Source organism: Geotrypetes seraphini, chromosome 18, assembly GCF_902459505.1.
Source record: "Geotrypetes seraphini chromosome 18, aGeoSer1.1, whole genome shotgun sequence".
In the NCBI taxonomy this organism is placed as follows: Eukaryota; Metazoa; Chordata; class Amphibia; order Gymnophiona; family Dermophiidae; genus Geotrypetes; species Geotrypetes seraphini.
This window is the reverse complement of record NC_047101.1, coordinates 21,005,051-21,230,994: the sequence shown is the minus strand read 5'-3', so window position 1 is coordinate 21,230,994 and position 225,944 is coordinate 21,005,051. Positions and strand designations below refer to the sequence as shown.

At 43.0% G+C, this 225,944-nt stretch overlaps 1 protein-coding gene across 1 annotated transcript; it reads right to left on the bottom strand.

Moving 5' to 3' along the window:
• Positions 1-13,745: 13,745 nt before the first annotated feature.
• Positions 13,746-200,599, bottom strand: GLRA1 (glycine receptor alpha 1). Its single transcript, XM_033927678.1, is given in 9 exon segments — positions 13,746-14,075; positions 49,578-49,724; positions 51,631-51,845; positions 56,635-56,772; positions 64,557-64,639; positions 65,886-66,109; positions 89,460-89,527; positions 116,905-117,097; positions 200,465-200,599. Coding segments are annotated over 9 exon segments (1,491 nt in total). The 3' UTR covers positions 13,746-13,787.
• Positions 200,600-225,944: the final 25,345 nt, after the last annotated feature.

The following is a 225,944-nucleotide window of genomic DNA, read 5'->3' as shown; positions in this document are numbered from 1 at the left end:
TATTCCTGTCATGTGTGACTGCGGTATTCTGTTAGCATGATATTTCTGTGTAGCATTGGCTTATTCAGTTTTCTTGATAGTAGAGGGAATATATGTGAAGGGGAGGACAGACAGGGATTTTGTTGATCCTTGCTCTGTATTATTTGTATTTATAAAATGACAATTGTACAGAATATTGTTTCTTTTTATACTTTAAGAAAATAAATTCAATATAAAATCATAACTGAGGCTTGTGCGGATGGGATCAAATGGTTTGCGGGGACCAAGCTCACTGAGATGGGGCAGAAACGGGTTTTTAAAAAAAAATTTCAGTCCTGGTTTATCGGTCCACAAAATAATGCTTTTATTTCCGCCGGTCCATAGGTGTAAAAAGGTTGAAGAACACTGAGCTAGAGAGTCCCATGTGAGAATATGCTGCCTGCTTGTCCTAGGATAAAGCACGGTTGCTTACCATAACAGGTGTTATCCAGGGACAGCATGCAGATATTCTCACATCCCACCCACCTCCCTGGGTTGGCTTTTTAGCTTGCTTACAGAACTTTGGTACCATAACCCACCTGCACCCCATGTACTGACAAAACGTATCTTTATTGTAACCCATGTACTGACTAAATGTATCTTTATGGTAACCCACCTGTATCCCTTACACTGACAAAATGCACCTTTGATAGTAAACCACTTGTATTGTAACCCACTTGCATCCCATGTACTGACAAAATGAATCTTTAATGTAAACCACTTGCACCCCATGTACTGACTAAATGTATCTTTATTGTAAACCGTTTCTATCCCATGTACTGTCAAATGTATCTTTATTGTAAACCGCTTCGAACTTCACGGTATAGCGGTATATAAGAAATAAATTATTATTATTATAATAATAATTTATTTTTATATATTGCCTAATCAGCAGTTCATAGCGGTTTACACCATAGGTACTCTGCATATTATATAATAATAACATCATACATAATAAAATTCTAAGTAACTAATACAAGCATTAAAACTAATGAGCGAACGTCGGGCAGGAAGGCACTTGCGAATGCATGGTGCAGGCAGTCGTGACGTTTCTCAAAGCTTAAAGTGACAGTACACTTTTAAACTGTCCATACCAAGCTCCGTGGATGACATCACCCACATGTCCCTGCTGTCCCTGGATAACACGTGTTATGGTAAGTGTGCTTTTATTTGCAGTCATTTTTTTTTTAAAAACAAAAACATTTGATTAACTAACTTACCCCCCCACCCCCACCCCTTTTACAAAACCACAAAAGTGGTTTTTAGCATAGGCTGGCGCTACTCCCGATGCTCATATGCTAGTCTGTGCTAAAAACCGCTTTATGGTTTTGCAAAAATAGGGGGGGGGAGTATTTTGGTTGCATGGCCTTGTTGCCTGTTCTTGATGAAAAGTGAACATAAGAGTGAACAGGGGTCCATCATGCCCAGCAGTCCGCTCCTGCGGCGGCCCACCAGGTCCATGACCTGTAAGGGCTCCTTACCTAGGATGTTTATATCCCATTTACTTAATGTCCCGGGTGTGCATGTCAAAGGGCCTTTCACCAAGGAAAAAGGTTTCAAAGAATGTGTAAAACAACTTGCAATGCTTTCTCAGTCCAGAAAATTTCAGAAAACCCTTTTTTTTTTATTTGAATTGACATGAATGAATGGATCAATAAATATCTTATATACAGTTACAACAGAAATGTTACATTCCATGTTTAAATAGCTTTTTTACAAGCCAAAAATATCTGCCATTTTGTTCTTTTTTTCATGCAAAAGAGGTTATTACAATAAGTTAAAGATTTTTACGCTGCAAGTTAATGTTGCTTTGCATTCCGTGCTAACCTTGATTTGCAAAACAAATTTTTAGGTGGAAGTGAGGCCATACCAATTTTATACATATATACAAAATCGATATATAAAAGGCTAAGGGCTTGGGCTGAAGACTTTAACCTTGTTCCTCTAGCATGGGGGTTAGTTTGTCACAAGATCTTCACTTCAGTTGTCCTTAACAGTGAAAATCAAGTGATAAAACAAGAGGTTCCACCAACCTGTCCCGGTACCTCGGATCCAATTGGTTTTTTCAAGATATCAGTACATTGGAAACTAGTATAGGCAAGTGTCCGATGCATATTAATTGTGGAAATTTGGGAGAGTAGGCATGTGTGGGGTAAACAGGACAGGTCTGGGAAAGCCTGAGCTATGATACACCCTTATAGCATATTTTGTCTCTTCATGGCAGATTACACTCTCTCTTAATTTTTTTTTCCAAAAATATAATACTTATTCCTTTATAGGATTCTGTATGACCTAGTTTGACTAGGCCCCGTATTTGTTACATACCAGTGTCAAATTGCTGTATTATAAGTATTAAGTCTTATATCACATGTAAGCTTTGAATTTCTTGTCTAAAATTCACCTTGGAAATACAGTGATACCTCGGAATCCGAACGCCCCAGAATTTGAACAACTTGGAATCCAAACTTTTTTTTTAAATAAATTAAATTTTGCTCCAGAATTCAAACGCTGCTTTGGAATACTAACGTGCGGGAACTGCAAGCATTGCCCAGCCCAAAGCTTCCCCTCTTGACGCAGCTTTCTGTTTCCGCCTGGGAGGAAAGCTTTGGGCTGAGCAATGCTTGCAGTTCCCGTACGTTTAGATCTTCTTGTCTCTGCCAGGGGGACCCGATCTTGCTGAGTTTGTGGGACCAAGGAACAGATTAATCTAGTTTCTATTATTTTCAATGGGAAAAATTGTCTTTGAACTCGAACGTTTTGAAACTGGAACAGTGTTCTGGAATGGATTAAGTTCAGTTTCCAAGGTACCACTGTACCATAAAGTCAATTGGTTTTCAGATTGAACTGTGAACAGTCTGCATTAATTGTGCTGTCAGTTTTTGCCTGTTAGACCAGAAAATACCTCTTAATCTGACACTAGTGCCTTAGAAGGAAGACCAGGTTAACAAGTAAACAGGATAGTGGTTGTGTTTGGGTTGTGCATTCCCTGAAAGGCCAGCAGTCTCAAAAGGGCAACATTTCATAACCCAATCCTATATTTTTCTCTCAAGCTTCTAATCTCTTCCCCTTTACATTTTGCCACCTTAAAGTGCCTGATTTATAATACAATTTCCTTTATAAATCTCTTTTCTACAACTAATATACTTTGCTTTGAAAAATAATTTTGGAAATAGAGCATGGAAGGGGAGGAGCTGGGGCTTGTTCTTTTTATCGGGATGTTAAATTGAAGTTACTGCCTTAAGCTATGGCAAAGAAAGTGAATTGAATTGAAAAGTTGTTTTTTTTCTGAACCAGACAGCTCTAGCGCATACAACCTACCTCAAACCCCAGCCAGCTGTGCCCGCAGTTTGTCTTTATAGACAGTGGCTTCTCAAAACCTATCATGCTGTGGGCTTTCATGTCAGTTCCACTTACTCAGATACAGCAAGACCCGAACAACTGCAACAATTATGATGCCAGCCGTGGAAGCCTAAGCTTTTTTTTTGAGCAGGCTCATATCCTAGTGTTTTGTAAGGCTACACACCATTTTAAAGAAAAGTTTCAAGGCTTTTAAGTGTGTTTATCCTCAACAATCAATGAAAGCACCCATTCTAGAAAGAGTGTTGCTCATAGAAGGAAAAATAGATGTTCTGTCTCAATATATCAGACTTGTAATATTGCACAGTATTTATTCAATACATTCTTGTATTACTGCTACTCAAGACTTGACGTTTTCAACCTGGAAAGCAAAACCTACAGCTGGGTTACTTGCAAAAACAGGGTTCACTGAAATCCATATTAGCTTGTGGCAGTAACGATTGAATTTAGACTTACTGAGATGTAATAATCTATACCTAAGGCCTACTATCTGTCTGTGACAAGTTGGGTTTAAGCTTATAAACCTAAATAAAAAAAAATAGGCAGAAAGACTTTGAAACTATTGAACATGTGTCACATACTTAGGAAGGCCTTACAAGAAAATGTGTGGCAGGCGAGGCCACTAAGTGTGATAGTTTCCAAAAAAACATGGTCGGTAGAGGGCTTATAGACACCATGGTACCAGAGCAGGGTTAAAATACTGTCATTTCATTTTCTTATTTGGTCTGGTAGCTTTTCATCTATTCCCTTGCTCTCTTGGCATAATCAGAATCAACCGTAAATTTGCCAATGTGGCTTGAACCTTCATTTCAGTACTAAGGTTCCTCCATAAAAGCCACATTATAGTTCATGGTGTATGTGTAGTCAGAGCCCAAATATTAGATAGTGGTATTGAATGATAAATAAGGCTGACTACTGCTCCTTGGACCCTGGGCACGTCACTTAATCCCCCTATTGCTCCAGGTACATTAGAGAAATTGTGAGCCCATCAGGACGGACGGGGAAAAATACTTGAGGATCTGAATAGATTCATGTAAACCATTATGAGTTTCCCCTGGGAGAACAGTATAGAAAATTGAATAAATAAATATGATGTGGAGTCATGAAACTTTTCTTAACATTTTTCCTTTCAATAAGACATATGCATCTAGCAAATGGGCACACGTATAGGGAAGCCAAGCCATTGGGACATCACCGATGAGGTTGGCTCTTAGGCATCGGTGGAATGAGGCATTATGACATCACAATACGAGGAGCCACTGAAAATTTCTCAGCCCAACCATGAAGAGAATAGGATGAGTGTGGTGGAGGGGTTAAAGCTATAGCCTCGGCACCCTGAGGCTGTGGGTCCAAACCCATGTTGCTCCTTGTGACCCTGGGCAAGTCACCTAATCTCCCCCTTGCCCCAGATTCATTAGATAGATTGTGAGCCCACCAGGACAGATGGAGAAAAATGCTTGAGTACCCAAATAAATCCATGTAAACTGTTCTGAGCTCCCTTGAGAGAACAGTATAGAAAATTGAATAAATACCCAATCCCAGGAATACAGCCTTTCTCACATTGATTCTCAAAAACATAACATTGGTTTAATAATGCAGACTTCTCTCCTTTAACTCTCCTAATCCTTTCATTGTCTCAATGACTATTGTAAATCTGCTAGGAATAAAACAAATATTAGTTAAATGTCATGCAAAATGGACCATTCATTGGCTAATATGAATGTCAAAACTGAATTCTAACTGGCTGAGGCAGTAGCCGAGTCCGCCCTCCCTCACTATAGTCATGATGGAAGGGGGTTGAGAAGTAGCCTAATAGTGAATGGAACAGTGGCATGAGAGCCAACAAAGCCGGGGTTTAAATCCTACTGTTGATCCTTGTGATCGTAGCCAAACCCAGAGCTGATACACCAATTAGGTGATAGAGGATTCAACGTTTGAAGAGTACTAAGAAGTGCCCCTCCCTCCAAAGCCCCACCAGTGGCAGCCTTGATCTGCCTCTAAACCCTGCTCTTTTTCCAATTGCCCCCCCCCCCCCCACTCCCCATCCTGTTATCATACCTTCCTTGGACTAGCAGCAATAAAACCATTAGAGCATTTGGCGCACAACATCATGTGTGTTAATCCCCTTTTAACACCGATTTTAGCTTTGAGCATTGGCCATTAACCCTTTAATTGGCAGATGGTGAAACGGCTGCTTTATGAAACTTGATGTTGAAAGAGGGAAACAGTGCCAAGGTAACAGGCATTTGGAGATGCAGGTCTCCCATAAGAGCCATAGAAGACTCATATTGCTTCTGAGCAACAATGCCATCTAAAGCAGTGGTTCCCAACCCTGTCCTGGAGGACCCCCAGGCCAGTCGGGTTTTCAGGCTAGCCCTAATGAATATGTATGAGAGAGATCTGCATATAATGCAGGTGCCAGGCATGCAAATCTGCTCCCATGCATATTCATTAGAAAAATTCAAGCGTCCCTTAAAATGTTTTTTTTGTTCAAGGACGCTTTTGAAAAATAGACAACACAATTTTACAAAACACCAAACTTCTTAGATCTAAATTAGATTTCTGTATAGATTATAGATTCATCTTTTTTTTTTCCTTTCTGTGTTACCTACCAAATGTGTTCCCCGCTAAATGTTTTCTTTCTCTCTTTAAAGATTGTAGTTCATCCCTTTCACTTTCCGTACCAGTTATGTATTAGAATGGATAGAATTTGATTGTAATTATGTTAAAGAGTTTTGTTCTACCCCCCACCCCCCCATTTTTAAAAAGTTATACGCTTTGAAGTTTTTGATATTGCGTACATAAGAAAAATTTAATAAACTTGATCCTGAAAACCCGACTGGCCTGGACAGGGTTGGGAACCACTGATCTAAAGGGTTAAAATCTGGAGGAAAAAGTGCAGCACAGGCATCTAAAAACCTTGAGCGGTGTACTCTGAAGGTCTGTCTACATTCTGCCCCCAAGCAAACAAGATGTCTGGGTCAGAAAGGGTGAGATACAGTTGGGCATTCAGAGCGAGCACTGGGTTCATTGTAACATAGTAGGTGATGGCAGGTAAAGACCGGTATGGTGCATGCATTCTACCCAATTGCTCTGGCTTCCTTTCTTATAGTCATTGTTGCTGCCACTGGTGCTGGGCAGATGTTGACGCAGCGTTGGGAGGAGGTTGAAAGGTACATGCTGGATATGGGGGTCGGGGTTAAGAATAATGGTTGACCTGTGGTGCCTAATTTTCTTGAACTGGCACTGGGCAAGTCACTTAACTTTCCATTGTCACAGGTAAAATTCATATTGTAAGAATCCTAGGGACAGAGAAGAACATTGGTCGCCGTACCTTAAGAAAGATATGGCGATACTCGAGAGGGTACAGAAAAGAGCGACGAGATTGATAAAAGGTATGGAAAACCTTTCATATGCTGAAAGACTAGAGAAACTGGGGCTCTTTTCCCTAGAGAAGCGGAGGCTTAGAGGAGACATGATAGAGACTTACAAGATCATGAAGGGCATAGAGAAAGTGGAGAGGGACAGATTCTTCAAACTTTCGAAAAATAAAAGAACGAGAGGGCATTCGGAAAAGTTGAAAGGGGACAGATTCAGAACCAATGCTAGGAAGTTCTTCTTCACCCAAAAGGTGGTGGACACCTGGAACGCGCTTCCAGAGGGTGTGATAGGTCAGAGTACGGTATTGGGGTTCAAGAAGGGATTAGATGATTTCCTGAAGGAAAAGGGGATAGAGGGGTATAGATAGAGGATCACTATACAGGTCCTAGACCTGATGGTCCGCCGCATGAGCGGACTGCTGGGCTTGATGGACCTCTGGTCTGACCCAGCAGAGGCACTGGTTATGTTCTTGTACAGTAGGGACTTTACCTGGAGCTCCCAATAAAAGGGCATATCATAAATCCCAAAAGTTAGTTGCCAATATTCCGAAAGATATCAGAATGTTACGCTGACCTAGCACTTCATAAATTATATATTTGCAATGTTCTGTCCTGTCACTTTCTACCTGATCGATGGTCCTGAAGTAGATGTCATTGGCAACGTGAGCACGTCTTCCTGTTTTGCTTTGCTGTTAATGGATATTGCATGATTTAGATATTATTGCCTTATGTCTTAAACTACTATTGCTTAGTATACATTATTGCAACTCGAACGGTTATCAGTCTCATTCCTTTGTCCCATTGTATAAAATCCTCCCCAGTTTGTATGAGAAAAATATTTTCTCTTGCATGCTGATCTTACAAATTTTGACAAACTAAAATATCAAATAGGCGATTTTTCTCTTTCCTCTTAATTTCCTCATCTTTTTTTTTTTTAAGAGGGGAGGGGAAAGTGGAACAATTTTCAAAGCTACACATTTTGGTGTAAGGTCCTTTTTTTTTTTTTTGTACCCGTAATCTGTATCCTAATTTTGAAAGGAAAAGCATGGGCATATTGTATTTTAAATGTCAAAACAGCAATGACACAAAAGTATCTATGGTCATTTGGCATCTGTTTTTTTTTTTGAAGTTCAGATTTTATCTAAATAGTAAATGTGAAGATTTCCAAATGTAATCCACATCTATGAGCATCAGAGCTTTTGCCGCAGCGGACGGCAATATAAAAAAATCCTAACGCAGCGCAAAACTTATCTTTTCGCATTTAAACTAATTTATCATTGAAAATTTATTCTGCATTTTGTACTTTTCACATTAACCCCCTCTTCTACGAAACTGCGCTAGTGGTTTTTAGCGCAGAGAGCCGCGCTGAATGGCCTGCGCTGCTCCCAACGCTCATAGGAACTCAATGAGTGTTGGGAGAAGCGCGGGCCATTCAGCGCGGCTCTCTGTGCTCTCTCTGCGCTAAAAACCGCTAGCGCGGTTTCATAGAAGAGGAGGTAAGTCTCACATGGGGTCTTGACCAGTGATTGAGACATGAGACATGCTAATTTACTAAGCCTTTTATTAAATGCTAACGTGTACTAATGCATCCATAGGATATAATGGACGCGTTCGCACATGTTAGCGTTTAGTGAGCGCTAAAACAGCTAGCACACCTTAGTAAAAGGACCCCTTAAAGTAGCGTTGTGGCTTTTTAAAGGTCTCTGAGGTCTTTTCATCCTCTGATAGATTGAAGTGGTTTGAATCATCTTATGGGTGTGTTTGCAAGTGCAGAGTGGCACAGGTTTCCTCTAAGACGGGCATTCCCCAGCTATGGCTCAGGGACCACATCCAGACCATAAGGATATGCATTCATTAACTTATAGTTTGGTTTGTTAGAGTGCATTAAAAATGTATGCTGGCTTTTACTAAACCATGGTAGAGATTCTTATCGTGGTGCCGGCGAGGTAAATGCTCCGATGCTCATAGGAATTGACTATGCGTTGGAGCGTTTACTTCACCAGCCCGTGGTAAAAAGCTCAACCGCATTAACTTATGGATTTGCAAACATTTAAAAAGCTCAACACTTGTTAAAACTAATATGTGAAACAAATGAAAATCGGGAAAAAGCCTGAAAAATCTACAAACAAGCCGAAAGTATTTTTTGCTTTTGTTCATCTCTAGCCACCTATGGTGGCAGTAGAAAATGGGGTTTACATGACCAGAGATTTTGGGAGGAATAGCCAGTTAAATCCGGCTCTTGGTGGCAGGAGGAGGAGTTCTGGGGACATGTTCACCTCTTGCTACTCGCTTTGGTACAGCTTGCCACATGCCCGGACTTCAGACATACAGTATTCAGTGTAGCCAAATATTATCTAATACTGTCTATTCAGATTGTATCCCACAAATAAAGACAGTCGATATTCTTCAACACAACTCATTAGTGATTTTGCAGACTCTTCAGAAATGCCTCCTGCCAGCCCATCCTATATTTTCCACTGCTAAGTAATACTTTTTGGCACACATGTCATCATCAGACCTGCTTATTACAAAAGTGCTTAGTGCTCATAGTGATGTTTTGTTATATTTAAATAAACCTTTATAAATGAAAACGTCTAAATCAATTCAATGACTTAATTCTTTTTCCTATAAGCTTTTTGTCTGCGTCAGGAAGGGACCTGTCGATTCGACATGTTTCGCCATTCGGCTTCTTCAAGAATAGTTCCCTCCCCCCCCCCCCTCTTTAATCTTGTTGCACACCATCCCGACTTGAATTCTTTAGTCTGGCATGAGCACGGGTCGCAGATCCGGTTCATTCACTCATTGAAGAGTAGAGGCAAGAGAAATGCGACCTGAGCTGGTGTGGGTATTTATCGGAGAGGATGGAAGGAAATCCCTCTAATGAGCCATGATAGGTATGTGGGAAGTTGGAGATTGATAGATATTTTTTCTTTTCTTTTTAGTTTAACCCCTGACGAAGCCGGACATAGCGAAACCGGGATCCCAGTTGGGTTTGGTAGCACGGACCGTTGAGGGATTATACTGAAGATAGAGTTGGCGCCCTAATGCAACTGTTTCTTACAGTGGAGCAGATGGACATGGACTATTACATAAGTGCATTTTCAGTGGTTTGGTATATAATAATCGGAAAATTGGCATCAAGTATGAGTCCTCAGGAGATTTGAAATGGGAGAATTGCGATATACTGCACTTAACAGATTTAACTTACCCAATATTGAAACTAATTATAAGAATGGATAAATGAATATAAATCACTGTGATGATTGAAAATGGGTGCTGTTTCACTATTGCTAGAAGAATGAGCACGGAGAGCTACATTGTAGCTATTTTCTGAGCATTACTATGTGAGTATTTTAATGTGATAAAGTTACAGCATTGATTTTTGAAAAAATAGTACGGTAAATAGTTTTGGGAATGAAGCATTGTAGGTATTTAGTGTCAGACTGACTGGTTGTTGCTGGACATACCTCTGCTGCTCATGGGTGGCACTGGCTGCACGAGCAAGAGATGAAAGCAGCCACTTGGGCTAGGCAGAGAGAAGACGGGCCCTGTATTAACCTGCGTAGTTGGCAGAATTAGGAGGTGTTTTTATTTATATATTTATTTATTTTTGTATGGGCCAGGATGACAAAGAGAGAACTTATTACTAGCCTTTGTAAGCTGATAGGCGAGAGGCTGGTTACAAGATTGGAGATCTGATCTGGGGAAAGCATTGGCCTAGGAAAGGGAAGAAAGTGGAAAAAGGAGGACACTAGGAAAATAAGAAGCATGGGTTGGGGAAGAGACGTGAAAGGGCCCTGGGATAGATGGAGCACTGAGGTTATGGAAAGAAAGGGTAGACTTTAAAAAAAAATTTCTCCTATAGATTCAGCATTTTTCACTCCTTAAGACGCACTTTTTCCACTCCCAAAAAGAGGATGGAAAATTGGGTGCGACTTATGGAGCGAATACACCTCCCCCCACCCCGGTACCTTTTTAAACTGGTGGTGATCCAGCACGGTCGCCTGCTGGATGGCTGCCTTGCGTTGCAGAGCAGTGTACAATGCAGGAGTGCAACCTTTGCACTTCCTGCCTGGTCCTGCGCCGCTCCGTGATTGCCTGACATCACTTCTCAATGAGAACTGATCTCAGCCAATCACAGAGTGGCGCGGGACCAGGCCGGAAGTGCAAAGGTCGTGCTCCTGCGTTGTGCACTGCCCTGCAGTGAAATACAGCCATCCATCAGGAGACCAAGCTGGACCACCGCCACTTTAAAAAGGTACGGGGGGAGGGGGGCTTCAGGCTGTGGGCTGCTTCGGGCTTCCCAGCACCAGACGCACCCCCTTGTAGAGGAGGAAAAATCAAGAAAAAAAAAATTCTGAACCAAATTTTTTCCCTTGATTTTTCCTCCTCTACAGGGGGGGGGGGGGTGTCTTATGGTTGGGTGCATCTTATAGAATGAAAAATCTGTTCTACAGACCTCCAAAATCAGTTTTCACTATACTTCTACCCTTCCTCCCATGGGTTTCTAATGTCGGTGCACTACCTCTCATCACAGAATTCCTATTTCTGATTCAGTTCCATGTCAACCCTTGAACAAACAATGGGACAAATGATGGAGAAGGAAGAGACAGAGGAGAGGACTCCTAGTGGTCTAGAAGATAAACTATCAGTAACAAAGTTTGAGATTTCTACATAAGAATAGCCTTACTGGGTCAAAACAATGGCCCAGAAGCCTATCCTCATGGTGGCCAATCAGGTCACTAATACCTAGCAAAAACCCAAAGAGTAGCAACATTCCATGCTACCAATCCAGGGCAAGCCCCATGTTTTTCTCAATAATAGACTATGGACTTTTTCTCCAAGAAATTGTCCAAATCTTTCTTTAAAAAAAGCTATGCTATCTGCTCTTACCTCAACCTCTGGCAAATGCGTTCCAGAGCTTAACTATTCTTTGAGTGAAAAAAATATTTCTTCCAATTGGTTTTTAAAAGTATTTTTCTGTAACTTTATCAAGTGTCCCCTAATCTTTGTAATTTTTGACGGAGCAAACAAAAAAAAAAATCGATCGACCTTGTACCCGTTCTACTCCACTCAGGATTTTGTAGACTTCAATCATATCTCCCCTCAGCCATCTCATTTTCAAGCTGAAGAGTTCTAACCTTTTTAGTCTTTCCTCATACGAGAGGAATTCCATGCTCTTTATCATCTTGGTCACTCTTCTTTAAACCTTTTCTAGTGCCACTATATCTTTCTTGAGATAAGGAGACCAGAATTGAATGCAGTACTCCAGGTGAGGTCACACTATGGAGCGATAGAGGCCTTATAACATTCTTAGTCTTGCCCTGGATCGGTAGCATGGAATGTTGCTATTCTCTGGGTTTTTGCCAGGTACTAGTGACCTAGATTGGCCACTGCGAGAACGGGCTTGATGGACCTAGTAAGGCTATTCTTATGTTCTTAGAACTTAATGACAGCAAGGGTCTGTCTGCCACACCACCAAAATCCCTTCCATCTTTTCCCAATATGAATCAATCAATGAATCAATCAATTAATAAGACATTTCAAATCACTGAAAGGGCCCTCCCCTACTCATCAAAGGGAATATGTCTGTGCTAGTGGAAGTTGGTCAGGACCCCAGTTGGGACTGCCTTTGAGCTGCTGAGAAAATCATACCTAGAGCTCTTTTCAGTAAGCCTTTTTCCCATTGAGACAATTTAATAATTGAACTGATGATCCTTCTTAAATGTACGTATGTGGCCTGTAAAGAATGAGATCACAACAAATATTAGTACAGACAAAAAGAGCTAGGAACCCTGAAAATTGTGGGCTTAAGACATTGCTTCCTTTACCTTGTCTTCACTGTACCCTTGGCTGGAATTAGTGCTTTAAAGAAAACAAACAAACCTCGACAAGACAAAACAGACAACCCTCCAACCCCTTGCTCCCTCTACAGCATCACAATCATAAAAATATTCAATACAATGTGGTACTATTGGACTATTCTACCTCACCTTTGGTGAGCATAATTCACTTTTTTTTTTTTTTTTGCGTTTGGCAATATTGGACTATTCTACCTCACCTTTGGTAAGCATAATTCACTTTTTTTTTTTTTTTTTTGCTTATAGCAATGCTTTCCTTTCAGAACTGAACTGAGCAGCACGTTGCATTATCGTACATCCCAAGCCCTCTACCCTCTAACAGACTTTTCCAAAGTGACATTCTAGATATATTTCTGACAGAGTTCAATAAATTAAATACAAATATACATTTTTCTTTTTTAAAAAAATTATTCTCAACAGCATTCTAATCTAAATGCATGAGTTTTTCTGTTTAAAAATGATTGTGTATAAGCCAACGTTTGCAAAATAAGCAGGGAAAGGAATTTCCTCGAAGGGCATGTTGGTTTGACATTCATCTGGGGGGATGACTTTGCTTCCTCTTTACATTCGCCATACTCTACAAACCATTTTTGTCAGAAGTGAAAAAATTCTTACAAATTAAAAAAAAAAGATCTTTAATTGCAAATCTCTCCCCATCATCCTAGTAACCCCCACTTTTCTTACTGGCTTTTTTTAGTTATTTATTTTTTGCATGTTTCTTTTGAAACTGGTATGGCCTTTTTTTTAAGAATGTAAATCAAACAGAAGCACAGTTGGATCCATCCCCATGAGGTTAAAATGTAAGCTGACGAAAGGTTAACAAAAGGAATTTTTTTTTTTTTTTGCATTATAATTATGCATGAATATATATTGAATATATTACACTGCTTTCACCCTTTAATGGTAAAGTTATCTTGCTGCAGTAGTAACACTTCCACTGTTAGGTCAGCCCAATTATATGCTTTCCTCCTATTTCATGTTTCCTAAAGTCTTCCCACCCTACACAACCCTTCAGTTCAATAGGTTGAAAAGTTCCCCTTCCCCCTTTGTAATTAGATATTGCCACATTCTTAAATGCATGCATTGCTGCATTGCTATTGCACTAGATTACGTCATCATCTTCCTATCTCACTTTGTCCTCCCCTTAGCTGCCTCCTTCTTTCCTCGCTGATCACTGCTTGTGGACATCCTCGCTACGAACAATCTTGTAGATGATCCAGTAGAAGGTGTTAAAGATGAGGAAGACCAGTGGGAAGCCAATGCGGGATACTTTGTCGATCTTTTTGGCTCGTTGGATAAAGAGCTTGCGCATCTCCTCCGGTGACTTGGACGGTGGGGGAGCCGAGTTGGCGGTGTTATTGGCAGATCCTTTCACTGATATTCCATCCTTGGCCTGGAGACAAGCGGGGCCCATTCCGTAGGCAGCAAAGCTGAACCTGCCTTCGCCAGCGTCATCCTCCTGCAACAGATTTAACATTGGAGTCTACTTAAAATAAGACACAGACACCGCACCCTCTCTATAAGGCATTCTCCTCTCCTGGCTCCTATCACAATAGCATATCTGTAATGCACACGTCTAAAGTGTGATGAGCCTTATAGAAGGGTGTAAGCCATAAAATAGGCGCAGATGCAAATCAGGGGATCCTCGTAATCATGTGCAATTTTTGTTGTTGAAGGTGGACCGGACATCCACGTATATGTTTTTAATTACCCACAAGATTGGAGCAGGGATGCAATAAAGTTGGTAGTAGGAAGAAAAAGCAAAAAAATAATGCTTTTCTTGGAAATCAAATCTCTTGAGCATGTGACTTTCGGTATCATAAGAACATAAGAAGTTGCCTCCACTGGGTCAGACCGAGGTCCATCTCGCCCAGCGGTCCGCTCCCGCGGCGGCCCATCAGGTCTGCGACCTGTGAAGTGGTTTCTGACCACTTTTATAACCTACCTCAAGTTCTATCTGTACCCCTCTATCCCTTTATCCTCCAGGAACCTATCCAAACCCTTCTTGAACCCCTGTACAGAGTTCTGGCCTATCACTTCCTCCGGAAGCGCGTTCCATGTGTCCACCACCCTCTGCGTAAAAAAGAACTTTCTAGCATTTGTTCTAAACCTGTATCCTACTGGGAGATTGCTGCATTGTTTTGTGGAGACCATTTCATTTAGTGGAGAGTTATTGCTACATTCTCAGAGAAATAGACTGTATTTAAGGACTTTTTTTTTTTTCATACTTCAAGCCTGGTTCCCTAAGCGTTTTTCTCCTTTAGACCCAGAACTGTTGAATATCATCCCAAAGAGAGGAGGTTATCAACATGGGCTACTGAGAAGATGTGCTATTTTACTGTGAGGAGTGGCCTGAGGTTGTGGGTTCAATTCCAGCACTGCTCCTTGTGACCCTGAGCAAGTCACATAATCCTCCATTGCTCCAGGTACAAAATAAGTACCTATGTAAACCACTTTGAATGTGTAACCACACAAAGGTGGTATACAAGTAGGGTTATTTTGAAAAACCACAAATGCGGTTTTTCACCTGTCAAAAGGCAGGGGAGGGAAGAGAGGGTAGCAGGAGCGCCAGCAGGTGAAGAAAATCACTCGCGGTCTGCTTCAACCGCCTCTTCCTGTAGTAAAGTCGGGCTACACCAATCGGGAGACGTCAGAGAGGCCTAACCTTCAGGTGTGAATAAGAAAACACCCCTACAGGTGCCTGCCTGAAAATGAATTTTAATGAGTTTTTAATGGTGCTGTTCAAATAACAGTGCTATTTGAACCAATTAAAAAATGAACTCTTCCCCCCTCCCCTTTTACTAAGCTGCGGCAGAGGTTTCTACCACGGTCCGGATCGCTAAATGCTCTGATGTTCATAGCCTATGAGCATCGGAGCAGGGTCGATGCATATAGCGCTCCAGGCTACCGTAGAAACCTCCACCACAGCTTAGACAAAGAGGGTCTAAGTTAGGCTTCTACATAAGTTTGGCGAAGCAATCTAGGTGCCTAAATGTAGGTATCTTTTATAGAATCAGGCCTTAAATGTTTCCACGTTAACTCTGCGTTATCCAGTTAACATTTGCTAATCATAAAACAGAAGCCTTCAGATTCTGTATATGACGCTTAATCCAGTCCATAGCCAATTAGCACCAATAATTGCGTGCTAACATTCAATTACTGGCATTAATTGGCAACAGTTTAGAGTCGTGGGCGCATCTTAAGTGCTATTCTATAAAGACGTGTGTATAAATTCTTTAGTGCATGGGAGGAGCATGGATGGGTCAGGAGCAGTGGCGCAGAGGGGGTGAGAGTCGTCTGGGGTGGTGGTGTCTCTCCCCCATCCTCGTCTCCGCCACTCCGCTCCTGCATGCTGCGTGCGGCCCCCCTTCCCCCGTACCTCTAATTGAAGTTGTTGCTCACAGTAGTCAACAACTAGAGGAACGGGGGAAGGGAAGAGAGGCGTGTGCGTGGAGGGGGAGGAATGGGAAGAGGAGGGGGGCAGAGAGGATGAAGGGTGTCTGCGTTCTCACCATCATGGCGTCCCGGGGCAGAATGCTCCCCTCACCCACCCCCCCCTCCCCTTAACTATGCCACTGGTCAGGAGCGTTCACTGAGGGCACATGCAGTGTTAAAAGGATTCGGGTGGTCTGTGCCTAATTGAGGCATGAGGATTTGCATTAGGTTTCAGCTGATTTGGGCACAGATTCCGGTGCTCTGAGCTACTGCTGTTCTATAAATGGTGCCCAGCTCGGATCGTCATTTATATAATAACACTGTGGGGCTATTTCTATAAACAGTGCACGGCCGCATGCCAATCGCACTTGGGCACCGTTTACAGAATCGCGGCTAGTAGCGCCTCTGTAGCCCTATCATAGCTCTAACACTGAAATGCCTTAGCTGATACCGGAGGGAAGGGGGCGGCACTGATTGCGTCTTCCCTTCCCCAGGGCCTACGATTATCACGTAGGCCAACGGTTCCCAAACCTGTCCAGGGGCACCATCAGCTCACTGGGTCTTAAGGATATTCTTCATGGATAGGCCTGTAGGGTCTCAATCTCGTGCATATTTAGATGGGATAGTCTGAAAATGTGAGAGACATAGAAACATAGAAAGATGACGGCAGAAAAGGGCTATAGCCCATCAAGTCTGCCCACTCTACTGACCCACCCCATTAAGTCTGAGTACTAATGACCTAGTTCCTTAACTCGACCCTCGTAAGGATCCTACTAGGGCATCCCATTTATTCTTAAAGTCAATAACGCTGGTGGCCTTGATCACCTGCTCTGGAAGCTTGTTCCAGTGATCTACAACCCTTTCTGTGAAGAAATACTTCCTTATGTCACTATTGAATTTCCCTCCTCTGAGTTTGAATGGATGTCCCCTTGTGACTGAGGGTCCCCTGAGAAAGAAGATGTCTTCTTCCACCTCGACACGTCCCGTGATGTATTTAAATGTCTCAATCATGTCCCCCCTCTCCCTGCGCTCCTCTAGAGTGTAGAGCTGCAATTTGTTTAGTCTTTCTGAGGATCCTCTCGGGATAGGATTAGGAGCCACCAATCTAGAGTTCCAACACTATCTCATAAAGAGAAAAACACATGCTCCATCTCAAGTTCACTGCCCAATTGATATTGGGAAGTATATTATTGGGCTGGTTTTCTGATATCTCCTGTTTTGCCTCTGGCCAGAGTTCACCACTCAGCATATACACACAATCACATAGACAGACATATTTTCACCGCCCTGGACTCTCTTCAAAAGGGGGGAGGGTGTGGTGCATTGGTTAAAGCCACAGCCTCCGTACCTTGAGGTTGTGGGATCAAACCCATGCTGCTCCTTGTGACCCTGGGCAAGTCACTTAATCCCCCCCATTAGGTACATTAGATAGATTGTGAGCCCGCCAAGACAGACGGGGAAAAACACTTGATTCCCCTGAATAAATTCATGTAAATCATTCTGAGCTCCCCTGGGAAAAAAGTATAAAGAATTGAATAAATAAATTGTGTAATTTGTCCATTCTTACATGGGCTTACAGATGCATGTACACATCTAATAAATAGTGCAGTTTCATCTATGTTCTCTGGGCCAGATATTCATCTAGAGGCGGGCAGTGCTTTGATTGCCCACTGCCAGCGTTCAATCCAGATATTCAATGCTGGACCGTTTCCAGTGACTGGGATTGAATATCTGGGTTTTTCAATGCCGGCTAGCACATGACTGATTAAGTCAATATTCAGACTTAGCTTGGTGTGCAAGCTAGGCTTGGTTTTATGCGGCCTTATTTGTCCGCTAAGCCTGGCTGCTTAAGGTGATGCCAGTGGCAAAGTCAAGTTATCAGTTTAACAGCTTGCTCAGCTATATCATTAACCACCCCGCCTTCACGGTGATAACATTGGCTTTGCCACTGGCATCTCCACAGACCCAGTGCAAGCGCGAGGCCTTGTTGCGAGGAGGTGACCGGCACTGCAGGCTTTATCCTGACTATCTCAAGAAGGCAATGAATGCCTGAGTGTTTGGAACGCCATTGGTCGATGACTACACCAAAGTCTACGTCTTTAGCTGTTAGCGAAGTATGTAAAATTTCTGTTATTTTCCACATTAAAAGTGCAGGTATTGATTCATTTAATAAAATATGGCTTGTTCTTCTCGTCGCCGGAGCAGAGACTTTGTTCAAACTTGGACTCCATATTTGAACATTTTGACCCCTGAAAGTCGTAGCCGCGTATTGAATAGGCTCCATCTGTGAGTCCGTTCCTCTCTTCACCATTGCTATACCCTAATTGAGAGTTGTATGTTCATTGGGGGGGTGGGGTGGGATGGGGGGAGCTGGGGGGGGGGGGGTTCTTTCTGTGGGGTGGGGGTGGTGTTCACTCGTGGGGGACATCAGAGTCCAGTCCTCCGCGGCTGTTGTTAGGTGACATTGTATACCATGTTTTTCTATCGCAGTTGTGCTTTCTGTTGTTCTTGCATAATAAAACAGATTTGAACAAAAAAAAAAAAAAAGTCTTTTTATCAGTGTCAAAATTAAAGCTATACACAATTTGAACTCGGGTGCCCTTCTGGAATTAAGGCTTAGCAGACTGTATCTGGGGGGGGGGGGGTCTAGAATTTCCCTCTATGGTTCACGTGGGATAGGGAACTTTTCTCTTTCACCTTCTCGCCACACTTGGGGCTCCTTTTACTAAGGTGCGCTAGCGTTTTTAGCGCGCACAGCATTTTAGTGCGCGCTAAACCCGCGCTACGCTTCTAGATCTAATGGCAGCTCAATGCTGGCGTGAAGGTCTAGCACGCGCTATTAGAAACAGAGAAACGTAGAAGATGACTTTCCTTAAGAAACTGCAGGGAAGCTTCCGATTGAAAACAGAAGGAAGTCAGAAAGTGCTTGTATCAAAAAGTAAACTGGCCTCACTTAAAACCTGCCTATGGAGATTGATCAAAAATTTGGAAGTTGCTCAGAGACGTGAAACTCTTCAGGGAAGGTATATACACACACACGAACACCACCATCATAACTATACCTAAACATTGTACAACTCACTTCAACAACCTACTATTTATCTACTATATGCTCTAAATGCTTCCTGGAAACGTCCAGACTAATCAATTGTAACTTGATACTTTCCTGATTCTATGTACTGTAATATTCCTGAAATTATACAGTCTCTTAATTTGTAATCCGCTTAGAACCGCAAGGCACAAGCGGAATAGAAATCTGTAATGTAATGTAATGTAATATACCTCCCCAGTATGGGTACAGAGTTTACCTTCCAGTCATTGCAGCTTTTTCAATAACGATCACGCTCCAAGCGTCCTTCTGGCAGTCGAAACCTCCCATATTGGTAGCCGTTTCCAGCAGTGGTACGTACTTCACAGCGTTCCTCTCTCATAGTACAACCTTATAAGTTTATTTGAGCATTTTGTCGTAGAGTGAGCAGTGAAATCTTTACTCACACTCGACTTTGTCACATTTATTTTGTTTTTTTAGGTGTGTTTACATCACCAATTCAAAATAGTTATTTAAAGCTTTAAAGGGACTTTCAGTACTTTTACAATTGGGTCTCCTGAAGAAGAAAAACTAAACGGGGAAAAAAGTGATATAATCTTTAAATTTCCCTGGCTTGGAGCGTGATCGTTATTGAAAAAGCTGCAATGACTGGAAGGTAAACTCTCTACCCATACTGGGGAGGTATATACCTTCCCTGAAGAGTTTCACGTCTCTGAGCAACTTCCAAATTTTTGATCAATCTCCATAGACAGGTTTTAAGTGAGGTCAGTTTACTTTTTGATACATAGAAGATGACGGCAGATAAGGGCCATAGCCCATCAGGTCTGCCCACTCTACTGACCCACCCCCAAGTCTACTATCCTAGGGATCCCACTCCTGGTGACAGGTTCCCTTGGCTTAACCCTCTAAGGGATCCCACATGGGCATCCCATTTACTCTTAAATTCTTGCACGCTGGTTGCTTCGATCACCTGCACCGGGAGCCCTTAGGTTTGGTGAACGTAATCATTGCACAGATTCAAAACAAAACAAAAAATATTTTTTGAATAGCGCCATCTTTTTAAAAACATTTGTTAATGCATCTTTTCATCAGCGACATTCGTCATGCAAGTCTGAACACAAATTTCCTTCTTTCTAGAACAAGTTTCCCTTCTGCAGTGAAATAATAATGAGCTGATGTTTTGTGTCAACACATTGCTAGGGAAACAAACTGCATCTAAGAAATGTATGGGTTCTTTTACTAAAGCTTAGTGAGCACCAAGTGGACATTAGCATGCACTAAGGTTCGAATTCTATATATGGCACCTTAACGTGCGTATACATCGATATGCACAGTCGCTGTACGCGCACAAATTGAAGGGCTTAATCGGCACAGACAACTGGCAATTGACGCTAATTGAAGTTAATCGAAACTTGCATATACAACTTGGTAGATGCATGTATCTAAAAGTGGGTGTGGTTAGGATCGTTTTTTTAAGTTATGCGCTGGCATATTGATGGGCAGGTGGGAGGTGGGAGTCCACTTTTGGGAAGCCCATTAAATGGACTTCTGGCTATGTTCCTGGTCTCTATTTGGGACTGAAATGGCAACTCTGCTTAGCTCTCTGGTGTCCAACACCATCTCAAAAATGATAGAATTGCCTTTTTATTTTTTAGGCTGGCACCTGATTTAGGGGTTCAGTAGTGCATTTAGGTCATAGTAATAATAATAATAACTTTATACCGCCACAGTCGAATGACTTCTAGGCAGTTCACATTGAAGAAGGCTGGACAATCAGCGAATTACAGAATGCAAGAAGTGAGGGTACAACTTATTACATAAGAAAAAGATAAAAGGAAAATATGAATCTTAAGTATGTAGTATAGATCTCTTGTATGCAACCCAAGGAATAAAGCTAGACAATAAGGTGAATTGCAGAATGAATAGAGTTACAGAATAAAGCGAAATACTGGATGAAGCGAATTACAGAATAAAACTGTAGCACTTATGCATGTGATTAGTAATAATAATTGGCAATTACTCACAGTGGCGTAGCAAGGGTCGGAGGCACCCGGGGGGGGGGGGTGCTATCCCTCCCCTTGTCTCTGCCCCCTCCCCTTGCTACTTCCCCAATCCCGCCTACCGTGCGCGCCTTCCCTTGTACCTCTAGTTGAAGTTGTGTGCTCCTCGTGACCCCGGCAGCTTTCCCTCTGACATCACTTCCTATGCGCGGCACCAGGAAGTGATGTCGGTGGGAGATCCAACAGGATCACAAAGAGCACATTGTTGACCGCCGCGAACAACTTCAACTAGAGATGTGGGGAAGGGGAGTGCATGTGTGGAGGGGAAGAATGGGAAGAAAGGAGGAGGGGTGCCCGCGCCCCTCCCCCCACATGACAATGTTGTTGTTTTTTTCTAAAACAACTGTTCAATAATCGTAATGACTCGATTCTTATCTATATTATGTTATGTTATCTGAATCTTATATTCTGTTATTTTTCATTCCAAATTCAAAGCAGATGCCATTCCAAGAGACCAGTCACGCCTGGGATCATATCTTATAAAGGCCCTCTTTTAAAAAGCCGCGGCTTGGGGTATAAAATGCCCTGACACACTCGTAGGAATTCTAGAAGTGTCGGAGCAGTGTCAGAACATTTGGTGCTCCAGACAAGGTTAAAAGGAAGGGATAGTTAAAGAGTTATAAATCTTCAAACTGGTTGTAAAAAGATAGGTTTTTAACTCCTATTGGGACCCTCTTCCCCCTCCCCATTATTTGATAAAGATGTTAGTATGGTTAGTAAACAATTCCATTCATTCCCAACTACATAACTGAATGATCTATCAAAAATTCTTTTAAATCAAATTTCCTTATATGAAGGGACATAAATAGCTTACCCTGAGAATGTAATGATCTAATCTAAGATGCAAATTTTAACATTTTACAGTGATGCCATTCAAGTGTTTGGAAGCAACTGGCATGATTAATAAGGTGATATCATGGTGTCATGCTGGCAATAAAGGGGATGTGAGATGCACAGGCCCTGTTTTCTCCTGGAATGTTCGGGCCTATTGGGAGCCATTTACTTAAACCCTACCACTCTCTGGTTCTGTGTTTTTCAGATGTAATCTTTCTTTGCTTCCTCTTTGCCTTCCACTACATCGTCATAAGACAGAGAGCATGGTAATCTGTTATGATGAGAGCAGCTTACTGTCCCCTCAGGGGCTCCCGATTAACATTTCTCTAGTACTGCTACGGGAAGGGGCACCTTGCGGATCTAAACCAGCACGTCCTTAAAAAGCTGAGGTCCGTGCCGCTTTTAGTCTCAGCCTAGGTTATGGCTCTGACCGACCTCTATGACAATTTAGCTCTGACAGATCCTAATGCTTTTCCCTCCCTGTGCTGAGACTAAAAGTGGCACGGACCTCGGGGCAAAAGTTTTGCCCCTTTTAGTCTCGGAGCTAAAGTGTCATGGAGGTCAGTCAGAGCCATAACCTATGCTGAGCCTAACAGTGGCGGGGTGCTGGGTTAGTCTATTTTGTATTCTGGTTCTACTTTGTTGTTAGTCCACAGTTGCCTGTACTTTGTAGGTTGCTTTTTTGTTTGAAAAGAAAAATTGATTACACATAAAAATTGGCATGGACCTCAACTTTTTAAGGGCGTGCGGGTTTAGAACCGCGATGTCCGTAAGGTCTGCGTTTTACCCCTTCCTCGCTATTACAAGTATGCAGCACTGGTCAAGTTGAGACACCCAAATATCTAGTAATCACATAAAACACCTTGCCAGATTATTTGGCTAAGTGTTCTACAACCGGTGGTCCATGGACCGGTGCCGGTGCACAGAAATTTCCTGCCGGTCCGTGAAGAATTTGAAACATGGAGTTTTGCAACTTTTGCTTTTTTTTCTTTTACGTTTTGTATTTTTAAGTGTATCATTCTTTCTTTAATCCATTTTATTTTTTGAAGGTTGGAGACTATCGTCATCACGTTCTGATGACGTTATATTTTGGCACGAGGAGAGCTTTAAATCGTTTTCATTTTCACATGCAGTTTCATTTAGCAGTGATATCTTTCAGCTCAGGCTGAAGCCCGCAGTGTTCTACAAATTTGGTAAGTCCTTTTGGATTTGTTTTCTAATTTTGATCACCTCTTTAAGCATGCGGAACTTCTTAAAAAACGTTTTTTACAAGCGTTTTTCACAAGCTTTGCTTAAATATATCCCGTACTTTTGATTTTGGCCTGGATTCACTAACCTGCCCGATAGGGCAGGTCCAATGAATTCAGGAACGAAAAATATGCAGATGGGGGCAATCGGAGGAATGCCCCCATCTGCCTGCAAGGATCGCTCTATAGCGATCCCCGCGCATGCGCAGACCTGTAGATGGTCTGTGCATGCCCGTCTGAGACGCAACTTTTTTTTTTAACTTAAAACTTTAGTTTTTAGCCCTGCAAACCTGTGACTTTAACCCATGGGTTAAAACCACGGGCTCGCTGGGCGGGTAAGGGCAGGAGAACAGTGATGCGGCAGAAGAGATTTGGGGAAGGGCAGGAGAATGGCTATGTGGCAGGAAAGATTTGGGGAAGATCGAGGCAGAGCAGGGTGGCATGAGGGCGAGCAGCAGAGATAAGAAGCAGGGCAGAGCAGGTCAGCATTCGGGGTGAGCAGGCAGGAGAGATTGCAGGGCAGAGAGCAGGGCTTTGAGTCGGAAAGACATTTTCATCTTGTCCCCAGCAGTCGCTTCTTCAGGTGATCGGCCAGCCCAGTTGGATCAGAAATTTAGTGAAATGTAGTGAATCGGGTCGCTGTCCAATTTGCATGTGTTTCACCTCATTTGAATGCACGAATTCGAAGCAGATCACAGGAGAGGTAAGTGAATCAGGCCGGATGGAAATTTGATAGTAAGGGGACAATAAAGTCTAGCCCTTAGCGTTTTAAGGTATCACGTCAGGCAGAAGGCCCCTAACAGGATATCAAGAAGAAATTCTCACCTTTTTTTGACTTTCAAGTCAGTTTCTTCTGCCTGGGCTTATATATTTTTTCCATATATTTCTTTTTTCTTTCTTTCTCATTGTTTCTTTGTATGCTATATTCTTTTTTTTTTTTTTATAATATCTTTATTCATTTTTAAATCAAACAACAAGTGCACAAAAATGTATCATAAATTAATTCTAATATAGCACTGCAATATCTAACACATAAAATCTAATAGTATAAAAAACCCCACCCACCCACCCTTCCTCAAATTATCAACCAGAAAACATTATATTATATTATGCAATATATTATAAATATAGCATTTTAAATTTCACCCCAAATCCACCCTCCCCCTTGAGTGTGCTCTGACGTCAGAGAAAGTGCGGGACCGCCAGAAGAGGAAGCAGCGTAGACGCAGGGCTCACAGAAGGGCTGGGACCGCCGGCAGAGGAAGCAGCAGGACAACGGTAGGAGCTTCTACATGATGGGGGGGGGTTGGGTGGCTGTGGGGGTGCGAGCGGTCCTTCGGGGTGGGGGTGCGGGTGCGAGTGCATGCGAGCGGTGCTTCGGGGTGGGGGTGCAAGCGGTCCTGTGGGGTGAACCGGACGTCGGGGGGGGGGGGGAACTATGTAAAAAAAAAAAAAGTTGTAAAACGCACTCACGCGTATAATGCGCATGGTTATGCACGGTTTGTAAAATCGTATATAACGCGCGCGTTATATGTGTGAAAATACGGTAATCATTTTTTCCAACCTATAACAGACATAATGAGTGCCACCAGAAACTAAAATTCAAGCGATCAAAGTTTTTCCAATTTTTTGTGACCATTTGGATGGCTATCCCAGTCATAATCCCTAACAGTCTGTTTTTATGTCTATCTGTTGGTGGCTTAGGGAATAATAATGTCCCACAGATAACTGTGTCATAAGATAATGGAATCACGGTTTCTAAAATCAAATTAATATGTCCCCTGTGTACTGTATGTACTTGTATTGCAAGCCCTTGTTTATATATCAAGTTAAAATTTAATAAAATGTTTTGCTTGTCTTGCAAGAGTGTAGTGACTGTTCTAAATGAGTGAGATCTTGCAATACAAGTCTAGTATAGTATTTTGTATTAAAGTTTTTGGGTTGTGGAACAAATCATCTGAGTTTCCATTATTTCTTATGGGAAAATTCGCTTTGAAATACGAGTGTTTTGGATTACAAGCATGTTTTCGGAACGAATTATGCAAAAAGTTTTTGATGCCCACGGGAGATTTTTTTTTATGCCTATGAGGTTCCCTGAACACCTTAAGTCACATGCGTGGTGGTGGGAGGGCCCTTGTCTGAGGCTTTTTCCTCCCGTAAAGGATTTGTCCTTGCTCTTACTGCAATATCCTAGTGAATGTGTTATCAGAATCTTAAGTCAACAAAAAAGGAAGGAGGGATCCAACCTTGTCTGCAGAAAAAACCAACCAGGAACAAAAAAAACCCAATTGCAGATGTGTACAAGATGCAGGCAGAATTTATTGTGACAAATATAAATTTATAAAAACCTTTTTACCAAACAAGAGACCCGACACGGTCCGTGTTTCAGACAAACCTTCGTCAGGGGTCCAATATGCAAAAAGGTTTGAAAAATATGCCACAAAAAATATAGAATAAAAAATCATAAACCAAAAGGTCCAATGCGCCGAGAATCGCCAACTCCTGTAAAGCGTCTCACATGCATGGTGGTGGGAGGGCCCTTGTCTGAGGCTTTTTCCTCCCGTAAAGGGTTTGTCCTTGCTCTTACTGCAATATCCTAGTGAATGTGTTACCAGAATCTTAGGTGCCATATCAGATTATAGAATCTTCCGGAAAGAAATAAAAAATGATGTTATTTTGGAAATATGTCCTGCAATGCTAATCCAATGTTTGTCTAAATGTTTGCTGAATCGACACAGACAATTTAAACGCCATAGCCAGCATTTGAAACAAATGCTCCCTGAAGCTCCCGCATATTACCCCGTGCAAACTTCTCTAGCAAGGAATTTATATCTGCAGCACAGAAGAGACAAGCAGAGGAGAAAAGGAAGGAAAATCAGGACAGCTCAGAGAGACTTGACAGAGAACATTAGAAAATGTAATTATAGTTTTGAGTCTCAGTTTTAGCAGCTCGACGCCACAATTTGAACACACATTCTGGGAGACAATTAAAAAGCAGGAAAAAGAAAATGTTGGCTTTAGAGACAGAAGTGCTCATCAGCAGGACCCAGTAACTTATCTCTGTAATAGTCTGATTTCACTCTGCACAAATTATTTCTTTCAGGGGATTCAATGAAACACAGAAACGCTGGCCTTAATTAATGCGCAGACAAATGGAATTGTTACGACATTCTGCTCGGCAAGACATTCAAGTGCACAAAAAGATGTCGATAAGCTACATTTCATAGTTTAATTAGTTATTTGATTTATTTTGCCACATTTAATGATATGTTGAGGAATGTGAGGCTAAGGACAGGAATGAAGGAAGCTTTGCAGAGATTTCTACCCTGTCCCAAAAATACTTTCTATTCTCTTTCTTACTGAGATTTAGGGCCTCTCTTACAAAGGCGCGCTAAGCGTTTCAGCGCGGATTTAGTATGTGCTGAATCGACGCGTGCGCTAACCGCTAATGGGTCCATAGGATAACATGCATGCATCGGCGTTTAGCACGCGATAATATTTACCGCGTGCTAAAAAGCATAGCGCACCTTTGTAAAATAGGGGGGTTAATATTTAAAGCCTAAGAAGGGGTACTAGATACATGGAATTGCCTCCTGCTGACAGTGGTGGGATCCATGGAAGAAAGCCTGGGATAGGTACAGAAGGTCCTTAACAGTGGTGGGGGTAGGGTAGGGTTACCAGTTGTCCAGATTTCCACGGACACGTCCTCCTTTTGTCATGTCCAGGGGTCCAGACGGCTTTTCAAAACCCGGCACTTTGGGTTTTGAACATCTTCCCGACAAAATTGTGTTGGGAAGGGGTACTCAGACTACAGAACTCTTGAATGACATTCTGGAAAATGGTCAAGACCCTCCTCTTCAACTAAAGGTCACCCTCAATCTACACCCCTCCCCCTTAAGCCTCACCTCTACTCTTCCTTCTCCTTTCTAATCTTCCCCCTGATTCCTATATAGTCCTCTCTCAGCCTGTACTCAAATAACTTGTATTCAAACTAAACTACTTATATTTAAACTACTGCTCTTAATTTGCTGTATAGTCCCTGTATTTAAACTGCTGCACAGTCGTGTGGGTCTGCCTCTGTCACGCCCTGTTCCGGCTTCCGCACATGCATGGATACGATGCAATGATATATGCGTGCACGCGTTGTCACTGCATTGCGTCCGTGCGTGCGCAGTATTTATTTATTTTAGATTTTTATCCCGTCCTCCCAGTAGCTCAGTAGACCATTCTGAGCTACTGGGAGGACGGGATAAAAATCTAAAATAAATAAATACTGCGCACGCACGGACGCAATGCAGTGACATCGCGTGCACGCATATATCATTGCATCGTATCCATGCATGTGCGGAAGCCGGAACAGGGCGTGACAGAGGCAGACCTGGGCGTTCCTGGAGGGCATGGCCATGAGTCCGGATTTTCCCTGAAGGAAAATCTGGTAACCCTAGGGGTAGGGTGCAGAGAAAGAGAGTACTGGCTCAGTTGCATGGCTGTGGGCGCCATGCTCTGCTTTGGCTCCAATCGGGACATGATGGTGCAGCTCAGCTAACCTGAGCCCCAAGAGGATCTCGTCAGACGTGCCAAATCTAACACAATCGGAGGGTGTTGTACTCGCGTACAGAGGGCTCCTCTTCTCACACATCAGAGCAGCGATTCCCAGACCGGTCCTGGGGGAACCCCAGCCAGTCAGATTTTCAGCATGTCAAGTTTCAAGTTTATTTAAAATATTTGATTTAATCGCAAAATCCAAATCCAATGCGATTTACATTTAGTTAAAAATTAGGTTAAGATAAAAATCAAAAAACAAGGCAATTAGTACTAATTGTAATAAAATAATACATTTGAAAAAGGGAGGAGAAAAAAAAAGTGGCTTAAGTACAACTCAAAAACAAATAAAAAAGGATAGGTAATGAAACAAGAGGTTGGGGAATGTTACCCGCTTAAATTTTACATGGCAGTGTTCCTTGTCCAATGTAAAATCATAAAATTTAAATGAATCAGTTAAAAGTGTCCCTAAAAAGCCAACTTTTCAGGAGACTTTTAAACTTGCTAAGTAATTTTTCTTCTCTTATGATGTCAGAGAAAGGGCGGGACCGCCGGAAGAGGAAGCAGCGCAGACGCAGGGCTCAGAGAAGGGGCGGGACCGCCGGCAGAGGAAGCAGCAGGACAACGGTAGGCAGCTTCTCCATGATGGGGGGGGGTGGGAGGCTGTGGGGGTGCGAGTGGTCCTTCGGGGTGGGGGTGCGGGTGTGAGCGGTCCTTCGGGGTGGGGGTGCGAGTGCGAGCAGTCCTTCGGGGTGGGGGTGCGAGCGGTCCTGCAGGGGGGGTGAATCAGACGTCGGGGGGGGCATCAGGCTTTCAGGGTGGGGACAGGACTTCAAGGTGGGACAGGACTTCAAGGGGGAGAGGAGAGTCGGGGCGGCCAAAGGAGAGTCGGGGCGGGCAAAAGGAGAGTCGGGCGGCGACGGGAGAGTCGGGGCGGCATGCGCGGTATACGGGTGTGCGCGCTATATAAAAATTTCTTTACATAAATTAGTTTCCCGCGCGCTATAACCGTGTGCGCGTTTTACACGGGTGCGCGGTATATGAGTGAAAATACGGTAATGCTATTTTATATGTGATTCTGTGGTTTACAGGTAACCAATGCTTTTCCTTTAAAAGGGGAGTTACATCTTCATAGACAAATCTATCTCAAGCATATTCTTTGTGTATATCCTGAAAACCTGATTGGCTGGGGTTTACCCTGGACAGGTTTGGAAAACCCCTGAATTAAAGCCTCAATGACTACACACTGATCTGGTTAGTGCAGGGGTGGGCAACCTTGTTCTTTGAGGGCTGCAAACCAGTCAGGTTTTCAGGATTTCCCCAGTGAATATGCATGAGATCTATTTGCGTTGTATGCATGTATGTATGTTTCTGCATTGGCCCTCAGTTCCCAAGAGCCAATCAGCCCTGAGAGGTAGAACATAACTAGCCATGGCACAGAAAGGCAGCAGGGCGAGTTGAGCAGGAGAAGAGAAGAGATGGAGAGGTGAGAAATCAGATAAGAAAAGAGGATAGGGATAGATAGGGTTACCAGATGTCCGTATTTCCCCGGACAACTTTTCAAAACTCGGTACTGGTGTCAGGTCAAAAGCGCGCCGGGACAAAGGCGCACCCAGACAATTGAGCGCAGCGCGGAGGCACACGCCGCTCAAAATTAATGTTTTTAGGGCTCCGACGGAGGGGTGTGTGGGGGGGAACCCCCACTTTACTTAATAGACATCGTGCCGCGTTGTGGGGGCGGTGGGGGGGGGTTGTAACCCCCCACATTTTACTGAAAACTTCACTTTTTCCCTGTTTTTAGGGAAAAAGTTAAGTTTACAGTAAAATGTGGAGGGTTACAACCCCCCAAACCCCCCATAATGCCGGCGCGATGTCTATTAAGTAAAGTGGGGGGGGGGGGTTCCCCAACAAAACCCCCTATCGGAGCCCCTAAAAACAGTAATTTTGAGCGGCGCACACCTCTGCACTGCGCTCAATTGTCTGGGCGCACCTTTGTCTTTCGCGCCGTTGTCTATGAACCGTTTTGAAAAGCTTCTGGCAATGAGCAACGCCGGGATGACATCCATGCATGCGCAGATGCTATCCGACATTGGGGTGGGCCTGGGAGCAGAACAGGGCATGGCCGGCTGGAATGGGGGTGGGCCTGAGGATGAGGCCATGGATCTGGATTTTCCATTTGGAAAATCTGGTAATCCTAGGGATGGAGAGCAAGTGATTGTTTGGCATTCCTTCAGATGTGAGCAGCAGCTCGTAATGTCTTAACTCTGTCCCGCCTCTTTTCTGGAGTATATATATATGGGACGATTTTAATTTGCCTAAGGAGTTTGCAACTAACTTTCCAAAGGAATCTCCTCCCTTTGATGATATGTTCAAACCAAACCTATAGATCTGAAAATATCTGTGTGCTTTGCATCTGCTTTGTTGCAAGTACAAAGTATGTGCAGCAAAGCATAGGCAGAGATTTCAGAAAGGACCAGAGTCAGGATTTTATGTTTAGTCTTGAAATGTTTGAATTCTCTGGCTCCTGCATCATTACCAGCCTTCATAGAATCTTAGGTCATCTCAACAGGCCTTATTGGTTACACCATCCTTCTTGATGGTTAAGCTAATAGGTTTCACAGCAGGGGCACTTCTAGCTGCAGAGAAAATGAATAGGGCAGAGGAAAGCTGAGAGAGAAAAAGTATACCTTGGGGTTTATTTATTTTGTTTTATTTGATATTCCACTTTAAAGTAGACTGCCGAATAAAAAAAAATAGCATGAATATACCTTATATATTTAAACTAAAGCAGCAGATTACATTACATTACATTAGTGACTTCTATTCCGCCTTTACCTTGCAGATCAAAACAAAACTTAACAATTACTGAATAGAAGCTTCCTAATTAACAAATATTTGCTTACATAATCACAAGTGGAGACGTAGGGCTGTTTACCCTTTCAAACAGTACTAAGATGAGAGAACACTCCATAAAACTAACAGACTGCACATTCAAAACAAAATTTGAGATTAGTCTATTTTTCATTCAATGCACAATTAAGCTATGAACCTTGTTTTTGGAAGATCTAATCAAAAATTTTGGGTTCTTTTTCTATCAACACTCTGATACGCTCTCTGGTTATTTCATGCCTTGATTTGTGTAATTCCCTTTACAAGGGCATCACCCAAAAAGAACCGAGAAGGTTACAAATCATTCAGAACACTGCTGTCAAAATCATAACCGACTCCAAAAAAATATGATCACGTTACCCCACTGTTAATAAAAGCTCATTGGTTACCTATCAGCTGTAGGATCACTTACAAAATTCTCCTGTTAACCTTAAAGGCCAGAATTCATAAATAAGATGATTAAGATCCACCTCGCAGCATCTAATATCTATAACACCCTTAAATTGTATTAATGTGGGGCGTGTGTGATGCAATGGTTAGGGCACCCTACATTGGGGCAACCAGGATCACCTATCATCTACCCAGGTTCCCAACTGAAGAAACAAGAACCCATCATGCATCCAACCTGGATCCAGCTACCTAAATGCACCGTTTGGGAGCCTTAGAATCCCTAAGTCTCTCAGTATCTTTAACAACTAGACCGTGTTTTTCAACCTTTTTACACCTATGGACCGGCAGAAATAAAAGAATTATTCTATGGACCAGCATCAGTCCTTGGACTAGCGGTTGAAGAACACGGGGCTAAGTCGTGGGCCAGACCCCGCCCATCTCTACCCAATCTCCACTCCAGACCCCGCCCCCATAATAGTACTAATTGCACCTTGCACGTCCCGTGCCTCATCTGGAAGCCTTCCCTTTGATGTTGCAACGTCAGAGAGAAGGCTTCCGGTTCAGGCGCAGGATGCCCGTAGGAGCCACTGCCCATGGCTTTGTGCACCGAATCAGTTAGGAAGAGGGAGCTGGCTTGAAGATAACGCCGCATCAATCATACTGTGGACCGGCGGTTAAAGAACACTGTTTTGGGCCTGATGCACGTGCTGGCCCTGTGAACCGGCAGGAAATTTCTGTGGACTGGCACTGGTCCATAGACCAGCGGTTGAAGAACACTGGGCTAAGTCGTGGTCCAGACCCCGCCCATCTCTACCAAATCTCCACCCCAGCCCCCGCCCCCATACTAGTACTAATTGCACCTTGCACGTCCCGTGCCTCATTCTGGAAGCCTTCCCTCTGACGTTGCAACATCAAAGAGAAGGCTTCCGGTTCAGGCGCAGGACGCGCGTAGGAGCCACTGCCGAATCAGTTAGGAAGAGGGAGCTGGCTTGAAGATAACGCCGCATCAATCACACTGTGGACCGGCGGTTGAAAAACACTGTTTTGGGCCTGATGCATGTGCTGGCTCTGTGGACTGGCAGGAAATTTCTGTGGACTGGCACTGGTCCATGGACCGGCGATTGAAGAACTCTGATTTGGGCCTGATGCATGTGCTGGCCCTTTGGACTGGCAGGAAATGGTCCGTGGACCGGTGGTTGAAGAACACTGAACTAGACTATAAAGGCCACCTATGAAGCATAATTATAATATCGGCTGCACTGTTATTAAAGTGAGATAAGAATAGGATATTCACATATTGTCACAAGGGGACAGGTTACAAAGGACATAAGACACTTCCCTCCCCCTCCTTTTAATAAACCGTGATAGCGGTTATTAGCGCAGTGAGCTGCGCTGACTGCTCCGCGCAGCTCTCAGTGCTCACAGGACCTCTATGAGCGTTGGGAGCAGCGCAAAGCATTCAGTCTAGCTCCCTGCGCTAATAACCACTATCACGGTTTAGTAAAAAGTGTGTGTGGGGGTGGGGGGCGGGGGGGTTGTATGTAAATATTATTAACTACTGCCTCTGTTGTTTGTTATTGTTCCAGTTATTTGCCTAAAAGACTGTTAATTATTTTTTGCTATTTTGGAACAACGGTACAGGAGTGGCCTAATATATGGACTGTGAGTAGACTTCATTATCCCAGGACAAGCAGGCAGCATATTCTTAACACATGGGTGACGTCACCGACGGAGCCCTCGGTACGGACCTTTTTAACTAGAAGTTTCTAGTTGGCCGCACCGCGCGTGCGCGAGTGCCTTCCCGCCCGACGGAGGAGTGCGTGGTCCCCAGTTTCTTCGTTTCCGCGGAGCGAAGAAGACGCGTGTGTTTTTTCAACGGCCGTTGAAACCACTTTTTTGTCTTCCCGCTCGCGCTTTTTTCCTTAATTTTTCTCTCTTTACCTTCGGGTTTATTTTTCTTTGATTTGCAAAAAAAAAAAAAAAAAACTTTGCTTTTTCGCCTTTTTTCTTTCGTTTTTGCCCCGGCGGGGCCTGTTGCCAGTATACAGGCCTCGGGCTTCGATTTTGCGGAGGCTATCTTCCCCTTCATGCCCCCGCAGGTCGGTTTTAAGAAGTGCCAGCGGTGTGCACGCCCGATCTCCATAACTGACCCACACAATTGGTGTTTGCAGTGTCTGGGTCCGGAGCATCGGGCGGACTCCTGCACCCGCTGTGCCACTCTTCAAAAGAGAACTCTTAAAAACCGAAGGATTCAACAAACTCTTCTCTTCGGCACCGAGTCGGCGATGGACTCCTCACCTTCAACGGCGGTACCTCAAAAATCGGCACCGTCGACCTCGACACCGACCGACCCCACATCGGCGTCGCTGGCGCCAGGTAAGCCGGCTAAGAAGCCTTCCTCTTCCCTCGAGCGCCCTCCAGCTACGGTGGCGACACCATCCCTACCGGCATCGCACCGGTCCCGCAAACGCTCCGCCCCGATCTCGGTGAGTGCCTCGTCATCGGCCTCCTCATCGCCGGGGCGTGGAGCGGCATCCAAGGAACCGAAGAAAAAGAAAGCGGTTCCGATGCCACCCCTAGATGACCGTATCTCGGCCATCTTAAAGGCTCAACTCCAGGAGCAGTTGAAGAAACAACTTGAACAACTGTTGCCCACTATCCTGGCACCGCTCCTTCCGGTACCAGACCGGCCCGAGCCCCGTACCGAGCCCCCGGTGTCCACCCCTTCGGTACCGGTGAACACCTCCATGCCGATCCTTTCGGCCCAACAACTTCATGGCGATCCGGTGGTTCATTCTCAGGCCACATTGGATCCTCCTCGGCACCAGGCGGTACGGCATTCTTCTCGGGACCGAGATCGACGCCGGTCGTCCTCCCCTGGTACCGTTTCGGTGCGCTCTGGAAAGTCTTTGTCCAAGACTCGCCATACCGCGCCCTCCACCCCGGTGTCTCGACATGCACCAGAGGTCAGGGACCCTGACTTATGGGAGGAAACTCCTCTCGGTACCGAGGAGGACCCCTCCTCATCTGATGAGGAACCATCGGCACCCGATGCCACCTCTAAACCAGAGCAGTCCTCATTTTCTAAATTTCTGAGAGAAATGTCTGCTGCCCTGTCCCTTCCCCTAGAATCTGACTCAAAAAAGTCTCAAGCCTTTCTAGAGGCTTTAGACTTTGAGCAACCTCCTAAGGAGTTCCTCAAGCTTCCCGTACATGACATCCTACGGGAAACGTTCTACAAAAACTTGGAAAATCCCCTCACGGTACCGGGAGCCCCCCGTAAACTGGACAACCTTTACCGTGTCATCCCTATTCCTGGATTCGACAAATCTCAATTGCCCCATGAGTCCCTTCTGGTGGAATCCACCTTAAAAAAGACTCAGGGCTCCAGTGTCTATGCCTCTACCCCTCCTGGCAGAGAAGGTAAGACCATGGACAAGTTTGGCAAGAGGCTTTACCAGAATGCCATGCTTGCCAACAGGGCAAACAACTATTCCTTCCATTTTTCTTTCTATCTGAAACACTTGGTCCAACAACTGTCTGCCCTCCAGAAGTACCTTCCTGAGCGCAAGGTCCCACTATTCCAACAACACATCTCTGGCCTTCTCCAAATGCGCAAATATATGGTCCGCTCAATATACGACTCCTTCGAGCTCACCTCTCGGGCCTCTGCCATGGCCGTAGCCATGCGTCGCTTAGCCTGGCTCAGAGTCTCCGACCTGGACATCAACCACCAGGATCGTTTGGCCAACGCCCCCTGTCTCGGGGATGAACTCTTTGGAGAGTCACTGGATTCCACCACCCAGAAACTCTCGGCCCATGAGACCAGGTGGGACACCCTGATCAAGCCGAAAAAGAAGGCTCCGCCTGCCCGACCCTATCGGCCTCAATCATCTTACCAGTGGAGGTTCTCAGCCAGGCCACTCAATCCGCCTCCCCAACAATCTCGGCGACCCCGTCAACAGCAGCACCATGCCCAGGCTCGATCTCAGGCCACTCAACCCTCTAAGCCTCCTCAGCCTGCTAAACAATCTCAGCCCTTTTGACTCTTCTCTCCAGGGCATAGCCAGTCATCCACCCTCGCTGCCTCTTCCACAGCCTATCGGGGGTCGTCTCACCATTTTCTCCAGCCGTTGGGAAGTCATCACGTCGGACCAGTGGGTCCTCAACATCATCCGCCACGGCTACTCTCTCAACTTCCAGACTCTTCCACCGGACAACCTTCCCGTAGAGTCTGCTTCACACTCATCTCAAACCCCCCTCCTCCTGAGGGAGGTTCAATCCCTCCTCCTTCTCAATGCCATCGAAGAAGTACCTCCAGATCAAAGGGGTCAGGGATTCTACTCCCGCTACTTCCTGGTTCCCAAAAAGACGGGAGACCTCCGTCCCATTCTCGATCTCAGGGACCTCAACAAGTGTCTGGTCAAGGAAAAGTTCAGAATGCTCTTCCTTGCCACACTTTACCCTCTTCTTTCTCAACACGACTGGCTATGTTCCCTGGACCTCAAAGAGGCCTACACTCACATCTCCATCAATCAGAACTCTCGCCGCTACCTGCGGTTCCAGGTACTACACCACCACTATCAGTACAAAGTGCTACCGTTTGGCCTCGCTTCCTCCCCCAGAGTCTTCACCAAGTGCCTTATAGTGGTGGCGGCCTTCCTCAGGTCTCACAACCTCCAGGTGTTCCCCTACTTGGACGATTGGTTGGTGAAAGCACCTTCATCTCAACTCGTGCTACAAGCTACTCATCACACCATCTCTCTCCTCCACCTCCTGGGGTTCGAGATCAACTACCCCAAGTCGCATCTGCTTCCCACCCAGCGACTTCAATTCATTGGAGCAGTTCTGGACACCACGCTGATGAGGGCCTTTCTCCCCTCCGATCGCCAGCGGACCCTGCTCCATCTCTGCCGTCAGGTACTCATGCATCCCTCCATTCCTGCCCGACAGATGATGGTCCTCCTGGGTCACATGGCCTCGACGGTGCATGTCCTTCCTCTGGCACGTCTCCACCTTCGTACACCTCAGTGGACTCTCGCCAACCAATGGTCACAGACGACAGATCTTCTTTCTCATCCCATCTCTGTGACATCATCTCTTCAGCAATCTCTCCAATGGTGGTTGAACTCCTCAAATCTTTCCAGGGGTCTACTTTTTCATCTGCCCCCCCACTCTATGATCATCACCACCGATGCGTCCCCCTACGCGTGGGGAGCTCACCTAGGAGATCTACGCACCCAGGGTCTTTGGACCCCACAGGAGCGTCGTCATCACATAAATTTCCTGGAACTCAGAGCCATGTTCTACGCCCTCAAGGCTTTCCAACATCTTCTCTGCCCTCAAGTCCTCCTCCTGTGCACAGACAATCAAGTCGCCATGTACTACATAAACAAGCAAGGCGGCACCGGATCTCGCCCCCTTTGTTTGGAGGCTCTGCGCATCTGGACCTGGGCCACGGACCGCAATCTCTTTCTCAGGGCGGTCTATATCCAGGGCGAACAGAACTCTCTGGCCGACAATCTCAGCCGCATCCTTCAACCTCACGAGTGGACGTTGGACCCTCCGACTCTGCTCTCCATCTTTGCTCGATGGGGCACTCCGCAGGTGGACCTCTTTGCAGCACCTCACAACCATCAGCTGCCCCAATTCTGTTCCAGACTCTTCTCTCCTCACCGTCTGGCTCCGGATGCATTCCTGCTCGACTGGAGGGATCGGTTCCTGTATGCCTTCCCTCCACTTCCTCTGATGTTGCGGACCTTGTCCAAACTCCGCAAGGACAACGCCACCATGATTCTTATCGCACCTCGGTGGCCTCGCCAACACTGGTTCTCCCTCCTGCTCCAACTCAGCTCCAGGGAACCCATTCTCCTTCCTGTGTTTCCTACTCTACTTACGCAGCAACATCAGTCTCTACTGCATCCCAATCTGTCTTCGCTCCACCTGACAGCTTGGTTTCTCTCGGGCTGACCTCTCCAGAGAACCTATCTCAGCCGGTCCGCCTCATCTTGGATGCCTCCAGGAAGCCGGCCACCCTTCAATGTTACCATCAGAAATGGACCAGATTCTCCTCGTGGTGTCTCCGGCATCGTCAGGAACCCACCTCCTTAGCGGTGGAAACTGTATTGGAATATTTGCTCTCGCTGTCCAATGCTGGCCTCAAAACTACCTCCATCAGAGTCCACCTCAGTGCCATCACTGCGTTTCATGAGCCTATTCTCGGAAAACCCCTCACGGCTCATCCTCTGGTTTCCAGATTTATGAGAGGCCTCTTCAATATCAAACCGCCTCTCAAGCCTCCTCCTGTCGTCTGGGACCTCAATGTGGTTCTCTCAGCACTCATGAAACCTCCGTTTGAGCCTCTTGCCACTACTTCGCTCAGGCTTCTTACCTGGAAGGTGCTTTTCCTAATTGCCATCACCTCTGCCAGGAGGGTTAGCGAACTGCATGCACTGGTTGCTGACCCACCATTCACTGTTTTTCACCATGACAAGGTTGTTCTGCGTACCCACCCTAAATTCCTTCCCAAGGTGGTCTCGGCTTTTCACCTCAACCAGTCCATTGTGTTGCCCGTCTTCTTCCCTAAGCCTCACTCGCATCCTGGGGAACAGGCGTTGCACACGCTGGATTGTAAGCGTGCCCTTGCTTACTACCTTGATCGTACCAGAGCTCACCGAACATCCCCTCAGCTATTTTTATCTTTCGATCCCAACCGTTTGGGTCGTCCTGTCTCCAAACGGACACTTTCAAATTGGCTTGCTGCCTGTATTGCATTCTGCTATGCTCGGGCCGGTCTCTCACTGGAAGGAACTGTCACGGCCCACAGAGTCCGAGCTATGGCTGCTTCTGTAGCTTTCCTCCGTTCCACGCCCATCGAGGAAATCTGCAAGGCGGCCACTTGGTCCTCAGTTCACACGTTCACTACTCACTACTGTCTGGATGCGTTCTCCAGACGGGATGGACACTTCGGCCAATCTGTGTTACAAAATTTATTTTCCTAATGGCCAACCATCCCACCTCCCTCTTTGTTAGCTTGGAGGTCACCCATGTGTTAAGAATATGCTGCCTGCTTGTCCTGGGATAAAGCACAGTTACTTACCGTAACAGGTGTTATCCAGGGACAGCAGGCAGATATTCTTACGTCCCACCCACCTCCCCGGGTTGGCTTCTTAGCTGGCTTATCCTAACTGGGGACCACGCACTCCTCCGTCGGGCGGGAAGGCACTCGCGCACGCGCGGTGCGGCCAACTAGAAACTTCTAGTTAAAAAGGTCCGTACCGAGGGCTCCGTCGGTGACGTCACCCATGTGTTAAGAATATCTGCCTGCTGTCCCTGGATAACACCTGTTACGGTAAGTAACTGTGCTTTATGTGTAGATGAACTGCTTAGAGCCTCCTGTTGTTTGTCAGTCCCAGTCCTAGTCTCAAACCAAATAAATTATTTGAGGGGAGGGTCCCACCTGTGGCGTAGTAAGGAGGGAAGGGGAGGTGTCGGTCCACCCCAGGTGTCGTCTTGGTGAGAGTGCCGGCACTCCTCCTCCCCTTCCCCCACCATACCTCTATCTCTTTGCTGGCGTGAGCAGCCACTCCAACCTGTTGCTTGTGCCAGTGTCGGCTCTCGCTATGACATCATTTCCCTTTCCCATGCCTAGGAAGTGACGTCGGAGGGAGAGCCGATGCCAATGCAGGCAGCGAGTTGGTAATGCTACTCATGCCGGGGAAGTTAAAAGAAGTATAGGGTAAGGAAGGGGTGGGGGTGGGGGGGTGCTATGGAGGGGAGGGGCCCGGGATGGAGTGGGGGTGGAGAAGAGGGTGGGGGAGGGGCACCTCTCACTCTCACTATGCCACTGTGTCCCACTGTATAGTCCCTGAACATACACAAGGAATGTTTATTGTTCACTTGATATCCCACTAGTGCAGGGTAGGCAATTCAGTCCTCGAGAGCCGGAGCCAGGTCAGGTTTTCAGGATATCCACAATGAATATGTATGAGATAGATCTGCAAGTACTGCCTCCTTGAGATGCAAATCTATCTCATGCATATTTATTGTGGATATCCTGAAAACCTGACCTGGCTCCGGCTTTCGAGGACCGGAATTGCCTACCTCTGCACTAGTGCAATAGGTCATAGCGGCGTACAATTTATACATACATTGAAAAGAACACCAAAGTCAAAAGTAAAGCTAACCAATCAAACAAGTAAGCAATCGTATAAAATAAAATTTTAAAAAAAGATGTCTGCCATTCTATTCAGTCGACCCCCAAAGGAACAGTAAAAGCCGCGCTAGTGTTTTTAGCACTGGTCGTGGTGATAACAGCTCCAATGCTCACAGAATTCCTATGAACGTTGGAGCTGTTACTGCTCTGGCTGGTGCTAAAAACCACAGCATGGTTTTGTACAAGGGGGGGAGGGGGTGTTGTTAAATTTTTTAAGTGATTGTTCTGCTCAAATAAAACAAGGGAGATTATTCCAAAAAGAAAGGGGAGGAAATTTTAAAAAATACATTGACGATCGAGTAGATTCATGATGAGCGAATTTTGGAGATGGAAGAACAAGTCTATTGTAGTCAAGTGACCTCAATAAATGAGGAGTACAGTGTTCCTCTGCGAATTTGCGGTTCGCGAATCGCGGACTCGCTCATTTGCGGACTGCTCCGACCGCCTCTTCCTGTAGTAAAGTCGGGCTACACCAATCGGGAGCCGTGTGTCAAAGCAGCTCCTGATTGGTGTAGCCCGACTTTACTACAGGAAGAGGCGGTCGGAGCAGACCGCGAGTGATTTTCTACCCTTGCTGGCGTTCCAGCTGCCCTTTCCTGCCTCTCTAGCTGCCCTCTGACAGGCAAACCCCCCCCCCCGCATTTGCGGTTTTTAAAAAAATTCATGGGGGTTCCTTAAACGGAACCCCCATGAATTTCAGGGGAGTACTGTATATGGTAATCTACAGATGATAAATGAACATGCTGAGAAAAGTGAAGTTTTAAAGACAGAATTTTAAATTGACATCTAAACTGCCAATGCATATGAATCAGTGTAAGGATTTTTACCATGATCATATAATTTTACTTTACAGAAAAAAACTTGCAGCTGAATTCTGGAGCGTTTGCAAATGAGATAAGTTGGATGCGACTAGGACAGATCTCATCATGGGTAAGAAACTATTAAAATGTAACTGTTGCAACCTTTGATGATATACAGGCCAATAGGCTGCTGTTCAATAAGACTGCCAGCAGGTGGTAGCAAAATATACATAAAATAATGTACATAGGTTAAATTAAAACAGTTTAGATAAGGTGAATAACTAGTTCCCTTCAGTAATGGTGCAATTGCATAGGTACAATAACTAAGAGGCCTCTTTACTAAGAAGTGATAAGTAGCTCGCATGTTGTTAGTGCTGAACCTAGACTCATTCTAATTATTCCGAAAGCATATAAAAACCTGGCTTTTCTCCAAAACATAAAGCTATCTATTTAAAATGTAAAGCTAGCTATCCTCTTCTTAACCTCTAATTTCTTATGTCCTTCCCTCATTTATTGAATTATCTATAATTCTGAGCTCTGTCTTTATGGCGATGATGCGGTATACAAACTTAAGCTTTAGTTTAGCTTAGTGTGAGCCCAAGCTAATAGCTACTGCATTCTAAAACCAGCCACCATGATAAAAACCCTGTAGGATGGAGTGGCATGAGGGCAGGTTATGAGAGTAGATAGGTTTGTGGACAGTGCTTGTACATAGCACTTGTGGTAAGCAGTGGTGTAGCCATATAGCTGATTTTTTTTGAGGGGGTGGAGGGGGGCTGAGCCCAAATTGGGTAAGCACCAAATTTTCTCCTTGTCCTCCGCTCTCCCCTAGCACCCCTATGCTATCTTTCTCTGAATGCAAAATATAAATAGCTGAACTGATGGGGATTCCCAAATCCCTAAGCCCCCTCCAATTGAAGATCTCCTTCTCCTCGTCCAGTCCAGTAGCCACTAATAATAATAATTTATTTCTTGCATATCGCCAAACCAGTAAAAGGTTCTAGGCGGTTCACAGCAAGATAAGGCTGAACATCCAGCTGATTTACAATACAAGAAAAGCTATTTCTAGAAGATACATAATGCCTATAGATTAAAAGATTATCATTAGAACACTTAAGTTACAAATTTATCAAATAGTTGTGTTTTTAGTAATTTTCTAAAATTATAGTAAGATGGAACTTTTAGCATAATTTTGCCAAACCAGGAATTCAATTTAGCTGCCTGAAAAGCAAGAGTTCTCTCTAAAAATATCTTAAAACGACATAATTTGACAGGAGGGTGTGTAAATAACTGGACTTTACGTGTTGGTTTGTTTGAGTAATTTAAGGAGAAATGGGAAACAAGGTAACCTGGAGAGATACCGAAAATTGATTTGAAGCAGATGCATGAAAATTTGAATGAAACTCTGGCGTCTATCGGTAACCAATGTAATTTTTGGTAATAGGGAGTAACATGTTCCCATTTTTTCAAACCAAAAATCAATCGAACAGCCATGTTTTGAACCATTGTTAGTTTTTTGGAAATTTTCTTATAGGCACCCAAGTAAATTACAGTGGTACCTTGGATTACGTGCATAATCCGTTCCAGGAGCATGCTCGTAATCCAAAATGCTCATTTATCAAAGTGAGTTTCCCCATAGGAAATAATGGAAACTCGCTTTGATAGGTTCCTCTACCCCCCCCCCCGAGGCCAGCAGCGCTGATCCCCCCCCACGAGAACCAGCATTGCTCCCCCCAAAGGCCCCCCTCGTGAACCGGCACCCTCCCCCCCGCGATCTGGCACCCCCCGCCGCCATCGGGCACCCCCCAGCCGCAACCTGAGGTCCCCCAACCCACCCGAACCCTCTTCTTATTTCAGTGTAGCCTCCACACCGGCACTAGCATGTCCTGCCGGTGCCCGAAGATCTGCTTCCTGTGCTGGGCCTTGAGCATGTGCGCATGCTCAAGGCCCAGCATAGGAGGCAGATCTTCGGGCACCGGCAGGACATGCTGGTGCCGGTGCCGGTGCGGAGGCTACACTTAAGTAAGAAGAGGGTTCGGGTGGGTTGGGGGACCTCAGGTCATGGCGGGGGGGGTGTGTGCTGGATCACGGGGGGGAGTGTGCTGGTTAGCGGGGGGGGGGGGGGGTGCTCGCAAATCGAGGCGCGCTCAGTTTCCAAGGCGCCAATTTTGCGAATGTTTTGCTCGTCTTGCAAAACACTCGCAAACCGGTGCACTCGTAAACCGAGGTACCACTGTATATTGCAATAGTCAAGGATACTCAATATCGATGACTGAACCAACAGACGAAAGGAAATTGTATCAAAATATTTCTTAATTGTTCGCAGTTTCCAGAGAGCCGAGAAACTAATCTGCAAGGTCTGTAGTCAGCAGCCATGTCATTTATGTTAAGTTGCTCTAATCTCAGTTTAGAGTCTTCAGCCCTACTGGGCTAGTTTGACCCTTGGTCTGACCTAGTAAGACATTTTTTATATATTCCTATTTTCTTGTTCTTATATGTATAAAGCCCAAATGAAGCCACTTTCTTTTTTTAACCATTTCTATCTGTATATACGTAACTCTACATACATGTATGTTTCCTATGGTGTTATACAGAATGTATTATACAAAAGGCTCCACTTATTGAGCCTTTTGTAAAATATCCTGCAAATTGTGAATGTCTCAGCTTGGATGCCTCTTCTCTGACCTAGACGACCTAGACAAAATTGGCTTCAGTCAATCACACTGACATAGGTTTTTCTATGCCTTCAAAAAATGCCTTTCCTTTAGTAAATCCATGCTGGCTCTGCCACATTAAATCACATCTAGTCACAATACTGTGTTATATTATGCCATGCTGTTTGACAGAACAAAATCAGCAGGTCTAGATGAACACTCACTGGGGAGGTATCTAATCTTTCATAAATGTGTGTTTGAAGCAGTAATATCAGACTAGGACGCACACTTTCCTTGTGAAAATAACCTTGATAAAAATTACAAGTTTGGAAAAGCAGCACGCCTCGGAAAAAATCGCTGCCTTTTTTTTTTCCGGATACAGAAGATCATTTTTAAAAGGGTTAGGTGCTGTTTGCATGTGCAGAATTCCAGTTTACACATATAAATGGCCATATGTGTGTATGTTCTGATTTTTAAAAGGGGGTGTGGTTTGTGTGTACCGTAGGTGTTTACCTGTATTATCTATTTTGCAAAGGAAATATGTAATCTACTTGAACAAAATGTGAACATCAGTATATACACCTGGTCCTAGGCAGGTTTAAGTGGTTGCTAGCTATTCAGAGTAGTGAAGACACGGGAGGATTGCGAAGATCTGCAACGTGACATAATCAGGCTCGAGGAATGGGCATTAACATGGCAGATGAGGTTCAACGTGGATAAGTGTAAAGTGATGCATGTCAGTAACAAAAATCTCATGCACGAATACAGGATGTCCGGGGCGGTACTTGGAGAGACCTCCCAGGAAAGAGACTTGGGAGTTCTGATCGACAAGTCGACGATGTCATCCGTGCAATGTGCGGTGGCGGCGAAAAGGCCGAACAAAATGCTAGGAATGATAAAGAAGAGGATCGCGAACAGATCGGAGAAGGTTATCATGCCGCTGTACTGGGCCATGGTGCGCCCTCACCTGGAGTACTGCGTCCAGCACTGGTCGCCGTTCATGAAGAAGGACATGGTACTACTTGAAAGGGTCCAGAGAAGAGCGACTAAGATGGTTAAGGGGTTGGAGGAGCTGCCGTACAGCGAAAGATTAGTGAAACTGGGCCTCTTCTCCCTCGAACAGAGGAGATTGAGAGGGGACATGATCGAAACATTCAAGGTACTGAAGGGGATAGACTTAGTAGATAAGGACAGGTTGTTCACCCTCTCCAAGGTAGGGAGAACGAGAGGGCACTCTCTAAAGTTGAAAGAGGATAGACTCCATACAAACGTAAGGAAGTTCTTCTTCACCCAGAGAGTGGTGGATAACTGGAACGCTCTTCCGGAGTCTGTCATAGGGGAAACACCCTCCAGGGATTCAAGACAAGGAGCTCCTTTTATGAAGCCGCGTTAGCGACTTTAGCGCGCATGACTTTTAATCACGTGCCAACCCCCGCGCTAGCCAAAAAACTACTGCCTGCTCAAGAGGAGGCGGTTGCGGCTAGCACGGCCGGCAGTTTAGCGTGCACTATTACGCACGTTAAACCACTAACGCGACTTCATAAAAGGAGCCCAAAGTTAGACAAGTTCCTGCTGAATCGGAACGTACGCAGGTAGGGCTGGTCTCAGTTAGGGCACTGGTCTTTGACTTAAGGGCCTATGTGTGAGCAGACTGCCGGGCATGATGGACCACTGGTCTGACCCAGCAGCGGCAATTCTTATGTTCTTAGCCATCTGAAGAGTGTTTGAGAAAGCAATTGCGCTTACTTCTCTGGCATTCAGTGGCATAGAGAGAGCGTAAGTGGCGCCTCCTCCCCTGCCCTCTTCTCTGTCTCCCCCACTCCTTCCTGACCCCTTCCCCTCCCCCTTCCCGTACCTTTCTAATTTTCCAGGCAAGAGCAACAGCACGAACTTGCTGCCCGCGTCGTGTCTGCTATCCCTCTGATGTCACTTCCTAGGCGCGGGGCCCAGAAGTGACGTTGGAGAGAGGCGACGCCAACACGGGCAGCAAGTTCACAATGCTGCTCGCGCAGGAAAAATGAAAGAGGTTCGAGGGAAGGGAAGGGGTGTGCGGTGGGGGAGGGGGAATCAGGCAGGAGGGGGTGAACCTTCCCCCCCCCGCCATGCACCACCCTTACTATGCCAGTGCTAGCATTTAAAACCTCCTCAAAAACCTGAGTCTTGGAGCTTGGTTGCTCGTCTCCCATTGGATGTGCAGCTGGGTAAAATCTGCCACTTAAGGTATTTAAAGGGTGGCATTTTGCACGAAAACCCTAAGTGATGCTGCTCTTTTTAATGTTCAAATCTGTTTTATTGTGAATGGGAAAAGAACAGAGAACAAGGAATACAACAAGATCAAAGGAATCAACATCCAACAGTACACAATTTTCAAAAACAGTCCAAGGATCAAACACCCCCCCCCCCCCCCCACAGTGCAACTTCCCCTCCGGGGTCCCCCCTCCAGAAATATACAAAAACAACCAAAAGGTCTCCCAAATGCCAAAGGCCCATACTCTTGGGCCGTTGGACTATGTCAAGAGGAACCACCCTCCCAAACGAAACACACACAAAAAAAGAGAAAGGGCCAGGCAGTGACTGACCATGAAAAAGTGTCTCTATAAAATAGCCAAAAAAGAAAAAAAGGGGGTACAAAGGATAACTAATACTGAAGTTATTTTGATAAGTTTTATTTTGTGTATTTATTTTATACCTCAAATCTTATTTATAAATCAATCTATTGTTACTAGTAAACCGCACCTACCATCTTTATCTTTTTTTTTTAAAAAAAACATATGTTTATTAACAGTGAAAAATATACCACCCAACGGGGTGCAAGGCCAAACAATAATGACAGAAAAGTGGTCCAATACAAATGGTAAAAAACAAAGACATATAACTAGCCCCCCAGGCAATCCCCACCGATAAGTTAAAAAGAACAAGAAAAAGAAGTAAACGGGGGCAACCTAGAGAGGGTCAGAAGAGGACACAAGAAGAACAGGAAAGCCATAGATCATGGACAGTGACCTTTCACCTTTTTGTATAGAAAGGACCCAAAAGGACCATGCAAAGCACGCACCACCACACACATACAGCTCCATCCACACCACTCAGCAGAACACACATCCCCCCATACACGCCAGAGCCCCTCTCCCCACCCTCCCCCATCCCCAAACAAAGAACAAAGAAACAAAGCAAAGGCACAGTATAGTTGACGCATAAGAGCACTACCTAAGCCACCAGTCCCCTCTCCAGCTCTCAGGATGGCACCAAGTCCCGCAGTCTCTCTCACAAACTGACGTAGTGCTGCTTAATCACACTCGGGGACCCTACATAACCATCTTTATCTTAAGCATGCACTTTTACCCTAATGTATAAAGGAATCAATTCATCAATTTAGATTAATGTAGTTTAATTTAAGAGGTTGAAATATCATAATAAATGCATTGTTTTCAGTAAAGAGACCTCCTATAACTTAGATGTTATTCCAAGTCTTCATCCTGAATGGATGTGGTATAATCACTTACTTCACACCTCCTCCCTACCTTTTAAATCAATTTTTTTCTTTTTTCTTTTTTAGTTAATTGATCAAACTATCAGCTAATTAGGTAATTAATTAAGAGTGCATAATTTAATTACTTAACTTTATTAGGCATATCAAAAATCTTTTTTATATCAATTTAAAACTGCTCTAAAATACAATTCAGTTCATCCATTTTATCAACAATAAATTAGTGTATGAAAAGAAAGGACAGCAACACCTATCTTTGTGGCTTCCCAGCCAGAACCAACGTTGGCGGCAGGTTTATATTGTAACTAGTCTTTAAGCCCGTTACATTAACGGGTGCTAGAATAGAGTGTCTATCTGTGTTTCTTTATCTCTCTCTCCTTGGCTGCTGTCTGTGTCCTTCTGTCTCCCCCCTCCCCCCCCCAAGCAAAGCTGTCTGCCCCAAGCACACACATCCCACCCAAAGCAGCCCCCTTTCCCTCTCCCTATCTCTCCATGGCCCCTTCTGTCTCCCCCCAGCACACCCCTCCCCCAAAGCAGCCCCCTTTCCCTCTCCCTGTCTCTCCATGGCCCCTTCTGTCTGCCCCCAGAGTAAAACTGTCTGTCCCCAGCACACCTCCTCCCCAAAGAAGCCCCCTTTCCCTCTCCCTATTTCTCAATGGCCCCTTTCCCTCTCCCTCTGGCCCCCTAAATTAATCCCCCTGCTTACCTGGCCTGCTCCTCTTCAAAGCAGGCCACAATCGCGGTCCGGCCCCAGCGAACTTCGCAGGCCGCTTCCCAACCCGGAAGCACGCTCCCCCCGACGCGATCCCGTGCGTCAGAGGGAACGTGCCACCGAGGCCAGAAAGCAGCCCGCGAGGCCCACCAAAGCCGGCCACGATCGCAGGCTGGCCAGAAGAGGAGGATCAGCGGCAGCGGCAGCAACAGCAGCAGTGAGCAAGGGTGGGAGGTATGGTTCCAGCTTGGTGAGGTGAGGGCGGGAGGTCTGCTGAGCTTCCTTCGGGTTGGTGAGGGCGGGAGGAGGGGCGTGGCTAGAGTGATCATTGGCCGGGTTCTAAAATGGAACACGGCCACGGATCACACACCACGGCCGCAGTAATCACGCTTTTTTAAAATCGCATGCGCCACTAACCTTTTATTATATAGGATTGTTAGTGAGCATGCATGAGAATTGTATGGAGCAATTTGGGTTGTTTTTTTGTCGGTCACAAATAAATTCATAGAATTTATTTCCACGTGGTAGCATGGTCAGAGAAGCAAAGGTTACAAATGAATTACTCTGCTGGTTGCTTAGGAAGAATTGAGTGCTATCGAATAACAGCATATGAGCCTTCTCAATGCATCACTTTGGGACTCATCGTTTTCGAAAAAGAAAAACATCCAGAAAGTGGCATATGGTCATTTTTTTTTTTCTCGCCAAACTCTTCCAATTTGCTGGTTTCGAAACTTATTTTCCAGATGGATTTCTGAGGTGGTTGTCTGCAGGGTATCTAAATGTGTGTTGGAGGCATGGTTTGGATGGGATCAGGGCAGGCTTGTGATTTGCCCGTTTTTCTGCAATAATCCAACATTTTAGAAAACGTTTAGGGCACAGTTTGGATGCTTGGGGCTAGACCTTCTTTTAACAATGAATACGAGCGTTGTGAGACCCCTGTTAGGCTACAAAAATTAGATAGTTCTTTGTCTAATAGATGTTGGCATTGTCATCTGGAAGTAGGAACTTTAGATCATTTATTGTTTCATTGCCCATGTATTATGAATTTTTGGAAATCAATTTGGGACCAAATTAATAATTTATTAAATAACCCAGTGGCATTATCCTATGATACTGTGATATTTGGTATGGAAATGAGAGCAAAGAGTCAGATTTCTGCGAATAAAAATAAATTACTACTTATAATGACTGGTGTTGCCATTCAGCAAATTACATATAATTGGAAGGATTGGAGGAGATTAAATTACAACTTCTGGTGGAATTCTTTATGCCATATCTATAAAATGGAAAGGTTTATTGCATTACAACGGGGATATTTTAAGAAGTTTCAGGATGTGTGGAAACCATTGACAAAGTATTGTAAAGATTAATTTGAATTTGTTTCCCTTATATTTATCAACTTAAGTTATAGGGAGGGGGAGGAAGTTTATTATTATATGTTTTATATGATAATGGAATATATGGGAGGGAGGGATGGGAAAGGGGAAGGGATAAGAATTTATGAAATATATCAATGATTGTTTGTAAGTGATGTATTTATTGTTAATATGAATGAATATATTTAACGCTTAATGTATTTTTGAAAATGAATAAAGAATTAATAAAAAAAACAAAAACAAAAAAAAATGAATACGTGCCAAAAGGTGCCATGCTGACCAAATAACCACCGGAGAGATGTAAGCATGACCCCCTCACACTCTTCCAGTGGTCACTGACCCCCTCCCCCCCCCTTAGATGTAAAAGAAACATTACATACCTGCGTGAATGATAGTTTCAGATATTATGGCCAGTCTTATTAGAGAAGCAAGCAGGTTCCTGGAATAGCCACGTGAGCAGTGTAGTCGACCATAAAGATGGGTATTCAAATCTACACTTATGATGGACTATATGATCCTTCCAAAACCCACCCTAATCCTACATATATGTGACACCGACAGGCATAAGAGCTATTGATGTAGTGTACATTGGGTCTAGTAGATTTTGGGTGGGTTTTAGAGGGCTCACCATATACTATAAGGGGATTATGGCGAGATGTGTACCTGGGACTTCTTACGTTAAGTTTACTGCAATGCCCTCTAGGGTGCCCCACTGCTCTGCAGGGATGTCTGTGTGATCAGTCTATTAAAAAAATGCTGGCCCCTTCTGCATCCCAATAGCTTGTTTTGTGCGTTTTTCCTTTGGACCTGTGTTGGGGGGTTTTTTGGGGGGTTTTTTTTTGGTTTTTTTTTTCCAAAAATGGTCCAAAGAGATAGACATATTGAAGACAAGCACATCTGAGAAGAAAGTATTTTCAAAACAAAGACAGAGACTTTTTCTGTATCAAAAATGGTCATGTTTGCTACTGGATTTTAATGCGTGTTCCATAAAAAGTCCAAGCTCAGATTTGGATGTCATATCGAAAAAGTCCCTCCATCTGTTTTTGTTTTGTTTTTAAACTTATCTCATAAATTTGTAACATTTTCTCAAGGATTTATTTTTATATATATATATTTTTTGTTGTTGTTGTTGTTGTTATTTTACCTTATTGCATTTTTCATTTCTTGGCTTGCAATACTTCTGGTATTTTTTGTATATGTACTCAGAATAAATAACTTGCATGAACCCTGAAGTGTGTAACAGGGGCTTTGCTCTGTGCAGTAGGTATTACCTTGTGATGTCGCCTCTTTCTTCTGAACCGGAGCAGCTCTTTGTGTTGTCGGGAAACAAAGTTGACAGCGGCATATTCCAGCAGGGCTGAGAATACAAACAGCAAGCACACAGCCATCCAGATGTCAATGGCTTTGACGTAGGATACCTTTAAAGAAGGAAGAAAGACAACAACAAAGCAGTCTGAGGAGAACAAAGGCCTGGTAGACATAAGATGAAAAAAAAATCTTATGTAACTGGCTAGGATAGATTCGTGTTATTAAAATATGGTAGCTAATGTATTAATGTGTGATAACATGTTTATTGCATGATAAAAATTTACCTCATAACAAACTCTTTACTCTATCCAAGAGAAACGATGACAGGATTAGATGACAAGGAATGCAGGATATAGGGGTCAGTCCAGTTAGAAACATCGAAACATGATGGCAGATAAAGGCCAAATGGCCCATCCAGTCTGCCCATCTGCAGTAACCATTATCTCTTCCTCTCTCTAAGAAATCCCACGTGCCTATCCCACACTTTCTTGAATTCAGACACAGTCTCTGTCTCCACCATCTCTTCTGGGAGATTATTCCACACATTTACCACCCTTTCTGAAAAAAGTATTTCCTTAGATTACTCCGGAGCCTATCACCTCTTAACTCCATCCTATGCCCTCTCATTACAGAGCTTCCTTTCAAATGAAAGAGACTCAATTCATGCACATTTAGATCACATAGGTATTTAAACGTCTCTATCATATTTCTCCTCTTCCGCCTTTCCACCAAAGTATACAGATTGAGATCTTTAAGTCTGTCCCCTTACGCCTTATGACGAAGACTACACACCATTTTAGTAGCCTTTCTCTGGATCGACTCCATCCTTTTTATATCTTTTTGACGGTGCGGTCTCCAGAATTGTACACAATATTCTAAATGAGGTCTCACCAGAGTCTTATACAGAGGCATGAATACCTCCTTTTTCCTACTGGCATACCTCTCCCTATGCACCCTAGCATCCTTCTAGCTTTCGCTGTCATCTTTCAACCACATTAAAGATCATCACATACAATCACACCCAAGTGGTCTTTAAAAATATGATCATGTGACTCCCTTCTACCGTGAGTTGCATTGGCTTCTAGTGGAGGCGCGTGTTTTGATTAAGCTGGGTTGTCTTTGTTACAAAGTTGCATATGGTATTGCTCCAAACTATATGACCGATAGATTTCTCATAGCATTCCATAAACATAGGAGAGAATCACATGCATCGCTTAATTTTCCGTCTGCTCAAGGTTTTAAGAGCAAGAAATCCTTGGAACATACACTAGCATTTCAGGCCGCTTTCTATGACAGGGAATTTCGGCCACTGTTGCGTAGTGCTTGCTCTTACAAGCACTTTAGAACTCAATTGAAAACTCATATTTTTTCAAAATATTTAGTGAACTAATTTAAATCATCCTTAGGTTATGTTATTTTTAATCTTTTGTTCACCGCATTGAACTTATGGTTATGCGGTTTATAAGTACGATGTAATGTTATGTCCTGCTCTTCTGTCAGTTGGGTAGTTCCTAAATCAGTTTAGTTTACTGTAGAGATGTGCAATCAAAAATTTATTTTGTTTAGATATAGGGCACAACTGGACAAAAAAATAACAACACTGAAGCAGAAATATAAGATATAGCTAGACATGGGCTGGCTATACCAGAACCTCAAGAGGTGGAATAGCTCTTCCTGAAGGCTCTCCTAATTCATTGATCAAATGTTTAAAACTTGCTAGTGCCTTGATATCTATTAACACTGGAAAAAAAGCCCAAAATGTAATGACACTTGAAAAAAAAACTGATTTTTTTTTGGGGGGGGCAAGGGGGGGTTTCCCCCTTATCCTTTTGGGATAGACTCAAATTTAGTTGAGTTATCTATCAATTATTTTCATTTAGATGACTGAATCAGTCTTTCGGTAGCTTTACTTTGTCTGGTTCATTCTATCACGTTCCATTAGAGAACTCCTCTTTTCAGTAATTAACACGGAGGATAATCTTACTCTTGTTTCCTTTACTACAGTGTGCTCCATACCTTGGGCAGAGATGCTCGGGAACCAGAGCTTTGGGTGGTCATGGTGAGCACAGTGGTGATCCCTAAGCCAACACGGGCTGGTGCAGCATCCATGTTAATCCAGAAGGAGACCCAGGAGAGGATAACAATTAAAAGGCTGGGAATGTACATCTGGATCAGGTAGTAACCCATCTGACGTTCTAGGTGGAAACGAGCCTCAATACAGGTGAATTTTCCTGAGAAAATAGAAGTTTTGTTTGCATTTTTATTACACGCAGAGATAAATTTTAGATAATTCAACTATCCCAAAAAATACATGTTTAGATTTTTGCTGTCAATTTACTGTAGAAAGTCAGGTGTATAGATCACCCATGATCCAATTGCTTCCCCCCACCCCATAATAGAACCATCCTGAAAATAATCCCCCTGGAAAGGAGCTCCTGGATTCAATTCCATCCCTCGGAACAGAACCCCAATAATTCAATCCTCCAGGAATGGAATCCCTATCCTCTCTTGAAGCATCCCCACCACCAAGTAGCCCCAGACACTCTACTTTTCCCTAGGACCTTCTCAGAAGGAATCTAATCTAATCTAATCTAATCCTTAGGTTTGTATACCGCATCATCTCCACGTTCGTAGAGCTCGACGCGGTTTACAGTAGGAGAAATAGGAAGGAACTACAACAGAGGGTTAGAGTAGAAGTGGGAAGAAAATTTACAGGACTTGGGATACCAAGATATAAGAGTTTCCTTGATTCCTAAATTGAAGGGAGACTTACATTTTTTGAGAAAAGCCAGGTTTTCAGACGTTTGCGGAAAACTTGGAGAGACTCAAGTTCCGAAGAGGGGAGGTAGGATTGTTCCAGAGCTCAGTGATTTTGAAGTGGAGTGAGGTCCCTAGCTTTCCTGTGTGGGAAATGCCTTTTAGCGAGGGGAAGGATAGTTTTAATTTGTGGGAGGATCTGGTGGTATTAGGGTTTGAGGAATTCCAAGAAAGAGGGATAAAGGGAGGGAGGATACCATATAGGATTTTGAAAGTTAAACAGGCGCATTTATAGTGGACCCTGGCGATTATCGGAAGCCAGTGGAGCTTGGCCAGGAGCGGAATCCTGGAGATCTAGAGGCAGAGGTTGGGAGCAGTATCCCTCCATTCCTGTCTTGTACAGTTCCAGGAAAAAAATGGCACCCATGACCTCTAGAAGTAGCTTTGCAGTTCTATTGTACTACAAGATTACCTCTAGGGTTCCTCTGGGTAGGTTCTGGGGGTGGGTTGGGGGAAGGGTATTACATTACATTACATTAGTGATTTCTATTCCGCCATTATCTTGCGGTTCAAGGTGGACTACATATGAGTTGTTGGAACATTTAGGAGTACATTAGGAGTTGTTTGGACATTTTTGGAGGTGCTAAAGGGTGAAGTGGATTTCAAATGGGGCCTGAGATGGATCTCACTGTGTTAGTTTGGCTTTATGGAGTTTTTGAATAGCAAAGTTTATATTTATTTTCTGAAGGTTTTGTAGTCTGAGTGCAGTGCTGCTCTGTGGGCTGGGAAAGATTTGGGGCTCTGAGAGGGGCTTACCAATATGATGGGGTTCTGTACCAGGGGAGGCTCTGTTGCAAAGGAAGGACTCAGATTGGGAAGGGATCAAATCAGGGGGGGAGGGATCAAATCAGGGGTGTCTCTTCTGGGAAGAGATATGAAATTGATTAGCGGTCTTTTGATTGGGGAAGAATCTGATGCCAGGGATAGGGGTCAATTCAGCTCACCTACATATTATAACAAGGTGCTCATTTGGACAGGAGGTAAGACACATGTTCATGGAAATGAACAGGGGCCATTCCAGCACTGAGAAGTCAAGGCATACACATGTATTCTCTTTCTGCAATGGAGAATATATATGTACATTTCAGTCCTGTCCTCACCCCACCCATAGACTGTCAAATTCAACCCCCTTTCAACATAAATGTAGATGGGACATTCATGTGTAAATGCTGGGCTTTTCAATACTGGGTTTTAAATATGTACAGTATGCTTTATTCACATGTAAGCACCAGTATTCACATGTGTATGAGCTTCTGAAATACAGGGCATAACTTCTATGTGCATCAGTCACTCAACTGATGGATCTGATCTGCTTGGGTCTATTTATTAAACAATTATCTGGAGAAACCAGGGGTATGAAAAGTGTGTGTTTCTTCTAGCTACTATCAGTACCATTTCTAAGAGGTGTTATTTTCATTTCTCTACCTAGAACATAGAAACATAGAAACATGATGGCAGATAAAGGCCAAACGACCCATTCAGTCTGCTCTTCTGCAGCATCCACTATCTCCTCCCCTCCCTATTGGCTAAGGCTCTTCACACCTGCATTGTGATGTCATAGAACTGTATGGTTATAGAAACATTATAACATGAAGGCACATAAAGGCCAAATGATCCATCCAGTCTGCCTATCCACAGTAACCATTATCTCGTCCTCTCCCTATTGGCTAAGGTTCTAAACATTTGCATCTCCTCTTCCTATAGGCTAAGGCTCTGTGCACCTGCATTGTGAGGTCATAGAGCTGCCCATCCACAGTAACCATTATCTCTTTCTCTCTCCGAGAGATCTCACGTGCCTATCTCAGGCCCTCTTGAATTCAGATATAGTCTCTGTCTCCACCACCTCTTCTGGGAGACTGTTCCACGATTTTTTTTGTGCCACTTTGTTTTTTTTCCAATGTCTCTTTGGCTATCTGCTCAAAGACACACACGCCTTCCTCAGGGGTCCGGTTGATATAGGGATCACATATACAAATGTAGACTAAAAACAAAGTAGCTATGTTACTATGTTTTTAGTCTACATTTGTATATGTGATCCCTATTAGAGAATGACACGGTGACGGTTTACCCGCGGCCACCGCATTTAAGCCGCGGGTCACCGCCGAAAACGGGGAAGAAAACTAGCAGTCGCTGCGGTGACGGGGACAAGGCCATTCACCGACCGCGGAAACGGTGAACAGGTTTGTCCCCGCGGGCCAATGTACCCCCTTCTAGGAACCGCTATTTACCTGTGTTTCACCGTGCTCCTCATTTGTCAGATCAACCCTTCCTGCCAATCGCAGCAGAAGGGTACCCAACCCCTCCTGCCGGTCCTCCCAATGGCCTCCCCTAAGATCGCCGGCAGGAGGGTACCCAACCCCTCCTGCTGGACCCCCCCCCAACGAACCCTCCCACCCCGGAACCCCCTTAGTCTTACTTTCCAAGTTGGACCGGACAGCTCCTCGCTCATCTGGCCAGCAGGCCTGCCTCCGTCCAAATGAGGCGGGCCCGCCCCTCCCCTCCCCTGCCTCCCAATGGCCTCCCCTAAGATCGCCGGCAGGAGGGTACCCAACCCCTCCTGCTGGACCCCCCCCCAACGAACCCTCCCACCCCGGAACCCCCTTAGTCTTACTTTCCAAGTTGGACCGGACAGCTCCTCGCTCGTCTGGCCAGCAGGCCTGCATCCGTCCAAATGAGGCGGGCCTGCCCCTCCCCTCCCCTGCCTAACCCACAGGATCCTAGGGCCTGATTGACCCAAGCACCTAAGGCCCCTCCTATAGCGGGAGTGGCTTTAGGTGCCTAGACCAATCAGGCCCTAGGATCCTGTGGGTTGGGCAGGGTAGGGGCGGGCCCGCCTCATTTGGACGGAGGCAAGCCTGCTGGCCATACGTGTGAGGAGCCGTCCGGTCCAACTTGGAAAGTAAGACTAAGGGGGTTCCGGGGTGGGAGGGTTCGTTGGGGGGGGGTCCAGCAGGAGGGGTTGGGTACCCTCCTGCCGGCGATCTTAGGGGAGGCCATTGGGAGGACCGGCAGGAGGGGTTGGGTACCCTTCTGCTGCGATTGTCGGGAGGGCCGTTGGGGGGGTCTACAGGAGGGGTTGGGTGCCCTCCTGCCGTGATCGCTGGGGGGAGGGGAGACTTGCAGCCGTAGCCGCGGTCACTATGCTAATCACGGCAGGGAGATCTTTGCCGCGATTAGGTACAGCGGCCGCGTCTAATTACCATATAGGCTAACATTGTAAGCATTTAAAGTACATGTCGTGTTTGTTTTTGCATTGCTAGCCCCAGGGGTGGTGGAAGATTAGTGATTGAAAAACTGTATGAAAAATAACTATTTTAAATTTAGTGATCAAAATGTGTCAGTTTTGAGAATTTTTATTAATTAATTTTTTCTCTGCGTGTTTTGTTTTTGTATAGTTATTAACTAATATTTAACTAAGTTTTAAAGTTTTAAAGTTTTAAAGAATGTTTCCTTTATACGTAAATAAAGAAAAGTGAATGGGATTGCAGTGGCGGTGACGGGGCGGTGAATGGGGTGGCAGTGGCGGTGACGGGGCGGTGAAGAGGATGGTGAGACGGGGACGGGGCGGTGACAGGGATGGTGAGACGGGGACGGGGCGGTGACGGGGATGGTGAGACGGGGACGGGGCGGTGACGGGGACCAATTTTTTCACCGTGTCATTCTCTAATCCCTATATCAACCGGACCCCTGAGGAAGGCGTGTTCGCCGAAACACAGACCGTTTAGGGTCCAGTAGAACAATTCCGTGTGGACTATTAACTTGGTTTTATTTTGGGGGTATTTTCATGATTTTATTGTGAAGAGTGAATAATAAATCATCTTTCAGAATATCCACAGTTTCTTGTTCTCATCGTTTGGATTGCTTTCACTGTGGAATATTGGGTCATCTTTTTGGGTTTTTTTCGCATTTATAAAAGACCACCATTTGCTTGTGCCAGCCACCATCCTTTTTGTCTTTGGATATTTTGCCCTCTCCTTCTGTCTGTATCTAGCCTGAGACCAACTGGAAAGGAAGGTGAAGAAATAAGGGGTCCTTTTACCAAGGCGCGTTAGCTGATTTAGTGCGCACTAAACGCTAACGCGTCCATTATGACCTATGAATGCATTGGCACACGTTAGCATTTAGGGCGCTAAATCGGTTACTGCACCTTATCAAAGAGAACTAGTAAATGGAAGGTCAGATATTACATATCTTACCACTGACCTGTGTTATAATGCTTGGTGCAATATCGCAAATCCTTTTCTTCTTTCAGGATAAACTGAGGCAACGTCAACCCATCTGCTACCTGCACGGCACCAACTTCTTGCCACTCAAATATCACGTCATTCATGGTGTAGCCAACTAACAGAAGAATAACATAAATCAGGTTTGTGGAAAGCGAATTCCGGAAAATTGGCCTTTCTTAGCGTGATCTAAGACAGGGGTAGGAAACTCCGGTCCTCGAGAGCCGTATTCCAGTCGGGTTTTCAGGATTTCCCCAATGAATATGCATTGAAAGCAGTGCACGCAAATAGATCTCATGCGTATTCATTGGGGAAATCCTGAAAACCCGACTGGAATACGGCTCTCGCGGACCGGAGTAGAGAATGACACGGTGACAAAATTCATCACCGTTATCGTCCCTGCGGATAACCGCGGTAAACAATCTTCATGTCATCCTTTAAGGAGAGAGGGAAGAATCAGAGTATGAATGGCCACAACCACTGACCCGCAAGCTTTGCTTTGAAGAATGCTGGTATAGAAGGACTGAGGTTGAGATAGACACTAAAGAATGACAGTCTCTGGTATCCAGAGCAGATATTGTGATGTCATAATGCCTCATTCCACCAGTGCCTAAGAGCCAATCACATCAGTGATGTCACAATGGCTTCATTATCCTTGGCTCACATAAGAATCAGAGCATGAATGGCCACAACCACTGACCCACAAGCTTTGCTTTGAAGAATGCTGGTGCAGAAGGACTGAGGTTGAAACAGACACTAGAAAATGACATGGGATTATTTCCCGCGGTTATCCGCGGGGACGGGAACGGTGATGAATTTTGTCACCGTGTCATTCTCTAGACCGGAGTTCCCTTACCCTGATCTAAGAAATTAAAAGAAGCTTTCTTCCTGAAATGTAGGCATGTTCACGCATAGCTGGATCAAAAACAACGATCCCGGGGCTGTTGAAAAGGTCTCAGCCCAGCCAAGAAGAGAATGATGTGGAGAAGTGAAGCTTACACTTTTCTTGACACACTTCATTTCAGTGATATGAAATGAAAGGAAAAGTGTCAAGAAAAGCGTGGAATAACTTGTAAGTTTCACGGCTCCACATCATTCTCTTCTTGGCTGGGCTGAGACCTTTTCAGCGGCTCCCTCGTATAGCAAGAATCTCATAAACATAAATAAACACACATGCACAAGCGCGCACACAGAGAAAATATGAGAAATTCGTTATTTCGCACGACACAAAACTCATCAGATCAACAACTCTAACTTTGTTTATGATGTGCGGTGGGGAAGTGAAGCTTTAAACTTTCTGTTTTTTATTTCTACCCCCTCCCTAATGTTGTTTTGCCCTTATATGTTTCCTTTACTGTTTTTTAAAATTGTATTTCTTTACCTACTCCCTTCCTTCTGTATCATTAATTTGTCTTGTCAGTCATATTTACATTGTCTGTTTCCCTTCAACTATTGTAATTTAATATTTTATACTTTAGAATATTAATAAGCGATTAATCAAATATTTAATAAACTTGGAAAACTTGGAAGCTGATGCCGGATAGACTTCTATGGTCTTTGACCCGATCGGGATGGGCTGGGAGTTAGCTTTGACGTCAGCTTCAGCACCGGGTCGATGCTGGACGGTCTTCTACAGTCTATGTCCCATATATGGCAAGACAGGTCAGAAGCAAGTATGCATATTTTATATCACATTCATATCAGCTGAATACAGGTCTTGCCAGAGGGGGAGGGGAGGATATCTTATAGATGAACCTAGCAAATGAATAATTACTAGATTACTGGCTCAACATTGCCTTGATGATGAGTGGGACTGTTGGGCAGACTGAACGGACATCTGCCGTTGCCAACTATGTTACTATTTAAAGAGAAAACGGGAGCAAAGAGGAGGGGCTTCGTTCTCTAGCTTTATAAATCCATCATCCATTCGAACAAAATGGGATCATGCAGTAAGAGACAAACTGCCAAAATATGAAACCATTTATGGTAAAATTCCATCGGGACTCTGAAACTGCGTGTATTACTGTGACCAAAATGAGAAGCAAAATCAAAACTGAGTCAAAGTCAGCTACTCCATCCTTAAAAACAAAACACTTTACATAAAGAAAATCCTGAGCAAAATGCACAGCCCAGCACGGATACCAATAAATCTGACTATGTATGCAGTAATATGGAGGTCAAGCTGGGTTTGCTGTAGATACTCTTCGGGGAATGAAAAATCAAGAGGGAGAAAATGAAATCAATCTATAAACACCAATAAAATCTGCACAGAATATTGTGTTTATGGGAAGCGTCTTTTGGAAAGTACAGCCTTCTGAGGAGTCGAACCTCCTATAATTGCCACTGATTGCCTGAGATCTCCTGTGATACTGGAGTGCCTTACTTACCAGCAGGCACACGAGCGGATACCTCCCTAACATCGGGCCCTGAGTCCAGGAGACAAGAACGCGCTCCTCCTGTGGCATGCGGCTGCAAGGCGTGGCCAGAGGGGCAGGTCAAGCCCCTTAGGTGCCCCTTAGGAGCCCCGAGGAGTTCAAAGAACAACAATATATGAAGACTAGTCTTATAGCCCGTTACATTAACGGGTTCTAGAATATATGTGTGTGTGTCTCTCTTTATTTCTTTCTCTCTCTCTCCTTAGCCGCTTTCTTTCTTTCTTTCTGTCTTTCTTTTTCCTTGGCTGTCCATCACCACCCCCTTGCCTGCTCGCCCTGTCCATTCTCCCTTCCTTTTACCTCCCCTGTGTCCACCACCACCCCTTCACTGCTCCTTATGCAGCAGCAGCCCTTCTCCCTTTGTTTTACCTCCCCCCTGTCCATCAGCACCTCTTTCCTTCTCCCCCTGTCCAGCAGTAGGCGTCCCTTCCTTTTTCTCCCACCCTCCTCCTTCTTATCCCTATGATACACTTACCTTGCTCTGCCCCTGATCAGAGGTTCCCGACAGTCGCCCAGTTGCACCCATTGGAAAAGTTCCTTCTGCCGCATCCCGCACCCCTCCTGCCACGACTCCCGCTGTCTTTCTTTCTGTCTGTCTCTGTCCCTGGCCCCCTTTGTCTGTTTGTCTTTCTGTATATCTCCCTGCCCCTGTGTCTTTCTTCTTTTCTTTCTCCCTTCCTCCCTCTGTCTGTCTGTTCGAAGCAGCATTCCCTCCCCCTCCATTTCCCTCCCCCCACACCAGTTCCCTGTGCACCTGCCCCTGTGTCTTTCTTCTTTTCTTTCTGTCTCCCTTCCTCCCTCTGTCTGTCTGTCCATAGCAGCATTCCCTCCCCCTTCCATTTCCCTCCCCCCCCACCAGTTCCCTGTGCCTGCATTAGCGTTTCCTCTACCCCCTTTCCCTTCCCACAGTCGCGACTACAAACGCGGGCCCGAGTCCTTTGCCGCCCCCACATGGCGATTCAAGCAGCATGCTGCTTCGGAAGCTTCTACTGCCCTGATTTACTCTGGCACATCCGGAGCAAATCAGGGCAGTAGAAGGGTCCGGAGCAGCGTGTGAAGACTGCTGGACACGCTGCTTAAATCGCCAGTCGGGCCCGCGGTAAGGGAAGAGGGGGGGCGGCAAATGAGTCAGGTCCCGGGCAGCGGAAAGTTGCTGGGCTCTTCGGTGGGGGCGCTGAGTGGCCGCGATCCCTCTCCTCCCAGACACCCCCCCACTCCGCTGGAGGAACGGATATCGGCGGTTACAGCCGCTGGCTTCGGCGTCTTCTATCCACTGCGGCTAGCGAAAAGAGGAAGTAGTCAGAGAGGGCGGCCCGCAGTGGACAGAAGACAGCAAAGCCAGCGTTCTCTTCATTTAAAAGCGGGTGAGCCGGCGAGAAGGAGGAGGTGGTGGTTTTGGCAGTGAGTGAGGGCGGGAGGGGGGAGTCGCCGGCTGTGCTGTGCTTTCCCGATCGCAGTGGCGCTGCTGTTGGTGTCAGAGCTTGCCGCCTTTGTGAGGTAATACCGCGCATGCGCACTCGTGCGGCCACATCCCGACAGAAAAGGGATCAGGGAACACGCTTGTCGCGAGTGCACATGCGCGGGCTAGCATTTTATTATATAGATAAGTTCTATGATAAATTATATAGTGATATTATATGGGGAAATGTAAAGATAAAACCAGGATTTCTACCCCAGTGAAATCTGGTCCTATGGATAAACATTTGACTTCACTTGATATATTGAAACCCATAGACAGATTTGAGTCAATATCAGGTGCTTCATTAAGCTCACCAGATCGTACCCCTCCCCTCCCTCCAGATCTTCCGGGGTGCTTAGTGCCAGAGAATGGCTTACAAGCAGCTCCTTCGGAAGCCTCTGCACCTCAAAGGCCTTCAGATATTGTATATTTAAAAATTCTACATATATTTGTTGAATCTGCAGGTTGGTTTGAGATGAAAATCCCACGGAAGTTACCCTAAAAGATTTGTGGACTTTAAATTCAAGGAGGAAGGTTATGCTAGAAAGTGCAATGAATCAGATGCAGACTTTTTCTAAGGAAGTAGTTGAAAAGTTAGTGAATGTTGATTCTAACGTTGGGAACCTAGATAAACGTTTCATAAAGTGGGAAAACAGGCAGCGAATTTGCAAATGTTTTCAGTCGCATCTAGCAAAGATTCACTGAATGGAGATGATGGAAAATCAAGCAAGGGGTAGGAATTTGCGTTTTGTTAATTTTCCCTCCATGCATCTTTTACTTCTTAGAAAGAACCTCAGGGAGATATTGGGGATGACAAATGTGGAAACAACTTAGTTTTTCAAATTATTATTACATTCCCCAAAAGAAAAAGTTACATTTAGAGGGAATGGATCAACTAATTACCACAGATTTAGATTTAACTAAAAATTGTGGGAGGATTCGCAAGATTCAATTCAGACACGAGCTACTCTCTTAGCTACCTGTCTGAATGAATCAGATAAGGTTTTGATCATGAAACTCTATTTTAGAAATAAAGAGAGAGAATTTTGTGGAGCTAAAGGGCTCCTTTTACGAAGCTGCGTTAGCGGCTTTATTGCACGCACATTTTTAGCACGCACTAACCCCCGAGCTAGCCGAGAAACTACCGCCTGCTCAAGAGGAGGCGGTAGCAGCTAGTGCGGCCGGCAAATTAGCGTGTGATATTATGTGCGTTAAACTGTTAACGCGGCTTCGTAAAAGGAGCCCAAAGTTTTGATTTTTCCTGATGATGCTAAACCTACTCAGCTTAGGAGGAAAGATTTTTTTTTTATCTTTAAGACCTAAAGCTGTTGAGGTGGGAGCAACTTTTTTTTTTTTTTCTAATATTCCGTGGTTCGGGGCCCCAGAGCTCGATGTGCTCGCTCAAGACCCGGCTCCAGATTGTCGTTCTGTAGAAGCCAGCGAATCAGATTGATAGTAGTAGTGCGAACATCCTTATATTCTGGCAGATCAGGTAAGCCCCGCACCCGCAGGTTATTACGCCGGGTGCGGTTCTCCAGTTCCTCAACCTTATCCAAAAGGAGTTGGTAGTCAGCAGAAGCACTCTCCAACGATCTTTGCACTCCAGTCATATTCTCCTCACAACTGTCCAAATGCATCTCCGCCACTTCTACCCTCGTGCCCACCTCCACCAAGTCAGTGCGAAGCTCCTGCACCGCCTCCCTGACCTGAACCGGACTTTACCTCCGATATCCAGTGCTGCATGTCTGCCTTTGTGAGCAGATCAGGCGAGGAGCACTCCTGTACTGGCTCAACAATCATATCGGCCACCGCCGCGATAGCGCCGCTCAAACTCGCTGCCTCACTGCCGCTGGTCTCCGGGCCCACGCTGCCACGTGCAGTCCAGCCCAGCGCCTGCTCCATCGTGCGCTGGCCGGTTTTATCACTGGGAAGTTTTTTGTGCATTGCCATGGGGTCCCCACTCCCTGCACACACCACACCACTGCAGGGGAAGAAAAATCAGCGCGTTTTTCACACCCGAAAGATAGTTAGTTCGCTGGGCCCGAACGGAGCTCTCTGCTCAAGCTCCCATCCGCGGCGATGACGTCACTTCCTCCAGTTAGAATCATTTCTTCAGGGGAGAAAAGTCTGATCTGTTTCTACTCACTTCTCAGTTAGTACTAAAATGATATAAAATTGCACTTAATTGTAAGGGGGAGGGTTTCTCATTTCCCCTAATTGTCTCCTTTATCTTTCGTTTAGAATGCATACATATACTTCCTTCCAATGTTTTGTGGGCTAGATGGATTTTCTTGTTTGATTGTTTGAAGAATTTTCTTTATCTTATTTTGTATTCATATCCTTACTTTGTGATGTAACGATGTAAAAAATTTTCATAATAAAAAAAAATAATAATATTGTGTTTATGTTCTTCTAAAAGAGCTCTTGGTTATCAGAATACACCCGATATTAGTTTAGGGAAGGTACAGAGCAGGGGTAGGGAACTCCGGTCCTCGAGAGCCGTATTCCAGTCAGGTTTTCAGGATTTCCCCAATGAATATACATGAGATCTATTTGCATGCACTGCTTTCAATGCATATTCATTGGGGAAATCCTGAAAACCTAACTGGAATACGGCTCTCGAGGACCGGAGTTCCCTACCCCTGGTACAGAGGGTCCGATTCTATATATGACATCTAAAAATTAGGCACCGATCAATGCGGTGCGAAGTGCAATTCTATAAAAGTTAGACATTATCCAAAATGTACTATACTGTTGGAAAGACCTTTCCAAGATTGAATTCCATGCATGGTGGAACAATCTAGGTCTGGTTAGTAAACATGAAAAGGCATTAGCTGAAAGAAATGCAGCCCTTAGCAAATATAATTGTATTTGGTCTCCCCTTATCAACCCTTGCACTGATTCCTAATTATATTCATTCGTATTGATTGATATAAAACTGATTCATTTGTTTACACACCTACTGTTTGCTTATACCCATGTATAAGATTGTACTGTTACACTCTCATATCACACCTTGAAGATGATATCTCTTTTTCTGTTGTTCTCATTCTTAAAATTCAATAAAAACTTTTGACCATTAAAAGTTGGGCACGGTTTATAGAATCACACTTAACGCCTTCTAAGCAGTCTTAGGCATCGCTAGACATCCTAACTAGAAAATGACACGGTGACAAAATTCATCACCGTTCCCGTCCCCGCGGATAACCGCGGGAAATAATCCCATGTCATTTTCTAGTGTCTATTTCAACCTCAGTCCTTCTACACCAGCATTCTTCAAAGCAAAGCCTGCGGGTCAGTGGTTGTGGCCATTCATACTCTGATTCTTATGTGAGCCAAGGATAATGAAGCCATTGTGACATCACTGATGTGATTGGCTCTTAGGCACTGGTGGAATGAGGCATTATGACATCACAGTATCTGCTCTGGATACCAGAGACTGTCATTCTGAAGTGTCTGTTTCAACCTCAGTCCTTCTACACCAGCATTCTTCAAAGCAAAGCTTGCGGGTCAGTGGTTGTGGCCATTCATACTCTGATTCTTCCCTCTCTCTTTAAAGAATGACATGAAGATGGTTTCCCGCGGTTATCCGCGGGGACGGGAACGGTGATGAATTTTGTCACCGTGTCATTCTCTAATCCTAACTTTAGGTGTGCCCTATTGATGCCAGGGTTTTCTTGGCCTAAATGTCTGTTTTGGACGTAGGCACACACATCTACATGCAAAACTCGCCCACGACTCATCATCTAACCATGCCTACTTTGTAATAGGCGCCTATCTCGGAATGGTAGGTGCCCAACATCCAATTAAGTGCAATTTATATCAATTACATGGTGCTAATTGTCAATTATCAGCGCCAATTAAGTGTATGAAACAATGAAGTTAGGCGCCTACATTGGGTAGGTTCTCCGATGCAGGCGCTTAACTTTAGGCAGACTATACTGAATTTGCCTGAGACTGCAGGTGTTTTGGTTTTTTGTGTTTTCCAGAAGGATCACTGAAACTCACAGCTCTCCAACTGCATAATGCATGTCTGGACATCCATAGGGAAATTCTTCAAATCCATAGGACATGCCAGCGTAAGGGTGATCCTAGGATGAAAAATTGAAGAATGCATAAGATCTGAGATATTGAAAGGAGAGCAAGTTAGACAGAAATACTTGTGTTTTTGGAGGCAGTCCAGAGATGGAGTTTGCCCTTGGCCGGTTAAATGCCAATATTCAACACTTAACTGGCCAAGGTAACCACATAAATAGGTCCCATAAAAGTCAGTTATATCTTTATGTGGTGTTTCATAGGCAGTTAAGTTCTGAATATTGCACTTAACTGGCTGTGTTTTTAGTGGCTCCATACACCCATAAATTCAATGCTGGGACCTGACCTGCCCATCAACCCAAACATTTACCATGGGGAGAGATGTTTGAATCTACCTTCAAATTTCAGGGCCCCAAAGTGTGGAATAGCCTACCCTTACTTCTACATCAGCTGCCCAATTACGTCAGCTTCAGAAAAATGCTAAAGACCTCTCTCTTCTCTGTGTGATTCACAAGTTGCCTATCCACGTACGTCTTCTGCAATCCTAATGTAACCCAAAGATTACTCATTATCTTGATTGTAAACCTCATTGAATCCTAGTAGAAAATTGTGGGGTATAAAAAATTGGTATGGTATCAGCATTGAATTTACAGGGCTAATGCTGGTGGCAATCTACCATGTGCTAAATGCTGCCGGATGAATTTTGACCCCAGTAGCATAGCAAGGGTAGGAGGTGCTTGGGGCGGTGATGCCTCCTTTTCACCCCCTGCTTCTTTCCTGCCCCCCCCCCCCACACACATACATACTTGCACCCTCCCTTCCCCCTGTAACTCTTTTTATATCTTTGCCAGCATGAGCAGCTTTTCCTGCATGCTGCTCACGCTGCCGTTGGCATTCTGTCTGACATCATTTCCTGGCCCCGTGACCAGGAAGTGATGTCAGAGGGTTGCAGCAGGCTGGAGAAGTTGCTCGCATGGACACAAATTTAAAGAGTACAAGGAGGAAGGGAGGGCACAAGTGTGGCGTGGGGGGGGGGAGAAGAGAGGTGATGGCATTCCTCACCAAGACGTTCCTAAGCCTGGCGATCAACATTGCTTCCCGAAATCATCCTCCTTTGCATGATTTTAACCTCATTTTAGCCACTCCTGTCATTTAACAATGTGCATCCTTGTTTAAATGACTAGATATCATTATTTCTTCCTGAAGATAGCAGATCACTTTATCCTTGTTATATAACCCTTTAACCAACAAATGCAAGTTATAATCCACTCTCCCCAGGTCTGCTGCTTCTTCCTAACTTACCTAATACTGTAGAGGACATTGCCATTCTTGAAAATACGCAAGAGTTTATTATCTGTGGTAATTTCATGAAAATGGGCCCCCTTTTCATTAGCAAAGAACAAGTCGGGTTTCCAGATGGAGTCCAACATAGAAGGGTCCAGGTCCAGTGAGTCATCGGGGTATTCACTGTATGCCAAACGGGGATCATTCCACTGCTGCCTCAAGAAGATATTCACCCTATAATCCTATAAGAAAAAGGAGTATTTTGTTAACATGGGAATGCAAGCTATGATGTGAGACGCTGGTTCAGAACATAAGAATTGCCACTGCTGGGTCAGACCAGTGGTCCACTGTGCCCAGCAGTGCTCACGCGGCGGCCCTCTGGTCAAAGACCAGTGCCCTAACATACTAGCCCTACCTGCATATGTTCTGGTTCAGCAGGAACTTGTCTAACTTTGTCTTGAATCCCTGGAGGGTGTTTTCCCCTATGACAGACTCCGGAAGAGCGTTCCAGTTTTCTACCACTCTCTGGGTGAAGGAGAACTTCCTTATGTTTGTACGGAATCTATCCGTAAGGAAGTTCTTCTTCACCCAGAGAGTGGTAGAAAACTGGAATGCTTTTCTGGAGTCTATCATAGGGGAAAACACCCTCCAGCAAAGGTCTAGTGCTATAGGAAAGAGGGGGCAGACCGCCCCGGGCGCTGTCTTGGTGGGGGGTGCCGGCATCTCTTTGCCGCCCCATGCCACGCTCGTGTCCTTTCTTTCCTGCTCTTTGTACCTCTTTAAAATCTTCACCAGTGTGAGCAACTACTCTAGCCTGCTGTTCACACTGGCCTGGCTCCCTCTGAAATCACTTTCAGGTCACGGGGCCAGGAAGTGACGTCATAGGGAAAGCAAGCTCGAGAAGCTGCTTGTGCTGGTGACTATTTTAAGAGGTCTGGGGTTGGGGAGGGAGGGCGCAAATGTGGAGCGGGGGAGGTTTGGCATGGAAAGCACAGGGGGGTGCAGAGAGGAGGGTGCAGGGTCGCCACCGTCTATGGCATCTCCTACCCTCGCTAAGCCACTACAACGGTCCATTAAGTTTAGTATTCTATGTCTGACAATGGAGAGCCTGAGTTACTTGGAAATACCTGGCGGATCCATATGGGGAGATCAAGGCCCTGTTGCTCATTCCTATCAGTCATGTTTATATCACACCACTAACTATAGAAAAGTAGACCTTCTTGGTACTGTTGGCAAGGCACTATATAAAAGTTCCTCTCGCTCTCCAGCTTTTTAGGGGTTAAAAAAACATATTTAAAGATAAAAAAACTAATGAGCCCAATATTCAAAGGATTCATATACCTAGGCCCAAATTTTGTAACCGGCACCTATTTTGGAGGCGCCCAACTAGATAGGTGCTTATCTAAATTGATTAACAAGCTCAATTAAGCTTTTTAAGAAAAATATCCAACAGAAAACAAACAAGGGTTTTTGAAAACAAAAAGCGGGAATTCTGCGGCATCAAGAAGCAAGTCAAAACCAAAGGTATGGCTGGACATGAAAATAGCACTGAGGCATCAGGAAACGAGCACAGAGGCAGTACAGAAATGTTCAAGCCTGCCCTGAGCTAGTCCTTGCTGGGCTAATCAGGAAACAGGAATTAAGAGTATCAGAAATACAAGACACAACTAAAAATGGACTGACCACAGGCATACTCCAAAGAGGCACAATAGTTCCTCCCAGAAATCAGCTACAGTTTAACTCTCAGTTCATAGGTTCAAGGCTAGCTTGTGCCTGATAGCTATTAACATTGGAAAAAAGCCTGGAATTCAACAATATTGGAAAGAAATATGGACATCTGGTCAGAGGCACAGCGAGGATGAGAGGCACCCCTCGTCTGCCCTTGTCTCTGCCCCCACGCTCCTTCCCTGATCACCCCTTCCCTTCCCCCATACTTCTAGTGGTTCACCACTGTGAACAACAAGAACATCAACATGCTCCTCGTGACCCATTAGCTCTCCCTCTGACATCAGTTCCTATGCGTGGCACCTGGCAGTGACGTCAGTAGGAGAGATGATGCAGTTGAGAGGAGCACGTTGACATTGCTCATGGCGATGTACAACTAGAGGTACGGGGAGGGGGAAGGGGGGCACGCGCGTGACGAGGGAAGGAGTGGGAAATGGCGGGGTACCAGCGCCCCCACCAACAGGGGCAGACCACCACCCCATCCCTCCCTTACTATGCCACTACATTTGGTTTTTTCTCTTCGCCCCGCTTCCATCATTCTAGATAAATGTCATTTATATTTCAAACTAGTCTTTAAGCCCATTATATTAATGGGTGCTAGAATATATGTCTATCTTTCTTTCTGTCTCTCTCCCTACCCCTGTCTCCTACTTCCCTGTGCAGCAGCTGCAGCATTGTCTCTCCCTCCATTTCCCTGTGCAATAGCATTTTTTTCCCTTCCCCCCACTTCCCTGTGCAGAAGCTGAAGCAGCATTCCTTCCCCCTCCATTTCCCTGTGTAGCAGCATTTTTCTCTCCCCCCTACTTCCCTGTGCAAAAGCCGAAGCAGCATTCCTTCCCCCTCCATTTCCCTGTGCAACAGCATTTTTTTTCCATCCCCACTTCCCTGTGCAGCAGCCGTAGCATTCTCTCCCCCTCCATTTCCCTGTTCAGCAGCATTATTCCCCTCCCCCCCACTTCCCTGTGCAGTAGCCACAGCATTCCCTCCCCCTCCATTTCCCTTTCAGCAGCATTTTTTCCCTCCCCCCACTTCCCTGTGCAGCAGCCACAGCATTCCCTCCCCCTCCATTTCCCTGTTCAGCAGCATTTTCCCCTCCCCCCACTTCCCTGTGCAGCAGCCACAGCATTCTCCCCCCCTCCATTTCCCTGTTCAGCAGCATTTTTCCCCCTCCCCCCACTTCCCTGTGCAGTAGCCACACCATTCCCTCCCCCTCCATTTCCCTTTCAGCAGCATTTTTTCCCCTTCCCCCACTTCCCTGTGCAGCAGCCACAGCATTCCCTCCCCCTCCATTTCCCTGTGCAGCAGCAGGATTTCTCCATCCTCCATCTTCCCGCAGTCTGGCCGACTCCCTTGCCGGAGTTATTTTTCAGTTTAAAGGTGCCCCCGCGGCTCCTCTAACGATCCCCGCCTGCATCTGAAGTCTTCTCTGAAGCAGGTGCAGCTCGTGACAGGAGCCGCGGCGGCACCTGTAAACTGAAAAATAACTCCGGCAAGGGAGCCGGCCAACTGGCAGTTCAATTTGGAGCTTCGGTCTGCCCTGTTCCCTGCGTGCCTTGCCGTATTGTATTTTTTAGTTGACAGACACGGCGGCGGCACCTCTCATGATCTCCACCTACGTTGGAAGTCCGATCGTGAGAGGAGCCACCGCCGCATCTTTCAACTTAAAAATACAATACGGCAAGGCGAGCAGGGAGCAGGCCAGACCGAACAACAGGACGAAAAACAACCCTAAACAGAACCCATTCCATGCAATACCTTGAGATTCAGCATCACTCTAGCCCCTACCAGCAGCCAATATGTAATATAATAAAACTGTAGCCGCGCATGCGCACTCTTACCTGCGGGGCCCTACAGCGCACGGAAAAAGGAACACGCAGGAGGGAGTGTGCATGCGCGGCTAGCGTTTTATTATATTAGATGAATGCAAATCCCTGACAAAAAGTTCACACCTCTGTGTCGCACGCTTTTTTTGTATGTGGCACAAGAGGATGTTATGATAAGCGTTCAATCAAATTTTTAATAAATTATGAAACTATGAAAAGGTTGGAGGCCTGGGATGAAGGCAGGGAAAAAAGACTCAGACCTTGGTTGGGATGGGAAATCGTCTGTCTCCACTATAAGGCCCTTGTTCTTAGCCATTTACAGATATGAAGTTCTAGCTTGAGAACATTTACTTTGAAACCACTTTACCTTTCACCCTCGCACTTTTGTTGGAATGTATTTTGGTCCGGATTTAGTAAACACAGTAGAACCTCTGGTCGCAAACGCTTCCATACATGAACAAATTGGTTCCTAACCCAAAAAATTTGCCAAAATTTTGCACCTGGTCACGACCACACAATCGTAGCCCCGGCCATTTGCCCCTTCCGCCTCGTGCGCGCCAATGTCTTCCCATTTGCTGTTGTTTGTGTATATGCACTTCCTTCATGCCAGAAGTCGACTTATGCAAGGTTAGTTTTCTTGGTTGTTTATGGTAAGTTTTTGTACAATTAAGGATTTAAAACTTTTTTTTCTCTTCTGTGCTTAAAATTCATAAAAAAAATGTTTACAGCGAACGGTTCGTAACGGTCTAGTTCAGACTCGTGCAATGTTAGTTTTCTCTGTTGTTCAAGGTTTTCTCAGTGTTATTCAAGGTTTTTACATTTACCTCCTCTTCTATTAAACTATGCTAGCAGTTTTTAGCGCAGAGAGCCACGCTGAATGGCCTGCGCTGCTCCCGACGCTCATAGGAACTCTATGAGCATCGCACAGTTTAATAGAAAAGGCCATTAGTTTACTATTACACTGTGCTTTCTATGGTATAATTAACTATTTTTGTGCTTAAAAATCTTTTTAAAAACCAATATTTAAATACAGTTCGGAGGGTCTGGAGAGGATTAATCATATTTACATACATACAATCCAATGGGGAAATTAGGTTCGGGTCATGACCAAATCAGGTCGCGGCCAGAGTTTTGGAACAAATTATGGTCGTGACCAGAGCTACCCCTGTAGTGGCGAAAAACAGGCACCAGGAAAAATCAGCACTGAGGATGAGAATCCTTTATAGCACAGCACCTAATGGAGATTTGCAGCTTTGGACAAAAGAACTTACACTAACTGAAAACTGGTGCAAATCCTGGAATGCAAAAGGGCGTGGATCCCCTGAAATTCGGTAACACTGCACGCATCTTTTTTGAATGCCCCTGAACCACCCATGCCCCTCTCATGCCCCGCCCTCTTTTGGATGGCACGTGAGAGGACTTTTGGTGTGAATCTTTATAGAATTGCATGCACAGATCCAAATGAATGCCAATTAACGTGATAATTGCTTGTTAACCGTCAATTATTGATTATTAACGGCTCACTGTCTAATTTGCACACGGATCTCATGATCATTGTGCAAATTTGGGCGCCATTTATAGAATCCAAGAGTTTATGATTTATTTATATTTTGGGGGGCAAATCATCTTTTTGCTCATTTCATGTTTCAGACCCGAGAGAATGCCAACTCCCAAAAGGCTAGCAAATGTATTCAATTACGGTAGTCTAATACAAAGGTATCAGCTTATATTATTATTGTTTTAGGCTTGTCAACCTTGAAAGAAGAGAATGACTATTTTTATTGATTTCCCTTCAATTTCTGTAATAGCTCTTGTACCTTGGGATTTCTTGATATATTACAAGAGAGACTGTTAATTTTTATTCCCAACACAATATCAACAAATAGTGAGCAATGCAGACAGAAATCCCACAGATCAGAACTGAAGGTGGTGGGGAATCTGTGGATAGACAAAAATCAAACCACGTCATAACCAAACACCAGTTTTAAATTCACAAAGAAGGTCACAGAATATTCTTCGAAGGAACAATGGAAATGTTGAAGTTCAGCACAGTAAGTACTTAAAGGTAGGAAAAGCTGTAGAATCATAACATGCTAGTTGCTAAAGCAACCGGTCACCCCTGGAGCTACCTGCCATGGAAGAATGAACAGTAACTCTAATTGCATCTCTCCGGAGAATTTAGAAGCTCTGTCTGTGTTTTGGACATCTGGATACAGGCATTTAGACGTTCATATTGCAAGGAGGTCAATACCTAATTTTATAATGCCAGGATCTGGATGTCGACAGTTACAGTAAGTCCTTAATGGCTAGGCGGTGTGGTCTAGGCTTGTATTGGTCAGGTCTAGGGCACTGGCGTAGTGAGGGTAGGGGGTGCCCGGGGCAGTGGTGCGTGCGTGGCGGGGGAGGAGTGGGAAGGAGCAGAGGGTGGAGCGGAGGGGAGGTGCCGACACCCCCACCAAGATGGCGCTTGGGGTGGTCCGCCCCCCCTCCTCCCATCTTCCATTACTAAGGAGGGACCATAATAAGGACGTTCAGCTTTGTCTTTAATAGGCGAAGGGACGTCTATGTCCCAAAAAGATGGACATTGTTATTTAGACCTGCTACTGACACGTCCAGGTTAGGGTTATAGAAAGGTGTACAGGTTGAGCAGCTGTCCAATGAAGGGATTGAAGCAAGTCACCTTCTTAACCCTCTTCTGAATGTGAAACCGGTAAGGCAGTGGTTCCCAAACCTGTCCTGGGGGACCCCCAGCCAGTCAGGTTTTCAAGATATCCCTAATGAATATGTATGAGAGAGATTTGCATACCTGTCACTTCCATTATATGCAAATCTCTCTCATGCATATTCATTAGGGATATCTTGAAAACCTAACTGGCTGGGGGTCCCCCAGGACAGGTTTGGGAACCACTGCGGTAAGGGATACTGCGCACTAGAACTATGGATGTTTATGGTACTATTTTTTTTCCAATTAACTTTCAGACCTCTGTGCTGAGGGGAGGGATAGTCTAATGGTTAAAACAATAGACTAAGGGCTCCTCTTACTAAGCCACGCTAACGGGGTTAATGCGCGTGACTTTTCATCACGCGCTAACCCCGGCGCTGGCCAAAAACTTCCATCTGCTCAAGAGGAGGTGGTAGTGGCTAGCACAACCGGCAGTTTAACACGTGCTATTACACGCGTTAAAACCGCTAGTGCGGCTTGATAAAAAGAGCCCTAAGAATCAGAGGATCTTGATTCAAATCTCACCGCAGCGCTTTGTAAATTTTTTTTTTTTTTTTTTTAATTGTGAGCCCTCCAGGAACAGGAAAATACCTACTGTCTCTGAATATAAGAACATAAGAATAGCCTTACTGGGTCAGACCAAGGGTCCATCAAGCCCAGTAGCCCATTCTCACGGTGGCCAATCCAGGTCACTAGTACCTGGCCAAAACCCAAGGTGTAGCAATATTCCATGCTACCAATACAGGGCAAGCAGTGGCTTCCCCCATGTCTTTCTCAATAACAGACTATGAACTTTTCCTCCAGGAACTTGTCCAAGTCTTTCTTAAAACCAGCTATGCTATCCGCTCTTACCGTATCCTCTGGCAACGCGTTCCAGTGCTTAACTATTCTCTGAGTGAAAAAAAATTTCCTACTATTGGTGTTGTCACGATCCTAGACCTAAAGGTGGACTCGTGCCTAACGATCCTAGTACTAAAGCTAGCCCTAGGATACACAGGAGAGAAGAAATTGCCGACTTCCCCTTTAAAACTGAAACAAACCATGTGAAGGGAGTAGAGGAGGAACAGGGGAACAGCCTAGAACAGCTTCTGAGGCATACTTCTCCCTCTGCTAGTCCCCAGCTGAAAAGGATAATTAAAAACCCAGGAAAAGCTAAGCAGGCAAGGCAGGTAGCTCCTCCCTCTCTCAGAACAGGGCAGGCTCGTTTGAGCAATTTAGAGGCTGCTCTCAGGAGAAGAAAGGCAGTCTTGCCTGGGTCAGCTAGAGGAGAGTACTCACCTGATGGGGCTCTTGAATTGCTGGATATTGAGATGAGTGAATGTGACACTGATTGTGAAGCCAGCCACCAGAGCCCATGGAATGGATGCAAACTAAGGGACTGCATGAAGATTCCTGTATGGATCTAAGCTAAGTGGCAGGGCTGATTAGTTTGAAAGCAACAGGAGGAATTTCTCTGTATTATGTTCCCAGCAAGCTGCTTAGTGAACTGAATGAGCTCAGGGCTGCTGTGTGCTGTGTGTGTGTGTAAAAAAAAACAACAACACGTTTTTGTTATAAGCTGCAGATAACTGTCTTCCTAAAGTTTATTAGGTTGTGCAGCTGTCCTAACTTTTCTGAGGGCAGGAAGTAAGTTGGGGAGAATCCACGTACCAATATAGGTGGGTTAGTGGGGCCATTCGTGGCGTTCTGTTTTACAGAATATTCAATAGTGGATTCACTTACTACTGTTCCCCTCCCCCAATCAGATAAGCTAAACTGATTGAGGAACAAGCCTGGAACACTGCAGGGCTTGGGTAGAACACTGCTAGGACGGCTAGGCAGACTGCTGTGTGACCAGACAAGTTGAAGACAGCAGTATATTGGACTTATATTTTATGGACTATTTACCAACAGTGTTTTTGGACTGTGGTTTATTTTTCTGTTCTGCTTACCTGTAGTAAGGTGGCAGCTGCGCTCTACTGTTCAGGCTCAGCTATAATTTTGAGTTATGGACTAAGAATTGCATTCGGGAGTCAGGACTGCCTGGAGGCAGACTCCCCTTTCCAGGACACAATAAAGTGTTTTGTGTTTGAACCCTGAACTGACTATTGTGCCAAGTTTGTTCCATATATGTTCCAGTGAGATCCAGCAGGACTTCCTACTTGGAGGAAGCACGTCGCAGAGAGAGAGGCGTTGTAGTGAGCATAGTACTGATGTCCTGAAGACCAGGTATCGGCTGTGCTACAGTGTTAAAAGTATTTTCCTGTAACTTCATCGAGTGTCCCCCTAGTCTTTGTAATTGAAGGCTATTCAAGTACTGTACATTCAGATACAGTAGTTACTTTTTAGCAGATGCTGCATGATAATGGAAACATTCGCATTTGAAATAAGAACCTCTTCCCTCCCCCCAAAAAGTTCAGCTTTAATGCTATAGTAAATCTGGGCCTAGTACACTGGAAAGTCCCACCTTAGAATATCAGATTTTACTGCACCTTAGTAAGAAGGCCCCTAAGTGACAAATGGATTTTTGATAATCAAATTTAAATTTTCAAATCTATTTTCCACAGAACTTTTTATATTTGTGAAATGTGAATAAAAAATCATAGTAGTCTCTTTAGATTTCAAACTGAAATCAACCTACCAATTTCAGCTTGGCGTTTACTGGTCTCAATCAAGAACATTAAGACCAAACATATTTATCTAATGTTGCACTCCATCTGTTGGGAAAATTCATATTTTCAGAGTACAATAAAATTTTTATTTTATTCTTAACACACAAAATATTCTTTATATCTGATGTTACTCAAGCATTGCAAAGTTGGTCAATTTAATTTTAAATGGGATCTTATGGAATTTAGAAATTCACTGTCAATAATTCTCACCATTGATCTGAGCATTATTAAAATATAATTTTTTTATTTTTTTTTTTGCAATAAAGTCCAAATGTAATGCCACAACAGTCAGAGATGATTCTCAGTGCTACTATCCCAATAATGCCAGTGAAAATCTGAGTATGGTCCCGGTAAGCTGCTCTTAGATAATTACTGTTCAATATCTGATCCCTCCTGGATTAGCTTATAAGTCAGTTTTGTTCATGCTAGTATTGAGTAAAGGAAAGTAGTCACTTACTTTGCTTTATAGCAGAGGTTCTTAACCCAATCCTTAGAACACAACAAGCCACTTGGGTTTTTAGTATATCCACAATGAACTTTCATGAGTTAGATTTGCCTACAATGGAGGCAGTGCATGCACATCTATCTCATGCAAATTAATTGTGGATATTCTGAAAACCTGACTGGCTTGGTGTGTCCCGAGGACTGTGTTGAAAACCACTGCTTTATAGGAGAGGCAGCATCCCGGTGCTTAAATAACGGAACACATTGCCAGAGGTTTTGGTAACAGCGGAGAGCGTAGCTGGTTTTAAGAAAGGTTTGGACAAGTTCCTGGAGGGAAAGTCCATAGTCTGTTATTGAGAAAGACATGGGGGAAGCCACTGCTTGTCCTAGATCGGTAGCATGGAATGTTGCTACTGTTTGGGTTCCGGAATCTTTGGTTATTCTTTGAGATTCCAGAATCTTGCTATTCTTTAGGATTCTGAATGCTACTCTTTGGGTTTGGCCAGGTACTACTGACCTGGATTTGCCATCGTGAGAACAGGCTACTGGGCTTGATGGACCATTGGTCTCACCCAGTAAGACTATTCTTATGTATTGGGTTTGGTAAGTTTTCTACAACTCTTCAGTCAACGTATTGGTATTTTTTTTCATTAGCACTTTTTTCATTTTGGGTTGATGTAGTAGTATTCACCATTGATTCTGAGCATGTTGATATCCATCTTTTATATATGAATCTTTATTACTATGTTAAATGTACAAGCTATTAACTTTTCATAAGGTTGTTTGCAGGTTTAACATTGATGTTTGGCTTTGCTGTGGCATGATTTTTGTATAAGTGGGGATGGACCTGTACACATCAACCAGAGATAAATAAAAATGAACAAACATTTATTAAAAAGTAGAACAGTCTCTAATATATATTAAATCCAATTTGTGTTCTAGACCCGACACGGTACATGTTTCGGCGTTGGAGCCTGCCTCAGGGGTACAAGATACATCTAAAGGCCATGAAAATGAGAATGGTGCACAAGTCTAAAAAAATGAAAAAGATATATGAGTGAAACAATATGAAGTGAAATGGTAAAATTATGTGTAATTTGATGAATTATGAAGTGACTGGTGAATGAAGATTAAGGGCTCCTTTTACGAAGCCGCGTTAGCGGTTTAACGCGTGTAATAGCGCACGCTAATTTGCCGGCGCGCTAGCCACTACCGCCTCCTCTTGAGCAGGCGGTAGTTTTTCGACTAAAAAGATGCGTGCGATAAAGCCACTAACGCGGCTTCGTAAAAGGAGTTTCAAGTTTATTAATATGTTTGATGAATCGCTTATTAAAATTACTAAGCGATGTACAAAAATCAACATAGAGTATAATACAAAGAAAATAACATTTTAACAATATACTTTCATAAAATACAAACATGAGTCAGGAGGGAAAAAGCAAATGTTACAATTTTCAATTTTTGGTAAAAAAATGGAAAAAACAAGAGGGTGAGGGGTGGTTAAACCATAGCACAATTTGAAACCTCACTTAAGAAATTTAAATATTAAAAGCATCTTTAAACGGATAAGATTTTAAAGATTTTTTGAATATTGTGACATCTTTTTCGTTTCTAATATATTGTGGCAGAGCGTTTCACCATTGAGGGCCCATCACAGAGAACATATCCGATCTTCTTATTCCTATAATTTTCAAAGAAGGAACTGAGAGGAGATTTTGGCCAGATGAACGAAGTGGGCGTTGAGTACTGTGTGGTATTAATAATCTAGATATAAATTGGGGTTCGTTGAATGCTAGAGTTTTAAAAATAAGCAACTATGTATTAAAAATAACTGAGAGAAATGATGAAGTTTAAAACATACCCAATAGGTGGTCTTCTCATTTTCATTCACATTCACTTACATTTCACATTTTATGCTCTTATATATACTTATCATATATTTTTTTTAATTTCTTTTCATTGATTTCTCCTGGTTATTTAATCCCTATATTGCTGAAATTTCACATTATCAATGTTTGCCTTTATATGTGTCTTGTACCCCCGAGGCAGGCTCCAACGCCGAAACACGGACCGTGTCAGGTCTACAACACAAATATTTGTTCATTTCAATTTGTCTCTGGTTGATGTGTAGAGTTGCATCCCCACTCGCACTATTTCGGTTGTTTCCTTGTGGGGTTTATTTTCTTGTTTTTGCTCTACATGATTTTTGTATACTCACAAATTTCTTATCTTTGTTCCTGCTGAAAGGAACACTTTATATTTGTAAGTTTCCCCTAACGTTTCCAATCAGCCTTTGTTTTACAAGCTTGCTCAGTCATTGAATCCTGTCTTTGGAGTGCTGCATTGAAAGACATTTGTCTTCTAATCTCGTATTTTAGCAGTCTGCTGGGACACAGAGAAAACTCTGTAATGGATGGCTCTAACCTCTTCCGTTACATAATATATGCATCCTTTGCTCTCATTCTCTGTCTCTTTTATGTTGTTGTGCTCTACTGAAGGTTTCGTTTTATTTATTTATTTATTTAGCCCGTCTTCCCAAAAGAGGCCAGAATGAGTTACAGGAGTACATACACAGCATAGTAAGAACAAATATGAACAAGATGTATTTGGATATCGAGTGAGTTATGGTAAATAGAGAACATCAGAGATACAGTAGGTGATTATACATGCTATAGTACAATTAAACAGGGAGATGCATTGCTTAACTACACATGTTATAGTTGATATAAACATCGGAGAACACTAATCGACTATAGTAGGTATAAACATCCGAGATACTCTAACTATACATGCTTTGGTCAGGAACTTAGCGTTATGGCTTAGTTGATGAGTTTGTCTGAGATCAATTTGGCTTGGACTTTTCATGGGGCTAGATTTGTGAAGAGGAAGGTTTTCGTGGCCTACCTAAAGTTCCATAGGTTGCCCAGTTCGTTAATAGATGGGGGATGGGGTTCCAGAGTTTGGGCATGAAGTGCGAGTAGGCATGTTTGCGGGCTGATTCTGCTTTTAGGGCGCGTTAACACTCATGTACAATTTTCTTTGATGTGCAGATCAACTCAAGAAATAACAATGTTTTGACTCAGTGGCATCAATTGAAAATAAAATATGTTTAACAATTTTTATCATTATCGTTATTATTTAAATATATCTTTAAATATTTGCAGATAACACAATTAGCAACAGAGTGGATAGTTCAGAGGGAGTAGAAAGCATAAGAAGAGCTCTACAGCAATTAGAAGAATGGTCTAAGGATTGATAGTTAAAATTTAATGTGAAGAACTGCAGAGTGATACACTTGGGTTGCAGAAATCCAAAGGAGATGTATTTGTATGCGATTGGAGGAGAGAGACTGATAATCATAGCTCAGGAGAGAGACCTTGAGGCAATTGTGTCCAAGGATCTCAAGGCAGTGAAACAATTTGACAAGGTGAAGGCTGTAGATAGATGTGATTGGGCTGCAGAAGACTTCAATGGCAACTCCAGTAGCTGAAAATTAAGCCAATGCTGGGCAGATTTCTATGGCTGATTGCTGAAAATATTAAGGGCAGCTCAAAGACTAAATATGCATATGTTGTGCAGACTGGATGGACCATACAAGTCTTTATTTGCTGTCATCTACTATGTGATTTCAATGATTCAGGAGGTACGTCTTGAATGTGCTCATAGACAAAGCTATTCAGTGACGTGGAACAAGTCACCAACAAAACTTCGATATCAACCAAATCTGAGTTAATTTAAATAGCTGTTGAAGAGACATTTGTTTATTAAAGACAGATGAACTCTCTATTTTCTTTATTTAACACATAAATAAAATCAAATGTTACCTTAGCAAGGGAGGGTTTCGCCCAGAGCAGTGGCATCCGGCATTGTTGCAACGTGTACCCCCACAGTCCTCCCTGCCATGCCACGTGCCCCCACGCTTCTTCACCACACCTTGCACCCTCCCCTGCCCCCGTTTACCTCTTGAAATGCATGCTAGCACGAACAGCACACTCCACCTGCTGCTCGCGCTAGTCTCGGCACCCTTCTCATGTCACATCCTGGTCCTGCAACCAGGAAGGGTATGTCAGAAGGGAGCCGAGGCCGGCGCGAGCAGCAAGTGAAAGATGCTGCTCACACCGGATAACTTTTAAAGAGGTGGGGGAGGGGGGAGGGGGCAGAGAGGAGGAGAGGTGCCGATACTCCCCTCCCCTGCAAAGATGGCACCCAGGGTGGTCTACACTCCCTTCCCTGCTCCTCCACTGCCTTGTTACTATGTAGAATAGGACTGGGGCATGAGTGGGGCTCCAACTTCTGCATATGAATCACATAATACTTTAAGTTATGCGTATTCTTCCTTATTGCATTTGTGTGACTCTATGCCAATTATAGAGACCACCCCCGGCAAAAGAAAAGATGTGATAGTAGTAAAGGCTGCAACATAAGCAATATCAGCAACTCATTTCTTAATATTGCAACGGAAAGTGAAACGACACAAAAATCCATACGAAAAAGGAGATTATTGATGAAAAATAGCTGGAAAGCGATGACCACAAATGTTCGCAGTCTAAGCAACAAAGTTCATGATCTGCAAGCCCTGATATTAGAGGCAGATCTAGATATTGTTGCTATCACAGAGACATGGTTCAGTGAATCACATGGATGGGATGCAAACATACCGGGATATAATCTTTTTAGGAAGGACAGAGATGGTCATAAAGGAGGAGGAGTAGCTCTCTATGTAAAGATCAATATCCAAGCGACCGAAATGCAAGGGACCTGGGGAGAGGAAGAAGCGATATGGATTGCTCTGAAAAGAGAAGATGGAACTTCTATCTACGTGGGTGTAGTCTACAGACCTCCGACTCAATCGCAGCAAATTGATAAGGATCTGATTGTGGATATCCAAAAGTTTGGAAGGAAAGAGGAGGTTTTGCTGTTGGGAGATTTCAACCTGCCGGATGCGGACTGGAATGTTCCGTCTGCGGAATCGGAAAGAAGTAGGGAGATTGTGGATGCCTTTCAAGAGGCTCTGCTCAGACAAATGGTGACGGAACCCACAAGGGAAAAAGCGATATTGGATCTGGTCCTCACAAATGGAGAGAGTATCTCTAATGTTCGAGTGGGTGCTCACCTGGGTAGTAGCGATCATCAAACGGTTTGGTTTGATATAACGGCTAAAGTGGAGAGCGGCCGCACGATACTTAAAGTCCTAGATTTCAAACGTACGGACTTTAATGCAATGGGAAAGTATCTGAAGAAAGAGCTGTTAGGATGGGAGGACATAAGAGAAGTGGAAAGACAGTGGTCTAAGCTGAAAGGAGCGATAAAAATGGCTACGGACCTTTATGTGAAGAAAATCAATAAAAACAAGAGAAAAAGGAAGCCGATATGGTTCTCCAACCTAGTGGCTGAGAAAATAAAGGCGAAAGAGTTGGCGTTCATGAAATATAAAAAAACCCAAGAAGAGGAGAGCAGAAAGGACTACAGGGTGAAACTGAAAGAAGCCAAGAGAGAGATACGTTTGGCGAAGGCACAGGCGGAAGAACAAATGGCTAAAAATGTAAAAAAGGGAGATAAAAAATTTTTCAGATATATTAGTGAAAGGAGGAAGATAAAAAATGGAATTGCTAGGCTGAAAGATGCTGGGAACAAATATGTGGAGAGTGATGAGGAGAAAGCAAATGTGCTAAACAAATACTTCTGTTCTGTGTTCACAGAAGAAAATCCTGGAGAAGGACCGAGATTGTCTGGCAAAGTTACACGAGAAAATGGAGTAGATTCTGCGCCGTTCATGGAGGAGGGTGTTTATGAGCAACTTGAAAAACTGAAGGTGGACAAAGCGATGGGACCAGACGGGATCCATCCCAGGATACTAAGGGAGCTCAGAGAGGTTCTGGCGAGTCCTATTAAAGACTTGTTCAACAAATCTCTGGAGATGGGAGTGATTCCTGGGGATTGGAGGAGAGCGGATGTGGTCCCTATTCATAAAAGTGGTCACAGGGATGAAGCAGGAAACTACAGGCTGGTGAGCCTCACTTCAGTTGTTGGAAAAATAATGGAAGTGTTGCTGAAAGAAAGGATAGTGTATTTCCTTGAATCTAATGGGTTACAGGATCCGAGGCAACATGGCTTTACAAAAGGTAAATCGTGCCAAACGAACCTGATTGAATTTTTTGATTGGGTGACCAGAGAGCTGGATCGAGGACATATGCTAGATGTAATTTACTTGGATTTCAGCAAAGCCTTTGATACAGTTCCTCATAAGAGGCTGTTGAACAAACTTGAAGGGCTGAAGTTAGGACCCAAAGTGGTGAACTGGGTCAGAAACTGGCTGTCGGACAGACGCCAGAGGGTGGTGGTTAATGGAAGTCGCTCGAAGGAAGGAAAGGTGACTAGTGGAGTCCCTCAGGGTTCGGTGCTGGGGCCAATCCTGTTCAATATGTATGTAAGTGACATTGCTGAAGGGTTAGAAGGAAAAGTGTGCCTTTTTGCAGATGATACCAAGATTTGTAACAGAGTAGACACTGAAGAGGGAGTGGAAAATATGAAAAAGGATCTGCAAAAGTTAGAGGAATGGTCTAATGCCTGGCAACTAAAATTCAATGCAAAGAAAAGCAGAGTAATGCATTTGGGGATTAATAATAGGAAGGAACCGTATATGCTGGGAGGAGAGAAGCTGATATGCACGGATGGGGAGAGGGACCTTGGGATGATAGTGTCCGAAGATCTAAAGGCGAAAAAACAGTGTGACAAGGCAGTGGCTGCTGCCAGAAGGATTCTGGGCTGTATAAAGAGAGGCGTAGTCAGTAGAAGGAAGAAGGTGTTGATGCCCCTGTACAGGTCATTGGTGAGGCCCCACTTGGAGTATTGTGTTCAGTTTTGGAGACCGTATCTGGCGAAAGACGTAAGAAGACTTGAGGCGGTCCAGAGGAGGGCGATGAAAATGATAGGAGGCTTGCGCCAGAAGACGTATGAGGAGAGACTGGAAGCCCTGAATATGTATACCCTAGAGGAAAGGAGAGACAGGGGAGATATGATTCAGACGTTCAAATACTTAAAGGGTATTAACGTAGAACAAAATCTTTTCCAGAGAAAGGAAAATGGTAAAACCAGAGGACATAATTTGAGGTTGAGGGGTGGTAGATTCAGGGGCAATGTTAGGAAATTCTACTTTACGGAGAGGGTGGTGGATGCCTCGAATGCGCTCCCGAGAGAGGTGGTGGAGAGTAAAACTGTGAATGAGTTCAAAGAAGCGTGGGATGAACACAGAAGATTTAGAATCAGAAAATAATATTAAAGATTGAACTAGGCCAGTTACTGGGCAGACTTGTACGGTCTGTGTATGGCCGTTTGGAGGAGGATGGGCAGGGGAGGGCTTCAATGGCTGGGAGGGTGTAGATGGGCTGGAGTAAGTCTTAACAGAGATTTCGGCAGTTGGAACCCAAGCACAGTACCGGGTAAAGCTTTGGATTCTCGCCCAGAAATAGCTAAGAAGAAAAAAAAAATAATAATAATAATAATTTAAATTGAATCAGATTGGGCAGACTGGATGGACCATTCGGGTCTTTATCTGCCGTCATCTACTATGTTACTATGTTACTATGTTACAAGTCTATGACTGGTGAAACTGCAGACCTGGCTGTATGCAGAATTTCAAAACAGGCAGATTTCAGATAGCCACTGGGCAAGCCGACTTAAAATCTCAGAATGCTTTGGGACTATAAACAAGGAAGGCAGGCCCAACCCAGCTTCTTCCTTATAGTCAAGAAATCTTACGGTCACTCCAGTCCTGAAGCTGGATCATCCTAAGCTGTACATTCAAGTCTACAAAGTCTGTAAAGATAAAAGCCCTGCATGGGATGAAGGAAGAAAAAAAAAAAAAAATCCCTGAAACATATAAACAGCAGCGAGCACTGCAGTAACAGTACCTGAACAAGCTGCTACCATTGATTTTTGCTCTCTCGCTCTCTTTTTATAAAGATCGGGAATGGTTGCAGTCAGGGGAAATCAATGTAATTGGTCTAATAAACAGAAAGTACACACTTGCACACACAACAAACCAAAACAAGAGATTATTATTATTAATTTTGCTTATTCAACCAACAGTGATGTGAAGCATCTGGGTCCGATCTTATCTGGAATCAGTTTCATGCACAAAGCCTAAGATCTTTGCCTAAAGAAAACATCTCGTGGCTGGCTGCACTTTGTTCGGCTGTCTCAAGCCGGGAACATTTGACAAACGTGTCTCAAGGACTCTATCAGTGAAATTCAACTGAATGAGTGTGGATAGCATCTATCAATGTTCAAAGATTGTACAGCATTTACATAAACAGAATAGACAATATCTACACAAAATAATACAGCTATAGATCAATAAAATAAACTATAAACCTATGAAAACACACACTGACTAGAGCTACCATTTTAAACCCAACATGGCTATTTAAGAACATAAGACTAGCCTTACTGGGTCATACCAATGGTCCATCAAGCCCTGTAGCCAATCCAGGCCAAAACCCAAGGAGTAGCAACATTCCATACAGAATCTCAAAGAATAGGAAGATCCCGGAATTCCAGAGAGTAACAAGATTCTAGAATCCCAAATAGTAGCAACATTCTATGCTACCGATTCAGGGCAAGCAGTGGCTTCCCCCATGTCTTAATAATAGGCTATGGACTTTTCCTCCAGGAATTTGTCCAAACCTTTCTTAAAACCTGCATCACACCTGCATCAAGGGTATAAGTAAAATATTAATTAATTTTTGTTTATATATTTGATTCATTGTCCACTCTATCTTAAAATTCTTGATGGATTACAACTGAAACATACACAATATAAATTAATAATGGGAATATAATATAAAGTAAAAGGTATCAATCCGATAAACATAAGATAATAGTCAACACATGAAAACCAATCAGTCCTACAAAAATTCTACCAGAAGCTCAAAAAATATTTTAGAGGTCCACTCACCCACACTGTAAAGAAGTGCCCATATATACCTAGTCTGACTCCTTGAGCACAAACTCCAATATCTATGAGATCCTAAGATTTTTCTATTCTTACGATATCCTTTATTTTAGCATCTAACTCATATTTCAATGTCATCTACTATGAGATTCCAGTGATTCAGAAGGTATGTCTTGAATGTGCTCATAGACAAAGCTATTCAGTGGCAGTCTTTGTTAATGTTTGCATGTTATCGATTGCTTTGTAACATTTTGCATATTGTTTATTTTGTATTTTATTATGTATGTAATGTTGTGATCCACCTTGTATAAAGGCAGAATAGAAATAATAAACTATAAACTATACCTTGACTTATTCTTTATATACCGGTAGTTATTTTAGACTTGAGGCATATGGCCTCAACATTGTAGTCAAGGAGAGCAGACTTGGTCATGTGGGTTTTTAAATTGTGGTTATGGTCAATTTGTATGTGGCTTGTTCTTGTTACAGAGATACTCTTTTTTGTTCTTTGCTTTGCCGTTCATACATAGGGTTGAGGATACGGCCTTTGATCTCACAGATTAGGTCCTCAGCTTTGTGGAGGATTACTTGAATGAATTATTTAAGGCTCCGTATCTCTTTTCCAATGACACAGTTGAGAGTGTGACAAATGGCTTAAATTGGTACAGTAAGTGAGAGCCAAATTAGGATGGATCTTCACTATGCTACATTCATTGAGTACAGCAGAGCCCAGAGAATACCCTGAGCATTAGAAATCCTCAAGGAACCGTAAATGTTAACCAATAATAAGGAATTCATTAGAGACTGGAAACTATCCTTAATAACTGTTCTTTACATCAGGAGAAGCCTTCTTATCTTGCCTTTCTCAAAGCCACTAAGATTATATTGTGTCTTCAATATTATTAATAGAGTGTGCAGGAGGAATTTATTGTTGTATTATTTTATGCACATGTTTGGAAGTGTGGATTATAAAGGAGTAGTAGACCCTGATCAATTTTCAGAGGGTTGTATTCGTGAGGAGCTAGCTAAAATAAAGGTAAACAAAGCAATGAGGCCAGATGGTGTACATCCTAGGTTGCTGAAGGAACTTAGGGAAGTTCTGGTAGCTCCGCTGACTGACCTTCTCATTGAGTCTCTAGAGTCAGGAGTGGTACAGGAGGACTGGCGAAGAGCAGATATGGTCTCTCTTCACAAAAGTGGAAGTAAGGAAGAAGTAAGGAATTACAGACCGTTAAGTATGACTTCTATGGTAAGCAAATTAATGGAAACACTTTTAAAACAGAAAATGGTCAAGTTTCTGGAATCCTGTGGATTACAGGACCGGAGGCAACATGGGTTCACTAGAGGTAGGTCTTGTCAGACAAATCTGATCAATTTCTTTGACTGGGTGAACAGAGAATTGGATAGAGGGAGGGAGGGATTTTAGCAAAGCTTTTGACAGTGTTCCACACAGACATCTAATAAATTGAGTGCCCTCAGGATAGGTCCCAAAGTGACGGGCTGGATCAAGAACTGGTTGAGTGGAAGGCGACAGAGGATAGTGATCAATGGAGATCGATCTGAGGAAAGGGATGTTACCAGTGGTGTGCCTCAAGGTTCTGTTCTTGGGCCTGTTCTTTTTAACATTTTTATAAATGATATTGGTGAAGGGTTGTAGGGTAAGATTTGCCTCTTTGCAGATGATATGAAAATCTGCAATAGAGTAGACATGCCGGATGGTGTGAATAACATGAAGAAAGACCTGGCGAAGCTTGAAGAATGGTCTGAAATTTGGCAGCTAAAATTTAATGCTAAGAAATGCAAGGTCATGCATTTGGGCTGCAAAAACCTGAGGGAACGGTACAGTTTAGGGGTGAAGAATTTACGTTATGTACACGACAGAAGAGCAGGATTTGGGTGTGATTGTATGTGATAATCTTAAGGTGACCAAACAGGTTGAAAAGGTGACGGTGAAAGCTAGAAGGATGCTAGGTTGCATAGGGAGAGGTATGGCTAGTAGGAAAAAAGAGGTATTGATGCTTCTGTATAAGACTCTGGTGAGACCTCATTTAGAAGATTGTGTACAATTCTGGAGGCCGCACCTTCAAAAAGATATAAATAGGATGGAGTCAGTCCAGAGGAAGGCTACTAAAATGGTATGTGGTCTCCATCATAAGGCGTATGGGGACAGACTTAAAGATCTCATTCTGTATACTTTGGAGGAAATGTGGGAGAGGGGAGATATGATAGAGATGTTTAAATACCTACGTAATGTAAATACACATAAGTCGAGTCTCTTTAATTTGAAAGGAAACTCTGCAATGAGAGGGCATAGGATGAAGGAAATACTTTTTTACAGAAAAAGTGGTAGATGCATGGAATAGTCTCCCAGAAGAGGTGGTGGAGACAGAGACTGTGTCTGAATTCAAAAGGGCCTGGGATAGGCACGTGTGATCTCTCAGAGAGAGAGATAATGGTTACTGCGGATGGGCAGACTAGATGGGCCATTTGGCCTTCATCTGCCATCATGTTTCTATAAACTATTGTGAAACTCTTGTAATCTGCAGTATATCAAGTTAATAAATCCAATCCAAACCAATCTAACAATTTTGTTAATTGATTAGCTAAAAAAAAAGACAGTTAATACGAGGGATTTTCAAAAAGTTTCCGCACTTTTATTTTTTTAAACACTATCTCAAAAGCAAATTACATCACTTTTCGACATAATCATTTTTCCCAGCATCCTACTAACTTCTTAATGCCATCAGGAAAATCTTCTGCCCCAACTATTTCCCGCAAAAATATGAAAGTGAGGAAACGTTTTGAAGAACCCTTGTATAAAGGAAGATATTGGCAAGCTAACTTTGGGGGTCCGTTTATTAAAGTGCGCTAACTGATTTAGTGCCCACTAAATGCTAAGATGCCCATAAAATATATTGGATGTCTTAGCATTTAGCGAGCGCTAAATTGGTTAGCACACCTTAATAAACGGACCCCTTTATCCTTCGAAAACAGATAAAATTATATGGTTTTACTTAAAGACTTTGATAAGAAAATGAAAATGTTTAAGAAAGAGAGGATAAAAGTTAACTTCAAAAAACGTAAAAGAGATGAGGACTATGAGAAGGGTTTTGCATACTTTTAGACGAAACCTAGAAAAAATAATTCCCTTCAAGATATCATCCAAGAAAGGAATTTGAAAGCACTCCTTTTAAATCTAAGGGCTTCTAAGGGCAGTTTTAGTGCTCACTAGACCTTAACACCAGAGTAGCTTGGGTTTAGCGCACGCTAAAATCCTGCGTGCGCTCAAAACGCTATCGCAGCTTAGTAAAAGGAGCCCTAAGTGATGGCAGTGAGGACATCCAGGGTGGAGAAAGTAGTTGGAAGAGATCTAGACATACTTCTGACGCACGATCTTTCTGTTTTCCTCTCTTTTACCTTCACCTGGCTTTTGCTCCCTCTAAGCAGAGCAGGAGTCCTCCTGCTACAATTCTGCCAGTGGGGGGGTGCTGTTTTACTATCACATTTTCAATAGTGAGGGACAGGCAAGCTCTGCAGGATTCCAGGGAACCTGCCTAGCAAATGAAAACACAATATTGAAGCAGCACCCTCTATTGGCAACAATGCAGTTGGAGGACTTGCACTCAGCGTAGAAGGAACAGTGCCAGGTAAAGCATACCGTATATATCAGGGGTCTCAAAGTCCCTCCTTGAAGGCCGCAATCCAGTCGGGTTTTCAGGATTTCCCCAATGACTATGCATGAGATCTATGTGCATGCACTGCTTTCAATGCATAGTCATTGGGGAAATCCTGAAAACCCAACTGGATTGCGGCCCTCAAGGAGGGACTTTGAGACCCCTGCTCTAAGCTGAGTGGGAGTCCTCTACTTATAGTCCTGCTGGTGTGTTGGGGGGGGGGGGTATTTCCCTATCACATTTTCAATAGTGAGGAGCAGATAGTCCTAGTGACTGAAAGTACCATACTGAAACACTGCCCTCTAGTGGCTGCAATGCAGTTGGAGGACTCCTGCTTAGCTTAAAGGGAACATTTACGCAGCAGTACCCAGCTAGATACCTCAGTAACAAAGGACAGCTTCTTGCTAAATTAATCAGCTAGTTATCCAAGAATCCACCACTGAGCATTGGCAGTGCCCAGATAAATCTTGGCTCTGCCCCAAATGTACCCTTGGACCTCCCTAGCATTAACCAGATAGGACCATGCTAGTCTGCTTGAATATTTAGCAGCACTCTCTCGGTATATGTGCTGTAGTGGATTTCACATCAAAATCAAACACACTCCATAGATAGTATTAGTGCATCAAAGCAAAAATTACCTAGCGAAAGAAAAAGTCTCAGAGCGATGGCGGTGTGAACCCACCCTTATATCATCAGCAAAAAAGAACCCTTTCGCATAAAAGTTAAACTAGCCTTGAGGTAAACAGAAAAGTTTAACAATTAGACACATGCTGTTTTAAATATAGATAGCAGTGATAAGGGCCGACGATCGTTTCGTGGCAGAATCACCACTGCTTCAGGGCCACACACTGGAATTAGCTAGCCTGAAAAAAGCAAATGAATGCAGAGTGACTAAAATGAAACCTCTAATAAGCTTACCTCATAGCAGGCTAGGAAATAGTACTCGCTAGGAAATAGTCTCTGTCTCAGCTGTTTGCCGCGAACAAGGAGAGCTTGAGCACATGACTAAAAAAAAGGGCAAGAACCAATCGGGAGCTACGCACCATCAAAACTTTTATGCAAAAGTTGTTGTTTTTTTTTACCAATGATATAAAAGTGGATGAGTGTGGGTTCACACCGCCATCGGTCTGAGGCTTTTTCTTTCGCTAGATAATTTTTGCTTTGATCCACTAATACTATCTATGGATGTGGATTATTTCCCCTCCATTCCCTGCTACTGTATTTGATTACTTGTACTTTAGTGGATTTCAATACTTCCCCATACCATAATGCTGTGAACGCTGGATAGAGGTTGGCACTAAATATCTTGGCCTAATTTAAAGGAATGCTGACTGCTTTGCCTCTGTAAATTTAAGCCCTTTCCTTTTCCAGTCCCGAGTCGTTCCAGTGATACGAGTGAGGGCACATCTTTCTTCTTACTTGTAAGCACGCATTTAGGCTACTTTGAATAAAGCGAGCATGCAGCTTCGCTCCAGCCCTTTTCACGAGACGTGAAATCCCCTCTGTGAACGAGAAGACTGCAATCTGCTGCTCACAGATTGACGGAGGACATCGCAAGGTCATTGGGCGCAAGGAGGGAATAGCCGTCTCTTTTCCTTACCATGGTTGTTTCAGCAATCGAGCCGAAGCTGTTAATAAAGATGTTGCAGCTGACGTTCACCGGCGGACCTGCGCGACACATGAAAAATAAACCAATCAGCAGTAATAAGCAATTGATATGATTAATGGAACATGACTGCCTTGGATAATAATAGAGGCATAATAATTTAATTTATCTTGTACTAATAACTTCATACTGTATGGTGAGACTTTAAAATAAAAAGAGAGATAGGGAACAGTGAAGGAAAGTAACAGTGTAGCTGGGTTTTTTTCAAATTGATCTCCATTTAACCTTGAATTTGTGTTCAGTTACCTTTAATGTGTGTGTACTACTCATTGTTACAAAAAAACCCCACTTCTTTCTTGCTTTTTTATAGCTTACTTTTCTCTACTGCAGTGGGTGTTGCTCGTTGTCTAAAAAAAAAAAATCCTACATTTCCTGACATTCTTGCTATTGTCTTCTCTACTGTTGTGGGTGAGATACTTCTGCCTTTGAATAAACAAAAGACTAGCGATTATCTTTAGTCCAAACTCTGTACTCAGGTCCTGTACACTTATAACTCTGGGGCAGCATTTATACAGGGTAAAAATAATAGGATTTTTTGATTGAGAAAAAAAATAGCTTAAGATTTACGAATATTTCTGGTTCTTAGAAATGGGTTGGGATGTCTCTTTTTGGGTCTGCTTTACCTATCAAAAAAGGAGTTTAGGGATTAAAGTGGTACATATAGGGGCCCTTTCATTTAGCGGCAGAAAGTACTAACACATGCTTGCCCGGGCTTAAAAATAGTGCTAGTGGCACATGCTCAGGAGCCGTGCCCTAACAGCGAGCTTGGTGTGCACTTCCCATGCGCTTAAACAAACATTTTATATTTTTGTATGGGGTGTGTGTTTTGGGGTGGAGGGTAGGTGTGACCTCTACTCATCGGTGAGCACGTGGGCATTGGCACACACTGAGTAGCGTAGGAGCCAGTGTCGTAGTAAGGGGGATGTAGGGGGTGGTGTCTGTCCTGGGTTTGGTCTTCCTCAGGGCGCTGGCACCTGTCCTGCTCTCTGCCCCCTTCCCACTCCTCCCCCCTGCCACTCCCTTTCCCAACTTCAGCGTGAGCAGCCACGAACTTGCCGCGCGCGTCCACTTCGGTGCTTTCTCTGATGTCACTTTCGGGACCCACGCCTAGGAAGTGATGTCAGAGAGATCGCGCCGAAGATAAAAAGATACGGGGAAGGGTTGTGCATGCGCATGGCAGGGGGGGGGCATGGAAGAGGGCGGGCGAGGGGCACCATCGCCCCAGGCGTTGCTCACCCCGGCTACGCCACTGGCAGGAGCCCTTAACATTGACTAAATAGGTGGTGTTGAGGGCTCATGCGCTAATGGCCATCCACAAAGGGTTCCTTTTACAAAGCGGTAGCCATTCTTGCTTGGCCCATAGGAATCAAATGGGCTGGGTTGCATTTGCCGCGGGGGAAACTGCTACCACAGCTTTGTAAAAGAGGCCCTAAATTTGTTATTTCCATGTGGCCATTAATAAGAAAAAGACAATATTGTCCATTTTAGATCCATGCTATAAAGTGCCCTCAGCGTGTGGGAAACCCACGTGTTCAAAACAGCGCAGGCCACTTTGTAGTTCAGCTTAGTAAAATGACCGCATAGTCTGTAGGCCTTGAGCACATTTTTACTCCTAGAATCGCTCCCACCCTACTCTTCAGACATTCACCCCAGGCTTATTATTCTCTATAAGCAACCCAATAAAGATGAATGATAATCCTCAATAAATGTACACTCTGGTAATCCTGCTCATTGGTGTTCCTTATCGTAGTGCACCTGTTTATACTCATAACAACCAATCAGCATGATTTTCATTTATGCAATATTTGTTGTGCCTTGATCCTACGGCTGACCATCTGGAGGCTTAGAGCTTGTCCCATCTGCCTCTAACTCTCAACTATAAAATTCAAATATGAATTGACTGCAGTTTCAAAGAGCTTGCAGGACATGCCTCCGGGTGACTTTGCCCTTTTCTAAACCTGAGCTGTTCTGTGAGGGAGTTTTTTTTTGCCAGTAAAAGTATCAAAAGCAGTTTTGATTTGAACCTTTTGGTTCTATACTGCTACATTAGTCTGAGGCTTTTTCTCTCTCTTTTTGGGTGCATGCTGGGTTTGAAGAGGGGGTACCTCAGTGCCACGATCACATAACATTTTGAATCATTATAAGGGCTATATAATTCCCAATCAATTTACCACTACCCCTGCCACAGAGGATTAAGAAACCCAATAATAAACCGGTCACATCAGGCACAGGTCATAATCTACCTTAGTGACATAGAGGGATTCTCCGTCCCAGTTGTTGCTCCTAAGAGCCAACTTTTCAAAATGATTGGGGGTATTAAAAACAAATTGCCCCTCATCGAACTTGGTTAAAGAGTTTGCTCAATATTGCTCACATACCCACAGCACCGGCTCCTATGGGAGCACTGGACCATTATGATGCCCAGAAAATAAGAACTGAAGTAGAACCAGAGCTCTAGAAAGTAACTCAAACCAAAAGACATTTCCAAAGCACTGAAAAACCAGTTCAAAGCAGGCCCCTAGGTATTTTTCTGTCCCTTGGCAGCTCACAATTTAAACAAAAAATAATAAAAGCTGAAATGGGATTTGAACCTGGGTCCCCTGGTGCTGTCACAAAGACATCCATGTCCCTTGTCCCCCCTCCCCCACCATTCATAATTTAGTCCTTTCAGTTTGTAAAATAGATGTTCATGGTGATCATCTCTAGCCCTTGGATGTCCATATGTCAGCAGATACTGTCCTAAAATACCTGAGAAATGGTTGTCTCTATGTGACATACAGACTTGTACATCCATATTTTGAGTTAGGCATTTTTTCTACGAGGGGGTGCTGAAAGGTTCTCAGGCCAACCAAGAAGAGAATGATGTGGATATGATTCAATCAATGATCTGAAACAATGTCAAATCATAGAATTTTGTTTCTGCATATTGGCACTTAACAAAATAAGATAACACTCTTTTCAGCTCCAGTGGCAAAATAACGCTCAGAATTTAGGAAGTTGGTTGGTTGGGCTGAGAACTTTTCAGCACCTCCTCATATGTAATAAAAGTGAGCCAAGTATAGGGCAATCAATCCACTGTGACATCACTGAAGAGGTTGGCTCTTATTGGTGGAATGAGGCATTATGACATCACAATCTCAGCTTTATTTACCAGAGACTGAAAGTCATCACACTACAAGGGGGTGCTGAAAGGTTCTCAGCCCAACAAAGAAGAGACCGACGTGGTTATGGTTCAATCAATGGTCTGAAACAGTGTCAAAAAACAGAATTTTGTTTCTACAAATTGGAACTTAACGAAATAAGATAACGCTCAGAATTTAAGAAGTTGGATGGTTGGGCTAAGAACTTTTCAACTCCTGCTCATATATAAGTCATTGCTAAGTGGATTATGAGCCCACTGTTTAACTTTCAAAATCCTACACGTTATCCTCCCTCCCTTTATCCCTCTTTCTTGGAATTCCTCAAACCCTAATACCACCAGATCCTCCCACAAATTAAAACTATCCTTCCCCTCGCTAAAAGGCATTTCCCACACAGGAAAGCTAGGGACCTCCCTCCACTTCAAAATCACTGAGCTCTGGAACAACCTTACCTCCCCTCTTCGGAACTTGAGCTCTCTCCAAGTTTTCCGCAAACATCTGAAAACCTGGCTTTTCTCAAAAAATGTAAGTCTCCCTCCAATTTAGAAATCAAGGAAACTCTTTATCTTGACATCCCAAGTCCTCTAAATTTTCTTCACACTTCTACCTCTAACCCTCTGTTGTAGTTCCTTCCTATTTCTCCTACTGTAAACCGCGTCGAGCTCTACGAACATGGAGATGATGCGGTATACAAACCTAAGGATTAGATTAGATTAGATTAGAGAAAGGACTTGCTTATAATAAATGTAAACCACGTTGATTGTATCCCTTTAGGAACAGTACTAGGAAGGTCCCTGTCTTGAGTTTCCTTATTGTAACAGTGCTAGCATGTGTTTCTGAAGGACATTGTAGGAATAATGAATTACTGCTGTTTCTTTTCAGTTTAGTTTGGGTAAGTATCTAGAAAGAATGGGGGGGGTGAATAGGACCTCCTTTATAATAGGCTGTGGGACCACAGCAGGAGACAGGAGGGTCAAAAGAGAAAAGCAAAGCAAGCAGCATTACTGCTTTAAAGCACTGATCTTAAGCTTATATACGGAGTATACAGTATATGAGGGAGTTGCCTGGGGGCAATCTTCTCATCTATACCGTGTGATTAAACAAAAACAATATACAGGAGATAAGGAATGAGCTGAACAGCAGAATAACTGCCGTGGCAGACAAGATTTTAATGTAATAAAATGTGACGAGTCCTGAGTAATAATTTAAGCAGTGAAACCCAGAGCTTTACTGGGCTTTAGTCTTAAAATCTGTCATTACTTGTTATCTGGAAGATCAAGAGGATCAGGGAAATCTGAAATTTGTTTTCACACGAAGATGATTTTGCAGGTTGCTTATCTATAAATCTTGTTAAACAAATCAGGTGGCATCTCCACGATCAGGCGCAGTCAAGATGGTTTGAAAAATGTCGCATCCTTTTAATTTTGCTGGGGTTTCTACTTCTCAAGACCCCTGCCTCCCTCTTCAGATCCTCTCTTGAGATTCACTGCTTCCCTTTTACTCTTCTGAAATACAGTGATATTTTGGATTTTCCGGATCTTCTATGGAAATCACATAAGATATCTCTTGTACATCAGAATTTATGGTATCACTTCTCCAGTGGCGAGCAGTGAGGGCTTTCAGGGGATTCAGTGAATCCCCAGCTCTACAGCCCTGCTTTAAAATTTTTTTTTTGTTTAACTTTATGCTTGAAGCTGTCTGATTTATTGAGTAGGCAGCCTGCTCAACCAGTCAAACTGTATCAAGCAACAAGTAAACAAACAAAAAAGTAGGGCTTTTGGGCTGGGGAGTTGCCGTACAATGAGAGGTTAGAGAAACTGGGCCTCTTCTCCCTTGAAAAGAGGAGACTGAGAGGGGACATAATCGAAACATTCAAGGTACTGAAGGGGATAGACTTAGTAGATAAGGACAGGTTGTTCACCCTCTCCAAGGTAGGAAGAACGAGAGGGCACTCTCTAAAGTTTAAAGGGGATAGATTCCGTACAAACGTAAGGAAGTTCTCTTCACCCAGAGAGTGGTAGAAAACTGGAATGCTCTTCCGAAGTCTGTCATAGGGGGAAACACCCTCCAGGGATTCAAGACAAAGTAGATAAAGACAGGTTGTTCATCCTCTCCAAGGTAAGGAGAACGAGAGGGCACTCTCTAAAGTTAAAAGGGGATCGATTCCGTACAAACGAAAGGAAGTTTTTCTTCACCCAGAGAGTGGTGGAAAACTGGAACGCTCTTCCGGAGTTTGTTATAGAGGAAAACACCCTCCAAGGATTCAAGACAAAGTTAGACAAGTTACTGCTGAACAGGGCTGGTCTCAGATAGGGCGCTGGTCTTTGACCTAAGGGCCGCCGCGGGAGCGGACTGTTGGGCACGATGGACCACTGGTCTGACCCAGCAGTAGCAATTCTTATGTTCTTAAACCGCCCCCCACTCCAAAAGCTCTGACAGTAATGATCTGATTTTGATTGGTTGAGCAGCATATGTCTGTTGCTTGTTCAACCAATAAAATTCAAAGCAGTGCCCTTTAAGCGGTGCCTTTAAGGGGTGGGATGAATCCCCCGAGGGCCCTGACTGCAAAACACTGTGCTTCTCATATTATGTAAGTTTATGGTGTTGTTCCAGAAATCAATATCTGCATGCAGCATCTTGTTCTTAGGACAAACCAAAGTGTAGATGTGACATAGGTCCAAAATGGCAAAGACTTTACTGACTGACCCGATACGACTGTATTTTGGCACAATGCCTGCATCGGGGGTCATAAGTCGGATGGTAAAAGTCATAAGTCTGAAAAGGTCTTTGCAAAATAGTCAACAAAGGTGACTTTGTTTATTTTTAAACACTCAGGGGTCCTTTTACTAAGGCGCTAGTGCATCTTAGCGCGAGCTAATTTTTAGGATATAATGGATGCGTTAGCATTTAGCGCACGCTAAGATGCAATAGCGCGCCTTAGTAATAGGACGCCTAAATCGCTCACTTTTACATGAGTGTTATACACAGACCTTTTCGGACTGATGCCCCCTGTTGCAGGCATAGTGCCGAAACACAGTCACGTCGGGTCAGACAATAAAGCCTTTGCCATTTGGACCTGTGATCACATCTGCTTCCTTTGTCATCTCAAGTTTCAAGTTTATTATGGTATTTGATATAATCGCAGTATCCAAATCCAATGCGATTTACAAAATTAAAAGTAGGTAAAATAAAAAATAAAATTTTTTTTCAACAAACGGGGGATAAAAGACAATTATGACATAAAAACACTAAAGAAAATGAGGGAAGAAAGAAAAAAAATGGATTAAATACAATATAAAAATAAATGAAAGGGTGGGTAAGGAAACAGAAGGTTAGGGGAGGGTACCATCTCCGCTTTGGTTTGCCCGTGGAGGCATTAGTGGAGGTTCTTTTGTTTTTCATTTGTTGTTGTACCTTGTTCTCGATCAGATTCATACTTTTCCTATTCAATTAATCAATTTGGGAAAAAAGTGTAAAGCAGAGAGCTGTGACTACTGAAAGAGGAAGCAATACATCCAAGAAAAAGGCAAGATGATATTGTTGGGCTTCTTGATATCACACAGTAAGTAATGATAGAACCAGCTTGTCCACACTGCAAGGGCATCTCCTGGCTGCCAGTCATCTTGCATAACTGCTTGAAGGCAATTTCCAAAGCCCTAAACAACAGTGGCATAAAAGTTATGAGGCTTCCAAGAAGGCTAGGGACACCATGCTGACATTCAATTTTATTTTGTTCACACTCAAAATTCAATGATCATGGGGAGGCTGATGTTTTTAGTCTCGGACAAAGCCTCACTAACCGTGGCGGCTCTTCGGATCGTTGCAATAGGCTGTATTAAGACAAAGAAAGGATACTGGCTAACCTTCATCTTCCGAGAATCAAAGCTGAAGATGATAAAGCCTAAAATAGCATATCAGTGGAGACATTGATGTAAGTGATTTGGGGAATGCTTGGGACAGCTAAGGAAAAGCATTAAGAGATCGGGTAAAAGAAAGGGGGAAGGAAGAGTTGGTATTGAGTTGCATATGGGAATTCGTACACGCATCTACCCCATAAAAGAATCATTCTCAACTGGTTAGACTAGATGATCCATATTTGTTGTATCTGATGTCATATATGGTGCGACCTCACCTGGAGTATTGCGTTCAATCCTGGTCTCCTTATCTCAAGAAAGATATAGCGGCACTAGAAAAGGTTCAAAAAAAGAGTGACCAAGATGATAAAGGAGATGAAACTCCTCTTGTATGAGGAAAAACTAAAAAGGTTAGGGCTCTTCAGCATGGAAAAGAGACAGCCGAGGGGAGATATGATTGAAGTCTACAAAATCCTGAGTGGAGTAGAACGGGTACAAGTGGATCGATTTTTCACTCTGTCAAAAATTACAAAGACTAGGGGACACTCGATGAAGGTACAGGGAAATACTTTTAAAACCAATAGGAGGACATATTTTTTCACTCAGAGGATAATTAAGCTCTGCAACGCATTGCCAGAGGTTGTGGTAAAAGTGGGTTGCGTACCTGGTTTTAAGAAAGGTTTGGACAAATTCCTGGAGGAAAAGTCCATAGCCTGTTATTAAGACATGGGAGAAGCCTCTGCTTGCCCTGGATCGGTAGCATGGAATGTTGCTACTCCATGGGTTTTGGCCAGGTACTAGTGACCTGGATTCGCCACTGTGAGAACGGGCTACTGGGCTTGATGGACCATTAGTCTGACCCAGTAAAGCTATTCTTATGTTCTCTTAGATTTCTCAGCAATTTAATGTGTCCCTTTTTCTCTGAATTAAGAGACTAATTTAGGTGCATAGTGCTGAAAACCAGTATGAGGTTCTTTTAATTCTTCACCCTAAATCTGCCCTTATTGCCACCAATGGTTTTGGCTCCAAAGTTTAGGAGTTTAGTGAAATTTTGAGAATAAATTTAGAAAGTTAACCCTGGTACATTTTCAAAGAGGTCAATTTAGGGGCATAATTCAAAGTTAGAAGCCTAAGGGTGCTACTACATTAGCGCATGCTAACAATTAGCACATTCTAAATGCTAAAGATGCCCATTATATTCTTAAGGGCATCTTTAGCGTTTAGCGTGCACTAATGCAATTAGCACACACTAACACAGCAGGGCTATTTGATGAATTCCCCCTTAAATCCTTTGAAAATTGACCCTCTAAGATCAAACTGTTAAGGTCCTTAGTTTGACTTAAAATGGAAGACAAATTTTGGTACTAATCTTAGGAACCTAAATTTTGGAGATCAGCTGTTTTTTTTGAGATTTGGGCCTTAAAAAAGATTGGATTGGTTTTATTTTCCTTGACATACTGCCATGACAAATGTATTTAGCAGTTTACAATGCTGCACAAGGAAAAATTACCATTGCATTAAAAAATGAGAGTTTCTTTTTTTTTTTTTAATCTCTATTGATTTTCAAACTTCAATAGTGCAATACAAATGGTAAATCAGAAAAACTGCACAAAACACACTATTCACTATACAATTATTACATTAAACAATCAATCTGGAAGATTTGAGCAACAGGGAACAAAGAACATAAGCAATGCCTTCACCGGATCAGACCTTAGGTCCATCTAGTCCGGCGACCCGCACACGCGGAGGCTAAGCTAGGTGTTCCCTGATGAAGGCCTTGTTTACCCGTATCCCTCAATGTGATTTGCAAGAAGGTGTGCATCCAATTTGCCCTTGAATCCTAGAATGGTAGTCTCCGTCACAACCTCCTCCGTGAGAGCATTCCAAGCGTTCACCACTCTCTGCGTGAAACAGACGTTCCTGACATTTGTTCTGGGCCTGTTGCCCCTCAGTTTCAGTCCATGACCTCTTGTCTGAGTCACATTTGACAGTGTGAATAAAGATGTTTTTTGTTCTATTTTGTTGAATTCTTTTAGTATTTTAAAAGTCTCTATCATATCCCCTCGCAGTCTTCTCTTCTCGAGGGTGAACAATCCCAGGTTTCCGAGGCGTTCTTTGTAGCTCAAATTCTCCATACCTTTTACTAGCTTCGTGGCTCGCCTCTGCACCCTCTCCAGAAGTGTTATATCCTTCTTTAGGTAGGGAGACCAGTGTTGGATACAGTATTCCAAGTGTGGTCTGACCATTGCTCTGTAAAGCGGCATTATGATGTCCGCCGATCTACTCGTGATTCCCTTCTTTATCAAGCCCAACATCCTGTTTGCTTTCTTTGCCACCGTTGCGCATTGAGCTAACGGCCTCAGAGTCCTGTCTATCAGTACCCCAAGGTCCCTCTCTTGTTCGCTCTTGCCCAATGCTACACCTAACATTTTATATTCATGTTCCTTGTTTTTTCTGCCCAGGTGCATCACTGTACGAGTGATTGGTATCCCGGAGAATGCAGAAGGGTCAGATCTTATAAAGTTTTTAGAGAACTTAATACTGAAAACAATCTCATTAAAATTTTTACACAGCTGTTAGAATTCGAAAGAGCTCACAGAGTCCCAGTAAGGAGGAATAACAGCTTTAAAGGTCCCAGACCGGTAATTTTTAAGTTGCTACGTTTTTCACAGGTAATGGAAATACGAAATAAGACAGTTTCAAAACGAAGTAACAAATACTTCTTCACAAGCAGCCATAATCCTTAACACTCAATAGGTACTGGTTCCATAATACTGTTGGAATAAAATTGACTTCAATAATTTTCGAAAAGCACAATAAGATAGGCCATCATGAAAGCCATTCAGCAGTAAATTCCAATGAGCTGGTCCAATATAAAAAAAGGTTTACTAGTACATAAGAACATAAGCAGTGCCTCTGCTGGGTCAGACCATAGGTCCATCCTGCCCAGCAGTCCGCTCCCGCGGCGGCCCAAACAGGTCACGACCTGTCTAAATCACCAGAAGGTGCCCCCATGCCTCCTTGGTTTCCTAATTGAGTCCTATCTTCCTATCAAAGTCCTAGCCCTCCGGTCTTGCACCTGCACGACCTGGTTGGGTTTCTACATTTATTTTCTGGTTAGCTTTCTCAGTATCCCACGATCCCTTTATCCCTCAGGAATCCATCCAGTCTCTGTTTGAATCCCTGTACCGTACTCTGCCTGATCACTTCCTCCGGTAGCGCATTCCAAGTGTCCACGACCCTCTGGGTGAAAAAAAACTTCCTTGCATTCGTTTTGAACCTATCTCCCTTCAGTTTCTCCGAATGCCCCCTCGTACATGTTGTCCCCTTCAGCCTGAAGAATCTGTCCCTATCCACCTTCTCTATGCCCCTCATGATCTTGAAGGTCTCTATCATATCACCCCTGAGCCTCCTTTTTTCCAGGGAGAAGAGCCCCAGCCTATCCAACCTCTCAGCATATGGGTAGTGTTCTAGCCCTCTTACCAGTTTCGTTGCTCTCCTTTGGACTCTCTCAAGTACCTCCATGTCCTTCTTGAGGTACGGCGACCAATATTGAACGCAGTATTCCAGATGCGGACGCACCATCGCTCAGTACAGTGGCATGATGACTTCCCGCGTCCTGGTAGTTATGCCCCTCTTTATGATGCCCAGCATTCTGTTGGCTTTTTTTGAGGCCGCCGCGCACTGTGCAGATGGCTTCAGTGATGTATCCACCAGCACACCCAAGTCTCTCTCAAGATTGCTTTCTCCCAACAATGCCCCCCCCAATTTGTAGCTGAACAACGGGTTCTTTTTCCCTATATGCATAACCTTGCATTTTTCCACATTAAAGCGCATTTGCCATTTGTTTGCCCAGTCTTCCAGCTTGTCTAGATCCCTTTGCAGGTCCTCACACTCCTCCCTGGAGCTAACTCTACCGCACAGTTTGGTATCGTCTGCAAATTTTATAACCTCGCACTTTGCCTCCTTTTCCAGGTCATTGATAAATATGTTGAAGAGTAACGGCCCCAGCACCGATCCCTGCGGCACACCGCTCGTGACTCCCCGCCAGTCAGAATATTGGCCCTTTACTCCGACCCTCTGCAGTCTACCCGACAACCAGTGCTCGATCCATCTGTGCACATCCCCTCCCACCCCGTGGTTCCACAGTTTCCTAAGCAGCCTTTCATGTGGTACCTTGTCAAAAGCCTTTTGAAAATCGAGGTAAATGATGTCGATGGGTTCCCCAATGTCCACCCGACTGCTTATTCCCTCAAAGAAGTACAGAAGGTTTGTTAGGCACGACCTTCCCTTAGAGAAACCGTGCTGGCTTGTTCTCAGTAGGCCATTTCTCTCAATGTGCTCGCAAATGCCGTCCTTTATCATAGCTTCCACCATCTTCCCTATAATTGAAGTCAGGCTCACCGGCCTGTAGTAAGCTCAAGTTTGACTTCTTTTGGGCCAGGCACCCTGAATAAATCTGCCAACACTTATGATTCTAAGGTATTTAAGGCTTGTGCAGACGAGGACAGAGGGATGGGGTAGGGACAGGGACACAAATCGCGAGGACAGGACGGGGATGGAGAAAGATCCCATGGGAAAGGGGAACAAATTTGTCCCCATGTCATTCTCTAGTGCCTACTTTTAGATGCCTAGAAGGTGCCTATTGGAACCATATTAATAAGGGAAAGTAGGTGTTTACGTTACTTTATGTAGAATGCTAGTGTATCTAGGGTTACCATATGGCTCCAGAAAATGGAGGACTGATTGAGACATCCAGGTTTTAATTCCAGGGGAGAGTGTGGCGCAGTGGTTAAAGCTACAGCCTCAGCACCATGAGGTTGTGGGTTCAAATCCACATAGCTCCTTGTGACCCTGGGCAAGTCACTTAATCCCCCCATTGCCCAAGGTACATTAAATAGATTGTGAGCCTGCCAGGACAGATAGGGGAAAATGCTTGAGTATCTGAATAAATTCATATAAAACCATTCTGAGCATCCCTGGAAGAACGGTACAGAAAATTCAATAAATGTCTCAAAACCCAGATGTCTCAGTCCATCCTCCTTTTTCTGCAGCCATATAAGAACATAAGAACATAAGAAGTTGCCTCCACTGGGTCAGACCAGAGGTCCATCTCGCCCAGCGGTCCGCACCCGCGGCGGCCCATCAGGTCCACGACCTGTGAAGTGGTTTCTGAACACCTCTACAACCTACCTCAAGTTCTATCTGTACCCCTCTATCCCCTTATCCTCCAGGAACCTATCCAAACCCTCCTTGAACCCTTGTACAGAGTTCTGGCCTATCACCTCCTCCGGAAGTGCGTTCCATGTGTCCACCACCCTCTGGGTAAAAAAGAACTTCCTAGCATTTGTTCTAAACCTGTCCCCTTTCAATTTCTTCGAGTGACCCCTAGTGTTTGTGGCCCCCCACAGTTTGAAGAATCTGTCCTTATTTACTTTCTCTATGCCCTTTAGGATTTTGAAGGTTTCTATCATGTCCCCTCTAAGTCTCCTCTTCTCCAGGGAGAACAGACCCAGCATTTTTAACCTGTCAGCGTATGAAAAATTTTCCATACCTTTTATCAGTTTAGTCGCCCTCCTCTGCACTCCCTCGAGTACTGCCATGTCCTTCTTGTGGTACGGCGCCCAGTACTGCACACAGTACTCCAGGTGCGGGCGCACCATTGCGCGATATAGCGGCATGATGACTTCTTTCGTCCTGGTTGTGATATAGTAACCTTAAGTGTACCTAGATGTACATGTATTATAAGGGGGTGCTGAAAAGTTCTCAACCCAACCAACTTCCTAAATTCTGAGCGTTATTTTGCCACTGTAGCCGAAAAGAATGTTATTTGATTTTGCAAGGTGCCAATTTTCAGAATCATAATGCTATGTTTTGACAATATTTCAAGTAATTGATTGAAGCATGTCAACAAAAAGTATGGAGTTTTCAAGTGTAGAACTCTGAGCCGTCACAAATTTCCTATTCCTGCAGAAGAAAACGACAAAGGAAATCCATGAATGTATGATACAAACTTTGAGTGACAAATGCCCATCATACTCCACAGTGAAGAACTGGTATGCAAACTTTCAGCATGGAATTCTTGGGACTGATGATGCAGTAAGGTCTGGGAGGCCTCAAACAACGTCAACTCTTGAAATTGTTAACTATGTCCATGACCTGATTTTGGCAGATCAGCAAATATCAGCTAAAACAATTGCTGAGACACTACAGATATCCAGGGAATGTGTTGGGCGTATTATCCACGAGCAGCTAGGTATGCAGAAGTTGTCAGCCAAGTGTGCCCAAATGTTTGAATGCTGACAAGAAACGATGTTGAGTAGATACTTCCAAGTTGATTTTACTGCGTTTTCAGTGAGCTGGTGCCAAGGTTTTGGAATGACTAGTTACTGTTCATGAAACATGGTTACACCACAATGATCCTGAGACAAAACAATAGTCCATGCAGTGGTGGCATTCAGGCCAAGGAAATGCATGACCCAAAAGTCTGCAGGAAAGGTCTTGGCCACAGTGTTTTGGGATTAGGACTGACTATCTTCTAAGGGGCCAAACAGTAATGCAGAATACTACTGTAACTTGCTGTGCCAATTAAAGGAGGCATTTAAAGACAAAAAGGAGAGGGAAGCTGTGGAAAGGAGTTTTATTTTTGCAAAACAATGCACCTGCTCACAATGCTGGCAAAACAATGGATGTTTTGACGCAGTTGGGGTTTCAGTGCATAGACCATCCACCCTACTTACCAGATCTTGCTCTATCTGACTATACTTCCCCCTCTGTATTCGCGGGGGTTAGGGGCAGAGCCGTCCCGCGAATATTGAATATTCGCGAATAACTTTTGAGCCAGCTCTGACCCACCCCCACTTCCCTCCCGGCATCCCAGACCTTACCTGGTGGTCCAGCGGGCTTTCGGGGCAGGAACAATCTTCATACACTCCTGCCCCATGCATATCACTCAAAGCAAATGGCTGCGGGGAGTTCCCGTCGTAGTCTCGAGAGACTACGGGAACTCACGGCAGCCATTTGCTATGAGTGATCTGCACGGGGCAGGAGCGTAGGAAGATCGCTCCTGCCCCAAAAGTCCGCTAGACCATCAGGTAAGGTCTGGTATGCCGGGAGGAAGGCAGGAGGGAGGCGAGGAAGGTCCGGAATGCAGCTTTATATAAAAAAAATCATGAATAACCGAATCCGCGGATACTGAAAGCGCGAATTCGGAGGGCTCACTGTATTTTCTGTTTCCAAACCTTAAAAAGATTTTAAAGGGTGACAATTTTCAAGTGATAACATAAATGTATTTATATACTGCACTACCTTAGGAGTTCTATGTGGTTTACAAAAGAAAACTGAAAGAGTGATGTGAGGGAGTGATGTTGTTATGTTGTTGGGCAGTAAACGGCACGTGCCAATTAGTGGGTAAACTACAGGATCCAGAATGCATTGAGCTCTGTAGTTCAGAGTTCAATCCTGTGACAGTGACCTTGGGCAGTGCAGTGGGGATCCTTTATTCAGTGCCCTGGAGGTCCCTGTTAATGCCTTTAAGCAGAGATTATGTCTGGAAATGCCCCAGAGCAGAAAACTACAACTCCCAGAATTCCTTAGGGTTATTCCTCTCCCTTTAAGAGGCAGTATTTAGAACCCATGGTAAAAAGTGGATGGTTCCTTTTAGATTCTGCCTGAATTAGCAGGGTGGGAAAGGGTAATGCAAGGCCCTTTATTTCTGATAGCTTGCCAAGTAGAGAAAGGGAGAAGTAGGAAGGAAGCAGCAGGGAGTTCTGGAAGACTCTCCCACACCAGCTGGCTGATTGGGGAAATGGAAGACATCAACCCAGAGCCAGAGAATCCTGCAGAGGAAACTTGCCCAGATTCCTCCATGCAGTGGGAAAGTAGCTCACCCTTGGAACTAGAGGGAAAGGGCGGCATGGAGCTGTAACCACAGCTTGGCAGGTGGAAAGTTTCCTACTTTAAAAGTTATTACAGTTTGTTATGTGAATGTGCTGTGCTAGCACCTGGGAACAGGAAGAAAAGAAAGCCTGTTTTGCCTTTTTGTTGTTTTTGCTTGGGGATTGTGTGGCCCAGAGAAGTGGCTAAAAACCAGGAATTGGACTTTGAAACTGAAATACCTGTAGAACTGGAACTCAGGTGGGTTCCAGGGAAAAGTTTTGTTTTGGGTTTTTTTTTTTCTCTGTGGTCAGAACTGCTTATCCCAGGACTGTTCTGCAAAAGATATAGCACTGAAGCATTGTAGAGGGGGAGTAATTTTTCTGTTTTGTTTCTGCTTTATGTTTGCTCTCCTGAAGAGTAGTGCAAGCCAGTAGGCCCAGGGTGGGGCTGCTGCTGTGGAACTGTGTGGAAAAAAAACCCCCACAGATTATTTTTGAGGTGGGGGAGAGAAAAGATTGTAATGTTGCCAGAGCATGGAAAAATGTGTTCTAATCTGAACTGCACAAGAGTTATTTTTGTGAATTACTGAACATTTGGCCATCTGACATGAACTGAGTTTAATGAATGCACCTGAATTAAACCGAGAAGTGTTTGGGTTTTTTAAAAACTTTGTGTGGTGAACTTTATTTTTGCACACAGCTAAGAGGACAGAGCCAGAGCACACCAGTAGGCATGGGAGCCACTGGCAGGTTACAGGTCACAAACATCTATTCCTTGTGGCCCTGGGTAGGTCGCTTCTGGCTCAGCCCAAGCGTCCCTGCCACAATCCTCATCCAGCAGGTGACGCTGAACTACAGGGTCCAAGATGCATTGAGCTTTGTAGTTCAGAGCTCGACCTTCGTCCAGCTGGTGACACTGAACTGCATGAACAGGCTACCCTACTGAGTCATGGGGTGGCACCCAGACAGGAAGTGCTTCATATGCCCAGTCTGGGATTCATTCTGAGAGGTCCCCTTGAGAGGGTCACCTGTGGGAAGGTGAGAGCCTCCATAAAGAGACTTCCCTGAGCAGAGAAGGCTCAGAAGCTGTGGGTTAAGGAGAACCCCGGGGGAAGCTAAGAAGACAAGGATTGCTTGGAAGAGCAGGTATGGAGAGTGGTGTTGTGCTGGGCTGGAGGAGAGGCCTACTGAATATTGGAAGTTTGAAAAGTAAAGATGCTGACTAAGGTAAGCCAATGTTTATTTGATTGAGGCTGTCTGCTGAAGAGCCTAACTGCTGTGAAAGGAACAGCTAATATCTGGTGTGGCTGAGGGAAGCCACGCAGGTTTTGAAATTTCTAAGAGCTGATTAACTGATTAAGCACTGAATGGGAATTGATAACTGTTGTCTATAGAACAAACTGTTACACTGGACTAAGAGACTGAACTTCAAGAATAGAGTTTTGGTTTCTCTGAGCTTGTGAAGGAACAGCCTCGGGTCCTGTACCACCACTAAAAGTCTTCATTATACCTTCAAGAGTGTCTAGAAGTGTATATGTGTGTGAATACAGAGAGGGTTGTTAGAAAACCTGGCCTGGAGCACTGCAGGTCCTGGCAATGTGATGGGAAATGACCGCTCGGCTCGTCACAAGTGACAATAAAAACAAATGACCTAGAAATTACAAAAATTTCTTAAATGAGTAGGTTTTCAATAGTTTTCTGAATTGCTGGTAAAGAGACAGAGCTAACTAGCAGATTTCCAAACTCTTTATCACAAGAAGCTGCCTGAAAAGATAGGAGTCGTTGAAAATAGCTCTTGTCTAAATGACCCTTTACCGATGGAAAAGCAAACAAATTACAATTACGTCTTGGGTACTGTGAATTAATGATTCAGAGGTGATTGGCGAAGTATTTTGGTGACCAGACATCAGAGTATTTTTAGGAAGGGTTCCAGAAATTTCAGACATGTGCCAAATGAGTTGAACTTATGTGGAATAACTATAGGTTTCAATTCACGGCTTCGTATTATTCCCTTCTTTGTTGGGCTGCAAACTTTTCAGCACCCCTACTGAAATCCAGGAGATATGCATGGAACTTATAGTATTCTCTAAGTTCCATGCATAAGTGTGCATCTGGCTAACGCTATATCTATAGGCTACCCATGTGAGCATCCATCTGCAAAGAACATACAAAAGAATAACTTCATGAATCAATCAAGCGAATGTACAAATATATTGTAATGCTCACCTTTTCACTATTCAGGTTTACTATTTTATGTCGCTGTATAAGCATCAATGTTGGATTTATGAAATTAATATTATTTTGCATTTCTAGTTTCTGATGATTTTTTTGTTTTATGATTTTGGATACGACTTTAATTTAAATTATATTTGTTCAACAATGCCACGTTGGGCACCGCCATATTCTATCTTGCTTTGAATAAATATCCTGTTGCTTTCATCGCTTGGTGCACATGGTCTGTGCTCTATTTGTACTGTCTGCATCTGTAGATTGACGCCTCATCTTTTTTACTGAATGACTGAAATATTGGCATTTATAAACATTTGTCACCTAACGAAGGCAAATCCTTACCAAATCGACTCCTACGAGTCCAAGTATATTAACCCAAGACCCTAGAAGAGAATGCTGTCGCCTGCTCCCTCCCTTACAGTATCCTTTTTTAATGGGGGACATAGCAGGGTGGTTATGTATTGTGACAGGAATCCTGCTAGCCCTATCAGAAACAGGGAGGAAGATTCTATAAGTCTCATTAAAAACCCTGTCATCAGGCCTAGAAAACATCCTGAAGCGTTTAGAAATCCTGTGCACATTTTTTAGAGAGGAGCCTGTCTCTTTAAGAGTGCCTAGAGCTCAGGCTGACCTTCAGAGTGCAGGGCCCTTTAAGTTCTTGCCTTTCCCTGCTAGGAGGGGGTGTGGCTGGATGCCCAGGCTTCCATTTCCTGAGCTTTCCTTGCCAGACAGGGAGAGGGGCAAACAGCTGGAACAGGCAGCTGAACGTAAGCTGGGAAGGAGGCCAGTCCTTCCAGCTGAACCAGAGCCAGCTCAAGACAATTCCCCCGCAGACCCTGTTGACTGGGAAATGGTGGGACTTGAGGAAAGTCATACTAAGCCAGTCTCAGAAGCCCAGCCAGAGGATTATGCTCTGGAGAATCGAGAGGACCTATGTTTTGACTTTAGTGAATAACAGATGGACTGTGAGTAGGCTGTTAAGCCAAGCAGTTATTTTTCCCTTTCATTTTGATGTTTTTCCTTTAAGCCTGCCTGAGTGTTTGTGCTGGGGACATTGTGGGGCGTGTTCAGGGGGACATTGTGGGGTGTGTCCAGCCAGCTTAAAGAACTGTAAAGCAGAAGCTGAATTTTGGTTTTTTTTTGTTTTTGGAGCAGCTTGTGCGCTGCTCCGAGTTGTGCTTTGGGGGGTGAGGAATAATACCAGTGCCTGTCTTTTGGGAGGGCGGCAACACCTGTGGTGTATGGGCATCTCCTCCCAGCCTGTTGGGGATTCGACTCTACCCAACAGAGCTTCAGCCAGAGTAAGTGTGTTTTCAAAAGGAAAATATTTGTTTAAATGAACTGTTAAGAGTGAGGCCAGAAAAAAAGTTTTGGAATTTTGTTTGTGAAAGTTGGACTTTATTCATCGCATTGGTTGTGCTGAGTTTGAACTTTGAACTTTAGTGACATACTTGGAGCTAAAGGTGAATAATAGTGTGCTAAGCCTAAGTGTGGAAAGCTGTGAGAACTTTATTTTGCCTTTGAGAAATAATTGAAGGACGAGAGAGTCTTTGGGAGCTCATGCCATACCTACCATTCTGTTTGAGTTTTTTGGGTTGTTTTTTTGTTTTGTTTCTTTTGCCATTAAAGTGTTTGCTGCATTGTACAACAGGGGAGTCTCGGTGTGTAATCTGTGGGAGGCACTGAGAGCTGTGCTCCACGGCCTTTCTTCTCTGGGACAGGCATTCAGAGGGGCAACTAGGCCTAGCCAGGATCCTGTCCCACAGTATGTAATTATGAGGGGGTGCTGAAAAGTTCTCGGGCTAACCAAGAGGAGAATGAAATGGCTATGGTTCAATCATAGATCGGAAACAATGTCAAAACATAGAATTTTGTTTTTTGCACTCTCTTCAGATATAGTGGCAAAACAACGCTCAGAATTTAGAAAGTTGGCTAGGCTGAGAACTTTTCAGCACCCCCTTGAATGGGCCTGATATTTATAATGCTTTAAGCGGCCAGAAGAGGCTCCTGCCAGTTACATCTTCTGTCTGGTGCTAACCAGGCATTTTCAGGGGCACTTCATTGGATAGTACTGTTGAAAATGCCCAGTTGGCGCTCAAGCTTTAAACCAGCTATCTTGGGAACGTTTTAGGGTAGAGTCAGCACTTAAACAGTTAAATGACCAGCTACACTAACCCTATGAATAGGACTGCATGAATGATTCTTCATAACTGTTTAAGTGCCAAATATTGCACTTAAGCAGCTTTATACCTGGAAATTCGAGCCTGGAGATGGTTTGGCTTTGAATTTCTGGGTATAACGCTGGCAGAGGTCAGAAAAACATTAATCACAGCTGGCTGGACATCAAGCCCTATGTTATTTCTCCAAGACCGATTTCCTCATTTGGACTCCATTGTCTTGGGGCAGTTGTACATACAAGATTCCCAATTCCTTTCTCATGTCTCATCCAGCACGACTAATCCCAACCCAACATCCAACACTCTCTATACCCTTAGTACTCTCTAATATTCTTCTGTTTACCTAATGTTATCTAAAACCACATAATTCACCCCATTTTTATTACATTACAGATTTCTATTCCGCCATTACCTTTCGGTTCAAAGCGGATTACAAAAAGAGTTATGGAAGAAGGGTTACAACGTTAGATCTCGTAAAGACTTCTATTTCCAGTTGGTAACTCTTTACCCAACGTTTTTTTTCCAAAAAATTTTTTTATTACCTTAAAAATTTTATATCATCGCTTATTCTATTCTTTCAAATTTTGAATGTAATTCTTGTTTTTAGTTTCACTGTAATCCGCCTTGAACCGCAAGGTAATGGCGGAATAGAAATCACGTAATGTAATGTAATAACTAACTACAGAAGTCTGTAACGCTCTCAATTGTGCTGCTGTTTTGAATAGTTGGCTTCCTAATGTCCTAATTACGATCCGATGAAATGGTACTTCTCCTTTAAAGTTCTTCTTTTTATTGCTAATGAACAATTTATCTGGCTTAGGCTCTCTGCTCTTTCATTTAGCTCAAATCTTATTAAAGTGCCTTGACAAACGACTGGCAGCAGCTCAGTGAGATGACATGCTCCGAGAGCCGGTCGCCTGAGCTCCACCATGCTGTGGCCGTGACTTCCATAGAAATTGGATACTGATTTATGTGTGGGCGAGAAGAGGTAGCAAACGGCCCCTCTGGGGAAGATGCAGTTCATTGAAATAAATCTGAAATTAAATTATGTTGGCTAAAAATTACAATACAGCTGGCTTCAGCAGAAGGATAATGTATATGTTTCATTAAATATTAAAGTTTCATTTCATTTTTATTTTGATGTGTTTGTGGCATTGCAAAAGTCAGGGGAAATTTTCATTAACCTTTTGTCTTCTGACTGGATTGCCTAGTGTGGATCTGTTCATAGATCCTACTTTCCATCAGGATTATACGATGTGTTCTTGATGTCCAAGTTGTGTCGCTTGATAAATCACTCCGACATTAGGATTTGGACGCTGGATATAGGATCTCATTTTCAAAGCACTTAGACCGGTGCCTCTCAAACTGTGTGCTAAGGCCTCGAAGAGATTCCGAGTGTGCCATGAGAATTTCCAGAATTTAAATTTAATTTTAAAAATTCCCTTCACTAGATTAGATGACATGTACGTTGCGTACGCAAGAGTCTGTCAATGTTATGAGCGTCTGCACGTAAGGATATAACCCGCCAGACAAACATCATTCTTTGATGTGATTGGTCCTTGAAAACTAACGACAAGTAACTTAATTTTTTTATCTAGTAGTTGGCCTAACGAGCAACAAAGCGATCAAGGCTTTGTTATCATTTGGATCTCCTCATCTTTGCAAACTTGGATTTCCAGCTCTGACAGAAATTAAATTAAAAAATAAAAGAGGACCGCAGATGGTGGATGATGAAATGCGCGTTTGCTTGTTGACTATCGAGCCACCTTTTGAGTTAATTTGCACTCAAAAACAAGCACATCCATCGCATTGATTTAGCAATTCTATTCTGTCTACTTTAGTTTCGCCATTGTTACAATTACATATACAGAGCTTAAAGAACTTTAAATAAATAACTCTCAAATTTAATTTTTTGTTGGTTATACAGTTATCATTTTCAGTTATACTGTGCCATGAAAAACATTTGCTCTATTTACGGCCTCTTTTACAAAGCTGCGCAGCAACAGCCCCGAAGCCCTTTAAATCTCTATGGGCCTCAGGGCCCTCAGCGTAGCTGCAAGCGCAGCTATGTAAAAGAGGCCGTTAGTGTGACGGAGCTATAAAAGTTTGGGAGACACTGACTTGGACACACAGTGGCATAGCGAGGGAAGAAGGCATCCAGGGTGGTGCCTGGCATCGCCGCGCTATACACCCCCATGTTTCTCTTTAAATTTTTGCTGGCTGCAAGCAGCATCTCCTACCTGCTGCTCATGCCAGTCACAGCTCTCCCTCTGATGTCACTTCCTGGTCCTGCAACGAGGTTTCTATGGTACAGGTCTCTAGGTGTGTCTTAAGTGCTCTGAAATTGAGCCTCTTACGTACCTTGCCAAATCCTAGCATATGATGTAATACAATCTAAGAGATAGTTACAGTAGGAGGAGCAATTCACCCAGAAATCTAAGGCTAAACTAGTATCCTATAATAGCAAATTTATGTGCCAAAGAAACTATATAATACTAGCATACGTCAGCAATGAGATGCCTAAATTTAGGTGAGACCACTTATGATTGCTCTATTGCAGGCATAAATGCAGCGGTTGTGCATGTAACTGGTTTGTACACTGAACACAGAGAGAAGATGAATTACTGGCATCATTACTACTACTGCTATTTATTTCTATAGTGCTGAAAGGTGTACGCAGCGCTGTACATTTTAACATGCAATAGAATAGACAGTCCCTGCTCAGAAGAGCTTACAATCTAATTTAGAGAGGACATTTCAGGATTGGGGAGAGTATAGTGGGTATAGGTGTCCGACAACAGTGAGGGGGGAGTTAAGAGTTAAAGGCAGTTTCAAAAAAGTGGGCCTTTAGTTTGGATTTGAACACAGCCAGGGGCGGAGCACGACGTATTGATTCAGGCAGCCTGTTCCAGGCATACGGCGCCGCAAGAAAGAAGGGGCAGAGTCTGGAGTTGGCAGTGGAACAGAAAGGTACAGATAAGAGGGGCTTGTCCGATGAACGGAGATCACGGGGAGGAGCATAGGGCGAGATAAATGAAGAGACATATTGGGGAGGGGGGGCTTCAGAGTGAATGCACTTATAAGTCAGCAAGAGGAGTTTAAACTGTATTTGGAAATTGACAGGGAGCCAATGAAGCGACTTAAGGAGAGGGGTAATGTGAGAATAGTGGCTCTCACGGAATACGAGTCGCGCAGCAGCATTTTGAACGGATTAAAGAGGCGAAAGACGGGCGCGCGGGAGGCCCGAGAGAAGTACGTTGCAGTAGTCTAAGCGCGAGGTGACGAGAGGGTGGACAAGGGTTTTGGTCGCGTGTTCAGAGAGAAGAGGATGGGTTTTGGTAATGTTATAGAGGAGGAAGCGACAGGATTTGGCGGTCTGTTGGATATGAGCAGAGAAGGAGAGAGAGAGGAGTTAAAGATCACTCCAAGGTTGGAAGCCAACGAGACAGGGAGGAGGATAGCGTTATCCACAGAGATGGAGAACAGCGTTACAAGACTCGTGCTGCTGAGCACTACGTTTCGATTCATTGCATGCAGTGGAATAGCATTGGTCCTGAAACACGGCCTGTGTCGGGTCATGATATCCATCTAAGACAGTGGTCTCAAACACGCGGCCCGGGGGCCACATGCGGCTCACCAGGTACTATTTTGAGGCCCTCGGTATGTTTATCATAATCACAAAAATCTCCCATAGTGTCAAGGTAGCCATTTCCTATGAGCGATCTGCACAGGGCAGAAGTGTGGGAAGATCGCTCCTGCCCCGAAAACCCGCTGGACCACCAGGTAAGGCTTAAGGTGGGGCTTACAGGGCTTAAAATAGCTGGGTGGGAAGCGGGGGTTAGGGGTAGAACCGGCCCAAATATTATTTGTGTTTTTTTAATATTTGCGGGCCGGCTCTGCCCCTAATCCCCATGGATGCAGAGGGAGAAGTGTACAAGCATCTGCTGGTACTCCAAGTGCTGTCCCATGCAGAAATCTAACTCTGTTTTCCCAATAGGATCCATTGTCTAGTTTCTGTGGTTTTGAGGCGCTGGGTGTACTACTAGAACCTAACCTCTATTTTCCCATAGACTCAACGTTTCGTTATTTGTGATTTAGCGATTTAACATTTTCAGGAACCATAATGTCAGAAATAATGAGAATGGACTGTGCAAGTCCCGGGGAAAGCATCTTTACACTGAAACACTGCTCCATATCTAGTCTTATGATTCTTCTGCAAACATTGGGTCCCTTTACAGTTGATGCTACTATAAGTATTATAGCGAGCTCTGCAAGCCACAGCTGGGATTGTGTTGTGGGGGTGGGGGTGGGGAGAAGAGGGTGAGGGGGTGCCATTGCCATGGGCATCTCTCACCCTTACTACACCAGTGGGGATATGTGTACATTTATGCATGCAAACGGCAGAAAGGTGGTGAAGTACTATTTTGCAATAGTGTGTGTAAGTGGCAAAGCACATAAATACAAGTGGTCACTCCAGTATGGGAGGGGTATAGGTGGAGCTGACACTGAGGTGCGTAATTTGCAGCATACACTTCTCCCTCCATATTCGCGGTTTTGATTATTCGCGGTTTTTAGCTTGCTGGCTCCTCCCCCAAATTACATCAGCTTGCATAGAGAAATCGCTGATTCCCAGCACTTTCTTCACCATGTTTTGCCTCTCCTTCAAGAACAGGCCAGGTCTACCACCATGTTGTTTGCGGTTTCACCATATTCACGATGGTTTTGAATAGAAAACAGCGAACAACATATGGAAAAGTTAATCCCCTATTACAGTGAATACGGAGGGAGAAGTGTACTGTCATTGACACACGCCTTTGCCACATAGATGTGGCCACAATTATGCCAGGTCTACGGCACATTTTTTGACAAGGTTGCTTCATTACACTCTTCTTTCTCTATTAGAGCTCCTGCAGAACATTCCAATTCTCTGTCTTTAAGTTTCAAGTTTTATTATGGATTTGATTAATCGCTTATTCAAAATTCTAAGCGATGTACAAAGGAGTAAAATAATAAATTACAATTATCAAGGGGAAAGAAAAACCAGATAAGTACGACTGACTTGTCAAAACAAAAGGAAAAAAATAGGGAAAGAAATGCAAGTTAATGATAGTAAGGGGGAAAATGCAAGTTAATGATGAGTAAGGGGGAAAAAAAACAATAGGAAGGGGGAAAACAGTGAGCTTCAATGAAATTAAGAACTGAGGTTCAGCTGATGCACTTAATCTGATTTTCTAGTTGATATACCTAATCTAATTTACTAGTTGTCAAATGCATCTTTAAAAAGATAGCATTTTAACTTGCTCTTAAATCTATCTAAATTATGTTCTTCCCGTACACTTCCCGTACATGAATTGGGAGTAAATTCCATGTTTGGGGTGCTGTGATGGAGAAAATAAATTGCTCCATCACAGCACCCCAAACATGGAATTTACTCCCAATTCATGTACGGGAAGTGTACGGGAAGAACATAATTTAGATAGATTTAAGAGCAAGTTAAAATGCTTTCTTTTTAAGTGAGGGAACTATTAAGGTTTTAAGTGAGGGAACTATTAAAAGATGTTGGTCAGTAGACCTGAGTAATCTTGTAGATGTATAGGGAATCAATAGTCTATGAATGAAGGCGGGAGATTTTTAGAGAAAAGATTTGAAAGTCAATAGACTTAATTTATGTGATATGCGGTGTGCAAGCTTCCAATGTTTTTTTAAAATTTGCCATTTATAGAAGTAATTTAAAAAAATCACTTTCAGGTATGAATATTCCCACATGGTGTCTCAATCACATTCCAGCTACTTGGATTAGGCTTCCTTCTCTTGAGCTTTTAACTCTTGTCCGCTATCTTGTCTCTAAAATCTGCCTGATGGATCTGTCCTAGACTGCCTTAAAACAGCAATAATTAAGCCTGCTCTTAAGAAATAGTCCTCTGATCCACTAATTCTTTCTATTGGCTTATTTCAAACTTTCCATTTTTTAGCTCAGCTGATTGAGAACCTTGTGTTCCCTTAACTTCAATTGCACATGGGAACAGTATCAGCATAACATCCAAATCAGTTTGGATTCGGATCTGGTTTCAGTACTGAGATGGTACTAGCCTCTTAAGTTTCAAGTTTATTAGGTATTTATATACCGCCTACAAAGGTTATCTAAGCGGTTTTACAATTGGGTACTCAAGCATTTTCCCTATCTGTCCCGGTGGGCTCACAATCTATCTAACGTACCTGGGGCTATGGAGGACTAAGTGACTTGCCCAGGGTCACAAGGAGCAGTGCGGAATTTGAACCCACAACCCCAGGGTGCTGAGGTTCTAGCTAGCTCCAACCACTGCGCCAAACACTCCTAAATGAAGATTATATTGCTTTAACAATATCGGTAGATTTGTTTGCTGTCTTTGACGTCATAATCTATGATTTCCTCCTAAAACGTCTTTCCTCCATTGGTCTGTCAGGTACAGTTCTTAAATGTTTGCTTCTTTCTTTCAAAACTGTGCATTTAAAAGTCCTAGAGGCTGATATGCAGCGCTATTTAGCTGGCTGCGAATGGCTCCCAGTTGGCTAAATAGGACATAGACGCCATCTCCTGCTTAATATATGGCTTAGTGGATTGGCCGGTCACCTGCCATGTTGTGTGACATAGCCGATCGCTGCCAATATTCAGTAGTTCACCAACCAGACAGAGCCACCTCCAAGGGTGGTCTGTCTTTGATCATTGAGACTTAGGACTGACCGTTGGCCTAGCCAGCTATATCTTGGCTAGTTCAAAATAGACCGGAAATTCAATGGCAGCTAACTTGGGCGTCAGCCTTTACACCAGGTTTCAGCAAGCATAAGTCTGCCACCAAAGGTTCGGCATGGGAATTGGTACTATGTTTACATATAAACAGGTACTTGTACCTGGGGCAATGGAGAATTAAGGGGAAAATTCTATAAAAGGCACTTAAAGTTAGGCATCTAAAGAAATATTTACCTAAAGTTGGGCGCTTAACTTAATTAGTAAATTGGCTTCAATAATGAGTTTACAAGCTCATAATTGAAAAAAATAAAAATTAGTTGGGAGATTAGCGCCTATCTTCTTAGGTGTCTTATCAACGTCTAACACTAAAGCAGGCGTGTTTAGGGGTGGAGAAAGACTTAGGCGCTGCTAGGCGTGATTTTCTAATAGACTTAGGCGCCTATAATGTTGGCCTTTAAAACTCTGGCCCACGTTTTAAGTTAGGCATGATTCTATAATGGGCGCCTATGTGTGATTGATATGCAATAGGTGCCTATCTTTTTTTTTTAGGCGCCCATTACCGAATCTGGCCCTAAGTGACTTGCCCAGAGGCACAACATTCATCCTTTATAGAATAGCATTTAGGGCCGGATTCTTATAGGACACCTAGTGCCGCCTATCTTCAGAATCCATCGGCAACTTTTTGTTGTTGTTGGGCTTAATTGGCATGGTAATTGTCCACACCAGTTTTCAGCCAATCAAAAAAAAAATTAAATTAAATTACCAGTTAAGCGTATGGAACTCTTAGGACACTTAGGCCCTCTTTTACTAAGGTGTGCTAATCGATTTAGCGCACGCTAAACGCGTGCATATTAGTCTGTGGACATGTTGGCGTTTTAGCGCGTGCTAATTTGATTAGCACGCCTTTAGTAAAAGAGGGGGTTAGTCTAAATTGAAAAGTAGATGTGGTTATGGGCACAGAATAGGCATGGCTTACTTAGGTGTCAAGTAAAACTCGGCCTAACATACCAGTTCCTACCTAAAGAATGCCTAGCAAAACTTGTCTGCTCAGGGCCTTCACCATTTATTGTACCTGGCCCTTAGCACCTATTTGACACCCATTTTTGAGCACTATTTATAGAATTTTCCCCCTATGTGCACATGGTGCACACTCGTAACAACACTCAGCAAAAAAAAAAAAAAAAGAGAGACAAAAAAGCACATGAATGTGAAAACTTTGAGAACGCCAGGGCATATGATAGAGATCCCCAAAATGCATTGAGATGATTTAATCTTGCACAATAAAGAACCCAAAGTCTCCTCAAAATATTCCACCTTGCATAAAGTTTCTGAGCAATCTTCCACACGCACAAGTTTATTATCTATTCCATACCTTTAAAATTTGGCCTGATTCTGGCATCGTACCCTGAGATTTTCCCCATTAATTTATCCAGAAAATCTGATGGGGACATAAGCTTGGGAGAAGACCGAGCTGAGGCACCGACTTCTTTAGAAGCTGCCAAACTGAAAAAAAGAACAAAGAAAGAAATTCAAAGGGCAATTTGTAATGAATTCACATTGGTGAACTGACCTCATGTCAAATGCTACTGGGCCTAGAGCAGTGGTCTCAAACTTGCGGCCCGGGAGCCACTTGTGGCCCGCCAGGTACTATTTTGAGGCCCTCGGTTTGTTTATCATAATCACAAAAGTAAAATAAAACAGTTTCTTGATCATATGTCTCTTTAGCTATAAATTACAATATTATTAGGACTTAGCTAAAAGGAAAGATTTATAAACTATAAAGAGTTTTACCTCATGCAAAATTGTCATTTCTTTAATAAGACATTAACTATTTTTTTTTCTGCGGCCCTCCAAGTACCTACAAATACAAAATGTGGCCCTGCAAAGGGTTTGAGTTTGAGACCACTGGCCTAGGGTTACCAGATGTCTGGATTTCTCCGACATGTCCTCCTTTTGAGGACATGTCCGGGGGTCTGGACGTCTTTTCAAAGCCCAGCATGTTCGGGGTTTGAAAAGCCTTCTCTCAATTGCGTTGGGCAGGAGGCAGAGCTAAGGCAGGACCGGGGCGGAGATGGATGGGCCTGGGGGCAGGTCTAGGGTGTCCAGATTTTACAATCATAAAATCCGGCAACCCTAACTGGGCCTGGAATCAGGATGTGAGACTAGAATTCATAATTCAGAGTAATTAGCATTGATATCTTACCCCCCACCCTGCTTTTTACAAAATTGTAGTGTGGTTTTAACACCAGCTGTGCTCATAGGAATTCTTTGAGCTTTGGAGCTGTTACTTCCATGGCCAGCGCTAAAAACCACCCTACGGTTTTGTAAAAGGGGGGGGGGGGGAGGAGGGTTAGCGCATTTCTAACAAGGAGGCTCTTTGCTGAATTGTTTGTTATCCTAATTCAGTTTTTCAGAGTTCAAAATCAGGCTACAAGCCAAGACATTGTCGGATCGACCAATTAGCTAAAATTTTTTCTGGCTAAGACGCTCACCAGCCACTTTTGCAGAAAGATGTTCTGGCTGGCAATTAATTTATAATGATGAATCGTACTAGTAATGTGAATTGATCTAAGGCTGGTTAGGTTCAAGATATACTTCAAATCTATACACATAAACACTGGCTTCTGCCTTTCATGCTCTAGGCCGCTTCCTATTGGTCATGTTGTGGGTCTTTTCCTATTGGTCAAGAAAATGAGCCTGCATCATGCAGGATCTGGAGGAGGAGGGAGGCACAGAAATGAGACTACAGTTGTGGCTTTGAAGCAGCAGCAGGAGAGATTAGATCAGGGGTGTCAAAGTCCCTCCTCGAGGGCCGCAATCCAGTCGGGTTTTCAGGATTTCCCCAATGCATATGCATGAGATCTATTTTCATGCACTGCTTTCATTGTATGCTAATAGATCTCATGCATATTCATTGGGGAAATCCTGAAAACCTGACTGGATTGCGGCCCTCGAGGAGGGACTTTGACACCCCTGAATAAGATCCAAAGCAGAGGTAGGCATCAGAATCTTGCCACCCTGCTAGCACAGACGCCCAGGGAAGGATAGGGAAGGGAACAGAAATGGCTGGAAATAAAGAAACATGAGTATCAGGAGCATCGCTGAGCATTCAGTGCACTGGCCTGCGCTATTGCAGTTTTGTAAAAGGGGAGGAGGGTAATTGCTTTACCCCCGAGTTTCGTTTGTTTTTATTTATATGGCTTTGGTGTTGAATGGCTACATAACCCCCCCCCCAAAAAACAAATAAACAAAAAAAACACCTTGGCGGAGGAGACGAAGGACCAAAACGGTCAATGGCATTTAATTGGATGATTTTATTGAGCGACTCAACACTATTTGTGTTTGGCCATAAGGCCTGCATCGGGAGTCTAAATACATAGAACCGAAAGAAATCCTTGTGGCTGAAATGTGAATTGTATTGAGTCACTCAAAAAACACAAAAAAATCCCCCCATAGTGGAGAAGATGAAGGACCAAAACGGTCAATGGCGTTTAATTTGATGATTTTATTGAGTGACTCAACACTATTTGTGCTTGGCCATAAGGCCTGCATCAGGAGTCTAAATACATAAACTGAAAGAAATTCTTGCGGCCGAAACGTGAATCGTATTGAGTCACTCAAAAAACCCATAGTGGAGGAGACAAAGGACCAAAACGGTCAATGGCGTTTAATTAGATGATTTTATTGAGCGACTCGATATGATTCACATTTCTGCTGCAAGGATTTATTTTGGTTCTATGTATTTAGATTCCTGATGCAGGTCTTATGGCCAAACACAAATAGTGTTGAGTCGCTCAATAAAATCATCTACTTGAATGCCATTGAGTGTTTTGGTCTTTCATCTCTTCTGCTTTGTTGTTGCTTACTTTTGGACTTGCGGTGGATTCTGCCTTCTGTCTTGTGTTTTTTTTTGTCTTTTCTATATAAACCCCCATAATTTTCTGACTACATAATATGAGCTAAAATTCTGTCAAGTAATATATAGACAATAGCTATAAAAATCCGATTCAAAGTTCAGAATATTGTATCTTTTTTGATTATAATTTAATTAGATTTTTTTTTTTGTTTTTTGATATACATTCTTTCATTTACTTCCCTCTGCACTATCCCTACTAGCACTAAGACAATGTGCCCAAGTAAAATGTGATCTCGCTGGCCAGATGGAAGGGAGGGAAATCTGCACCAAAATATACCCTGGCTAATCTTTTTAATGCCGGAGGACTAGTAAAGGGCAGATGTGGTCCATCTCCACAAAAGTGGAAGTAAGGAAGAAGCAGGGCCAGGGAACTACAGGCCAGTAAGTCTGACTTCTGTTGTATGTAAATGAATGCAGACACTTTTATAACAGAGAATAATGACGTGTCTGGAATTCAGTAGATTACAGGATCCAATTAGAAGCAGGTCTTGGACAAATCTGATCAATTTCTTTGACTGAGTGACCAAAGAATTGGATAGAGGGCGTGCGCTAGATGTGGTATATTTAGATATTAGCAAAGCCTTTGACAGCGTTCCACACAGGTGTCAAATAAACAGATTAGCGCACGCTAAACGCTAACACATGCATGTTAGTCCATGGATGCGTTAGCATTCAGCACGTGCTAATTTGATTAGCGTGCTAAATCAGTTAGCGCACCTTAGTAAAAGAGGGGGTAAGTGCCCTTGGTATGGGCCCTAAAATGAGAGATTGGGCAGGAACTGGTTGAGTGGAAGGTGACAGAGGATATTGGTCAATGGAGATCGCTCTGTGGAAAGGGATGTTACCAGTGGTGTGCCTCAAGGTTCAGTTCTTGAGCCTGTTTTTTTTTTTTTTTTACATTTTTGTAAGTAATATTGCTGGTCAGGTAAGATTTGCCTCTTTGTGAATGATACCAAAGTCTGCAATAGGGTAGATACCCCTGGTGGTGTGAATAATACAAGGAAGGACCTAGCAAAGTTTGAAGAATGGTCTGAAATTTGGCAGCAAAGATTTAAAGCTAAGAAATTCAAGGTCATGCATTTGGGTTCCAAAAACCTGAGGGAACAGTACAATTTAACTGGTGAAGAACTTTTGCACAAGAAACGAGAGCGGGACTTGGGTGTGATAGTATGTGATTTTCTTAAGGTGGCCAAACAGGTTGAAAAGGCGATGATGACAGTTAGAAGGATGCTTGGTTGCATAGGGAGAGGAATGACCAGTAGGAAAAAGGAAGTATTGATGCCCCTGTATAAGACTCTGATGAAATCTTATTTAGAATATTGTGTGAAATTCTGGAGACCACACTTTCAAAAAGATATAAACAGGATGGAGTAAGTCCAGAGGAAGGCTATTAAAATGGCCAGTGGTCTTCATCATAAGGCATATGGGGACAGTCTTAAAGATCTCAATATGTATGCTTTGGAGGAGAGGCGGGAGAGGGGGAGATAGGTATTTAAGTGTGTCTATCATATGAGGCGAGTTCTTTCATTTGAAAGGAAACTCCAGAATGAGGGCATGGGATGAAGTTAAAGAGGTGATAGGCTTAGGAGTAATCTAAGGAAATACATTTTTACCGAAAGGGTGGTAGATGTATGGAATAGTCTCCCGGTAGGGATTGTGGAGACAAAGACTGTGTCTGAATTCAAGAAAGTGTGGGATTTCTTAGGGAGAGGAGGAGATAGTGGATGGGCAGATTGAGTAGGCTAGGTAATAGGATGGTCTCGGGGCTCAAAGACCTCTCATACGAGGAAAGGCTGAACAAATTGTGGCTATACTCTCTCGAAGAACGTAGGGAGAGGGGAGACATGATTTAAGTATATCACTGGCCGTGTCAAGGTGGAAGATGATATTTTCTCTCTTAGAGGGCATCCGCTGAAAATCATGAGCGGAAAATTTCATGGCGACACCAGGAAGTATTTCTTCACAGAAAGAGTGGTTGACCATTGGAACAAGCTCCCAGAGCAGGTGATCATGGCCAAGAGCGTGCCTGATTTTAAGTATAAGTGGGATGCCCACGTCGGATCTCTACGAGGGTAGTGTAAAGTGTTGCTGTCAGAGTGGCGATCTCTAGGAGGGTAGTTAGGGAGGGTTAATAGAGTGGGCAGACGCGATGGGCTATGGCCCTTTTCTGCCGTCATTTTCTATGTTTCTATGTTTATCTGCCATCATGTTTCTATGTCCCTTGTTCTACTAATAAAGATATTACAAAAAAAAAAAAAAAAATACCCTGGGCAACAGATTGACAGTAAACACTACAGTGCCAAAAGCGAGCTCTATTTCTTCTCCAGGATGAAACTGTTTACATATGCTCAGTGCCTAACCACTGTTGATCTTGTCAGACAGGAGACTGCTGCTGTGCCACGGTGATGATCCCCCTTAATATCATATTTGAGTGTTCTGATTCATAATTGTCCAGACAATTTGGTATGTTAGTGGAAGATGGCAGGGTTGGAATGTTTATCCAAAGTAAAATAAATCAGACAGAACTGAGGGAAAGAGAAATCTTTTGCTAATGAGATGATGCATAGAGAGAATTAAGACCTAATTAAGGAAATATACTAATATAATTTAATTAATATTTCATCAACAAGTTTCCCGTTTACTTATTTTTGTGATATCAGTGGGATTTTTTTTTTTTTTTTAATTCACACTTCACAAAGAGAGTAAAACATAAATATATCAACAGTTTTTAATTGCTCTCCATAATTTACATAAAATTGAGTATACAGTGTACTAATTTATCAGCATGAGAGCAGGTATTTTTTTATTTTTTTTGCTTGATAGCAGGTCAGAAAAAAATTACTCATGTGAATAATAAGGAATTATATAAAACCATAGATTAAATAAAAGATTGTCAATGTTATGTATTTATTGAAGAATGAGTAGTCAGTGTTTCCAAACCTGTTTTTGAGATACACCTAACTAGTTTATTTCTCAGGATAATCTCAATGAATATGCATGAGATAAATTGTCATGTTACAGAAACATGATGGCAGATAAAGGCCAAATGGCACATCCAGTCTATCCATCTGCAGTAACCATTATCTCTTCCTCGCTTAAGAGATCCCAAGTGACTATCCCAGGCTTTCTTGAAATCTGACAGTCTCTATCTCCACCACCTTTACCGGGAGACTGTTCCACGCATCTTAACACCCTCTCTGTAAAAAACCATTTCCTTAGATTACTCCAGAGCCTATCACCTCTTAAGTTCATCCTATGCACTCTCATTCCAGAGCTTCCTTTCAAATGAAAGAGACTCGACTCGTGCGCATTTACATCATGTAGGTATTTAAACACATCTATCATATCTCCCCTCTCCCGCCTTTCCTCTAAAGAATGCAGATTGAGATGTTTAAGTCTGTCCTCATACGCCTTATGATGAAGACCATGCACCATTTTAGTAGCCTTCCTCTGGACCGACTCCATCCTTTTTATATCTCCAGAATTGTACACAATGTTCTAAATGAGGTCTCACCACAGTCTTTTACAGGGGCCTCAATACCTCCTTTTTCCTACTGGCTATACCTCTCCCTATGCACCCTAGCATCCTTCTAGCTTTCACCATCACCTTTTCGAACCTGTTGGCCACCTTATGATCATCACAATCGCACCCAAGTCCCGCTCTTCAGTTGTGCACTTCAGTTCTTCACCCCCTAAACTGTACCGTTCCCTCGGATTTTTGCAACCCAAGTGCATGACCTTGCATTTCTTAGCATTAAATTTTAGCTGCCAAATTTCAGACCATTCTTCAAGATTCGCCAGGTCTTTCTTCATGTTATTCACACCATCCTGGGTGTCTACTCCATTGCAGATTTTGGTATCATCCGCAAAGAGGCAAATCTTACCCGTCTCTATGGTATGCAAATCTATCTCATGTATATTTATGGCGATAGCCTGCAAACCAGACTGATTAGGCATGCTGTCAGAACTGGACTTGGAACTATTGTCCTTTTATCAAACTCACCCACTCCTTTACAAAGCCGCGCTAGTGTTTTTAGCGCCGGCCATGGCAGTAACGGCACAGATACTTGTAGGAATTCTATGAACATCGGAGCTGTTACTGTGGTGGCCGCCGCTAAACCCTTTAGCGCAGCTTTGTAAAGGAGGAGGTTAGAACATATGTGATTAGTATTAAACCATTATAATTCCTTCATGAAGCCATTATAAAATGAACTGGCATGCAGCTAAAAGTAGTTTCCTATGTATTGTTAATCCACTAAAAAGGTGTCGCCTTCAAATTATTTGCTCACTTATTTCTGCACCTCCAAGTGGATTAATAAAAACGAAAAAGGAAACAAAAACCAAAATGAAAATGCCTTTAAAACCTCGAAGGTGCTCAGAACCAATATATGGTAAGAAAGCGACCAAATCGGGGCCACAACCCCTGTAAGGGCTTCCTAAATACTCGCAGTTAAGTTTTGCCTACTTTGAGGATCATAGTTTTCACTTAAGCATTGGACATTTTAAATAGACACTTAATAGAAAAAAGAAGAAAAAAAAGTAAAAAAGATATTCATCAAAATTTAAATACCTTTCTACCGTTTCAAGATGGTGCAATGATAGACTCTTTGAAAGCCCTTACAGGGGTTGTTGCCCCGGTTTGGTCGCTTTCTTACCATATATTGGTTCTGAGCACCTTCGAGGTTTAAAGGCATTTTCATTTTGGTTTTTGTTTCCTTTTTCTTAATTCACAGTTCTTTGGGAACTTTCTTTGTTTGAGTTTCACCCAGTTGTTACATTAGGCCTCCAAGTGGATTGACATGTCAAGCATTCTACTGTGTGTATTTATTGATAAAAGAAGAAAATGGAAAATGCTTCCATGGCGAATGCTGTTCTGGACTTCAGCAGTATATAGGCATGAACATTTTCAGCAAAGTATTTTGAGGTTAGACAACTAATATCATATTCATATAGAAAATACCTCAAACAATCATTTTCATAAGAGAAGATCTCAAGCAGTCAATTTTTTTTTAGACTTCAGTGGTGTTGCTGCGTGTCACGGTGTCAGGTCAAAAGCACGCCGGGACAAAGGCGCAAGCAGACAATTGAGCGCAGTGCGGAGGTGCGTGCCGAAGAAAATTACTGTTTTTAGGGCTCTGACGGGGGGGCGTGGGGGGAACCCCCCCCACTTTACTTAATACAGATCGCGCCGCATTGTGGGGGGTTTGGGGGATTGTAACCCCCCACATTTTACTGAAAACTTCACTTTTTCCCTGTTTTTAGGAAAAAAGTTAAGTTTACAGTAAAATGTGGGGGGTTACAACCCCCCAAACCCCCCACAACGCCGGCGCGATTTGTATTAAGTAAACTGGGGGTGCTCCCCAACAAAAACCCCCGTCGGAGCCCCTAAAAACAGTAATTTTCTTCGGCGCGCGCCTCCGTCTTGCGCTCAGTTGTTGGCGCGCGCCTTTGTCTTCCGCGTTGTTGTCTATGAACCATAGTTCACAGACACACAGACTACACACACCTCGACATAGCTCCAGTGGTTCCCAACCCTGTCCTGGAGGACCAGCAGGCCAATCGGGTTTTCAGGCTAGCCCTAATGAATATATATGGAGCAGATTTGCATGCCTGTCACTTCCATTATATGCAAATGTCTCTCATGCAGATTCGTTAGGGCTAGCATGAAAAACCAATTGGCCCGCTGGTCCTTCAGGACAGGGTTGGGAACCAGTGGTATAGTTCACATACACACAGACCACACACACCTCGACATAGCTCTGTTTCGCCCGAAGGCTGCTTCAAGGAACTCCCCCTTATACTGTGATAACGCGGGATACAGTGCACCAACACAGTATAAGGGGGAAGTGGACCAGATGAGCCACGTCTGATTTTTCGACATCTTTTGTCACTTACTAAGAAGCTTTCAAATAGAAGATGTTGAAAACAAAGAGAACCAGTTACCGGGTCTTTATGATTTAGAACTCATAATCATCCTAACATGTAACATGGAGAATACAAGCCCCCTCTTTTACCAACGTACGCTAATGCGTCCATAGACTAATCGGTTAGAGTACCTTAGTAAAAGAGGGTCAAGGCGTTTATTGTTTAAATCTTACCTAGTACGACATGTTTCCAGCAAAATTTACGTATTAACTTTTAGACAGTCACTAGATATTTTTTTTTATTACAATACTTTGTGGAAAACAAAACGTTATTTGCTTTCTGTAGTAGTATAGTCTCATTGCGACAAACATAGTAACATATAGTAGATGACGGCAGATAAAGACCCAAATGGTCCATCCAGTCTGCCCAACCTGATTCAATTTAAATTTTTAATTTTTTCTTCTTAGCTATTTCTGGGCAAGAATCCAAAGCTTTACCCTGTACTGTGCTTGGGTTCCAACTACCTAAATCTCTGTTAAGACTTACTCCAGCCCATCTACACCCTCCCAGCCATTGAAGCCCTCCCCAGCCCATCCTCCACCAAACGGCCATACACAGACACAGACCGTGCAAGTCTGCCCAGTACTGGCCTTAGTTCAATATTTAATCTTATTTTCTGATTCTAGACCCTTTGTGTTCTTCCCACGCTTCTTTGAACTCAGTCACAGTTTTCCTCTCCACCACCTCTCTCGGGAGCGCATTCCAGGCATCCACTACCCTCTCCGTAAAGTAGAATTTCCTAACATTGCCTTTGAATCTACCACCTCTCAACCTCAAATTATGTCCTCTGGTTTTACCATTTTCCTTTCTCTGGAAAAGATTTTGTTCTACGTTAATACCCTTCAAGTATTTGAACGTCTGAATCATATCTCCCCTATCTCTCCTTTCCTCTAGGGTATATATATTCAAGGGAAGGGAAGTGTTAGGCAATGTACAATTCTGGAGACCTCGCCTTCAAAAAGATAAGAATCTGTCTACATACCTCTTGCTTGCGTCACATGCATCTTGGTCAAGTTTAAGACACAGGTAGAAAGGTAATCGGTCGTTACTCTTTTTTTTTTTTTTTGTAGCATGAACAATACAGAAAAATTAGAGAACATAAACCCGCCCTTTCACGAAACTGCGATTATTGGCGCAGGGAGCCGCTGCTGAATGTTCCACGCTGCTCCCAGGAACTCTGAGTGTCGGGAACAGCACAGAGCATTCAGCGAGACATGATTGAGACTTTTAAATATATCACAGGCCGTATCGAGGTGGAAGATGATATCTTCTTTCTTAAGGGGCCCTCGGCCACAAGAGGTTATCCGATAAAAATCAGAGGAGGGAAATTTCATGGTGACACCAAGAAGTATTTCTTCACCGAAAGGGTGGTTATCATTGGAACGAACTTCCACTGCAGGTGATTGTGGCCAGCAACGTGCAAGATTTTAAAAGTAAATGGGATAAGCATGTGGGATCTCTAGGGGGGGTAAAGTCGAGGGGGTGGGTCATTAGAGTGGGCAGACTTGATGGGCTATGGCCCTTTTCTGCCGTCATTTTCTATGTTTCTATGACTCCCTGTGCTAATAACCGCTATTGTGCTTTAGTAAAAGGAGTGGGGGATAACGAAGGATGTTCGATTATGATGGGGAGCAAGGCGGCCCCTTTCAAAATTAATCCCTTCTTTTATTAAAGTACGCTAACCGAATTAGCTAACGCGTCCATAGACTAACGTGCATGCGTTAGCGTTTAGCGTGTGCTAAATCAATTAGCGCACCTTAGTAACAGAGGGCCTAAATCTTTGGGCCTCTAATGCTACCTGTTGTGTTGCAAGAAAGAAAAGAAATATTTTGCCCTCGGGCAGAATTTAATGACGCCAGAATGCTTTTTCCTCTGCAGATTACTAGATTGGAAGACATGGCAAGTCCAAAACAAGGTCTGTCGCTCAAGTAAATCACACTAAAGAATCTACGATTTGGAATCGAGAAGCGTAGCTTTTAAGTTAAACGGGCTCAGCCCAGCATAAGAATTCATTTTGAAAGCAAAGTTTTCAGTATGGCTGTATTGATTGTGCCAAGGCGTATGGATGAATAATGAACTGTGCATGTTTCCCTTGGTGAACTCAAAACAGCGGCATTGTCGCAACGAATATAATTAAAACACCATCTCTGTGTTTAAAAAGCCACGTGTGCAATTGGTAAAATCATATTCTTTTACTTCATAAACATGTCTTCTTTGTGAAAGGCCTGCCAAGTTTAGCATTTCCATTGTTAGGCCTTCACTACGGTGTGAATCTGGCTGCAGATAATCAGGCTGTGCTCTTCCCCCCCCCCCCCCCCCCCCCCCCTGAATACATCATCTCCAGCAAGGATAATTCTACAACAGGAACGCTATTTTTAATTCTCCTGGATTGTATAGGAAGACAGACTATACCCGAGCTTTCGTCAGCTGAGGTTTCTCTCGCAGATGTAGATGAAGTAACAAAATTCAAAAATCATAACCCAAAATGGATGCATGTCCATTTTTTTTCCACAGGGATATTTTCAGGGATTTATTTTACTGGACTGATCTATTAATTCTAATTTGCTGCATCATCAATATGGAAAAGTACGGAGTGCATTAGTATAGGCTAATGTCATTAATGTGCATTACACTATGTAACACAATTCTATTTATTTTTTGTCTACGGATAATATAGAAACACAGAAATATGGCAGATAAAGGCCAAATGGTCCATCCATTTCTTAATTGCCTAGGCCAGAAAAGTATAGAAAATGATGATCATTCCCCTCAAACGTTGAAATTTACGTTTTTTGCGCTAATTTTGGCCATAGAACTTAGTAAAAGGACCCCTTAGAGTAATTTCAAGAACTTTCTAGAACTTTCCATCAATATAAATAGTAATTCAGTATAACTATAAAGATCTTAAGCCCACCAGTTCAGTTCCAGCTGCCTAAGCCCCCCTTTTTATTAAACCACAATAGTGGTTATTAGCGCAGGAAGCCACACTGAATGCTTCGCACGGCTCCCGACACTCATAGAGTTCCTGAGTGTCAGGAGTAGCGCAGAGCATTCAGCGTGGCTCCCTGTGCTAATAACCACTATCGCAGTTTAGTAAAAAGGGGGAGGGGGGAGTGGTAACATATCTGCATTGTTTTAGATGCCATCGAGAGGCTGCAAATATTCAGCAGATGCATTTTGCTAAATATACTGCACAACCAATTTATCAAGACAAGAGGGAAAAAGTACTCCATGGATGCATCTGCTAAGATGTGCGATGCCTACAAGGCGTATATTGGCATGCCCGTTGGGGATCAAGGGGATTAGGCACCTCACTTCACTGCCAATAAATTCTGAAAGATAAGTCAATTTTGTTTCTTACTAGGACGGCAGAATTTCCTGCCATAAAATTTCTTAGAAGGTGTAATTTAAAAAAAAAACAACATTTAAATTTAAAATTTTTTAAATGCTATTTCAAAATATATATTAACTAGTCTTATAGCCCGTTACATTAACGGGTGCTAGAATATATGTGTGTGTGTCTGTCTTTTTTATTTTTTCTCTCTCCTTAGCCGCTTTCTGTATTTCTGTCTGTCTTTTTTTTTTTTTTTCCCCTTGGCTGTCCACTACCACCCCTTGCCTGCTCCCCCGTCCATTCTCCCTTCCTTTTACCTCCCCTGTGACCTCCACCACCCCATTACTGCTCACCTTATCCAGCAGAAGCCCTTCTCCCTTTGTTTTACCTCCCCCTGTCAATCATCACCTCCTTCCTGCTCCCCCTGTCCAGCCTACTGCCACCTCTTCCCCTGTCCATCAACCCCTTTTCTGCCCCTCCATTTCCGTGTGTTGCAGCATTTCCCTCCCACCCCACTTCCCTGTGCAGTATTTTTTCCCCCCATACCTTCCTCCTGAACTCCATGCCCTACTTATTTCGACATCCGCCTCGGGGGGTGGGGGAGGAAGAGAGAGAGCGAGCTTCATCCGACTCAGGCTGCAGCGGCTGACATCCGACTCGACGTGGTCGACATCCACCTCGGGGGGGGGGGGGGGAGCAATTTTTGGGCGGCCAGCAGCCACCACGGCCGACATCCACCTCGGCGGGGGGGGGGGGGGGGGAAGACCATAAGCCACGCATGCGCACTTCCTAGCTACAGCTCACGGAAAACGGATGCACGCATAGGAACTGCGCATGCGCGGCTTACCGTTTTATTATATTAGATATTGAGAATCTGGTAGCTGCCAAACAGGAGAACCACCCCCACAAGATGATACCACACAGAAAAACAGTGGAGATGACCAAGTAGAAATGATGCACTGTATTATTCCAGTCTCGACACATAACATAATAACATAGTAAATGACGGCAGATAAAGACCTGAGCGGTCTATCCAGTCTGCCCAACCATACATGCACCATAAATTAATTTAGTTTAAATGATCCTTTTTCTTAGATATTTCTGGGCCAGAAACCCAGAGCCCTGCCCATAGTGTGCTTAGGTTCCATCTACTGGAATTTCCATCAAAGCTCACTCCAGCCCATCTTAACCATCAAAACCCTCCCCATATACGTATGTGTTTTGGCCAACAAGGCCTGCTTCAGGTCATCTTTCAATAGATTAACCACGACAATTCAGATCTAAGAGTACCTATTTGCATAGGTAATGAAGGTATATGATGTGGGAAGGAAGAAGTGGATCCACATTGTATACCTTCATTACTCTATGTATATCCACCCTAATATGGCAGAGAATTTTGGTTATATGCACCGAGATTTGATTTTGAGGTACACTTAGATCTATCAAGGTTAATCTATTGAGAGACTCCTGAAGCAGGCTTTGTTGGCTGAAACACGTGCATGTTGACTCTTTGAAATAATAAAGTGCATCATTTCTACTTGGTCATCTCCGCTGTTTTTCTGCATGAGAATCTCAAACCCATTAGTCATAAATGAAATAACATTCAATGGACTTGCAATATGATCATGTTACTCCTCTTCTGCAAGAAGCTCACTGGCTACCCATCACCCACCGCATCACCTATAAAACTTTAATGCTGGTCTTCAAAATCAAACTTTCGCGTCTCCCATCTTTTCTTGATAAACTCATCATTCCCTCTTGCCCTCCCTGGACCCTTAGATCGGCTGATCAGAATTTACTGACTATACCTTCAATCAAAGAATTCTACTACACTAGAAAAACTAACTTTTCCGTTGTATCTCCAACTTTATGGAACGCCATGCCACCTCAACTCCACCTCAAAAATTCACTCTACAAATTCAAGGCTAAACTAAAAATGATCTTATTCCAAGACGCATACCATAGCGTCTAAATATTTCCTTTCGAATAGCTAGCAAAATAAACATGAACCGCTTTTAAGAAGCGATCCCCACTCCTCATGTTTTATCCTCCCCCCCTTCCTTTTAATTTGTTTTTAATGATGTAATTATTAACTTTCCCCTCCCCCTTCCCCTCAAGCTCATGTTCGTATTTGTAATTTGCCTATTTAAAGTTCACATTTCCCCCCCCTACTAAATTTATTTTAACCTTTCATTTTTTGCATTGTAAACTGGCCAGGTGCACGTCGATGGTCATAAGAACATAAGAACTGCCATCTCCGGATCAGACCTTCGGTCCATCAAGTCCGGTGATTCGCACACGCGGAGGCCCAGCCAGGTGTACACCTGGCGTAATTTTAGTCACCCATATCCCTCTATGCCTCTCGTAAGGAGATGTGCGTCTAGTTTGCTTTTAAATCCTAGAACGGTGGATTCCGCAATAACCTCCTCTGGGAGAGCATTCCAGGTATCCACCACTCGTTGCGTGAAGCAGAACTTCCTGATATTTGTCCTGGACTTGTCCCCCCCTTAGCTTCAGTCCATGTCCTCTTGTCCGTGTCAAATTGGACATTGTAAATAATTTTTTTTCCTGCTCTATTTTGTTGATTCCTTTCAGTATTTTGAAAGTCTCAATCATATCCCCTCGCAGTCTCCTTTTCTCAAGGGAGAACAATCCCAGTCTCTTAAGTCGTTCCTCATAGTCCAAGTTCTCCAAACCTTTTATTAGCTTCGTTGGTCGGTATATTAAAATTAATTAAACTTGAAACTCTTTGGACAATACATGGTGATGGTAGTACGATGGCATGGAGATGCTTTACTGCCTCAAGACCTGAAACACTGTACCAGAAAATTCGTATGGAGAATGTCTAGTCATCTGTCTGTGAGACGAAACTAAAATGTAATTAGGTTCAGTAGCAAGACAATGGTCCAAAACATATCTACACCTGAAAAGTAAGGTTTTTTGGATTTTTTTTTGTGTGGTTACAATCAAAGCTGTTAACATAGTTTAGACAAGTACGTTTTTTTGTACCAGGAGCATTGAAGTGTTAAGCGACTTGCCCAGAGTCACAAGATCTGCAGTAGAAATGAAGATCACAACCTCAGGGTGTTAAGGCAGCTGCTCAAATCAATAGGCTACTCCTCTACTCCTGAATAGCTAAGGAGACACCACATTAATGTTTTGGATTGGCCTAGTCAAAGTCCTGACTTGAACTCAGTTGAGATGTTGTAGCAGGACCTGAGACGAGCCATTCTTGTACAAAAAACTAGGGTTGTGTCTCGAAGCAATTCTGCAAAGAAGACTGGACTATGATTCCTCAACACAATGTGAAAGTCTGTCATCAAATTACAGGAAGCATTTGGTTGCAATTATTGCTGCTAAAGGTGGCTCAACAGATATGTTTACAGGGCAGTTACTTTTCCAAAGAAAACAGAGGGTAGAGTTAAATGGTCATCTTTCTCAATGGAGGAGGGTAAATAGTGGAACCAGAATTACTAGAAAAGGGATGGTAAACAAGACTAAGAATGTTATAATGCTCACCTTAAGTACAGAGTTAAATTCTGGTTGACTTATCTCAAAAAAGATACAGCAGAACTAGAAAAGGTTCACAAAAGAGCAACCAGTATGATAAAGGAGAAGGAACTTCTCTAATATGAGGAAGGACTAAAGAGGTTAGAGCTCTTCAGCTTGGAAAAGAGATGGCTGAGCAGAGATATAATTGAAGTCTACAAAATCCTGAGTGGTGTTGAAGTGGATTGGTTTTTTTGGGGTTTTTTTTTTTTTAACTCTATCAAAATTACAAAGACTAGGGGACCCTCGAAGTTACAAGGAAATACTTTCTAAAAATACTAGGAGGAAATATTTTTTCACTCTGAGAATAGTTAAGCTCTGGAACACTTTGCCAGAGGATGTGGTACGAGTAGTTAATGTAGTTGGTTTAAAGAAAGGTTTAGACAAGTTCCTGGAGGAAAAGTCCATAGTCTGCTATTGAGACAGGCTTGGGGAAAGCTACTGCTTATCCTGGATCGGTAGCATGGAATGTTGATACTATTCAGGTTTCTGCCAGGTATTTGTGGCCACCGTGAAGACGGGATACTGAGCTAGATGGACGTGTGGTCTAACCTAGTTAGGCTAGTCTTATGTTCACTTGGGTAATATTTTGGAGTACCCATTATTTTGATTGCTACATGCTGATTTGGGGAACGGGGGAAGGAGGTAGAGAGTGGGATATTGGGCCTATTTTATTATAAAAAGTTGCTTTACATGTGTTTTTATTTTGTGCATTGGTGGAACATTTGAATTTGGGAAGGCAAATGTTATAATTAATAAATTTACATAAACAAATACTTAATAAATTTGCATAAACAAATTAATAAATTTGCATAAACAAATTAATAATTAATAAATTAATAAATTTGCATAAACAAATACTTGTCTATAGATATTTAAAAAGAACAGCAATCCTGGAATCTCATCACTGCAAGGATTTGAGCATCACTCTGAGAAGACAAAATACCTCATTTATGACTAAAAGAATGCCACACCCTGAGGGAATAAGAATGATTTGAAATAGATGACAACTGAATGTTCAATAAATATATTTGCTGATGTGTGAGATCTGAGAAATATAGATTCATCTTTTATAGCTTAGGGATAGATGATTAAAGATATATATTTGGATATATTACTTTTCACCAGGCACATAGTAAGATCAAATTCTGCTGCAGTGATAGAAAGCAACTTTTGAAATCCAGAGTATGTGTAGGGTGGGAATGGGGTGTTGGAACCCATATGGTTGAACTAATAATTTAAATTATTAGCACAGCTGTTTACCTATGAGATGACTGAAAGTGGATATGATAATATAAGAAGATAATAGCTTTACTAGGTCAGACTAATGGTCCATCTAGCCCAGTATCCCGTCTTCATGGAGGCTAATCCAAGTCATGAGAACCTGTCAAAAAATCAAATAGTAGCAGCATTCCTTACAGAATCTCAAAGAATAGCAAGATCTGGAATCCCAGAGAGTAACAAGATTCTAGAATCCCAAAGAGTTGCAATATTCTATGCTACCAATCCAGGGCAAGCAGTGGCTTCTCCCATGTCTGTTTCAACAGCAGACTATGGATTTTTTCTCCAGGAACTTGTCCAAACCTTTTTTTAAAACCAGCTACATTAACTGCTCTTACCACATCCTTTGGTAACACATTCCGGAGCTTAACCATTCTCAGAGTGAAAAAAAATAGAGGTTTATAAAACCATGAATGGTGTGAAACAAGTCAGATTCTTCTTGCACGAACACACTCTGAGAATTAAACCAGATTTATGAAACTATTTTTTTTTTTTTTTTTTTTTTTTTAAGGTTAAGCATTTATTTCTCCATTTGTATAATAAATGAATAACTACCAGTACAAAATACAGTATCGCCTTTCACAGCTGTATCTGTTTACATGTGGAGCCCATGTTCAACAGTGATATAACCTCCATTATTTATAAACTGACTTGCACCATGTTTAAATATACAGTAAAAAGTACAGCAGAGAATTTCAAATTTTAGTAATATATCTATGAACACTTCCTATTTGTAGCATTTTATCAAGCATATGAGATTTTATTCCTATACTTTTCTGACTACAAACATAAGAAAAGGCTTGATAGACACAAATCCTTCCTTTCAAATTTTAAACCGATTTTTTACAGAAAACTATATGTATATATACAATCTCTCCTTTAAATTACACATTTGGCTTTGCTGGGTTTGTTATTTTTTTTTTTATCTAGACTTCTCTCTCATCTTCGGCTGCTGAGTAAAATTCTTGTAACCTCCCTTTGCTGTCGAATTTATCTCAGTATCCACAAAATACAAAGGCACTGATAGTCCCAAGCTCCCAAACTTAAGTGGGACACAACATTCCTCATAAGAAAACATGAAACAAAACAGACCGTACTAAATTACAAAAAAAAAAAAAAAAAAAAAAAAAAGGCGTGTTTTTCAAGATTTTGCACTATGCAGGAACATCTGAATTTAAATTAGACTTAATACAGGTTTACTTTGATTTGGGAGAATGTGTCATTGAAGAGACTTGGAAGAAAAAAATAAATAAATAAAAATACCTTGACAAACTTTGACAGACACTGTAAGAACAAAGTACAAATTCTAGATTACTATTTTAGGCATCACAACGCATTGGATAACTCTTGTTTGTACAACATTCTGAGACTATTTTCAACTAAGCTATGGAATTTGTTAAGAACATAAGAACACAAGAAGTTGCTTCCGCTGGGTCAGACCAGAGGTCCATCGCACCCAGCAGTCCGCACCCGCGGCGGCCCATCAGATCCATGACCTGTCAGTGGTCCCTGAACTCATCCTATAACCTATCGCTATTTCTGTCTGTACCCCTCAATCCCCTTCTCCTTCAGGGATTTATCCAAACCCACTTTGAATCCCTGTATTGTGTTCTGTTCAATCACAGCCTCCGGGAGTGTGTTCCATGTGTCCACCACTCTCTGGGTGAAGAAGAACTTCCTGGCATTGGTTCTAAACCTGTCCCCTTTCAGTTTCTCCGAGTGCCCCCTTGTACTTGTTGTTCCCCACAGTCTATCTATCTTATCTATGCCTTTCAGGATCTTAAAAGTTTCTATCATGTCTCCTCTAAGTCTCCGCTTTTCCAGGGAGAACAACCCCAGCTTTTCCAGCCTGTTGGCATATGCTAAGTTTTCCATACCTCTTATCATTTTCGTCACTCTTCTCTGGACCCCCTCAAGTATTGCCATGTCCTTCTTGAGGTACGGCGATCAATACTGGACACAGTACTCCAGATGCGGGCGTACCATTGCACGATACAGCGGCATGATGACTTCCTTCGTCCTGGTCGTGATACCCTTCTTGATGATCACCAGCATTCTGTTGGCCTCCTTTGAGGCTGTCGCACATTGTGCTGATGCTTTCATTGTTGTATCCACCAGCAAACCCAGGTCTCTTTCAAGGTTGCTTACCCCTAGCAATGATCCCCCCATTTCATAGCTGAACATCGGGCTCTTTTTCCCTTGCATGACCTTGCATGACCTTGCATGACCTTGCATGGTCATTCCCTTGCATGACCATGACCTTGCATTTCTCTATATTAAAACACATCTGCCACTTTTTCGCCCATTCTTCCAGCTTCGTTGGGTCCCTTTGCAGGTCTTCACAGTCTTCCTTGGTTCTAACCCTGCTGCAGAGTTTGGTGTCATCTGCAAATTTGATAACCTTACATTTCGTCCCCGTCTCCAGATCGTTTATAAATATGTTGAACAGGAGCGGTCCCAACACCGACCCCTGTGGAACTCCACTCGTGACCCATTGCCAGTCTGAGTACTGGCCCTTTACTCCAACCCTCTGTTTTCTGCCTACCAACCAGTGTTTAATCCATCGGTGTACATACTCCTCCACCCCGTGGTTCCACAGCTTCTTAAGCAGCCGATCATGGGGTACTTTGTCGAAGGCTTTTTGGAAGTCGAGGTAAATGATGTCTATGGGTTCCCCTTTGTCCATCTGACTGTTTATTCCCTCAAAGAAGTGCAGTAAGTTCGTGAGGCATAACCTTCCCTTGCAGAAGCCATGCTGGCTCGCCCTCAGCTGCCCATTCTTTTCTATGTGCTCGCAGATGCTGTCCTTGATCAGTGCTTCCATCATCTTTCCCGGAACCGAAGTCAAGCTTACCGGCCTGTAGTTTCCCGGGTCACCTCTCGATCCCTTCTTAAAGATAGCTGTGACATTTGCTATTTTCCAGTCCTCCGGGATCTCCCCAGTTTTCAAGGATAGGTTACATATTTGCCGGAGTGTTTCCGCTATTTCCTTTCTCAGTTCTTTTAGTACCCGTGGGTGGCTTCCGTCTGGGCCCGGTGATTTGTCGCTTCTCAATCTATCTATCTGTCGGAGGACGTCCTCATGGCTTACCTCTATTCACTCCAGCTTCTCATCTTGATCCCCACTTATGGTCTCCTCGGGTTCTGGTACATTGGATGTGTCTTCACTCGTGAAGACCGATGAGAACTTGTTTAACTGGTCCGCTACCTCGTTTTTCCTCCTTTATCACTCCCTTTCTGTCTCCATCATCCAACGGTCCCACTTCCTCCCTCGCCAGTTGTTTCCCCTAAACTTCTCCCCTTCCAGTTTCTCTGAGTGCCCTCTTGTGCCTGTGGTTCCCCGTAGTTTGAAGGTGGATAATATTTTATATTATGATGATCAATTATAGGATTTCAAGTGTATTTGAATGCTTAATTGATAAATGTCAATATTGTACTAGATTTAAGATTTGAAATGAATAAAGATTTAAAAAAATAAAAATAAAAAGTGTAGCACACCTTTGTAAAAGAGGGGGTTAGGTTCACTAAACATTTTCACTAGCCCTGCTTAATGGCACAGTAAGGATAGGGTGAGCTCATATAAGTACAAAAGACTAGCTTATTTTTGAGTAAGTTCTCTAGATGGGCAGCACATAGTTTTAGAGGATCTGATTTTGATACCCACAAAAAAGGCAGACAGAATTCTTCATTTTCGTAAGCCCCAAATTCAGCTGGGTTGTGCATAATGCAGTTGTGTGGGCCTTGGCTGAATATTTGCTGGGACCCATATTATTTGTTTTATTCCCCCCCACTTGAGCCCCCTCCTTCTGAGCACTCCTTCTGAGCAGTCCACGGGGTTCATAGACAACCCCGCGAAAGACAAAGGCGCGCGCCGACAACTAAGCGCAAGACGGAGGTGCGCGCCGAAGAAAATTACAGTTTTTAGGGGCTCCGACGGGGGTTTTTGTTGGGGAGCCCCCCCAGTTTACTTAATAGAGATCGTGCCGGCGTTGTGGGGGGTTTGGGGGGTTGTAACCCTCCACATTTTACTGTAAACTTAACTTTTTCCCTAAAAACAGGGAAAAAGTGAAGTTTTCAGTAAAATGTGGGGGGGTTACAACCCCCCACAACGCCCCCACATCGTGGCGCGATCTCTATTAAGTAAAGTGGGGGGGGCTCCCCAACAAAACCCCCCATCGGAGACCTAAAAACTAATTTTCTGCGGCGTGTGCCTCCACGCTGCGCTCAATTGTCTGTGTGCGCCTTTTGTCCTGGCGCGCTTTTGACCTGACACCAGTCCATGGCAATACCAATGCCCCCTCTCTGGGCCTACTTTCTATCCCTGGTGGTCCAGCAGAGGAGATAAGGGCAGGGGCAAAGCCTACTTGCACCTGCCCCTTGTGACCGCCTTACGAAAATGATTGCTTCAACCTCTTATGGCAGCTCATGGTACTTGTGTAGCATCTTTCATACTTACCTAATCATAATTTCCTAAATGTTGGTATGAATCACAATTGTCCACCTTTGAAGGAAGGTTGCATAATTTGAGTTGGCCTTTTGGAAGTTTTCCTGTAGCCCACATGTATGCATTTAGTCCATTAAAGTGCCTTAAAAACTTAAGAGTCGTCCAAAATGCTGAAGTCCATCTCATTTATGGCCTCAAGAAATCAGGCCATGTAAGTCCATATTACAGAAAACTACACTGGCTGCCTGTGGAAGCAAGGGTCTCTTTTAAGTTTGCTTGCCTTTGCTTCAAAACCATCCCCAACCTATCTGTCCCAACAATTTGAATTCCCAGGCACAACTAACACACGCAGTACCTACTTGTTCACTTTTCCATCCCTAAAGGGCTGCACCTACAAGAGATACCTCGAAAGAACACTATCTTTCCAAGCAGGCAAATGGAACAAATGTCTAACCAACTTCATCTCAAACGCACTCTCGTATCAAACGTTCAGAAAGTCAATAAAAACCTATGTCTTTGACAGATTTCTCTGACCCCACCTCAACCTGATGTACGCCCAATACACTTCCAGATAAACCTGACTAAACTTAACAAGCCAATGTAAATTCGAAAGTTCGCTGTAATGTCGCTGTCTATATACAGTCTCTTCCCTTGTAAACCGCTTAGAACTGTTTGTGGTAGGCTCCATGTTATCAAGTTGTGTTCAGGGTTTGTTTGTTTTTTAAATCACAGGCAGTTAAAATCTCTGACGCCTATAGGAATTCTATGAGCATCGAAGCTTTTAGCACGTGACCCTGCGCTAAAAATTCCTAACGCAGCTTGATAAAAGGAGGCCGTCGTCTTTACAAATGTTCTAAATGCAGCACACTGGAAGCTTGTGTCATCTCAATAGGTAATGAATTCCACAGTGATGCAACCTGCACCGTCGCCATGGAACGACGAAATCTGAAAAGTCTCGCAGAATTCACTGGTGGAACCTCCAAGCCGCATCTGACTCTCGGAACGCATTAAGACATTAACCTATAAATTAAAACGTGCTATGTTGATTTCACATGCATTTGAAAAGTTCAAGCATGTGGTTAAAATGTTTTTATTTTTTTAAAAAGAGAAGTCCAAAACAAATTGAACCTACCCCTCCCCAAAAATTAGGAAAAAAAGCCCAAAAGAATGGAAAATAAACTGAACATCTTTGCCATGTGCATATCCCTACTATAACCCTTCTTCTCATGGAGTCGGTTCAGAGAATGGCCACCCGGATGGTCTCGGGACTCAAGGATCTCCCGTACGAGGAACGGCTAGACAAATTGCGTCTGTACTCGCTTGAGGAGCGCAGAGAGAGGGGGGACATGATCGAGATGTTCAAGTATCTCACGGGCCGCATCGAGGCTGAGGAAGATATTTTCTTTTTCAGGGGTCCCGCGACAACAAGAGGACATCCGTGGAAAATCAGAGGCGGGAAACTACGAGGTGAGACCAGGAAATTCTTTTTCACTGAAAGGGTGGTTGATCGCTGGAATAGTCTTCCACTGCAGGTGATTGAGGCCAGTAGCGTGCCTGATTTTAAAGCCAAATGGGATCGACACATGGGATCTATTCACAGGGCAAAGGTAGGGGAGGGACAGTAGGGTGGGCAGACTTGATGGGCCGTGGCCCTTATCTGCCGTCTATTTCTATGTTTCTATCTTACCATAGGCCGAGGAAGGAAACAAAGCTAGAATTAAAATTAAAACATATGCAATTAAGGAAGGTAACATGTTAATCCTAAAATAGCCAAGTTGCTCTGAACCCTAATGCAATATAACCCCTTACACAAAAGACGGCATCCAGAGAGAAATGCAATCACCTTAGCTAGAAAAAAAAAAAAAAGCTATCAGAAATCGTAATTTACTGCAAAAGGAAAATACTCAGCATTCTTAATGAAACATTTTCCAGCATGGTAGACAGCAAGCACAGGAAAATAAATGGGAAATCCTAGAATATGCTTTGTGGATCCCTGGTGTGTCAGCACTGGTCTCTTCAGAAGGCTTTCAGCATACTCTGTGTAGGATTTGCAAGGTATGCAAGGTTCAGAGCTGCTTTGTGAAATCCATGATTTCCATCTAATGCCCTGGAATTCTTGGTTTCCTATTGAGCTTTGAATTATCTACATCTGAACGGTTCCTCTGAATTTGTAAGGAGTCCTTTTACTAAGCTGCGGTAAAACGTGAGCTTAGCATGCCTTTACGTGGCTCTTTCCGATACGCTAAGGCCATTTTTGCCACAGTCGGAAAATAACTAATTTTCCATTTTCCCGAATTTAATGGTCATGCACTCATGTTGCCAATAGCATGTACACAACACACAAGGCAACTTATGTCAGTAAATAAACTACATCAAAAATCTACTCTGACAGAATAACTTAGACACTCGGGAGAGTAGGCTTCACCTAAGTTAAACGAGCCTCAGAGCTACAGGCCCGGCCAGGAACGCCAGAGCCTCTGCATTCAGCTATACAGCTGACCTGCTATAATCATCGGCGTATGTGTGTGGGTGGAAACTTCTTCTCTGACGCAACCGGAAGTAGCGACTGAGAAGTTTCCACCCACACATGCGCGACTGCACGTACGCTCCGGCGGCTTTCAACAAGACTGAAATGTTAAAACGCGCCGCGAAGGTAAAGGGGAGGGAGGGAGATAGATAGATTCGGGTGGGTAGGTAGGAAGGAGGGAGGGGGGCAGCACGCAATCAGTGACCGCGCAAGTAACATCAACCGTGTCATTCTCTTAAAGGAAGATAGAAATAGATTATACAGATGCACCCTGTACATTTTCCTGCAGTTTTGGTTTGGTTTCTTGTTACGTTTTTTTTCTGCAGGTCCGGTTGGTTTTTCTTTTTTGTTTTATCAGCGCCTAATGACATCTAAGGTCATCTCCACCCTTAAACACACCTACTTTGACCTTATGTACTGCTAGGCACCTTGTAGGCATGATTCTGTTGCCTACCCCGGTAGGCGAATAGTGTTGATTGGTTTTATATGGTGCCTTCGATTACTGTGCCAATTAATGCAATTAAGTTAGACGCTGGTAAGCACAATCTAAGCGCCTACTAGTAACAAAGTAAATGATAGCAGATAAAGACCTGAATAGTCCATCCAGTTTGCCTGACCGTACCCTCTCTTTAAATTGCTGATTTAATGTACATTGTCCTTTTTCCTAGATATTTCTAGGCCAGAAACCTAAAGTTCTGCCCGGTACTATTTTTAGGTTCCATCCACTGAAATCTCCGTCAAAGCTCACTCCAGCCCATCTAAACCATTGAAGGCCCCCCAGCCCATCCTCACAAATGGCCATATACAGACAGGTACCTCTTCTATTAAACAGGCTTAGACAAGTTCAGTCCTCATAGAGTACAAACAGACTTGGAAGGCCGCCGCGGGAGCGGGCTGCTGGGCACGATGGACCTATGGTCTGACTCAGCAGAGGCGTTGCTTATGTTCTTATGTTTTGAGGCTATCGCTAATGCCCACTACATCCATGGTATGCAGATCTCTCTCATGCATATTCATTGCAGATAGTCTCAAAGTCTGGTCTGCTTGCAACCCTCAAGGACTGAGCTTGGACAAACCTGCGATAAAGGAGCGTAAGGCTAAATTCCGTAAACGGTGCCAAAAGAACTAAGGCCGGTACCGGGCAGACTTGCATGGCCATTAATTGGAATTAATTGACGGATGCCTAACTTGGTGAGCATGATTCTCTAAAAGTTAGGCACCTTGTCCAAAGTACCTATGTAAAAGTGAGCATGGTATGTATTTTACATAATCTTCTGCCACAAGATACAGATACAGTAGAAACCCAATTATGATAGAAAAAACTTCTACGATGGAAAAAACTTCTACGATGGTATGATGGCTTTTTGGATGCTTGAGGCGCATTGCGTCCATTTCTAAATTGTGATCGGAGACGTTACACCCTGAGGTAGCTGTAGAGTGAAACGCTGGCCACCGTCGGTGTACCGATCATTTAAAAGCTAAGTAGTGATAAGATATTTTTATCTATCATTCAGTACTTCTATTTAAAAACTTTTTATTAGTGCAGAGTTTCTGTTATTTCAGGAGGTTTTTTAGCCAATGAGGTGAACGCCATTGTGGAGGTGGGAGGGCCCTTGTCTGAGGCTTTTTCCTCCGTTGATACTTACACTGAACCTGCACTTGTCTTTATTTCATCTATTGACAATTGATATCCGACCATCGTAGAAGTTTTTTCTATTATACTATTATAATATATTATTATTATTTTTTTTTTTTTACATAATCTTCTCACATATTGGTTTCTCTTCCTTTTTCCCTTTTCAATATTTTCTTTTTCAACACATTCACATTTACTATTATTGGTTTTGATGTCTCTTTAATTGTTCCCATCATGTCCACTTCTGTTGCTATCGGTCTATTACCTTTTATATTTTCATAGTTACTTACGTTCCATCAACGTCTATTTAAACTTCACATTACTATCAGTTGTTAACCATCAAAATCTGGTTTGATGTTATCTTTCCTGCATGCAGTCTATCAATAATGCATGTTGGATTGTCATTTTCTTCAAAATATATAAAAAATATATACACTTATCTTTATGTCATTAGATCACAATGTTCAATATTACGGTCAACATAGGATCATCATGTCTTTCCACCTTCTTTTCTATATTTTTCTCATAATTACCCTTTTATCATTGTTTTATTGTATGTTTTAATATTGTCTAATATGATTTTAACATTGTATTTTGTGTTACATTTGTACTCAATAGGACCCCTGATGAAGGTTGTCCGAAACACGGACCATGTTGGGTCCCCTGTTTGGTAAAAGGTTTTTAGATATATTTTGGTTGTCACAATAAATTTTGCCTACATCGTTGTACATATCTGCAGTTTTGGTTGGTTTGTTCCTTAGGGGCAGATTGTTGACTTGTTTTGGACTTAGGCACTTGTTTTGGACTTAGGCTCCACTGTGTGCCTAACTTAGATGCATGTGTTTAGACTAAGAAAACCATGGCATAAATATGATGTGTCTAAAAGTTAGGATGCCTAGCAATGCCTAATGCCGCGTAGGCAGTGTGTTAAGTATAATTCTATATAATCATTTAATTTTTATAGAGTTGTACTTAGCGCCACACTAGTCAGCACTGATTTTTTTAGGTGACTGTGACAGAGCGAGGGGTTTTCCCTTTGCAGGGATGTTGCTATGGCACTGTGCAGCAGAGGGCGTTGAGCCATTAGGGAAAAAAAATCCCCTACATGCCCCAGATTGCCCTAGACTCAGTACTGAATCACAGAGGCAGGCCTCAGAGAGGCAAGAATATTTCTGCCCAGGCTGGATTCACTTAGAGGGAGGCCCCAAAGGAGAGGTTCTGAGCGGATGCAGCATTTAACTGATGTAAGTCAAAAAGTTTGGCTAATTAATGTGTGAGGCAAACTTAGAAGAAATAAAAAAGCATTTACTCATATACCATCAAGTTTATTAAAAGTTTGTTGTACACGCAATATGCGTATGACAACTTAAAATTGGGAGACAAAATAAAACAATTTGTACAATTAAATATACTATGTATGTACACAAGTAATTAGCGATACAAAAGGGAAGAGGGGTGAACTACAATCTTTAAGGAAAGTAAAAATACATTTAAGGAAAAAAACAACATCAGGAGGGTAATGAAGAATGTTTTAAAAATATGGCTAAGCCTAAAAAGAGGATAGGGGAGGTTATGACCTATAAATAAGGTCTGGTTAAAATTAGATATTTTAGCCTGGGATTAATATTAGATAAAATATCCTATCTATGACTCAAATGCATCTTTGTACAGGTAGCATTTGAATGTGCTTTTAAATTTTTCTAATGAGGTTTCTCCACGTTAATAGATTGGTAAATTGTTCCAAAGCTGAGGTGCTATGACTGAAAAAATTGTAGCTCTTCTGGTACCTATTATTTTTAGAGAAGGGATAGTCAGCAAATGTGTTCTTTTATCTGCTGACCTCTCCTAGAAAAGCCAAGACAGCCTGCCACACCAGATTGTCTGTTACTTAAACTCAATTCCGAAAAAACAAGGATTTTTTTTTAGCTAGTCCTAACGATAAAATCACTGAAAGAACTATTCAACTTAATGGTCAAAATTTTGAAATAGCTACTTCGATAAAAATTTTGGGCGTAACACTAGATCGTTACCTATCGTTAGGGAACCACACCGATCTAATGATTAAAAAGTATTTTGCGAACTGTCAAAAAATATTTCGATTTAGCCTCTTTCAGGTTATTAATCCAGTCTTCCATCCTATCTACCCTTGATTATTGTAACATCATTTATTTGGGCTCCTATAAAAAGATACTTAGTAGATTGCGTTTAATACAAAACTCAGCAGTCCATTTGATTTTTGGCCTGAAGAAATGTGATCATGTGAGCCCTTCTTATCGACATCTTGATTGGTTGCCTTTTGAGGCAAGAATTATTTTAAAATTTGGCTGTATTTGTTTGAAAGCACTGTTTGGCTTGACTCCAGCATACCTATCTTCACAATTCAAATTGTACAAGTCGAGTAAAAATACAAGAAACTCCTTTGTTTATATATATATATCCTACTCCAAAAGCTTGTCGATACAAGAGTTTTTTGAAAAAGACATTTGCTTTCCAGGCAGGAAAATCAAATTCCTGGCTGAGTTCTTTGATTACTCAAGCTCAGTCCTACTATTCATTTAGAACAGGGGTAGGGAACTCCGGTCCTCGAGAGCCGTATTCCAGATCGGGTTTTCAGGATTTCCCCAATGAATATGCATTAAAAGCAGTGCATGCAAATAGATTTCATGCATATTCATTGGGGAAATCCTGAAAACCCGACTGGAATATAGCTCTCGAGGACCGGAGTTCCCTACCCCTGATTTAGAAAGTCATTAAAAACCTATTTGTTTGATAAATTTATAAATTGATTTTATTGTCGTATTTGTTTGAAATGTATATTTATTCACTGATTGTACAGTCCTCTTGATGTGAACCACTCGAAACTTTTTGGTTGGGCGGTATACATGAATAAAATTATTATTAGTATTTATATATAGAATTGGAGCATCATTGCATAGTTAAACTTTGGAGCTCTTTGCCAGTGGATGTAATGAAAGTAGCATGGTTGGTGCTCAAGTTGGTCCACTGTTAACCTCAATATTCTATAACACTGCACCTAAATATATGGAATACCCCTTACATGACTTTGCCTCTTCCATGGCCATGCCATTTTTTGGGTTGCATACCAGACATTTTAGGCATGCAGCATTATAGAATAGCCAATCAGGTGCTAATTAACTCCAATTAGCATCAATATGTGGTTATCAGCACCCAATTGTCTAATTAGCTTATGCATGCATTTGGGTTCTGTGCTCAGATTTTGGAACTCAACTTTGGGTGACCTATATAGAATTTGGGGGTGGAGGGATAATATTAATGAAAACCAATGGCTGGCTTTGGTGAATGGGCTGTAAATGAAGTAAACAACTTAAATCTATTTTAAGAAAATGAATTTCCCAAGAATTGATAAGGAGAAAAAGGCAGTAGGAACTGCTTTTCTTGAGTCTGCTTTATTATTATAGTTAAGGATTTGAGGAAAAAATGTTCTCAGTGGAGCAGAGTGTTAGATGCAAGATAAGGAATGTGTATAAAAGAATGAAAGATTTATGTGTCATTTGAAGGAAATATCTCTAAGCAAAGAGAGCATTCAGTTTCAGTTATTGATTCCTCATATCAGGAGGAAATCGGCTTACATGCCATTGTACTGGACTTAAGATATAAGCAGTCAAAACAGATCCCATGTACTATTCTTAAGCATTTTCATACATTTCTAGTTCTTATCTTTAGCCTCTTTTTTTCCACAAATTATGATGTACATAAAGTATACCAAATTCAATTGGAGGGAGGACGATTTTTGTGACATTAGAAAGCATAGTTTTAGAAAAGGGCTTGAATCCTAATTACTCGCTAGATTGATAGATCTCAAATAATATATTTTTTCCGATCTAATAAAGGTGTATTCATGCATGTTTGTAAGTATCAACTAGATACATTTATAGCTGCTAAGAATATCAGTGGGCTAAAGAAACAATCTCAGCACAGTTTTTTGGCAAGGAGCTGACATGTGGGAATGGATTAACCCCTCATACCTGGAGGTGTTACTCGAGCAGTGATTCTCAACCAGTCTTCCAGATACACCTAACCTGTTAGATTTTCAGGATATCCACAATGAATATGGATGAGATAGATTTTCAGACAATGGAGGTAAGATATACAATTTTTTTCATATACACTTCTCCCTCCGATTTCGCAGGAGATAGGGGCAGAGCCGGACCGTGAATGGCGAAAAACCGTGAATATCCGTCTCTGACCCCCCTCCCCCGCCTCTCTCCCGCCTTCCCGGCCTTACCTGGTGGTCTAGCGGGCTTTCGGGGCAGGAGCGATCTTACTACGCTCCTTCCCCGTGCAGATCGCCATTAGGAAATGGCTGCTGTGAGTTCCCGTAGTCTCTCGAGACTACAACGGGAACTCCCTACAGCTATTTCCTAATGGCGATCTGTACGGGGCAGGAGCGTAGGAAGATCGCTCCTACCCGAAAGCCCGCTAGACCTGGTGGTAAGGCCGGGATGCCGGGGGAAGACTTAACAATGGTGTTTTTTTTTCTTTTTTCCCCCTCCCCCAAAAATCGTGAATATGTGAAATCGTGATTACCGAAACCGCGAATGGGGAGGGGGAAGTGTATATTTATTGTCGAAAACCTAACTGACTAGGTCAAGAACCCCTGCCTGAGGGTAGGGTTGAGACACAATGATGGGTCACTGTAAGAAAACATGTACGATCACTAACTATTTGGTATAGTGCACATAAAATATTAGAAATAGGTCAACGTGAAACTTAACAATTCCGTGACTGTTAATTTAAACTCAAACTTTAAAGACCTCTTCACAGAGAATTACCACCCAGATCCTCAGCGACACCACACTAGGCTCAAAAATTTTTCATTTACCTAGCAATGAATGCGTCAACTCGTCACTGCATCTATAATTTATACCTGTAAATTTTTGAAATCCCAACTTGTGGTGTAATAAGCATGAATTAGAATTAAAATAAGTTTATCAAAATACTTAAGGCTTCTTTTACGAAGCCGCGTTAGTGGTTTAACACACGTAATAGTGCGCGCTAATTTTGCCGGCCGCGTTAGCCGCTACCGCCTCCTCTTGAGCAGGCGGTAGTTTTTTGGCTAGCGCAGGGGTTAGCACGCGCTAAAAATGTGTGTGTGATAAAGCCGCTAACGCGACTTTGTAAAAGGAACCCCCTAGCAGTGTGGTCATTGATCAGGGACGTGTTGACACGTTAATCGCTAGGTAAATGAAACATTTTTGAGCCTAGTGTGGTGTAGAGAGTTGCGCGGGGACAGAAATCCCACCCATCCCCGCCAAGATCCTCTCCGTCTCCACCCATCCCCGCCAGGATCCTCTCCGTCCCCACCCGTCCCCGTCAGGATCCTCTCCATTCCCACCCATCCCCGCAAGGAATTACCTCCATTCCCGCCCGTCCCCATAAAAAGCAGCAATTTCTTCTGACAGGATCATCAATTCCACAGTTTCTTTTGTGTTTGCGCTGCTGTTTTCCTTGTGGAATCTCTTTGGTGGAACCCATTTTTTGTTTTCTGTTCAGGTAATTCACTTATAAACCTCCTCTTTTACTAAGGCTTACGTGTCCATTATATTATATGGACGAACCCTGCTTCCAAAGCCTTCCGTCCCCGTGGGAGTCCCCTTGGCTAGAGGGGGGTCCCCGTGGGAGTCCCGTGGGCCAGAGGGGGGTCCCCGTGGGAGTCCTGTGGGTTAGGGAGGGAGTCCCGTGGGACTCCCGCGGGAACCGCGGGATTCCCATGATCCCCGTTCCCGTGCAGACCTCTAGTGTGGTGTTGCTGAGGATCTGGGTGATAATTCTCTGTGAAGAGGTCTTTAAAGTTTGGGTTTAACCGTCACTAACTATAACATATTAGTTGTACAGAGAAATGGAAGGCTTCATGTTTTAATGGCATAAATATAGACAGCAACAAAAGCAGACACTCCCTATATATGTCCCACAATGAAACATCTGAGAATTATATGCACTATAGAATTTTTCCAAATATCATGTGCCTTCCAGTCATGCATTAAAAAACTGGCATAGCATTACATTATAAGCTATATAGTATTTTCATAAATGATGATATTTATATAGGCTTTTGAGGTGGCAAACTACATCAGATTAAGTCACATTTCTATCACAAAGTTAACCCAGTAGTTCCCAAACCTGTCCTTGGAGAACCTCAACCAGCCAGGTTTTCAAGATATATGTGATGAATATTCTTGAGTTAGATTTGCATATACCGTCTCCATTGCATGCAAATCTAATTCATGAATATTCTTTGTGGGTATCCTGAAAAGGCTGGGAGGGGGGGTGCTCCCAGGGAACCACTGGGTTTACATGTGCTACAAATGTAGTTTTCCGTAGAAGCAGGATTCAATACCAAAACCACGTATGGCATCCAGTAACATCTCTAAACTAAACTAAACTAAACCTTAAGTTTATATACCGCATCATCTCCACAGAAGTGGAGTTTGACACGGTTTACAGGAATTAAAAAGAAGGGAACTACAATGGAAAGAGGGAGGCAATTGATAAACAGAAGGGAAATGGGGGACTTAGAATAACGGAGAGGGAGGGAGTTACATTTTGGAGAAAAGCCAAGTTTTCAAATGTTTTCTGAAGTGTTGGAGGGAGGTCGAACTCCGAAGATGGGCAGTAAAGCTGTTCCACAGCTCGGTGATCCTGAAGAGGAGGGATGTTCCAAGTTTACCTGTTTGGGATATGCCTTTTAAAGAGGGGAAGGATAGTTTGAAATTTTGAGTGGATCTGGAGGAAGCAGGACTCAAGGAGAGCCAAGATAGTGGAAAGAGGGGAGGAAGGATGCCGTGGAGAGATTTGAAGGCTAGACAGGCGCATTTATAGTGAACCCTGAGGATGACTGGGAGCCAATGAAGCTTAGACAGAAGCGGGGAGACATGGTCGAATTTGCTTTTTGCGAAGATTAGTTTAGCCGCGGTGTTCTGAATCCGCTGAAGTCTGAGAAGACTTTTCTTTGTTAGGCTTAGGTAGATGGAGTTGCAGTAGTCTAGTCTGGATAGAATAATGGATTGAACAAGGACAGCAAAATGTTGTTGGTGAAAGCAGGATCTGACTTTTCTTAGCATGTGAAGATTGAAAAAGCATTTTTTTACTAGGGAGTTGATGTGGTCGTTGAAGGACAATGTGGAGTCAATGATGATTCCCAGAACTTTGCTAGAGTGCTCAAGCTGCAGATTGGCGCCAGAGGATAGTGGGATGAGGGTGGGTAGCTGATCTAATTTTGGGCCGAGCCAAAGTAATTTTGTTTTGGTCTCATTTAGTTTCATTTGAACGGTGAGAGCCCAGGATTGGAGAATTGTTATACAAGATGAGATGTTATCAGAGAGGTTGGTGAGGTTGGAGTCGGTCTCGAGAAGGACAAGGATGTCATCGGCGTAGGTGTAAAGTGTCTCCGAGGTGGATAGTTGAAGGAGTTTCAGGGAGGACATATAAACATTGAAAAGAATCGGGGATAGGGGTGAACCCTGGGGGACTCCGCAGATCGGTTTCCAAGGGGAGGATGAGGTTCATGTTAATGAAGTAGGAGCGGGAACGTAAGAATTTTGAGAACCAATCTAAGACTGTGAAGTTTATGCCGATTTCAGAAAGTTGGAGGATTAGTATGTCATGGTGGACAATGTCGAAAGCTGCAGAAAGGTCAAATTGAAGAAGGACAGCGAACTTGTTGCAGGAGTGAAGTTGTTGGACCTTTGAAATTAAAGAGGCTAAAAGGGATTCAGTGCTGAAGTTGGGTCTGAATCCATGTTGGTAGGGTAGGAGAATGGAGAATCTCTCAAGATAGGATGAGAGTTGGGTGGCTATGATGGACTCCAGCATTTTGGTCAGGAGAGGAATGTTAGCTATTGGGTGATAGCTGGAAGGAGTGGAGGGGTTTAGATCAGATTTTTTCAATATTTTCAATATTTTTTCAATATTTTTCTGTAGAAAATAGGCCTGAGAGCAGGGCGGAATTTATAAGTTTGGTGAGAGATGAGATGGCTTGTGCTGGAATATTCTCATATAAGTAGGAGGGGAAAGGATCCAAGGTACAGTTGCAGGATTTTAACTTGAGGCAGAGTTTAGAGACCTGGGAGTCGGAAATGAGCTCGAAGGTGGTCCAGGATCTATCGGCTGGGATATGGTTGGCCTCGGTTAGGGTTGGAGGTAGTGAGCACCAGAGAGTTGTAAGTGGGTGTTGGGGGGAAGGAGCATCGTAAGGTAGTCACTTTCTCATTGAAGAATTTTGCTAGGTCATTAGCAGATGGAGAGGAGGGGAGTGAGGCGGAATCATGTTTAGAGGATATGGAACGCCAAATGTTGAACAATGTGTTACTTTGGTTGTTGGATCTGGAGATTTTGTTGCCATAGTAGTTTTTCCTTGATCTCATAATGCATGCCAGAATTATCCTTGCCAGAGTTTATGTTGACTTTGGAGCTCATTTTCAAAACACAAAGACATCCAAAAAATGGCATAAATTGGAACTTGGAAGTTTTTCTCGCCAAAATGTGCAACTGCTGATTTTCAAAACTGTTTTTTAAAATGTCTTACTAGACTTTTTTTTTCCCTTGCTGAGCATCCAAAGTTCAAGGGAGTGTGTTGGAGGCATGTTATGGGCGGACTTTGGGAGCACTTAGCACTTGGACATCTTGTAGTGATGATCAAACATGTTTCAAGATGTTTAGGAAGCCATTTATATGTCTAGAGCTAGACCTCTTTTAGAAGCATCTAAGTACCACAAAGGTATCAAAACTGATCAGATGACCACTGGAGGGATTGTCACTGACCCTCTTCCACCCTCCAAAATACCTGAATAAAATAGTATTTCCACATTGTCCTTCAATGACCACCTCCAATCCTTGGTAAAAAAAATGCTTGTTCAGCCTTCACATGCTGAGGAAAGTTAGATCCTGCTTCCATCAAAAACATTTTACCCTCCTTGTCCAATCCATCATCCTCTCCAGATTGGACTATTGCAACTCTATGTACTTAAGCCTAACTAAGAAAAACCTCCACAGACTCCAACGGATTCAGAATGCCGCGGCCAAGCTCATCTTCGCTAAAAGTAAATTTGACCATGTCTCCCCGCTCCTGGCCAAGCTCCACTGGCATCCGATAATCGCCAGGGTCCACTATAAATGCGCCTGTTTAACTTTCAAAATCCTATATGGTATCCTCCCTCCCTCTATCTCTCTTTCTTGGAATTCCTCAAACCCTAATACCACCAGATCCTCCCATAAATGAAAACTATCCTTCCCCTCGCTAAAAGGCATTTCCCACACAGGAAAGCTAGGGACCTCCCTCCACTTCAAAATCACTGAGCTCTGGAACAACCTTACCTCCTCTCTTCGGAACTTGAGCTCTCTTCAAGTTTTCTGCAAACATCTGAAAACCTGGCTATTCTCAAAAAATGTAAGTCTCCCTCCAACTTAGGAATCAAGGAAACTCTTATATCTTGGCATCCCAAGTCCTCTAAATTTTCTTCACACTTCTACCTCTAACCCTCTGTTGTAGTTCCTTCCTATTTCTCCTACTGTAAACCGCGTTGAGCTCTACGAACGTGGAGATGATGCGGTATACAAACCTAAGGATTAGATTAGATTAGATTAGTATATACCTGTTTCTAGAACGGTAACATCTAGCATGGGAAATCCTAGTACAGCAGCAAGCAGGTGTTTGGAGTAACCTGGTGGGCGGTGCAGTAAACCATAGAGAGGGATCCCAAGCCCACTACATGTATGGTGGAAAATGTGAGCCCACCAAAATCCTACTATATTGTCATATAGGTGCCATCAGGAGCCATAATAGCTACTGGAGTGGTAGACAGGTGGCTAAAGTGGGTTTTGGGGGAGTTTTGGAGGGCTCACCATACATTTTAAGGGGGTTATGGTGAAATATGTACCCGACGCCCTTTATGTGAAGTTCATTACAATGCCCTCTAAGGTGCCCCACTGCTCTGCTGGTATGTCTGTATGGCCAACGTATGAGTGGATCGATTTTTCATTCCGTCAAAAATGATGAAAGACTAGGGGATACTCGAAGTTATAAGGGAAATACTTTTAACACCAATAGGTGGAAAAAATTTTCACTCGGAGAATAGTTAAGTTCTGGAATGCGTTGCCAGAGGATGTGGTAAGAGTGTTTAGTGTAGCTGGTTATAAGAAAGGTTTGGACAAGTTCCTGGAGGAAAAGTCCATAGTCTGTTATTGAGAAAGACATGGGAGAAGCCACTGCTGGCCCTGTATCGATAGCATGGATATTGCTACTCCTTCGGTTTTGGCCAGGTACTAGCGACCTGGATTGGCCACCGTGAGAACGGGCTACTGGGCTTGATGGACCATTGGTCTGACAGCCTTACCGAGTCAGACCAATGGTCCATCAAGCCCAGTAGCCCACTTTCACGGTGGCCAATCCAGGTCGCTATTCTTATGTTCTTAAAATGGTGGCCCCTCCTAAATCAAAATGTCTTGGGTTTGGATGTTTTAGTGGTGGAAAATGGACACATAAGTTAGGTGTTCTAAGGGTGAACATCCTGATGATCAAGATGACTAAATAGGTGATTCCACCCCCCCAAAAAAAAAAAAAAATGAACATCAAGTGGTTTAATAAATGGACATTTTTTGGCATCCGAATTTTGGATGCAGTTCTCAGGATGTCCAAATCGGACTGACAACACTATCAAAATGTGCCTCTCTGGCTGACAAATAAACTCCTTTTTAAAAAAAAACAAAAAAGAGTTCATATATTTGCTGTTCATTGTATGTTCTCACCTTGCTTGTGAAAGAGCAAATATTACCTGACGATTTAAATATCTACAAGCAGGTATCAGAGGGTCTGTTTTTCCTGCTAGTTTTCCCAGGTTCTTACAAGGCCTTATGGCCAAATCCATCACATTCTTCCTGCAGTGAAACACGTTTTCTTCATTATTATCTTTTCTGTTTTATCATTCAGCAAGCAATATACTGATGCAGCATCGGTTCTTTTCCAGATTTTTCTTGCTTATCATAGTCAATGAGTGCACAACCCAATTAAAGGTAGGACACGCTTTTCTGTTTTATTGCCAATTGGTGGTTTACCTGCTTCCCGACATCATGCCCTAACAAACAGCAGTGCAGACTGTAGTTAATAAAAAAAGGGACAGGAGGTGATTTAGGCCTTGAAAACTAATTGCCATTTGGTAGGCTGTAGCAGGAAATTTATACAGAAGGATGTTGGAAGGGGAATAAACCAAGTAGACTTTTTGTTGTTGTTGCGGAAAATAATAAGAAATGTCTATTAATCAGTTTTATCTATTTAAGAGATGCTTTCCTTAGGGGGTCCTTTTATTAAGGCGCGCTAACCGATTTAGCGCACGCAAAAGATTAGCATGCGCTAAATGCTAAGGCATCCGTTATATTCTACGGGTGCCTTAGCATTTAGCATGTGCTAATCTTTAGCGTGCGGTAAATCAGTTAGCGCGCCTTAATAAAAGGACCCCTCAAGCCCTCTTTTACTAAGGTGCGCTAACCGATTAGCATGTGCTAATTGATTTAGTGTGCGCTAAACGCTAACTTGTGCATGTTAGTCTATGGGTGCGTTAGCATTTAGCATGTGCTAATCTTTAGCGTGCACTAAATCGGTTAGCGCGCTTTAATAAAAGGACCCCTCAAGCCCTCTTTTACTAAGGTGCACTAACCGATTAGCATGTGCTAATTGATTTAGTGTGCGCTAAACGCTAACTTGTGCATGTTAGTCTATGGGTGCGTTAGCATTTAGCATGTGCTAATCTTTAGCGTGCACTAAATCGGTTAGCGCGCTTTAATAAAAGGATCCCTCAAGCCCTCTTTTACTAAGGTGCGCTAACTGATTAGCATGTGCTAATTGATTTAGTGCACGCTAAACACTAACTTGTGCATGTTAGTCTATGGGTGCCTTAGCATTTAGCATGTGCTAATCTTTAGCGTGCGTTAAATCAGTTAGCGCGCCTTAATAAAAGGACCCCTGAAGCCCTCTTTTACTAAGGTGCGCTAACCGATTAGCATGTGCTAATTGATTTAGTGCGCGCTACACGTTAACTTGTGCATGTTAGTCTATGAATGTGTTGGCATTTACCGTGTGCTAATTCAATTAGCGCACCTTAGTAAAAGAGGGGGTTAATTTCTAATGTTCATATGATTTTTGGCCTCAATTAAACCTTTTCTAGTTTCACGTATCCCCTGCATCTTTACATGTCGGAGACAAAAATTGCTTAATTTCAGGCTTCTCTAGCACACGAGGCCTCTTACCACCAAGGCTATCTACTGATATGGGGGAGGGGGAGGTGGAAAAACCAAATGGAGTGTTTGCTGATTTAAAAAACCTTTGTAACTGCAAGAATCATTTTTCCATCTTCTTTGGTTGTCAGATCATGGCAAAACAATATAAAATGCAAGATATAGCTAGGGTTAAACTAATCACTACTGTTATATGAGTGGATGAGAGACAAAGGGGTCCTTTTATCAAGGCGCGGTAGGGGTTTAACATGCGGAATACTGTGTGTTAAAACCGCCTGCCATGCTAGTCACTAACGCCTCAATTGATGAGGCGTTAGTTTTTTGGGTTGCCGCGGGGGTTAGCGCGTGATGAAATGTCGGACGCGCTAACCCCCATAGCACGCCTTGATAAAAGGAGCCCAAAGACTAGGATCCCTCTTTTTGTTTAAGGAGCCCTATGAATTGATTCTTTACAAAGCATGAATTCAGAAAAAAATGGAAACAGTAGGAAAGCAATAAAAAGAAGAAGAATATTGCATGATTTCATATGATAGATAACAACGTTAAGGTGGATTCTGTTTTTCAGATTGCAAGTCGCATTGACTAAGAACACAATTGTTCTTGTACTTGTGGAGGAAAAGTAATAACTTGAACAATTCCAGAATATTCTCAGTCTCTGTGTATATTTATATCTCTAGCTATACAATTTTATAGTAAGTTGAAGTTGATATGGTGCATCTGTACGTAAATGGATTGCAATCCATAGCAACTTATCATGTTATGCCACTTTGAGCAATAGAAATTTATTTTAGTAATTATTTAACCAGAATATATTATTTTTAAAATCTATATTACTTAACATTCATTTCGGTGGACTCTACTGTATCGCCCGAATGGAATGATCAAAATTGATATTAATATATGTGATCTGTGTACTGTGACATCCCAGTGCTGCAAGTTGCATTAATGTAATGGCTAAAAGCTTACTTCAGGGCTGTTTTTATTTCAACCAAAAATGAAAAATGAGATGCGACTTGTGCTTTTGTTTTCATTTATTTTGGATGGCCAAATATAGATTTTGGATGAAATAAAGGTACTAAAATTCACGTATGCTTTCATTAGAAATGAGTAGGTTATAGTTAATAATAAACTATTCTAACAGTCTAAGTCTATTGTCTAGCCATCTATGTTTAATGCTTTGTCTTGCCATTGGTAATCGTTTCGTCTAGAACAGAGTTTTTCAACCTTTTTACACCTATGGACTGGCAGAAATAAAAATTATTCTGTGGACCGGCGGTTGAAGAACACTGGGCTAAGTCGTGGGCCAGACCCCACCCATCTCTACCCAATCTCCACCCCAGACCACGCCCCCATAATAGTACTAATTGCACCTTGGACGTCCCATGCCTCATCTGGAAGCCTTCCCTTTGACGTTGCAACGTCGGAGAGGAGGTTTCCGGTTCAGGCGCAGGGTGCCCGTAGGAGCCGCTGCCCGTGGCTTTGTGCACTGAATCAGTTAGGAAGAGGGAGCTGGCTCAAAGATAACGCCGCATCGATCGCACCATGGACCGGCGGTTAAAGAACACTGTTTTGGGCCTGATGCACGAGCTGGTCCTGTGGACCGGCAGGAAATTTCTGTGGACCCGCTGTGGAACCTGAGCTCCCTTCAGTTATTCCGCAAACAACTGAAAACCTGGCTTTTCAGCAAATTGTAGCTTTATCCTTCCCCCCTTTCTCTCCCCCCTTCTACACATAAGTTCATGTAATCCTTTTTCTTCTTCTCTACCCACTATTTTAAGTTCTTGTAAACCGTGTCGAGCTCCATTCTCATGGAGATGATGCGGTATATAAACTTAAGGTTTAGATTAGATTAGAATAAAAAAATTTCTAATATTGGCCAGACACCTGTGAAATGAAGTTGTTTTGCACTTGCTAGTGGCAAAAAAAAAAAAACACTCGATGCAGGGCAATGTTATTGTTCTCAAAATGGAATGAACATGAAGAGATGCAAGGCCAGGATGAGATTTTGACACTAGTACCGATCTGTGGTATTCCTTGATGAGTAAAGGAATTTGCTTAATTGGAACAATACCTTTACCTGGTAACTGTCATAGGTACAAATGTTTCAGGTTCTAAAGCCGCGGTTTATTTGGACACTTATATTTAGTGTTTCCAAGGAATGCAAATACATCTTAATTACCGTATCACCTATTGTTAAATTCTTGCTCTGTACCACACCAGTGGTAGGCGTGATGATACCTGTGAGCTATTAATGACAACTGCAAATATATGAGGGTTCTTCAAAAAGTTTCCACACTTTTCATATTTTTGCAGGTTGGGAGAAGTGGTAAGAGGGGTGTCGTGGAATGTCATGTGACTAGGCAGTTGCCAAACAGGGTGATTATGTGGAAAAATGATATAATTTGCTGTTGAGCTATTTAATGAACAGTGTTTTTTGTTTAAAGAATTAAAAGTGTGGAAATGTATTGACAATCCCTCGTAGTACTAATGCCGAGATGGGATGGGAAAATGAGTTCCCACGGGGATGGGGAAACATTTGTCCCCGTGCCATTCTCTAATTTGCATATAACATATCATATTCTACAAGGTACATACACAACTTGGAGAGGTGTCCATGCCCCTCCCATTGCTCTGCCCATCTGTCTCCTCCCCATGCAGTTATACACTAATGAATCTAATGCTATTTTATCCAATATATATAGGGCTCCTTTTACAAGGTGCGCTAGCGTTTTTAGCGCATGCACTGGATTAGCACGTGCTATAGCGCGCGCTAGCTGAAAAACTACTCTATAGCGCGCGCTAGCTGAAAAACTACTCCCTGCTCAAGAGGAGGCAGTAGTGGCTAGCGCCTGCGGCATTTTAGCATGCGCGCTATTCTGCCCATTAAGGCCCTAATGCACCTTCGTAAAAGGAGCCCATAGTATGTGTAAATGCCAATTATCTTGGCACCTATAGACATATGGCACATGTGCAATTATGGAATTGCCCTTAAAATCCAAGGAATGTATCAATATAAAATATGCTTTAGAACTATAAATTAAAATATTCCTACACTATCAATGGGGAAAAAGCACAACTGCAATGTCACACTCATGTCTGGACTGGAGTAAGACTATTCAATGCCTCCCCCCCCCCCCACCTACTAATGGCATAAATTACTTTTTTAGCTGTTCATTTCTATTATATGTTAAGGACTTGCATGTGAAAAAATTGCTTATTGAAGGTTTAAGGATCCTTTCAGTTTCTTTCACACATTTATTTTAATAAGTTTTTTTTTTTAACATGCATTAGAACTTTTTAATGCATGTACATTGACTTCATGTACAGTAAATCAATTTCTATATTCGACACAAATCTAAGATCCTCAATTCTCTGAAATAATGAAATAAAAATATTGTAACCAAATTAATTTGAACATTTATCATAGCAGTTACAATTCCATGAAATTATAGGAATTAGGAGGAACTTCCTAACCAGGGAATATATCTCATTGGTTTATAGCCTATAGAGCAGATTTTCCCAATGAATATGCATGAGATCTATTAGCGTACAATGAAAGCAGTGCATGCAAACAGATCTCATGCATATTCATTGGAGAAATCCTGAAAACCCGACTGGATTGGGGCCCTTGAGAAGGGACTTTGACACCCCTGCTATAGAGTAACAATCCCATAATATTTAATCATTGGCTTAACTACTTTTCATGAATAATGTCCTTAAAATATTAAGTCAAACTAATGAACTGAATGTACACTAATAAATGCTCCTCCCTGCTAAGTGAGATTGGGGATATTTACATCATAGTGTCATCTTAAAAGATTCTTCGAAAGAACCTTCTCTTTTCAAGCGGCCAAATTAAACTCATGGTCGCCCAAATTGTGCTTGATGCCTCTTCTTATCTCAATTTTAGAAAACAGATTAAAACTCAACTTTTCAACAGACCAAATCCTTAGCGCTCTCCATCACTATCCCTCCCCATTCTTTTAAGATTGTTGCTCCCTCCTATTGGCATGTATGTACCTTTTTTTCCCCTTCATTTGAATTGTAGACGTATAACTTGTTTGACCATGATTGCTTTGTTATGTTCTTCAATTCCAACTACATTGTTTGTACTGCATTTAACTGTTGTGAACCGCCTAGAACTCCCTGGGTATGGCGGTATAAAAAATAAAATTATTATTATTATATTCTAGAAACGGTGACTTAAGTTAGGCGCACTACTAGTGCCTAAATTAAACGGAAAATGGCATTTTAAAAGGATTAGTTTTTAAAAGGCCCTCCTGTACAAAGCCATGCTAGCGTTTTTAGCACTGGCCGCACCAGTAAGAACATAAGAATAGCCTTACTGGGTTGGGGCCAATGGTCCATCTAGCCCAGTAGCCCATCCTCATGGTGGCCAATCGAGGTCACCAGTACCTGGCAAAAACCCAGAGAGTAGCAACATTCCATGCTACTCTGACGCTCATAGGAATTCTATGAGCGTCGGAGTTCTTACCACTGTGGCTGGCGCTAAAAACGCTAGCGTGGCTTTGTAAAGGAGGGGATAAATGTAGGTGCCTAAAATATGCTATGGAGTCGCTTTATGACACCTAATGCAACTGTAGGTGTGGCTAATGCCAGAAGTGGCATTAGGTGGGACAAAGTGCCTCCATAACTGCGATTCACGTGCAAAGTAGGCACTGGAAATGTAGGCTTTTAAAGCCCTGGCCTACATTTGTGGTACCTACCTTTCATGAAGCTGCAATTCTACAAATGGTGCCATTGGGTAATTGGCGTGCGATTGGTGGCCATTTTTTAGGTGGCTGCCGCTGGAACCATTTATAGAATCCAGCCCATTGGGCCAGATTCTGTAATTAGGGCCTAAAACTGATAAGCGCCTAAAATTAGGTGCCTATTACATGTCGATCACACTTAGGTACCCGTTACAGATTCACGCCTAATTTAGGCACCTGTAACATGGGCCAGAGTTTTGAAAGCTTTAAAGAATCACGCCTAGTAGTTCTTAAGTCTTTCTCCAACCCTTTTATGCTAGGCATCATGCAATAGGTGCCTATCTTTTCCAGAATTGTGCCTAATAAGATAGATGCCTATTTCCCAATTAAATTTTATTTTTTTCCGACTATGAGCTTCTTAAAGCTCATTACTGAAACCAGTTTACTAATTAAGTTAGATGCCTATCTAATTAAGTGTCTAACTTTAGGCGCCAGTTATAGAATTCCCTAGTATGTGCCTAGGGCAACCATTCTTATTGAACTGGGCCAAATGTAAATAATAATCTGTTAAGATGACATCAGGAATGGCTAACGGTTCACGAAAAGATAAAGATCATTTTGACTAGTTTCCGTTCATCCCGTCAGTTTTCGCCCTGTGTAGTGCTAATTCAACAGAGTTTGATTTGCATACGTGCATCCCACCAGGTTTGGGAAGAACACGGTAGCGTTAGTTTAGTACCTACATTTTAAAAAGTGCTCATTTTTACTTCCTCTCATGAATATCGCCAGCATTTGTCAGTGTTTTGCTGTCCTCCCTATTGAATACAATGTCATTAGGCACTCATTGCTCCTATTGTAACAAAACTGGGAGCTTTCCTCACACCACTGCGTATCACCTCATTGTTGTGACAAGCATGTCAAAAGATCAGATGTTACCCAACAGCCATCCTTGAAATACAGGCACATGAAGGAGAAGTGAAAGAGGGCTAGGAGAGACTCCTCAGAACTTCATCCCACCTATAAATCCTACAAATATGCTGCTCCCCCCCCCCATCCCTAATGTTGATATATCTTTCAATTATTCCTTGCTGTTGGTGCCACTACTTCTGTTTTCTCAGAAACTAAATGCACTAAAATCTGATCAATGGATTTTTAGCTTTGTTAAAAATCGAAGTGTGTGAATAATAATCATTCCACTGCTTTTTGGAACCTTGATCAACTGCAGATAAGACCGTTTGCATGAGCTAATACTTCCCGAATCTTCCACATGTGCTTAACACCTGCCTGCTAGTCATAGAAGATCTCAGAGTTGTGTTTTAACCTTTTCTAATGGTTCTGTTTTTCTTCATATATTTTTTTTTTTTGGGGGGGGGGTGTTGGTGAGGATTTTGAAATGTGTTATGGACACCACTTTAGAAGGATTGATGAATTTCTTTTTCTTGACAACATAATAGATACAAGTGTCACGATAGGTGGATTTATTATTATTATTATTATTAAGATTGTGGCCAGCACCATAACGAGAGGCTGGGTGTAAAGTTCTATAAAGGAACGGAATGTCTGCTGCATCGTTGACTGTGTGCTATGAATCTAAATAAAGCATACGATCACGCACTTATCGACGTTTTGCCTACTTATCGAGGGCTGTTCTCTGCTAGACATTACATGGCTGCATTATATTGTACCTGCTTCTTAAAACATCGTGAGCCTACGATATTTAGTAAAAACATGCAGGACAAGTTCAGGTGCAATAATAACGAGCCGCCACTAGTTGGCACTTTGTATTTCAGATTGGCTAAGCTATAGTGCTGGTATTTTCATCAGCACTGCGGTTAACGGAGATTGCAGTACTAATTAAGCTAATTCGGAAGGTCTTCGGATTTATTTGTAAACCCACACCGGTTAGAAATTGAGGCGAAATAATAACACTAAAAAGGCATTCAACTGACAAGCCCGCTTTATGCTGCAGTCTCTAGAACATCACAGACAGATTCAATATATTAGTGTGTAACACACAGCGCTTCCCTCGTTAGAGAAATACTATACCTGAAGAATACTATGGTCTCCCAAAGGTAGATGCCAAGTGCATTGAGGTTGCACATTGTTCCAGAGCTGATGCTGTGTAACCCACCAGTTTAAAATAGAACTGGCACTTAAAATGTTGTCTGTGTAAGCTGGAAATATCCACCAGTGTGCAATCCTTACGTTCGCTGGATTAAACCATACACGCGTGGTTCGGCTCGCGTGCAGGACAGAAGCAGGCTTTCAGCACCTTGGACAGCAATTCCCGCCTGCTTTGGCTGTTTCTCTGCAGCAGCGTTCGTTCTTCCCCCTGGCTGGAAATCCTACTCTTTTTCTGTTCCGTGTTACTCCTTTAACGTGACTGAAATGCTGGTATCGGAATCCTAGATCCAGTAAACTACACGAAGGGGCGTTCTGCCATCAGAGAAAAAAAAGGGCTTTTTGATATCCTGCAAATTCTGGGTGGTTTGCTTAGTTAAATCCTGTACAATTTGCTGCCAGGGTTTGTGGCTTGCTGCAGCATTGTCCACGCTAATATTGGCTTCCTTGGTCTTTTCCTGCCGTTGGTTCTTGCTTTCTTCTGGGATCTTTTTTTCTCTCCCCCACAATAAGTTATTGTTGCCGCAGGGAGCGTGTCCCATTGCTTGGAGATGGAGGGAAGGGGAAAACGTTGGGGCAAGTTTTTTATGCGTTATGGATTCCTATAGTACTTCAAAATATCATTGAAAGAGGACATCTCAAGCACTTCATTTTCTTCACGCCCCATCATATCCTAGTAATTGTTAAATCGTTGGGCTTTCTTACTGCAGTAATTTACTAAACTAAAAAGAAAAACCATAAAGCCTTAAGCATGTTAAACCCGCCTTCCTACTAACATCATTGGCTGGTCTCCTTGAAACTATTTCTTTGATGCGGTGATAGGAGGACATACAGAAATGTATTAACCTTTGCTTTGCTGGTGGGCTTTCTGTTACTGGCAAATGAAGACCCATTGCAATAATCTATCTGGACATCTTAAATCAGAGGTCCCCAAAGTCCCTCCTTGAGGGCCGAATCCAGTCGGGTTTTCAGGATTTCCCCAATGAATATGCAATGAAAGCGGTGCGTGCACATAGATCTCATGCATATTCATTGGGGAAATCCTGAAAACCCGACTGGATTCGGCCCTCAAGGAGGGACTTTGGGAACCCCTGTCTTAAATAATAGGACGGCTATAATTTTCCCACAAAGATGAATCATTGTACTATTTATTAAAGTAGTTGTGGTGGTGTGGGATAGGGGATGTGTGATGTAGAGCCCTTTCTGGGTGTGGCTGAGAGGCTATTAATCAAAACTTAAACACGTCTAAAAACAGGTCATCCAAGTGCTGATAATCAAACCTAATTTTGGACATATCCAGGGACTTTTTAGACCTCTGAATGCCGCTGTGCACCCAAAGGGGCATATCTGGAAAAGTGGTTTGGGCGGGATGTAGGCCGACGTACACTTAGTCATCCTGCAGGGTTAATCAAAGGTTTTATGAGACTTCCTGGATAGAATTTATACGTTTTGAGTTAGATGATGTAAAAAAAGGTATAAGTGCCCCAAAGGTATCCAAAGTTACCAGATAACCATTGCAAAGACAAAGTATAGCTCTCCACACACTCACCTAGTGTTCACACCTCCAGAAAGATTGGAATAAAAACATACATACCTGTCTCTAGAATGGTGTCGGGTCAAAAGCGTGCCGGGACAAAGGCGCGCGCAGACAACTGAGCGCAATGTGGAGGTGCGCGCCGAAGAAAATGACTGTTTTAAAGGGCTCCGATGGGGGTGGGGGTGTGAGGGGAACCCCCCACTTTACTTTATACAGATCGCGCCGCATTGTGGGGGCTTGGGGGGTTGTAACCCCCCACATTTTACTGAAAACTTCACTTTTTCCCTAAAAAAACAGGGAAACAGTTAAGTTTCCAGTATAATGAGGGTGGTTACAACCCCCCAAACCCTCCACAACGCCGCCGTGATCTGTATTAAGTAAAGTGGGGGGGATTCCCCAACAAAACCCCCCTTCGGAGCCCCTAAAAACACTCTTTTTCTTCGGCACGCGCTTCCGTCTTGTGCTCAGTTGTCGGCGCGCGCCTTTGTCTTCGGCGGTTTTGTCTATGAACCCTCTAGAACACAGGTGTCAAAGTCCCTCCTCGAGGGCCGCAATCCAGTCGGGTTTTCAGGATTTCCCCAATGAATATACATGAGATCTATTTGCATGCACTGCTTTCATTGTTGGCTAATAGATCTCATGCATATTCATTGAGGAAATCATGAAAATCCAACTGGATTGCGGCCCTTGAGGAGGGACTTTGACACCCCTGCTCTAGAACATCAGCACCTACCACCTAGTATAGGAAAGCCTTGTAGAGCTGCATACAGGTCTCTTAAATGGCCTGGGAAGAGGGCTAGTGAACCATAGAGAGGAGGACCCAGGCCCATAAGCCACTCTAAACACTACATTTATGGTAGAACATCTGCACTCCAAACCCCCCCCCCCCAAAAATAAATAAATAAATAAATAAACGAACAGCATCTTACTGTACTGTCATAAAGGCAGCCATAAGGGCTATTTGGGTTGTAGACAGGTGGGTATAGTAGGTTTTGGGAGTGTTCTAGGGGGGCTCAGTACAACCTATAAGGAGTTCTGGTGAGATGTTTATGTGGCACCTTTTTTTGTGAAGTTCACAGCAGTGTCCTGTAAGGTGCCCCACTGCTCTGTTGCCATGTCTGGGCGGCCAATCTACCACAATGTTGGCTCCTCCGTCCAAATGGTCTTGTTATGGGCATTTGGGATTTGGACAAAAATTTTGGTTGAGAATGTGGTATAAAGATAGTCTGGATGAACAATAGCCTGGACATCCAGACAGACGATTTTAGCAAAAAATAAATTTTTAGACACATTTTTTTTGAGAATGGGCATTTCCCCACTGCTGACTTTGGGTGTCTAATGTTATACAGCCCAATCGGATTTAGACATGGGTTTAAAGCGGGTTAAAACCATGGGCTCATACTGCAGGAAAGGGTGGCAGAGAGCAAGAGAGTCGGGGAAAGGCAAAGAGCAGGTTGCGGCGGAGAGCCAGAGAGAGAGAGAATCGGGGAGGCAGAGAACAGGTTGCAGCAGAGAGCAGGAAAGTCGGGGAACCAGAGAGAGGAGTTGGGGAGGCAGAGCGCAGGTTTATTTCAGGGCTGCAGTGCTGGCAGGACAGTCGGAAAGGACGTGAGCGACTGGTCCCCAGCAGTCGCTTCTTGTTGATCGGCCAGCCCAGTCGGTGTTCAAGAAGAAAGTTTAGTGAATCGCATCCCTGTCTACTTTGCATGCCGTTTCCTCTCATTTGCATGCACGAATCGGGTTGCAAACTGATCTGTGCATGATCAGTTTGCTTAGTGAATCTAGCCCTTACTCTCCAATCTAATTGAGAAGATCGAGACATACTTTGAATATACTTTGCCTATTTATAAATTTTTCTTCTCCGACACCTGGTCTCCACCTCATGTTCCATCTCAGGGCCACTCCACTGTTTTTGGCACACTACTTTTATTTTTGTTGAATCCCTTCGGTCTGCTTGCCATGTAGCCCAAAGTAACCTGGTGGCTGTCATGCTCCAGAGCACACAGGTGCTACTGTAGCTCCACCCACTCTTCACGAAGAGCTGATTATTGCTTCTACTTCTGGAAGCAATAGTGATGACATCACTGGTGATGCAAGCAGCACCCTGGGTCCTGATTGGCAGTTGCTTGGTGGAGAGGTGTGGAGGGGTGTTTCCTTATTTGCACCTGAAGGTTAGGCCTCTCTGACATCATCAAACCTGAACCATTGTCTGCAAGAAATCTTTCCAGCATGAACCTAGCAAGAAGAGAAAGAAGAACACATCTTTGCTGTTTCTGCCTGATGCATTCTGGGTATGTACCAGAATGATATTCTAGTCAAGGACATCCATCTATGCCTTCATGCTTAGACTGTGTGAATCTTGGGGGAGTTATACTCCTATGCTGTGCTTATCTCTCGAATGGCGCCTATGTCTCCCAGCCTGTATGGGACTTTATACAGAAAGGCTATTCATCTAAGTTCTGTTTCTGGATTGGTCCGAGGAAGTCATCTGATGTGATCCAAGTGAAAAGGTGCTAATTATAATTAGTCTGTGTTTTAGGTATGGGTGAACTCGCATCTCATCGCAGGTGTTCTGCACGCATCTCTTTTATAATAATTAAGACCTGAACAGTTATCTCGTGTGACTCTCTGCCTGAGAGAGAGTGAATCGGACCTTAAACAGATCTGAATTCCAGCACCTCAAGGAAACTTTTGCTGCCAATAAATTACAGCTTTACCAGTGGCTGACGAATACTTGTTCCTGTAACCAAAGGATTTCTACATCTGCTAAGCTGAGGAGACCTCTTCCATTTCACCTGATTCCAAGGCCTAACTGGATGGTGAGGATACGGAACTTATTATCTTATCAGCTGGGGTTAGATAAGTGCATCCGATTGTGATATAGGATAAGGCTTGTAAAGCTACTTTTGGTGATAACTGTAATAGTTTGCTGCTAATCAGGAATAATTATTATTTATAAAGAATTGTTTAGTGTGTGTAAGAAGTAATTTTACTTAGTTATCTAGCAAGTGTGTTGTGATAATTATGTACTGAGTTTCATATATGTAATCAGATATTTTGTGAACAATATTTAGATATTGCTGCTGGCTTGTGAATTATATTTTTCTATTTTCATAATACAAGTATTTCTCATTAGCCTTGGTCTTGTGTCGTGTAAATAGGCAAAGAGAGTTGAACCTGGATGAGATTATGGTCTTCCCTAGAAACTAACAGGCACGTATTTGTTTATGTACCTGATTAGTGGACCGTAAATCTTTCTACAGGTGTAACGTAACATAACATCTCAGTTCTTATAATCCACAATTTTATCAGGCGCTGGTAGGTGCCCAAACTCAGTAAAAAAAATAAAAAACACTGTTGAAACAACATTTTAAACTTGACCTCTTTTACTAAGGTGCGCTAACCGATTAGCATGCGCTAAATGCTAATGTGTGCATGTTAGTCTATGAACGCGCTAGCTTTTAGCGCCCGCTAATCGGTTAGCGCAGCTTAGTAAAAGAGGGCCTCAGTTTCAAGGCGCCTACTGGCACCTAAAAATAGGCACCAGAGTCATGCCTTTGTAGGCACTTTAGGCCACCTAATGCCACTGTGGGTGTGGCTAACTCCAGAACTGGCGTTAGGTGGCCTAAAGTGCCCATGTAGGAGCAATTCACAATAAAGATAGGCACCAGAAATGTAGGCCTGGAAGACCCTGGCCTTATATTTCCAGCACCTATCTTTCCCATAGGCCCAATTCTCTATACAGCACCATCGCGTGATTGACACGTGGTCAGTGGCTGCTTTTTACGTGGCCACCAATATTGGTGCCATATAGAAAATATATGTATAGCTGCTAAAGCCTTGGCCTGCGATTTTAGGGGCAGTCTGGGGGATGGCATCAACACTTATGTAGTTAAGTGCCAAAATTAAGCACTTAATCCTATCTTTGTCCAATTTCATTAGGCAGTTGAGACGTCCTGTTAACAGGCGGTTAACCTCCTTTCCGTGTCTGATCCGTGGCCGATTGCATGCAGGCTGACCAATTCACTAGAGGCCTGCTTGCAAATGGGGATGATCGTTGGCACGCCCCCCACCCACCGCACGGATCGCTAGACAGCGATCCTTGAGCATGCGGAAACCATCTTCCTTGCCTGTAGATGGTCTGTGTTTGTTCACAGTAGGAAACTTTTTTTTTGGAAGCCCATGGTTTAAACCCGCTTTAAGACTGCGGTGAAGGGCAGGAGAGTCAGGGCGGCAGGAGAGATTCAGGGCTGAGAGCAGGAGATTGGGGCAGGCAGCAGATTGGGGCTGAGAGCAGGGCAGCAGGCAGGAGAATCTGGCCAGAGAGCAGGGCAGCCAGAGCAGGAGAATCGGGGGGTTTTAGCACAAGTGACTGGTCCTCACCAGTCATTAGTTCTTTAATCGGCCAGCCAATCGATTAAGTTTTTAGTGAATCATGTCTTTCCTGCTTTGCATGCTGATTCCCCTCATTTGCATGCACGGATCGGGATTGGATCGGAGGAGAGGTTAGTGAATTGGGTCGCAAAGGGCTCACAAACCGATTGGTACCCAATCGGTTTACTTAGTGAATCTAGCCCTAAGTGTTGAATATTGTTAAACCGATAAGGAATAGCTGGCTGCACAAATCCAGATATTCAATACCTGGATATGGTCTTACATTAAATATTTGCACATAGAGCTGGCGGCAGCCGAGACAATGCTGACCTCCTAAACGTCAAATTGCTGCATTATCTGTTAGTTTGGGCTTGTGATATTTCCACCTTAACTGCTTAACGCACTTTAGTGAAAGGACCCGAAATGCAGGTGAATGCTAGAAGAATGTGAAAATGAGTATTGACAAACTGGCTGTACCTAGCCCCATATTAAAGTATAATGATTCCATCAGGGCTTTTGTCACAGAAAAATTATAGATACTGTATATTTTCTAACCCAGAAGGGATTTAAAAGTACACCAGGCCTGCCAAATATTGACACTGATAGATCTTATAGCTGCATATGTCTTATTTTCTGGTGTGTAGAAAAAATGAGAGTTCACTTTTTTTCATCATTCACAGTGACAAGATTATTCTGGTCTTAATTCTTGTTAAAATGTATTTATTAAGCAATTTCCCCCCATGGTTCTAGTTTAGCACTTCACTGGTTTGTAAATGGGTATTTGTCTGAGTAAACTGACCTGGATTTGAGATTTAATTATTCACCTCCTCCAAATCTGCGCTCAAGATTACAAACAAGTACATTGTATAGGTCTCTGGAACTTTATTTCCCTAAGTTGTACCTGAGACAATAGAGGGCAAAGTAATTTAGATAAAGTCAAAAAAACTGTGAGAGAAACAAGGTTTGAACCCAGTAGTCCACTCACGCGGCAGCGCTTGGTCAAAGACCAGCGCCCCGAGTCTAGTCTTACCTGCATACATTCTGGTTCAGCAGGAACTTGTCTAACTTTGTCTTGAATTCCTGGAGGGTGTTTTCCCCTATGACAGACTCTGGAAGAGCTCCCAGTTTTCTACCAGTATACATGCTAAAATGATATGGATGAGAATTAATTTTTTAGCATGATACATATATACATTTTAATAATGAGCCTGTTCTATGTTTTGTCTACAAAAGCTCAGAGACTAATCTCTGGCATAATCTGTATCAATTAGCTCACAAAAAATACCAGATAAATAATTATATATTATCTGTCTATACCAGTGTTTTTCAACCTTTTTACACCTATGGACCGGCAGAAATAAAATAATTATTCTGTGGACCGGCAGTTGAAGAACACTGGGCTAAGTTGTGGGCCAGACCCCGCCCCCATAATAGTACTAATTGTAACACTATTTTTCATAGATACACACAATATAATCTTATTAACAACACATAATGGTTAACCACAAAATTAAACTACACAAAGCACACTGACAGCAGATGTAAATTCTCAAACTTGACATAATTCAATCACTAAATTCAAAAATAAAATCATTCCCCCCTACCTTTGTTGTCTCCCTCTCTCCATGCTGTGCCTTACCCTCTGGCCTGCTCCCGCCTGGCCATTTTATGCCGCCCCTGGTGTTATCTTCAGGCCGGCTCCCTCTTCCTCACTGATGCAGTGCACAAAGCTGTGGGCAGCAGCTCCTTGCGTGTCCCGTACTTCATCTGGAAGCCTTCCCTCTGATGTTCCAACATGTTCCGGTTCAGGCGCAGAACGCACGTAGGAGCCACTACCCATGGCTTTGTGCACTGAATCAGTGAGGAAGAGGGAGCTGGCTCGAAGATAACGCCGCATCGATCGCACTGTGGACTGGTGGCTGAAGAACACTGTTTTGGGCCTGATGCACGTGCCGGCCCTGTGGACCGGCAGGAAATTTCTGTGGACCGGCACCAGTCCACGGACCGGTGGTTGAAGAATACTGGTCTATACTATATATGTTGGCTCACAATGGAGCGTTTTAGACAGGAGATCCTAATCCTGTTTTTTCTCGTTTTTTATCCAATCTGACTTCTGTTCAATCTGGTTCTCTGATAATATCACGTGCCATCAGTAGGGACCCCTGAGGAAGGAGTGTTTCTTTGAAACACGGATCGTGTTGGGTCCGGTCCATCTGTATACTAAGACCAGTATTTTGGATATGATTATTTATGTTGTGTTATATGTTTTTAAGTATTTTTGTATAATAAATTCCTGCACCCTGCACATTGTCCTGCAGTTGTGTTCTCGCTTTGTATTTTTTACTGCAGGAATTGTTGGTTTTCTTTGTGTTGGTTTTGGAAATTAATATTCGAAATGATTTAAATGGCCTGAAATGGTTCCTGGCCGGCTAAATCACCTGTTTGGTTAGTTCTTAAAGCAAAACTGACTATTTTGGGGGCATTCTGGGGACAGAGTCAGCACTTGGCTGGTTAAATGCTGATATTCAGCTCTTCACTGACCAAGTTCACAGGTAAATAGGATTGCATAAAAAGTCAGTCCATTCTTTATGTGGTGCTTCTTAGCTGGTTAAGTGGTGAATATTGCTCTGAACTGGATATAAGAACATAAGAGTTGCCATACTTAGACAGACTGAAGGTCCGTCAAGCCCAATATCCTGTTCCAACAGTAGCCAACCCAGGTCCCAAGTACCTGGCAGAAACACAAATAGTAACAACATTCCAGAGCTGAGACTGTGACACCATAATACCTCATTCCACCATGCTTAAGGTCCAACCTCATCATTGATGTCACAATGCCTTGATTGTCCTATACTTGGCTCATATATGAACATAAGAAATGCCATACTGGAACAGACCAAAGGTCCATCAAGCCCAGCTTCATGTTTCCAACAGGCCATCCCAGGTCCCAAGTACCTAGCTAGATCCCAAGTAGTAAAACATATTTTTTGCTGCTTATCCTAAGAATAAGCAATGGATTGTCCCACTCCATCTCAATAATAGCTTATGAACTTTTGTTTTACGAAATTATCCAAACCCTTTTTAAACCCTGCCAAGCTAATCGCTCTCACTACATTCTCTGGCAATGAATCCCAGAGTTTAACTATACATTGAGTGAAGAATCCTAAGAATAAGCAATGGATTGTCCCAATCCATCTCAAATAATAGCTTATGGACTTTTGTTTTAGGAAATTATCCAAACCCTTTTTAAACCCTGCCAAGCTAACCACTCTCACTACATTCTCTGGCAATGAATTCCAGAGTTTAACTACACATTGAGTGAAGAATCCTAAGAATAAGCAGTGGATTACCCCAAGCCATCTCAATAATGGTTTATGGTGTAGTCAGCTCTGGAAACCCAGAAATTCAATGCTGGAGCCTGGAAACGGACCGGTATAGAATTTCTGGCATAATGGCGGTGGTGATCTGCAAAATGCTGAATGCCATTGGCTGAATATCGACCCCCACAGTCTTTATCTGCTATCATTTTCTCTGTTTTTATTAGCTATTAGCTTCAACTTTCCAATGCAAAGTAAAATCAAACTCAAATCCTTCTTGCATTCTTGATCCGATCAAGAAAAGCAATGGCTCTTTGAGACGTAATGGTCCTGCATGAGACACACCTAGCTGACTCATGGGTGCATTTGCTTCCATTATCTTTAGACTCATAGATTTATTACTGCCATACAGCTAACTTTGCTCTTTCATTAATGATTGATTTAGAGACAGATCATCATGCCTTGATTATTAATTAGAACAAACCAACTAGGTTGACTGTTTACTACTGTATTACCTTTTGGCAAGTGAATAAGGATCAAGGACATGCAAATACTGAGAAATCAGAACATACTGAAGCTATTTAGGAACTGAGCTCCGAAACTCTGTTTCCATTTATAGTAATTTTTGATCCCCAAAGGTAAGCACAATTCTTCCTTCAAATTTCCCCCTTGAGGCAGGTGTAAATGCTGAAGTGGAAATTTTTTCCCAGTATCCCCCTTGTGTTATGAAATGTCACCTCAATTTAAGCAACTTTTGTGCAATTAAATTTGTACGTCATTTAAATGATCATGCCTAAATCACCACAAAATGCATGCATTCTATATTGTAAGCATGTAACTTTGTTCTCTGCCCAGAATCCACCTATGTAAATGCTTACCCTCAGACTACGAGCCATTTATAGCATACCACAGAGCCAAAATATTGACCTGTATTCTGGTCATTTATGTACATTCTTGCCTGGCACTTTCTTTATAGCATTCTTAGGGCATAATTTGGATGGATTGTGGAAGAATTGAGACGCATGCACAGAAAATACACATCTGTTTCAGTAAATAGTGCTCCTTCGGGATGTGCCCTCTGCCTTGAGAACGCCTAAAAAAGATCTTACTTGTACTACCTACCATGCCTCTGGAACAACCTAGCTACATAAGATCATTAGAATGTCTACTGAACTTCAGGAAGGCAATAAAAACTCACCTCTTCCCCTGAACCCTCTATGTGAGTACCAACCTAAATGCCCCGGACTTTCTGACAAAGAGCCTGACTCTCCACTGTCTCGAGTCTCAATAGCTCATGTGCTCCATCCTATGTCTGACCATTCCATGTTTTATCATCCAATGTTCTACCACACTCTGTCACACTGTTTACCATCCTTGTCCTATATACTTTACTATACACCATAGTTGGCCCTACTATGATCTCTCATACTATGTTTGCCATTCTATGTATTCTATACCAGTGGTCTCAAATTCAAACCCTTTGCAGGGCCACATTTTGGCTATGAAGGTACTTGGAGGGCCTCAGAAAAAATAGTTAATGTCTTATTAAAGAAATGACAATTTTGCATGAGGTAAAACTCTTTATAGTTTATAAATCTTTCCTTTTGGCTAAGTCTTAATGATAATATTGTAATTTATAGCTAAAGAGACATATGATCAAGAAACTGTTTGATTTTACTCTTGTGATTATGATAAACATACCGAGGGCCTCAAAATAGCACCTGGCGGACCGCGAGTTTGAGACCACTGCTATAGGCTAAGGCTCTTTGCACCTGCATTGTGATGTCGTAGAACTTTATGGTTATAGAAACGTAATAACATGATGGCAGATAAAGGCCAAATGGCGCATCCAGAGCATCCACTATCTCCTCCTCTCCCTATTGGCTAAGGCTCTTAACATTTGCATCTCCTCTTCCTATAGGCCAGTGGTCTCCAACTCAAACCCTTTGCAGGGCCACATTTTGGATTTGTCAGTACTTGGAGGGCCTCAGAAAAAAATAGTTAATGTCTTATTAAAGAAATGACAATTTTGCACTCTTTATAGTTTATAAATCTTTCCTTTTGGCTAAGTCTTAATAATAATCTTGTCATTTATAGGTAAAGAAATATATAATCAAGAAACTGTTATTTTACTTTTGTGATTATGATAAACATACCGAGGCCTCAAAACAGTACCTGGCGGGCCGCATGTGGCTCCTGGGCCACAAGTTTGAGACCACTGTTCTATACTATGTTTCAGCGTGCATGTTTGCCTAGCCATTTTTGCTAGTCGTGTCATACTATGTTAACCATGCTTTGGAATACTATGTTGACCGTGCTATGTCTCACCATACCATGTTTTGTCATATTATATTCATGCTTTGTTAACTTTGCTTTGTCATTTTTGTCAAGCTTGCCCCAGGTACATTAGGTATATTGTGAGCCCACCAGGACAGAGAGGGAAAAACGCTCGAGTACCTGAATAAATTCATGTAAACCATTCTGAGCTCCTTTGGGAGAATGGCATAGAAAGTCAAATAAATAAAACAATGCAGAAAAAGAAATCTGCATGAACGATGTTCCAAGTTGGGCGCCATTTATGGAATAGTGCTTAGAGCTGATTTCCATACCAAGATTTGGGCGCGAGGATTTACATCAGGGGTGTCCAACCTGCGGCCCCGTGAAGTATCTTGTGCGGACCCGGTCGAGGGCGATGCAGTGTTTTCCTCTGCTGGCCCCTGGGTGTTTACCATCTTGCCGGCTCCCTCCTCTGTCTTGCTGCGGCGTTTGCGCGGCCCCAGAAACATTTTTTTTTTTGGCCAATGCGGCCCAGAGAAGCCAAAAGGTTGGACACCCCTGATTTACATCAACTGAAACCTGGTGTAAATCCTGGTGTGTCATTTAGGCACAAGTAACAGACCTTTACTAAATGTCCCTGACCCGCCCATGCTCCTCCCATGGCCACACCCACTCTTGAGTTGCATGCTATAAGATTTGCACATGGAACTTTATAGAATAATGCTTAGCAAGATGCACATGCAAGTTCAAATCGGCGTGAATTACCACCACTAATTGATTTTTAGCACTCATTTTTTTGGGTGCTAATTGGCTTGTTAGCCCATTTAGTTGTGGGTGCATCTCGGGATAGTGTGCAATTTTGTGCGTGGAAATTTGTACACCGTTTATAGAATCTGGGGGATAGAGTGCTTGCACACATTTATACCTCCCACAAAGAAATGAAAAAAGGTGAAAAACACCATTAAGGGGGGAGGTTTGCCTTGTACTGCACCTTGATGATGTGCAGGATTCATCAATCTGTGGTATCCAGTATCGCAGGTTGACAAATCCCAACACTACCTTTTTGAGCCACCTCGCAAGCAGCATTATTGCTGTGGCACAGGAACATCGGGCTGCGCAAAGTTGTGGCCCAATGCTTTCTGGCTGCTGGGATAAAGTCCTCCCCATCACCCAAACAACCCCCTGAAACCCCTGTTGTCTCCAAACACCCTGAAATCCCCATGGTCCCAGGAACCCCCTAAGGACTCCATTATTTTAGAGGCACAAGAGAGACCAGGAGCAATGGGACACACTCCTGGCCACCATCCCAGGCCCCAACGGACCACCAGAGACTCTCAAGGTAGCCAGCAGAAAGGTTTGAGGGACCACAGGGGGGTTGGAGTTTTAGGGGAACCATAGGGGAGGTTAGAGGGACCATGGGGAGGGAGGACTCTGGCAATGAGGGGACTTAATCCCAGAAGCTTCAGGTTACAGTTTTATGTAACCCAATGCTCCCAGGTGTTAAAATAACCCCTGCAAGGAGCTGGGGTTATTTTACCGTTGGCGTTGGGCCCTAATACGACCTGCAGTACATCGCTGCAAGTGCATTAGGCAATGTATCTCATTATTTAGGAGCACATGATGACTTAAATATTGGCCCTGCAGCTTAGGGCTGTTTAGGTCACAGTAAGGGCCATTTACTGCGACTTAAAGCCCTAACACTGCTTGATGAATTCCCACCTAAATGAAACAAAAGACACATCTGTGCAAACTCTTAGTTGGTATTGGTGATAGACTGTAAATGTGATTACCACTAGGAGACCCTTTGGTAGCTCTAGCTTGCTGATGCTATATTTCCTCTATGACTAAGGTTTCACAGGATAAGCCAGACACATTTAAAGGATTATAAAGACGGACATGAGATATCGGATAACTTTCAGTTTGGATTTAGGGAGAAATACGGGATTAAACACTGCTGATTTCTATCTTTGGCATGATCTTGAAGGGATTTGATACAGGAACCTCATTTGTGCTAGAAATGTGCATTGCTGTGAAACAATATTTCTCATATTTATTTTTGTGTCATTTCTGTCTGAATTGATGAGAAAACCCCTGAAATTTCAGGGTTTTTTCATGTGTTGTTAATAGCATGCATTCTTCCATAGGAGTGTGCCCTCTCAAAAGCACAATAGAAAAAGTCACTCCTCTATAAGATATTCAAATATTTTCATAATAACGATTATACAGTAAAACCTTGGATTGCAAGTAACTTGGTTTGCAAGCGTTTTGCAAGACAAGCAAAACATTTTATTACATTTTAAACTTAATATACAAGCAAGGGCTTGCAATACAAGTACATACAGTATACACACATCACAACTGAGCCAATGGTTCTTCTATCTCTGACGCTGCATGTAGGGAAAAAGAACCCGATGTTTACTTACAAAATGGGGGGATCACTGCTAGGGGTGAGTAACCTTGAAAGAGACCTGGGAGTGATGGTAGACACATCATTGAAGGCGTCGGCGCAGTGCACCACAGCCTCAAGGAAGGCAAACAAAATGTTGGGCATCATTAAGAGGGGTATCACGTCCAGACCAAAGGAAGTCATCCTGCCACTGTATCGTGCAATGGTGTGCCCGCACCTGGAGTACTGCGTCCAGTACTGGTTGCCGTACCTCAAGAAGGACATGGCGGTACTTGAGAGAGTCTAGAGAAGAGCAACTAAGCTAATAAAGGGTATGGAGGACCTCTCATATACTGACAGACTGAAAAAGCTGGGGCTTTTCTCCCTGGAAAAGCGGAGACTTAGAGGGGACATGATAGAAACCTTCAAGATCATGAAGGGCATAGAAAGAGTAGACAGGGACAGATTTTTTTAAATTATGGGGAACCACAAGTACAAGGGGACACTTAGAAATTGAAAGGGGGAAGGTTTAGAACAAATGCCAGGAAGTTCTTTTTCACCCAGAGGGTGGTGGATACATGGAACAAGCTACCGGAGGATGTGATAAGCAGGAGCACGCTACAGGGCTTCAAAGAAGGTTTGGATAGGTACCTGGAGGACAAAGGGATTGAGGGGTACAGATAGGAGTAGAGGTAAGTTATAGGGATAGGATTAGAGGATTAGAGGCAGTAGAAAAATTTAGACAGGGGCACTGTTCAGACAATTAGGCCTGATGGGCCGCCGCGGGTGCGGACCGCTGGGCAAGATGGACCTCTGGTCTGCCTCAGCGGAGGCAACTTCTTATGTTCTTATGACTGTTCTAAACGAGCAAAGTTTTTGGGTTGTGGAACGAATCGTCTTGAGTTTTCATTATTTCCTATGGGGAAATTCACTTTGATATGCGAGTGCTTTGGATTACAAGCATGCTTCTGGAACGAATTATGCTCGCAAACCAAGGTTTGACTGTATATATTTAGAAAAATTTTTTATAGTACAAAAAATATATGTAATGTAATGTAATGTAATTTATTTCTTATATACCGCTACATCCGTTAGGTTCTAAGCGGTTTACAGAAAATATACATTAAGATTAGAAATAAGAAAGGTACTTGAAAAATTCCCTTACTGTCCCGAAGGCTCACAACTAACTAAAGTACCTGGAGGGTAATAGAGAAGTGAAAAGTAGAGTTAGAGGAAAAATAAAAATAAAATAAACATTTTAACAAGACAGCATTGATCTAAATACTTTGGAAGGTAGAAGAGAGGAGAGAAAGGAATAGAAGCAGAAGGGGGAGCCGTTGAACAGTAGAATTCTGGAGAAATTTAAATGATAGAAATAGAACAAAACAAAGACAAAAGGCAAAACAATAGATAAGATTAAAGATAAATCATAAGCTGGAAAGAAAAATAAAATAAAACTTTGTCTTCAATCCACGGTTTCAGCGTCAGTGATGAAGTGGAGCAAGTAAGTTTAGGAGGAGCGATTGACGTTTCCAGAAAGGGCTTCTTCAGGGAAGAGACTTGGCAGACAGTCCCAGGATGCTCAGAGACTTAAAGGCAAAAACAAGGGGCAAACCCCAATTATATCGCCTTACCACCCAGTCAATTGCAAATGTTTAAATAGTAGTGTGAAACATTTTCTTTGCTGCATCACACAGAGGTCCATCTAATCGGAAAATAATGGATATATATTGAAGAAGTAAGGCCGGTACTGGGTAGATTTGCATGGTCTGTGTCCCATATATAGCCATTCAGTTAGGGTTGGGCTGGAGAGGGCTTTAAAATTTAAACTATCCTTCCCCTCTTTAAAGGGCATATCCCATGCAGGAAAATTAGGGACATCCCTCTTCTTCAGGATCACCGAACTCTGGAACAGCTTTACTATCCCGCTTCGGAGTCTGACCTCCCTCCAACTCTTCCAAAAACATTTAAAAACATGGCTTTTCTCTAAAACGTAACGACCTCTCCCTCTTCGATATACTAAGTCTCTCTAAACTTCTCTGTACCAAGTTCTTCTACTTTTCTTTGGAGTTCTTTTCTATATCAATTCCTGTAAACCGTGCCGAGCTCTACTTCCTGTGGAGGTGATGCGGTATACAAACTTAAGGTTTAGTTTAATTTAGTTTTAGTTTGGCTTCAGCAGCTGGGATGGTTTAGATCAGTGTTCTTCAACCACCGGTCCATGGACCAGTGCCGGTCCACAGGGCCAGCACGTGCATCAGGCCCAAAACAGTGTTCTTCAACTGCCGGTCCATGGTGCGATCGATGCGGCGTTATCTTTGAGCCGGCTTCTTCTTCCTAACTGATTCAGTGCACAAAGCCACGGGCAGTGGCTCCTACGGGTGTCCTGCGCCTGAACCAGAAGCCTTCAACATCAGAGGGAAGGCTTCCAGATGAGACATGGGACATGCAAGGTGCAATTAGTACTATAATGGGGGCAGAGTCTGGGGTGGAGGCTGGGTAGAGATGGGCGGGGTCTGGCCCATGACTTAGTCCAGTGTTCTTCAACCGCCGGTCCACAGAATAATTCTTTTATTTCTGCTGGTCCATAGGTGTAAAAAGGTTGAAAAACACTGGTTTAGATGAGCTGTAGTGAACTTACGGAGACTCCAGAAGATGGAACCTATGCACAGTACCAGGCAGAGCTCTGGGCTTCTGGTCCGGAAATATCTACGAAAAAGAACAATTTAAATTACATCATTAAATTATAGAGAGTGTATGTTTGGGAAGACTGGATGAACCGTATTGCAGACGCCGAAGTTCTTTAGTGAATCACACTTTGCCCTTAACCACACCAACTTGGATATCCTGCTGTAGATGCCATTCCAGTGCCTACGCTGTAGACACCTCCTGGTGCCTACTTTTTTTTCAATGAGTCTTTAATTGGTTTGAAATGACACATTCAATTACCACGCTGATTAAAGCCAATTCAAATGATTACGTTAGGCAGCATTAGGACACCTACCGTCGATTAATTTATACGGCGCCATTAATAGGATATGGCCCTCTGTTTCTTACAGTGCATGCATGCACACATAGTAGCATATAGTAACATAGTGAATGGTTAAGGAAGAAGGAGTGGCCTAGTGGTTAGTGCTACAGCCTCAGCACCCTGAGGTTGTGGGTTAAAGTCCCATGCTTGTGACCCTGGGCAAGTCACTTAATCCTCTGCTCCCCCAGGTACATTAGAAAGATTGTGAGCCCACCGGGACAGATAGTGGAAAATGCTTCAGTACCTGAATGTAAACTGCTTAGACAACCTCCATTGATCGACAATACATAAATAAAAAAAAGTGCCATTGAAAATAACCAGATGGCCACAAACAAGCAATTGGTGGCCATTTTCAGCCAGTTAAATCATTTTGAATATCAGCCGGTATAAGTTTATAAGAGATAACATAACATAATTTATTCTTGTATACCGCCCACCCAAAGAGGATCTGGGCGGTTCACATAGAAGAAGAACTAGACAATTAGTGATGTTTACATAAAATAAAATTATACATTAAGATTAAAACATAAGAACATAAGAAGTTGCCTCTGCTGGGTCAGACCAGGGGTCCATCACGCCCAGCGGTCCGCTCCCGTGGCGGCCCATCAGGTCCATGACCTGTAAGTGATCCTTTGTCTAAAACCCTTTAATCCCCATTTTTCTTCTATCTATACCCTTTCATGATCCTATCTCTACCTCTATCTATATCCCTTAATCCCCGTATCTTCAGGAACTTGTCCAATCCCTCTTTGAATCCCCTTAATGTGCTCTGTCCTATCACATCCTCCGGAAGCGCATTCCAGGTGTCCACCACCCTTTTGAGTGAAGAAAAATTTCCTAGCATTGGTTCTAAACCTGTCCCCTTTCAATTTCTCTGAGTGCCCTCTTGTTCTTGTAGTTCCCAATAGGCTGAAGAATCTGTCCCTTTCCACCTTCTCTATGTCCTTCATGATCTTGTAAATCTCTATCATGTCTCCTCTGAGTCTCCGCTTCTCCAGGGTGAAGAGCTCCAGCCTTTCTAGCCTCTCTGCGTATGAAAGGTTTTCCATACTTTTCATCATTCTTGTCGCAATAAGATTATACAAAGTAGCATTTAAAAGGTAGCACAATTAAAACAATAAAAATTCTGTAATAAATTTATCAAACAAATGTGTTTTTAAAACCTTTCTAAAAGCAATATACAAAGGACTCAACCAGGAATTCTGTTTGCCTAATTGAAAGGCAACTGTTTTGCTAAGAAATCTCTTGAAACGACTAAATGGGCAGAGGCAAAACTAGAGGAGACATAGAAGGTACGAGGGAAGAAGAAGAAGAGTGTGAGAAATGAAAAGAAAAATCAATAATTGCAAAAGAAATAAAGAACGAGGAAAAGTGCAGAATGAAGCAAGAGAAAGAGAGGAAAAATAGTGTTGTACTCTAAATGGCTACAAAGTGCCTGGTTCCCTCTGCCCTAGAATACAGACATTGCTACTTCTGCTGATGACTTTCAAAGGGTAGTTCCAAGGTACCTGCAGACAACATTCGACAGGCTTCACTGATTCTTTGCAAAGGAAGACAGATAGATAGAAGCACCCATGAAAGGTTGATTTGACCAGCATAATTCTTCAGTGGCATTATGATTAATGTGGGAGAGATGAAGGGTAATATAAAGTAGCGGCTGCCTCCTTTTCCAGACCTGTGAAGGTATCTACTTATCTGATGAGGCCCGTCATGTTCTTTACGTACAAAAAAAAAAAGAGAAATTAGTCCTTGTTCAGAAAAGGACACTGTTTTCCATTTGTGCCTATGGAAAAAAGATATCCAAGTAAGGGCTATTGTGATTTTGTAGATGCAAGCATTATGAAAGCATCTTTCTGAAACCCACTTGTACAAATGAGATGCTAGGACAATTCACACCATGCCTGTAGAAATTGTGCTGCATGGTATGTTCCAGAGAGAGCTGATCCCTATGATTAAGCAGGCTAGATGCTTTTTTAAATAAATAATATTTATGTATGCGATTTTGCAACCTGCTTAGGAGTTAAATGGGCTAGAAGCTTTTTAACCCTTTATTTGGCAGAGGGTAAAAACAGCTGCTTTATGTAACTCGATGTTGAACGAGGGCAACAGTGCCAAGTAACAGGCATTTGGAGATGCAGATCTCCCATAAGAGCCAAAGAAACACATGTTGCTTCTGAGCGACGATGCCAAATAAAGGGTTAAATAAATAAATGTTCTGAGACCTAGTGGTGGTGCCTAAGAAATGTAGCAGGCATGCTTTGAATCAGTGTTGTTCAATGCAAGGCTTGGGGGCCCTGGAGACCTCTGGGCTGGCCCATTAGCATTCTGCATTTTCTTCACTACTCTCTGCCACTCTTTCCAAGCTTGTGTCAGATATCAGGAAGTGGATGAGGAGAAGGCATACGTGCTTGAATAATAAGGCATTTCTCAACAGAAGAAGAGAGTGCCTTCCGTACATCCTTGAAGATACCCCCAGTGAAAAGTTTAAAAGTGAGCTTGAAAGGATGGATGCCTTTGGCGCTTGTTAGTATGCAGTGCTGCATCCCCAGGGGAAGATATTTGGTGGCTCTCCTTCAGTTCGTTTGACTTGAAAGCGGTTCCGACTTAAACATTAAGGAAGATCACTGTTCTAGTGTGTGTGTTGGGAGGATCTCTCTTTAATAATAATAATAATAATAATAATAACTTTATTTTGTATACCGCCATACCCAGAGAGTTCTAGGCGGTTCACAGCAATTAATAATGTTACAAAAGAAGATACCATTGGGAATTAACATTTTTTGGAATACTTACTGTTCCAGTTGATCCATCTCACTGGAACCTCAAAAGTAGAGATATATTTTCTTTTCAGAAGCTCGGAGCAGACACCATGTAGTTGGAGATTACTTCTTCACGCTCAATTAGATTAGAATGTTACAGACAATCTCTTTTTAAAGTTGCAGGGCTCAAGCTATAAAACGCCCTATCAGGAGAGACTTGTGCTAGGTCTAGCTTTCAATCATTTACCCGCTCCTTTACAAAGCCACGCCAGCGTTTTTAGCTCCGGCCACCGCGGTAACAGCTCCGATGCTCATAGAAATTCTATGAGCATTGGCGCTGTTACTGCAGTGACCAGCACTAAAATGGGTTGGAATATCATTATATCTAATTATCTGTACTGTAGTGAGAAGCAATGCTGGCTTGCTTATCACAATATTTACTCCTGAATCTTTATCCTTGTAAAATGTGCACAAAAGCAGATGCCCAGTTCATAGAACTGCTTTTAAAGACACTACATTAAGAAAGGGAAACATTCCCTCCTCTTTCTCTTTTTCCATGTTCTTCAACACGCATCCATATAAAGTTTTCTATTTTTATTTTTGTGGGCAAACATGAATTTTCTAATATACTGTACAGTACAGTAATCCTAAGGGCAAATGAAATGACTTTAGGTCTCGGCATTCTAGCTTGCTTTTCATTATTTATGAATTCTCATTGGTAAACATAGCATGACCATTGTACATACCTTTTTCTAATGAAATGTTTCTCTAGAAATGCTTTATTTTTCTGCTTACTATAGCTAAACTTATAAGACGCCTGCATAGGGTTACCATATGGCTCCAGAAAAAGGAGGACGGATTGAGATGTCCAGGTTTTACTTCCATTGCTTTCAATGGAAATAAAACCCTGGTATCTGTCCTCCTTACTTCCATGGCTTTCGATGGAAGTAAAACCCGGGCGTCTTAATCCGTCCTCCCTTTTCTGGAGCCATATGGTAACCCCTACACTTGCAAGCTCAAAGGTGATTCGTATACATCCAGGTACAGTAGATATTTTTTCTACATAAGAACATAATACTGGGACAGACTGCAGGACTATCGAGCCCAGCATCCCTTCTCCAACAGTGGTCAGCCGTATTGGCTGAAACGTGTGTGTTGAGCCATCGCACAAATTACTGTTGTTTTAGAACAAATCCGCATACCAACATTCTTGCATATCTCCACTGTAGTTTGTACGTTTCTGATTGAACTGTGGAGGTTCTTCTCCTGGATTTCCTTGCCGAAACAAAAATGGAAGCAAAGAGCTGTCATACTACTGGAGGGGTGAGGGAAGGAGAGAATGTTGGCAGACCCAGGGAAATGGAATACTGCAGGACGTATAGGAGAAATATGTCAGGCCCCCAGAGGAGTAGGGAGAGAGAGAGAGAGCCAAACTAATCTTCACAAAAGGCAAATTCGACCATGTCTCCCCGCTTCTATCTAAGCTTCACTGGCTCCCAGTCTTCCTCAGGGTTCGTTACAAATGCGCCTGTCTTACCTTCAAATCTCTTCACGGCATCCTTCCTCCCCTCTTTCCTTTATCCTGGCTCTCGAACACTCATTCCACCAGATCCACTCAGAAATTCAAACTATCCTTCCCTTCTCTAAATGGCATCTCTCATACAGGAAAACTCGGAACATCCCTCCTCTTTAGGATCACCGAGCTATGGAACAGCTTTACTGCCCATCTCCGGTGTTCGACCTCCCTCCAACACTTCAGAAAACATCTGAAAACCTGGCTTTACGCCAAAATGTAACTTCCCCCTCCCTTCCCCCCCTCACCTTCCATTTACCAAACCCTCCTTCCTTCCATTGGAGTTCCTTTCTCTGTTTTTAATTCCTGTAAACCGTGTCGAGCTCCACTTCTGTGAAGATGACGCGGTATATAAACTTAAGGCTTAGTTTAGTTTAGTTTTAGTTTAGTTTATGCTGCTTATCCATGGAATAAGCAGTGGATTTCCCTACATCCATCCCAATAATGGTTTATGGACTTCTCTTTTAGGAAGTTATTCAAACCTTTTTAAAACCCAGCTAAGCCAACTGCTTTCAACACATTCTCTGGCAATGAATGGCAGAGTTTGGAGGGCTCACAATTAAAGGTAAAATTTGCAAATAGCTGATGTCAGATTTGAACCTCAATCTTCCAGTGCACAATCCACTGCTCTATTGGGTTACCAGACGTCTGGATTTCCCCAGACAATGTCCGGGGGCCCGGATGGCTTTTCAAAACCCGGCAGTTTGTCCGGGTTTTGGAAAAGAAATTGCATCGGAAGGGGCATCCTTGCATGTGCGAATGCAACATGGTAACAACACGTGCACGCACACATGTGCCTCACATCCACTCATACGTGGATGCCTTTCTGTCCGACGAACAGGCAGCGGGGGGCTGGGGCGGGGATGGGTGGAACTGGGCGAGCCTTTATGTAAAATACGTGCAACCTATTGGAAAATAGCACGAAAAACCCCTTAGTTTATGTCTTGAGTGTCTATAAAAAAGCTATAATGCAAGTCATTGCATGTGAGTGCACTTTCCTCCAGACCTTCTTTTGATATAATATGTTTCATATGCCCCAGTTTCCTCAGAGGAAAAACCAACATCATTTATCTTACGGATGAAGAAAAGTAAAACGCAACTCTAGACTGCAGCTTTTGGCGTTGGAATTTTTTTAAAAAAAAGCAAAGACAGGGTAGCATTGCTAGACAAGTTTATTTAAATAAATTGAGTTGCTTTTATATTCGTAATGAAGGAGACAGACCAGACCGGTACCCACCCAATTATTTCAGGGCAAAGAAAGTATGCTACTGTGACCTTTCCAACCTTCACCTGTAAACCTGAACTTTGGCCAGCTTGGAAGAATGCAACATCACCATGATTCCATTCAGGTTTATTGATTTCTTTATTCAAGAAACTTATATAGAAACATAGAAGATGACGGCAGAAAAGGGCTACAGCCCATCAAGTCTGCCCACTCTGCTTACCCACCCCCTGTCTAGGCCCTAATGACCCAATTTCCTTATCTTGACCCTCGTAGGGATCCCACATGGGTATCCCATTTATTCTTAAAGTCTGGCACGCTGTCTGCCTCGATCACCTGCACTGGAAGCTTGTTCCAATGATCAACCACTCTCTCTGTGAAGAAATACTTTCTGGTGTCTGCAGCAGCCACTTTCTCCTCCTCTCCCTATTGGCTAAGGCTCTTAACATTTGCATCTCCTCTTCCTATAGGCTAAGTCTCTTTACACCTGCATTGTGATGTCATAGAACTTTCTGATTATAGAAACATAGAAACATGATGGCAGACAAAGGCCAAATGACCCATCATAGAAACATAGAAACATAGAAGATGATGGCAGAAAAGGGCTACAGCCCATCAAGTCTGCCCACTCTGCTTACCCACCCCCTGTCTATGCCCTAATGACCCAATTTCCTTATCTTGACCCTCGTAGGGATCCCACATGGGTATCCCATTTATTCTTAAAGTCTGGCACGCTGTCTGCCTCGATCACCTGCACTGGAAGCTTGTTCCAATGATCAACCACTCTCTCTGTGAAGAAATACTTTCTGGTGTCGCCATGAAATTTTCCGCCCCTGAGTTTGAGCGGGTGCCCTCTTGTGGCCGAGGGTCCCTTGAGAAAGAAAATATCATCTTCCACTTCGACACGTCCCGTGAGGTACTTAAATGTTTCGATCATGTCTCCCCTCTCCCTACGTTCCTCGAGAGTGTAGAGCTTCAATTTGTTCAGTCTCTCTTCGTACGAGAGACCCTTATATTCTGCATATCCAATGATTCTATGCGGATTACAAAATAACACACAATAAAATCACAAAAAAAACATGACAAGGACAATAACCACATCAACACTACAATGCATCACACATTTCAGCAAACTACGAAACCACCATCTGTCTCACAGATGGTTTACATACAATAATTACACCCTCTCCCCCCCCCCCCCCGAATAAAAGAGCGCATAAACAGCACAGTCTTCAAACCCCTCTTAAACTGCAACACACTGCTGGCCTGCCTCAAGTCCTGCGGCAGTCAACAGGCGGGCCCCTGTACCGAGAACATGGTTTTGCAGTGCCCTGCCATCTGTCCATCATTCAAAGATGGCGCATCCAACAGCCACTTGCCCATCGAGCGAAGGTTCTGCTTCGGCTGATCGCAGTGACGTCGGACAGTCATTATGGGAAAGTTTGAAGATTATGTGCAAAACTTTAAAATCAATACGGGCGTTAATAGGAAGCCATCGTGGTTCCCTTGGAACCAGAGAGAGATGCTCAAAATGCGAACTGTGAGCAATCGCGCGTGCAGTACCGTTGTGAGCACGTTGGTAAGCCCAAATACAATCCATCGCAGTGGTCAAATACTGGCGCCAACATCATCACTTTTATACAGAAAACAAAAGAAAATATTATAGAGAACTTCAAGCAAGGTCTGAGAGCATTGCTGTTTTTTGGTACCCAAAGCTAGGCATTAACTAAACACGATTCCCCCCCCCTACTGAGTAGACTGAACTCTGACAGACTGCTAACTTTCAAATTTGCTGTATGATCACCATAGAAACTACACGGCAAAATGATATAAATGTAAGATATATAAAATGCATTATTGCATCTTCAGCCACGTAGGATTTCTAGATGACATTTTTCATAGCAACAGAAGATGATGACAGAAGATTGTTACAGCCCGTCCAGTCTGCTCATCCACCTTAACAGGGTGATTCTGTAACCTAGGCACCGACGTTAACGCATGAAATGTTTAGAATGGCTAACATTCGCACACATGGATGTGAACACTGGAGTGGAGGCGTGGCCTAGTGGCTGGAACTGCTACCTCAGCACCCTGAGGTTGCAGGTTCAATCCCAACACCACTCCTTGTGACCCTGGGCAAATCACCTAATCCAGTGGTTCTCAACCCTGTCCTGGGGACCCTCCCCCCCAGCCAGTCGGGTTTTCAAGCTATCCCTAATGAATATGCATGAGAGAGATTTGCGTACCTGTCACTTTCATTATATGCAAATCTCTCTCATGCATATTCATTAGGGATAGCTTGAAAACCCGACTGGCTGGGGGGGTCCCCAGGACAGGGTTGAGAACCACTGACTTAACCCTTCATTGCCCCAGGTACCATAGTTAGATTGTGAGCCCACTGGCATACTTGGGGAAATACTTAGGGCTCCTTTTACTAAGGTGCGCTAGCGTTTTTAGCGCACGCACAAGATTAGCACGCGCTAGCTGAAAAATTACCACCTGCTTAAAAGGAGGCAGCAGCAGCTAGCGCACGTGGCATTTTAGCGCACCTTTGTAAAAGGAGCCCTCAGAGTACCTGATTACACCCCCCCAGACACACACACACACATACACACTATTACAAAGCCACGCTAGTGGCTGCTACTGTGGTAATCACTCAGAATTCCATAGGGAATTAATTAACGTTGGAGTGTTTGCTGCGCGGCAGCCGATAGCATGACTTTGTACAAGAAGCCCTAAATTATGAATCACTCAGATGGTTGTGTCAGTTGGTGGTATAAGAAACAAATTTGGAAACTTATATGCATAACTGCTAGAATGCCATCTATTGTAAGTGCTCTTTTACTAATATCCACTTTAACTACATGACTGATGCTAGCGTTTAAATCCTTGTACGACATGGCGCCGGGCTAAATGACAACCAAGCTTCCTCTGTATGTGCTGAACAGGTCCCTCCGCAACCAGGATGGGACATGCCCTTCAACTGCAGACTCCTTTCCATTGCAAATGCAAGCAGTGTCTCACTTCGGCTCACCACACAATTGTTTCCCACGTACTCACCTTTATAGGACCCCCAGGGACCCCTGAAGAAGACTTTTTGTCGAAACGCGGACCGTGTTGGGTCCTGTATCCCTAGCGGACTAGGTCCTTTAAGGCTCTTATGTGGATGATTTACTTTTATGTGGATGGAATTATTTTATGTGGATGATTTCAGTGTACCTTTGGAACTTTGACACTTTCAGATAAAGTCCATTTAGGAACATCGTCACTCCACAGAGATTTTTTGGTTTTCTCTGAATTTTCTTCTTTGTGGATATTTTGGGGACCCCTGAAGAAGACTTTTTGTCAAAACGTGGACCATGTTGGGTCCTGTATCCCTAGCGGACTAGGTCCTTTAAGGCTCTTATGTGGATGATTTATTTTTATGTGGATGAAATTATTTTATGTGGATGATTTCGGTGTACCTTTGGAACTTTGACACTTTCAAATAAAGTCCATTTAGGAACATCGTCACTCCACAGAGTTTTTTTTGGTTTTCTCTGGATTTTCTTCTTTCTGGATATTTTGGGGTCAATTCCTTTTGGTTTTTGCTTCAACTCCAAACCGCCATGCCTGCCAAACTCCAAACCTGGTCATGCCCTTCAACTGCAAACCACCGAAGTTCCTACTCCCACTTCTTACCAAACCACTGGAATCAACTGCCCCCACAAATTAGATCCCTTGAAGGACTCCTCAGCTTTAGCAAAGCAATAAAAACCTAACTGCCCCACCAACGACCAATAGATTACAAAGAAATAATAATAATAACTTTATTCTTTTATACCGCCATAACCAAAAGTTCTAGGCAGTTTACACTATAAAGAGCTGGACAATCAGCGAAATACAATAATACAGTAAAAAATACAAATATTTGTAAACTAGAATTTCAATAATAAAACTCACTAAGTAATAAACTTATCGAACAAAGTGGTCTTAAGTACCGGTAATTTCCGAAAACTGCAATAGGATAACAAAGCTTGCTGAATACATTTACCTAACCAAGATTGTTGCCTACCAGCTTAAAATGCCAGGGTCCTATCTAAGAAGGTCATATATCTACACCCATTAATTTTTGGATAAGCAAATAAGTAGATGTTTCTAGTCTCTCTTGATGGTCTATGCAACACAAAATGAGGAAAAAGGTAAGTTGGAGACAACCCTGATAGCAGCTTAAAGCAGATACAGGAAAATTTGAATAATACTCTTGCCTCCAAAGGAAGCCAATGAAGTAAACGATAATATGGACTAATATAGTCGTTCTTTTTTAAACCAAAAATCAATCAATCGTATATTGGTACTAGATCCTCGGTATGTGTCGCATTTAGGATAAAAATTTGCATTGAAAATTCTTGCACTGTAACTATGGCAAACTGTAACATGTATATTTTATAAATTGGTTTTAGATCCCTAGTATGTGTCGAGTTAAGATTAAAAAAAAACTTGTATTGAAGATACATGTACTGTAGCTATAGCAATTTGTAACCTATTAACTATATATTATGTATGTTAACCTGAAACCCATTCTGAGCATGTTGGGGAGAACGAGAGAAAATTAAATAAATAAACAGTCCCCATAATTTTAGAAAGTTGTCTGCCTAAATTTGTGACTAGCATGGAGATTTGTGTGTGCCAAATGATAGAATAAGGTCAGTTGTGTATAACTTAGTAATGATCTGATAATTGGTATTAACAAGCAGTAATATTTTTATTTATTTATTCGTTCATCATTTATTATACTGCTAAAAACTGACATGCGGAACTATGCAGTTTACAATCTAAAAATAGGAATTAGGAAAGGAACTCCATTATACAAACAGGAAAAAATCTCATCTATACTGAAAGAGACAGATCCACAGGGAGATGGATAGTTATCAGGCGGCAATCCAGTACCTAATTAAGAAGTCACGCTAAAAAAAGAGCCTTGAATTTTTAAATTCAGCACGTAATTGTGTGGGCAAGTTATTCCATAGGAATGAGGCTATGAAAAAGAAGACATATTCATAAGCCGATTCTAATTTGGTTTGGTGTGACCCTGGTAAGACCATTCATAAGCCGATTCTAATTTGGTTTGGTGTGACCCTGGTAAGAATATTCATAAGCCGATTCTAATTTGGTTTGGTGTGACCCTGGTAAGACCATTCATAAGCCGATTCTAATTTGGTTTGGTGTGACCCTGGTAAGACCATTCTAAAGCCATTTAGAAACCTAAGGACATGAGCAGATGAGTAAGGTATGGTCAAGGAGGCGTGTCCCTCCAACTATCGCCCCATTTCCCACTTCCCCTTCTTATACATGTTACTTGAATGCGCTGTTCACCGCCATTGCCTGGACTTCCTTTCAGCCCATGATATTCTGGATCTGCTTCAGTCAGGCTTTCACCGGCTGCATACCACAGAATCTGCCCTTACTAAAGTTTCCAATGACCTGTTCTTCGCCAGATCCAAGGGCCTCTACTCTATCCTCATCCTTCTCAATCTGTCTGCCACCTTTGATACTGTTGATCATCACCTACTCCTTGATATGCTGTCCTTGTTGGGATTTCAGGGTTTTATCATCCCCTGGTTTTCTTCCTATCTCTCCCATCATACCTTCAGTGTACGCAATGGTGGTTCCTCATCCACATCCTTCCCACTATCGATTGGTGTACCTCAAGGCTCTGTCCTGGGACCGCTCCTTTTCTCATTCTACACTTTTGGAGCGCTGCTCTCCTCCCACGGCTTTCAGTATCATCTCTATGCTGATGACTCCCAGATCTAGCTCGCTGCGCCAAATATCTCTACTGAAACCAAGACCAGAGTCTGAGCCTGCTTGTCTGACATTGCCGCCTTGAAGTCTCACCGCTATCTAAAATTAAATATGGCTAAAACAGAGCTGTTCATCTTTCCGCCTAAACCCACATCTCCGCTTACCTCATTCTCCATCTCTGTGGACAACACTCTCATTCTTCCTGTTTTGTCTGCTCATAATCTCTGGGTCATCTTTGACTCCTTGCTCTCCTTCACTACCCAGATACAACATATTCCTAAAACCTGCCGCTTCCTCCTCTATAACATTACCAAAATCTGACCCTTCTACTCTGAGCACACTATCAAAACACTTATCCATGCCTTCATCACCTTGCACTTAGACTACTGCAACTCGTTACTCTCAGGCCTTTCGCTTAGCCATCTCACTCCCCTCCAATCCGTCAAGAATTCGGCTGCATGACCTATATTCTGGGAGAGCCAGTTTACTCACGTTACCCCTCTACTAAAGTCACTTCCATCCGTTTCCAAATACAATTCAAACTCAACATTGGTGTTATCAGGAGCTGAAGCCGCATCAGGTTTTCAAATCCCAAGTACCTAGTATCCTTTCATTTTGTCATGGAGCTGCATCTGCATGGGCTCAAAAGCCTTCACACCCGCTCGAAAGGATCAACCAATGATGACTGTGACATTGGTTGATCCTTTTGAGCGGGTGTGAAGGCTTTTGAGCCTGTGCAGATGCAGCTTCATGACAAAATGAAAGGATATTAGGTACTTGGGATTTGAAAACCTGATGTGGCTTCATCTCCTGACGACGCCAATGTGCAAAATGCAGTGCTCTGTGTTGGGCTAGCTGGTACAGTTTGGATGACACAATTGAAAGCTAATTTTCAGCATTGCTTCAATATATTTTCTACTGGATGTTGATTCAAGGAGTACAATTAAAACCAAGAATCTATGAAATGCATTTGAACAACTAGTACATTGGACTGGCAAGTGGCAACAGGTTCCAGGTTTTCCAGAGAGCTGTGGGTTGCTCTCTGCGACTAAGGACTCATTTTACTAAGGTGCATTAGGGCATTAACCCGCGCTAGATGCTAACGCCTCCATAGAGCTTGCGTTAGTATTTTTGGCTAGCGCGCGGTAATCTTCAACGAGCGCTAAAAATGCTAGCGCACCTTAGTAAAAGGAGCCCTAAGTTTTATTATTGGGATAAGAGAGTGGATTCATTCTGGATAAATGTAGTGGTAATAAACAAAGTTGAATGTGATATAATACATTATGGGGTTCATAATGAAAAAAAAAAAAATCTAAAAAGTGGCCTAAATGGCTACTTGGATGATCAAAAAGCCTGATCGTCCAAGTACCCATAATCAGAGCTGGTTTTAGACGTATCTAAAACCAGCTTAGGCCTTTCCCCTGCCTCTAAATGCACAGAGAGAAAAGAGGCGTTTTTAGAGGAGGGGAAAGGGCGAGCAGGAGGTTGGCCGACCTAGACCTAGGCATGCAGCAGGTATAACCAAAACTTTAGGCAGGTTGCCTAGTTGGCACTTACACGTTTTGACTTAGACCAAGTCAAAACGGGTATAAGTGCCGAAAAGGGGCCATTGAGCTGATCGTGGCTGCTGCGATCAGCTCAGCGGCCCCAGCAGCCAGCCTACCCCCTATAGCAATGATCGCGGCAGGAGAGATGGCTCATCTCCACCCTTCCCCCCCCAACGATCAGGGCAGGAGGGAGCCCAAGCCCTCCTGGCCTGCGGCACCCCAATTACATTTGAGGCAAGAGGGAGCCCAAGCCCTCTTGCCCTAGTGGCACCCCGATTACGTTTGAGGCAAGAGGGAGCCCAAGCCCTCCTGCCCCGTGATCCTCAAACTTCCCCGACGACATCAGGGCAAGAGGGAACCCAAGCCCTCCTGCCTCGCGATCCCCAACCCCCCCCCCCCCTGGCCGAATCCATTGAGGCCATGAGGGAGCCCAAGCCCTCCTGGCACGGTAATCTCCCCCCTCTCCCCACCACACAATCTGGCCAGGAGGAAGCCCAAGCCCTCCTGGCCTGGCGATCTCCCCCCCCTCCCCCACCACACGATCCAGCCAGGAGGGAGCCCAAGCCCTCCTGGCCCGTGACCCCCTATAACCCCCCCCCACTAAACTACGGGCAGGAGGGATCCCAGGCCCTCCTGCCCTTGATGCAACCCCCCCAATGACCGCCCCCAACCCCCGATCGGGTTCCCGTCCGGTAGGCCAGCCAGCACAGGAATGGGGCCGGATTAGCCCAGGCAGCTCAAACCCCGCCACAGGTGGGACCTGAGGCACCTGGGCCAACCAGAATAGGCCCGGAAGCCTTAGGCCCCTCCTGTGGGCGGGGCCTTAAGCACATGGGCCGGGTTGGGTGTTTAAACTGCTGAACGTAGAGGCAGGCCATTATCAAAAAAAAAACCTCCTTTTGGACATTTTTTTTTTATAATGGACATTTTCCCTGCTTCTACTTTCAACGTTTAAGGCCTTAGGCCAAAAGGGGATTTAGACGTTTTTTTTTATTATGCCCCTCCACGTATTCATGCTAAGTAAGGCTTCTTCTTTAATTGTATTGTGATTTAGATCTGTGGGGTGTCCTGTTATATAGTAATTCATTATATTCTATGGGCGCCTTAGCATTTAGTGTGCGCAAAATTGGTTCACGCGCCTTGATAAAAGGACCCCTTTTTTTTTTTAGTTTTTATAATGTTGTTTGTAATATAACAGAAAAGAGAGAGTGCAGTGGGCCCAGATGGGAGGAAGCAAAATTTATTTTGAGGCTTCGCCTTTTCCCCTCCCTCCCCACAGCACTTTCTCATCTATTGTTTGTGTCCCCTCTTTCTCTCCGGTTTATACGAGTGTGATGACAGCATTATAGCATCTTGTTTTTATTTCTAGAAATAATGACTCGAGGTCTATTACACATTGTTACAGCAGGATCATGAGATTATTACACTATGGTGTGCCAAATCAGAGCCTTAAGATAGTGAGGAATCTAACCATGATATATTATACCTATTTATTGTAGAAATCTCATGCTGTGTAACATATTAATAGTATTTCCATGGTAATAGTTAATCATCGTGCACCCAAACTGTAGTCTTATTGTAAATGGACTGCGTCATATAGTCTGCCAAGTTTTATTGCTTTAATATAAGGTTCGAACATCAGAAAATGCAGATGATTGTATAGAGTCAAAATCAAAAAGGAGGACACACATTTCCAAAGTGTGAAAGTGTGAAAGGTATAATCAAAGAAAATAGATAAATAACACGCTTCCATAAATCACTATGATGGATTTAAAAAATATTTTCTTATAACAAAAGTTTTTATCATGCTTTCATATGTGGATAGGTTGTGCTCAGAGACATGGAGGAAAAAGGGGAATACAGTCTCCCCCCAAAAACCTCACCACCCAATCATTGCAGAACTTCCACTTTGCAAGAATCTAACACTGTGCATGGCATCAAGAAACTATTAAATAACACTTACCTTATTGTATAAAGTTATTTGGCCTCGACGTGCCACGTTTCATTGTTTCTTCAGGAAACCAAACGGTATAATCAAAAGACAAAAAAGTCTTCCATACAGGGTGTCAGTCCGCATTTAGGATCAAACAAATTATCAAATCAAATTGGAATGTACTACGCTTTCATTCTGTTTTTCATGCACCCCCCCCAGATTTGTCTTCTCTAGAGGTAAAAATTTATGACAAAGACTTACGACATCTCAATAAACAAGCAAGGTCTTGCAATACGACTACATACAGTACAGTGGTACCTCGGTTTACGAGTGCACCGGTTTGCGAGTGTTTTGCAAGACGAGCAAAACATTCGCAAATTTGGTGCCTCGTAAACCGAGCTTGCCTCATTGTACGAGCGCCCCCTCCCACCCCGAGAACCGGCACCCTCCCCCCCCGCGATCTGGCACACCCCCGCCGCCATCGGGCACTCCCCTGCCGCCACCTGAGATCCCCCAACCCACCCGAACCCTCTTCTTACTTCCCTCCGCATCGGCATCGCCGGCATCAGCATGTCCTGTGCCCGAAAATCTGCTTCCTGTGCCGGGCCTTGAACATGCACGCATGCTCAAGGCCCGGCACAGGAAGCAGATTTTCGGGCACAGGACATGCTGATGCCGGCGATGCGGAGGGAAGTAAGAAGAGGGTTTGGGTGAGTTGGAGGATCCTCAGGTGGCGGTGGGGGGTGCCCGATGGCGGCGGTTGGGGGTGCATGATGGCGGCGGGGGGGGGGGGGGCCGGATCACGTGGGGGAGGGTGCCTGTTCGCGGGGGGGGGCCTTCGGGGGGAGTAATGCTGGTTCTCGAGGGGGGGGGGAAGGTTTGGGGTGGGAACATATCAAAGCAAGTTTCCCTTACTTCCTATGGGGAAACTTGCTTTGATATACGAGCATTTTGGATTACGAGCATGCTCCTGGAACGGATTATGCTCGTAATCCAAGGTACCACTGTATTTTGTATTAACGCTTTGGGGTTGTGGAGTTTCCCTTATTTCTTATTGCTTTTGATATACGAGTGTTTTTGGATTTCAAGCATGTTTTTGGAACGAATTATGCTCGCAAACCAAGGTTTTACTGTATACAGATACCTCATTAAGGGTCCCTTTCACAAAGCCATGGTGGCGATGCTGTCGTGATAAATGCACCGAAGCCCATTCAATTCCTATGGTTAAAATATGGGCTTGAAGCTAAGACATGCTGTGGAAGGAGATGTCCGAGATTCAGGTATTTTCAATTCAAAGAATTTTTTTTTTGATGAAAGAGAAAGCATATACAGACATAACGTAAGAATCGAGCAGAATACAAGAAGAAAAACGAGAACGGTACAGCATAGCAAATCCACAAAATCCTTCATCAAAATATGTTGCTTCCCCCCCCCCCACCAACTTCAAAATATCAAACCAATAACTAGCTCCCCCAATAACATTCCCCCTTCCCTTCCCCAGTAATATGCAGCAACAGCTGATATGGATAATACAAACAAAGAAGCAAATAGAACAGTAACATACGTATCATCCAGTTTCTCCCACCCAGAAAAAAGCAGGTCGGAGCAGAAAAAAAACCAAAAGAAGCCAGGCATAAACCAACAAGATCCATAATACAATGAGAGGAAGGGCCGGACTCTTAAGACACCCCTCCCCCCCCCCCACCAGAAAATCCCCCAGTGCCACCAGTCTCATCCCCTAGAAATTCCCCCCCTCCCTAAGCCCCCCCCAACTCACCATCCCCCTCCCCAAATACTAGAAACACCAAGGAAGGCACAAATACCCTATTAGGATAAGTCATTAATGATTAAACTTCTGGCCCGAGGAGATTCAGATATTTTATTAAGTAAACAAATGATGTAGTCAACAATTCCAAGCAAAATATAAAATATGGGCATTAAGACAGCTATTTAGGTGTAAGCGCTGGTCGCTTATTTGTGAGACTGTTTTTATATGTATTTTATGTATTTTTTTATTATGTATACTTGTGAGCCGCTTTGGGAAGAGTGGGTTATAAATAAAACAAAACCCCCCAAAATAATCCATATATGAAATGAATGTTATAGACTAGAGAATGACACGGGGGAAAATTTTGTCCCCGTCACTGCCCCATCCCCCCGACCACCGACCACTGTCTCCGCTCCGTCCCCGCAGCATCCGTAAAAGCCTCGGTACTGCAATATTTAGCTTATTCCTTCCTTAGAAAACAAAGTTCTGGCTGCTGAACTAGAGAAAGAGATGTTCAGCTGGTAGGGCTTTGTTTATAAATTTTTATCAGCACAACTAATATACTACTTTATCCTAAAGCAAAAAAAAATAAAATAAATTAAAAAATTTTTTCTATCTTTTGTTGTCTGGTTTCTGCTTTCCTCATTTTCTCCTCATTCATTTCCTTCCATCCACAGTCTGCCTTCTCTATCTCTTCCATATGCTCTGTTATTGTGCCTCTCCCTTCCATCTCTCCCTCCACCCCCACCCCAATTGGTCTGCCACCTATCTTCTTCCCTCCACTCCCACCATAGTGTGGAATCTCTTTCTTCCCCAGTTCCCTTCAGTTCCTCCCCAACCCACCTTTCCCAGTTCCCTTCAGCGTCTGTTCCTCCCCACCCCACCTTTCCCAGTTTCCTTCAGCGTCTGTTCCTCCCCACCCCACCTTTCCCAGTTTCCTTCAGTGTCTGTTCCTCCCCAACCCACCCTTCCCAGTTTCCTTCAGCGTCTGTTCCTCCCCAACCCACCCTTCCCAGTTTCCTTCAGCGTCTGTTCCTCCCCAACCCACCTTTCCCAGTTCCCTTCAGCGTCTGTTCCTCCCCACCCCACCTTTCCCAGTTCCCTTCAGCGTCTGTTCCTCCCCACCTTTCCCAGTTCCCTTCAGCGTCTATTCCTCCCCACCCTACCTTTCATCCCTTTCTCCTTCCCTGCTCCTTACTTTCGCAGCAGGCAACTTCTCTAAATGTGCTTCTTACCAGCAGCTGGAGCATTGAAGTTGCGTGTGGCTGCAGGAAAGGTCATCTCTGATGCAACTTCCAGATTTAATTTTTCAACACCGTGTTTTGAACACCATTAACGAATCTAGTCCTTAGGGTACACACTCAGGGAAATTTCAACAGGACACTTTAGCACATCCTGTGATAAGCACTTTTTTGGCATGCTAAGCCTGGTTTAGGGCTTAACACTCCTTAGAAAAAGGGCCCTATATTATGATGGTGAGAATTATTCCGACAAAGCCTGATTGCTGCAGACAAAAATTTTCCAGGCTTTCAGGATTTAAGCAAAGATGACAAGTATTTCACTACTAGGTGCCCAGTAAACTTTACAAGGCTGATACCTTTTCGTAAAACTGCAACAGAAGGGAATGATTAATTACCCACCATCTGTGCAAGTGAAGTAGAACTGTTGCTTAAAAGGATCAAACTGTGTGTCTTCGCCAACCCTGGCTGAGATTATCAGAGCTCCACTTTCTTGTCAGTCGCATGAGTCGAGCAATGAATTCTGATGTCTGACTTTGCTTTTTACTGTTTCCTCGAACCAGTTCTGGGGCATGGATGTAAAGACAGAAACAAAGACCAATTCAAAGGGTGAAGACATCATTCCTGTAGCAACATTTGGAATTCCATGGATACTGCCTATAAGCTTAGGAGCCAAAAGAATCCGGAATGATTGGGCGTTGCTCCTGCTCCCCTAGATATCAGGGACCCTAGTAAGGCCAAATGTGGGGGTCTTTTGGAGGGGCTGTTTATGCCGGAAGGAAGTGGTTGTGTGGGGATGGTTTTAATGGAGGGAATCAGTTGACCAGAGGTGTGGTCAGCTGCTGTTTGGGAGTAGAGGGTCATGTAGGGAAACCATCAGAGGGCAGGGGCGGTTCTTCTTGGAGGGAATTGGTTGCCTTGAGATATGGTCAGCTGACATTTGGAGATGGAGCTAGGGAGTCTTGTAGTGAAGCCAATTGCGGGCTTCCCTGTGCGCTAAGTCCATTTATAGCACAGCCATAACAAAGGGCTTTCTTTTCTATTTCTTGAATATGACATTCCTCCAATATTAGCGTTCATTTAACAAAACTTACCATGGGAGCTCTTACTGCCTCCTATATAGAACGCACCAAGAGCTCCTATATTATGGACGTGCTAACCAGTTAGCTCACTGGCTGATTAAGTTTCAAGTTTATTAATTTTGGATATCTTCCAAATCGTGGAACAGCTAACCCCCTCTTTTACTAAGGTGCACTATGCTTTTTAGAGCGCAATAAATATTAGCGTGCGTTAAACGCTAATGTGTGCATGTTATCCTATGGATGTGTTAGAGGTTAGTGCATGTGTTGATTTAGCACGTGCTAAATCCACGCTAAAATGCTTAGCTCACCTTTGTTAAAGAAGGCCCAAGTGGCTTACATAAAATAAGTATAAATATTTAAAAAAAATAAAAAATTGAATTAAAAAAATAAAAACATTAGAAGAACAAAATAATTATAAAACTATATATACACAGGAGGATAAGGGAAGAAATGCAATTTATGATAGAAAAGTATAGGGGAAGGATAACACATGAGGTATAGGGATGATCTATATCAGGGGTAGGGAACTCCGGTCCTCGAGAGCCGTATTCCAGTCGGGTTTTCCCCAATGAATATGCATGAGATCTATTTGCATGCACTGCTTTCAATGCATATTCATTGGGGAAATCCTGAAAACCCGACTGGAATATGGCTCTCGAGGACCGGAGTTCTCTACCCCTGGTCTATGTGCTTCATCTGGTGAGATTGATAGTACAGAAAACAGAAGCTGATGCTTATAGGAAAGCATCAGAAAATAGAAAAGTTTTAAGATCTTTCTTAAAAATTTGTAGAGAAGTCTGAAGTTTGAGGTTACTAGGAAGAGCGTTCCATAATTCTGGACCCTGAACGGAGAATATTGAGTTACGAATTGAATCAAGAAATATTTCTCTAAAAGTAGGAACTACTAAGCGATTGTGATTTACGGATCGTAGAGTTCGAGATGGAGTGTAGGAGGTCAGAAATTTACTGAGAAATAATGGTGTGTCTGTGGAGCAAATTTTGAACACTAATAATGGAATTTTGTACGTAATTTGATGTAATATTGGTAGCCAGTGTGCCAATTTAAGTAAGGGTGTTAACATGATCAAATCTTTTGTGACCAGTTATAAGTTTTATGGCTGTATTTTGAATTAATTGGAGCCGTTTGAGTTCTTTAACTTGCACCCATACCCATTCTCTGCCCTTGGCATGTCCCCTCCTAAACAAAAAACAAAAATAAATTGCACCTACTAAGCATGTGCAGGTAGCAAACTAGTGCAGAACACTTAGGAGGAAATATTTTTTCACTCAGAGAATCACCAGAGGTTGTGGTAAGAGCAGATAGTGTAGTTGGTTTTAAGAAATGTTTGGACAATTTCCTGGAGGAAAAGTCCATATGTCTGTTATTGAGAAAGACATGGGAGAAGCCACTGCTTGCCTTGGATCGGTAGCATGGAATGTTGCCACTCTTTGGGTTTTGGCCAGGTACTAGTGACCTGGATTGGCCACCATGAGGACGAGCTACTAGGCTAGATGGACCTTTGGTTTGACCCAGTAAGGCTGTTCTTTTCCTCTTACGTGTGCCATGTAAGGACAATCAAGCCATTGTAACATCACTGATGAGATTGGCTCTGAGGTACTGTGGAATGAGGCATTATGACATCACAATCTCAGCTCTGGAATGTTGCTTTCATTGGGGTTCCAGAATCTTGCTATTCTTTGAGATACTGGAATGTTGCTACTCCTTGGATTATGGCCAGGTACTAGGGACCTGGGTTGGTCATCGTGGGAACATGCTACTGGGCTTGATGGACCTTTGGTCTGACCCAGTAAGGCTGTTCTTTTCCTCTTACGTGTGCCAAGTAAGGACAATCAAGCCATTGTAACATCACTGATGAGGTTGGCTCTGAGGTACTGTGGAATGAGGCATTATGACATCACAATCTCAGCTCTGGAATGTTGCTTTCATTGGGGTTCCAGAATCTTGCTATTCTTTGAGATACTGGAATGTTGCTACTCCTTGGATTTTGGCCAGGTACTAGGGACCTGGGTTGGTCATCGTGGGAATGTGCTACTGGGCTTGATGGACCTTTGGTCTGACCCAGTAAGGCTGTTCTTTTCCTCTTACGTGTGCCAAGTAAGGACAATCAAGCCATTGTAACATCACTGATGAGGTTGGCTCTGAGGTACTGTGGAATGAGGCATTATGACATCACAATCTCAGCTCTGAAATGTTGCTTTCATTGGGGTTCCAGAATCTTGCTATTCTTTGAGATACTGGAATGTTGCTACTCCTTGGATTTTGGCCAGGTACTAGGGACCTGGGTTGGTCATCGTGGGAACGTACTACTGGGCTTGATGGACCTTTGGTCTGACCCAGTAAGGCTGTTCTTTTCCTCTTACGTGTGCCAAGTAAGGACAATCAAGCCATTGTAACATCACTGATGAGGTTGGCTCTGAGGTACTGTGGAATGAGGCATTATGACATCACAATCTCAGCTCTGGAATGTTGCTTTCATTGGGGTTCCAGAATCTTGCTATTCTTTGAGATACTGGAATGTTGCTACTCCTTGGATTTTGGCCAGGTACTAGGGACTTGGGTTGGGTCATCGTGGGAACGTGCTACTGGGCTTGATGGACCATTGGTGTGACCAAGTAAGGCTATTCTTATTTTCTTATGAAGCTATTTTTGCTGCATTAGGCAAGCATTAGCACCTAACCCAGGTTAGCAAAATGGCCCCCAACGCTGACAGCAGCTTTTATGGCGGCAGCGTTTATGGCTTATTTCTTAGAGCAAGATGCTGCATTTGTGAGAGATAAACCATAGCATTAGATATATGAACCTTGCGCCTCAACCAAGAAGTCCCCATAATTGAGTTATAGTAATTATGACTAATATGCTATGGAGTTCAATGTTTGACATAAAATTCCTTGTATTTAATTAATGGTGCAGCTGAGAACTGTCCTCACATAAAGAATAATGTTTCAAACAGACTGTGGATAGTTCTTAGGTTGGAGGAGGGAAAAGGTGTCTGGAAGGTGGTGCCCCTGTAGCGCGTGATCGGTTTATACACAAATCAGATGTACAAAGCTTGACAGCTTGAGTAATAGTACAATTTAGAGTCTAGGGATTCAATAATTCATTAGCTATCGGGGATATGCTTTTGTTTAAAATGAAACAGGACATGTCAACAAAATATTCTGTTTCATTTCATTTTAAAACTGAAGCGAAAGACAAATGAACACAAGTTCATCGATGTTGTGTTTGCAGTTCAAAAAGAACTTGAAATGAAACTAAGAAATCCCTCCCCTCCCCCCAGCCAATAGATCCCTCTCAGCCATATATGAATTAGAAGGTCCAGAACTAGAATCTGTCAAAAATATGGGTGTAGTTTGAGGAAAAGGGGCCTCACCCTCAAGACAGCCCCTACCAAAGCTGAGGTGTGTACTCCATGGATAAAGACTGTGCAGTCTGATGCTGCCGCCACTATGCAGAGATGGCATATTGCAGCTGCATTTCTGTGCTTTGATTTGCCACATTCTGCCATGACCACGTGTAGAATAAGTCTCGGCATGAATTGGGCACCACTGCAGCAATTAGACTACACTGGTGCTGCCGCACCAGCTCTGCTTCAGTCTGAAATGATCAGGGATTGGAAACTACAAGGTGTTGCATCGGAGCATCAAATTTGCAACAGTGCTCTGGAAGTGGTGAACTGGTAGCTTGGAGGGGCATTTTTGATAGGATGTCTAAGTCCGAGGTTGGACGTTTTGGGCAAGACCTCCACAAAACCAGTAGAAAAAAAATGTCTATTTTTAAAGCTGCCAGACATCTGTCTTTTATTTTCAAAAATGGCCTATGTAGACATTTTGGTCTTTAGGACGTCTATCTTTTTTGGCTATTTTCATAAATAAAATCGTCCACATGAAAAACGCACAAAAGCAAGTTTTAGAGACGTACCCATGTACCTTGCCTGATCGCTGTAGGGGAATCCCCATCAGCTGAGACAGTTTCGGGGATTCCTACCAGCTCACCTGATGGGAATTCCTCTGCCCCAGTCAACTGATGGCAAGTCCTCAATATGCTGTTTTTTCCTCCCATTTCTGGGTGGTGGGAGGGGATCAGTGACCAATGGGGGAGTAAGGGGGGGGTCATGCCTTAATCCGTCCAGTAGTCATCTGCTCAGTTTGAGTAGCTTTGGGGCACTTAGATGCAACTAAAACAGGTCTAACTGCTGGCATCTAAGTTCCTCTAGGAAAGCTTTGATTATTGCTGCAATATGTCCAGGTTTAAGCCTGTCTGATTCCCACCCAGAACACACCTCCCAACATGCCCCTTTGAGCTCTGGACGCACAGCCGCTTAGAAGTGCTGCCGCACGTCCAGAACGTTAGTTTTGATTATTGGTGCTTGGACGTCCCTGCTCTTAGGACATCCAAGTGTCGACTTAGGCTGGTTTTTGGACGTTTCACAGTTTTGCTTATGAGCCTCCTTGTGTTTAGAGGGAAGAGACTAAAGAAATTCGACCACGTTGTCACCCTACTACCGGCAGTTGCATTGACTACCGATGGAAGCACGCATAAAGTTTAAATTCGCCTGCTTCTGCTTTAAAGCACTATACGGACTGGCCCCTGGATACATAACTGACCTTTTCTCCTTCTCCACCAACAGACACAAGAGAAGCTCACATTCCAACTTCGTTTCCCCCCCCCAGTTACAGGTTGTAAACTGAAAAAACACCATGAACACCTTCTCGCTCACCAAGTAGCATCGTGGGGTAAAGACCTAGAACAACTGCTTTCGCCCACTACTTATGTGGAATTCAGGAAACGTCTAAAAACGCACCTGTTCCTAAAATACCTACACAACTGACCCACTCACCCACTGACCCTCTATAATTGATTCCTCCTATGTCCTATTAATCACTTTTTCCTCAACAATGAATCTCCTGTCCTATTAACTCTCTTTCTTCACCCCTTTTAAGTTCAATCAATTTTGTACCTCGCTTAAACTTTGTAAACCGCATAGAACTTAACGGTATTGCGGTATATAAACTGTTATTATTATTAAGAGAGGTCCCGTCCCAAGCCCAGAGAAGACAGCTGACCCAGGTATTAATCTGCAGGCTGAGCATTGATGAAGGAACTACCAGCACCAGTAGAGTAGAACCAGAGCATGGCTTTATTTTGGGTCAATATACAAACATGTGCCACTACAGAGTTTGATTGTATGCCTTAACATTACACTTCGCCTCCTCTCGATGAACTCTCCCCCACTACCACCACTTGTACTCTCCACCCTTTATGCTCCCTCCCCCCCAAATTTAACAGGAAAAATAGATCTGGAAGTAATTTTGGATGACTTCAGGACAGCTAATCAAAAGCCAGAGCATTCAGTGTGCCGGCCTGTGCTAAAAATCACTTTCACGGTTTTGTGAAAGGAGGGGTTAATAAGCTTCAAATGGTGTGATCCAATAAACACGCCAATTAAGCTCATTAAAAAATTAAGCTCCACGTGGAACTTAACTGGCGCCGGCATTTTTCTAGGTGCCTAGTGGCTCCTAACCTAGCCACCATATACAGGATCTGGCCCAAAATGCTATGAATGCGTGAATTTGTGCATGCTAATTGCTAACCATTTCAACAACAATTGTCGCACTTGTGCTAATTTAGATGAAAAGGGCCTGATTCTATATATTGTTGGGTGCCATTGACTCGTGTTTGAGTCCTAGCGACTTGATGACAATCATCAAGTTTTCATGGCAGAATACAAGGTTCATAGACATAATCGCGGAAGACAAAGGCGCGCGCCGACTACTGAGCGCAAGACGGAGGCGTGCGCTGAAGAAAATTACTGTTTTTAGGGGCTCCAACGGGGGGTTTTGTTGGGGAGCCCCCCCACTTTACTTAATACAGATCGCGGTGGCGTTGTGGGGGGTTTGGGAGGTTGTAACACCCCACATTTTACTGGAAACTTAACTTTTTCCCGAAAAACAGGGAAAAAGTGAAGTTTTCAGTAAAATGTGGAGGGTTACAAAACTCCAAGCCCCCCACAACGCGGCGCGATCTATATTAAGTAAAGTGGGGGGCTTCCCCCGTCAGAGCCCCTAAAAACAATAATTTTCTTCGGTGCGCGCCTGCGCGCTGCGCTCAATTGTCTGCGCGCGCCTTTGTCCCGGCGCACTTTTGACCTGACACCGAATACAAAAGTAGATTGCCGGGCCTTTCTTCTACACACTATATTCAATGCTGTCACCATTGTCGCATCAAACGTGATCCTCCTCCTCCGACACCGTCCATCTGCTGCTCCCCAGATTGGTGGTACATCGTCAGTCTGACATCTACACTGAAACCTGTCCACCTTGGGAGGCCCTGGTGATAGTGAAACTACCAATGGCATAGCTTTCAGCTTCTCAGATGTGCGCAAGCCCCAGTGGCACAACAAATCCATGTGCCATGACTGGGGGATTCTATATATAGCCCCCCAAAAAATCAGCGCTGACTAGAATGATGCTTACTACAATGCTACAAGGTGTGCACACCTTTAATAGAATTGCGCTTAGCACCTGTGTTGCATAACTTTTAAGAATGTCCACGATCTGCCCCTAGCCGCACCCCCTTTTCAAATTCATGCACTGCAACTGGCGCATATGTTTTATCAAATCACACTTTCCAAGTTGTGTGTAACTCTTAATTAGTCCCAATTAGTGTCAATTATAAGGTGTTAATTGCCAGTTGACACCGATTAGGCCAATTAAGCCGTGCATGCAAATCTGCTGTGTGCACCGATTTGCATGCACGATATAAGGCGCCATATAGTTTCAAGTTTATTTTAATTTGATATACAGCCTATCATTAACTATAAGCGGTTTGCAAACAAAGTTAAAATAAATATAGGATAAAGAAGGTATTCAAAGACAAAGACAGATATGAACAACAAAGAACTGTAACGTGATGCGTAAGGGGTAAAAGTCGCATTGCATTAAAAATAGAAAAGGAAAGTAAGAGGGAGACACAGAAGGGAAAGGGTTAAAGAGATTGTTTCAGGTTAGCAGTTGATCATATTTGTGGAGAAGGTTAGCAGTTGAGGAGAAGGTTAGCAGTTGAGGAGAAGGTTAGCAGTTGAGGAGAAGGTTAGCAGTTGATCATATTTGTGAAGAAGGCTTCATTTAAGGAAAGACAGTTGTTAGGTTGCGTCCGCAGGAGTTTCGTCAGCCGGAAGCCTGAAGTCATAATGCCTTTATACAGAACCATGGTGAGGCCTCATTTCGAATACTGTGTGCAGTTCTGGAGGCCACACTACCGAAAAGATGTGCTGAGAGTAGAGTCGATGCAACGGATGGCCACCAGGATGGTCTCGGGGCTCAACGATCTATCGTACGAGGAAAGGCTGAAAAATTTGCGGCTGTACTCATTCGAGGAACGTAGGGAGAGAGGAGACATGATCGAGACGTTTAAGTATATTACCGGCCATATCGAGATGGAAGAAGAGATTCTTTCTCAAAGGACTCTCAGCCACAAGAGGGCATCCGCTCAAACTCAGGGGCGGGAAATTTCATGGCGACACCAGGAAATATTTCTTCACCTAGAGAGTGGTTGATCCTTGGAATGAACTCCCGGTGCAGGTGATCAAGGCAAACATGGTGCAAGAATTTAAGAGCAAATGGGATGCCCATGTGGGATCCCTTAGAGGGTTAAGCCAAGGGAACCTGGATAGTAGACTTGGGGTGGGTCAGTAGAGTGGGCAGACCTGATGGGCTATCTGCTGTCATCTTCTATGTTTCTATGTATATATCAAAAGCATCTTTAAACATAAATGTTTTAAGGTTTCATTTAAATTTAAATGCACAGTCTTCTTGTCTGAGATAGTTGGGTAGGACATTCCATAACGTTGGTGCAGTGACCGAGAAAACGGTTTTACGCATGGTGTTGTAAACGATATGATGGATTGAAGGGATTGTTAAGAAGATTTTGTTGAGAGGAGCGAAGTGGTCTAGAAATAGAATAGGGAAGTAGCAACCGAATTTGGGGGTCACTGCCTAACACACATTAGTAAAAGGGTCCTGTAGTTTCATTAATGCAACCTTCTCCTTCCTTAAGGTGTCGGACAATTGCAAAAATTATATCTGCTTCTGTCTTATTACTAAAATTGACGAAAAGGGGAAATTGTTTAGAATGTCTAATCTTATGTCGTGGATATTATTTGATGCTCAAGTGATCAGACTGTTGAAAGTATTCTATGCTCAGTATTCTAAGCCATCTCATAGACAACTCAGCTTTTATTGTGCTGTGAAAAAAGGTGAATAGAAATCTGATTGCAGGGCAATAAAATTGGACTCTTTGACCAGAACCGTACTGGTTCATTGAACTGTTAATGTGTCCTGAAGCGTAAAGATTCAGCGGCATAAGTTTTCCTTGTAGCAGTCATCGTTAGAGCTCAGAATGTCTACATTTTGCATGGGGGTGTAACTATATATATTTCAAAGAGATAGAAGGGTGAATCAAAAATTAAAGGCAATTGTTAAATTATGCGATAACTGGAGCAGAACAAGCAAAATGCAACATATATACTCGTATATTGGTTGTTGGATAGTTTGTCCACGCACAGTGTGGCACGCAGCCTTTAGTTGTGTGGCAGCCAAGAGGTCAGAAACACAGATGCTCCATTGCAAGATTGCACCATTGAAGAACAACGTGCGGTAGTGCGCTTTCTTTGGGCAGAGGGAGTGAAATTTATGGAAATTCACCATCGGATATTGATTCAGTATGGACAGAGCACCATGAATCAATGAAAGGTTTACGAGTGGATAAAAGGATTTAAAGCGGGAAGAACAGTATATAACCGATGAAGGTCATTCTGGCCACCCATTAACATCACGCACACATGAGCACATTGACAGGGCGACTGCCTTGATTAGAGAAAACCAACAGATAATGATGTTTCAATTGGCTGCAAATTTGGATATCAGCTACGGCTCTGCATTTGCCATCATGCATGTTGACTTGGGGGTGCAAGAAAGTCTGCGCACCATGGGTTCCCAAACAGCTTATTGATCTGCACAAGCAACAGCGAGTGGAGGTTGCAACCCAGTTCCTGAGACAGTATGAAGAAGATCCGAGTATTCTAGAGAGAATTATGACTGGTGATGAGACTTTGGTGCATCACTGCGACATAGAGAGCAAAAGACAAAGCATGATGAAGGAAAGGAAGTGGTGGTACCCTCTTGGCTTCGGGAGCAGCCAAAAACCTTCTACTCTGCAGGAATGCAGAAGCTAGTTGAACGATGCAACAAATGCGTGGTCTTGCTCACAGATACTTCTATTAAAGCCATGAAATGTATTTTGCCTTTACTTTTAGATTAACCCTTATATATATATATATATGCAAATCATAACACAAATCCTAATTGATTATGGAGACTTTGGGAGGTTGGGGAGTGGGAATTTTTATTTATTTTTTTTTAAAATATCCGTGTATATTAAGGGGCCCTTTTACTAAACAGTTAACAGGAAGTAAATGTTAAGTGCACTGATACCAAGTTTAGCTAGTCATCGGTAATGGAACCTGATTGCCCATGTTCCGTTACAGACCAGTATTTTCTGACCGGAAGAAGCAGTCAGAAAATACCGCAAATGAGTGAGTCCGTAAGATACATAAAAGCTTATAGTAAGACAATCTTTAACAGCGGAAGCTGGAGCGGCCCACTTTCTTAATGCAAACATCTTCCTGCCCATCAAACCCTTAATCAAACCCCAAGAAGACACGTAAACCTGAGTGGTGAAAACCTGGCTGCAGCCCTGTTTATTGAAAATTAACATATTTAAATAACATTTACATATTATAAATAACATTACCAACAACATTAAATAACAATTTATTCATTAAACCAGCACAATGGTATCACCATTGCGACCCAGATCCCGAGCTACTGACTCAGATGTAAATGGCCCCCGACCCTGCCATCTAAGCAAGGGTCCGAGGGGTGGCATGTCCCCACATGCCCCATTGTCCAGGGTCATCCGACCCACCAGGCACGGCTCCCAATCGGCCCACCGCTCATCCCCATGATGAGACCAGCCGCCAGTAGCTCGGGATCCCGCCAACCGAATCAAACACTCACCCCCAGGTACTAACGGGCGGGAGGGCGGGAAAGTTGTCTCGGAGGACCGGAAACCGTTAAGGTCCTCCGAGTGCCCTCCTTATATGCATTTCCCACCCCACCCTACGGCCGCGACTTTTGCCCTATCAGAGGCCAATCCCCCGGCGGGAAGGCTTCTACCCCCCCGATTCAAACTTTTTCTCCTTCCTTAACCCCCCCTTCACTAATCCCTACCCGACGGATGGCCCCGCGGGCCTCCCAGCTCCGCATTAGAGCCGTCCGTCGAGACAAGCTCTCGGACTTTTTATTCCCTTTGAAACTTGGCTTCTCTACCTCCTTTTGTTTAGACCCATATTAAACCTCTGGAGAACAGCCCTGCTGGATACATTCAATGGTCCTAATGACATATTAGGCACAATTGCTACATGCAACGCAGCAATGAGGGTTTAATTAATGCCTTTGTTGAAATCTACGCCTGACATTTGAGGGATTGATGGGATTTAACTGCATAGGTAAAATTCAGCATTTTTATTAAGCTAAGGTTGCTAAACAAGAAAGGCAAAGGAAAGGCCCTTAAAAATGTGAGTAAGAGGTTTCCATTAACTAGATTTAGAACCGAAGCATCATGGGAGAGATGTAGCCTGAGCGCATCATCCAGGAACTGCAGATGTTTTGATATTGGACATTTTAAGATACCTAAAGGCAGCAGCTATCTCAGCATGCTGAATTATGCAAAAGTGCTTGGAGAGAGAAGAATATTACAGAAGATATAGTTAAAGGAGATTTTGAATTAACCATATTCTCTGTTTAAAAAAAAGCAATCAATTCTAGCCCAGGCCTTCCAAACATGTCCTGGTCATTCCACAGCTAAGCAGGTTTTCAGACTGTCCACAATTAACATGCATGAGATAAATTTGCATGTATCAGGACTCCAGCATGTACACATGTCTCACATGCATTGTCACTGTAGTTATCTGATTAGCTGTGGGGCCCTTAGGACAGGCTTGCAAAGCCCTGTTATAATCTCAAGACAGTTGGCTTGGGACTTAGACCATCACACAGTAGACTAAGCATTATCCCCTAACATCAGATCTTATGTGAACTATCTTACAGCCCCATGCATCTTTAATGTATAATAACTGAACCTAGAAAAAAGTGATTAACTCATTAACTGAGCAGATATGATGTGTAAGTAATATAAAATATTTGCATAACCAATATGAAAATCTCATTTATAGAAAATTACATTCAGCTGTTGAAGTCTACTGCAAGCACTCTGGGTTCCAATTCTATTTTAAAGGATCTGGGGGGGGGGGGGGGGGTTGTGTTATTTTTTTGAATTAGCAGGCAGGTTACAACTAAGTAGGAGTTGAGGAATAATAAGTGTGTTCATTCTGCTGCCCCTCAATATCTCTCCTCGCTTCTCTCTCCTTATACACCTCCCAGAGAACTCCGTTCCTCAGATAAGTCACTCTTAACGTTACCCTTCTCCTCCTCTGCCAATTCCAGACTTTATTCCTTTCATCTAGCTGCCCCCTATGCCTGGAATAAATTACCCAAGTTTGTCTGTCAGGCCCTTTCCCTGCCCTTGTTCAAAAGCAGACTGAAAACCCACCTTTTTGATATAGCCTTCAATCCTTAACACTATTTCTCTGCCCTCCAACTCAGCCAGCTGATTAATCATTCCCCTTAACTGTATCCATGACATCCTTTTTGTCTGCCTTGCCTGTTAAGATTGTAAGCTCTTTAAGCAGGGACTGTCTTCTTTGTGACTCTGTATAGCACTGCACACTTCTGGTAGTGCTATAGAAATAATTCATAGTAGTACTGTGAAGAGTTTCAGTCTTTGGGAAGCAGAGCTGAGCTTGTGATGTCATAATGCCTCATTCCACCAATAAGAGCCAACCTCCTCAATGACTTGAGTCTCCTGTACTCCCCTCTTCCCTCCAATCCAGCCAGCAGATTAACCATTCCCCTTAACAGTATCCATGACATCTTGTTTGTCTATCTTGCCTGTTTAGATTGTAAGCTCTTTCGAGCAGGGACTGTTTTCTTACTCTTTGTGACTCTTTACAGCGCTGTGTGTGTCTGGTAGCGCTAGTAGTAGGAAGAACAGTGTATCATGGTTGGAGCAATGAATAGCTATTGAAGAATGGCTTTTCAATGAAGTAGATTTTGTTTGAATATTTCTTAAAAGATCATTTTCATAAGTGAAAACCAAAACCAGTGAAATTGCTTGTTAAGTTTGTATCACCCGGGGGCCTTTTACTAAACCATGTTAGAATTCAGCCATAGTGCATTTAATTTTGGGATTTCATGTGCATTATGACCAGATTTAACATGGCATAATTGCAAGCTTTCTGAATATCTTTTTCCAGTCACTTGCACTAATGTTCCCACTAAGGCATGGCTACTTAGGAAAGGGGGGTAAATAGTGTGGGCAGACTTGATGGGCTATATGGCCCTTATCTGCCGTCATCTTTCTATGTTCTTTCTACTGCCTTTTTGTGGCTTTGGCATTTCAAAGCTGACATTCAAAATGGTGGGCACTGGAGGATTAAGTGACTTGCACAGGGTTACAAAGAGTAGCACTGGGATTTGATCTCATAACCTCTGGGTGCAGAGGCAGGGGGGGGGGGGTCAATGCCCAAGAAAAAGATCTAGGTGTCATTGTAGACAATGCGCTGAAATCTTCTGCCCAATGTGTGGTGGTGGTGGCCAAAAAAGCAAACAAGATGCTAGGAATTATTAGAAAAGAAATAAGAACATAAGAATAGCCTTCCAGTAGCCCATTCTCACGGTGGCCAATCCAGGTCACTAGTACCTGGCTAAACCCAAGGGTAGCAATATTCCATGCTACCAATACAGGGCAAGCAGTGGCTTCTCCCATGTCTTTCTCAATAACAGCCTATGGACTTTTCCTCCAGGAACTTGTCCAAATCTTTCTTAAAACCAGCTACGCTATCCGCTCTTACCACATCCTCTGGCAACGCGTTCCAGAGCTTAACTATTCTCTGAGTGAAAATAAATTTCCTCCTATTGGTAAATAAATTAGAATATTTATAATGCCTCTCTATCGCTCTATGGTGCAACTTCACCTTGAATATTGCGTTCAATTCTGGTTGCTGTATCTCAAAAAAGATATAGTGGAATTGGGAAAGGTTCAAAGAGCTCCCAAGATGATAAAGGGAATGGAGCGCCTCTCGTATGAGGAAAGACTAACGAGGTTAGGGCATTTTAACATTCTTAGTCTTGTTAACCATCCCTTTTTTTAAATAATTCCTAGCATCCTGTTTGCTTTTTTTGGTTGCCACTGCACATTGGGCAGAAGGCTTCATCGTATTGTCTACAATGACATCCAGATCCTTTTCTTGGGTGCAAACCCCAAGGTGGACCCTAGCATCTGGTAACTGTGATTTGGGTTATTCTTCCCAATGTGCATCACTTTGAATTTGTCCACATTAAATTTCATCTGCCACTTGGACGCCCAGTCTTCAAATTTCCTAAGGTCTGCCTGCAATTTTTCAGAATCTGCATGTGTTATGACAACTTTGAACAGATTAGTGTCATCTGTAAATTTAATAATCTCACTCATCGTTCTAATTTCCATATCATTTATAAATAAGTTAAATAGCACTGGTCCCAGTACAGATTCCTACGGTACTCCACTGTTTACTCTCCTCCATTGAAAAAAACGACCATTTAGCCCTATCCTCTGTTTTCTATCCGTAACATAACATAGGATTGTACTTATAAATCACGTAACTGTAAGTTCAATGTGGATAACAAAAAATTAATCATAAAATAACATAGGAATCATATAGCTTAATTTGCCAGATACTTTGAAAAAAAGGTAAGTTTTCAATTGAGTTCTAAAGTGTTTATAAGAACAAGCACTATGCACCTTGGCAGCAAAAATCCATGCAAGACTTACAGTCTTAATGGTGAGATCCTAGCGAGAACTGTAGCAGAACGAGACTTAGGGATGATCAACAGTGAGGACATGAAGACTGCTAATCAAGTGGAGAAAGCTTCATCTAAGGCCAGACAAATCATAGGTTGCATACGCAGGAGTTTCGTTAGCCGTAAGCCCGAAGTCATAATGCCATTGTATAGGTCCATGGTGAGACCCCATCTGGAATATTGGGTACAATTCTGGAGGCCACATTACCGCAAAGATGTGCTGAGACTTGAGTCGGTCCAGCGAACGGCCACCCGGATGGTCTCAGGACTCGGGGATCTCCCGTATGAGGAACGGCTGAATAAATTGCAGCTCTACACACTAGAGGAACGCAGGGAGAGGGGAGACATGATCGAGACGTTCAAATACCTCACGCGCCGTATCGAGGTGGAGGAGGATATCTTCTTTTTCAAGGATCCCACGACAACACGAGGGCATCCGTGGAAAATCAGGGGAGGGAAATTGCATAGCGACACCAGGAAATACTTCTTCACCGAGAGGGTGGTGGATCGATGGAATAGTCTTCCGATACAGGTAATTGAGGCCAGCAGCGTGCCTGATTTTAAGACTAAATGGGATCAACACGTGGGATCTCTTCACAGAGAGAAGTAAGGGAGGGTCATTGGTATGGGCAGACTGGATGGGCCATGGCCCTTATCTGCCGTCACTTTCTATGTTTCTATGACATTCCCTATCGTAGAAAGAAGCCTGAAATGCTAATGTATGTTCCAAAGATTTCTTTGAGCCGATGGAAAAATAAACAAAGCGTGTGATCCTCTTCTATATTTATAGGATGCTATGAGGAATCTATCGGTCTTATAGATTGGAGCAATGCCATACACAACTTTGTAACCGATAACCAATTCCTAATCCACAACTGAACTTTGCCACCTATCCTATGACTCTTTAATTTTTCTCAGGAACCTTTCATGAGGAACTTTTTATCAAAAGCTTTCTGAAAATCTAGATACATTACGTCAACCGGCTCACCTTTATCCACATGTTTATTCATACCTTCAAAGAAGTCAAGCAAATTAGTAAGGCAAGATCTCTGTCTGTAATTTCCCGGATCTCCCCTGGAGACATAACCAGTTATCTCCCGCTGAATATTTGCAGTTAGCCACAAAAATGCTAATTAACAGGTCAATGGCCATTTCTGAATGGTTAAGTAGCACTGACTATTGGGGGATCAGAGCACAGCCAGATGAAATCTACAGATACTTAGAGTAGGTTATCTGACACTCAGATATTCCTCACTGCGGCTAGCAGGTTGCAGAGGCCCTGGACCCTAAAAGGTACTGGGATGATGGGCTGCTAGGATGCAGGAAGAAGCATGACATTACCTCCTCCCCCCCCCCCCCCCCCGCTGCATTTTAAATCCAAGGAAGCAACTCCCTTTCCTCCAACCTGCCAATAGTTTTCTACAATCTGCCCTTGGATATTTTGAACAATAGGCCCATACTTTGGCATGAATGATGTGTTTTTGGTGAAATACTAATGAAATGTAAACAATTAAAATAAATAGAAATAAGCCTGGAACATTTCCTTCTACTCTAATTGTACCCTGTAATACAGGTTGCACACAACAGGATAAAACAGTCTTTTGTATACTAATACTATTTGTTCACTTTGTAAAACCATTGGGAAAATCATAGGATGACAAACATAAAATTATTTTGTATTGTTTCAACAACTGTTAATGCATCCATGTACAATTACGTCCAGTTTGTGAATATCAATGTTTACCTACATCTACATGATGGGCCACTGAAAAGTTTTCAGCCCAACCAACATAGTTGGGACAGTCTCCATCGAGGGCTATACACTTAGTCTAGTGATTTTTCCCACTTTTTTTTCTGTATTTTTCTGATGGAACAAAAAAGTGTCCGCAAGCCAATTATTGGCAATTAACACTTAATAATTGACACTAATTGTCACTTAGAAGTCATGTGCACAACTTTGTATATGCCTTCTATAAAGTAGTGCGTGTCACTTCTACTACATGAATCTGCAAAGGGGGCATGGATTTACCCGGACATGTTATGCACCTTGGTAGCGGAAACCCTTGCAGAACCTACACTCTGAACGGTGAGACTTTAACTAGAACTGTTACAGAACGGGACCTGGGAGTAATCATTAGTGAAGATATGAAGGCTGCTAATCAAATGGAGAAAGCTTCATCCAAGGCTAGACAAATGCTGGGTTGCATCCGGAGAAGCTTCGTCAGCCGAAAGCCCGAAGTGGTAATGCCGCTATACAGATCCATGGTGAGACCACATCTGGAATACTGTGTTCAGTTTTGGAGGCCACATTATCAAAAGGATGTGCTAAAAATGGAAACAGTTCAGAGATTGGCCACTAGGATGGTCTCAGGACTCAAGGATCTCCCATATGAAGAACGTCTAGTTAAGTTGCAGCTATACTCTCTCGAGGAACGCAGAGAGAGGGGAGACATGATAGAGATGTTCAAATATGTTACTGGCCGTATGGAGGTGGAAGAAGACATCTTTTTCCTTACATGATCTATGGTGACAAGAGGGCATCCACTAAAAATCAGGGGTGGGAGATTTCATGGTGACATTAGGAAGTATTTCTTCACTGAAAGGGTGGTTGATTGTTGGAATGATCTTCCACTCCAGATAGTAGAGGCCAACAATGTGCTCGATTTTAAGAATAAATGGGATAAGTGCTTAGGGGGGTAGGTTATTCGAGTGGGCAGACTTGTTGGGCCGACGGCCCTTTTCTGCTGTCATACTCTGTTTCTATGTCTAGGCGTCCGGATGGCTTTTCAAGACCTGGCACTTTGCCTAGGTTTTGAAAACCTTCCAGATTGGGATGTTATTGGGAGGGCATCTACGCATGTGTAGATGCAATGCAGTGATGTCACACGCATGCCTGTGACATCATCACGTACTGCAGATGCTCTCTCAACGTGGCTCCAAGCCCTTGAGGGGGACAGGGCTGGGGGGTGGGGCTGAGTAGAACTGGGTGGGCCTGGGGGTGGGGTCATGGATCTGGATTTTACAAACACAAGCCCCCCTCTTCTATTACACTGTGCTAGCCGTTTTTAGTGCAGAGAGCCGCGCCGCTTCCAACGCTCATAGGAACTAGAGGTCTGCATGGGAACGGGGATCATGGGAATCCCCCCTAACCCACAGGACTCCCATGGGGACCCCCCTCTGGCCCACGGGACTCCCACGGGGACCCCCCTCTAGCCAACGGGACTCCCACGGGGATGGAAAGCTTTGGAAGCAGGGTTCGTCCATATAATATAATGGACATGTCAGCCTTAGTAAAAGAGGGGGTTTATAAGTGAATTACCAGAACAGAAAACAAAAAAAGGGTTCCACCAAAGAGATTCCACAAGGAAAACAGCAAAAGAAACTGTGGAATTGATGATCCTGTCAGAAGTAATTGCAGATTTTATGGGGACGGGTGGGGATGGAGGTAATTCCTTGCGGGGACGGAGAGGATACTGATGGGGACGGGTGGGGGACGGAGAGGATCCTGGCGGGGATGGGCGGGGCTGGGTTGGATTTCTGTCTCCGCGCAACTCTCTAATAGGAACTCTATGAGCATCGGGAGCAGCGCGGGCCATTCAGTGCAGTTTAATAGAAGAGGCCCAAAATCTGGTAACCCTAATCATGGGTGTTCCTAAAAGGTAGGTGCGCTGTTACAGAATACACCCAATTCACACACAACTTAGGTGCAGGATTTTAGGCCTGGTTTTCTTTGGCCTAAATGGGAGCGCCTAAAATTTATATATAGAATCGCACTAAGCGCATATTTTGATCAGCACTGATTTTGTAGGCTCCATCTATAGAATTTGGGGGTAAGTCCCCTTCTGAAATGAGGAATAAATGCCTATGAACTTGCCATGCCCTTGTCCTCCCCAATACGTCTAGACCAGGCCCCCTTGCTATTTGCCCATACTTGTGTGTGATTGATGCATATTCCAGCTTTGAAAAATAGGGACTTAGACTTTTATGCAAGATTAAACATTTAAGTGCCGTTTTATGCACTTATGAAGCATAAATAGGGCTTGTAAAATGAAGGACATTGAATACATTTTCCTCTCATGACAAGTCGCAACTATATATAACCATGGATTCAAATGCAGCAAATTTTTCTATTTGGTTCTGTACATTGCATCTAATCTCATATGCATCATTTCACATGTGTTGTCATTTTAGGCTTTACTCTATGCCCTATGCACATTTCCCTTACATTGCTTTGTATGCAGTATTACAAATGCTTTCCAATATATGATCCAAATTCGAGGGGGGGGGGTGGTATTGTCAGCAGAATTTGATATTGTGGTGACGTAGGTAATACATTTGTCCTTTCATGAAGCTCATAAAATTCTTGTCTCGCTTTTCCTTTGGCTAATGTCTATTTAGGGAATGAACGGGATAGAAGGGCTGAGAGATAATATAGAGATAAAAAAGGCTGGTCTTCCTTTTATATCTGAGTCACTATCTACAACAACAATATGTTATGATCTCTTTTGCTTATGAATAACTGTTGTATAGAAGGGAGGGGGATTATTTAATGTGAGTTAGAATTTGAAGATTTATTAAGTGATGTTAAAGTATAAATGATTGTATTTATTACACTTATTGTGAGCTTTAAAAATGAATAAAGATTAATTTTAAAAAAAACCCACAAAAAAACAAACCAAGATGCTGACTGCAAGCAACAGAGGTAGGATGAGAAACCAGACCAAAGCATCCATTATCAGGTGTTATTTCTGTAGCAGATGCTATCTCTGCTCGAAAGGTTTGGTGTGTCTGTCTGTGGTATTGAAAGCATTGAGTTAGAAGCACGAAGTGAAAGACTTGGCTTTCCAATTAAAAATCAAGTTGTATTTTCTGTTGAGCAGGTGAAAAACAAAAATCACCAGAAAACATGGGGATCATTTTAAGGTCAAATGAAAAGTACCAGAGCCCTGTTAAAGTCTTTACACCCTTGTACATTTTTCACATTCATGTAAAAAATACAATTTAAAGTACATGGAACTAAGAATTTGATTCACTGAAAGCACACTATATGCTCAATGACAGAAAAATTATAGAAATAATTAAGAATGCAAAACTCACAATTCTTGCTTCTGTAAGTTTTCACATCCTTTGTCGCATCTAATTAGTTCTAGTTCCGAAAATGATCATAACAATGCCCATAATAAAGGTAGAGACCACCTGTATCCATTCACAGTAGTTGAGCTGAGAATACGATGATGTCTTCTGCCCAATGTGTGGTGGCGGCCCAAAAAAGTAAACAGGATGCTAGGAATTATTTAAAAAAAAGGAATGGTTAACAAGACTAAGAATGTTATGATGCCCCTGTATCGCTCCATGGTGCGACCTCAATCTAGTAGCTCAATCTCAAATTTTTCAACTATGCAAAAAGATGAGAAAATGTAAATGTTCTCTGGATCTCTTTCCATCATACCTTTGTTTCTAAAATAAATCAATGTATCTCTAAACTTCACTCTTGGGCAATGTCGGTTCAAATGAAATTAGATGCCACTAAAACTAAGCTCTTATGGTTGGGTCCAAAATTGGATTGTCTTCCCTCCTTTGTGACCTTGGATCCCTACAAATTGAATTCTCTTCTAAGATATTGGGCGTTCTCATATACTCTTCACTTACTTTCAAGGACCAAATAAATTCCCTTAAGAAGTGCCTTTTCACTCTTCATATGTTGAGAAAAGTTAGGGGCCTTTTTCACCAGCAGCATTTTTTATGTTTTGGTCCAATTCATTATATTAGCCCAGTTGGACTACTGCAATGCAGTCTATTTGGGCTTAACTAAGACCTCCCTGCATAGACTCCAATTAATACAAAAAACTGCTGCTAAGATAATATTTGGAAAGAGTAAATTCAATCATGTGTCTCCATTGCTTTTAAAACTTCACAGGCTTCCTGTCTATTGAAGGATTCATTTCAGATGTTTCTGTATTGCCTTCAAGATCCTTTAAGGTATCTTTGCTCCTCTTGTACCTATTCTTTCTTGGAATGCTTATAGATCCTGTCCTGCAAGAAGCATCCAACAATACAAGCTCTCCTTCTCCTCGTTCAAGGGAATAAAATCAATTAGGAACCTCAGCCAATCCTTTATTTTCAAATTAACAGAATTATGGAATGGAGACCCCCATATCCTAAGGGTCTCTAGTTCCTTTCAATTTTTTCGTAAAGCTTTAAAAACAATTTTGTTTTCTAACCACCTTAGAAATTTTTCCTAGATGTGTCTTCTCTCACTCACTGGTTCTTTTTTCCTTCCCTTCATTTTGATTTTTAAAATACTGATAACCAAATCGAGCTAAAGTTTAGTTTAGTGGCCTGTATTGAAGCTACTAAGTAGTAGACTTAAAACAATTAGGAGAAATCTTTTCTTCACTCAACATGTAATTAAACTCAAACTCATTATCAGAGAATGTCATGAAAGCAATTAGCTTAGCAGGGTTTAAAAAAGGTTTGACTAACTTCTAAAAGAGAAGTCCATAAGCTATTATAAAGATGGATGTGAGGAAATCCACTGCTTATTCCTAAGATAAGCAGTATAAAATATGTTTTACTTTTTGGGATCTTGGCAGGTACTTGTGTCCTGGGTTGGCCACTGTTGGAAACAGGATACTGGGTTTGATGGACCTGTGGTCTGTCCCAGTAGGGCAGCTCTTATGTACTTTTATGTTCTTAGCTTTGCATTGCTACCTTCTTGCCGCCAGCATTGCAATTGATACCTACAAATATGTTTGCTCGGTGAATTGGAAAGATCCCTGAAACTAAAGTTCTTCTACTGCTGGTGGGGATATTTTTTTTTCAGGAGCCAGGGTTCATGTTCCGTATGACTGAGTGTTTCCGACGTTCCTGTTTACAGCAGTGTGAACATGATAGATACTCTTTGTTCCACTGAACTAGCCACTTTTGCAATTATTAATTAGTGAATTTCCAGCTCTGAGGAGAAGAAGAAAGGTCAGATTTACTTATATTTTTTAAGTTAATGGGGGTGTAAGACACTTCTGAGATGTATAAATGATCAGAAAATATACAGAAAGTAAGCTCATTAATCAAACCAGAATCGGAAACACCTCCGTTAATGGGCTAATTTATGCTATGGAAAGCAAAATAAAAGTTTCTCTTAAAACTGCATATTTTAATTTTAGAACAACTAGGCTCAGATGAATTCATGTCTACCTACCTACGGTTTTTACTTGTCACCTTGCCTACCTTTACGCCTATCTATGATGAAGGCGATGTTATAACTTACCGAGCACATGCATATACTACTAGGGTTGTCCAGAAAAACAATGCAAATTGAAGTTTTTTCCCATGAATTTGATTGTGCGTGGCCAGTAAATTTTTTAGCCCATCCCGTGGTCGCCCAAAGCCATTGATTACATAAAACTCAATTTTTCATAATATTTGCTATTATTTTTGCTTAATTTCAGACCAAAATTGCAATCATGGGCAAGATGTCAGTAGATCTGGTACAGCCTACCACAGGGACTGATTGACCAGACTCTTAAGAACTTCCCAAAGTAACTGAAGGCCTGTGTTAAAGCTGGGCGTGGACACTTTGGCCATATTCTATAAACAGCACCGTAAGTTAGGCACTCTAAGGGCTCCTTTTACGAAGCCACGTTAGCAGTTTAACGCTCGTAATAGCACGCGCTAAACTGCCGGCCGTGCTAGACGCTAATGCCAGCATATTGAGCTGGCGTTAGTTCTAGCCGCGTAGTGTGGGTTTAGCGCGTTCTAAAAATCTGCGTGCGCTAAAACCGCTAACGCGGCTTCGTAAAAGGAGCTCTAAGTTTCCAAGTTTCTTATTTTCTTGATATACCGTTCATCAAGATATACAGTCAATAAAATTAATGTAAAAGCAAATGTTAAAAAGGAAAAACAAAAACAAAAATCCATCACAAAATTTAGGGTGGGGGTGGGGGCATGTTACATGACTTAAGACTGACATCATAGGGAAGGAAGGTACTCTGTTCTATTACAGCGCTTCCAGAGGCTGTAATAGGACAGAGTACCCTATTGGGCTTCAAGGAAGGATTGGATAAATTCCTGAAGGACACGGGGGTTGAGGGATACAGATAGAGGTAGAGATAAGTTATGAAAGGGCTTACAGGGAAGGACAAGGGGATTAAAAGGACTTAGACACCGGTCACCTTACAGGTCATGAACCTGATGGGCCGCGGCAGGAGCGGACTGCTGGGCGTGGACCTCTGTAGAATATTATATGAAGGAGAGGGGTGGATAGGACAGTAGAGGCTAGTTCGCCTCTAGAGAGGCGTTTGGAATTGAGTACCTGAAGTGAATATTATTTCAGGGAAAGCAGATGGGATCCTGGATTAGGTATAAGATTGAATAAGAAAGTTTTACGTTTTGTCTAGAATAGGGGAAGAGAGGACTCTTACTTTATATGTAGGGGTAGAGTGTTCCAAAGTGAGGGCGCCATGACTGAGAAGATGGAATTTCTGGTGGTGTCATAGAAGATGGAGAGGATGACCAGAAGATCTTGGTAATTTGAACGGAGTGTACGAGTGGAAGCGTAAAGGATTAAATGTTTGCCTATAAAGACAGGGGTATGGTGTATGATTTTATAGGTGACTAACAAAATTTTGAATGTAATGTGATGGGGGATTGGGAGCTAGTGGGCATTACGTAGAAGCAGGGTGACGTGATCAAATTTTTTTGCATGGTAGATAAGTTTAACAGTAGTATTTTGTAAGATTTGAAGTCTGCGTATCTCTTTTTGGTTTATACCCTGATAAAGGGTGTTACAGTAGTCAATATTTGAAATGATAAGGGAGAGAATAAGAATGTTTAGAGAGGGAGGATCAAGTAGAGATGAAAGAGATTGGATGAGTTTAAATTTGTCGAAGTATTTCCTAACTACCGAGCTGATTTGCTGGTGAAAAGAGAGGTTTTGATCTAGAATGATTCCAAGTATTTTCACCTTAGTGTCTACTTAAACTGGGATCTAATCTAATCTAATCTAAACCTTAAGTTTATATACCGCATCATCTCCATGAGAATGGAGCTCGACACGGTTTACAAGAACTTAAAATAGTGGGTAGAGAAGAAGAAAAAGAATTACATGATGGAGTCTTATCTTGATGGGATCAGCTAGGTGATCGGTATCGGTGGCAGGAAACAGTACGCACTCTACTGCTGCCTAAATTAATTGTTTTAATTGGAATGGTAATTGACTGCATCATTTAAAATAGATTAAAAACTCATTTTTAAAAAATTAGGTGCTGGGAGGTGTCTTTAGTATAGGCGCTGGAATTGCGACAACAGACGGATGAAAGAAGAATCGCTAGGATTTTATCACACAGCCTCAGGATGCTGAGGCAGCAGTTCTATGGGATTCAGCTAAAAGCTACTGAATTTTGATATATGGGTTTAAAGCATTAATGTTATTGTGCTGGTGTCAAAATATCCTATATTTTGAAAACCACTTTATATCAATTTAAAACAACCTCCATATTGTAAAACACTGGGAGGTTTTTCTGACTTATGGGAATATGTCTACCATAGCTAGGTTTTTGTGTTTGTTTGTTTTTTTAGCTTATTTGTAGACATTCCCCGAAGTCTTTTCCTCCTTTTGAGAGATAACAAGCATGTTTTATAACGGTGATGAATAAATATGTATAACTGATTTACTTTGAGTAAAACTGATTTGAGTTTAAGTTTAATATGACCATCTCTGGGAAAACACGACCAAAGTTGCAAATCCAAAATGTTGTCAGTAGCCGATTTTCATATCATGAGTCCAAATCAAAATTGAGTTAATTAGAAATTTCTAGATTAAAATAGCATAAAACTAATTTCCCATGTAACAAAAATGAACTTAAAGGGGTCAATGTTCAAAATGATTTAGCCAGCCGGATTGTAGTTAGAGATATTGTATAAATGGCGCATAAGTATGGGATCCACGTCTAAATTTCTTCTTAATTGACTTAATTGAAGTGATAATTGACTACGCCTGTTTTCAGCCAATCAACCCCTCCCCCATTAATTAAACAATTTAGGAGTTCAATGGCAAACTCTTAAGATGCCTAGCAACATTTAATGACGTCTATCTCAAACAGTAGGCGTAGTTATAGGTGGAAAATGGGCATGGTTGAATTAGGCGTTGTTGGCATCCTACATAGGTGACACCAAATTGGGCAAGTGAAAAGCTGGCCTAATGGACATCTAGCGACATCTATGTCCGCTTAGGCGCCACTAGGCATGATTATATAAATAGTGCTTAGCGGTTGATTGACAACCACACCTAATGGCATCCAAAAGTAGATGCCACTAGGTACCTTTTATAGAATCCGGGCCTTAGTGCCTAACTCATAGCCATGTGTATAGGAATATAACCTGAAAAATTGTGGGTGCCATAGATCGGATATTTTAACCCTTTACCTGGCAGATGGTGAAATGGCTGCCAAGTAACAAGCATTTGGAGATGCAGATCTCCCATAAGAGTCATAGAAACACATGTTGCTTCTGAGCAACAATGCCAAATAAAGGGTTAAAATAAAACTTACTCTGGTTGTAGTCATGAGCATGCTTTTGTTTTGAAAGGGGAAAGAATGTCTTCATGCATGCTGTCAGTTATAAAAAGTACCTCCATAGGTCATAAACATCTCTTCGGGAAGCATCACTTCTGCAAATATTCTGACAAGTAATTACTGTAAATGTGTTTAGACAGAAGGATTGTCAATTTGTCTACAGTGACCACTGGTCCTTGATTAAATAACACATTCACTAAGGAGTCTTTTGTGACTTAACAGAGTGTATAATTGAAATTGGCTTGCTATTCTTGCAGTATAAGTCATGATTGATCAAAAAATGTTTATCGTTACACCTCAAAAGTCTTTGGTCTGTATTTGCGGGCTCCATGTTTCACTGCTATAGTTTTCTTGTTATTAAAAGGGAAGGTGGGAGAAAAATAAAGAAGGGAAGGATTAAGGAAAATATAGAAAGAGAGCGAGGGAGACAGAATGCATAACGCAAAAACCTGCATTAATATTTCTAACTTAAACAATTTTATTGGCGCCCACAATACGATTATGCCAATAGTAACTAAACCAACAGCCAGAATAATACATAGCATCCCACAGTGGCTCAATTGCACACCATTATCTCCCCCCCCCCAACTGCCCTCCTCATCCCCTACCCACCTCTCCTACATAAAATCTTCACAAATTTTTAAATTGGGCCCAGTCTGGATCCAAAAGAGGTAAAGGACAGCCAGTAAAAAATCTTCTTATACTAGGCAGACTAGAAGGGCCATTTGGCCTTTATCTGCCATCATGTTTCTATCCCCCTCTTTTACTAATCGAATTAGCATGCGCTAAACGCTAACATGCACGCGTTATTGTTTAGTGCACGCTAATTGGTTAGCGCAGTGTTCTTCAATCACCGGTCCATGGACCAGTGCCGGTCCACAGAAATTTCCTGCCAGTTCACAGGGCCAGCACGTGCATCACGCCCAAAACAGTGTTCTTCAACCGCCGGTCCACGGTGCGATCGATGCGGTGTTATCTTCGAGCCAGCTCTCTCTTCCTCACTGATTCAGTGCACAAAGCCACGGGCAGCGGCTCCTACGCGCGTCCTGCGCCTAAACCGGAAGCCTTCTCTCTGACATTGCAACGTCAGAGGGAAGGCTTCCAGATGAGGCACGGGACGCGCAAGGAGCCGCTGCCCGCAGCTTTGTGCACTGCATCAGTGAGGAAGAGGGAGCTGGCCTGAAGATAATACCGGGGGCGGCATAAAATGGCCAGGCGGAGGCAGGCCAAAAGGTAAGGCATAGCATGGAGGGAGGGAGACAACAGAGGTAGGGGGGAATGATTTTATTTTTGAATTTAGTGCTTGAATTATGTCAATTTTGAGAATTTACATCTGCTGTCAGTGTGCTTTGTGTAGTTTAATTTTGTGGTTAACCAATATGTGTTGTTAATAAGATTATATTGTGTATCTGTGAAAAATGAATGGAAAAAATAGCGCTACAACCATTGGCAACGCGTTCCAGAGCTTAACTATTCTCTGAGTGAAAAAAAACATTTCCTCCTATTGGTTTTAAAAAGTCTTTATATTTTTGATGGAGTAAAAAAAAATCAATTCACATGTACCCATTCTACGCCACTCAGGATTTTGTAGACTGTAATCAAATCTCCCCTCAGCTGTCTCTTTTCTAAGCTGAAGAGCCCTAACCTCTTTGGTCTTTCCTCATGCGAAAGGAGCTCCATCCCCCGTATCATCTTGGTCTTTGATTGCGGGATAGACAGGGAAAAATGCTTGAGTACCTGAATAAATTCATGTAATACCGTTTTGAACTCTCATGGGAGAACAGCAAAGAAAATGTAATAAATAAATACAAAATCTCAGCTACTGCTTTGAATTTCAATGAGAAATTTTATGTACATATTTAGTCGTCATACTTTCATATTTATATTAAGCAGAATGCTGATGCAATTTCAGAAGGCCACAAGGCTCCAGGAGAACTTGGAGATGCTCCCAGAGGAGATTATTGCGGAATCGACCGTCCTAGGCTTCAAGAGCAAACTAGATGCATATCTCCTTAAGAGAGGCATATAAGGATATGGTGGACTATAAATTACAAATATCTATTATCTAAATAATCCCATATATATAAAAAAGAAGGTGTATGACACCAATAATTAGACTATATTTAGGAAGAGACCTCAGTAACGGAGCCCACGCACAGTCGTTTTTCATAGACCGAGAAGTTCAACGTGGTCACATGCTCCTTTGCTCCAATCATCGGTCTCCTTCCCAAGTGTATTCTATCCTATATTCTAAATGTGCTATAAATATTTTAAAGAGAATGTAGCTATTTATTCTTTGTAATTTATTTTTTTGTATTTTATTTTTTCTCTAATAAAGCATCATACTAATTCTTACGTTAAAAATAATCATAATTCCTCTGATGTAATATATCAGGTGTCTACACTCATTCATTAAAGACCCAACTGACAGAACTTATGCACTTCTAATTTTAAGTTGTTAAAATGTTAAACGTGTAACAAGCTATTGTTTAAAGTACACTATCAGTCGTGTACGTGTACTTTAAACAATAGCTTGTTACACGTGAGAATTGGCCCTGAAGCAGTAGACAAAAATTTAGGTCTACGAAACGCTGGCCACGTTGGTATCGCATGATATACGAGCGCTGCTAAAAAATGAAAGCTAAGTACTTTTTCCAAAAACATTATTGCTAAGCACCTATTCTTTCATCTGAATGCTTAATAACAACTTAAAATTAGAAGTGCATAAGTTCTGTCAGTTGGGTCTTTAATGAATGAGTGTAGACACCTGATATATTACATCAGAGGAATTATGATTATTTTTAACGTAAGAATTAGTATGATGCTTTATTAGAGAAAAAATAAAATACAAAAAAATAAATTACAAAGAATAAATAGCTACATTATCTTTAAAATATTTATAGCACATTTAGAATATAGGATAGAATACACTTGGGAAGGAGACCGATGATTGGAGCAAAGGAGCATGTGACCACGTTGAACTTCTCGGTCTATGAAAAACGACTGTGCGTGGGCTCCGTTACTGAGGTCTCTTCCTAAATATAGTCTAATTATTGGTGTCATACACCTTCTTTTTTATATATATGGGATTATTTAGATAATAGATATTTGTGGGTTTTTCCCATTAGGGGACTCTATTATAGTGTAGTTTATGGACTATAAATTACGCCAGGTGTACATCTGGCAGGGCCTCCGCGTGTGCGGATCGCCGGACTTGATGGACCGAAGGTCTGATCCGGAGATGGCAGTTCTTATGTTCTTATGTTCTTATGCTCTGTGAAGACCAAGTGAATTTTTTTCATCATCTGGTGACTGGTGATGAGACTTGGGTCTATCAAAGAGATCCTGAATCCAAAATGGAGTCAATGCAGTGGAGGCACAAATTATCCCCCACCTCAAAAGTGTTTAGAAAAATCTGCAGGCAAAGTCATGGCAACGGTCTTCTGGGATGATGGCTTTTGCTTCTGGAGTTTATGCTCATACAAGACAACCATCATTAGGGGGGGGGGGGGAGTTACGCCAACACAGTGATCACTTTGTAGGAGTCGATCAAGGAGAAAAGACGAGGAAGATTCACAGCAGGCATGCTGCTTCTTCATGACAATGTGCCGGTGCACATGTCGTGAAAATCGTAGGCTGCAATCCGAGAATGTGGGTTTTAGCAGCTGAGCCATCCATCCTAAAGTCAGGACTTGGCTCCCTCAGATTATTTCCTGTTCTTTGAAGAAATCTTTCCAGGGACAGTAGTTTCAAGTGAAGATGTCAAGGAAGCTGTGACATCCTGGTTTGAAGGTCAAACAGAAGAATTATTTTCAATGGGGCTAAAGTCATTGCAGGAAAAGTGGATGAAGTGTATGGAGCTATCGGGGGACTATATAGAAAAATAACACACTATTTTTTTTTGTAAAAACTCTTTTCTTTCCTACTGAGGTAAATAAATTATTGAACGCTCCTCGTCTGTTGCTGTTGCTGACATTTTAGCGAGACTTGTGGTTTTTGAGCATTAAAAATTTTGAAGTTAAAACACAGTAAAATAACATTATTCAAATGATACAATTAACAATGCATCGGAATTCTGCAGTCACCGTGAATGCTCAAAGGCCTGATTCTATAAAGTCTTCCTAAAGTTAGGCACTGATCTAGGCTGTTTCTATATAACATAAACACTAGAGAATGACATGGTGGTGGTTACCCGTGGCTAGCCGCGAATTCGGGGACAAGGCCATTCACTGCCCCGTGGAGCGGTGAATGGTAGCACTGG